Consider the following 252,147-nt stretch of genomic DNA (forward strand, 5'->3'; position numbering starts at 1 on the left):
ACCACAGAGTTCATGAGATCATCCAGGCCTTTACCAAATAACTGTCCCCTAAAAGAAGTCTGGTAAGAGTAGCTTTAGAGGTGGAATCACTAGCCCATTGTCTGATCCAGAGCATTCTACAAGCATAAATTGAAAAAGCTGAACTTTACCCTGAACATGAATAATGTCATAGAGAGCATCAACTACTTAGCCACACCAGATAAAAGCAGCTGAGAGGGCAAATCATCCCCCTCACTCTCCAGAGTGCACAGCTTGGTCAGGCAAGCATGTGTGACAAAGGACGCTGCCGAGGCAGTTTTGACTCCTAAAGCCATGCCTCAAAAAGTCTCTCGAGAATTACATGCACTTGGCGGTACTGCATATCCTTGAGCACTACACCGCCTTTGCTCGGAAGGGAGGTGTGCTTTGTAACCTGTGTAACCAAAGAATCTACTTTAGGCTGACTAAATAGCTGCTGACACTCCTGTGCCATAGGATACAGACGTGACATGGCTCTCACTACTTTAAGAGAACCTTCAGGAGAATTCCACTGCTCCAAAATCAAGACATTAATGTCCAGATGCCAGGGAAATGCAGATGACTGAACCCTCACAACACACATAAAATAGTAACTTTATTCTTCTATACCGCCATAATCTTGCGACTTCTAGGTGGTTTACAACTGAAGAAAGCTCTATGGAGGAGGAAGTAGAAGGAGCTGGCTGTGTGTCCAAATTGAGCTCATGCAGACTCTGAAATGAGATCCGGTAAGGTACTTAAATGCAGAACCTTGGGACCGTCCCCAGATTCTAAAGACAAAACAGGATCTAAATGCCAGCTTACATTCCCAGGTCCCCTGAAAGAGAAGCCACATCGTAGACAATAAGGAAACAGTAAGAGTATCATCATCACCATCCTCAGTAACCCCTGCAAACAGATCTCCCAAGTCCTGAGCAGCAGCAGACTGAAGCAGATGCACCCTGAGAGGCTATAGTTTGATGAAGCAAATCCGATGCACAGTGTGACTGTGTGGGAGGAGCACAGATCTCCTGAAATGTTTTCCATAAAAAGGTCATGAATTCTGATAAGAAAGCCGGTCCAGGGAGCAAGGATCAGCCTGTGATGATTGTAATTTGTGCATCTTGAGTTTCAGGGCATCCACATCCTTTCGCACGGAACAGTCACCATTTCCAGGCCCTGAAAATAGAAAAGGCCGTTCTTTTTATCAGCTGATCGTGCGGGGAGAGGTTAAACTGGCCACTTCCGCCTCTCCGGGTCATACGCACAGCACAAGAACACTCCTGAGGCACAAAATATGTGCAAGCCTGGCATTAAACTAGGGTAGAAGAGCTCAAGGACTCCATCCCAACCAGTATCGAGGCAAAAAAGTTGAGTTTTGGAAGTGCAGGGAGCTTTTGAAAAAAAGATGGCTAAAGTCCAAGATGATCTTTTTACACTTAAAATCACTAAAATAACACCGCAGCTCTTTTGGCAACCTGCTCAAAGACACGCATACTGTTATTAGTCTACATTTTTAATCTGAGATCTTTATATCAACAGAACCCCCGAGGAAGGCATGTTCGCAGAAACATGGACCATGTAGGGTCCCGGTAAGACAAATATATGTGAACCATTTACTTGTATTTGTGTTTATTTGGTTTTATTATGAAGTGTGACAAATAAATCATCTTTTAGAACATCATCATCCATAGTTTTTTTGTTGGATTGTTTTCACTGTGCAACATCATCATCCATTGTTTTTTTGTTGTGTGGCTAACAGGTACTACCAGGGATCAGCCTATCAGCTGCAGACCACAGTCTACTTCTTCTCCACGCAGGCAGAACTGGCACTGAAGATGCAAAAATCCGAGCACTGAAAACACCGAATGAAATAAAGGAGAGAGCATAAATACACTCCTTCAGGCTTGCGGCAGAAGGGAAAAACTGCAGATGGCAGTAGAGCTCCCGCTGAAGTAGGAGGGTCTCAAAAAAAATCTGGATTCCTTCTGCATATGGCTTGCAGAGATAACCTGCCTGTCCAGAATGACACACCTACTGCACTGGAACTAAAGTTATTAGTTATTTCTGCAAAGCAGTAAGCCCCTTGACTAGACTTTTGACTTGAAAATGTGTTTCCCTGCAGCCAGAGATGTCCCGAGACCAGAAGCCTCTGCAGCACTGAAAACCCTCTTAATCGGATGTTAAAAAACTAGAAAAATAAAGAAATAAACATGAGCAGAACAGACAGGCTCCTACCACTTCGTGTCTAGAGAGAATAACTGAAAGGTACAGGACAGCCCAGGGAGAAGGGAGGTGGAGAGGAAAAAACAAATGAGGCCCTCTACACACAACTTGCAGGTGAAGATGCATAAACCCAGTGGTTCAACAATAATGTTCCCATTGAACTAGAAAAACAATTAAATACATTAAATATTGACAAACAATAAAAACACAATATTTATCAAAGTATAACCAACTATGGCCACATCCAGAAAAACCTGTATATTATTGTGCTTTTTATAGTTTGTCAAAATTGTTAATTTATTGCATTTGTCTGAATTTCTATTTATCATATTTACTATTTGTCACCTTACAATTGTGATCCAGCTGTCCTTGTCTTTTGGTACGTATGTATGTATGTATGTATGTAGTGTTTTCTAGTTACATACAGTAGTAATGTTATCAGTCTGAATTAAGGAAAGGAATGGTAGAAAAAAAAAAAAATATATATATATATATATATTTTTTTTTTTTCCCACCATTCCTTTCCTTAATTCAGACTGATAACATTACTACTGTATGTAACTAGAAAACACTAGAGCCTTCCCTTAGTATAAATACTTCATAAAAATATATACAGATTGCTCAGTCGCAGATGATGTTAAAATACAATATTAGCTGAATGTGCTGTATTCAGAAGTGAGTATTCAAAAATACTAATATGAAAGGAAAGCTCTCCATGTAATGAGCAACAAAGGTTGGGTAATGTCCTGTCATATTTCAGGATGCAACAGCACAGTAAAAAATGTAGGCATATATCAAGATTTACCCATTTTTTGAGAGACAAATATTGAATCTTAATACAAATTTCTCCATTCAAAACAGAATCAATATATGTGTAGTAGTTCTAAATTAATCATCCTTACTAAGGGACCCTTTTACAAACCCACGGTAGCAACGCTGCCATGGTAAACACACCAAAGCCCATAGGAACTGAATGAGCTTTGGTGCATTTATCGTTGCAGCATTTTCTCCGTTAGTGATCCCGAGCACTGGGACTCATTACCGGCTTACTTAAGAGAAGAAGAAAATATTGATAAATTTAAAACAAAATTAAAAACCTTCATGTTCAAGGACACATATAACTTATGACTTCCCGTCTAACTAAAATCACTGATCTCTACCCATAAACAACAATTAAAGAAGAGCATAGTTCCTCTTCCCACTGTGCTATCCTTTCTCCTTCTTTCCTATAATTGATTAGTTCAACCCTTCTTCCCTTGTGTTTCGATTTGTCATGTATATACCCAAGGTACTAATGGTATGTCACCAATTTTATATTTTTAATGTAATGTACACCGCTTTGACAGTTTTTAAGGCGGAATATCAAATTTTAATAAACTTGGAAACTTGGCCCTAAGGGGTTGATTCTATAAATGGGCGTCCTGATTGTAGGCAGTGGTAGGAGTACTACTGCTGTGTCAGCCAATCGGGATGCACGTTTTTAGAAAAAACCTATCCGAGGCAGGCGGCCTACACTGTAGGCATTTTCATGGATCTAGGGAGACGCAGAGATAACTAAGCTGCCGAAGCACGTTGAGAAAATCACGTACGGACAAACCAGCCCAGACAATCACGCACAGGACGTCGGTACTCTGGATTTCAACACTCTTTTAAAGCGGTTCGAGAGGGGTTGGGGGGAACATTACAGATGAAACAGTAATTTTTCCCTAAAAAAAACAGAGAAAAAGGCTGTTTCCTCTGTAATGGGGGGGGGGTTTTTCCCCCACACCCCTCCCAATGGGAGCACCAACATACATACCCCCTCACAGCGCTTTAAAATAGTGTTGAAATCCAGCGTTCTGATGTCCCGCATGCAATTGTCTCGCGTGGTTTTGTCTATGAGCCGCCCAAGGCTGGGAGTGATTTCGCCAGAAGTGGCCTTGGGCGAGTTTAAGCGGTCTCCTTATAGCCGCGATCAGCTGAGCAGCCGCGACAGGACACCCCCCCTCCATGAAGTCAGCCAGCAGGAATAATGCCCATTCCCTCCCGCTAGAACCCCCAACCGCAAAGTAAGCTGGGCAGGAGAGATGCCCACCCCTTCCTGCCTTGGTCACCCCCTCCCTCTGAAGCAAGCCAGGCAGGAGGGATGCCCACTCCCTCCTGCCACCCCCTGAACTCGAACACCCCTCCAGGCTCAGGCCCTGCCCCCCCTCCCCGCACCCCTACCTCTACCCCCAACCCCCTGTACCTTTCTGTTGAATGTCCAGCCAGAGTTGCTCACACCCTCCGGCCCGCCTGCCCCTCAAAAATGGCAGGCCTTCCTTCCTGGTGCATCCTGGGATGCATCAGAGAGGGGCCTAAGGCATCTGAGCCAATCAGAGTCTTAGGCCCCTCCCGGTACATCCTAGAATGCACCGGTGAAGGACCATCAATTTTGGAGTGGCCAGCTGGAAGGTATGAGCGTTCCTCTAACAGGACATTCAACTGAAAGGTACAGCGGGGGGGGGAGGGTAGAGTTAGGGGTGCGGGGGGGGCTGAGTCTTGGGAGAACTGTCAGTGAGAGGTGATGGGTTCTGGGGGGGGGGTCAAGTTCTGTGGGGTCGTGGCAGGAGTGCTTGCCTTGGGTGGGGTGGGGAAGATGGAGCTCCAGGGCAGCAAAGAGTGGGTATCCCTCTAACTGGCTGAGTTTGCGTGGGGGGTTACCTGCCACAGTCGCTCAGCTGATTGCAACAGATGGATTCCCTTAACACGATCAGCTGATGGCACGGGATCAGGCGTGATTCTCTAACTGGTGCATGCGACATGAGTGCTGGTTAGAGAACAGGGTCAGTGAGGCGGGGTTGGGCATCTGTCCTTTAGGGCTGACATGATTCTGTATAGGACAGTGGTGTGAGATTATCAGCCGCTTCCTAGGCGGCTGCAGAAACTGGTGTCCTATACAGAATTTACCCCTAAATGTCTAGTATAAATGATTCACTCATTAACCTATAGGCATGGATTTTTTTTTTTTATATAAAGGGATATTTCTAATATTAGGAATTTACAAACTCTGAGTGGCAAGTTGCTATAACAATGCATCAAGTTCATGCTAAGACCAATTGGTCTATGGCACAAGCAGCAGCTTTCAAAACTAAAAGATGTCAAAACTCAAAATAAAAAGCAGCATTGCATTCTATAAGTCTTTTTCACATATTATTTATAAATGCAAATTTTAACTAGTTACAACATCATTTGTTCAAAAAAAAAATGCACAAACTGAAAGTATTAAGAAAATACTTTTGCAAATGAACTATACAAAGATATTATACACTTCAAAGGTTTTCTTCCCTACATTATATTATAAAGTGCAGAGAAATCCTTCTAAAGAGAAATATGTACCCCTATCGCAATAGTATAACAAACGGCAGCTCTTGCATAGCAGTATTTATAGAAAGATTAATACTCTGATTTCTTCAGGTAGGAAAGGGTGACAGAGAGTCATTCGAATCTGATCTTTTCTTGGACAGAGATCTGTTTTCTTCAGGAATGGTTGCAGAGGTCAAATCCCCATTTAGTATGCTTCTTGCACAATGAGCAGGTCCTACGAAGACAATACAAACACTAGAATTATGTTCTTAAGACAATCTGGCAGAGTTTGGCAGATTTTGCCCAAATCAAAATTCTTGACACATAATAAATACTGGACAAACTACCACCTTTTTTAAGTTCCTTTGCAATAAAAATGTAAACACAATATTTGATAGCAGATAAAGACCAAAAATAATACCCCCTTCCTCCCTCCCCCGCAACTTATATCACAATAATATGTTCTTATTTAAACATTATTATTAAGTGTGCTCAGAATGCTAGAGAGACCAGCCTGGATCAAAACATTTTGACCTTGAGCAAGTCACTTAATCCTCCATTGCCCCAGGTACCATAGTTAGATTATGAGTCCACCAGGACAGATAGGGAAAATGCTTAATGTACCTGATTACTAGTCAATGCATTGTAAAGAGCTTTGATACTACCATGTTTCCCCGAAAATAAGCCCTATCATGATTTTCGGAGTAGGTCTTAATATAAGCCCTACTCCAAAAATAAGCTCTAGTAGTACGGTAGCAGCATTTTGCTCTGGCGCGTGCGTGCCTGTCCGCGCAGTTGGCAGGGGGGGTGGGTTGGTCTGCGTTCACGCGCCTCTGGACCCGCAGCATGCAACTGTCAAAGGAGTCTTGTTTCAGTGCGCATGTGCAGAAGGTGATGAGATGGGAAGGGAGCAGCTGCGCAAGCTACAGGACAGGCGTTTTGTATCACCAGAGCTTGCACACGCTCCAAGAAAATAAGGATACGCGAGGTCGGGGGAGGAGAGAGGGAGAAGTGCTCCAGGGAAACAAGGTTGCCGGGGAAGGGGGTATTCGTGCACACCAGTCAGTTGGCTGTTTGCGGAAGGTGTCTATCAACATCAGTCCGGTCTGAAAGAGAAGGGGAATGAGGGGATAGGCTTGGGGATTGCCCTTCCAGTCCATTAAAAAGGGGAGTGGGTGCCGTTTTCTGACAGGCTCCCTCTGTGGTATTGGATGCTGTCAGGTTTTATTGAGTGGTGTTTTTACCTGGTTCTGGGAGAAGTAGCTCTGATGATGAGGATGCAGGCAGTACAGTGGCCTTTTGACAAGAAGCTCTGCCCTACCCCATCTGTTCCAGGTTTGCAAACCAAAAATCTGCAGTTACTTACCTTGTTTCCCCAAAAATAAGACTTAGTGCATTTTTTGGGACCAAAATTAATATAAGACAGTGTCTTATTTTCGAGGAAACACGGTAGTGAAGGAAAGGCAGTATATCAAATAATAAAATAACCATAATCATTAACACTGGCTCCAGTACTTTCTAGGGTTCACTTTAAATGTGCCTGCCTAACATTCAAGATCTTGCATGGCACTCTTCCTCGTCTAATTCCACTATCTTGGAATTCTGCGAGACCTGATGCTACCAGATCCATCCAAAAACTTAAACTATCTTTCCCCTCGTTTAAAGGCGTTATCTATGCTGGTAAATTAGGGAAATCTCTTTTCTTCAAAATCACCGAGCTTTGGAATAACCTTCCTACCCAGCTGCGGAATCTGGGCTCCTTCCAATTATTCAGAAAACATCTGAAAACTTGCTCTCTTTATAATCACTAATTCTTATTATGTTTTTTTCCTTACTTTAAAGTATATGTAAACCGTGCAGAGCTCTATCTTTATAGAGAGGATGCGGTATATCAGCTTAAGGTTTAATTTAACACTGACTTAAAATTCAATCATTGCACCGTGTCCACAAATTATTATTTAACATAAAAAATTTCCATGATTGGAATTTAATACCCACAAATCAGGTACATGTTATCTATTCCAGTGGTTCCCAGCCCTGTCCAGGAGGATCCCCAGGCCAGTCGGGTTTTCAGGATAGCCCTAATGAATATGCATGGAGCAGATCTGCATGCCTGGCATCTCCATTATATGCAAATCTCTGTCATGCATATTCATTAGGGCTATCCTGAAAACCTGACTGGCCTGAGGGTCCTCCAGGACAGGGTTGGGAACCACTGATCTATTTGATATAAATTGCACTATCTCAATACAGGTCCCGGACCTCTAGAGGTTGTTTGCATTGTGCAGTTATAAAAATTGGGTTGAAACCATATAAGGATCCCCTGGATATGATATTTTAAAAAACTGAGTTTCTAAATTTATACTCTCATTTCAGCCAAATTAAGGAGCATAATTTTTCAGCTGAAAATTCATCTTAATTTAAGAGTTTGAAAGTTATGCTTATAAATGTATGAGCCTAATTTATGAGATCTATCCTGAAAATCAGTGCCAAGCTAAATTACCTACTCTAAATCAGCCCCTACAGCCAACCACTTATGCTCCTAAATTTATAAGTTCAGTGAAATATTGAGTATAAATTATACACTCAGTCCTAGTAAATTTTTCAGAGGCCAATTTATAAACATAATTCTCAAAGTTATTGCATAAACCCTTTGCATCCAGTGTTCAGTTAAAGGTGCTTGTATTTACTTATTTCGAATGCAACTTAAATGTTCCACTATCCTCAACTGAACACTGGATGCGAGCAGCGAAAAAGATCTTAAAATTGTGGTTTTGCAGCAAGTGTATTTACCCCAGGGTAGTAATATCTCCCCGAGTCTGTTGCGTAAAGAACAGAGATTAATTTATAAGTGGGACACATTAACCCCAAGGGGTTTTAACACAGATATCCAGTGAACATAGAACAAGCCCTTCCTTAGATTATGCATGTCAACAGCAACTCCTCCATCATATACAGTTTATTGGTAGTGAAAGGATTAAAAATCCATCTTGTGATTTAATGACTGAATAGTTAAGCATTTGGTATCAGGAGAACTGCAGTGGGAGGGAAGGGCATATCAGAATGGGTGGTTCCCTTGCTGTGTTTAGCAGAATTTCAGATTGAAAGGATTTCCTATGCTCATAACAAAAGCAGTGAGTTTGCCCTTATGGTAGGCTAAGTTAAGGAGGGGGGGAGAGGAGATATACACACATTTGGAAACTGAGAAGGACTAGGTCTTCTTATGTCCTCAGTAATGAGCAACGTAAGGTTTGCTGGATTTAGACTGTCCTTTTAAATCTAGCTGCAGATTGGGTGCGTACATTCAGTGTCTTAGCTAGAGGGCGTGTTTTGCTCGGAGGCTGCAGTTTGTTTTAAAAGGGAACAGACCGGCATGTAGCTGAACTGCATCCAAGTTAAAGTGGGGCAGAACGCTGGGGAGAGAGTTTCATGATGGTAAGTAAAGAATCCTCACACAGACCTGATCCCCCCCCAGAATCAAGCCAACTGAATGCCAACATTCAAAACAATTTTATCACGCTAAGCTTGATGTGCAGAATCTTCCTTGGATCAATTTCATTTTTAATTTCAAATACTAATTTTAACTTTATAAATATTGTTTCTTGCTTAATATATTCTAATTCATAAGTACTAAGCTTAGTAATTATGAATTTAAGGGGATCCCTCCCATGTTCATCTTCTAATGTGGCATATATCATTCAATGCAAAAAATGCAAAGAAGGATGTTACACTGGTGAAACAGGCCAGATGCTAAAGGCCAGGGTCAACTTACAGACATCATATTAAAAATTGCAATACCAACCAAGATGTCACCTCTGTTGGGCAACACTTTGGAAACACTGACCACTGCACCAATGATTTTATGGTGAGAATAATAAAAGGAAATTTTAAGTAAATTCAAGAATGCAAGACCTTTGACATTAAAATGATGAAATAAATACTTTTAATACCTACCAGACAGGACTTAAAGATCTTGGCTTTATTTCACACAACAAAGAAATTTAAAACTGCTTTGTCACCTGTCTCCTATTTATCCACCCACCCTTCTCTCTGATGAACTATCATCAAAATGCTTTCATGTTTTCCTTATATATACACCGATATTTGTCAACATTTGTTTATTTCTGATCTGAAGGGGGGTAACCTTCAAAAGCTCATCATAAAATGCACCGAGTTAGTCCAATAAAAAAGGTATTACCTTATTTCCTTTTTGTTTTATTTCTATGTACAGTCAAACCTCGATTTACAAGTGCCGCGGTTTGCAAGTGTTTTGCAAGACGAGCAAAACATTTGCAAAATCTGCACCTCGGAAACCAAGCTTGAATCGGTTTGCAAGCCCCCCCCTCCCGGCGATCCGGCATCCCCCATGCACCCAATTACTTACCCTGATCGATTACCCAAATCTGGCACCGGCATCAGCACCAACACACAGGACATGCCGGTGCCCGAAGATCCTCCCTGTTGCTTGTGCTGGGCCTTGAGCATCTGCGCATGCTCAAGGCCTTCTAGTTCTCGCTCGCTCTCTCTGAGATTCTCAGCTTTGCGGATCCTGGAGCTGCAGCCAATGAAACCTCAGAGACCAGATAGAGCCACCTCCAATTTAAGATTTAAAAAAAGCAGGCAATTAAGTAGAAACTGACAGAAAAAAAATCTGACAAGGTGGGCCATGAAAACTCATACATCTTTCTACCAGAAAGAAAATTATCAAAATGCCTAATCTTCCATTCTAGTACAAAAGGCATACGAGTCTTGATTGATTTTCAGAGGGTTGTGTTCGTGAGGAGCTAGCTAAAATAAAAGTAGACAAAGTGATGGGGCCAGATGGTGTACATCTGAGGGTGCTAAAGGAACTTAGGGAAGTTCTGGTAGCTCCGCAGACTGACCTTTTCAACGAGTCTCTAGAGTTGGGAGTAGTAACGGAGGACTGGAGAAGGGCAGATGTGGTCCTTCTCCACAAAAGTGGAAGTAAGGAAGAAGTAGGGAATTCCAGGCTGGTTAAGTCTGACTTCTGTGGTAAGCAAATTAATGGAAACACTTTTAAAACAAAGAATGGTGAAGTTTCTGGAATCCTGTGGATTACAGGACCGGAAGCAACATGGATTCACTAGAGGTAGGTCTTGTCAGACAAATCTGATCAATTTCTTTGACTGGGTGACCAGAGAATTGGATAGAGGGTGTGTACTTAGATTTTAGCAAAGCCTTTGACAGTGTTCCACACAGATGTCTAATAAATAAACTGAGTGCCCTCGAGATGGGTCCCAAAGTGACAGGCTGGGTCAAGAACTGGTTGAGTGAAAGGTGACAGAAGGTAGTGATCAATAGAGATCGCTCTGAGGAAAGAGGTGTTACCAGTGGTGCACCTCAAGGTTCTGGTCTTGGGCCTGTTCTGCCTCTTTGCAGATGATACCAAAATCTACAATAGAGTAGATACCCAGCATGGTGTGAATAACATGAAGAAAGACCCGGCGAAGATTGAAGAATGGTCTGAAATTTGGCAGCTAAAATTTAATGCTAAGAAATACAAGGTCATGTATTTGGTCTGCAAAAACCCGAGGGAGCGGTACAGATTAGGAGGTGAAGAACTTATGTGCAAGACAGATGAGTGGGTGTTATTGTATGTGATGATCTTAAGGTGGCGAAACAGGTTGGAAAGGTGACGGCAAAAGCTAGGAGGATGCTATGGTGCATAGGGAGAGGTATGGCCAGTAGGAAAAAGGAGGTATTGATGCCCCTGTATAAGTCTTTGGTAAGACCTCATTTAGAATACTGTATACAATTCTGGAGGCCACACCTTCAAAAAGATATAAAAAAAGATAAAGTCTGTCCAGAGGAAGGTTACTAAAATGGTGCGTGGTCTTCGTCATAAGGCATTTGGGGACAGACTTAAAGATCTCAATCTGTATACTTTGGAGAAAAGGCGGGAGAGGGGAGATATGCTAGAGACGTTTAAATACTTACATGATGTAAATGCGCATGAGTCGAGTCTCTTTAATTTGAAAGGAAGCTCTGGAATGAGAGGGCATAGGATGAAGTTAAGAGGTGATAGGTTGTGGAGTAATCTAAGGAAATACATTTTTTACAGAAAGGGTGGTAGATCCGTGGAACAGTCTCCCGGAAGAGGTGGTGGAGACAGATACTGTGTCTGAATTCAAGAGGGCCTGGGATAGGCACGTGGGATCTCTGGGACAGAGAAAAAAATAATGGTTACTGTGGATGGGAAGACTAGATGGACCATTTGGCCTTTATCTGCCATCATGTTTCTATCATTTCAAAAATCTTGAGAACATAGCATTTTGATGCTCTCAATACCATACTCTCAACAGGGTACAGTTTCAATGCTTCTAAGCCTCCATCTGACATTAAAAAAAAAAGTCATGCAGAGTAAGATCAAATCCCATCAAGCCCAGTCTCGGTAAAAAGTACCCAGCATGTCCCAAGTACATAGATTATAGCTCATGTCCAGGAATTAATAATGGCTCTTCAAAGTCTATCTAACAAAGAGTGATAAAAGCTCTTAAATTATTAAGCTTTGCTATAGTAATCTCTATCTCTATAACTATAGCCTCCAGCAGATGATGAACACACATACAGTATTCTATAATTTGACAACAAATCCTTTTTCATATAGTAATCAGTTGATATCTGATCTCATTGTTGAGAATGATCGCTACATTCCCGATGATGCAGTCCCAATATCTGGTGCAGCTCTTGAAACCCTTGAGATCGATGCAGACATCTATAGACTGGACTTAGAACAATAAAGATCCTCTCATGCTGATTTTCATGGCCACACAGACAATATGAAAGCACTGCAAGCAGCAATAATGGGTATCCATATAGAATATGGTCTTGTTGTACCGCCTGCACTTCTTAAAGCTACATAGAGCTTTTGGTAGATACATTTCATAGAAGAATACAGCTGAACAGCTGATGTACAATCAAATGACTCACTTTTTAAATTACACTCATGGCCAAGATGCCTTAAAATTGCGCAAAAAAAGAAGAAAAGAACAGATATAAAGTCTAATTAAGCAATTGTTAGGAAGAAATTAAACTAGTGAAAAAAAGCCCTCACAACTGTGACAAGTGAAAAAAACCATATTGGAAATTTTCTCATTAAGAGCACAGCAGGAAACATTTGATGGCGCTACAGTACAAAAAAAAAAAAAGACTGGGGGGGGGGGGGAGAGAGGTTGCAAGTGGGAAATCCATATCAAGTGCAAGTGGTCCAGCATATCAAAAGCTTCCAGATTAATGTAAACTAGGGAAGCTTCTCTATATGGGCTCTGTCAGATGTGAGGGCTTGTCTTCCTGTTGCCCTCAAAGAATTCATTCATTTTCACACCTACTTTGAGGAACAGTGCTGTGGTTATCCTAAGGCTGAACACACATTCAGTAATCCTCCATAATTTCAATAGCTGTGAGATTATTATTTAATATCTACTTGGCTCCACTTCTGACTCTTTGTCAATCAATTGGGTTTACAGTATACGCTTATGCCGACGACCTACAAATTCTACACCCCATTGACCCAACCAATCATTCTGAGATTCAGGCAATTAATCAAAAATTAAGTAAAATTCACGACTGGCTAAACATCAATAAATTATCACTGAGCATCTCAAAAACTAATACCCTCCTTTTCCCAGGAAAAGAGGGAGCGCAACTAATTTCCCCAATCATTATTGATAACATTCCACTATCATCAGTCACTACTATAAAAATTTTAGGTGTTCTCATAGACAATAAATTGACATTTCGACCTCAAATAAGCGCCTTAGTTAAAAATTGTTTTTATAAATTGAGAATGATCCGATCATTAGCCCCCCTTCTCAACATTAGTTCTCTCAATATTCTGATACATTCACTCGTTATATCGAAATTAGATTACTGCAACTCACTTTTAAAAGGAATATATCATAAAGACTTAAAACGTTTGCAGTTGATTCAAAATACTGCTATTAAGATAATCTCAGGAGCAAAGAAGTATGATCACGTAACCCCTCTTCTTCAAAATGCCCATTGGTTGCCAGTCTCACAAAGAGTAACATATAAAATCGCCCTTTTAACATTCGGAACTCTGCAGTCAAATGCCCCAGCCTTCATAGACAGATTACTGATTCCATACGACCCACCAAGATCCTTAAGGTCCATATCTCAATTTAATCTCAACATTCCTTCCCTAAAAAATATCGGCACACGCCGTACCTCAATTTTTTCAGTCACAGCCCCAACAATCTGGAACACTCTTCCACTATATTTAAAAATGGAAAAAAACTTAAAAAAATTTAAAAGTAACTTAAAATGTTTCCTTTTTAACGAAGCTTTTAACTGAAAAAAAAAAAAAAATAAAATAAAATAAAATAAAATAAAAATAAAGAGGCACATTTCAGACATCAAATCATTAATACTAGTTTTTAATTTATACCCTTCCCCCTAATTCCTTTTGTGTTTACCTTAAATGTTTCTTATTTTTATTTTATCAATTGTATTTCTTACCCCCTTTACCAATCGTGTCTATTGTATGCCTGTCTATAATTACCTAATACGTCAGTCATGTCGATCTTAAAAGTTTGTATTAAATGTTTTATTTTTTATCTGTAAAGTTATTTTTATTCTGTACAACGCTTTGAAGAAACGAAAAAGCGTTTAATCAAAAATTGAATAAACTATAAACTATATAAACCTAATGGTTAGTTCAGTGGCCCAAGGTCTAGGAAAACTGGGTTCAATTCCCATTGCAGCTCTGATCTGTTAAAATGTATTTAAAATTACTTACATACTACAAACAAATCTAAATTGTCTTAGCTGCAAATTAATAGGATGCACATACTATACTGCACTTAAAACTGCATCAATACAAGACAGATTATATTAACAATCAATTTAAGTGTTGCAATAAAAGTCATCCACTTACTTTCTGTATCTTCAACTGAAGCATCATAAGATTCAGTATCCGAATATGTTCTTCTGCGCCTCTGTGAGACTCGGTGGAGTGAAGAAATTGGTTCTTTCAGAATGTGGCTACTCCTGCATATTCAAAATAATTCATCAACTAAGATATGCATGAGGATAGACAATAGATTTCAATCTAGTCGCAGGGGTGTCCAACCTGCGGCCCGAGGGCCGCATGCGGTCCCGTGAAGTATTTTGTGCAGCCCCAGTCGAGGGCGATGCAGTGTTTTCCTCTGCTGCCCCCGGGTGTTTACCGTCTTGGTGGCTCCCTCCTCTGTCTTGCTGCAGCGTTTGCGCGTCCCTAGAAACATTGTTTTCGGCCAATGCGGCCCAGGGAAGCCAAAAGGTTGGACACCCCTGAAAGTGGATAAAGGACATTATATTATAATGCAAGAACCTTGGACTATAAGAAAACAAGGATACCACACACTAAATTTCATAAGAATTGTGGAAGATTCAACAAAACACATTTTGGTGTGCTATTTTTTCAGTTCAGTGTGTATACTATATATACAGTACATCTATATATAATAAAACCCAAAGCGTGCATACACACTTAGGGTTTCGTGATCCCTGCCGCCGTGTTTTCTGATCCGTGGACGAATTCTATTTTAGAACGCGGCGGCAGGGAACACTCTGGCCACTCCCCTCCTCTCGCCCTGACTCACTGTAAGGCTCGCTGTTCGTCATCGTCCCGTCCCCCCCCGCCGCATCCGAACCCCGTTGACCCTCCCACCGTGAGATGACCGACAAACCTCCTGGCTCCAGTAGTATCTGCCGCACTCTAAATACGCTGCTTTTGCAGCCTTCTACTGCCCTGATTTCCTCTGCTGCGTCCCCGATGATGTCATCAGGGATGCAGCAGAGAACATAAGAACTGCCATCTCCGGATCAGACCCATGGTCCATCGAGTCCGGCGATCCGCACACGCAGAGGCCCAGTCAGGTATACACCTGATGTAGTTTTAGTCACCCATATCCCTCTATGCCTCTCGTAAGGAGATGTGCATCTAATTTGCCTTTGAATCCCAGCACAGTGGATTCCTTAATAACCTCCTTTGGGAGAGCATTCCAGGCGTCTACCACTTGCTGCGTAAAGCAGAACTTCCTGACATTTGTCCTGGACTTGTCCCCCCTTAGCTTCAAACCATGTCCTCTTGTCCGTGTCGCGTTGGACAATGTAAATAATTTATTTTCCTGCTCTATTTTATCAATGCCTTTCAGCATTTTGAACGTCTCGATCATGTCCCCTCGCAGCCTCCTCTTCTCAAGGGAGAACAGTCCCAGTTTCTTGAGTCGTTCCTCATATTCCAAGTTCTCCATACCTCTTATTAACTTCGTTGCTCGTCTCTGCACCCTCTCCAGCAGTTTTATATCCTTCTTTAGGTTGGGAGACCAATGTTGGACACAGTATTCCAAGTGTGGTCTGACCATTGCTCTATAAAGCGGCATTATGACTTTCTCCGATCTACTCGTGATTCCTTTCTTTATCATGCCTAACATTCTGTTTGCTTTCTTTGCCGCTGCCGCATTGTGCCGACGGCTTCAGGGTCCTATCTATCAGTACACCCAGGTCCTTTTCTTGTTCGCTCTTACCCAGAGTTGCGCCTGACATTCTATACTCGTGTTCCTTATTCTTACTACCTAAATGCATTACTTTGCATTTCTCCACGTTGAACTTCATCTGCCATTGCTCTGCCCATTTCTCTAACTGATACAAGTCGCTCTGGAGTTCCTCGCTATCCTCCTGCGATCTGATTGCCCGGCATAGCTTTGTGTCGTCTGCAAACTTAATGATCTCACTGGATATTCCGTCTTCCAGGTCATTGATATAAATATTAAATAGGATCGGCCCAAGCACTGAGCCCTGGGGCACACCACTAGTCACTTTCTCCCAGTCTGAGAACTTCCCATTTATGCCCACTCTCTGCTTTCTGTTTTCCAGCCATTTGCCTATCCACCTTTGTATATTCCTTGGCTTTCTATTCCATGGCTTTGTAGTTTCCTGAGAAGTCTTTCATGTGGAACTTTGTCGAATGCTTTCTGGAAGTCCAAATATATTCCTTTCTATTCCATGGCTTTGTAGTTTCCTGAGAAGTCTTTCATGTGGAACTTTGTCGAATGCTTTCTGGAAGTCCAAATATATTATGTCCACCGGCATTCCACTATCAATTTGCTTGTTCACGGTCTCAAAAAATTGAAGTAAATTCGTTAAACATGATTTCCCTTTCCTGAACCCATGTTGACTGGGTTTCATCAAGTCGTGTGTATCTAGGTGCCGGACTATGCTATCCTTGATCAGTGCTTCAACCATCTTTCCAGGGACAGACGTAAGGCTCACAGGTCTGTAGTTGCCCGGTTCCCCTCTCGACCCTTTTTTGAAAATTGGCGTGACATTCGCTATCTTCCAGTCCTCTGGTATCTGTCCAGTTCTGATTGTCAGATTGGCAAGTTTTTGCAATAGCTCTCCGATTTCAACCTTCAATTCCTTTAAAACTCTCGGGTGAATTACATCCGGTCCAGGGGATTTGTCACTTTTAAGTTTGTCGATCTGGTAGTATATCTGGTCCAACTCCACTTCAACTGTGGTGAGGCTGTCTTCTATTACTCCACTAAACACTTTCACTGCTTCTGGTATTTTAGCGGTATCCTCCTCCGTAAAGACGGACGCAAAGAAGGAATTTAGTTTGTCTGCAATTTGTTTATCTTCCTTGATGTACCCTTTTCTTCCCTGGTCGTCCAGGGGTCCCACCGCCTCTTTTACGGGTTTTTTCCCTTTCACGTATCTAAAGAAGGGTTTGAAGTTTTTGGCCTCTTGCGCTATTTTTTCCTCATAGTCCTTTTTGGCATCCCTCACCGCCTTGTGACATTTCTTCTGATCATCTTTATGTTTTTTCCATGCTTCGGTTGTTTTCATGTGTTTCCATTTTTTGAAAGAGTCCTTCTTTTCTTTTATGGCTTCCCTCACCTGTCTGGTAAGCCATGCCGGTTCTCCCTTACCTTTTGTTCTCCCCTCTTTGGAGATCCTCGGAATGTGGAGATTTTGTGCTTCTGTGATAGTATTTTTCAGTAGGGACCATGCCTGGTCTACCGTTTCAAGTTTGTCCACCTTTTTCTTGAGTCGTTGTTTCACCATGGCTCTCATGCGATCGTATTTGCCCTTTTTAAAGTTTGGTTAAGGTTTTGGCACGTTTTCTATTCCCGATGTCAAGCTTAAAGTTGATCACATTGTGATCGCTCGTCCCCAGCGGTACCGTAACTTCTACTTCTTTTGTCGGTCCCGTGAGGCCATTTAGTACCAAGTCCAGGGTGGCGTTGACTCTTGTCGGCTCTTTTACCATTTGTTCCAGGAAGCAATCCCCTAGCACCTCCAGGAACTTGGCCTCCTTGCCGCAGTTGGAGGTTCCTAGTTTCCAGTCTATCCTCGGGAAATTGAAGTCTCCCAATATTATTACATTGCCCGTCTTGCATTCTTGTTTGATTTCCTCTATCATTTCTGAGTCAGTTTCCTCCGCCTGTCCTGGGGGATGATAGTAAAGGCCAATTTTCGTGTCTGCGCTGTTTTGGCCAGGAATCTTGATCCAGAGGGACTCTAGCTTCTCTTTCGTTTCCGTCATAGCCACTTCAACAGATTCTATTCCTTCCTGAACATATAGGGCAATACCTCCACCTTTCTGCCCTACTCGATCTCTTCTATATAGTTTGTATCCCTGTAGTACGGTGTCCCATTTGTTTTCTTCATTCCACCATGTTTCTGTTATGCCAATGATTTCCAACTTATCATGTCTTGCTATTGTCTCTAGTTCCCCCATTTTGTTTCCTAGACTTCTAGCATTCGTATACATACATTTGAGTTCTCTTCGTGTTACCTTTTTGGACTTTCTACTCTTTGCTGTCCCTACTGTTTCTTTGACGTTATCCCTAACCGCTCCAGTGTTGTCTCCCTTGTTTGCTGTGCGGTCATCCCCTCCTGTGTCTGAGTTGTCCCTTCCTGCCTTGTCTTCCTTATTTGCTGTCAGGTCGTCCCCTCCTGTGTACGAGTAGTAGCCCATGGCTCCTTCATCGGGGCATCCTGTCGTCCATGCCATCGACTGGTGGTCGACTGTCGGCTTTCCCCTATTTGTTAGTTTAAAGCCTTCTCGATGGCCTTCTTCATGTTGCCTGCCAAAACTCTTGCTCCTTCCTTGTTGAGGTGTAGTCCATCCTTTCTGTAGTACTTGCTTTTTCCCCAGAACGCCGTCCAGTTGCGCACGAAGTCAAAGCCTTCTTCTTCGTACCATCGTCTCATCCAGGCGTTAATAGCTTGCAATTCCCCTTGTCTCTTTCCATCCGCTCTTGGTACTGGGAGGATCTCGGAGAAGGCCACCTTCACATCCCTGATCTTCAGCTGTCTTCCAAGTGAGCGGAGCTGGCCCTTCATCTCTTCCCTGTCATACTTCCGTCCGCTCACATCATTTGTTCCCACGTGGATGAGTACAGCAGTATCCTCTCCCCCTGTGCTGTCTATGATACTGGAGATCCTGTTGGCCACGTCCTTCACTCCTGCTCCAGGCAGACAGGTGACGACTCTGTCCTTTCTTCCTCCTGCGGTGTGGCAGTAGAAGGCCGCGAAGCAGCGTATTTAGAATGCTGCGGACGCTGCTGGAGCCAGGAGGTTTGTCGGTCATCTCGCGGTGGGAGGGTCGGATGGGAGGGTCAGTGGGGTCGGCTGCATGGCGGCGACACTGGTGGGGGGGAGATGGAAAGATGCTGCTCAAGAGTTCTACCGCACAGGGGAATGGGAGGAAGGGATAGAAAAATGCTGGGTTCTATTGCACAGGGAGATGGGCGGGAGGGAGGGAGGCAGGCTTTAGGGGTGGGGGTGGGGCAAAGTTTGAAAGGCAGTGAGGGGGGACATAGGAAGGAGGCACTGGGGGCACTAAGGACATAGGAGGCACTGAGGGCACTAAGGACATGGGAAGGAGGTACTGGGGGCACTAAGGACATAGGAAGGAGGCAATGAGGGCACTAAGGACATAGGAAGAAGGCAATGAGGGCACTAAGGACATAGGATGGAACACTAAGGACATAGGAAGGTGGCACTGGGGCACTAAGGGCATAGGAAGGCGGCAATGAGGGCACTAAGGACACAGGAAGGTGGCACTGGGGGCACTAAGGACATAGGAAGGAGGCACTGAGGGCACTAAGGACACAGGAAGGGGGCCATAGAGAGACAGGCAGGCATGGCGCAACAGAGAAATACAAGCAGGCAGGGAGCCAGGGAGAGACACAGACAGAAAGAATGACAGACAGCGTCCAAAAAGAGAGAGACAAAGAAAAAAAAAAAAAAAAGAGAGACAGACATCTACTCTAGCACCCGTTAATGTAATGGGCTTAAAACACTAGTCTATTTTTACAATACTTCTGCTTCAAATATTCTATGTATTTTGTATTTTATGTAAGTATTAAGTTTGTGCAGGAGTGATGTTGCTTCCATCTAAGTAATGCCTGCAGTGCAAGAGAAGCCCAAGGAAGGAGGAGGCCCTGTATCTTCTGAGGTCAATTTCCCTAGTCTACAGGCTCTTTCTGATAAGGACTTCTGAATCAAAACTTCTGCCACTAGCATGCATCCTTGCATTTATCATGGATGTTTAATTGCACACCACATAGGATATGCTTCAACCAGCGTTTTGGAGTAGAAAAGTTTTTTAAATAAATAGTTACAATGCCACTGCTACAAATATGTAAATTACCATTAAGTGACTAGTGAAAGACAGAACCAGAATCTGTTTTTTTAGATTTGCAGCCCTTTGCTCCATCCACTATGCTAGATTGTCTCACAGTAAGCAATTCCCTGTGGAAAAAGCACTTCAATAGCTGCCAGCTGCCTTGCTGGAGGAGTAACCTAGTAGCAAGAGCTGCTGCCTCAGCACCCTGAGGTTGTGAATTTGATCCCCATCCTCCTCCTTTTAACATTGGGCAAGTAACTTAGCACTCCACTGCCCCAGGTACCACAGTTAGATTGTGAGTCTGCCAGGACAGATGGAGAAAATAAGATTACTTAATTACTATTCAATGTATTGTAAACTGCTTTGGATGAGTTTCTTCATGAAAAAACAGTTAGTAAATCTAAATAAACAAATAAAATATGAATGTTATTTTAAATAGAGCACCAGAAAATAATTTATGTATATTTCCCTTTGCTCGTGTCATAATTAGGCACAATTTTTCCTGTCTCAACACTGTTCATCAGTTTCCTCAGGTTCTTTGGACTGGCATAAAAGTCTACCTATTATTCCTTGGTCCTTTCATCATCCCCTCTAATCTGATGAAATCAAATTCTTACCACAAACTCATCTTGCAAAATTCAGATCACAATCCTCATGGTTTAATTCATAAAGTTTCTTGCTCTCACACTAATTTCCTGCACCTTCTCCCCCTGCAGGCAATATAATTTTCTACTAGGCACAGAGACTAGAAAAAAATACACTTTTAGACAAATTCAGAGAGATAACTTCATAACAGGGACTGTAAGTTACAAGTAAAGCAAGGCATCTATTTAATAAATGAAACATAGATACCTATGTGCCCTCATAACAGGCTCGTACAATGACCTCCAGTAAACATAATAAAAATGCCAAATATACAATCCAAATTGCATATGCTTTAAGTTTTGAGTGAATGATTTCAGTCTTTATTGTTATTAAAGAAAAGATTTTATTTTGAAATTTATATCAATCTTGTATGAGCAAATTATTTAAGACGCATATGTGTTGTTTTCTTAAAGGTCTTCAATCAAACAACACTTGATTGAAAAACTTTTTTAAAAAAGACATTAAATTCACTCCGTCAAAAATTACAAAGACTAGGGGATACTCGAAGGGAAATACTTTTAAAACCAATAGGAGGAAATATTTTTTTTCACTCAGAGAATAGTTAAGCTCTGGAATGCATTGCCAGAGGTTGTGGTAAGAGTGGATAGCATAACTGGTTTTAAGAAAGGTTTGGACAATTTCCTGGAGGAAAAGTCTATAATCTGTTATTATGACATGGATCGGCAGCATGGAATGTTGCTACTCTTTGGGTTTTGACAAGGTATTAGTGACCTGGATTGGCCACCGTGAGAACAGGCTACTGGGCTTGATGTACCTTTTGTCTGACCCAGTAAGGCTATTCTTATGTTCTTATAGTAACTTGAGCCACCAGAGGTGGAAAAAATAACTGCTGGATATCAGAAGCCATGGGATACAATTTCATCATTGGCCTGGCCTCCGTCAGAGGATCCTAATGTGTCTCTCAATGCTCCATTATTATTCTGGTAATCTCTGGGTGTGAAGGGAAATACATGGACTGTGACATGGTACTGCTTAACAGCAAAAGCTGGGCAGTAGAAACCTGTGGGGACTCTAAATCCAACTCCCGCAGAGAACCTGCAATAACCTCAGATAAATCAGATGGCTTAAATAGCCTGCACAGCATCAGATCCTCTCCCTGATCTAGGGTTGTCACTGACCCTGGTCCCCTGCCCAAAATTGAGAACTAGAATCCTCCAAAGAGAACAAGTAGCAAGAGAGCAGCAGAGATAGTCCCAGTCCTTTTCAGACTAGTTCTCCTGTTTCTGCAGCTCTATTGATAGCAGCGAGACCTCGCTTTGTGGCAGTAAACTCCTCAGAGCTAAATCAGCTTACATACAGACAATCCTTTATACTTCTGGTAAGCTGCATACATCAAAGTCACAAAATCAATGTTGAAGATATGACTTGGGACCTCCGAGGACCTCTGCCAGTCTACCACATGTCTCCTCTCAGGGTCAGAGGGTCTGTACAAAAGCACCTTGCTGATAACACCAAGTCATATTTATCACATTTTTCGCTTCATAAGATGCATTTTTTCCACCTAAAACTGGGTGGAAAATTTGGTGCATCTTATGAAGCGAAGGTAACTTTTTTTAAACACCCTCACCCATCCCGTTGCACCTTTTTACAATGTCCCACTCGTTGGGGGTATGCGGGCTGACTGCTGCCCGCCCCCGCCGCTGCTCCCCGCCCGCTTGCCGCTGCTGCTTCTAATCCCTGCTCACCGCTGCTGCTCCCTGCTGGCCATCACTGCACTGCAACTCCAGGAAGAGAAGGGCCAGCGTGCAGCGAATGCATGTCGCCAGCCCACAAGCCTGACGTCGGGAGAAGGCTTATGGGCCAACGAAGTGCAATTGCTGCACGCTGGCCCTTCCCTTCCTTGAGTTGCGGTGCAACAGCGACAGCAGACTGGGACCAGAGGAGGAATCGGCGGAGGGTAAGCAGACTTCAGAGCGGCAGGAAGGGAGGCAGTTTCCGGCACAGCAGCAGACCGGGGCCAGAGGAGGAGGAATCAGTGGAGGGTAGGCAGGCTTCAGCATGGCAGAGAGGGAGGAAGGCAGTTTCCGGCGCAGCAGGGAGAATGAAGGACTAAGGCTGGAAGGCAGTGAGGGGGGAGGAGGCACGAACTCGGGACATTGGAGGGAGAACAAAGGACAAAAGCTGGAAGGCAGTGAGGGGGCACGAACTTGGGAGGGAAGTAGGTCAAAGAACAAAGGCTGGAAGGCAGTGAGGGGGGGGCACAAACTTGGAGCATGGGAGGGAGGGAACAGAAATGGGCGTTGGGCCTGAGTGAAGAAAGGAAGGAAGGAAGGAGACTCATGAAATCACCAGACAATAAAGGTAAGAAAAATGATTTTATTTTCAATTTAGTGATCAAAATGTGTCAGTTTTGATAATTTATATCTGTTGTGTGTATATGAAAAATGAAAGGAATAGCCTGGCAGGGAAGGGGAGATAGGGTGCAGAGCCTGGTATATTAGTACACAATTTGGCTCAGAAAGCACAGTTACTTACCGTAACAGGTGTTATCCAGGGACAGCAGGCAGATATTCTTAACACATGGGTGACGTCACCGACGGAGCCCTCGGTACGGACCTTTTTAACTAGAAGTTTCTAGTTGGCCGCACCGCGCGTGCGCGAGTGCCTTCCCGCCCGACGGAGGAGTGCGTGGTCCCCAGTTAGTATAAGCCAGCTAAGAAGCCAACCCGGGGAGGTGGGTGGGACGTAAGAATATCTGCCTGCTGTCCCTGGATAACACCTGTTACGGTAAGTAACTGTGCTTTATCCCAGGACAAGCAGGCAGCATATTCTTAACACATGGGTGACCTCCAAGCTAACAAAGAGGGAGGTGGGATGGTTGGCCATTAGGAAAATAAATTTTGTAACACAGATTGGCCGAAGTGTCCATCCCGTCTGGAGAATGCATCCAGACAGTAGTGAGTAGTGAATGTGTGAACTGAGGACCAAGTGGCCGCCTTGCAGATTTCCTCGATGGGCGTGGAGCGGAGGAAAGCTACAGAAGCAGCCATAGCTCGGACCCTGTGGGCCGTGACAGTTCCTTCCAGTGAGAGACCGGCCCGAGCGTAGCAGAAAGCGATACAGGCAGCAAGCCAATTGGAAAGTGTCCGTTTGGAGACAGGACGGCCCAAACGGTTGGGATCGAAAGACAAAAAGAGCTGAGGGGATGTTCGGTGAGCTCTGGTACGATCAAGATAGTAAGCAAGGGCACGCTTACAATCCAGCGTGTGCAACGCCTGTTCCCCTGGATGCGAGTGAGGCTTAGGGAAGAAGACGGGCAGCACAATGGACTGGTTAAGGTGAAAAGCCGAGACCACCTTGGGAAGGAATTTAGGGTGGGTACGCAGAACAACCTTGTCATGGTGAAAAACAGTGAAAGGTGGGTCGGCAACCAGTGCATGCAGTTCGCTAACCCTCCTGGCAGAGGTGATGGCAATTAGGAAAAGCACCTTCCAGGTAAGAAGCCTGAGCGAAGTTGTGGCAAGAGGCTCAAACGGAGGTTTCATGAGGGCTGAGAGAACCACATTCAGGTCCCAGACGACAGGAGGAGGCTTGAGAGGCGGTTTGATATTGAAGAGCCCTCTCATAAATCTGGAAACCAGAGGATGAGCCGTGAGGGGTTTTCCGAGAATAGGCTCATGAAACGCAGTGATGGCACTGAGGTGGACTCTGATGGAGGTAGTTTTGAGGCCAGCATTGGACAGTGAGAGCAAATATTCCAAGACAGTTTCCACCGCTAAGGAGGTGGGTTCCTGATGATGCCGGAGACACCACGAGGAGAATCTGGTCCACTTCTGATGGTAACATTGGAGAGTGGCCGGTTTCCTGGAGGCGTCCAAAATGAGGCGGACCGGTTGAGATAGATTCTCCGGAGAGGTCAGCCCGAGAGAAACCAAGCTGTCAGGTGGAGCGAAGACAGATTGGGATGCAGTAGAGACTGATGCTGCTGCGTAAGTAGAGTAGGAAACACAGGAAGTAGAATGGGTTCCCTGGAGCTGAGTTGGAGCAGGAGTGAGAACCAGTGTTGGCGAGGCCACCGAGGTGCGATAAGAATCATGGTGGCGTGATCCTTGCGGAGTTTGGACAAGGTCCGCAACATCAGAGGAAGTGGAGGGAAGGCATACAGGAACCGATCCCTCCAATCGAGCAGGAATGCATCCGGAGCCAGACGGTGAGGAGAGAAGAGTCTGGAACAGAATTGGGGCAGCTGATGATTGTGAGGTGCTGCAAAGAGGTCCACCTGCGGAGTGCCCCATCGAGCAAAGATGGATAGCAGAGTCGGAGGGTCCAACGTCCACTCGTGAGGTTGAAGGATGCGGCTGAGATTGTCGGCCAGAGAGTTCTGTTCGCCCTGGATATAGACCGCCCTGAGAAAGAGATTGCGGTCCGTGGCCCAGGTCCAGATGCGCAGAGCCTCCAAACAAAGGGGGCGAGATCCGGTGCCGCCTTGCTTGTTTATGTAGTACATGGCGACTTGATTGTCTGTGCACAGGAGGAGGACTTGAGGGCAGAGAAGATGTTGGAAAGCCTTGAGGGCGTAGAACATGGCTCTGAGTTCCAGGAAATTGATGTGATGACGACGCTCCTGTGGGGTCCAAAGTCCCTGGGTGCGTAGATCTCCCAGGTGAGCTCCCCACGCGTAGGGGGACGCATCTGTGGTGATGATCATAGAGTGGGGGGGCAGATGAAAAAGTAGACCCCTGGAAAGATTTGAGGAGTTCAACCACCATTGGAGAGATTGCTGAAGAGATGATGTCACAGAGATGGGATGAGAAAGAAGATCCGTAGTCTGTGACCATTGGTTGGCGAGAGTCCACTGAGGCGTACGAAGGTGGAGACGTGCCAGAGGAAGGACATGCACCGTCGAGGCCATGTGACCCAGGAGGACCATCATCTGTCGGGCAGGAATGGAGGGATGCATGAGCACCTGACGGCAGAGATGGAGGAGGGTCCGCTGGCGATCGGAGGGAAGAAAAGCCCTCATGAGCGTGGTGTCCAGAACTGCTCCAATGAATTGAAGTCGCTGGGTGGGAAGCAGATGCGACTTGGGGTAGTTGATCTCGAACCCCAGGAGGTGGAGGAGAGAGATGGTGTGATGAGTAGCTTGTAGCGCGAGTTGAGAAGAAGGTGCTTTCACCAACCAATCGTCCAAGTAGGGGAACACCTGGAGGTTGTGAGACCTGAGGAAGGCCGCTACCACTATAAGGCACTTGGTGAAGACCCTGGGTGAGGAGGCGAGGCCGAACGGTAGCACCTTGTACTGATAGTGGTGGTGCAGTACCTGGAACCGCAGGTAGCGGCGAGAACTCTGATTGATGGAGATGTGAGTGTAGGCCTCTTTGAGGTCCAGGGAACATAGCCAGTCGTGTTGAGAGAGAAGAGGGTAAAGCGTGGCAAGGGAGAGCATTCTGAACTTCTCCTTGACCAGACACTTGTTGAGGTCCCTGAGATCGAGAATGGGACGGAGGTCTCCCGTCTTCTTGGGTACCAGGAAGTAGCGGGAGTAGAATCCCTGACCCCTTTGATCTGGAGGTACTTCTTCGATGGCATTGAGAAGGAGGAGGGATTGAACCTCCCTCAGGAGGAGGGGGGTTTGAGATGAGTGTGAAGCAGACTCTACGGGAAGGTTGTCTGGTGGAAGAGTCTGGAAGTTGAGAGAGTAGCCGTGGCGGATGATGTTGAGGACCCACTGGTCCGACGTGATGACTTCCCAACGGCTGGAGAAAATGGTGAGACGACCCCCGATAGGCTGTGGAAGAGGCAGCGAGGGAGGATGACTGGCTATGCCCTGGAGAGAAGAGTCAAAAGGGCTGAGACTGTTTAGCAGGCTGAGGCGGCTTAGAGGGTTGAGTGGCCTGAGATCGAGCCTGGGCATGGTGCTGCTGTTGACGAGGTCGCCGAGATTGTTGGGGGGGCGGATTGAGTGGCCTGGCTGAGAACCTCCGCTGGTAAGATGATTGAGGCCGATAGGGTCGAGCAGGCGGAGCCTTCTTTTTTGGCTTGATCAAGGTGTCCCACCTGGTCTCATGGGCCGAGAGTTTCTGGGTGGTGGAATCCAGGGACTCTCCAAAGAGTTCATCCCCGAGACAGGGGGCGTTGGCCAAACGATCCTGGTGGTTGATGTCCAGGTCGGAGACTCTGAGCCAGGCTAGTCGACGCATGGCTACGGCCATGGCAGAGGCCCGAGAGGTGAGCTCGAAGGAGTCGTATATTGAGCGGACCATGTATTTTCGCATCTGGAGAAGACCAGAGATGTGTTGTTGGAAGAGCGGGACCTTGCGCTCAGGAAGGTACTTCTGAAGGGTAGACAGTTGTTGGACCAAGTGTTTTAGGTAGAAAGAAAAATGGAAGGAATAGTTGTTTGCCCTGTTGGCCAGCATGGCATTTTGGTAAAGCCTCTTGCCAAATTTGTCCATGGTCTTACCTTCTCTGCCAGGAGGGGTAGAGGCATAGACACTGGATCCCTGAGTTTTTTTCAAAGTGGATTCCACTAAAAGGGACTCATGGGGCAATTGAGATTTGTCAAATCCAGGTATAGGGATGACCCGGTAAAGGTTGTCCAGCTTACGGGGGGCTCCCGGTACCGTGAGTGGAGTTTCCAAGTTCTTGTAGAACGTTTCCCGCAGGATGTCATGTACGGGAAGCTTGAGGAACTCCTTAGGAGGTTGCTCAAAGTCTAAAGCCTCTAGAAAGGCTTGAGACTTTTTCGAGTCAGATTCTAGTGGAAGAGACAGGGCAGCAGACATTTCTCTCAGAAATTTAGTGAATGAGGACTGCTCTGGTTTAGAGGTGGCATCGGGTGCCGATGGTTCCTCATCAGATGAGGAGGGATCCTCCTCGGTACCGAGGGGAGTCTCCTCCCACAAATCAGGGTCTCTGACCTCTGGTGCATGTCGAGACACCGGGGTGGAGGGCGCGGTGTGGCGAGTCTTGGACAAAGACTTACCAGAGCGCACTGAAACGGTACCAGGGGAGGACGATCGGCGTCGTTCTCGGTCCCGAGAAGAGTGCCGTACCGCCTGGTGCCGAGGAGGATCCACAGTGGTCTGAGAATGAACCACCGGATCGGCGTGAAGTTGTTGAGCCGAAAGGATCGGCATAGAGGTGTTTACCGGTACCGAAGGAGTGGACACCGGGGGCTCGGTGCGGGGCTCGGGCCGGTCTGGTACCGGAAGGAGCGGTGCCAGGATAGAGGGTAACAGTTGTTCAAGTTGTTTCTTCAACTGTTCCTGAAGCTGAGCTTGTAGAATGACCGAGATACGGTCATCTAGGGGTGGCATCGGAACCGCTTTCTTTTTCTTCGGTTCCTTGGATGCCGCTCCACGCCCCGGCGATGAGGAGGCCGATGACGAGGCACTCACCGATATCGGGGCGGAGCGTTTGCGGGACCGGTGCGATGCCGGTAGGGACGGTGTCGCCACCGTAGCAGGAGGGCGCTCGAGGGAAGAGGAAGGCTTCTTAGCCGGCTTACCTGGCGCCAGCGGCGCCGATGCGGGGTCGGTCGGTGTCGAGGTCGACGGTGCCGATTTTTGAGGTACCGCCGTTGAAGGTGAGGAGTCCATCGCCGACTCGGTGCCGAAGAGAAGAGTTTGTTGGATTCTTCGATTTTTAAGTGTTCGTTTTTGCAGAGTGGCACAGCGGGTGCAGGAGTCCGCCCGATGCTCCGGACCCAGACACTGCAAACACCAATTGTGTGGGTCAGATACGGAGATCGGGCGTGCACACCGCTGGCACTTCTTAAAACCGACCTGCGGGGGCATGAAGGGGAAGATAGCCTCCGCAAAATCGAAGTCCGAGGCCTGTATAATGGCAACAGGCCACGCCGGGGCAAAAACGAAAGGAAAAGGAAAAAAATGAAAGTTTTTTTTTTTTTTTTGCAAATCAAAGAAAAATAAACCCGAAGGTAAAGAGAGAAAAAATTAGGAAAAAAAAACGCGAGCGGGAAGGCGAAAAAGTGATTTCAACGGCCGTTGAAAAAATACACGCGTCTTCTTCGCTCCGCGGAAACGAAGAAACTGGGGACCACGCACTCCTCCGTCGGGCGGGAAGGCACTCGCGCACGCGCGGTGCGGCCAACTAGAAACTTCTAGTTAAAAAGGTCCGTACCGAGGGCTCCGTCGGTGACGTCACCCATGTGTTAAGAATATGCTGCCTGCTTGTCCTGGGATAATGTTATTTTTCTGGTTTTCCTACTCTAAATCTAAGGTGCGTCTTATGGTCCGGTGCGTCTTATGGAGTGAAAAATATGGTAAGAGGCGGATTTTTGGTCCAGATCTCAAGCTTTCTACACCTCCTGACCTGTGACGTGTCCAGAGGGGGCTAAGCCCATGGCTCCAGCTCTCCCCGCTCATGTACCTTGCAGCATACAGTATAAGGACGCTCCTCATCTGACCATCTGAGGAGTCCATAATAATTGATTTTAACCAAATCGAGGCAATTTAAGGCAGGAGGTGGCTTTTGAAATAAAATGGAGAAATCCAAGATAGCTACCATGGCAGCATTTTAGTGGCAAAAAAGTCTGTGGGAGCAAAACCAAAAATTCAAAATTACTGAAAATAGGATTTTAGAGGTGGAGAACCCTTGGGACACCCTCAGAAACCCTAGTTTGCTGAGTTCAGACCCACCCCAATTTTCCCACAGACAGTAATGAGCTGTACTCACAGATCTACCATGTACTATGCCTACTTCAGCTTCTCTCTGCAGCTTGAAATGGAGAAGGGATTTCTGCCTCAGACAAGCAAGGGTAGCTTCAGCAGCTCATCTCTTCTGGCTGCATTTTATTCAGGTTCCAAAAACATGAAACCCTCAACCCTCACGCTCCCACACGATTCTTCAGGGGGAGGAACACAACCAACCTCTCCTGGCTAGTCACAGGGTAAAATCAGCCTGCGTTCAAGTGCCTGATTCTGCAACGGTGAGCATCATTCCCAGGGGGAGCAATGGTGAGAACCATTCCCTGTTAATGCAGGCCGGCCAGGCAGGTGCTCTTTTTAAAAAAGTGTGGCCCTCCTGGTTTCTCCCAGGCAAAGCTGACCTAGGATTACTAGGAATGTCTTAGCACAGGGAAGCCTCGAAAAAATATTGGATTAAATACTGAAAGTACAAAAAATCTAGTGCAGAGCAGATGAAAAGACATCTTCTCAACTTACTTGCAGAAGTTAAGACTGACGAGAGGGGGTGCTGCCCAGAGATATAAGGCAGTGGAGGGATCGATGTCTTCTGCACGCAACTTGTAAGTTGAAGTGCTTAACCATCCATAAGAAATCATATGCTGTTTGCACAGGAAATGCTTTTGGGGGCCATTAGCACAACTTCTGTTGGAATAATCTAAGCTCAGCATTTTGCCGGAATTGTTTAAAGACACCTTGCAACAAACCATGCATTCCAGAGCAAGTCAGCTTTCCCCCAATTCTAGCAATAAGGATGCAAGGTGAACCCCATATAGCATATGTGGCCCCACATGGGTCTTAAAACAACAGGAGGCTTAATTTCTATGTCATTTTCTAATTTACAGCTTAAGGGCAAGATGACGCCTTTAGTTGCCTTCATTGAATTTAAATGCATACTCTCTTATTTTGATATTGCAACTTGTTTTTTCCCTGCCTAACTGTAACTCCTCCCCCCCCCATGCTCAGTCAGTCAATCATATTGTGTTTCTTACCTTTCCAAACTATAGCCAGGGTGGCTAATGGAACGCTTCATCTAAAAGGTAAGAGAAAGTATTCAGTGGACATTAGTTAGCATGAACAGACCAAATACACTGGCAAAAATGAAGTCACGCTACAATGTCAAACAAGGCATGTGCTCCTGCACAAAACATAGAGCATTGCTGGTAGATGAACATGCAGCTTATGACATTTGTTGGTAAGAAAAAGGAAAGGACAACTTTCCCTCACCCATTATCACCTATAGCTATGGAGCAGCACCAGTAAGAAGTGTATTTAAAGTCAGCTGTCCGTATTGGGATGATTCTTAAGAAAACTTTGTCACTATAATCACTCTATGTAACAGTGCCAAGCAAATTACCCATCAGCAACAAACTAATTCCCTCATGCAAAAACACTCAACCCCTGTATATGTGCCAGAAGTACCAGGTGATTGAGCTCTTCATTTAAACATATACCAAAAGCTCAAGGACAGCTACTAAAAATGAACCAAAGAACATCTAAAGAGTAAAAGCCCAGTAAATTTATTTATAAGCCAATTAAGTGATCAAACCATTTGAACAGGTGAAGGTGAGACAGGCGACACCAAAGGATCAGGATGAGGCAGCTGAAACATTTCTGGCTTAAACTTGGCGTTGGCTATCTTCACACATTCTTCAAGAGTGGTGATAAACGTATTACAGGTGGCACTGAGCAACGAGGAAGCTTCATTCATGCTCTAGAAAGAGAAGCCACCTTGAATAAAGAGTCATAAAAGAGCCAAAAAAAAAACCAGCACTGGGATAATTCAAAGTGAAAAAACATAAAAACTTTGATATTAATACATTATTGCATTTCCATTAGAACATTTCACTTAAAGCACTTCTTTCTATATTTTCACCGGTACAAAATAAAGCAGGTGAATCCAAGTTCTTTCAACAGTGTGACACATGATCAGAAATCAAATGTGTTTGCAGGCTGCATGAATATTTTAACATATAATCTGATAGCATGATTTACACCAGCAGTTGACACAATTTTCTTTCTATTTAGAAATGACCCCCCCCCTCAAAAAAAAAAAAAATTAAGAGAAGAGAAGAGATAGGTGTAGAATGGGTGCAAATGGATTGATATTTTACTGCATCAAGACTAGGGGACATTCAGATTAATACTTTTAAAACCAATAGTAGGAAATATTTTTTCACTCAGAGAATAGTTAAGCTCTGGAATGCGTTTGGCTAGAGATTTGGTAAGAGTGGTTATTGCAGCTGATTTTTAAAAAATGGTTTAGACAAGTTCCTGTAGGAAAAAGTCCATAAACTGTTGTTGAGATAGACCTGGGAGAAGCCACTGCTTGCCCTGGAACAGTAGGATAGAATGCTGTTACTATTAAGTTTTTGCCAGGTACTTGCGACTTGGATTAGCCTCCATGAAGACAGGATACTGGGCTAGATGGACCATTGGTTTGATCCAGTAAGGCTATTCTTATGTTCTTAAGACCTCTCTTTCTGTTCCTCCCCACCGTTGTCTCCACTGAATTATGATGCATCTCAGTATGCACCATGTGGTCTCAAGCGCCGTAATTTTCAAAAAATGCCAATGTACAGCAAAAGTGAGGTGGCATTGCTCTTGCCTCCTCTTGAATGTACATCCAAGGGGGGGAGGTCACATAGGGTTGGGGATGCCATTAAACACCAGGGCAAAATTTGGGGGAAGGATGAGGGGTAAGGGAATTAGGTCATCATCTCAAGATGAGGGCCTGGAGATGCTACTAGACACACAGGCCATTTTTTGTGTGGGGGTGGGGGCGGGGATGGGAGAAAAAAAATCATTGGCAGACTAGGGGACCAGAAGGGGTTATTGGCTTTTCTGCCTTAATACAATTGCCTCAGCTCTGGTGTTCAGGTTCTCATGTTGTGCTTGCTTTAAAATCTTCTGCGGTAGTTCTTCACATCAGAGCAGAACACCTAAGAGCCTTGCTACCATTCATTTTAATATGTTGTATGCCAAGGTCTACCATGTGAGTAAACTCTACAGTGAGTAACATGCATGTAGACCTCTCATTAACCAAATATGTCTAGAGAGCTCAACTGCATGATGCATATGCAAGGAAAGCTTATTTCTGCAGCTGAGGCAGCCAGGAAGGATTAGAAGTAGTAATGGAAGATTAGGTTTTCTTCTGTTAGTTCCTGTGGAATTTCATTCTCTAAGTGTTCAATCCTTCCCACAATCAGGGAACTGCAGAAATCCAAACATTTTACTGAGCATGTGCTCCGCCTACCTCAGAGAGAGACAGACAGAGCCCCCTGCAGTTTAGTCCCAAAGTCAAACAACCATACTGAAAAAAAATCCATGACAAAACAGAGGGGGGGGGGTGAGGGGGCATGGGGTAACCTCCCTGGCAACATAAACAAATTTCTGTTCTGCTCTTTAAGACATAAGAACATAATTCATTAACAAGCAACAGTCAATACAGAGAACAGTGAGGATTGAAAGCAGAACTCACCTGTTATGGGCAACGAGCACCCACAGAAAACAAACATCAGTATGATATATACTCACAAAAGAGCGAACTCCCTCACAAGGCCCAGCTACTGGCTGAAAGATAGTGTGGCTTATAAGGAGAAAACACCAAGGCATATAAAGGCAGGCAATTCAGAACAACTGAGCTTACACAGAGAGGGTGGGCCTTATGGAATCCTACAGGGACTAACAGAAAGAAGATCACCAAAGGTAAAAAAAACTAATCTTCCATTCTGTTATGTCTCCTCCGGATTCCATACTATAGGTGACGTACCAAAGCCATGGCAGCATCTATGGAAGAAAACAAAAAGAAATTACTGCAGAAGCAATGTATATGATGCCAAGTCTTTATTTCCAACACAACGTCGTTACGCAGTGGTACATCTTTGTAATGATGGAACAGGGACCCAACACAGCCCGTGTTTTGATTGAAAAATCTTCCTCAGGGGTCCAAGAAGATTCACAAAGGTCCACAAAAGATGTGCTAGATAACTGAACCACATAGGAACGGGAATGCTTTGAGATGCTGTGTGTCAGTGCACGGCTGATCGGCGAAGTCACAGCTTACACAGAGAGGGTGGGCCATATGGAATCCTACAGGGACTAACAGAAAGAAGATCATCAAAGGTAAAAACTTAATTTTCCATTCTGTTACGCCTCCTACAGATTTCATACTCTGGGTGACAAACCAAAGCCATGGCAGCATCTAGGGAGGGACAGAATAGCCTGCCCTCAACACCAAAGTCCCAAAAGCAGCATTAGAACGAGTTGCCACAACCACCCAGCAAAACCAGGTAAAGACATGAAAAGAAGACCAAGTAGCCACCCTGCAAATTTCATCTGGATGAATCGTTCCAACTTCTGCCCACAATGTAGCAACACTTCTAGTTGAGTGGGCCTTAAGAGAAACCAGTGTCTGCTTGCTGCAGGTGATGAAAGTAACAGAAATGTCCATACAAAAAGTCAACGGGTGATTGAGGCCATAGAAGCCAGCTTAGCACACCAAGATGTGACAGTCAGATCAAAGAGGTGATCAGATAGCCAAAAAAGTCATCTCCAAATTGTGGAGCCAGACCCATCTGATGTCCAATATAGAGAAAGACATGGGGACAAAATTTTTCTCCGTCCCCACGGGAACTCATTTTCCTATCCCAGAGAGTTTTTTTTCCTACCCCTGCCCCATTCCTGCAAGCTCTGTCCTCATCTGCACAAACCTCAAACACTTTAAAATCATAAGTGTTCGAGGCTTGTGCGGTTAAAGCAGAGCTTAAAGGAAATGGGCAGGAACACGGACAGTGGCAAAACTTGCAGGGATGGGATGGGGAAATTAAGTTCCTGCAGGCAGGGGGAAAAATTTGTCCTCATGTCATTCTCTAGTCCAATGTGCATAAGATCTGATCTTTTCGCTCTGCCCCTGTAGAGAGAAACGCAGACAAATGAACCTCCTGGGCGATATGGAAATCCAAAACCACTTTCAGTAGAAAGTAAGGAACCGTAGAGAAAACAACTCCTGCGTTAGTGATCCGTAGAAAGGGTTCCCTGCACAAAAGAGCCTGAAGGTCTGAAAGCCACTGTTGATCATCAGATCCAAAAGCGAAGCATCCTGTAGTGGCTCGAATGGGGCTTTCACAACACCCTGCAGAATATCCTGTGAAGAGACCACTTAGGGAAAGGCTAATGTAAGGGAGGCCGCAAATGAAGTGTCCATCTCAGAAATTTGGGCACATCAGGATGAGACATAAGCGCACTAGAATCACTATGTGCCCAAAGCACGTAAGGCCTGCTATATGAACCTTAAGGGAGGTCACCACTAAACCCTTATCCAAGCCCACCTTAAGAAAAACCACAAACACCTGGATAGGAACCTGCACAGATTCCACCTGGTCCTTGGCACACCACTATTGAAAAGTCTACCAGGCTTGGAATAAGAAGCCGTAAAGAGGGTTTCTTGGACACCAAGGCGCACAACAAGAAGGAATGCTCCTCGCAAGAGAGAGCCGTCTCCCAAGTCCAGAACTTGTAGACTGAGGAAGTCTGATGGAATGGTGCCTACTCCTGCCATATGTGCCACAGCGAATCAGAAGATGTAATTCTATCCAGCAAAACAGCATGCGAGTATCCTGGCTACACAAATACTGAAAGACACCATAGCACCTATTAAACAACAAACCTCCACACTAGCAACCAAGAAGAAGCCATGGTTTTCTCAAGAATTAGTTCTCATTCGCCAACAACTTCACTCTTCCGAACGTCAGTGGAGACATCACTCACCCTCTGCCCTAGGCCATTACAAAGAAAAAGCCACTCTACAAACTCAATTCAAAAAGCAAAAAAGGAATACTATTCTAAACACATAGCCAAGGCACATAACTCTTCCGCTCTTTTCTCCTATCATTCATTCCCTCTCCTCACAGACCAAGAAAAGGACTGCTCCATTGATCAGGCCATCAGCTCAGGACCTAGCAACCTACTTCGACAACAAATTTTAAAACTGTCTGAAACAACATTAACCAAACTAACTCCCTTGCCCTCAGACTCCCCTAATACTGAAAATCACCTCTCCTTTAGCTCTCTGACTGAATTTTGCTCACCTTCACTAGATGATAGTTATCAAACAATACAGTCCATAAAAACATGAAACAACCCTACTGAATCGATATCCCCTTTCACGCTTAAAAAAAACCACTTCTCTATATATGGTCCATTCATTCAAGAGATGATAAAGTCTCTACATTGGAACCATGGCCAACCATGGAAATTGGCTACAATATTCCCTAAGCTCAAATTAGCAAATTCCTCTTAAGACCACTGCTCTAGCTATCATCCTATAGCAAACCTTCCCTTTGTATCCAAGCTTACGGAAAAACTAGTACTCAATCAACTTTCTTCTTTCCTGGAAAAAACTAATGCCTTCCACCCCAACCCTCACGATTCTACAGAACTCTCCTTAATTGGTCTAACTACAGCTATCCATTATTTCAGAGACCATTGTAAATCAGTCCTACCAGCAGCTTTTGACACATTTGATTACACACTGCTTCTCAAGAGCGTTCAATCCACTGGAATCTCTGGTACGGTTCTAAACTGGTTCTCCTATTTCCAGGACCAAAATTAACAAGTAAGCTTTAATAACTCAGTATCTGCAACTATGCAACTCAGTATCTCAAAACTATGGGGTCCCTCAGGGCTCCATCCTTTCTCCATTGCTCTTTAATGTCTATCTTCTTAGCCCCTCTGTTAACACTTGCCCAATCCATAGGATTCACCGCTATTGCTTACGCAGATGACATCCAAATACTCCACCCCCTGAACCCCAAAGTCAAAGAAGTTAAAGAAATAAATTCCAAACTTACTAAAATCAGTGTCTGGCTTAATCAAAATATGTTCGCATTGAACATCTCAAAAACCAAAGGCGCATTATTCACAACTTCAGATAAGATGGCTTCACATAGAAACCATACCTATTCAAATGGACACAAAGGTTAAACTTTTGGGGATAATCCTAGATTAAAAATCTAACCTACCATGAACAAATCAGTTCAGTTGTCCAGAAGTGCTTCTTCAGATTAAAACTCATATGGTCAATCACTTCACTCCTTGACTCCCCCACTCCATAAACTCCCCCACTCCATAAACATTCTCATTCACTCCTTAATCATCTCTCACATTGACTACTGCAATTATTTGTACCAAGGCATAACAAAAAGAAATCAGACAACTTCAAATCTTGCAAAACACAGCACAGCAGTAAAACTTATTTATAAAGCAAAAGAATTTGACCACGTTACCCACTCTTTCGTGACGCTCATTGACTGCCTATTACATATTGCATCACCTACAAAATATTTCTCCTTACCTACAAAACTACACACACAAATGTTCCACCTTTCATCAATAAACATCTGATTCCATATTCTTCCATCAGAATGCTACAATCCAACAATCAGAATTTATTAGTAATCCTATCCATTTGTGAGGTATTTTACGATACCACCTGAAAGGCAATTTTTTTTCAGTTACCACACCATCACTTTGGAATGTCCTGCCTCTAGACCAGTGTATTGCAAACTTTGTGCTGCGACACATACTGGCGAGGAGAGTCATCCATGCCAGCTGACTTCCTACAGGACATGCCTCTCACGGCAAGAGGCACGTCCCGTAGGAAGTCAGCCGGTGTGGATGACTCTCCTCCTGGCTGGCCTCTCTCCTCCTCTCCCTGCACTTCCTGGATCCCTCCACTGAAGCGGGTCGCAGCCATATGAGCCTCTGCACATGTGCAGACATTGACACAATGACATCATCGCGCTGACGTCCGTGCACTTCCGAGTGCCTTCCAACCGGGGCACTGGATATAGTATGCCGCCAGCTGGAAAGTTTGCGTGTCACTGCCCTAGACATTAGATTAGAATCCTCCTTGGAAAAATTCTAATCCAAAATCAAAACTTTTCTCTAAAGATGCCTTCAACACCTGAGGTTAGGCTCCTCCATCAGACACTGACAAAAGCATCAGTAGAGAATGACAAACACTCCTAAAGAAGTAACCCCCTCCCTACTATACTTTCACTTTCCCCCTCCCTCCCCTTTTCTTTTTTTTAATCTGGTACGAGCTCTACCGCTGTCCAAGAGACACAGTAGAGTAGCACGGACTCTTGACTACTTCTCTGGCTTCCTGCCAGAGATTCCAGAAACAAGCCTATCTTGTGCTCTTCTCGAAAGATGTCCAGCACCCAGTTAGCCGAGAATATTCGAGGCCACTCCTGGTAAAAATGAGAGATGGCCCCTGATATGAGAGAGCACCATCAGACCTCTAGCATCATAGGGGCTGGAATATGCCTGGAAATGGACTTGTAACAAGGTCTGAGGGAGGGACAAAAAGTACTACTGTCCCCTCTCTAAGTTTGGTGAGACTTTTGCACAGGGTGAGCAGCAACGCTAACCATGCAGACACCCAGCCCCTTACCAAAAAAGGAGCTGACCCTTGAAAGGAAGACTACTTAGAATGATCTTGTAGGCAGAGTCCCCAGCCCAAGGATGGATCAAAAGAGGCTGGTGCGCAGATACAGTGTAATCCAAGACCTTAGTGAGAACGTGGAGTCACACGATTATGGCGGTATAGAAGAATAAAGTTATTATTATTATTATTATTATCATAAAGGGCATCCGCCACATAATCCACACCTTCCATTACTAGCTGAGCACAGGCATCCTCCTCCGCAGAGGGCATTCGGTGCAATCTCATGTGACAAGATTGTGCCACAAAGGAGGCTGCCACTACAGCCTAAACATCTTGAAGTATTATACCCCATCGCTAGAGAGGGCCATGCAACTGGCAACTTGCAAAACAGCAAAATTCACTTGGGCTAGTCAAAAAAACTGCTGAATATCAATAGCCAGTAGAGAAATCCTAGCCACAGTTGTAGAGAACTGGAAAGAGCTTTCTGGGGCATCCCATTGATCCGTAACCATACGAAGAAGCTGTGGATGGGATGGAGCACATTAGAATGGTCCATGACCGAGCAGTATGACAGAGAAGGTGGATTCCAATTTCAGCTCCTTCATAGCACCAGCAAGGAAATGGTGGACAGAGACAGACTTAAAAAGTCTGTGGATGGAGGGGGTCCTCTCTCAAATCTGGACTCCAAGCTCAAGGGGTTTTGAGGCAGAATTCAAGCTTTGAAAAAAAAAAAAAAAAAAGTGATAAAAATCCAAGATGGCTACCACCCACAAATTTGCTCCAAAAGCGGCAAAAATAAAGAAAATCCAAAAATAAAAAATAGTGATTTGTGGTTTGGGGAGATGAGAGACTTGAACCATACCCTAAGAAACCCTCAAAAATAAGATTTACGGAGTTCCACAGATCACCCTCGAAGCTCCCTTAGGAAATAATAGAGGTGTGTTTACAGTCTGAAGTGCCTGCCTGCCAGCTCTGTACACTGCAGTTGAATGGAGGAAAAGGATTTTCTGCCCCAGTATTGCTCCAAATTGACCAGATTTGAAGATCTTCGAACTGTCAGTTGGACAGACCCCGACTGTTCCCTCTGCTCCCATGATCATCTCCACACAGCCAGGGGTGGGAAACACAACCTGTGCCCTGAAACCCTGCGGGACTTTTACACAGGATATATACAGCCTGTGCTTAAAAACCCCTAACAAGGTCAGAGGGCAAGCAAGCTTCCAGGGGAGAGAAAGGTGGCACACAGCAGGCTGGCTCTACAGGTCCACCAAAGTTTCTCTGTGAAGCAGCAGTCCAGCAGTGTGGGACTGTATCCTTTTCTTTGGCAGAGGACCACCACAGGGTTCTCACAACAGTCAAGCCACTGAAAAAAAAAAAATGAACTTAAGTGAAAAAAATAAGAAAAAGATGCAGAGCAAATCGGAAGATTTCTGTACATATTGCTTGCAGAAATTGAAAACTGCAGGGGACTCTATCTGCGGTAGGAGGAACATATGCTAAGAAAAGTGTTTGGATTTCTGCAACTCTCGGATTGTGGGAAAGGATTGAGCACCTAGAGAATGGAATCCAGAAGGGACGTAACAGAATCTATGGTGATCTAAGGGAGAGATATTTGGCTATGGTTAGTTTACTGGGCAAAAACCAGGGAGCAAGTGGGAATGGGAGTGGGATTAGTGCAAGGGAAAACAAGATTGGATGAGGATAGGATAACGGGGCACCAAAAGAAAAATACTGGTTGGTGGGGCCTGGGCCAAGATTATAAGTTAAGCTAATAGACAGAGGCCTGAGGCACAGCTGCGGGGGGAGGATGAGCCTGTGCTATTAACAGCACACACTTTAGGGTGAGAAAGAATATCTGCTATTTACTGCTAGTATCATGCAATAGTACATTAAGGGCCAATATAGAAAGCTACTGCAGGCTAGAGAGTTGCGCGGGGACAGAAATCCCACCCGTCCCCGCCAAAGTCCCACCCGTCCCCACCCGTCCCCGTGAGGACTCCCACCCGTCCCCGTGAGGAATCCCTCCGTCCCCACCCGTCCCGGCGAGAAATCCCCTCCGTCCCCGCCCGTCCCCGCGATGAATCCCCTACGTCCCCGCCCGTCCCTATAAACTACAGAAATAGTTATTTCATTTAATTATGCTACTGAATTAAAGGCTCTGGTAGAAACCCATTTAAAAATAAGCAAAAAGACTTTATTAATTTGGAAATATTAATTGGGAAGAATACATACTTTGTAAACGGGTTTCTACCAGAGCCTCTAATGTTTATAAATTTTTATCAACACAACTAATATACTACTTTATCCTTAAGCAAAAAAATTAAAAAAAAAAAAGAATTTTTTTCCTACCTTTATTGCCTGGTTTCTGCTTTCTTCATGTTCTCATTCAATTCCTTCCATCCACTGCCTCTCTTCTCTCTGTGTCTTCCATTTGCTCTGTTACTGTGCCTCTCCCTTTCTCCCCCCTCCCAAATTGGTCTGGCACCCATCTTTTTCCCTCCGCTCCCCCCATAGTCTGGCACCTCTGCCTTCTTCCCTGCCAGCGTCTTCTTCCCATTCCCTCTTCCCCATTTCCTTTCAGTGTCCTTCTCCCCCACCATCTTCCCCATGTCCTGTCAGGCAGCATCCTTCTCCCCCCTCTGCCTTCCCCATGTCCTTTCAGCATCCTTCTCCCCCCTCTGTCTTCCCCATGTCCTTTCAGCGGCCTTCTCCCCCCTCTGTCTTCCCCATGTCCTTTCAGCGGCCTTCTCCACCCCTGTTTTCCCCATGTCCTTTCAGTGGCATTCTCCACCCCTTTGTCTTCCCCAGTGCTTTCAGGGTCCTTCCCCCCCTCCTCCCGTTTACCCCATGTCCTTTCAGCGTTCTTTTCCACCCCTTTGTCTTCCCCAGTGCTTTCAGCGGCCTTCTCCCCCCTTAAGCGTCTTTTCTTCTCCACTCCACCTTTCTTCCCTCCCTGCCTCCACCTTTGTGGCGCTTTTGCACCGGACCGACAACAGAACAGGCCCGGTCGGACAAATCTCCCTGTCCTGTAGCCGCGAATCTAAATTACCTTCTTACAGCAGCTGGAGTAGTGAAGCTGCTGTAAGAGATAATTTAGATTCGCGGCTACAGGGCAGGGAGATTTGTCGGCCGGGCCTGTTGTCGGTCGATCGGGGGACCTGACCGGCTGTGCACATTCTCCGGGGCGGACCGCCCCCTCCCCCCCTCTTACGTACGCCATTGCCTTCTCCCTACCTGCCCTGCCGCACACAGCCGACCGGAAGTCTTCCTGATGTCAGCGCTGACGTCGGAGGAAGGGAGGGCTTTGCTTAAGCCCTCCCTCCGACGTCAGCGCTGACATCGGGAAGATTTCCGTTCGGCTGTGTGCTGCGACAGGGCAGGTAAGGAGAAGGAGACTACCCTCGCGGCTCGAGTGCACTGCGATCCAACCCCGCGACCCTCGGAGGCGTCCCCACGGGATCCCCGCGACCCTAGGGGATGTCCCCACGGGATCCCCGCGACCCTAGGGGGCGTACCCACGGGATCCCCGCGACCCTAGGGGGCGTCCCCATGGGATCCCCGTGACCCAAAGGGGGAACCCGCGGGATCCCCGCGGGATTCCCGTCATCCCCGTTCCCATGCAGCTCTCTACTGCAGGCTACAGCATTTTACCAGTAGACATCAGCTTATGGCATATTAAAATGCATGATAAAGATCAGCTACCCCACAGAATGTCCATCACAAAAGGCCAGAAACTACCACCATCTCTGAGGCTGGTATAGAGCTCCGCCAGTCAGCATCAGCCCCATCTCCTTCCCTTCTACCTCATCCCCCAAAATCACTTAACCCAGTTCCCTCCCACATGATATTTAAATTCTCCTGTGCCCCCCCCCCCCGACAAGGCCGGCCCTCCCTTCCTCCTGATAAAAACATGCTTCCCTCCCATCCAGCCAAAACTTTTAAAAAAATCATCCCCAGTATCTAGTGGCACTCACCTCCACCCCTTCCTCCTGAACCAAAGTAGCTTGAAAGAGACAGGAGAAATTTTCTTATATGGCAAGCTAGCCCTGCCTAGTGCATCCAAGGATGCACCACAAAGGGCAGGGATTGCCATTATGGAGATTCCCACTGGCTTCTGCCTCTGGGTCATCATTGCTCCTACCTCCTTCAAGGTACATTGGTCCTGAGAGTTGGGTGCCACTAGATACCAGGAATTATTTTGGAGGGTTGTGCTGGGGTGGGGATAGGGGTATCACTAAACAGGAAACCTTTTAACAGGAGGAAGGAAACAGGTCATGTGGGGGAGGGGGTTGCCACTAGGCAAGGAACTGGGTTAAGCTATTTTCCATTTGAAATATTGTGTTAATTGTTTTATTAAATTATGTTAATAAAATTGTAAACCACTATAAAACATTATTTAGTCTTTAGCAGTATATCAAGTAATAAAATAAAATCAAATGATGGCTCGGAGGTAGAAGCGTGTAGGCACTGCTCCTATCTCCTTCTAGTCATCAGGGAATTTTTTTTTTTTTTTACATTCTGGTTGAGTGGAGGTGGAAGAAGAAGGGGTACCACTAGACAAGCGGGAGATTGTTTTTTTATTTTTTTTTTTATTCATTTTTTCATATTACAAGTGTATCAGAAAAATACATATAATCTTATAAATACACACTTGATTTTCTTTCATTAATATTTTAAATACAATATATTCATATTTTTAGATAATATATAAATAAAATAACCCTCCCCAAGCCCTCCTTTCATATTTCAGAAATTCTAACATAGTATTTGAAAATACATTAATTAATTTATACAAATTGTGAGATAAATGAAATAGTACCCACCCATATCCCCGCTTACCAATTTTCTTATTATGGGAAAATGTTATTAATTATTACAAAAATCTGTTAATGGTCTCCAAATCTTCAGAAATTTACCAAAATATCCTTTCTGTGTTGCTATTGTGCGCTCCATTTTATATATATGGCATACCGAATTCCACCAGAAGTTATAACTTAGTCTATCATAATTTTTCCAGTTACATGTTATTTGTTGAATTGCTATTCCAGTTAATATGAATAAAAGTTTATTATTATGTGACGAAATTTGACTTTTTGCTCTCATTGTTGTACCAAATAGAATAGTATCATAAGTCAAGGCTACTGGATTGTCCATCATCCTATTTATTTGAGGCCAAATTGATTTCCAAAATATTAATATATATGGACAATAGAATAGAAGATGATCTAATGTCCCCGCCTCAAGATGACAGTGCCAACATTTATTAGACTTAGAGCTATCTATTCTATGTAAACGTGTGGGGGTCCAAAAAGCTCTATGCAAAAGAAAAAACCATGTTTGTCTCATAGATGCTGATACTGTACATCTTATCCTCCAAGACCAAAGTCGTGGCCATTGAGATGCATTAATTTGATGCTTAATCTCAATGCTCCAAATGTCTCTAAGACCATTTTTTGGTTTTTTATTTATATATCCAGATATTAATTTATACCACATTGCGGCCTGGTGTCCAGTAGAAGCCACCTGAAAGCATAAGAATTCTAGGCTATGATAATTGTTAAGATTTTTCCATTCAGGGAACCCTACCTGAATGGTCTGCTTCAATTGCAACCATCTAAAATATTGTGAATTGTTTAAGCCAAATTTATGTTGCAATTGTGAAAAGTCAAGCAGTTTACCATTAGTTATTACATCTTCTAAAGTACGTATCCCTGCTAACATCCAATGCTTCCAAATGATTTTAAAACCGCCTATTTTGATCTTGGGGTTTAACCAAATTGTTTGAATTGTTGATTTATTTATCGGAATAGGAGTCAGACTATTTATATACCTTAAAGTTTTCCAGGTATCCATAAATATTTTATGATCTTTATATAACCTTGGCATTTTGATACTAATTATGTGGCCAAGACGCAGTGGAAACATAAGTCTCCACTCTAACCAGAACCAATCTGGAATATTGTCAATGGGCTCTGGGAGGATCCAATACATACCTTGTCGCAAAATATAGGCTTGATGGTACCTATAAAAATTTGGAAAATTTACCCCACCTTCCACAATAGGTCTTTGGGGAGATTGTTTTAAAATAGGGAAAAAGGAGCCAATTGGTCTTGGTGAGAGATGGGCAGTAGGATGGCTGGCAGGGTGCCAGCTGGAGACAGTCCCATCAGGGGGGTAAAGTGGGCCACTAAATACCATTATTTAATATCAGGGAAGAACCCAGTTAAGTCAGGTAGAAGAGGAGCGAGATCAGGGCCAGTGCAGACCACTGGCACTTTTTTGTTGTTGTTAAATGTCACCGTCAGTATCTAAGCCAATTGCAGCTCAGGCACCAACAGGAAGGGTGACATTTGGCTATGAGCTGCGGACTACTGCTGTGATTTTAACAGTAATAATTTGCATGCTCACTAATTACTTCATCCAGCGGCAATTTAAATTTGGCGATAATCCCACGTGCAGTCAGCGGCTTTAACAAGCTGCTTTCTACATCAATCTCTCAGGACCTTATTCACCAAGGTCTTTATTGCAGAGACTGACAGCAAGTAGTGTGACCCAGTGTAAGGGGCAGTTCAGGTACCACAATTTTCAAAGGTAGTGGCACAGAGGCAGTAACAAGTGGGGTTTTTTTTAAAGGTATGCTAGACACCAGGGCTTATTATTAGCAGATCCAGCGGTGGGATGGGGGAATTATAGGATCAGTGACTCATCTTGTGGGGGCGGGTAGGTTGTAAGGTTTGAGGGTGCCACTAGACATCAAGTGTATTTGTTTGAGGGAGGTCAGTTAGGAAAGAGGGGTGTGTGGATATGATGTCTCATGCAACAGCAAGTTTTTAAATACCTTCCTTTCTGTCAGTGTATGAGCCTCTGACACAAAGGTATTTTAGCCATGAGCTGCAGATTACTGCCGTGGTGTGCATTGTTTTTTCAACAGCACAAGCTTTAGCTTGCATGCTCTTTGATTATTGTATCTCAGCAGTAAATTTATGCAGAAAGCTTGAAACAGAAGCTATACACTCAGCAGCTTTAACATGCAGCTTCTGCACTGACCCCGCGGTGTCTGCAGCAGAGCCTGTGTCCTTGCAGTAAAATTAAATGTGGCCTGTATGAACAGTTAAACATTGTTATGTTTGAGCTATGAAATAAATTTCTTTAAATCTAAAATCTATAGTTTTTTCCCAACTTTTAAAGGTTTGTTTGTTTTTATAAATTCAACACATCATTTATCAGTACACACACTTGAATATTTAAATCTATCTATTGCCTCCACTTACCTAATCCCACCTTGAGGGCACCTTCTCCCTCCCCTCAGAAAAAAGTATGCAAAATCAATCCCAAAATATTATTTTATTGAAGAATGGGTGAATAATTTTCAGACAGCCTATTTATCCAGGTGCATGACTTTTTTTTAATGTCCTTCCATGTGATTTAAAACATGCTACTTGCTGATTTCCCTTAGATTACAATCCACCCACCCCAACTACAACATCTCAAATTAACACAGTCTTTTTAGTGAGAAATATATGGAACATTTCTTTTTCTTCTTGTATTAACTAGAGTTGAAAATTTTCTCCATAAGCATGAAGAACTATTGAAGAGTCTGTTAAAAGATACCACAGAAGATTATCACTTCTCCTGCCCTATTCTCGTATAAGCCTGGGCACTACACTATTATAAAGTTTTATAACAGTACAGTGCATGTGTACTTTTCATAAAAGATATGAGAATATATCTGTATTACCTCACTACCGGGTGAAGAGTGTTTCTCATCCTTATTAACAAATTCTTGTATTGTGTGAACTTGCTGCATCAACAGATCACAGTACAGGCGAAGTTCAGACATTTTGGTTTTTAGAGATTCATTGGTTTCGCTGTTTTCTAGAAAAAATGCATTAGAAATAAAAGATATTCACTTGCACAGTTCAGATTTTCACAGAAAAACTATTCTACTCCTTCAGCTTTTGTGGCACTACTTGCTAAAACATTTCTGAAGTGTAAATGTTTTGCTAAACAGAAACTTTTCTTGCAATCACTGAAAGTACTGATTAATCTAGCTGGACCATATTGCTTTAGTTAGGTCAAACACCATGTACTATTTCATCCAAATAACCTGCACAGAACTATTTAAAACAGCAGCACTAGTTTGTTTCTTAGCTTTTTAGTGTTTTGGTTTTATCCATCAGTCACAGAAACAGACAAAAAAAAAAAAAAATGAAGGAAGGAAGGAAGATAAAGACCATATGGCCTACCCAGTCTGCTCATCCATGCCACTTACTATTCCTCCCTCTCCCTTAAAAGATCCTATATAAATTTGTCTCAAGCTTGCTTGAATCCAAATATACTTCTCCCTCCATATTCACAGGAGTAAGGGGCAGAGTTGGCCTGTGAATATGGAAAAATTGTGAATAACTTTTAGGGCCGACTAATGTTGAATCTACTATGAGCTCTCCAAGTTAAGAGCTGACTCATGGTACCCAAATTTAAAAAAAAGTGATGTCATAATCTAATTGAGAGGCTTCTTTTGTCTTCTATGAACCTGAATAGCTGCAAACTTTTGTCCAGAGTTGATTGATGGATTTACCTACTGTGTCTTCTGCTGGTAATATAGCAAAGTTGAAGCAGGTGTTAACCGAGGACAGCAGCCAGATATTCTAACATACAGGTTATGTCATCTACAGAAACCAGTATGGACAGTGCAAAAGTATATTGCCACTTTTAAAATGAAGAAAATCTCAAACTGCCCATACTGCACATGTGAGTGCCTTCTCGCCCCCCTTTGCCAGCTCACATGTTTATCAGTTAAGTTACAAAGCTAAGAAGCCAAATAGGGGAGGTGGGCAGGTTGTAAGAATATCTGCCTGCTGTCCTCAGATAACACCCGTTACATAAATAACTTTACTTTATCCAAGGACAAGCAGGCAGCATATTCTCACATGTGAGACTTCCTAGCTGCCAGGCTCATGCCTCTGAGAAGACCTAGTTACTTTACCATGAGCCTGGCAAAAACAACAGGGTTGGAGGGAAGTTGGCTTCTAAATGTTGTGCTCCCAGTCAAAAATGAAGATATTTCCTATAGGCAGGGAGGATGGGAATGCGAGTATAGGCTTTGAGGTCTACAGAACAGAGTCAGACATTCTTCTCCATTAGAAGTAATAAGGTTCCCAGCGAGACCATTCAAAATTTCTCCTTCACCAAGTATTTGTTGAGGGCACATAGGTCCACAATTGGACGGAGACCTCCATTTTTTTTCAGTATGAGAAAATACTTTGGAATAGAAACCTCTGCCCCTCTCCCGCAAGGGAATATCTATGGCACTGAGCTGAAGTAATGTAATGTAATGTAATGTAATTTATTTCTTATATACCGCTACATCCGTTAGGTTCTAAGCGGTTTGAAGAAAATATACATTAAGATTATAAATGAGAAGTAAGAAGGTACTTAAAAAAATTCCCTTACTGTCCCGAAGGCTCACAATCTAACTAAAGTACCTGGAAATTAATAAAGAAGAGAAAATAAAGATGGTTGAAAAAAAGAAAAATTCTATGTGAATTTATAGGATGGAAATTAAACTGACTGTGAAGAATTGTATGAAAAATACTTATGGAATGCAGTTAGAGAGGGTAGGTTACATTCTATTTATGGTATTTGTTTAATTGGAAGGTGTTAAGGTGGGTAATTTGGGGGAAGGTTATCTGAAGGTAGGTGAATCTTCTGGAGGTAAAAGAGGAGGGGTTAAGATATTTGGATGAATTTTTTGAAAAGCAGGGTTTTGATTTCTTTTCTGAATGTTTTGAAGTTGTCTGATATTGTCATAAGATTGGAGATGGAATGGTTGATTTTTGTAGGGCTGAGAGCTCCTGGTGAAGGAGGGTCTTTTGCTGGGAGTTGAAAAGAGACTCATGGAGGATGATTCAGAGGTCTTTTGTGTAATCGAAGGGCACAGCCCTGACTCACCACTTGAAGGACCCAGTGATCTGAAGTTATAAAAGGTCCAGCACTAATAATGGGTAAGTTGTCCCCTGATAGGTACAGTCTGAGCGCTTTCTGATGCCTTTGTTGTAGGACCGTCTTTGAGTTGGTTGAATAGACGAAGCAGGCTGGGATACCCGTGTTTCGAGTAGAAATTTGTGTGTTTGAAGTTGTTTGAATATCTCCTTGTACGATGAGATTGACAAGATTTTGAGGTCATCAAGCAGTCAGTATGACATTTGATTTTTTGAGTGGCCTCCTCTATACTGTCTCCGAATAAATAATCTTCTATGCAGGTATGTTAAAAAAACGGTCTTGAACATTGGTATCCAGATCAGATATCCGCAGCCTGGCTTGTCGGCGCATTACAATGGATATTGCAGGGACTGGAGAGGTAATATCAAAGGTATCAAAGGTGTCAAATGTAGAATGAGACGTATATAGTATTTCCTTGTTTGGAGGAGATCATTGATCAAAATTATGGTATAAGTGAAGATGTTCTGATTAAATATATTGGTCATAAAGAGATATCTTTTGGACTAGATATTTCAGATAAAATGTCATGCAAAAATTGTAGTTTTAAAATTATGTTTGCCAGCATGGTTACTTAGAACATTGACCCAGATTTTCTGTTTATAGATTTGGATAAGTTCTGACTTCTTATTTCTTGGATCCTCTCTTTTGTGGTCTATAATCTCTATTTAATTTAATATAGTTATATGTTCGTTATTCCTCTGTATTAGGAAATTTCATTTCAAGATGTATTTTGTCTTGGATATTTAAAATAATAATAAATATTAAAAAAAAAAAAAACAACGTGTTGTCAGCCAAGATGATAGAACAATGACAATCCTTAAAAACTAATAAAAAGAGATTAGCGCTGCATACACCAGTAGTACTTACCACAATATCTTTTCCAGTAGATAGGAATGGTATGCTGAACCTTAGGATACTCTGTCCATTCTTGTGAGCATACTGCAGAAAGAAGTCAATCACAGCTTTTTGAAACCTCCTCCTTCAGTTTATTTCAAACTATGCAAGAGATCTAGAGTAAAAAACAGGAGAAGGAGGGACACAGGGAACTCCCCGAAACCAAGATTCTGATCTGTTCATTTAACGTTATAACAATCAATAATGAAACTGTAATGTATAAATGAACGAACGTTACAACTGAATAGTAAAACACATCAGATAAAAGCAATAGCTTGAATAATAGTGGAGCTCAATTATTTCCTGAGATTCTATTTATAAACCGATTCTGAACCCATAGTCCGACTGGCAGAAAAGTCTTAGCTATGGAGAGGACCATGAAACAAAGACAGAAACAGATGCATCAGAAATTATCAGGCAGAGTTTCAGCATTTCATTCCTATCTACTGGAAAATATATTATCAAGGTAAGACCTGGTATGCTGAACCTTAGGGACATACTTAAGCAGTCCCTGAAGCCCTGGGTGGGAGAGAAGCCTGTTTTCAGTACTGAGGATCCAAAAGTGGAATTCTCGTGTGCTACCACATCCAGCCTATAGAACAGTGTATCGCAAACTGTGTGCCACCAGGGATTGAAGAAACATGTCATGTACGCAAGTGTCACTGCTGGCATCTCTCCTCCTCTCCAGCTCCACATCAACTTCATATCATCTTCCCTGAGCTCAGGGCCATGTCTGGAGGTCCACAGAAATACAAGCTTGTGTGTGTCATGCTTTTATCATGCACTTTACAACTTATGCTTTGTATCTCTCAAGGTCTTACTCTTTCTCCAAAGGAAAAGGAGTCTACTTTAGTCCAATAACTGAAAATAGCTACAAAAAAGGAAGAAAAAAAAAAAACAGCTACAAAAAATGCATTTTTGACTTTCAAGTAGTTGATACCGAACATTCCTTGAAATACCTTTTTCTTTTTTTGTTCTTGTATCTGCCAGACAAGCTTTAGAACTTCCCAGTGCTACCAGCCACCTCTGCCTTTCGGCAGCATTCACTGCTCTCATGTAGAAATGCTGCTCTCCAGGAATTATCAACTCCATTCTTGTGTTGTCTGTCGGATGCACTAATAGTAAAGAGAAAAAAAAAGTATACTATTTTTGGCAAACTGAGTGCATTTCAATTTTTTTCACATAGCTGAGAAAGTTAACTATGTTTATAGGTTTGATGTGCATAAACTATTTAATCAGACAAAAAGAGATTTTAAGTCAACCAACTATTGTCCAGAAAGTTAGGCTATTCCCTTTGATATGACTCATGTAACCAATATAAGAGTATAAATGCAGAAAGTTTTATCAAGATAATGCTGGAATGAAAAAAAAAATGGAGAGATTATCAGAAAAATATGAAGCCTCTCATCCCACTCCCCAAAACAAAAAAACAAAAACATGTACTAGGGGTAATAGAGTAAAAAGATTCCATCCCAACCAGTTTTGAGGCCAAACGAGTAGCTTTGAAGCTGTAGGAGACTGTTGAAAAAAATATATATACAGTATATATAAGCTAAAATTCAAGTTGGCTGCTGACAGACTTTTGGCACCAAAAAATACTTAACAAAACAGCCAAATAAACAAAAAACAGTGATTTTTGAATTTTAGGGGTGGGGAACAGCAGGAAACATGCAGAAATCCTTAAATTTCAAATTTATGAAACCCCCCTCCTCCCGGATTCAACTCACAGGTTGTAACAGCCTTAATCATTGTGACCTGTGTTAGTAATGTACTGCAGCCTGCCTCAGCTCCCCAAAGGTAGCTGGAAAAGGAGAAATAACTGCCTCATCCAGAACATGCTCTCCCAACGCTGAATCTTCAGGCTGCCAGTCGGACGCAGTATTTGACTGAGCCCCAACACCCACAGATCGATGGATGCGCACAACTGAAAGGGGGTGGGAGCGAAAACGCAGCCAGCACCCTATGAGACACTGCTGAGCCTCCTACGGATGCCTAACAGACTGTGCTCAAACCCTGCCATGCAACAGGTTAGCTACGTTGACTGGGGATGGTTCAGAGCTCCAAAAATGCTTCTGCAGGCTGGCTAACAGGTAACAACAAGGGATTAGCCTGTCAGCTGCAGACCCCAGTCTGCTTTTTCTCCATGCAGGCAGAGCTGAAACCTGAAACAGGGAAGCATCAAGCACCAAAAAAATGAAGAAGCTCCTGAAAAGAACTCAAATAAAATAAAGAGCAGAACAGAAACTCTTTCAGGCTCCCATGCAGAAGGGAAAAACTGTAGGTGGCAGTAGAGCTCTCTGAAGTAGGGGAGGTTACAGAAAAAAATTCGGAGTAGATTCCTTCTGCAGGGCTCACATCCATGGGGAGATTACCCGCTTGTCCAGAATGACACACTTATTGCACTGGAACAGTTATTAGGAGTATTCAAAATGGCTAATACATTTTCGATTACAAAAAGGCAGATGTACTCGAACACAACAATGTCATGCATCATTTCTATTTTTGTATACAATATTCTTCTATGAGTTTTCACGGAAGCAAAGCTAGAAATAACACTACACTTCGGGGGGGGAGCAGTCCTTCAGGGGGTGGGACAGGCCTTGGAGGGGTGCAGGCCTATAAGGGGGGAACAGGCCTTTAAGGGTGGGGGTGGGGACAACCCAGGGATGGTGGCATAGGCCTTCAAGGGGGGGGGGACAGGCCTTCAGAGATGGGGATACAGGCCTTCAGGGGGGAGGTGCAGGCCTTCAGGGGGGGACAGACTTTCAGGGAAGGGGGGCCCTGGTGTAGAAGTACATGGAGGGAGGGAAGGGGGGTTCAAATAGACGTGCATATGCCGGACTTTGGAGGGGAAGAAATAATGGGTCTAAAAATAGAGGAGAGGGAGAGAGATAATGGACAATGGGATTTAGGGAGGGAAAGAACAGAAAGGGAGAGAAGTTGGACACTAGGGATGATGTGGGGGGGGGGTGGTTAGAGATACTGGATAGGAGGGTAGTTGGGAAAAGAAAAGAAGAGATGGTGGACCCTGGGGTGGTGGGGAAGGAGGGAGAGATGCTGGATGAAAGGGTAGTTAAGAAAAGGTGGATCTGTGGAGGGAGACAAAAAAAAGGAAAGATGCCAGACATCCGGGGGAGGGAAGGGAAACGGAAGGGGAGGACAGAGATGGCAGATGGATGGTTAGCATGCAGAAAGAAAGAAAGAAGGAGACCCTGGCAAGCAAGTTGTCAGAAGACAACCAGAGCCTGGGACCAACAAGATTTGAATAATGACCAGACAACAAAAGGTAGAAAAACTAATTTTATTTTCCATTTTGTGATTACACCATGTCAGATTTGAAACGTGTATCCTGCCAGAGCTGGTGTTAGACCACAAACGTGGGCTAGGATTTAAGAGAGAAAGAGGAAAAGTGTTTTTTGTTTGTTTATTTTGTTTACACCACAGCGCCAGTGTGGTTAGGAGAAGGCAAAGGGGGTGAAGAGGCTATAAAATAAACCCACCAGGATGTTTGAAAAAAAAAAAAAAAAAAACACAACAACACCCAATTGGGCAGGAAAATCAAATCGAATCGAAAAACCAATTCAGTAGGCTGAATCGAATCGAAATTTTTTTCCTGAATCAGGCAGCACTATTAAGATTATATTGTGTGTATATGAAAAATGAATGGAAGAAACTGCATTACAATTAGTACTACCATGTTTCCCCGAAAGTAAGACCTACCCCGAAAATATACCCAAACATGATTTTCAGGGTAGGTCTTAATATAAGCCAGTGGTTCCCAAACCTGTCCTGGGGGACCCCCAACCAGTCAAGTTTTCAAGATATCCCTAATGAATATGCATGAGAGAATGGAAGTGACAGGTATGCAAATCTCTCTCATGTATATTCATTAGGGATATCTTGAAAACCTGACTGGCTGGGGGGTCCCCCAGGACAGGCTTGGGAACCACTGATATAAGTCCTACCCCCGAAAATAAGCCCTAATTGCCGGCAGCAGCGCTTCCCCCGCCAACCCTTCCATCTCTACCTCCCAAGCAACCCTGACCGCAAGTCAAAATACCTGGAAACAAACGGCAAAAATCGGCAGCACAGACTGGATCGCAGCCTGTCCTTCTCATGCCCGGCCGTTCCATACAGCGTTGCTGATTACATCAGTGATGCGGCAGAGGAATGCCCGGGCGCGAGAAGGGCAGGCCATGAATCAGCCTGTGCTGCCAATGCTGTAGTTTGTTTCTAGGTATTTCAGCTCACGGGAGAGATGAAAGGGTCAGCAGGGGCGGGGGGGAGATGGGAGGGATAAAAAGATGCTGCAAGGGTTCTGCTGCACAGGGGGATGGGATGGAGGGAGGGATAGATAGAAAGAAAGATATTGCACAAAGAGATGGGTGAGAGGGGAGGAAAGATGCTGCACATGTGGGAGAGAAAAAGGAAATAAAACCTATTGCCTTTTTTGGGCCCAAAATTAATATGACAGTGTCTTATTTTCAGGGAAACACGGTACAGTATTACGATTGGGGCTGGGACGGAGCTTGGGCGGTCGGTGGTCAGGGATACTCGGTTAATATTTGTTAGACTTAGGAGGTACCGTACTTGGCTTGAAGAAGTTGAGAAACACTGCTTTAAATCATTTACTTCAGCAGTATTATGTCTCTCAACTGAGTACAATGTAAACTTTCAGCCCTTGTGTCCAATACTATTCTGTTATAGAAGCTGTTATAGATCATGAAAGTACTTATTACGTACTGAAAATGGAAAACTTCAGAAAGCCCACATTACCAATTTAAATCAATCACTTGTATGATTTTAAAAATATGTATTGAAATAAAATTTGTTCTATTCATTCACTTTAGCCACAGAATAGTTTTACCTTTAATTTCACAGACTGCCATCTTGATGCTTCCTTTGCTGCCTTTGCAAACATCATCTTGAGAATCATAGTAGGACAATATTCCATTATCTAGAACAAACCAGCGGGGTTGCCATCCTAGGGTTTATAAAAAAAACATGTTGCAGAACAGTTACAATGAAATACACAAGAGAAGGGAAAGAAAAAACTTGTTTCCAAACAAGATACTTGCCTGAAAGCTTCATTATAACATTTTTCCACCTCATAAGATAAAATGCAATAGTCTACTTTACTGATTAATACAATTGTATAAAATGTACTGAAATACTGTTTTAATCATGGTGGTAATTATCTAAAAATCTATGCAACTGAACCAGCCAAAATAACCTGAGCTGCACATTTCCAACAAGGAAATACTTATCATGCACAAGCAGAGCAAGAGACAAAAAATCAACATCCTTTAAACAAACAACCAAAACACTCCCAAGAATACAGTGTTTATTTCAAGAACATAAAAAGATAGAAGAAAAATAAGTGGAAAAAAAAAGTAACACCATTTTTCTAGGGTAAAAATATTGGAATTTTTTGTGGACAAATAGTAACACTTTCCTGTTTGCTTTGGTATACTATTTAGTAAAGCCAGGAACTGCAATTAACATTTGCACCAAATGGGTACTCTTTTTAAATTAGAGGTCTGGTTCCTTAAGCATTTCTCTTTCAGCTACAGTTCTCTGAGAAGGGGACACTGACAGCCATAGCTGTTTCTTTCAAAGGGAACCACTGGCACTCTCCACCATCTACAAGTGCTTTTGCTCACTGTTACTCCTTTCACACACACCTACCCTTCTTGGTCTGCTCTTTGGGTTCCAGACAGTGAGGGAAAGATTCTCAAAACTAAAATGTGTCTTTAACATGCTTGCTAAACCGGTTCCAGCTACTTTAGCGTGCATGTATTTTAGCGGTGGATCAAAATGGCTTACCGTGTTCTTTTACTGGTTAGAAAATGCTTCTCGATACTATGGAAACTCAGAACCATCAGAAAATACATTGATGCAGCATCATGCCGCCTATTGGTTCAATCTTCCATCTTGAGCATGCTCAATTATTGCAACATTATTTACTTAGGATCCTTCAAAAAAAAACAAAAACATTTTAAGACTCAGAGTTATTCAGAATTCAGCAGTTCGACTGATTTTTGGGCTGAAGAAATGGGAACTCATAAGTCCCTATTATCAAAAACTTCATTGGCTGCCCCTGGAAGCACGAGTTCTGTTTGAATTTTTCTGTCTTTGTTACAAATCATTATTTGGTCTGGCCCCCACGTACCTGGTTTCCCAAATTAATCTGGATAGATCTATTAGGCTCACACGTAGAATTCATCTGTTCACCTATCCGACAATAAAGGCCTGCCACTAAAGATTCCTAGACAGAACGCTCGCCTTCCAGGCAGGCAAATGGCTGGGTAAAATTATCACGCATTCCTCATCCTACCTCAGTTTTAGAAAATCTGTAAAAACGAATCTGTTTAATCGATTTGTAACCTAAGAATTTTTATAAAATTTCCTTTTCTTCCTTTCTGTAAGCTTGTATTTGATGACTTTGTATTGTGACCACTTCGCTGTTTGTCCAGCTCCTTCCGTTGTAACTGCCTCGAAATATCATGGCATATATTTGATAACAATATAGTGTAAAATCATCACTGATTGTCCAGCACTTCTTGTTGTATTCGATGACTGTATTGTGATCACTTCGCTGTTTGCTCAGCTCCTTTCGTTGTAAACTGCCTCGAATCATCATTGCTTATATTTGATAACAATATAGTGTAAAATCTTCGCTGATTGTCCAGCACATCTTGTTGTAAATCGCCTCGAACTTTCATGACTTTGGTGGTATATAAGAATAAAATTATTATTATTATTTTCCAAGTTTCTTAGTAGTCTCCGATACTGCCATGCAAATGTAGTACAAGAGGTCATTAATATTAAAATGAGCACTCCAAATGATTCTCTATCATCGCCGAGTAATTCTCTAACCTCATTATGTCACATTTGTGACCATCTGAGCTGTCGTAGCCTTACTTACTGATCAGTGGTTTGTTTGTTTTTCAAATATGCAAGTATGTTCTGCGCATGTGTTGATCGCTACCACCAGCAACTCATCTCAAGTAAATTTAGCGAGCTTACGTGAACACCCGTAAACCTCATTTGCATGCGAGGTCTTTTGAGAATGATTCACCTTTTTGAAATCATTACAATAGCGACCTCAGTAGCAGCCCATTGGATTTTATTGTGAAATTTTGAGAATCTTCCCCTTAGAACTATGTGACAAAGAGATTAAGTTCTTATCTTTTCTAGTAGATAGGTGTGTCATTCTGGACAGTAAGGTATTTTCCCCATGCTCACGAGAATTCAGAAGAAATCCACTTCAAGTTTTCAATTCCTCCTCCAGAGACCTCTGCTGACCCCTTCACTTTGTACCAAAGCACGTCAGTGTTCTCCCCAGAAATTTTTTCCAGCCGGGTGGCATGAAAAAGTAGCCGGGCGGGGCAGGCTGGGGAAATTTGGTGGTGGGGAAAATGAAAAGGTACTTTTACTAAGGCTTGCTATAATCATTTTAACACACGCTATACGCTAACGTGTCCATTATAGTTTATGGATGCATTAGCGTTTAGTGTGCGCAAAAATAGCTAGCACGCCTTAGTAAAAAGATCACTAAATGTGCACGATTTTTATTAGTTAATTATTTTCCAACGCTCAATATGACTTCCTTTTTTAAGGTTTGACACTTAGGCAGTGTTCCAGTAGCGTTTAAGCCACCCTTGAAAAAAAGTAATGCAGATCCTCTTATTCCTAATAACTAATGACCAGTATCAAACCTTCCATTTCTTTCAAAACTACCGTACTTCAAACTCAAGTTGAATCAGTTAATGCTTTGCATCCCCGGCAATCTGTGTTTTAAGACACAGCACAGAGACAGTAGTTCCTGCCTTAGGGCTCCTTATACAAAGCTGCGATAGCAATTCTGCCACAGCAAATGCACTGAAGCCCATAGGAATTGAATGGACTTTGGTGCATTTGCCATGGGAGAATTGCTACTGTGGCTTTGTAAAAGGGACCCTTACTTAGTGAACTCCATACTAGTCACCTAGAGACCAATGTTTCTCAACTTCTTCAAGCCAAGTACCCCCCTAAGTCTAACAAATACCAACTGAGTACCTCAGTCCAAGCTCCGTCCCTGACCCCACTCCCATTATAATAGTACTAATTGTAATGCAATTTCTTCCATTCATTTTTCATGTACACATAACCCTACTGTACAACCATTAAAATACTCCTCCCCAATGTCAAAATTATAAAAATCCTATTAATACAAAAATAATAATAATGCAAAATACATTTATAAGTCCAACTTTAAAAGCAAGGATAAGCCTCCCCCAATACACCCCCAAACAATAAGATGTATAATCTAGAAAAGTGTTTCTCTACAGCACTGCAACTGCATCAATAAACCCAGGACTAGGAGTCAAATGAAGATGGCGGACTGAAGTTGTTTGGCTGAACGCTCCTGAGCCTATCTTCCTAGTAATGGTGAAGCGCAAGTCCAAAACTCGGGTTTTTCCTACTGAACCCGAGTTACAGCAGTTACCTGGCCCTATGGACGCGTTCGTCGAACGTCGGGCCCAAAGAGATCCGGTGAGAGAGTCCTCGGCGCAAGGTGGGGGCGTCTCGGAGAGCCCTTCCACCTCCTTTGAGGCGGTCAGCTTCTCTCCGGAGGAACGAGACACGCCGGCGCAGCCACTCCCTCAACTGTGTTTGCAGGGTGAGGAGAGTGAAGAGAGCGTGGCGGTAACTTCCGGGAGCTGTGAGGAGGAGGAAAATGAAGAACTGGCAGCCCGGAGAAGGTCTACAGCATTTCCAACGCAGGAGGTCTTGGGGAAAATGGAGGAATGGCAAGAATCACCATTTCCTTTAAATTTTCAAACAGGTACTGAGCAGCTTAAAGATTTGGATATTAAATGTTTCCTAGTTCCTCTAGAAAAGCCTTCAGTGGTGGATTTAAACTCAATTTGGGAGGTAATCTCAACATTACAGATTTCCCTGGGAAATCAATTGCAAACTCTGTCTACTCATTCTGCAGGGATACTTTCTGAGACTTTAAAATTGCAAAAAAAAGTGGGCAAATTGGAAGAAAAATCATTAGAACATGAAAGAAAATTGGAAGTTATGGTGAACATTGAAAAAAAATCACTTGAGCAGGAAAAAAAGTTGGAAATATTGGGAGCACAAAATCAGCTCCTCATGAGGGATAATGATAATATCAATTTTAAGATGGAGGTTCTTGAAAATGTAGTACGGAGATAAAATTTGAGACTGATTAATTTTCCAAAGTTAATATCCACTACAGCTCTTGATATGTTTAAACGGTATCTTTCGGAGATTCTAAAAGTCCCACAGAGTTCTTTTCCACCAATTTCAAAAATATATTATATTCCCTTGGGAAAGAAGAAGGCTCCGGAGGACAAGCAAGAACCAGTAATAGATGTATTGGACTTAACAAACTTATTAGAGAAGTCAGAATCAGAGGAATTAATGGTTGCCACACTTTTTGTACAACTAGCATTAGATTCAGATAGAGAATGGCTTTTGAAGTTGTTTTTTAAATATAAAGATGTTTTGTTTTTGAATCAAAAAATAAGAATGTATCCAGATGTTTCTAGGATAACTCAAAAAAAAGGAAACAGTTTTTGCTCTTGAGACCACAGGTGTTAAAAATTGGAGCTACATTTATTTTGAGATACCCCTGTAAATGCTTAGTTAATTATAGGGGAGCTAAATATATCTTTTATGAATCTGCACAGTTATCGAGGTTTATAGTAGATAAGGAGGTAATCCTTGCAAGTACCCCTATTTGTAACCAAGAAAATGTTCCAAGTTTGTAAATTGGGTCCACTTCAGTCAGCCTAAATTTCTTATAATTTGTTGGATTAATTAATTAATCTCCGATTTGTGATACTTCTCCCTCATTATTGTGGACTAATTAACAGTAGAAAGAATGTTAAATTTTCCTTATATTCTCTTATGTTATGTACTGTAAGGTGGATACTGTTTCATTCATTATGATTCTGTTATCATATAATTTAAACTCAATAAAGATAAAGTATAAAAAAAATAAAAAATAAAAAATAAACCCAGGACTACCATACATTCTTCAAGCATCCAGTCCCTACTCTATTAAATAACACCAGTTAAGACCCTCCCACTGCAAAATCATTTTTTTGGGGGGAGGGGGGCAAGGTCACAACGGTTCATAGTCATTCGTGCGCGGGACTTCAGCGCACCAACATTTCAGCGCAGACAGATCAGCACAAGACTCCAGCAGGCCGCCTAAAAAGTTACTTTTAAAGAGCTCCGACGCGGGGTGTGAGTGGGGAACCCCCCTCCCAGTTTACTTCATACTGTTCACGCTGCCATTAGGGGGAGTTGTGGGGTTGGAACCCTCCATTATAGAGTAAACTTAACTTTTTCCTGATTTTTTTAGGAAAAAGTTCAGTTTTCTCTATAATGAAACCCCCCCCCAACGGCAGCGCAAAAAATATGAAGTAAAGTGGGGAGGTTCCCCCCCCACCCCCATCAGAGCTCTTTAAAAGTAACTTTTTAGGCGGCGCGCTGGGGTCTTGCGCCAATTTGTCTGTGCTGAAATGTGGGCGCGCCGAAGTCTCGCGCGCTTTTGTCCTATCACCGGTCAGAAGTAGCTTTCACTATGTTTTATGTCCCAAATACCTGTAAACATAAATAAATAAATGTGCTTAGACTTCCAGACTTGTGTGTTTAAAGTCAAGGGTTGAATGGAAAGAGTTAATTCTAAATACCAGAAAGTCACAGGCAAATAATGAATTAGTTTAGTCATAGTGGCACTCGGTGTCTCACCTCCTGGGGCTCCGGCTGTAAACGGCCTTGGGATAGTTATGTCTGGTTAGCGGTTTGGGGCTTGTGGGCAAGCTGCAGTGGGCAACAGGAGCCGGGCAGCCAGAGTCATGGCCGCCGTGGTTCCAGCCCCGGTACCGGGCATCTTCCACCTCCTCTTCCCCTGGTAGCCACTTGACTTGACTTGCCCCAAACTGATGCTGAGCAGGAGCTGCCGAAAGCCTTGCACCGTCAGCGAGCTGTTGTTGCCTAGCGTGTGAAAAGCACGTGCAACTGCCGCCGCTGAGCCAGCAACGCCCGTTCCCGGTCCATGGCCAGCTCTAGCTCTACACTGTTTCGGCCCCCGGCCGCGCAACAAGAACAAGGGCGGAGAGATGAGCATCGACAGCATCAGCCCTGCCCAGCCGCCCCTCCCAACTCACACATCCGTCAGCGATGGAGGGAAACTTACAATTTGCTTCGGGCCTTCCTCATTGCCGGGTCCTGCCTTCGCGGAAACAGAAAGTAGGCAGGACCCGGCAGCGAGTTGTAAGCTTCCATCCGTCGTTGACCAGTCTCCTGCCTTAGCCCACAGCGAACTCATGCTTCGGGGCTCTAAGGTGTGTGTGCTGGCTTCCCTTCTCTTCTTCCCCCCCCCCCGGATGTAACTTCCGGTTTCAGAGGGAAGAGAAGGGAAGCCGCACACACACCTTAGAGCCCCGAAGCATGAGTTCGCATTTCCAAGCCGGTGAGAGGTGGTTTTGAGGGGGGGGGGTTTACATTGAGCGGCGGCAGCTGCAGGATTCCCGATAGATGACAGCTGGGCGGTCATCTAAATTAGGTGGGCGGAGCACCCGGCTAAAAGGCCCTGGGGAGAACACTGCACGTGATATCCCTATATAGGAATACAGGGGGTACAGGGAGACTCCCCGAACTACAAATCCTTTCTGCTCTGAAGAATAACAAAACATGTTAAAAACATTTTAATTGAACAATCGAAACATCGAAATAGCCATACCAATCAAAAACATTTATGGAGTTCAAACATTCTCCCAATGTGTTATAGCAATAGATTAATCTTCATACCCTTGAGGTCTGCCTGACATCAAAATCTCAGTCTTGACTCACACTTTCTGACTGAGACATTAGGCAGGTAGAGAAATAACTGACAGGATGGTGTTCCAAAATGACACACCTATCTATACTAGAAAAGATATTAGCAAGGTAAGAACCTAATCTCTTTTTCTAGTGCAAAAGATGTGTCAATCTGGACAGTAGGGATGTACAAAGGCAGTCCCCAAAATCTAAGGCAGGACTCTGCAACTGTTCATTACACTGAGGACCCAAAGTTAGTGTCCTCCTGTGCTGCCACACCCGCTCTGTAGGACTTGGAGAACATGAGCCCTACAAATCTCCCCACGCAAAATTGCCCAAATCTCCACCCACAGAAAGTCTACACTTCTTGTGGAATGTGCTTTCAGGAAGACTGGCAATTGCTTGCCATAGGCAATATATGCCGACAAGATAGCTATCTATATCCATCTTGAAATGGTAGCCTGGCTGGTTAGCACAAATAAATGGTCCAACAGTCAGAACTCATTGGTAACCTCCAGATAATGTAAGAGGACTCTCCTCACATCCAGCTTTCTCTGAATCCGGACCTTTTTCTTTGATCCTGTGGTCTGAAACGCTGGTAAGACTACCTCGATTAACATTAAAACAGCAAAATGACTTTCAGTAAAAAGGACAGGACCAAGCACAAGGAAACTCCCACCTCTGTGACCTTGAGGAAGGGTCCCTGAATGACAGGGCCTGCAGCTCAAAGACTCATCTCGCTGACATAATGGCCACAAAGAAAATGGTCTTGATGTAAGATCCAACAAGGACACCTCCTGAATAGGCTCAAACAGAGCCTAAGGCCTTGCAAACATGACATAGTAAATGACAGCAGATAAAGATCTGAATGGCCATCCAGTCTACCCAATATTCACACTCCTCATACATTCATGTTTAAATTGTCTTTAATATTTCAGCGCAATAGATCATAGAAGTCCGCCTTGTACGGTCTTTAGGTTCTCACTGCTGGATTTGCTACTGAAGCCCACTCAAGCCTATCCTAACCATCTTGTTACTGGAGCTTCAATCAAAGCCTTCTCCAGCTCATTCTCAACCAAATCACCATATACAGGGCACCCAGTACTGGCCTTAGTTTGTTTTATACCATTTATTTTCTAAATTAGAGATCCTCTGTGTTCGTCCTATGCTTTTTTGAATTCCATCACAGTTTTCATCTCCACCACCTCTCTTCCACGATGAAAACTGGTGTTTTACCGGTGGTCTGAGCTTTAGTGCCCCCTTTAGGAATCTGGCTTTGTCTGAATGAAAGATGCCACCATGAGGCCTTTGTCAAAACCTGCTTGGGAGAAAAGCTAACACTACTGAGATCATAGCACTAAATGGCTTCACCTGCTCTTTCATGCATCAATGTTGAAATGTCTCCCATGCCTTAGCATAAATAGAGACCGTTCAAGGCTTCTTGCCCCCTTTAGGAATCCTGCAATGTCTGGATGAGATTCCAAAGGAGCCTTACACTCTCAAGCCCTGAAACAAGAGAGTCCTGCTACTTAGACTCAGAGATGCCACTGTAAGTCCCTTGTCAAGGCCAGGCTGGAGGAAGGCTAACACGGGGATCAGAACAAAGAAAGGGTCCGCCTCCTCTTTAATGCATCAGTGCTGGAAAGTTTCCCATGCCTTAGCATAAGAAGAGACCGTTGCAGGCTTTTTGGCTCTGAGCAAAGTAGCAATGACTATCTCAGAGTATCTTTTGTGCTCTAATGCCGCGTGCTCAAGAGTCATGCCGTAAGAGCAAAGCAATCCGGATCTTCTATGACCACTAAGCCCTGAGCTAGAAGACTGTGTTGTACCTACAAGTACAAGAACTTTGCCCATCTGAAGACACACAAGGTCCATGTACCACAGCCTGCATGGCCAATAAGGACCATTCTAAGAGGACCATTCTCCCTGGGTGGTTTGCTGTTCTGTGAAGGATTCACCCTATCACAGGCCATGGAGGGAACACATACAAGAGCTCATTCTTTGGCCACGATTGGACTAGGATGTCCGGGCCTTTGCTTCTGGGCTTGGATCTTCGACTGAAGAAATGGTCCACCTTTTTGTTCCTCACTGTAGCCATCATAAGTTGGCCGACCCCATTGAAGAATGATGGATTGAACACTGCTGCAGATAATGCCTAGGTATTCTCCTGGGTATAAGGTCTGCTTGCTGAGGAAGTTGACCTAGACATTGTACACTCCTGCTACATGTATCTTGGAGATCTCCAGTAGGCGTAGCTCTGCCCACAGAATAAGTAGACTTCCAGGCTCAGCTGCGCACTCTTAGTGCCTCCTTGACGACCAACATGCCACCACTGTAGAATTGTCTGAGAAAATTCAGACTGCCTGTCCTTCCAGACTTCTTCAGCTTCTGTAACATCAAACAACTCCAGTTTGTTGATGGACCATTTTCTCCGAGAGTCCGACCATATTCCTTGTCTGTTGCAATGGCTTTCCCAGATGAACAAGCTGGCATCCATTTTGAGAATTACTCATGAAGTTATCCTGAGCAGCATTCCCTGTAATAATGACTGTGGACAGAGCCACCAACACGCAATGCAGTGGGATTCCGGAGTCCATGGAAGAGTCATTTGAAGGGAGCCCGTCTATGGAAACCTTGTGACCGCATCTATAGTGGCTGCCATGGAGCCTAGTACTTGAAGGTAGTGCAAAGCAGAAGGGACTGGCTTGGCCATCTTGCCCGCTATTTGAGTGCAAAGCTTTTGTTTGCGTTCCTTTGGAAGATAGACCTGATCTTCTGCACTGTTGAACAGAACTCCCAGGTATTCCAGGGATTGGGATGGAACCAGTTGACTCTTTTGAAAATTCATTATCCATCCCAGGCTCTGCAAGACATGGACCACTTGAGCCACTGCTTGTTCCTCTTCTGAGAACAATGGAGCTCTGATCAGCCAGTTGTCCCGATATGGGTGCATTTGCAACCCTACCCTGCGGAGATGCACTACTACCACCACCATTACCTTGCTGAATATGCAGGGTACTGATGCCAACCCAAAGGGGAATCTCAGAGAACTGATGTCTCTCTAAAACATGGAATCTCCTGTGTTCCAGAAATATGGCGATGTATACGTAAGGCTTCTGTCAAGTCTAGGGAAGCTAGAAATTCCATTGCAATGACTGACTGCATAATTTTCACGTGAATGGGCCTTGTTGATGTGTGGTGACACTGGTTCTATGGCCTGAATGTCTACAAGTCTCTGTACTGTTGCTAAGACACTGTATGACTTTTCTAGGCACCCCAACAGTGAATCCAAAAACCAGTCTGTTAGGGGATGGGCAAACTCTAGCTTGTATCCTCCCCAAATGAACCCAGAGGTCTGACGAGATCTGTTCCCAGACCTCCACAAATGCCAATAGTCTTTCTCATATCCTCGGGGAGAAAAATTCAGACCTGGCAATATTGCACCTTCTTGGAAGACAAAGTGGGGCAAGGACTGGCAACTTGGCTTCACCTAAGCCCTGTGAATCTCTGTCTTGAGCCCTGATAAGATCTCAGAGATGAGGTTTCACCCAAAAACTGTTGAAAGCGCCTGGAATTACAAAAATTAGAACCCCCTCCCCCCCCCCCCCCTTCAAACCTTTGAGGTTCTCAGTCTGCTGCCCAGCGGAGATTTTGGCCAGAAATCTGCCACGCTAACCATCAGATCATCCAAACCCTCTCCGAACGACATCTGTCCTTTCAAAGGGAGTTTGTTGAGAGTAGCCTTAAAGGTGGAATTTCAAGCCCATTGTCTGACCCAGAGCATTCAGCGGGCTAAAACTGAATAAGCCAAGACTTTGGTTATGACTGATGATGTCACAGAGAGCATCGGCCACATAACTCACTCCTGCTAGCATAAGCTGGGGTAAAGGCAATTGAGTGCCACAAAAGAGGCTGCTGCATTTGCTTTGATCCCCAAGGCCAAAGCTTTGAACTACTTTTTTAGGACCACATCCACTCTAAAATCCTGCATATCTTTTAATACCATGTCTCCCTCACTTGATAGGGATGTAGGCTTGGTTACCTGAGCAACTACGGAATCCATCTTAGGCCAGGTCAGGTTTCAGGATATCCACAATGAATATGTATGAGATGGATCTGCATGCACTGCCTCCTTGAGATGCAAATCTGTCTCATGCATATTTATTGTGGATATCCTGAAAACCTGACCTAGCTCCAATTCTCGAGCACCGGAATTGCCTACCCCTGGGCTAGGTGAACATCTGCTGACACACCTATGCATTAGGAAACTGCCTAGTCATTGTTTTGGCTACCTTCAAAGAGCCTTCAGGAGCATCCCAGTGCTCTATGACAAACACTCAAATCCAATTGCCAGGGAAAAGATGTGAGCTGTGCTCATATTGAGTGGAGTACGAGCGTAGCACGAGCGTAGCCCACATCTTTTGCCTGGCAATCGGATAGAGCATTCAGTGGAAGGGACCTGCTGGGAGTATAACTTCCACAGGAAGTCAGCAATGAGTAATAGAACTAAAGGTTTGAATAGTCAGCCTACTATGGGATCCTCCATTTGGTCAAGTACCACCACTGCTTCCTGCGTACTTGCTCCCGCTTACGACCCTCTCTCACCCAGCAGGGAAGAGTCGCCCTGCAACAACAAGGGCATAAAGACTGATCCCTCCCTCCCTGTCTGAAAGGTCCAAAGGATCCTGGAAGGCTTCTTCCAATGACACCGATGCACCCTGGGAGTCAAAGCCTCCTTGTGTGACCCCTGGCTCGCTGTCAGACCTCATATGAAAATCCTAACTATCCACATCAAACTAACAAATTCAGAAGAAATGGCTTTACTAGTCAGCAGTGAGTTCCCTTCTAGGTAACTCCACCTTATGTCTGTTTCTCAGGCTCCGTGGCTTCCTTACTCTTACGCTTAGGTAGGCTGCTAGTCTAGAGCTCCAGGAGGAAATTTCTTCCGGTAAACAGGCCCCCAAAGGTTCCTCAGCCCTAGAGACCAAAGAAGAGGCTAAGCCCGATGCTCCCGCCTCTCCTTCATGTGCTATGCAGCATGTAGCACAAGGGCGCTCCTTCAGTGTCCATCCTGCGCAAATCTGAAATAAATTAGGGGTAAAAGACTGAGAACATCATCCCTACCAATTTTGAGGCAAAATGAGGTGAAAAAAATTCAGGAAATTCAAGATAACCACCACAGCAGCATTTTGGCACAAAAATACAGCTCAAAAATGCCTTAACTAAAAGGTTGAACGAATCTAGGCCAATGAGGAATACCATACACCAATAGTTCCACTGGATATGAATTTTTATCAAAGGTGGAGGAGGTGTGTCTGAGGCCTTTATTCTATCATAATAAGACAAATAAAATTATTTGAGCATTAGTAGTGGATGTTTGAAAGCTATAGACATCACATGGTGAAGTACTTTATAAATGTTGGGTTTGTTTGAGGTATATTTTGAGTTTTAACCCTAACAATAGATTTAAATTGATAAATTTAAAGGCCATTTTAAGTGGATTAACTAAAAGTAAAACATGTCTGAAAACAAGATTTTAGAAATGGGGGCCCTATAGGATACACTGAAACTTCTAAATAATATTTTCAGACTACACCCTCCAATTTTGCCCATAGGCTGTAATAGCCTTACTCACTGCGACATGTGCTCTGAAGGTGCTGCAGCCTGCCTCAGCTCTAACTAGTAGCTGGATCTGGGAGAAAAATCCCTGCACCTTTTTGATACAGCATTCAATCCTTAACCCTATTCCTCTGCCCTTCAACCCAGCCGCTGATTAACCATTCCCCTTAACTGTATCCATGACATCCTGTTTGTCTGTCTTGCCTGTTTAGAATGTATACTCTTTCGAGCAGGGACTGTTTTCTTATTCTTTGTGACTCTGTGCAGCGCTGCATGCGTCTGGTAGCGCTATAGAAATAATTAATAGTAGTAGTAATAATAATAATCAGCCAGCACTCCAAATGCTGCGATCTTCAGGCTGCCATTCAGACCGAAGTAGGACTGATCCTCAATCCCCATGGAATAGCACACGGGAAGGGAGGGAAGGAGGCAAAAATCACAGACAGCACCCTGAAGAGCCCTGCCGAGTCCCCTGTGGATGCCTAACAGCCTGCACTCAAGCCCCTGCAAATCAGGTGAGTTAAGCTACTAGAGATAAGGACTGAACTCTAAAATGTTTTCTGCAGACTAGCCAAACAAGTCCCCAAGGAACTAACCTGCCAGCTGCAGACCCAAATCTGCTTCTTCTCCATGCAGGCAGAGCTTTCCCCTACACTGGGGAGCTCTAGTGCACCGAAAGCCACAAACCCCCCGAAAATAATAAAGAAATATACAGAGCAGATCAGGCAAACATGCAAAGGAAAAACTGAAGGGGGTAGCAGAGCCCTCTAGGAGGAGAAGGAGTTGAAAACCTGGAGAAGATTCCTTCTGCAAAGCTCACAAGCATGGGGAGAATACTCTACTGTCCAGAATGATACACCAATTGTAATAGAAAGACACATAGGGCTATATTCACTAACCAAACTGATCGTGTACCGATCGGTTTGCGACCACTTTACTATCAAATTTCCATCTGGCCTAATTCACTTACCTCCCCTGCAATCCGCTTGGAATCCATGCATGCAAATGAGGTGAAATGCATGCAAATTGGACAGCGTCCCAATTCATTACCCAAAATTTCACATCCGACTGGGCTGGCCGCTCAACCCAAGAAGTGACTGCTGGAAACCAGTCGAAAACATTTTTTCGACTCTCCAGCTCCATAGAAGCCCTGCTCTGCCCTGTGTCTCCTGCCTGCTCACCCCGATCTTCCAGCCCTGCTTTCTGTCCTGAGCCCCTACTCTCTGCCGTCTTCCCTGCAGTGCAAGCCTGCAGGTTTAAAGCGGGGCTGCACTGCGGGGAAGGGCAGCAGAGAGCAGGAGAGATCTGCCCGACACCCCTCAGGTCACGATCTCTCCTGCCTGCCCTGCTCTGCTGCCCCCCCCCCCCCGGAGAAAAAAGCAGGAGGAATACCAACTCCCTCCGGCCCACCCCCAACACCAAAGTTGGGAGCAGGAGGGGTGCTTGGTCCCTCCTGCTCCTAGGCCTCCCACCCTGGTCCTGTTTTGGCTAATCAGGGACTTCCCTAGACTCTTTCCTAAGGAAGTCCCTGATTGGCTGAGGTGCCCCGGCCCCTCCAAAGGGAGGAGCCTGAGGCACCTCAGCCAATCAGTACCTTAGGCCTCTCCTCATGCATCAGATTATGTGCCGGGGCGGGGCCTAAGGCCATTATTGGGCGGAGCAGGGCAGGAGAGTAGGAGCAGGAGGAGTTTGCTCCTGCTCCCGAAGATAATTGCCTGTGTATAGGAGCAGGAGGAGGGTTCAGGCACCCCTCCTGCTCCTGAAGATGTTGAGGGAGCCTTGCCCAAGGAGCAGGAGGGACCGGACACCCCTCCTGCTCCCAACAATTTTACAGGTACCGGGGTGGGTGGGTAGGCCGGACCCGACCAGGACCGGGCAGAGGGTGGTAGGCCTAGGAGCAGGAGGGACCGAGCATTCCTCCTGCTCCCAACTTTGGTGTCGGGGGTAGGCTGTGCCGGTCGGGGGGGGACTGCTGTGCTGCTTTTTTAAAATTCTGTTTTAACATGATGGCAGGAGGGAGTTAGTATCCCTTCTGCTTTTTTCTCCCGGGGGGAAAGGGGGGAGGGCACGTAGAGCAGGGCAGGCAGGAGAGATTGTGGCCTGGGGGGGGGAGGGCAGATCTCTCTTGCCTGCTCCCGAATTCTCCTGCTCTCTGCCACCGTTCTTCGCAGTACAGGCCCGCTTTAAAACCACGGGCTTGCACTCCAAGGAACGGCGGCAGAAAGTAGGAGAGTCAGCGATATCTGGCTGAGCCCTGACAGCAGTGACAGGAGGCTGCTTCTCCTGTCACTACTGTCAGGGTGTGCGCATGAGTGGGGATCGCTCTGGCCGTGGGTAGGGGGCGTGCTAACGATCGTCCTCATTTTCATGCAGGCCTTTACTGAATCAGTCGGCCGGCATGCAAACGGAAACGGATCGCACACGCTTTGGAGGTTTAATGAATCCTGGCCATAGTTCCAAGATTCTGGTCAATCAGAACAGGAACAGTACAATATTTTGGCTCCAAGCACTTACAGCTGAGTAAAACTGAGAGTCAGCAATCTCTGCACTTCCTTTAGCTTCTTCTTCTGGAGCAGTAGTGCTGGAGCCAGGGTGGCAGTTTCAAGTTTTAAAAGACAGCTGTTATCTGTACATGATCAAATTAAAATGAAATTTGGTTTATGCTGAAAACCAAGGCCCTTAAGCATCCATGATTGAAAACATAAGTCCCCCACCACCACAATTTCCCCCATTATTGCATATAGGTCACCCTGGATGGTTTTTGAGTTTTAATATTAGACAAAAGAAACTTGAATAAGCACATAATACAAGTTTTGATTTAAGGGACATTTATCCAACACCCATATTACTTATCTGCCCCCTTAGTTACTCAACCAATAGAAATTGAAATTGGTAATTAGATTCAATTGAATACAACCAGGTTTAACTATAGCCCTGCTGAACCTAAACCTTACTATAGCCTTCTTTTACTAAGCCGCAGTAGAGGTTTCTACCAAAGTACAGAGCGCTAAATGCGCTAAATGCTCCAACACTCATAGGAATTCTATGAGCATTGGAGCATTTAGTAATCCAGGCTGCAGTAGAATCTCTACCTTGGCTTAGTAAAAGGGAGGGAAGGAATATTTGAACTTTACCATGAGTGAAGTAATCACCACAGAGTTTCAGCAAGAAGTGTTCAAAGTAATTTCCAAAAGAGATCAGAAAAAAATGTTAATGAAATATCAGGCTGGAAATGGTTATAAAGTCATTTCTAAAGCTTTGCGAGGCATTATCTCCAAATGGAAAAGTACATGTGAACTGTGGTAAATCTTACCAAGAGTGGCCAGCTGGCTTGCTAAGTCATCCAGTAAGTCGCAAGCTTACCAGAAGGGATCCTGGTGATGCCACACCAGGAAATGGTTGCCCGAGTACAAAGCTCTGGCTCTAAAAAGAAGGAACCCAGGGCTTTGGCAATTATAAGCTCTATATTACTTTAAGTTACCATACTTACCAGAGAGGTTGAGGAAGTAGAATCCAAAGTTTAGAAGTAATGCAAATCGAACGAAAGCTTCCTATTTCAGAGATTTTTATGCACTGGGGAGCAGACCAAAAATCAGAGATGGTTTTCCATACCCTAGCTGCCTGACTGCAAGGGAGCTCCTGGAGGCCCAAGATGGCCCTGAATGATCCATTCCTCCACCTTGAGCTGAAAGGGTGGCTTGTGGACCTAAATGATGATATCACAGCAGTCCATTCCAAGATCCAAATGGTACTGGGTGAGCTCCATATTCATATGACCAAGCTAGATCATCACAGAGGGGAGATAGTGGATCAAAAAAAAAAAAAAAAAAAAGCAGGTGAACATGGAGAGGCCATGTGTATACAACAGCAGCAGATCTAGGAGCAACTTTCAGTATAAGACCTAGCAAATAGGTTGTGACACTGTTAACATTTGTTTGTGGGGAGTATCAGACCCTGAAGAGTACTGGAATGCAATGGAAGTAGTACAGTGAATCATCCATTCCCTATCAACAGGCTGGCCAGTAGATGCTGTACAAATTAAATTGGCCAGGGGTCATAGGGCTCTGGGGGCCGCAGAAAGACAACAAAGCAAGGAATATTTTGGCCTTAAAGAGAAAGTCATGTGTGCAGCAAAGGTAAAGAAAACCACTTAATGGGAAGGGCCTTTCCTAGACCTTTGTATGTATCACCAATTATATGGAACAGGATGAGGCAGCATGAATTTATAGATGATTACATTTAGACTATGGAAAAAGCAGCTGTAGTATAAGTGGCTGTTAAATGGGAACAAGCTGTGGAAAAGTCATGGAGTTGAGGGAGTCAGCAGGTAATAAAATGGAACTGTTAGGAATACCAATGAAATGGGGGTTGATGAGGGTGGGGAGATCAGTAAGAAGTGGGGACTAGTACAGTGTGTATACAGTGCAAATGGATAGCAGGGAATTGATAGATCACATCCTTATTTCCCCTAAGTTGGGAATTCAGCTACTCACTTTAAAAGTGAAAGGCCTCAATTTGATATAGAAGGAGCAACTGTCATATAAGGAGATATTTAGACCAGAAGATCATGGATGTCTTTGTAAAAGACATTTACAGAGGAGGTCAGAGAAATTGTTTCAGCACAAAAAAGTTGTCATATGTTCTACATTTCCAATGTACTCTCTAGTTACAACCCTAAACAAAGGCGCAAGGTGTAATTTCAAAAGAGCAACAGTTAAAATCATGCAAACTGCTCCCTCCACCTTGGTGTTCAGACACCCTATAAAACTGCAGCACCAAAGTGAGAGATTTGTTGCTGAACCCCTTTGCCCGTACTGGCTGAGCAACAGGAAGCCAGCAAAGTGCTCCAGGTGCCGATGCCGACACTTCCGTGCATGCTCAGTTCATGCAATTTAACTGGGCACGCATGGAAATTCTAGCACTGCAGGCTGGAGCAGCCTGCTTGCTTCCTTGCTCCTCAGGCAGCATGGCACCAGGCTCCAGCAAATAATGTCTTCCACATCCCCGCAAGCAAAGGTATGATGGAACAGCAGCAGAAAGGGTGGGGAGATTGGAGACGGAAGAAATGCTTGCCCATCCCACTCCATCCCAGAAAATCAACCTGTGTACACCCCTGGTTGCAACGTTAAACAAATACTCCTGGAGGAATTCTGCGAGTGCCAGATAACGGTTCAAATAAACGGTTGATTTTTGGTCTGCTCCCCAGTGCATAAAAATCTCTGAAATAGGAAGCTTTCGTTCGATTTGCATTACTTACTGGATGTGTAGTGGGTCACTTCCTCCTCTACTGCCTGTGTCTGCATTAAATTCTGCACAGCATATGCAGAATTTTGTGTCTCCTGAGGGGGTGAGTAATTCTGCATGAATTCCGCCAGGAATAAACAAAGGCACGGGGTGTAATGTGCATGATAATTACAACCCTAACCCTCCTACAGGAGAGTCTGGGTAGGACATTTTAGTCTTTATATGTCATCTGTTATGTTGCTTTCTTTTTCATCACACTCTAACATCCTCAGATATTACTCCTGGGAAAGTCCATGCATAGCAATCTGCAAAAAATCTGCATACTTTATTTGTCCATGTAGCACAACATAATTACTGAATAATTAAAATAGGGGGGGGGGGAAGTTAGTGCTCACAGATGCAAAATTACTACAAGATGTTTTATGCAGATCTTCCCCATTATAAGGCCAGACTTATACCCTCTGTTAATTTGATCAGCCCATCCCAACCTTAATTTTTTCTCTCTTGTTCCCTCAAGTTCAATTCCTCCTATTCAGAGCTTAATTTTCTAGGGGAATGGCCTGAAACGCAGGTCCACCAATTTTTTTCAGACTACAGAACAAAAGGGTCTGTGTTTCCTCTCATACCTTCCTTTCAGGGAGACTGAATGGAGCAGGAGGGGATAGAGAGAGCCCAGAGGACAGTCACTTTACTCCATAACTCAGTCCTCCTTTTCCTGTTGCTGCTGCCTCTGGTTTTCTTGCCCACTCCACAGTTCCACTTCCTTTCTTTGTCTACTAATTAAGCCTTTCTTCTATCCCAGCTCTCTATCTGCCTCACCACTCACTAAAAGACCTCTCACTCTCCTTGTCTGCAGTCTGGCCCCAGGTTTCATATCTTTTGGTTCTTCATATCTCCCACCTCCAGCAAGACCTCAGTTCACTGGCTCGCTGTACTCGCCCCAAACTGAAACCCTCTACTCCTCACTTCACTCCCATCCATACTCCAGAAACATCTTAACTCATAGTTTGGGTCTCACTTCTCATTCTATCTTGATGCCGTCTCTTACTTTTTCTGCTCATGTGCTAATATTGCTGCTGTGCTACTTCCTTAATTTCCAGCCCATGAAGTGGACACTGCCTCACTGTCTCTCTTCTTTACTAACGCATAGCGCGGGTTTTAGTGCCAGCAGCGACGGTAACTGCTCCAATGCACATAGGAATTCTATGAGCGTCAGAGCAGTTACCGCCACTGCCAGAACTAAAACCCACGCTACGTGTTAATAAAGGAGGGGGTAAATTTATTTGGAAGAACAAAGCACCAAGAATTGCACTTAAGAAACTAAAACTCTCCAAAGACAGGAGGATTAGGCATCTCTAACTTTAAAGACTATCGTACTGCTTTCCGACTATCACAAGCATTACACTGGTTCATTCCGCTGGATACTACAGACATAAGAACATAAGAAGTTGCCTCCACTGAGGCAGACCAGAGGTCCATCTCGCCCAGCGGTCTGCTCCCGCAGCAGCCCATCAGGCCCATTGCCTGAGCAGTGAGTGGTCCCTGACTAGCTCTATAACCTATCTCTACTCCTATCCCTATACACGCCTAGATGGCTTAGTTTGGAAACCTCTTTGGTTTCTCCATACCCTTTAAAGCTTCTTCCATTCATGGGCAACTTCGCCTATCATAAAACATTTAGAATACTGAAGTCCACGTCTATTCTCATTCATTCCTTTTACAAAACACTAAATGTGAACTCTTATGACTCTACTGATATCCCTATATGGTGGAACAGTAATTTTAAATTCATTAATCCCTCCTCCTTTATCATCACTTGGCAATCCATTAACTTATGGTTTCTTTCTCAATTATTGATTGGCAATAAATTAATGACCCCAGAACAGTTTTCTTCCTTCTTTAATTTACCTCCCACAGATCCTTCAAACAGGTCTCTTCTTCAAGATATTGGAAGAACTTCACCTCTTCCCCAAATTTCCTACACAATCCAAACATTTCTCTTCATTTACAAATAAACTTTTAGCTGGGAACAAAAAAGGATCAAAAATCTATAAAAAAATATTACAAGAAATTGGTACCCACTTTAATGCAACTTTAGGACAATTTTGGGAAATAGAATTCAATTTATCACATGGTGAATTAGGATTTGTCCCTGTCCTGGAAATCCTCTGCGTGTCCCTCTATGTCAGCTGCCATATCACAATCTACTTATTTTATCATGCATAACGCCTACTGAATACCCAAAAATCTAGAATTCTAAATGATTCCTTCAACAAATGTTGGTCATGTTCTGTATCAACAGGCTCACTACCCCATATCTTATTTCATTATCACAAAACGCATAGTTATTGGTGCTCTATATGGAATAAAATCTGCAACATCTTTCTACTAGAATCCACATCATCCAAAACATATAGAACCATCATCCTTAGATCCTGCAATCCGGATCTTGGAATTCCTGACTCTTCCTCTTAACTTTTTGACTTAAATGATTGCTCCAGCAGTTCACCTAATTGTGTGTTACTGGAAAGATAACAACTGAATCTATCAGAATGCTGAATTACCTATGCTCTGTGCAAGTATGAAGAAATTATTGCATCTAAAAATAACTGTTCTCGCTTTGTTAAAACCTGGGCTCCCTTTGATAGATATTGAAATAACTATTACATAGTTACTCCCTGATTTGTCATATTACATAACTTTATACCTATTAAGATGCAACCAATGTACTTCCTGTTTAATTGTTGTTTATGTTACATATACTATGTATTTGCTTCAAAATTAATAAAGATACCTGAAAAAAATGCTAAAGTTCTTCTGCTGAATGTATGTTTTGAGGCAAGTGAATGTGAAGAAAATGGAATATTTTCTCAAAGACGTTTTAAGAAGAATTTAAAATAAATACGGTAGATTTTAACAGCAAAAGATAAAAATAAAGAGGAGGAGAGGTTTTTAAGGATCAATGAATGAAATGTGAAACCATGTAAGACTTGGCTCAGGTTCATTTACCAACTACCAAGCAGGTTTCTGAGATCCTTTTCCTCCTTTAAAGCCACATTTTATGGTTTTGAGCAGGGGTGTCCAACCTTTTGGCTTCCCTGGGCCTCACTGGCCGAAAAAAATGTTTCTGGGGCCGCACAAACACTGCAGCAAGACAGAGGAGGGAGCCGAGCCGGCAAGACGGTAAAAACCCCGGGGGCAGCAGAGGAAAACACTGCTTCGCCTTCGACCGGGGCCACACAAAACACTTCACGGGGCCGCAGGTTGGACACCCCTGGCTTAGAGTGTGGGACCTGACTGCATTGCTGGAGTGTTCCCTTTTTGTTCTTACTCACCATCTTTTGTGAAAAACAGTGTGTAACTTTTCAGCATCCCCTTGTATATGCTAGCGGGCAATACTAATATGCAGACAAGAAAGAAACTTCAAGATTACAGAATAAAGCAGGTCAAAGGAAAGCTAGGATACATACAGGGAGGCAAATAACCAAAATTGAGAGAAAACCCTTTGGCAAGACTTTCTCTAGAGTATTAAGTGCAACTCAATACAGCAAGATTTTTAAAGATAGAAGTCAGAGAGGTTCTTAACTATGGGCTAAAACCCACTGATCTACAGTGGATTATGTCCCAAGAACATGACTGCTCCTCTTCTCTCTGGGTCTCCACTGTGAATAATGGAGTGTGGACTAATAAGTCAATGAGTGAAGTTCACAGACCCTCCCCACTCTTTCAGCATGAGCTTCTTGTTAGTATGGTACTAGGGTCTGTAATTTCATACCCCACACACAGGGCACTGTGTGGACTCCTAGCATCACTGCTGGTGTTTTGAGTAAAGGGGGGGGGGATAAAGTGGATAAGAGAGAGTTGTGTTTTGTTTTTCTCATCTGGCATCATGCAAACTTTTGAGCACTGAAGCAAGGTCATATTAGATTTTTAAAAATTGTGAATTATTACTATAAACCCTAGAAAATAGATGGATCAGGTATAAGATCAGGAGCAAAAATTAGTAAAAATATTATACACTAGCAGAAATGAGTTTGTTTAATCTAAATGACTTTCTTTAAATTTTAATTCTTTATGTGATTTTCCCTTGCTTCTTTGGTGGGAAGAATTTCCAGTTTCCCTGTCTTTTTCTGCTAGCATCCCCTTCATCAAGGCACAGCCATAACTGAGCATCTCCCTGGCGCCAAATTTTAAAGTCAATGCACACAACAATAATGAATAACCAAAAGCTTTCAATAGCAAAATCTTTATAATAAGGTGGTAAATTGAGAAGAAAAATTAATTTACATAAAATATTGGGGGAGGGTACACGGCATAACCTCCCGATAAAAAAAATAACGATAAAATTATTACAGAAACTGAAGAAGCCTGGGAAAAGGACCTTGGTTGAAAACTGGCAAAGTCAGAGATCAAACCTAGTCTAAAGCACTGTAATGGACGAGATGATGGTAAACAGACTAGGTGGCCTTCTGCTCCTTAATCCCCGTCTGCCCTCGTTTCTACACCTAGTAACATTGTCTTATCTGGTTTTGTTCACTATAAAGGCCAATTTGCGAGTGACCAGCCACACTAGGCAGCATCTCCACTCTGGCCCAACCAAGAGCACAAGAGGGGTATCCCCGGGAGTGACAGGGTATCAGCTGGAGGATAACAGGGGTCCCGGGAGTAGCTTGCAGTACCTGCGATGTAATTGGTCCATTTGTACAGAACGCCTTCCATTGCTCAGCTCATTCAGCCGCGCTCCACATCGTCCCGCCAGCGTCCGGCCGACTCGGCCCCACCGGGAGACAGATTTCACCCGGCCTCTAGCACTAAACACCAACCGTCCGCTGCGCTAACCTTCCCAACACTCCTCCGCCGCCCCTAAGCAGCAGCTGCTCATTGTTCCATTCTCCTCCTACTCCGCCTACCCGTGACCTTTCAGTAACCCGGCCGTAATCCGTCTCTTCCTCACAGCAGATCGAGAGGAGGCGGGATTTGAGTGAGTCACAAAGCTAATTCCCCTTTCCCCCCCCTCCACATTGTGTTACTGTCCATTGGTCGCCAACCGCCAATCAGCGTTCACGCAACAACTATTCAGGCCCGCCCAATGACCGTGTGGCTAAATTAGTAGACAAAGCCTGTGGTGAAATGTTTGTGAAGTCACTGCGTCGATTTGGCAGTTTCCGGGTTCCTTTTCGCTCACAGCCCGTTGCATTCTGGTGCTTGTAGTACTATTTTATATTAGACGCAAGAAAGTACTACTATACAGTATATCGCACTATTGGTAGAGATTTGGAAAATACTTTTAAAATATTTTCACATGGAGATATGATGTTTAAGGTGATTAGCAAAATTGTATGTGATGTCATTTATAATTTTCAATGCAATGATGTATAGAAAATGACTAAAAATAGGTGATCATGATTCATGCTCTAAGAACATTATATTTATATAACTATCTTGGTGCCTTTTGGCTAAGGTTCAAGCATAGGGCCTGAGGACCTGCTGAGTTGCCAAGTTGCAGGAGGAAGACTTTGTAATTAATCCTGGTTTCAAGTTTTATTAAAATTTGATAAAACGCTAGTCATACATTCTAAGCGTTTAATAGTTAAAAAATTAAAATGGGGAAAAATTAACAAACTTATTAATGACAGGACAATACTTACATGGAAACAACAGGATGGTAGGGAGAAATACAATTTTAAAAGAAAAGAGAACAATTAAGGTTAAAAACAAGAGGGAAAAGAGAGGGATCATATCAGTGTTGAATATAAATAAAGCAGAATTTGGCATGGAAGGACCCTAAGATCATTTAGCAATCGTAAGCATCTTTAAATAAGAAGCTTTTAAAATTGCCCTTAAATTTATCTAGATTTTTCTCAGACCTTAAACAAATTCCATATTGTGGCGAATGAATTTACCCCACGTTTTCAACTTTTATCCCAAAGTGCTGTGAATTTTCAAGTCCCTGATTCTTCCTATTAAAATCAGTGTTGTAGTAGGCCCCATAGAACACCTGGATTGTCATACATCCAGGACTAGCCTAAAATCTCCCTTCTGGAATTTGCTAGCAAAGCAGGATTAAATGGATTGAAGTTTAGATGAGGAAAACTAAAGCGATATTTAGGAAATACGCTAATGGGAGAGTTGAATACATACTTTTATATTTTATTATTCTTATACTTTTCAATTGTTTAGGACACACTACATATACATATATAGTCATCTGATGCCTAGGGGAGCTCTAAGGCAGAGTCAAATGAATGCTTGGCCCTGATTCGTAGTAGACAAAAGACTTTCCACCGAGAACCTAAATCTTGGCATACAAAGGATATGAGTGGTAATAAGCTCTGTAAAGAAATCGGGCTCTGGAAGGGAAGAGGTTGACCAATCAGCTGCTGCATAACATTGTTCTGACGAGTAGCAGATTTGGCTGAGCTCTTCCTGAAGAGAAAAAAAAAACCCCCTACTAGAAAATTGTGTGTTCTCATTTCTCTTACAGCCTGAAAGGAATGCCACGTGTTCAGTAAAAGAACTGCAGGACAGAAAGTTTTGGCACATAGGACTGGAGCATCAGAGAGAAAAAGCTTAATAACAATGTTTTTATGCACCAAATTAATCTTCTTCTTGCAGATGTTTAACCTCCTTACAATGCCCATGAATGGAGAAAAGACAGAAGATGCTACAGAAGAAGTCAAAATAGAAGTTTTGCATCTTCCAAATGAGTGTGATCCAAAAAGCAAAAGAGGGGACCTTCTAAATGCCCATTATGATGGCTACCTAGCAAATGATGGCTCCAAATTCTACTGTAGGTAGGTCACTGCTATATTATGTTATGTGCAATCTTGTATCCCGCCAAATTCTCATTAATTAAAGTTCTAGGCGAGTTACAGACAACATATTGTTAAATAGAATTTGTATAGAATTAAATATGTATGTTAGAAAGAATTATACATGCTACATACAGTTATCAAATTGTTATCAAATTATGCATACAGTCAGATAATATGTTATAAATCAGTCAGTGTATCATAAACTGTGTGCCACAGTACACTAGTTTGTCCCAGCAGATTCCAGGTGTGCCCTGAGATACTGGCACACCTGGTACAGGAGAGTCTTGTCCTGTAGTCAGTCAGCTGGCGCTGCTCCTTCTCCTCACCTCTCCTTCTGTAGCCCCACCACCACCACACACACAGGCAGTAATAGGAGGCTCAGGGCCGCAGCTGGAATACATCTGCACATGCGTGGACGTAGACGTGATGCATTGCGTCAACATCTGCGCTTTTCCAGGTGCCCTCCAGCTACAGCCCCGAGATTAGTGTGTTGTAGCTTAAAAAGTTTGTGACACACTGTTATATAGCAGCTGACCATTAACATTGTTTTTGTTTCCGAAGGTATGCCTAACCTTCTAAACTTGAGAACTGCTTCAGGGTGTCAAAGTCTGTCCTCGAGGGCTGCAATTCAGTTGGGTTTTCAGGATTTCCCCAATGAATATGCATGAGATCTATTTGCATGCACTGCTTTCATTATATGCTACTAGATCTCATGCATATTCATTGGGGGAAGTCCTGAAAACCCGACTGGATTGCGGCCCTCAAGGACTGACTTTGACACCTGTGATTGACATACCTATTGACCCATTATCTGAAAAGTGGTTGTTTGTTTTTATACTTGAAATCAGACAGCCTCAGGAGGAGTGCCAAAATGCCAGGGCTATCACAGTTTAGAAACTGCATTGCTTAGCAACTTTTTTAGACCAATGTTATAAAAAAGAGAAAGTAACCAAGATAGCAATAAATCATGATTTGTGTGTAATTTACTACTCTGAGATATTCATATTCAGATAGGTTCTTAGTATTCCACTGATGAGGAGCAGTCTAGTTTTAGAACAGGGGCCTGAGAACCAGGGAAGATAATGCTTAATTCCAGTGCAATGGGTGTGTCATTTACATGTCTATTTGTTTAGTTTTCATTTAAAATTTCTTAGAATTCTATTGTTTAACTGTTTCTCTTTCCATTCTATTCATATGCCTTCCTCTACCTTTTCTTTTTTCCTCACTTCTAATGTTTATTTTTCTTTTTACATTTCTATATTTGATTTAATTCTTAAAATTATTTTCTATTTAATTAGTTTCTTTCCATTACATTATTATTTTGGAATGTACGTTTTGTTTTTAACAATATGGTATTGAGAGTTCAATGTATTCTTGTTAAGATGCTTCATATCTCATTTTTTTCCTCTATCTTTATTTTCCTCTCTATTATTTTGCTAATTTGTTTGTTCTTAGGTACCGTACTTTAGTTAGATTGTGAGCCTTCGGGACAGTAAGGGAATTTCAAAGTACCTATTCTTTATTTATTTATCTTATTTTTATTGTATCCTTTAATGCAGTGATTCCCAACCCTGTCCTGGAGGAACACCAGGCCAATCGGGTTTTCAGGCTAGCCCTAATGAATATGCATGAGAGAGATTTGCATATGATGGAAGTGATAGGCATGCAAATTTGCTTCATGCATATTCATTAGGGCTAGCCTGAAAACCCAATTGGCCTGGTGTTCCTCCAGGACAGGGTTGGGAACCACTGCTTTAATGTATATTTCTCTGTAAACCTATATTACTTATAATTTTAATGCACCCTATTGTCTATTTTCTGTAAACCGCTTAGAATCCTAACGGAGTTTAGCAGTATATAAGAAATAAATTACATTACATTCTGGACAAGCAGGTTATCTCCCCATGGCCATGAACCATATGCAGAAGGAATCCACTCTGAATTTTTTCTGTGACCCCCATACTTCACCAGGAGATCTACAGCCACCTGCAGTTTTCCCTTCTGGATGCAAGCCTGAAGGAGTGTTTCTGTTCTGCTCTCCCCTTTATTTGTTTTATTCAGTATTTTATTGATTACATATGGTGCTTTAAGTGCTTGGAGCTCTCCAGTTTCAGTATTAGCTCTGCCTGCATAGAGAATAAGCAGACTGAGGTCTGCAGCTGACAGGCCGATGCCTGGTGGTACTTTGATAGCCAGCCTGCACATGTATTTTTGAAGCCCAGGGTCATACTCTTTTCCCCTCTCACCTACTGCTTAGCAGGGGTATGAGAGCAGGCTGTTAGGTGCCTGTAGGAGGCTCAGTGATGTCTCGCAGGTTGCCAGCTGCATTTTTACACCTCTCCCTTTCTGAAGCCCGTCCGTCGGTTCCCAAGGGGGGTACGGTCAGATGGCATGTTCTCCCTCCTGAAAAATCCTAAACTCAGTGTTTTTTTTTACTTTGGGAAGTTAGTTATTTTAGTGTTTTTAGGTGTGAAAATTTTGCTGGCAGCCATCTTGGTTTTTTAGCAATCTTTTTTCAAAAGTTCCCTGCAATTCCATAACTTAGTTGTTTGCTTCAAAACTGGTTGGGATGGGGTCATTCGGCTCTACTACCCCAAATTCATGCCAGGATTGCACAAATTCTGTGCCTCAGGAACATCCTTGCACCATGTGCTGTGTTGCACGGACCAGAGAGGCAGGAATGGCCAGCTTATCTCTCCCGAATATGATCAGTTGACAAAAAGGGCGGCTAGCCCACTGGGGGCAGCTTTTACCATTTTGAGGGCCTGCATATAGTGACCGTTCCACGCAAAAGGATGTGGACGCCCCACATCCCAAGCAGCGCACAGTAGAGTCATCACAGCTATATCCTATGGCACAGGAATGACAGCAACTTTTCGGTCAGCCTAAAGTAGATTTCTTGGTTGCACAGGTTCCTAAGTGCACCTCCCTTCTGAGTGAAGGCGATGTGGTGCTCAAGGATATGCAGGACTATCGAGTAGATGTTGTTCTCAGGAGCTTTTTGAGGCAGTGGCTTTGAGAGTCAAAGCTGCCTTGGCAGCTTCCTTTGTCACTCGTGCTTGTCTGTGCACTTTGGAGAGTGAGGGAGATGATCTCCCTTTCCCCCTCCCACACTGCTACTTTTATCTTGTGTGGATTATGTGGCTGTATGACATACGGGTCCTGGGTAAAGCTTATTACATTTTTGTTCGTAGAATGCTCTGGATCAGAAAATGGGCTGGCAATTCCACCTCCAAAGCTACTCTGGCCAGACTCCCTTTTAAAGGGCAGTTTTTATTTGGAAAAGGCTTGGATGATCTCATGAACTGTATGGGGACCGTCACCCTGAGACCCTGCCTGTTGTAGACCCAGAACCTCTAGTGCAGGGGTGTCAAAGTCCCTCCTCGATGGCTGCAATCCAGTCGGGTTTTCAGGATTTCCCAATGAATATGCATGAGATCTATTAGCATACAATGAAAGCAGTGCATGGAAATAGATCTCATGCATATTCATTGGGGGAAATTCTGAAAACCCAACTGGATTGCGGCCCTCAAGGAGGGACTTTGACACCCCTGCTCTAGAGGCTCAGGGTGCTTTAATTTTCATGGCCCCAGATGCTCTCGACAATATTCCACTTCCACCTTGCAGAGATTCTCCCAGAGCTACAGGCAGAGGTTCTCTGGATCCAGGCGTAACCAGACCTCCACTTTCCGTACTGCTCCATCTTCCAAGCAATCGCAGTGACGCTAGGCCGAGGGAGGCCCCTCTTCCTATAGGGGGCATGCTTTTGGCATTTCTGTAGGTCTGAGTCGAAATTTCATCCGATTGCTGGGTTCTGGATATCATTTGGTCCTGCTACAAGCTGTAATTTGCCCAGCCTCTGACAGATTGGTATATGGACTCGCTCCCAGAAAAGCAGTCAAAGTACAAGACACTGTGAGAAGGTTAATCGACAGGCTATAGAGCCTGTGCCGCCCGAAGACTCGGGCTCAGGGAGATACTTTACCATGCCACAGAAAGGCTCTGATGAGAGGCATTCTGGACTTTACTGACATAAATGCAGCGCTCAAAGTTCTGCATTTTCACATGGAGACGGTTCGATCTGTCATAGCAGCAGTGACCCCGGGAGAATTCCTAGCCTCTCTAGATCTACCAGGGACCTAACTTGCATATTCCTATTTTCCCAGATCACAGGACGCTTCTCAGATTTCATGATTTGGAAAATCATTATCAATTTTTTGCAAATCATTATCAATTTTCTGCTCTACCCTTTGGCCTCACCACAGCTCCTCGCACCTCACCAAAGTGATGGTTGTGGTAGTTAGTCATCTGTGCAAGATGGGATTTCTAAAGCATCCCTACCTGGATGACTGGCTGTACAGGGCCTCCTTGCTGTCTGAGGGTCAGCGCACAATAGGTGTCAGGTGAACCAAGTCCTGGGGGTTTTGGGTTGGATTGTAAATTACTAAAAGAGCAATTTGATGCCCTGGAAAACCTGGGAATCTTGATCGAAACGGTTGCATCTATCTATCGGAGGCACGAAGACAGAAGCTGTGCCCTCAGATTTCTTGTCTCTTGGGCAAGTCAGCCCTGTTGGCATGAGACTATTTTCAGGTCCTGGGATCCATGGAGGCCACAATAGACATGGTGCCTTGGGCAAGAGCCTCATGCATCCTCTCCAGCAGGCATTACTTTCACGCTGGTCTCTACAGACGGATGTGTTACAGAGGTATCTACCCTGAACATGGGAGGCTTGGGCTAGTATGGAGTTGTGGCTCTGACCTCTGTCCCTCTTCAGGGGCATGCTTGGTCGACTTGCTTCCTGGGTGGTTGTAATGGCACATGCCCGTCTCCTTGGTTGGGGAGTTCATTACAACTGTCGTCCAAATCAGGAGCATTGAACAACCTCTCAGAAGAATTGGTCGATCAGCAGGCTAGAGCTACATTCCCTTCGGTTGGCTCTGCTGGGACTGCAGAAGTCTCTAGAACGTCAAGCAGTCAGAGTCTTCTCCAACAATGCTACAGGGTGGCATATGTCAATCACCAGCGGTGGCATATGTTAATCACCAAATGTGCATCTCTATGTTTGGAAGCCTGCATGCCCTTTCACTGGATGGAGTGTCATATCTAGACGCTATCAGCAGTGCATGTTGCGGGAATGGATGATGTTCAAGCCAACTTCATCTGCAGACAGACCTTGGATCTGGGCAGGTGGACGCTGTCAACAGCAATATTTCAAGCCATTGTTCAGCACTGAGGCCATCCCTGATTCAACTTCATGGTGATAGTGAAGAACAAGAAAACAGACAGATTCTTCAGTTGAAGGTTTGAGTCTTGAAGTGAGGGTCTAGTTAGACATTCTTGTTCAGCCTTAGCCTCAGGGCATCTTGTTGTATGTCTTTCCTCCCTGGCCCACGATAGACCGAATCCGTCAACAAATTGCAACTCATCAGGGAAAGGTCATTCTAGTGGCTCTAGATTGGACTCACAGGCCATAGTACGCAGATCTAATGTGTCTTCGCACAGGCCAGGGCCTATGGTTGCATATGCATCCAGACATCCTTTTGCAGGGTCCAGTATGCATGAAGGATCCAGATCGCTTTGCTCTTATGGTATGGCTCTTGAGTGTGAAGCATTAGAGTGCAAAGGGTATTCCGAAGTGGTCTTTGTCACCCTTTTCAAATCTAAGACATCAACTACAGTCTCTACCTACACTAAAGCGTGGAAGGCTTTTCAGCATTGGTATGTCCAGGAATGTGTGGAGCCATTTTCAGCTCCAGTTTCAGTGGTGGTAGCTTGTCTCCAAGCAGGTGTTGATAAGGATCTCACTGTGGCTTCTCTTTGGGTTCAAATCACAGGGCTCTCTTGTTTCAGAGCTCAAGACTGCAGGCCTACCCTGGCATCTCATCCAGACATTGCCAGATTCCTAAAAGGTGCTCTTCAGATCTGATCACCAATCCAACCACTGTTCCCCCTCATGGGATCTTAATGTGGTTATGCGAGGTGTCACCAAAACTCTGTTCAAGCCACTGGAAAAAGCGTTCTTCTTGGACTTCATGCTAAAGGCATTTTTTTCTGGTAGCTATGACCTCAGTGAGATGAGTCTTGGGGGTCCAGGCTCTTTCTTGTTGAGAGCCTTTCCTTAGAAACTCGGAAATTAGGGTCTCCCTATGCACTGTTCCTTCTTTTCTGCCAAAGGTGGTTTTGGTGTTTCATGTTAAATCAGAATGTCTGCTTACCTGTATTCCAGTCCACCAGTTCTAAGAAACAGGACCACATTTTGAAGAAGTTGAATGTGAGAAGAGTGCTTCTTTGTTATCTAGAGGTCACCAATTAGACTCTCTGACCATCTGTTTGTGCAGACTCATTTGACTAAGCGAGGTGCACCTGTTTCCAAAGCCATGATTTCTAGATGGATCGGAAGGCTGTTTCGTCAGCCTACATTATCTGTGGGAAACAGTTTCCTGTTTCCATCAAGACATATTCATGAGTCGAAGCTAAGGCAGTTTCTCAGCTGAGATTTCTAGAGTAGCAACTTGGTGCACTCTATACACATTTGCAAAGTTTTACAGGGTGGACATTGCGGCATGTGTGGACTCTCCTTTTTGTTCCTCCATGTTAAGGGCCAGCGCAGTCAACCTGCTTAGTTTTCTGGGACAGCTTTTGTACCTCCCGTTTGTTCAGAATGACACACCTATTGCACTGGAAAAAGAGATTGTGTCCTTACCTTGATATTATCTTTTCCAGTAGGTAGGTGTGTCATTCTGGACCCCCTCCCTGTCCTTCCTGCACTTGCCTACTGTTTTATTCTGTTTATTCTTCTCCAAGTATGTATCTTGGATGCCAGTCAGCCATTTGGGCCCTGAAGGATTCTGTAAATATGTTCTTAGCATCTACAGGGGTACTTCCTGAGCTCCTTTGATGCTTCTGTTGGCTGTTACTTGTTCATTGATTGTTTAAGTATTATGTTCGAGTAGAACAGTTTATTTGTTTGGGAAGTTTCCTGCCTGTTATTCTTTACTTCACATAGTTGGTTGGAGCTCTTGCAAGCTTAGGAACTAACTGAAGGTGACAGTAGAGTTCCCGGTGAAGTAGGACTGTCACAGAAAAAATCTGGCATGGATACCTCTTCATACAGTTCGTGGCTATGGGGAGTTAACCCAGTTGTCCAGAATGACACACATACTATCTACTGGAAAAAATATTATCCAAGTAAGGATATAATCTCTTTATTCCACCAATGCTCCTTATGACCTTGGCAAGTCACTTCATCTCTCTTGCTCAGGCGCAAAGTAGATGATAAGCCAATTTAGATTATAACTCACCTTGGGGTTTGATTTTATAAAGCTGAGTAATTAAATCTAAAATTCAAATCCATATCCATAGCAGAGATCATTTTAATAACTTTTTGACTAACTTTAGAGACTAAAATATCCTTCCTCAGGTCAGGATAGGATACCATATTAGCAGTATACTGTCCTGACCTGATGAAGGAGGTTTTGGCCTCTGAAAGCTACTTGAAAAATACATTTAATCCAATAAAAGAGTATCATTTTCCATTTTTTTAATTTGCATTGTAGTGGTTAGAATATGTCAGTCTGCTATCATATTTTGCACAGTGTAGGAGACACGCATTGCTTTCACTTTCTCTGGTGTTGCACTGTATGAAGAGTTTATCTTCTTTATTTATTTATTCAATTTTCTATACCATTCTCCCAGGGGAGCTCGAAACGGTTTACATGAATTTATTCAGGTACTCAAGCATTTTTCCCTGTCTGTCCTGGTAGGCTCACAATCTATCTAATGTACCTGGGGCAGTGGGTACAGCGGGGGTTTGAACCCACAGCATCAGGGTGCTTAGGCTGGAGCTTTAACCACTGCACCACACTCTCAGTTTAAATTTAATTTCTATTTTTATATTGTGGTTACTTATTCTGTATTAGGTGAAGATCTGTGTTCTGCATGTTTGAAAGAGACATGGTTTTCTGTTAGCATTGATTGCATTATCTGTTTAATCTGGTTTATTTAGTTTTCCAATAGGTTTACTGCAGTGGTCAATGCAGTGTTTTTGGTACTGTCTTTTCCTAGGTAGGTGCTTGTGTCTTTTCCTAGGTAGGTGCTGCTATTATGGTATGTTGGAATTGCTCTATAGGTCCTGAGTGACCTTCAGAGTGTTTTGAGTTACTTAAGTTCACATTATACCTTGTATTGGATTTTGGATATGGATTTAGATCATATCTTTCTCAGTAATGGTTCATGGCAAGTTACATTCAAGTAAGGTAGGTATTTTTCACATTCCTAGAGGGTTTATAATTTTTAAGTTTTGTATCTGAGGCAATGGAGGGTTAATTAACTTGTCCTAGATATCAAACAACATCAGTGGGATTTGAGCCCTGGCTTCCCTAGTTCTCAGCTGGCTGTTCTAACCATGTTTGGTAATCAGCAAACTAGATGCTAGTGGAGCTGAAGCCTAGTTGTTCTTTGGCAGCTTACCAAAGACATTGCTAGGTAAATTATTTTTTGGTTGTAGTGCAGTATGACATATTGCAATAAAAGGGGAAATCAGAATGGAGGGGGAGGGGTTAAAACTTTTTCACATCACTATATTCCTATTTAAGTTACTTTTTAATATTGCTTTAATATGTATATATATATATATATATATATATGACTATTACAGCTTATATTTTCTTTCCAGTTCAATAGAAATAATTTAACTTCTTGATTTTTATGTACCATATATACTCAAATATAAACTGAGATTCTGCCATGAGTTCCTTCGGCCGCTGAGAGACATGAGTAGGAGCGCGATTTGGCGCTGCTGCTCGATACTGAGAGGCATCCTTACTGGCAACCGCAAATTCTCATGAGAATTCGCAGGAGCCAGTAAGGATGCCTCTCAGTACCGAGCAGCAGCGCCAAATTGCGCTCATGCTCGTGTTACTCAGTGGCTGAAGGAATTTGCGATAGCTGGTTAGCAGCAGGGCAATAACTTGGAAAGTTCGCTCCTGCCCGTTGCACCTCCACCGCGGATCACCAAGATGAGGTACCGTATGAGGCTAGGGCAGGGAGGGAGGCGGGGGCAGAACCTGGGAGGGAGGGAGGGAGGGTGCAGAGTCTGACAGCAGAGGGGGGAAGGAAGGAAGGGGCCTGGTGCAATGCCTGACAGGGGAGGGAGGGAAGGGTGCTGGGTGCAGAGCCTGACAGGGGAGTGGAGGATGGAAGGGTGTTGGGTGCAGAGCCTGACAGGGGAGGGGAGGAAGGAAGGGTGCTGGGCACAGAGTCTGACAGGGGAGGGGAGGAAGGAAGGGGGCTGGGTGCAGAGCCTGATGGGGCAGGACACTTGAATATTAAGCCGCCCAACTTATATTTGAGTCAACCATTTTTCCTCCTTTCTGGGGGGAAAAAGGGGGGTCTCTATTTATATTGGGATCGACTTATATTCAAGTATATACGGTAATTTGGCATAATTTTTCAAAATTTGCTTCTTTTTGCAACCCGCCCTCCTCCCCTCCAACCACACACTAAACCATCCCAAATCAACTGCTGCTCAGAACACATCATGACTTGCACATCTGCTTTCCTGGCTTAGAGGGAACATTGGGTCAGGGGTTGGCAACATGTGGCTTGCGAGCTACAAGTGACTGTTCTTGCATGTGGCTGTGGCTCTCCCTCCCATCCCCATGATCCCCTCCCCCCAGGCATACCAAAGTGTTTGGTGGTCCAGTGGGGGTCTTTGTGGCAGGAGCGTGGCCCTTTTGCTCCTGCATCCTCACAGCTTTCTTCTAAAATAGCTGCTGCGATCTCTCACAACTGCTCGCAGCATTTCCCTTTAGTACTACAAGCTGCCACGAGATGTCACAGCAGCCATTCTAGAAGGCAGCTGTGAGGAGGCAGGAGTTAGAGGGCTGTGCTCCTGCCACAAAGATTCCTGCTGGACCACCAGGTACCTTGATACGCCTAGGGGGAGTGGGAATCATGGGATTGGGAAGGAGGTTAAAGGGTTGAGGTCTGGAGAGGAGAGAGAATCTTGGCTATGGATTGGGGGAGGTGAGAGGGAAGAATGAGAGGTGCAGATACCTTGGAGGGGTTGGAGGGGTGGCTCTTTGTAAATCTTGGGTCAAACATTTAGGATAAATTGGCTCTTTGATGTAAAAAGGTTGCCGACTCCTACCCTAGGTGTACCTTCAGCCATGTACCACCACCCATCCTCCATTTCCCAGGGGCAGCTCAAGACCTTACAACCTCCCCCACCCCCATAGTCCAGCATCTCCCATCTCCCTGCTGTCTAATATTCCAATGTCACCCTTTTCCCTCCCTTGTTCCCCACTACCATCAGTCATGAGGTCTTTGTAAAGTACTATATATATTTACTACCCTGATCTGAAGCAGTAGGTAAGCAGGTAGTCTTTACTCAAAGAGACTCTTATTTTCACAGTCCAGCATCTCACAAGGATTCAGTGCCAGTGTGGGACCTTAAAATCCTGTATTGTGGGGGAGCAGGACACACCAGCACTTGAACATAGGCCTTTGCTTCAAGGTCCAACACTGGCACTGAATCCCCTTGCCTTTTCAGCACTGGAAGAAGAAGGGCATGACAGCAGCAGGAGAGTAGGAAATAGGGGGGAGATGAGATGCTGCATTAAGAACATAAGAATTGCCATACTGGGACAGACCGAGGGTCCATCAAGCCCAGTATCCTGTTTCCAACAGGGGCCAACCTAGGTTTCAAGTACCTAAGCTAGATCCCAATTAGTAAAATATTTCATGCTGCTTATCCTAGGAATAAGTAGTAGATTTCCCCAAGCCATCTTAATAATGGCCTTTGGACTTTTCTTTTAGGAAGTTATCCAATCCTTTTTAATTTATCATATCACCCCTGAGCCGTCTCTTCTCCAAACTGAAGAGCCCTAGCCACTTTAGCCTTTCCTCATAGGGAAGGCATCACAAACCTTTTATCATTTTCATTGTCTTTCTCTTTGTACCTTTTTAATTCTGCTATATCTTTTTTAAAATATGGTGACCAGAACTGCACACAGTATTCAAGTTGTGTCTGTACCATAGAGCAGTGTTTTTCAACCTTTTTTGGGCAAAGGCACACTTGTTTCATGAAAAAAATCACGAGGCACACCACCATTAGAAAATGTTAAAAAATTTAACTCTGTGCCTATATTGACTATATATAAAGTAATTCTCTTGAATAGGAATCAAATAAACACAAAGAAAGTATTTTATAATGCTGCCACCGCCAACATCACCGTTGGCGGCGGTGGCACTCAAGTGGCTAAAGAGCCGCAGTTTGCCGGCCTAGGGACAACACTGGAGGGTGGCCAGCTGTGCACCCCCTTGGGACGTAAACCCGGGGTGGGGCAGACCGCCCCCCCCCCCCACCCTGGTATGCCACTATCTGTACCTCACTCCCTCCCTATGACCAAAAATTCTCCTTTCTTCTATTCCCCGTGTACACAACCATCTCTTTCCCTCCCTTCCTCTCTCCAAAGTCCATGCCTTCTGTGTCCAAACACTCATTCCCTCCCCCACCTCAGCATTTCTTTCCCTCCCTTCCTCTCTCCCAAGTCCATTTCTTCTGTGTCCAAAAACGCATTCCCTCCCCCACCTCAGCATCTCTTTCCCTCCCTTCCTCTCTCCATCCCTTCCTCTCTCCCAAGTCCATTTCTTCTGTGTCCAAAAACGCATTCCCTCCCCCACCTCAGCATCTCTTTCCCTCCCTTCCTCTCTCCCAAGTCCATTTCTTCTGTGTCCAAAAACGCATTCCCTCCCCCACCTCAGCATCTCTTTCCCTCCCTTCCTCTCTCCCTCCCTTCCTCTCTCCCAAGTCCATGCCTTCTGTGTCCAAAAACCCATTCCCTCCCCCACCTCTGCATCTCTTTCCCTCCCTTCCTCTCTCCCAAGTTCATGCCTTGTGTCCAAAACGCACTCCCTCCCCCCTTTTGTGTTCCGTGTTTGCCTCCCAGCCCATCTTTGCAACTTTCTCAGCAAAACGAAGCTCAAGCCGCGAGGCTTGTGTTCTGCTTCCTGTCTGCCCTGCCGCACACAAATAGCCGAACGGAAGTATTCTCCGACGTCAGCGCTGACGTCGGAGGGCAGGCTTTGCTTAAGCCCTCCCTCCGACGTCAGCGCTGACATCGGGGAACGCTTGCGATCGGCTATATGTTAGCTGCAGGGCAGGCAGGAACAGAAGACGAGCCTCGCGGCTCGAGATGTATTGAACTCTGCGGGTCCCCCGTCCAGCTCTCTCCTGTCCACGTGGGGCGGACCGCCCCTCTCCCTAGACTGGTGGTACTGCCCTGATGGCGGCCCTGACCGTACGGCACACCAGGCAACATCTCGCGGCACACTAGTGTGCCGCGGAACAGCGGTTGAAAAACACTGCCATAGAGCAATACAAGAGCATTATAAAATGTTCATCTTTGTTTTCTATTCCTTTCCTGATAATCCCTAATATTCTATTTGCTTTCTTAGCCGCTACCGTACATTGAGCTGAGAGTTTCAATGTATCCTCAACAATAACACTTAGATCCTTTTCCTTGGCAGTGACTTCTAACATGGAACCCTGCATCACCTAGCTATAGTTCGAGTTCCTCTTTCCCACTTGCATCATTTTGCACTTGCTCACATTAAACGTCATCTGCCATTTTTGATGCCCAGTCTTCCAGTCTCACAAAGTCCTCTTGCAATTTTTCAAAATCTTCTTGCCATTTAACAATTTTGAACAATTTTGTGTCATCAGCAAATTTAATTATCTCACTAATTATTCTTATCTCTAGATCATTGATAAATATATTAAAACGCAGCGGTCCCAGCATTCCTGTCTTGCCACCTTCAATTCCCATCCCACTACTAATTGGTTTGTTTGGCCTTCTGCTTTTGTGACATTTGGGCCTAACTTTAAATTATGAAATGAGGGGGTAAGCTTTTTTTCAAAGGCTGAGGAAGGCATGAGACAGCACAAAGTCTAATGCATGTGCAGTGGTGCCTCTTAGGCCTTTCAGAGCCTTTTTAAGTACAAGAGGCTTATGAACATGTAGTCCATTGGATGATATCACTCAGACGTGAGGACTGCTGTCTACAGAGGACACCTACCACAAAAAAGCAATTTGGTTATTTCAGCACTAAACTGTGGATATCAGAAAGAAGAGGAGGATATGGAAAGCTGCATCATGCCCTGAGTTTTATACAGGTTGCTCTGAAACATAGCTACTGTGCATGAAACAAGGCCACTGTGGTACAGCAAATCCTTTTATAAGAAAGACCTGAAACAGTGTCTTCACATTTCAGGCTTTTCACTTTGTAGCACTCAATAAGTGTGGATTTTCATCAGAAAAAATGCTTCTGTAGCTTCTTAATGTCAAATCTTTGCACTACTGCAAGTTGAACTGGCCGATTTTTTTCCCAATCAATAAAATTCAAGTGAAAATGCATTTCAAAAGTTTATAAGCTAGAGTGCATGTTTTATCCCAGGACAAGCAGGCAGCCTATTCTCACATATGGGTGACATCATCGATGGAGCCCGAATGCGGACGCCTCACAAGCAGACTTGCTTGAAGAAACTCGAAGTTTTGAGTCGACCGCACCGCACATGCGTGAGTGCCTTCCCGCTCAGCGTAGGGTGCATCTCCTCAGTTCTCAGTTTTCCGCAGAGCCGAGAAGTCAGTCTTTGACTCTCTGCGTTTAACTTCGTTACTTTGTGTAGGAATGCCACAAAGGAAACACAAACACTCAGGCTTAGAGTCGAGAGGAGACGCTCCAAATGAATGGTCTCTCCCTCTTTTTATTGAGAGTCATATCTCCATTAATTACTTAGTTAATGCTCTACAAGGTTATAATTTCATAATGCATTTACAGTGAGGATTAAACCATTGTTTATCTATATCATGTGTGTCTCAAAGCTACTATCTCACGTGACATATGAATACATAATAACAGTTATAATAAAGTGATTCCCAATGTGTACCTTTCTGAAATGTCTCAAATCTTACTATGGCATGTGACAGTCAAAAGGTTATAATGCATGCTTCTTAAGCTCTCTTGGTTAGCCTTGCTCAGGCAAAGTCTGATTGTTGCCCATATAAGGGATGCTTAAACAAGATAAGAGAAAAAGGGTAAACGTATGTCAGGTTAATATGTGGCAAGAGAGGGGGGAATACCTCAGCCTTCTGCTCAAGGTGCAACCCTTGTCCTTGCTTAGAATGTATACGTGGCAGGAGGGAGAGGGAGAGGGAGAGGAAATGAGAAGCAGGGCCTCAGAACCAAACCCAGGCCTAGATCCACACACAGGCCTTGATCTGCACACAGGGCCTAGGTCAGTGTGCCGACCCGGCCTGCGTTCAGAACCGCCTGCATGTTAACCCTGCCTGTGTTCTGATGCCCTGGATCAGAACTTATCAGATCTCCATCCCTACAACTTTGTGCCTTCTCTGAACCGTGGTTTGTATTTTTTTCCTCACGAATCGCTGTTCTTATTTTATTTCTTTCATTTTTAGTCAAAAAAAAAAATTTTTCCTCTTCCGTCCGTTTGCCGGGATAGACCGCTCGACCGCAGCCCATGGGCTTCAATCTTGCGGCAGCTATTTTTACTTCTATGTCCCAGCCTGTCACGGGCTTCAAGAAGTGTAGCAAGTGCCAGCGTGCAATTTCTCTTAAGGACCCACACCGTTGCTGCCTCAAGTGCCTTGAGCCAAACATCATCCGAAGTCGTGCCTGCGCTGTGCTACGCTTCAACCTCGAGCCTTCAACCGTTGTTGTATTTTGGTGGACAAGCTCTTCGGGATGGATTCTTCTTCTGATTGCTCGACTTCAAAGGCAACATCGGCCTCGACTCCTACCGAGGTCCCTCCTGCTTCTACTGCTTCCACCTCGAGCCTCATCAGACCTTCGTCGTTTGCAGCAGTTCTTTCTTCGATATCTGCTGTATCTTTCCCTGTTTCCTCAGGTCAGATAGCTCAGCAGACAGTTCCAGCGGTAGTGATTAAAGTGCCTAAGACTTCCAAGTCGAAGCACACTCACACTGCCTTAAGGGAACCTCCAGCCAAAGCAGGTGGTACAGTTTCAGACCCGGATCCATCCTTGCCGGCTTCTTTCCAGACCATGTTGAAGAAGCAATTTATTCAGTTCCTTACTAATATGGGACCGAAGCTTTTTCCTCTTATCCAGCCTGGGCATTCAGCAGACTCCTGCGAGGTCGAGCCGCTTCCTTTGCCTCAGTCTGAGCTTACACACTCTTTGCAGGGAGCAGAGTCTCTGCGAGTGTCTGGTCTGGCATCTAAGCACGTGAAGCAAGGAGCAGAATCTTTGCAAGTGCCTTGGCAGGAATCCTCACACTCTATACAAGGAGCAGAGTGTTTGGGAGTGCATTGAGGTTCCTCCATCAAGTATCTGGAGCTTCGATCTACAGCCTCCAATCCTATCCATTCTTTGATAGCATCGGCTACTTCTGTCTCCGAGGCGAAGTCTCCTCGATATTCGAGATCTACTTCCAGGCACAGTTCTCACCGACGATCGAGGCCTTCATCGAGGCATCCTTCCAGGCATAGTTCTTCTTCTAAAGAACGACCTTCTTCAACTAAGCCTTGATCTACCCCTACTTCGACTAGACCACCAACACCTCGTTCGAGGTCTCCAAAGCCGAACCTCGAGGATGTAGCAGTTTTGATTGCCTCGTCCATGTCACCATATTCTTTTGATGCCTTTTTTCCTGCCGAAGCTTCATCTCGAGTCCTTCTTAAGGCAAAGCATTAGCAGATCAGCTATCTTTCTCATCTTTTCTTCGTCAGATGGCTGTGAACTTGGATCTTCAATTAGATACTGGCTCCAAATACTCTAAGGAGTATCTCGAAGTCATGCATCTTCCTCAACCTCCAGCAGAGTCACTTAAGCTTCCTCTTCATAAGCTTTTGAATCAGACTTTTGGTCGATGCATGGAGACACCTTTTTCCATACCAGCTGTTCTAGGAAAATTGGACTCTAGATATAAAACTGTGCATCGTAAGGGGTTTGACAACTCGCAGTTATCTCATCAATCCCTGCTTGTCGAGTCCTCCTTGAAGAGGTCCCTTCTTTCCAAAGTTTATGCCACTGTTCCTCCTGGAAGGGAAGGGAAAACTATGGACAAATTGGGATGTCGCATCTATCAAAATGCCATGATGTCCTCTCTAAAGTCCTCAATTATAATTTTCAGTTTATTACTTATTTTGAGTTCCTCATTTCTCTATTACCAAAGTTCTTGACTTATTTGGATACTCAAAAGCACTTTGAATTTCAAGAAGTCCTTGCTTCTTTATCTCAACTCCAATTGCATCTCCTCCAGTCATCTTATGATGCCTTCAAATTGTCTGCTCGAGCAGCTGCTTGCTCTTTAGCTATGTGTCGCCTTGACATGGATCCTAATCTTCAAGACTGCTTAGCTAATATTCCTTGTGAAGGCAATGACCTCTTCGATGAATCTATCGAGGCAGCCACCAAGAAATTGTCTGACCATGAAAACTCCTTTGCTTCTATTGTCAGACCTAAGCCAAAGCCAGCTCCTGCCAAACCTACACGCCCTGCTCCTATCTATCAGCGGCGTTTTGCTCTGAGGACGGCTCCTTATAATCGCCCTCCTCTTAAGAAACAGCAGCCTCCAAAGCAACAAAAACCTCAACCTTCTGCTGCATCTAAGGCTACTCAGTCTTTTTGACTGTTTAAAACAGAGCATAACCTCCACCGTTCTGACTCTGCCTTCTTTTCCCCCTATAGGAGGTCATCTCCATCTTTTTTACTATCGATGGATGACAATTACATCCAACCTCTGGGTACTTACCATCATCAGGGAAGGATACTCTCTTCATTTCACTCAGGTTCCACCAGAGCTTCCTCCAAGAGAGTATCCTTCCAATCCATCCCAGACCGCCCTTCTTCTTCAGGAAGCTCAAGGTCTGCTTGTCTCCATGCTATCGAACCAGTTCCCTTGGAACAGCAGAACAGGGGATTTTATTCCCGTTACATCCTTGTTCCAAAGAAGACGGGCAATCTGCATCCCATTCTGGATCTCAGGGCTCTCAACAAATTTCTAGTCAAAGAAAAGTTTCAAATGTTGTCCCTGGAATCCCTTTATCCCCTTCTCGAGCAGAACGACTAGTTATGCTTTTTGGATCTCAAGGAGGCCTACACTCATATTCCCATTCATCCGGCCTCCCGTCAATATCTCAGATTTTGGGTGGAGAATCTGCATTATCAATACAGAGTACTACCCTTCGGCCTGGCCTCGCCTCCCAGAGTGTTCACCAAGTGCCTGGTAGTGGTAGCAGCAGCTCTCAGGAACCATGGTCTTCAGGTATTTCCCTACCTCGACAACTGGCTCATCAAAGATTCCACATCTCAAGGGGTTATTGTAGCGACCCAACGGACTACCTAGTATCTACAAAGTTTGGGATTCAAAATCAACTTTCCTAAATCTCACCTCCAGCCCTCACAGAATCTACAATTCATTGGAGCTGTTCTGGACACTGTCCAACTCAGAGCATTCCTCCTACAGCAATGACTGAAAGCTCTTCTTCAACTCTGTCATGCAGTGTCTTCCCGCTGTACCATCTCAGCGAGACACATGATGGTAATCTTAGATCACATGGCCTCCACAGTACACGTGACTCCTTTTGCCAGACTTCACCTCAGAATTCCTCAGTGGACCCTGGCATCTCAATGGACACAGGTTTGCAATCCACTTTCTCAACACATAACAGTCACTCCTTCTTTGAAGCAGTCTCTCCGTTGGTGGATGCTCTCTTCAAATCTTTCCAGAGGCTTGCTTTTTCAAACGCCCCCCTCCCCCCATCAGAAGGTTCTCACGACAGACTCTTCGACCTACGCTTGGGGCGCTCATCTCGATGATCTCCGTACTCAAGGCCTCTGGACCAGTACAGATCGTCAGTGTCATATCAATCTGTTGGAACTCAGAGTAATTCTCAAAGCTCTCAACGCTTTTCAACATCTTCACGACCATTCAGACGGACAACCAAGTCGCCATGTATTATGTCAACAAACAGGGAGGGATGGGATCTCCCTCCCTTTGTCAAGAAGCTCTGAAGGTTTGGGACTGGGCAATCCGCCACAACACCTTCCTCAAAGCTGTCTACATTCAAGGGGCGAAGAATTGCTTAGCGAACAACTTGTGTCGTCTTCTGCAACCTCACGAATGGACACTCTATTCCTCACCTCTTCATCACATTTTTTCACAGTGGGGAACTGTAGGGGTGTTTCCTTATGTGCACCAGAAAGTTAGGCCTCTCTGACATCATCAAGCCTGAACCATTGTCTGCAAGAAATCTTTCCAGCATGAACGTTGCAAGAAGAGAGAAAGAAGAACATCTTTGCTGTCTCTGCCTGATGCATTCTGGGTATGTACCAGAATGGTATTCTAGTCAAGGACATTCATCTATGTCTTCATAATTAGACTGTGTGATTCTTGTGGGAGGTATACTCCTATCCTGTTCTTATCTGTCTAACGGCGCCTGTGTCTCCCAGCCTGTATGAGACCTTACACAGAAAGGCTATTCATCTAAGTTCTGTTTCTGGATTGGTCCGAGGAAGTCATCTGACGAGATCCAAGTGAAAAGGTGCTAATTATAATTAGTCTGTGTTGGGATGCGAGGAAGCTCACATCTTACCACAGGTGTCCTGCACGCAACCTTTTCTTCAATAATTAAGACCTGAACAGTTACCTCGTGTGACTCTCTTCCTAAGAGAGAGTGAATCGGACTCTAAACAGCTCTGAATTCCAGCACTACAAGGAAACTTGTATGCCAATGAATTATAGCCTTACCAGGGGTTGACGAACACGTACCTGTAACAAAGGATTTCTTACATCTCCTGAAGCTAACAAGAAAGTTTTCCATTTCACCTAATTTTCGCCAGAGGCCTAATCAGAGGGTGAGCATACGGAACTTACTATCTTATCAGCTGGGGTTAGATAAGTATATCCAATTGTGATATAGGACAAGATTTGTAAAGCTACCTTGGTGATAACTATAATCATTTGCTGCTAATCAGGGATTATTATTATTATAAGGAATTGTTTAGTGTGTGTAACAATTAGTTTTACTTAGTTATCTAACAAGTATATTGTGATAATTGTGTAATGAGTTTCATTTATGTAATCAGATATTTTGTGAACAATATTTAGATATTGCAGCTGGCTTGTGAATTATATTTTTCTATTTTCATAATAAAAGTATTTCTCATTAGCGTGGGTCTTGTGTCGTGTAAACAGGCAAGAAAGCTGAACCTGGATCAGCGTTTATGGTTTTTCCTAGACAAAACTAACAGACACATAACTTGTTTATGTAACTGATTAGTATACCATAAATCTTGCCACAGAACGCCTCAGATAGACCTCTTTGTAACTCCCCACAACTACAAACTGCCTCAGTTCTGCTCCAGGATATACTCTCCTCACCGCCTCGAGGCAGATGCTTTTCTTCTGGAATAGACGAATCTGTTCCTATATGCATTTCCTCCATTTCCTCTCATTTTCAAGACTCTGGTCAAGTTGAAGAACCATCATGCCACCATGATTCTAATTGCTCCTCGGTGGCCGAGACAACCTTGGTACTTCCTTCTACTTCAACTCAGCAGCAGGGAGCCATACCTTCTGCCAGTTTTTCCTTCTCTGCTTACACAGAGTCAAGGATCTCTGCTTCATCCCAACCTGCAGTCTCTACACCTGACAGCTTGGTACCTCTCAACAAAACCCCTCTTCAGTTTTCTCAATCTGTAAGAGATGTTTTAGAAGCTTCTAGGAAGCCTACCACTAGACAATGCTATCACCAAAAATGGACTAGATTTTCTACGTAGTGTTTATCTCATCATAAGGAGCCTCAGCATTCCTCCTTATCTTCTGTTTTGGACTACCTTTTGCACTTATCCAATTCTGGCCTCAAGTCTACATCTATCCAAGTCCATCTCAGTGCAATTGCGGCTTTCCATCAGCCTATTGAAGGGAAACCCCTCTCTGCTCATCCGGTGGTTTCCAGATTCATGAAAGGACTTTTCAATGTCAAACCTCCTCTCAAACCGCCTCCAGTGATTTAGGATCTTAATGTTGTTCTTGCTCAATCGATTAAGCCTCCCTTTGAACCAATGGCTTCGGCTCATCTCAAACATTTCACTTGGAAAGTAGTTTTTCTCATTGCTCTCATGTATGCTTGCAGAGTCAGTGAGCTACAAGCTTTAGTAGCAGACCCACCTTTCACAGTATTCCATCATGACAAGGTGGTCCTCCGTACTCATCCTAAATTCTTACCTAAATGGTTTCAGAATTTCATCTCAATCAATCCATTGTACTTCCAGTGTTTTTTTCCAAAGCCTCATTCTCATCCTGGAGAAACAGCTCTTCATACTCTGGACTGTAAGCGTGCTTTGCCTTTCTACTTGCAAAGGACTAAGCTGCACAGATTTGCTCCTCAACTTTTTGTCTCCTTTGATCCAAACAAGTTGGGATATCCGATTTCCAAGCGCACCATCTCCAACTGGATGGCTGCTTGCATCTCTTTCTGCTATGCTCAGGACTGTATCTACAGAGTTGAGTCACAGCCCATAAAGTCAGAGCCATGGCAGCATCAGTAGCTTTCCTTAGATCTACTCCTTTTGAGGAAATCTGCAAAGCTACCACTTGGTCCTCGGTTCATACATTCATCTTTCATTATTGTCTGGATTCTTTTTCCAGACGGGATGGCCATTTTGGCCAGGCAGTTTTAAAAAATGTATTCTCATAAATTGCCAACACTCCCACCATCCCATTCTGGTTAGCTTGGATGTCACCCACATGTGAGAATATGCTGCCTGCTTGTCCTGTGATAAAGCACAGTTACTTACCATAATAGGTGTTATCCAGGGACAGCAGGAAGATATTCTCACAACCCACCCACCTCCCCTGGTTTGCTTCTTAGCTAGCTATCTGAACTGAGGAGATGTGTGCCCTGCTTCGGGCGGGAAGGCACTCGCGCATGCGCGGTGCGGATTTCACAAACTTTCTAAAAGTTTTACAAGCAAGTCTGCTTGCGAGGCTGTCCGCATCTGGGCTCCATGGATGACATCACCCACATGTGAGAATATCTGCCTGCTGTCTCTGGATAACTTGTTATGGTAAGTAACTGTGCTTTATTGCACATTAGTAGACACCCCTTTAATTCTATTCATAATTTTTCAATAAATTGAGTGTAAAAAGACACAGATTAAAAGGAAATGATATCACTACCATATAGCTATAATGTGCTGAAAATATTTAAACCTTTTTTGAAGGTTGAGTGGAGACATTCACCTTTCATTATTGTCTGGATTCTTTTTCCAGACCGGATAGCCATTTTGGCCAGGCAGTTTTAAAAAATGTATTCTCATAAATTGGCAACACTCCCACCATACCATTCTGGTTAGCTTGGAGGTCACCCATATGTGAGAATAGGCTGCCTGCTTGTCCTGCGATAAAACACAGTTACCGTAACAGGTGTTATCCAGGGATAGCAGGCAGCTATTCTCACAACCCACCCACCTCCCCTGGTTGACTTCTCTGCTAGCTATCTGAACTGAGGAGACGCGTCCTACGCTGGGTGGGAAGGCACTCGCGCATGCGCAGTGTGGTAGACTCGAAACTTCAAATTTCTTCAAGCAAGTCTTCTTGTGAGGCGTCCGCATCCAGGCTCCATCAATGACGTCACCCATATGTGAGAATAGCTGCCTTCTTTCCCTGGATAACACCTGTTATGGTAAGTAACTGTACTTTTCCAGCACTAAACCAGTTTTATTTCAGTAGATCATCAGGTTGATTTTTAATACTTACACTGCATGATATGTCAAAGAGCAGAAGGTGGTGCATTTACTTGAAAATTCATAGCTGTAAATTGCTTTCTACTATTCTTTCTTTAGTCGTTCAGAGAAAGAGGGACACCCGAAATGGTTGGTACTTGGTGTTGGGCAAGTAATAAAAGGCCTAGAGATTGGCATGATGAATATGTGTCCCGGAGAAAAAAGGAAAGTGACAATACCCCCTTCGTTAGCCTATGGAATACATGGCTCAGGTAAAAGAAAATTAATTTAATTTTTTACTTTTACTAAATAGCTGTTACGTATCTAAAATCATAAAAACAATTTTCCAGCATTTAGATTCTTGCTGTTTTGCTTGTTGCCCAAAGGTTTCCATGAGGCAGAATGAATCTGAAGCAACAGTTTTTAAGCAATGAGTGATCTTTCCTCATGTCCAGATGTTTATTATTAGGATGATGACACTAGAATGAATGTAAAAAAACAACAAATTTGAGCATTTCAAAGGATGTGCTATGACTTGATTTAGCGCACATTATGGGCCTCTTTTTTTAGACACACTTCTCCGGACCTTCATCACTAATATTAGGTGCCACTCACTCGAGCTTGTTGGTGCTTTTCAGCAGCATTATATGGATAATACCACCAAAAATAATTACTGACTAACTTGCGCTATCCGGACAGAAGTTTGGGGGAGGAGCCTGAATATAGCAGTATATTAGTTGATAGCAATTTTTATATTGTATTGTGAACCACTCAAAAAGCCAACTATTTGGTTGGTATAACAAGAGTCAAATAAACATAGCAGAGGTATTTGGTGTCACTACCCAGATAACTATTACGACAGCAAAAAAGGGTATGAACACTGAATGTTGCCATGTTCCGAAACCTTGATGGTCACCGCCATACCCAGATATTCTGCACCAGTACCTGGATATCAGCTGGCACCATAGGCGTCGGAACAGGGGGGTCCTTAGGGGCCGTGGTCGCCCCCAAAATTTCCACTTTTATCCCTGATGGTCCATAGGTGCAGCGGGCAGGAGCAAGCTTTCCTTGCTCCTGCCCCGCTGCTAACCCAGTAAGTCGTGGCTGGTTTCTTTTGCCGCTGAGCAACAATCAGCAGGAGCATGCATTGGTGCTCCTGCTCAGCATTCAGCGGCTTCTTTGACTGGCTCCCATGAATTCTCATGAATCGCAAGAATTTGCTATAGCCAGTCAAAGAAGCCGCTGAGCGCCGAGCAGGAGCACCAAAGCACGCTCCTGCTAATTGCCGCTCAGCAACAGAAGAAACCAGCCGCAACCGACCGGGTTAGCAGCGGGGCAGGAGCAAGAGCAAGGAAAGCTCGCTCCTTCCCGCTGCACCTCTGGACCACCAGGCCAGAGGAAGGAGGACCGGGCAGGGTGCAGAGCGAGGGAGGGAAAGGGTATGACAGGGGAGGGGAGGGGAGGGATGGAGGGAAAGAAAGTGGCTGGGTGCATAGCCTGACAGGGGACGGGAGAGTGGCAGGGTGCAGAGTCTGACAGAGGGGAGAGGGAGGGGCTGGGTGCAGAGTCTGACAGAGGGAGGAGAAGAAGAGCTGGGTGCAGATCCTGGCAGGGGAGGGAGGGGAGGAAGGGTGCAGAGCCTGGCAGGGGAGGGAAGGAATGGGGCTGGGTGCAGAGCCTGATGGAGGAAGGAGGGAAGGGGGCTAGGTGCTAAGCCTGGCAGGGAGAGGCTGGATACAGGGGGTAGGGAGTTGGGAAGGCAGGGAGGACAGATGCTCAGGGGGTTGGGAAAGACAGATACTGCACGTACTGGGAGAGGGTTGGGAAGGACAATTGAATGGCTTGGGGGGATGGTTAGGAAAGGAAGAAAAGAGAGATGCTGCCCAGGTAGAGTAGTGGGAAGGGAGAGAAAGAAATGCTACCGGTGGGGGAGGGAAAAGGAATGGAGAATTGTTGGACATAGGTGTGTGGCTTGAGAGGGAAAGAGAGATGATGTATATGGGGAAAGGAAGAAAGAGGGAGAATTGTTGGACATGATAGTGGTGGAGAGGAGGAAGGGAGAAATGTTACACTGGGAGGGAGGAGAGAAATGTTACACTGGGCAGAGCAAAGCCAGAGGAAACTCTGTTGAAAGTCCGTAGCGGTCCTGACGTGCAAATCTATTATTTTATTCTTTTTTATTTTCTCTTTTGTTATCTTCTTACTCAAATGAAGTTATAAAAAATCAGATGACAAAAATCAGATACCAAAAAATCATTAATCAGATTTGAATCTCGACTTAACTTTGGTATATTCCGGGGTCTCAACGTGGCCCGTTTCGATATCTGCTTCAGGAGACCCAAATAGAGACTTACACCTCTCTCTTCCAATCAATGATGTTGTAATGCAATCATAGCTGTATTTCTACAATCATAATTGCATGATAGCGTCCTTTATATAACTGATTTTTGTTATCTGACTTTTTATAACTTTATTTGAGTAAGAAGATAACAAAAGAGAAAAGAAAAAAAAGAATAAAAATAATAGATATGAAAACAAGGGCTTATATTATTCTGCCTCAGAGATTGATTAAAAGATTTGTAACGCTGACTGGAAGATGAACTCCTCGAGGTGCAGCAGCTCCTCATTAGAGTTTCATATCTCTGAGCATTTAGAAAACCCAATCGATCTGCTGAGACAATTAGTATTTCATCCCTATATACATATGATGGAGTAAGTTTCATAGTTTGGAAAGATGGATGTATGGCAGAAAGTGAAGGAGAGAAAAACAGCAAATGGATAAGGTGGCCCTAGATACACAGTAAAGAGCACAGACAGAAGGAAGTGCAGCCAGAGATTAGGAAAGATGGTTTGAAAACCAAAATCACCATGCGACAAAGGTAGTGGAAATGATTTTATTTTCAATTTAGTGATTGAATTGTGTCAGTTTTGAGAAATTACATCTGCTGTCTATATTTTGCACTGTCCAGGATGAAATGCATTTGTTTCTATTTCTCTGGGGGTTGTACTGCATGCACTCTTGCATCTTAGGGTTTTGTTTGTATATATTAGTACTTTTAGTTTGTGGTCCTGTATTTGCATAGGGGTTATCTGTGTTCTGCATGTGTGACCAAGGCCAGGTGTTCTGGTAGGAAGGAATGTTGAGAAATATACAGTGTGCTTTGCGTAGTTTAATTTTGTGGTTAACCATTATATATTAATAAGATTATATTGTGTGTATATATGAAAAATGAATGGAAAAAATGGTATTACAATTAGTACTATAATGGGGCGGGGTCTGGTACGGAGCTTGGGCAGGGGTGGGGGCAGAGCTTGCGGCCCCCCAACAAAAAAAGTGTTCCACTGCCTATTGCTGGCACTGAATATTTGGATAAGTGTTTAAATACTGTGAATGACATGATGATCATGGAGTTTAAAAACTGACCCACAAGTGTTTAGTGCATACTAAAACCATTTTAGTGCGTATTAACAGAGCTGACATTTTGAGTTGACTCAAATGCCTCTTCTGTGCTATTTGTGGACTGAGTGTGGTCTTGATACTTCTTCCTTCCTTAGCACAAAGCAGTGGGATATCTACCGTATTTTCACGCAAATAACGCGCACCCGTATAAAACGCGCACACGGGTATAGCGCGCAGAAATCACGATGATATGTACAAAAACTTTGGTATACCGCGCTCACGGGTATACCGCGCATGCTGCCCGACGCTCCTTTCGCCCGCCCTAACTTTCCGACTCTCTGTTCACCCCCCCTGACTTCCGTGCACTGTCCCCCCTTGAAGGTCTGTCCCCATCCTGAAAGCCTGATGCCCCCCCCCCGACGTCCGATACATCCCTCCCCCCGAAGGACCGCCGACTCCCCAACAATATCGGGCCAGGAGGGAGCCCAAATCCTCCTGGCCACGGCGACCCCCTAACCCCACCCCGCACTACATTACGGGCAGGAGGGATCCCAGGCCCTCCTGCCCTCGACGCAAACCCCCCTCCCCCCAACGACTGCCCCCCCCAAGAACCTCCGACCGCCCCCCCAGCCGACCCGCGACCCCCCCTGGCGACCCCCACGACCCCCCCACCCCCCTTCCCCGTACCTTTGGTAGTTGGGCCAGAAGGGAGCCCAAACCCTCCTGGCCACGGCGACCCCCTAACCCCACCCCGCACTACATTACGGGCAGGAGGGATCCCAGGCCCTCCTGCCCTCGACGCAAACCCCCCTCCCCCCCAACGACCGCCCCCCCCAAGAACCTCCGACCGCTCCCCCAGCCGACCCGCGACCCCCCTGGCGACCCCCACGACCCCCCCACCCCCCTTCCCCGTACCTTTGGTAGTTGGCCGGACAGACGGGAGCCAAACCCGCCTGTCCGGCAGGCAGCCAACGAAGGAATGAGGCCGGATTGGCCCATCCATCCTAAAGCTCCGCCTACTGGTGGGGCCTAAGGCGCGTGGGCCAATCAGAATAGGCCCTGGAGCCTTAGGTCCCACCTGGGGGCGCGGCCTGAGGCACATGGTCGGGTTGGGCCCATGTGCCTCAGGCCGCGCCCCCAGGTGGGACCTAAGGCTCCAGGGCCTATTCTGATTGGCCCACGCGCCTTAGGCCCCACCAGTAGGCGGAGCTTTAGGATGGATGGGCCAATCCGGCCTCATTCCTTCGTTGGCTGCCTGCCGGACAGGCGGGTTTGGATCCCGTCTGTCCGGCCAACTACCAAAGGTACGGGGAAGGGGGGTGGGGGGGTCGTGGGGGTCGCCAGGGGGATCGCGGGTCGGCTGGGGGGCGGTCGGAGGTTCTTGGGGGGGGCGGTGGTTGGGGGGGGGGGGGGTTTGCGTCGAGGGCAGGAGGGCCTGGGATCCCTCCTGCCCGTAATGTAGTGCGGGGTGGGGTTAGGGGGTCGCCGTGGCCAGGAGGGTTTGGGCTCCCTTCTGGCCCAACTACCAAAGGTACGGGGAAGGGGGGTGGGGGGGTCGTGGGGGTCGCCAGGGGGGTCGCGGGTCGGCTGGGGGGGCGGTCGGAGGTTCTTGGGGGGGGCGGTCGTTGGAGGGAGGGGGGTTTGCGTCGAGGGCAGGAGGGCCTGGGATCCCTCCTGCCCGTAATGTAGTGCGGGGTGGGGTTAGGGGGTCGCCGTGGCCAGGAGGGTTTGGGCTCCCTTCTGGCCCGATATTGTCGGGAAGTCGGCGGTCGTTCGGGGTGGGGGTGCGAGTGGTCCTGCCGTGGGGGGGGATGTATCGGACGTCGGGGAGTCGGCCGGGCAAGAGGGCTTGGGCTCCCTCTTGCTCCGATCGTGGATGCGGGTGCGGGTGGGAGCGCGTGCGAGCGGTCGTTCGGGGTGGGGGTGCGAGTGGTCCTGCCGGGGGGGGGGATGTATCGGACGTCGGGGAGTCGGCCGGGCAAGAGGGCTTGGGCTCCCTCTTGCTCCGATCGTGGATGCGGGTGCGGGTGGGAGCGCGTGCGAGCGGTCGTTCGGGGTGGGGGTGCGAGCGGTCCTGCTGGGGGGGGTGAATCGGGCGTCGGGCGGGGTGGGAACTATGTTTTAAAACTTTTGTATACCGCGCTCACGCATATAACGCGCGAGGGGTATGCGCGGTAGGTAAAAACGCGTATAACGCGCGCGTTATATGCGTGAAAATACGGTAGTTATTTTTGATGGGTTCCTTCCTATGGTGTTATAATCCTGGGCCTCTATAGCACGGAATTATGAAACTGAAAAAGTTAATCCCTTTCACACTTGTGCTAGCTACTAGAGAATGACACGGTGGCGGTTACCTGCGGCTAGCCGCGTTTAGCCGTGGGTAAACCGCCAAAACGGGGAAGAAAAAATAGTGGCCTCTGCGGGACGGGGACAAGGCCATTCACCGCCCCGTGGAACGGTGAATGGACTTGTACCCGCAATGAGGCAATCAAGATCGCGTGGTCCCCGCCATCTCCCTCCCTCCACCTCACCTTTGAATTGGAAGAGCACCGCCGGTTAAATTTCTGCCGGTCCGCGCGAAGAAAAAAAAAAAAAGCTCTCCTTTTCTCCTGCTCCTTCCGCCATGCTGCAGCTACTAAGCCGACAGGAAGTCTATCAATTTTGACGTCGGAGAGGACGTTCTGGGCCAGCCAATCGCTGCCTGGCTGGCCCAGAACATCCTCTCTGACTTCAGAATTGAGTTGGAAAGAAGACTTCCGGCTTTAGCAGCTGCAGCATGGCGATAAGAGAAGGGGAAAAGGACGGAGGCTTTTTTTTTTTTTTTGAGCGCAGGGAGGCAGCAGGCTGGCTTTGGCTAGGGAGGGAGAAAGGTAGACAGGCACAGGCAGGCAGGCAGGCTTCGGGGGTGGGGGTGGGACAAAGTGTGGAAGGCAGTGAGAGGGACATAGGGAGGAGGCACTATGGGCACTAAAGACATGGGAAGGAGGCACTGGGGGCACTAAAGACAGGAAGGGGCACTAAGGACATGGGAAGGAGGCACTGGGGGCACTAAAGACAGGAAGGGGCACTAAGGACATGGGAAGGAGGCACTGGGGCACTAAAGACATGGGAAGAAGTCACTGGGGGCACTAAAGACAGGAAGGGGCACTAAGGACATGGGAAGGAGGCACTGGGGCACTAAAGACATGGGGAGGAGGCACTGGGACACTAAAGACAGGACTGGGCACTAAGGACATGGGAAGGAGGCACTGGGGGCACTAAAGACATGGGAAGGAGGCACTGGGGGCACTAAAGACAGGAAGGGGCACTAAGGACATGGGAAGGAGGCACTGGGGGCACTAAAGACATGGAAAGGAGGCATCGGGGGCACTAAGGACATAGGAAGAAAAGAGGGAGGGAATAGAAAGGGACAATTCTTGGGCTTGAGTGCAGAAAGAAAGAAATGAAAGAAAGGATACACAGACAGAAGGAAACGCAACCAGAGACTCATGAAATCAATCACCAGACAGCAAAGGTAGGAAAAATGATTTTATTTTCAATTTAGTGATCAAAATGTGTCAGTTTTGAGAATTTATATCTGCTGTCTATATTTTGCACTATATTTGTCTACTGAGGTGACTGAGCTTGCGGAGATGGGGCGGAAACAGGGTTTTAAAATTTTAGTCCTAGTAGTTTGCCGGCCCACAAAATAATTATTTTATTTCTGCCAGTCCACGGGTGTAAAAAGGTTGAAAACCACTGATGTAGAGTATGCCGGCTTTCTTTTTCGCCAAGCCGCGCTCGCGTTGATCAATCTTCTCCTCTCTTGCAACTTCCTGTTTCTGGTTGCGTCAGAGGAGAATATTGAACAAATGAGCACCCGCACATGCGGCTGGGCGAAAAAGAAAGCCGGCACACTCTACATCTAAGGTGAGATGGAGGGAGGGAGATGGTGGAACACTGCAGTTGGTCGGGTGTCTGCTGTTTTTGTATCACTGCCTGCCTGCGCTCACGTTCTAGATTCTCCTGCATTTTTAGTGTGCACAATTGACCTGATTCGAGCTATAGGTGAACATGGGGGACACATCATTGAAAGGGAGGACAAGTTAATTGATTTATTTTATGTTCGGTTTTTACTACAGGGCAGAGGCACTGAAACAGATTCTCAGTGCAGTAGTAATAGTGGCAGAACTCTCTTCTGTCTTCATGGTGTTTCGCAGTACTGAGGCTTATATGGATGCTGCGGGGATGGTGACGGGGCGGTGAATGGGATGGCAGTGGCGGTGACGGGGCGGTGAAAGAAATGGCGGTGACGGGGCGGTGAAGGGAACGGCGGTGACGGGGCGGTGCAGAGGATGGTGGGCCGGGGATGGTGCAGTGACGGGGACAGATTTTTTCCCCGTGTCATTCTCTACTAGCTACCCATGATTGAGTGCTGGATGCAGCATTGTTCAGAATTCCAGAGCTAGGCATGAAATTGTTTTTCACAGAGCCTTAGTAAAATTTGATTTTATCCTCCCTGCAAGACCAAACTTTACTATTCCTAAGCTGAAGAAATAAACTCAAACCTGTCTCTTAATGACACAAACCTTTGTGCATTATCAAGTTTTAGGTGCAGCATCTCCAAACTTTGTATATTATAGTTGCACCCTGTTTGCCCTACATGGGATGTGAATGGCACAATTTATGTCTCAGAAGTAGCATATAAATACAACGTTTGTAGCTAATGTGAGATCTAAATCTTTCTTTTAGGAAGTGCTTGATGAAGAACTTCTTGTGTGCAATGCATAGCACTTGTCTACTGTCTCAGAATCTCTCTGCATGCTGGATGTTGAAAAAGATGGCTGGCTATTTTTGATCTAATTGAAATGCATGTGGCTTTTTATGTTACATTCTTCATGTCTTTTTCTTTGGTATGTATTATTCTTTAAACTACAATATCAGCATGAAAAGCATGCTATTTTAACACCTATGTACTGTTTATTTAAAATACATTTAAAAGTGTTATACACTCAATTCTTTGCAGACTTCAAAATGGTATAAGAATTATCCTCAGAATTTGTTGTTCATATGTCCCTTCTGGATATGATGTTTAGCATTTTAACACACACTTAGGGATTAATTCTATAAGTAGCCTTCTAGATTTAGGTGGCAAGAATGCACATAAATGCCAATATTCTGGTCATTTACATATAAGCAAGTTTACAGTGATGCGTACCTGGGGTTTTTTATGCGATATTCACTGCAGCACCCCTTAAAGTGCCCCTCTGCTCTGCTTTTCTTGCTGTTCTCAGCAGTCTGTGTGGCTCTCTGAAGCTGGGGGGAGCTTCGTATCTCTGAGTGGTGGGAGGGGATTGGTGACCACTGGGGGAGTAAGGGAGGGGGGTCATGCCTTAATCCTTCCAGTAGTCATCTGGTCAGTTTGGGCACCTTTTTGATCCTTATTCGTTTTTTAAACAGATCTAGTTCCAGACATCTAAATGACGCCCAAAACATGCCTCTAACACACCCCTAGTAAGACGTCCAAGTGGCAGTTTATGCTGTCTTTTGGATGTCTATCTTTTTTGAAAATGAGCCCCTAAGCCTCTAAATTTAGACCTGTTATTTATTTGCCTAGATTTGAGTCCAGTTTATGAGCCTAGTGCTGAAACTCAGTGATAAGTACCTAATCCCACCCCTATTGACACCCACTTTTTATGCTCCTAAATTTAAGAGTTTAGTGAAATTTTGAGTAAAAATCTATGCACTCGGCCCTAATAAAAAAAGTTTTCAGCGAGGCCAATGTATGAGCATAACTATCAAAGGGGGACTTTTACTAAAGATTAACGCATGTTATCTGCCACAGGACCCATTTTATTCCTATGTTTTTAGATAACATGCGCTAATCTTTAGTAAAAGACCCCCCAAAGTTAAGAGCATAAATCTTTTAAATATTGGGCATTCTCTTTCTCATAGAAGGGATGGGAAAATAGTAAGGCAATATGAATTGAATTTGCAATTTCTTTTCACACTTTTTTTATCACTTCAGTTCATGTTGGCATTCATGGAGACCTATGTAATGACATTAATGTAAATATCCTTATACATGTTAATTTAGACTAAGCTGCATGGAATGTGGATTAACTGCATGTTGCATGGCTTGCTGAGATTAGTCACCTCTGCCCTTTCACCTCCATGTTCTCCCTGCTAGAAAAAGTATGCAGTTCTACTGGAAAGTATTTATATGCTTTGAATTTTTTTTCAGGAAAATTGAAATAAATGCCTGAGGATATTTATATACTGTATAATAGCCCCCTTTTACAAAACTGCACAAGTGAGTGCTGTGGGGCAAATGCTCCAGAGCCCATTCATTTCTATGGGCGTTGAAGCATTTACCACACCGACCCACACTTGGGCTTTGTAAAAGGGGGCCAATAGTGTTTTATTTGTATGTAACTCATGCTTTTTCCAACAGTAGTTCCAGATAAATTACATTCAACAAGTACTTTTTATCACCTATAAAATAATTGAAAAAATGAAGCATTTTAGGAGTTTGCTATAAATGTGTAACCCACAATAACTAGTGAGCAGCTTTCAGTACCTCATTTTGGCTGGTGAAACATAGAGATGGACATCTAGGAGAAGTACAGAGAACCGTAACCTCTAGGAAATGATTATAGTAGTATTCGAGTTCCTACTTTGTTTTTCGTTTACATGATCAGTGGGTCCAAATTAAGAGAAGTAGATATAGAAGTAGATTGCTGGTTACTACACCTTCGGAAGAATATTAAAGGCCCATCTCTTTTCTATGTGATTCACATGTTGCATATCTAATCTAATCTTCAGTTTATCCCAGGACAAGCAGGCAGCATATTCTCACATGTGGGTGACGTCATCTACGGAGCCCCAGCGCGGACAGCTTTTCAAGCAAACTTGATTGAAGTTTCAAGTTTGCTACACTGCACCACGCATGTGCATGCCTTCTCGCCCACTAGAGGGCGCATCCCACCTCGTGGTCCTCAGTTCAGTTTTTTCCGCGGAGCCAGAAGCCCTGTGGAATTTGAGCTCTGCTATTTTTGCCTTCTGTCGCCGCGTCCGGTGTTTTTTCTTCGGTCGTGGTACTTGCTTTCTCTTTCTTTTAGTTTTCTTCGTCTTTAAATCGAAAAAAAAAAAAAAAAAAAAAAAAGTTTTTCCGTCGGCTCCGGGGGCTCCCGTGAGCCACGACCCGGCCTCCTTGTCGGTCGGTTCGGTTTTCATGTCCCGTCCCTTGACGGGTTTCAAAAAGTGCACCCGGTGTGAGCAGTTACTATCCATCACTGACCCACACCGGTGGTGCTTGCTCTGCCTTGGACCCGAGCATCCGACTGACTCCTGCGATCGGTGCTCTACTTTTCAGGCCAGAGCGCTCCGCCGACGCCGCGCCAGGATGGCGGAGCTTTTCGCAGTTGACTCCGCACCCGGGAAGGCCTTGACGTCGGCCTCGGCTTCGGCCCCGGCCTTGACTTCGGCCTCGGCGCCCTCGGCTTCGCCGCGTCCCTCGACCTCGACCTCGAAGCCGACGCCTGCGACCAAACCTGCCTCGGGTAAGTCCTCTTTTCCATCCCCGACTCCAAGGTCATCGAAGAAGCCATCCTCGAGCTCCTCTGCGGCGGGTGGGTCGTCCTCGGCCCCGCCCAGGACTCCGGCCACTAATGCCCCGAGGGAATACTCGAGACCGAGGTCGCCCTCCAGGGAGCATCCCCCGGCCTCGGACCTGCCTACCATGGTCGGGATTCCGGCGTTCCAGGACCTGCTCCGAGCATTGATTACCTCGGAGCTGTCTGGCGCCCTCGAACAACTGCAGCGGGCTGCGACCTCGACTGCTTTGACCTCGGGGGCACTGACCTCGGCGACCTCGGTCTCGACTCCCTCGGTCTCGGGTACCGGGGCACCACCGACCTCGGCATCGACCTTGCCCTCGACCTCGGCCTCGGGGGCCCCGCCTGAGAGCAGCGTACGGCCCCGGGACAAGGTACGCAGGGTGAGACGGATTTCCTCCTCCTCCTCGAGGTCCTCCCGGGGTTCCTCGCCCTCGGGCCGGCCTCGGGCGAGGCGTCGCCAGAGGAAGCCTAAGCGTTCGCGAGGCTCTCCTCGGCGACGTGGTCGCTCCTCGCCGCTCGGGGGCGAGGCCTTGCGGGTCTCGGAGCTTCGCCTCGATAACCCGAGGCTTCTCCGTTCCCCTGCGAGAGGGGGGTCTCGTGACTCCTCGCCGAGGAAAAGGGGGCGTGCCTCGGTCCCTCGGACGCCTGGGACTTCTCCCAGGGGTTCTTCGAGGCGGAGACGTTCCCCGACCCCCTCGAGGCCATTGGATCTGGCCTCATGGGGCTCGGGGTCCGGTAGGGAACCACGATATTCCCACGAGGCTTCCCCCTTCTGTTCGGCGGGGGGGTCGAGAACTCCCTCGCCGCCTGCCAGACCGTCCTCCTTCTCCAGCTTTGTGCAGGACATGGCGCGTGCCTTGGGTCTGGACCTCATGGCTGGTTCTCAATACACAAAGGAGTTCCTTGAGGAGCAGGACCTTCCCACTCCTCCTAGGGAAACCCCTCGGCTACCCTTGAATAAGGTCCATCATCAGACCTGGCTTAGGAACCTGACTTCCCTTCTTACAGTCACGGCGGTTCCGTCTAAGATGGAGTCCAAGTACAGGACGATACCAACCAAGGGATTCGAGAAGGCTCAACTCTCCCACCAGTCTTTGCTGGTCGAGTCTGCCCTCAAAAAGACACAACCCTCCCAAGTTTCTGCGGCGGTCCCGCCCGGCAGGGAGGGTCGGACCCTGGACAAGTTTGGTCGTCGCCTCTATTCGAACTCCCTCATGGCTACCAGGGTTTTGAATTATGCCTTTACCTTCTCCTCCTATCTGCGTGGCATGGTGAAGGATTTGCCCCTGTACCGCGAATCCTTGCCGGACTCCCGCAAGGAAGGGTTTGACAAGTTTATATCCAACCTGTCTCAATTGCGCTTGTACCTTTTTCACGCTGTGTACGATGCGTTTGAGCTGGTATCGAGGGTGTCGGCATTTGCGGTGACTATGCGCCGTTTGGCGTGGCTACGCACCCTCGATATGGACCCGAACCTGCAGGAACGCCTTGCAGACTTACCTTGCGTGGGGTCCGAGTTATTTGATGAGTCCCTAGAGGCGGCGACCAAGCGGTTGTTGGAGCAGGAGCGCTCATTGGCCTCCTTGGTCCGTCCGAAGCCTCGGGCACCGCCGCAGAAACCCTTCAGGCCTCCCCCGAGGCGTTACCCTCAAAAGTCGACCCCGGCTTTTTCTAGGCCGCCGCCTCGGCACCCACCTCAGCAGGGGAGAGGGGGACAGGCGAAAGCTCCGGCGCAGGGCCCGTCCAAACCAGCGCCGTCCTTTTGACAGGCTATACGGGTGGGGCCGGCCCTCCTCCGCGATAGCGCCGGACCCCCTTCCCATAGGGGGTCGACTCCGGGCCTTTTATACGGCTTGGACCGAGATAACATCCGACGCTTGGGTGCTCCGGACTGTCTCCGAGGGCTACTCTCTCAACTTTTGGTCGGCGCCGCCGGAACAGCCACCGGGGGCTTGCCCATACAATCGGACCCAGCTACCCATCCTCATGGCCGAGGCCAGGGCCTTGTTGAAGCTTCGGGCGGTGGAACCGGTACCCCCCGATCAGCGGGGGCGGGGGTTTTACTCCCGTTACTTTTTGGTCCCAAAAAAGACCGGGGACTTACGCCCCATCCTGGACCTCAGAAAGCTCAACAAGTTCCTGGTCCGGGAGAAGTTCCGGATGTTGTCACTTCCGGTATTGTATCCACTCTTGGAGGAAGGGGACTGGATGTGCTCCCTGGACCTGAAGGAAGCGTACACCCATGTTCCGGTGCATCCCACCTTCCGCAAATTCTTACGGTTCCAGGTGGGCGAGCTACACCTGCAGTACAGGGTCCTCTCCTTCGGCCTGGCCTCGTCCCCTCGAGTCTTTACGAAGTGTATGGTGGTGGTCGCTGCAGCCCTGAGATCCCGGGGGCTTCAGGTCTTCCCGTATCTGGACGATTGGCTGATCAAGGCCCCGACCAGGGAGGGGGTTATCTCAGCGACCCAACAGTCTATCATCTTCCTTCAGCGACTGGGGTTCGAAGTAAATTTTCCCAAGTCACAGTTGTGCCCGGCCCAATCACTTCAGTTCATAGGCGCAGTGCTGGACACTGTTCGCCTCCGTTCATTCCTCCCTCCTCCTCGTTTGGAGGCTTTGGTTCGGTTGGGCCGGCTGATCTCTCAGCTTCCTGTGGTGTCGGCTCAGCGCATGATGATGCTTCTGGGCCACATGGCGTCTACGGTCCACGTCACTCCATTCGCCAGACTGCGCCTGAAAATTCCTCAATGGACTCTGGCCTCTCAGTGGCGCCAGGAGTGCGATCCTGTCTCTCATCGCATAGCAGTGACTCCTTCTTTGAGACGTTCGCTCCGTTGGTGGACCGACTCTTCGAATCTTTCCGGAGGTTTGCTCTTTCTCGTCCCTCCTCATCGCAAAGTTCTGACCACGGACTCCTCGGAGTACGCGTGGGGGGCCCACCTCGACGGTCTGCGGACCCAGGGACTGTGGTCGGCGGAGGATCGCCGCTGTCACATCAATGTGTTGGAGCTTCGTGCCATTTTTCTGGCGGCTCGAGCGTTCTGCCACCTGCTCCGAGATCAAGTAGTCCTAGTGCGAACGGACAACCAGGTGGCCATGTATTATGTGAACATGCAAGGTGGGACGGGCTCTTGGTCCCTCTGCCAGGAAGCTCTGCGCCTTTGGGAATGGGCGATCTCCCAGAACATCTTCCTACAGGCTGTCTATATCCAGGGAGAACAGAACTGCTTGGCAGACAAACTCAGTCGGCTTCTACAGCCGCACAAGTGGTCACTCAACTCCAGAGTCCTGCGCGAGGTCTTCCATCGCTGGGGGACTCCACAGGTGGATCTGTTTGCCTCTCCGGACACTCGCAAACTACCCCTTTATTGTTCTCGGATGTATTCCCCGGACCGTCTAGAAGCGGACGCCTTTCTTCTCGACTGGGGAGGGAGGTTCCTTTATGCGTTTTCTCCGTTTCCCCTGATCTTGAGAACGTTGGTTCGTCTCAAATCATCCAGAGCCACTATGATTCTCATTGCGCCTTGGTGGCCTCGTCAACACTGGTTCTCCCTGCTCCTTCAACTCAGTGTCAGGGAGCCTCTGCTTCTGCCTGTGTTTCCCTCTCTGCTATCTCAGAGTTGAGGTTCGCTGTTGCATCCCAATCTTCAGTCGTTACACCTGACCGCTTGGTTCCTTGCCCCTTGACTTCGGTCCCGGTTTCTCAGTCGGTGAGGGAAGTTTTGGAAGCCTCGCACAAGGTCTCGACCAGGCTTTGTTATTCCCAGAAATGGACCAGGTTTTCCTCCTGGTGTTCCTCGCGTCACCTGGATCCGGATTCGGTCCCGGTGTCTTCGGTACTGGACTATTTGTTACATCTGTCTAACTCCGGCCTGAAGACGACATCTGTTCGAGTACATCTCAGTGCCATTTCTGCCTTCCATCGGCACTTGGACGGACGTTCTCTCTCGCTTCATCCCCTGGTGACACGTTTCATGAAGGGTCTAATCAATGTTTGTCCCCCTCTGAAGCCTCCTCCCGTCGTTTGGGATTTGAATGTTGTCTTAGCTCAACTGATGAAACCTCCCTTTGAGCCTATCGACAAGTCTCTTCTGAAATTTCTTACTTGGAAGGTGGTTTTTCTTATTGCCCTCACATCTGCTCGACGGATTAGTGAGCTGCAAGCTTTGGTTGCTGACCCGCCTTTTACTGTGTTTCATCATGATAAGGTGGTTCTCCGCACCCATCCTAAATTTTTACCTAAGATTGTGTCTGATTTCCACCTCAATCAGTCCATTGTCCTTCCTGTGTTCTTTCCTAAGCCCCACTCCCATCCTGGCGAGACGGCGCTCCACACGCTTGACTGTAAGAGGGCGTTGGCTTTTTATCTCCAACGTACCAGGTCTCATAGGAAGGTTCCCCAATTGTTTTTGTCCTTTGATCCTAATCGTTTAGGACATCCTGTTTCCAAGCGCACCTTGTCCAACTGGTTGGCTGCTTGTATTTCTTTTTGCTACGCTCAGGCTGGTCTTACGCTCCCGGGTCAAGTCACGGGGCATAAGGTCCGGGCGATGGCAGCTTCGATTGCTTTCCTCCGATCTACTCCGATGGAGGACATTTGTAAAGCTGCCACTTGGTCTTCGGTTCATACGTTCACCTCCCACTACTGTCTGGACACTTTGTCCAGAAGCGACGGCCAGTTTGGCAGTCGGTGTTACGTAATCTGTTTTCCTAAAGTGCCATCCTCCCACCTGCCCTTTTTTGGTTGGCTTGGAGGTCACCCACATGTGAGAATATGCTGCCTGCTTGTCCTGGGATAAAGCACAGTTACTTACCGTAACAGGTGTTATCCAGGGACAGCAGGCAGATATTCTCACAACCCGCCCGCCTCCCCGGGGATGGCTTCTTTGCTAGTTATGGAACTGAGGACCACGAGGTGGGATGCGCCCTCTAGTGGGCGAGAAGGCATGCACATGCGTGGTGCAGTGTAGCAAACTTGAAACTTCAATCAAGTTTGCTTGAAAAGCTGTCCGCACTGGGGCTCCGTAGATGACGTCACCCACATGTGAGAATATCTGCCTGCTGTCCCTGGATAACACCTGTTACAGTAAGTAACTGTGCTTTATATACCAGATCATCTTGCATTGGAGCTCGACTCAGTTAACAAAAGATCAAGAGACCAGAAATACATAAAGATATAGATAGGAGAAAGTAAGAGTGTTTAACTTAACCTATCATAGAAGAGTCATACGTTTAAATATTGTGCGAATAACATTGTTTTTAAAGTTTTCCGATACAATTGTAGCTGACCAATCATTCTAATAGAATCAGGAAGTCCATTCCAAATCTCTACTAACTTAAAAGCATAAGATTGACACAGTTTCCCAATCAATTTGATTCCCTTGAATGAGGTGAATGATAATTTGTACTTCTGTGTGTTCCTCGAATAGCAAAATCTATGGGCGTTCCAATGTAATGGGATCAAAGAGTCAAATAATCCACAAAGAAGTTTGAAAGCAGCACAACCACATTTAAATTGGATCCTAAAACGAATGGGAAGCCAATGAAGCTTTCTGAACAAAGGGGAAACTTAATCAAACTTTCATTTCCCAAAAATAAACTTTGCTACCGTAGTTTGTATTAATTGAAGGCATTGTAAACTGCCTTGCTTAATACCCAGATACACAGTTACAATAGTCCAATTGAGCAAACACAATGGACTGCACCAACACTGAAAAATGTTCCTGATGAAATAGTGATCTATCCGCTCTTGCCTCCTAAACCCTTATTGTAACCCATGAACCACTCATCGTTTAAATTGTAAACCGCGATGAATCCTAGCGGAAAATCTGTGGGGTATAGAAACTGTATGGTATAGTATGTTTAGTGCATCCTACTTATTCTTGTGCTGTAAAAGTGCACTTGATGATGATGCAGACAGAAAGATTCAGATCTATCTTTCATATGAAATTGCAGGATGTCTTCTTGGTTGTCTTTGTACAGGGTCATTATTATACAATACATTTTACAGTTAGCATGCATGTCCATCACAGATAATGCAGAAAAAATGGACAATTGCTGCATCTTTCCTCTGAAATTCTCCATAAGGAGTTACTGGCACCCTTGTCTCCTGTTGTTAGTGTTTTTAGAGGAGTTGCTGACACTCACTCTATCTCTGAAAAGTCTGCATATTCAGCAGCTTTTTGATTTCCATCTTTATTACCTGAAGTTAGCATGAATTTGGCCTATGTGTGCTTGAGCTCAAATCAGTTCTAAGTATTAAGAAGCAATTCTCTGAGATAGGCTTGAACATTTGCACACCCACATTCACAGAAATGTTTAGAATAATGGCATTTGTTACTATCGCTGGGAAAAGTAACTAAAGTCATCAGAAACAAAAAAAATGAGATTTGAATGAATTCTGTTAATACAATTTGCAACAGAACAGACCAGACCCCCATCCTTTTATGTGAAAACAAGTATAGTTACAGAAGTCCAAACACTTAACTTTTGCAGAATGCGTATGGACACGAAAAATCAGTCATTCTCAATGTTTTGGATCTGCTACTTTAATCACCTTTTCACAGAGATGATCACATTTATGCACACTTACACGGATAATGCCAAAATTCTTCCTTTACACGATTCTGCAAATAGATTTAACACAACGTATTTGAAAGATGGGGAGCATACAAATGAGAGGGGCTCACATTTACACATGTAAATTATAAAATACAGTTATTTATGCACATTTCTCCTGCATTCAGCCGCTAACATTTACATCATATCCATGTCTGGCACCTAAATGTTAAGTGCATAATTATCTGATTAGGTTGATATTGTATAATGGAAAGTAGGTGTCTACGTTCCTTTCTAGAATAGGCTGCCACTAGGGACCCTGTTATAGAATGACCCTCTAGTCTACATGCAGTGCAGTACAGAAAAATCAAGCTGACCATCACAATAGTAACATTCTTTTTTTAAAATTTTTTTAAAAAAGTATGCCATATCAGTGAAGACAAAATGTGCCAAAAATACATCTCAAATTTTGGTCTGAGATTCTCAATGTAAACTTTGTTACACTCTGAACATATTTTATAAGGGGGTCTTTTACTAAAGTGCATTAAACAGTTACCGTAACTTGCGAATTAGAGCAGGCCAGCACTTTCCATAGTGGTTTTAGCAGTTAGCACACAATAATTTGCATTTTAAATAGAATTTGAGTTGGGGGTGGGAACTAGGTGTGGCATGGATAGCATAATGAAATTAAGGAAGGGTACATACCGTACACACAAACACTTTCACTTGTCAGGGGTCACATCACCTCCTCAATAGAAGGTGCTAAGTGCATCAGCAGTAATGTGTCCAGAGTTAATATGCACTAATGAAACTTTCCCAGTAGTAACTGCAGAAGATATGCTGGGCATGCCCATAAAAATTACCAAGCAACCTTTGCACTTACTGTGAATTAGCTTTTGCTGTTAAGACACAGTTAGGTACAAAATTTTAACTTTAATAAAAGGGCCCCTAAATCTTCAGTAAAACCTCATACATGCAATGCACACATATCCATCTCAGAGTAGGAAGGGTCAGTAGCAATCTCTATTTGCAGTGATGTACTGTAATTAACTTCTTTCACATGGTCTTAAATTGGCACATGAATTGGTCTTAAGTGAGTGTGTAAAAAATCTCCCAAGCTAATATGTACTCCGAGGGTAACTTCTTATGCCTAAGAACAACTAATCACTCTTAATTACACCAAGGATGTGGCTTGCTTTAACTACATTATATAGTCAGGAGTGAACTTTCTAATCAGAAAATTAAAAAGATAGGGAGTCAAGATTCAAAGCAATTTAAATGGCCAGGAGAGGCTCTTGGCTGTTTAAATTGCTTATGTGAAAAAGCAACAAAGCAAGTGCTCCACTAAAGAATCCAACATGGAACAAAACAACCGGCAGACAATCTGGAGAGAATATCAGATTTATTCAAGGTGCTCCCAGCAACAATGCCTGACACGTTTCGCCAAACAAGGCTGCTTCAGGGGCATTTATCTACCTGGGATCAGAAACAGATTCCACAAGTAATGAAAGATGCAAAGGAATAGCTTACTTCAAATATACAATATGGAATATTGTGAAAGATTGTTTTACATGTAAAAAAGTTTTGGTGTTTCATTAGAATTTACTCAAGTAACATGTGAAGCCTATGAAGATTTAGGTGAATCACGGGCAGAGTGAGTTGTGTGAAACTAGTCACCTCTGAGGCTTCTGAAGATCAAATTTTGTATGAAGACTGTGTAGCTGTGCTGTTTATAAGTGTTTTGAGTGCTAAGCATATGTAAAAGATTTGGAAACAATTGCTTCCACTACTAAGATTTTTCTTACCAGATCAGTTTAATTTACAACTACTACTACTATTTATTATTTCTATAGCGCTACCAGACACACGCAGCACTGTACATTAAACATGCAAGAAATATGTTCTTATGTACAACAGTTGTAGCTTGGCATAAACAACTTACTTTATTATGTTAAGTGAAAGGACCCCAGTCAAGTCACTTAAACTTCCATTGACCCAGATAAAAACAAATCTTAGATTGTGAACCCACTAGGGACAGAGAAAGTACCTGAATGTAATATATGTAAGCCACTTTGGTTGTACCACAGAAAGGCAGCATTTCAAATCCATGACTCTTTACCCCTTAAATAGCTTAGCAATGGTAAAAAAGCTTTATTTTAAGAACTGTAAAAGTAGGTTTATAAAAATAGTAATGATATATGAGTTTGGTAGATTAACTCCTCTTACCATAATGGTAATTGGTAGAAAGCAGATAGCATAGCTGATTTTAAGAAAGGTTTGGACAATTTCCTGGAGGAAAAGTCCATAGTCTGATTATATTGAGAAAGACATGGGAGAAGCCACTGCTTGCCCTGGATCGGTAGCATGGAATATTGCTACTCCTTGGGTTTTGGCCAGGTACTAGTGACCTGGATTGGCCACCATGCGAATGGGCTACTGGGCTTGATGGACCATTGGAGTTGCTATCTTGTAACGTCTCTCATGTATCCACCCTCTGAACCTACAACAGATATTACTTATTTTGACATGTATTTTCTATCTTAAGGGATTGGTTTTATGTTGAAACGCTTCTTTTGATTTACAAATAGGCTGATAGCCCCTTTATACACATGATAGGCAATCTAAGTTCTTACTGGATGGATGCTGTTTGGTTTATATGCATCATTGGAAACATGTGTGCACTGCAGCTGTGATAGATAGACAGCTGGCACTTGATAAGCTGCTGCCTGATATGTTAATGGTCTTGCAGATCTAATTTGCTAAGTTACAGTGCAGGAAAGGTTAGCACACCGCACTCTTGTTGATGTAGTCTCATACAACAGCTCTCTGGGTAGCTTCCACTAACACTAGCAAAGGGAGAAACAATACATTGAGGAGTATCTGGAAACTAAGATGCCTGCTTCCATGTTTACAGGCACTGGACATGTGTTTTGAGGTCAAATAGCTTATTCCACTGCAGTTTTCAGATGAAGTTGTCCTATTTAACTTGAATGCTTGAGTTTGCTTTGCAGAGGAAACAAAATTCAGGAACTGTATTTTAAAATTATTAGGATATAAACTAAATAGAAATGGGGAACACAAGGGCAAATTCTATAAGAAGCGTCTAAAAGTTAGGCACCTAATTAGACACTATTCAGCGTGATTCAAGTGAATCACGCTGAGCAGCACCTATTTGGGCACCTATTTTGGAGGCGCCCAATAAATAGGCCATCTCTAGGCACAACTAAAAGTTAGTCGCCCATTTGAACGCTTAAGCACACTTAAGAGCAGGGATTCTATAAGAAGGCACCTAACACATAGCCACATCTATGCCTAACATGCATAGCGCCTATTTTTTTGAAGGCCGTCTAAATTTTTAGAGGTGCCTTGTTACAGAATAATGCTTTCTTGAGAGGTGCCTAAGTTTCAATCAGTGCTGATTAAAAAGCTTAATTGAGCTTGTTCTTCAATTTAGATAGGCGCCTATCTAGTAGGTTGCCTCCAAAATAGGTGCCTAACTTTAGGCGCTCGTTACAGAATTTGGGCCACAGACTCTTCTTGAACAATTTTCTAGAATCGTTATTCTGATATTTTATTTCTCCAAGGCAAGATTCCACCAAATGCCACCCTGATCTTTGAAATAGAGCTTTATGCAGTCACCCAAGGACCACGCAGTGTCAATGCATTTAAACAGATAGACTTGGACCAGGACAAACAACTCTCAAGAGATGAGGTAGGTCATACCTCACCCACCAGCTGCATTATTATTTACAGTATATGTGAATACACAAATCCCACCTGGTACATTTCTATGGAAAAAGGAATAAGGGATTTTTTTTTATAGATATAACAATTTTTATTGATGAAGAAGCAGAACAAAACATTGTTGATCATCAAACCACATATCAAGAACAATGCAACAAACACCAACAGAAAATATAAATTTGGTTATTAGAAATCTGAGATCATCAGTTTATAAATGACAAGATATCCCTCCGCTCCCTCCCCCTCATCCCTCCCTAGTAACCAGAAAAAGAATATAGACCAGAACAATGCAGGGACCTGTGTTCTTATGTCCCCTACAGATCACTACGTGCCTCCCCCCCATACATACACACACACTGCCTGAGAAAATTCCAATACAAGGCCAAAACAAAACACCCAAGAAAACCCTAACCCTCCCAACACCAACCCCCCACCCTCCTAACCATAACCAACTACTAATGAATGTGTTGTTTTCTCAATCTGAAATAGGCACTTCCAACTAGGCTTCGGAGTTTGGTCCTTACTCAAGCCAATTTATAAACTTGTTCTTTGATAATGGATTTTTATATTCTGGAAGTTTAACTGCAGTTTGTATGATTTTTAAGTATAGATGTTTGATAAATTTTTAAATCACGTTTGATTAAAATTTTTGATTGCAATTACATTTTTAGTCGCTGCCTCGACAGTTCCACTGAATATCCCTTCTGACCACCATAAAACATTATCCAGACAGTTAAACAGATAGTAGTGATATTCAGCCCACTACTCAACTAACTGGATAAAGTAAAAACAGGGTGTGTTGTTTTTGCCTGCCCTTCCCAAGAGCATTCTCTCTCCTGAAAAGCCCCCTTGAAAGATGCCCCCTCCTGAAGACCTCCTAAATGAACCACCAGCACCACCACAAAAACTCCCATCCTGAAAATCCTTCCTGTCCACCTATAGGCTCCCCTTGGCTTACCTTAAAGATGCCCTAGTGGTCTAGGGTAGGATAGGCAGGAGCAATCCCCATTCACTTTTGCCCAGACCAGCTCTGAGTTCAAAATAATGGCCACAATCTGTAGCCCGTAGTTCTTACCACTGAGACTTAGGGCTCCTTTTACAAAGCTGCGATAGCGTTTTTAGCGCACGCAGAATTTTAGCACGTGCTAAGCCCACGCTACACAGCTAGAACTAACGCCAGCTCAATGCTGGCGTTAGTGTCTAGCGCGCGCTAAAAACGCTAGCGCAGCTTTGTAAAAGGAGCCCTTAGAATAAACTTCTAATATTTAGTCACAGCAAACCAGCATTCCTACTCGTCCTCCAGCAGAAGCAGCTTCTGCTGCCACCACTCCCTCTAAGATCACATTTGTTGATTTTTATTCTATAATGGAGTTATTTTTCATTTTACAGTTTGAGTGTAGAACTTGTAGCTATCATAAGTCAAATTTATATGAAAGCAAAAATTGGTAGTAAGAATTTCTTTACATTGATCTTAATGAATTCTTACTACAAAGTAAAATTGCGATTGGGAGAGGAAGTTTACATGTTGATTTATTTTTGCTTTACAATATGTTCTATTTCAGATAAAGCATTACTTGATGGAGGATTTTAAGAAGGATGATAAACCACGAGACCTAGCTCGTGAGGACTGGATTTTAGAAGATATATTTAAAAAGAATGATCATGATGGAGATGGCTTCATTTCAACAAAAGAATACAACATATATCAACATGATGAGCTATAGAATAGACCATTTTTAAACCATTGGTATAAATATGGAGTACAGCAATTGAAAGACCTGTAAAATAGACATCTTTTCTACATATCTTATTTTTAGTGATTAATATTTAGCCAAGTTTCCTGCAGGCAACCTGACTGTGTAACAACATCTCTGCTATTTACCATTCCCCAACGGTTAAATATTCATCCAATTTTATTAAACTTTCTGTTAAAGATAGTGAAGTACCTATGATTCCCAACTCACAAATGGGCTAGTTCATTTGAAATCTCAGGGAGGTCAGAGCAGATTGCGATATATCAAACATTTTTAAAGTTGTCCAGCTCTTATTGCTTGTGGTCAGGCAATGAAATCATGTATCATGAAATATCCACACATGCTCACTGTTGTATCATTAAAATGTTTGCTAAAGTTATATGTATTTTAAGTTGGTATATTTAGAAAGTACTTAAATTTTGGAAATGAGGCACTGCTTGAGTTTCATAGTATATGTGGAGGGGCATAATAAAAAAAGCCGTCTAAGTCCCCTTTTGGCCTAGGTCCTAAACATTGAAAGTAGAAGCAGAGAAAATGTCCATTCTCAAAAAAAGCATCCAAAATGAGGGTTTTTTTTTTTTAGAATGGCCTACCTCTATGTTCAGCTGTTTAAAGGCCCAGACCACCACTACGTCTACACTTACAACACATTACCAACCCCAAAATAGCCTAAGTCCCAAATGCCCAAAACCAGATTTTTTAGGCGAAGGAGAGACCAGTCTTTCGCCTAAAAGCTGGATTCTGTAACCGGTGTCTGTCAAAAACAATACCGGTTACAGAATCCCCTCCCCAGAATTCACACACCCCCTAACGATCACGGCAGGAGAGATGGCTCATTCCCCTGCCGCGATGGCGATTGGCCCACCTCTGAACTGCCGCGACTCATGGCAGGAGAGATGCCTAATCTCTCCTGCCAAGATTTGTGGCAGTTCGGGTAGAGGGGTGATCGCCATTGCAGGAGGAGAGATAGCCAATCTCTCCTGCCGCAATCTAACCCCCCCCCCCCCCCCCCGAACCGATCCGGGCAGGAGGGAGTCCAACCTCTCCTGCCCCGGGAAACCCCCACCCCCCGATACCATCCGGGCAGGAGGAAGCCCAACCCCTCCTGCCCCAGCGACCCCCCTACCCCCACTAAGATACGGGCAGGAGGGATCCCAGGCCTTCCTGCCTACGGCGCACCCCCCACAACCGCCTGCAAACCCCCAATTGGCCCCCTGAACCCCCCAACCGCCGGTCCCATGACACCCCCAACACCCCCCCTTACCTAAAAGAAGTTGGCTGGATGGACGGGTCCCAAGCCCGGCAGGCCCGCCATCCGCCGAATAGCGGGCCTTAGGGCCTGATTGTGCCAGGTGCCAAAGGCCCCACCCACAGAAAGGGTCTTAGGTGCCTGGGCCAAATGGAATTGGCCCAGTTGTCTTAGGCCACTCCTGTGGGTGGCAAGGGAGATGATCCATCTCTTCTGCCACAATCGTTGCGGAGGGGAGTGGGCAGGTTGCCGGGGCTGCTGAGCTGATCGCAGCAGCCGCAATCAGCTCTGCTGCCCCTTTTTCGGCACTTATACCTGTTTTGACTTGGTCCAAGTCAAAACATAAAAGTGCCGACTAGGCAACCTGTCAAAAGTTTTGGTTATATCTGCTTTACAACTAAGTGTAGGTCGGCCTACCTCCCACCCACCTCTCACCCTTTCCCCTCCTCTAAAAACGCCTCTTTTCACTCTATGCCAATCCAATCTAATTAGCTTCTTTGACTGGGTAACAAGAAAACTGGATCTAGGGGAGTCCCTGGATGTCATGTACTTGGACTTCAGTAAAGCGACCCACACCGCAGGTTGTTGAGCAAGATGACATCGATGCGGTTAAGAGAAACATTAACTGCATGGGTCAGGGACTGGCTGAGCAGTAGACTTCAGAGGGTAGTGGTTAACGGCACCCTCTCCAAAACATCGGAGGTGACCAGTGGAGTACCGCAGGGTTCGGTCTTGGGCCTGATCCTTTTCAATATATTCATAAGGGATCTGACTCAGGGGCTTCAAGGTAAAATAACATTATTCGCAGATGACGCCAAACTATGCAACATAGTAGGTAAAAGCCCTTTGCCCGACAGTATGAAGCAGGACCTACTCTTATTGTAACATTGGTCCTCGACTTGGCAGCTAAGCTTCAATGCTAAAAAATGCAAGGTCATGCACATTGGCAGCAGAAATCCGTGCAGAACTTACACTCTAAATGGTGAGACCTTAGCTAGGTCTAAAGCAGAACAGGATTTAGGAGTGATCATTAGAGAAGACATGAAAACAGTCAAGTGGAGAAAGCTTCATCTAAGGCTAGACAAATGATGGGTTGTATCCGTAGAGGTTTCATCAGCTGGAAGCCCGAAGTCATAATGCCTTTGTACAGATCCATGGTGAGACCTCATCTGGAATATTGTGTACAATTCTGGAGGCCGCATTATCAAAAAGATGTGCTGAGAATTGAGTCGGTTCAGCGAATGGCCACCAGGATGGTCTCAGGGCTCAAGAATCTCCCATATGAGGAAAGGCTGAATAAATTGCAACTATACTCACTCGAGGAACGTAGAGAGAGGGGAGATATGATTGAGACGTTTAAATATATCACAGGCCGTATCGAGGTGGAAGATATCTTCTTTCTTAAAGGGCCCTCGGCCACTGAAAATCAGGGGCGGGCAATTTCATGGTGACACCAGGAAGTATTTCTTCACCGAAAGGGTGGTTGATCATTGGAATGAACTTCCACTGCAGGTGATTAGGGCCAGCAGCGTGCTAGATTTTAAGAAGAAATGGGATACGCATGTGGGTTCTCTGGTAGGGTGAAGTTAGGGGGGTGGGTCATTACGGTGGGCAGTCTTGATGGGCCGTGGCCCTTTTCTGCCATCATTTTTCTATGTTTCTATGAGGCAGGGGAAAGGCCTAAACTAGTTTTAGAATCATCTAAAACCAGTTTTGATTATCAGTACTTGGACAATCTGGCTTTTTGATCGTCGAAGTACCAATTTAGGCCACTTTTTAGAGATTTTTTTTTTTTGATTATGAGCCCCTTACTGTATAATTGAGTCAGCCCTCATATTCAAAGATATGATTTTAGACAAGATTTTACTCAGAGCTGTTGAACCCCAATTTTATATTATGGGGTGGAGAGCCCAGCAGAAGGAAGATAATTGGTAGAAGGTGCATGAGTCAGGTCAAATAAGGAGCGGAACCCAGAGAGGGGGCAGGCATGCCTGGCCTTGATCTGTTGGAGAGGGGGCAGAAGGAACTATCAAGGCTCCAGGGAATCTTCATGAGTGTCAGCTAATCTGTTTTTAAAGTAATACACTCAGGGGCTGATGCAGAAAGCATTTCAGTAGCGCTGACTTAGCACACAAAACTACTACACTAAAAATACTGTGGCTATAATCTGGCAGCTCATTGCAAAATGTCACCCTGTCAGGGCCTGAGTCGCTTGGGCAAGTTGCTTAATCCTTTATTGCCCCAGGCATGTTAGACTGTGAGCCCGCTGGGACAAATAAGAAAAATGCTTGAGTACCTGAATGTAAACCACTTAGGCTATAAGCAGTATATAAATACTAAAATAAATAAATTGGTTTATGTACTGGCAAGAAAGGGTGACATTTAAAAATAAAGTTGTTGGCAATCTTCACTAGCCCCTTATCTCCTTCCACTCCTCGTCCTAAGTGACCCAACCCACTCCCTTCCCCCTCCCTGATGGGATTGCTACCAGCCAGCCTCCTTCCCACCTGCCCCCAACAGGACTGACCTCCCTTCTTAAAATATCCCCCTGGTGCCACTCTTCTTCATCTCCCCAGTCTTGAATTTAAAAAAAAAAGTCCATAGTGTCTAGTGGGGACCGCTGACCTCTTTTCTAAGCCTCGGAGTTGTACCTTAAATGAAACAGGAATGATGCCCACTCGCTCCTGCCTTCAGGCTGTCATCTCCAAATGGCTACACTTGGATGACCTAAATGACAGGTCATCCAAGTGCCAATAAACCAAATTTCTGGATGTATCCAGGGACCTTTTAGGCTTCTGAATGCTGCTGTACGCCCAGAGCTTAAAGGGGCGTATCTGGAGGAGTGGTTAGGGCAGTGAAAAGGATTAGGTCCCAATTCCTGCCCCATACTTTCTCTGTCTCTGTCATTTGGAAGTCAGGTACCTGGGGACATATCTTAAAGACCAGAAATCATCTTCCAAAACATGTCCAAATTTTATTATGAGTTTCACATCTTTTATATCTTTTACATGAATCAGGTTTGTCAGCATGTGTCAGCATGTGACGTAAACACAAACCATATATGGACACAGGTCACATGAAACTTTAAAGACATCAGCATTTTTTCTATCTGGAGACTGAAGTCCACAGAGGGTCAAAAAAAGCCTTGACCAGCAAAGCTCCTAATCTAAATCTGTTTGCAAATACGGCTTATAAAAACAATTGAATTCACTTCACAACATCTCTGTTTAAACATAAATGTCCTTGTAGTATTTTCAAAGAAGGAAAGACAAACAGGGTCTGGCTTTTACAGCTTGAAAACAAGACCTAAGGACTTGATACGTGTCCCTTCAGGCAGGATGTGGGCCGACCTAGACTTAGTCATCCTGCAGGAATAAATGTTTTACTAGACATCCTAGATGAAATTTATACGTTGTGGCTTAATGATGTAAAAGCAAGTATAAGTGGCAAAAAGGTATCCAAAGTGGCCAGAAAACCACTGCAGAGACAACATAAAGACCCCCACACATTCCTCCAGTGACCTCCTCACACTGCCACAAATATCAGAATAAAAAGTACATACCTGTCTCTGGAACATCAGCAGCCTAGTAGAGCTGCATACAGGTGTCTTAAGTAGTCTGGGGAGTGGGCTAGTGAACCACAGAGAGGAGGACCCAGGCTCATAAGCCACTCTAACCACTAAATTAATTGTGGAAAATGTGAGCCCACCAAAACCCTACTGTATTGCCATAAAGGTGCCACCTGCAGCCATAAGGGCTATTGGGGTTGTAGACAGGTGGGTATAGTGTGTTTGGGGGGGGGGCTCACCATAACCAATAAGGGAGTTCTGGTGAGATGTTTATATGACACCCTTTTTGTGGAGTTCACAGCAGTGCCCTGTAAGGTGCCCCACTGTTCTGTTGACATGTCTGGGTGGCCAGTCAATCACAATGCTGGCCCCTCCCATGCCCAAATGGTCTTGTTCTGGGCATTTGGGACCTGGATAAATTTTTGGTTGAAAATGTGGTATAAAGATAGAAATACTGGTGGTCTGGATGATCAATGGCCTGGACATCCAGATAGACAATTTTCGAGAATAAAAAATATTCTAAACGATTTTTTGAAAATGGACATTTCCCCCCTACCAACTTTGGGCATCTAGCACCATATATCCAAATTGGACTTAGACATATCTTTTGATTATGCCCCTCCATGTATTCAATGCATGAACCATCTTTATTCAAAGCCTTTACAAATTGTTTAATCAGGCCTAGCTTTATATGTAGCGGTGGCAGTATGATTCTATCTTGTGCTACCAAAGGTTCATTGATTACATTTTAATAATAATAATAATAATAATAGTTTATTCTTATATACCGCCATACCCATGCGAGTTCAAGGCGGTTTACATCGAGTTATATTAGGGTCTGCATAGACAGGCAGATTTACAATTATTTGTCAGAATTACAGATTTGTTATTAGAATTACAGAGTAACAGAATTTCAATTATTTATCAGCTTTATTTGAACTAGACAGAGGATGAGGAAAGTGGGGAAAAAGGGGGAAGGCCTCATGAGGGGGCCGGGTTGGGGAGGGGGGAGTTATTGTCAGGGGGGGGAACAATTCGGGTCTTGTTTGCTGAATAGGTAAGTTTTAAGTGATTTTCTGAACCCGAGGTAAGTGGGGGCCTCTAGTATCATTTGTGCTAGCCATGGGTTCAGCTTGGCTGCTTGGAAGGCGAAAGTTCTGTCAAGGAATCTTTTGAAGTGACAAAGTTTGGGTGAGGGGAAGGCGAACAGCTGAATACGATGGGATTTCTTGTTGGTGCGGTAGAGGTTGAAGTGAGGGTTGATGTAACTTGGTGAGGAACCATTTACAGCCCTGTAACAGAAGCATGCGAATTTGTAAAGGACTCTAGACTCGAAAGGCAGCCAGTGGAGTTGGTGGTAGAATGGGGTGACGTGTTCCCATTTCTTTAGGCCAAAGATGAGGCGCACGGCGGTATTCTGGATTATTTGTAGTCTCCAGCCACCATATATTCCCACGGAGGCATATCTTTTTTTAAACAATGTTCATGTTTGGCTCTACTATCCCAAAGGCATATCTACTATTCCATAACCATAGTAAGAAACTAGAGCTGATATGGTCTATCCAGTGCAATTTTCTGAATCAGTGCCCCAAATAACCCCAGGAATAGGTCAAAAATCCAAGGCACCAAGAAAAAAAAATTGTTGGCCTGTGGAATCATTATGTAAGCTGTTTGTACCTGTTTTCCACTTTTCTTTGTTTTTTATTTTATTGGTAAGAAAAAGAAAATGGAAGAATAAAGATATTTATCAAGATGTTTCCACACAATGAACAGTTTGGGGATAATTTTATAAAGGATTTGAGTACAGAACAAGTTTTATTAAATGCCTAGTTAGGTTTTTATAAAACTGGAGCTATACATATATAGAGTAGGTATACAGCAATCTAGCATCTGCTTTCACATGATATATGCATAGACATTTCCAGGGGTATGACATTTCCAGGGGTGTGAACTCAGATTGTTCCTTGATGTTTGCTCTTTCACAGGCTACGGATTATTTTTACTGTTTTCTTGTTTGCGGTTTTATTTGATCTCTTATCGACCTGGGACCCCTGATGAAGGCGTGTTAACCCATGTCGGGTCCCTAGGTTTGTTTTTAAGGTGGTATTATTAACCGCACTCGAAGATCTGCAACGTGACATAATCAAGCTCAAGAAATGGGCATCGACATGGCAAATGAGGTTCAACGTGAACAACTGTAAAGTGATGCATGTCAGTAACAAAAATCTTATGCACAAATACAGGATGTCAGGGGTGGTACTTGGAGAGATCTCCCAGGAAAGAGACTTGGGAGTTCTGATCGACAAGTCGATGAAGCCGTCTGTGCAATGTGCGGCGGCAGCGAAAAGGGCGAGCAGAATGCTAGGAATTATAAAGAAGGGGATCACGAACAGATCGGAGAAGGTTATCATGCTGCTGTACCGGGCCATGGTGCGCCCTCACCTGGAGTACTGCGTCCAGCACTGGTCGCCATACATGAAGAAGGACACGGTACTACTCGAAAGGGTTCAGAGAAGAGCGACTAAAATGGTTAAGGAGCTGGAGGAGTTGCCATACAGTGAGAGATTGGAGAAAATGGGCCTCTTCTCCCTTGAAAAGAGGAGACTGAGAGGGGCCATGATTGAAACATTCAAAATACTGAAGGGAATAGACTTAGCAGATAAAGACAGATTGTTCACCCTCTCCAAGATAGGGAGAACGAGAGGGCACTCTCTAAAGTTGAAAGGGGATAGATTCCATACAAATTTAAGGAAGTTCTTCTTCACCCAGAGAGTGGTAGAAAACTGGAACGCTCTTCTGGAGTCTATTATAGGAGAAAATACCTTCCAGGGATTCAAGACAAAGTTGGACAAGTTCCTGCTAAACTGGAACATACGCAGGTAAGGCTGGACTCATTTAGAGCACTGGTATTTGACCTGGGGGCCGCCACGTGAGCGGACTACTGGGCACGATGGACCACTGGTCTGAACCAGCAGCGGCAATTCTTATGTTAACCTATTTGCAGACGCTACAAGCACACTTAAGCGATGCCTAAATCATGTCCACCTAAATAAAGCCTGTCTAGTTCCCAACTCACGCTCAAAAGTAGACCTGCTTTTGCAAGTAGTCCTCTTACTAAAAAATACAGGATTTAGTATGCAATATACTGTATATATTTTCTTCATGTATTTTGAGGAACATAGAGACCAAAAGAGGAATTGGATAAGTGTTGAAGGTACATGTTTGATATTTATCCTAATGAAATGACTACTTGGAAATCAAGAGGATATAACCTTGGCTTTGGAATTGACATGCAGTTTACTGAGTGTGTGTGGTGCAATGGTTAGAGCTACAGCCTTAGCACCCTGACGTTGGTTTAAATCCCACTCTGCTCCCTGTGACAGAAGCAAAATAATAAAAAAGGATTAAATGATAAATAAAATATAATAGTGGTGCTAGCATTTCATTGCATACAATTTTAATGAAAAACAGCATAAAATTGCCATTCTAATGACATCATAATAATGAGACGCGATAACATTAGAGACATGAAGACATCTATGTGACACCTGAAAGGCGATTCTGTAAAGGGCATCTAACTATTTAGACTTGTCTAGACTCGCTGAGTGGTGCTGAGCGCGATTCTGTGTAGTTTGTCTATGCATTATAGAATTGCACTCAGCATTCTACTGTTGGACGTCTAAACAACGCCTAAATTTTAGATATCCTTTACAGAATCCATACACATTTACACAAACTCCAGAGCAAGTGTAAATATGTGCATTTGGTATTTGCCTGGTGTTGGGAGTGTCTGGGGATGTATTTTATAAAGGCATATACATAGATGCCTATGTTGCATTTCTGAAATTCTCTCATAGACATCCTATAAAATTGGGTCCTGAGGTAATACTATAATGAACTGGCTAAAATTATGTGACAAGTATATGCATAAATGACTAGAAGCCCATATTGTTCATTTGTGTGGTGTTCACATACTCAGGTAACTTACCATTTTTCAATTTAGCATGTGCTTATTTTGCATGTAGGCAGAATGCAGTGTCACACATATTGATTATAGAATACTATGGCCTATGTTTGTACTCTCACAATCTTGGTGCAAGTATTTATTACTAGCTCTGTAGCTGATGTAAATACACACCTATAACTTAGGTGTTAGCATTTGATCTGTTATGCTGATTCATTATAAAATACATAGGCACCATCCTTTCCTTAAAGAATAATTTCCAAATAGGTGCATTTTTGATGCTTAATAACAGGTGTACTTACCCTCCATGTGTTTTTAATATGTCAATTAAAGATTTGTCCACACAAAATTATTACTACGTTTTTCTCATGTTACCAACCTAAAATAGATTATCAAAGTCATAATGAGACCTTACATACAAAATCAAAATATTTTAGGAAGAAACTTTATTAATTACATCTCAAACTACAACACACACACTTGCAAATGACAAATTTACCCCCCTCCCCTTTTTTTACAAAACCGTGAAAGAAGTTTTTAGTAAGGCCGGCTTGCTGAATGCTGTGCGCTGCTCCAGATGCTCAGAGTTTTATGAGCATCAGGAGCAGTGCAAAGCATTCAGCGCATCGGCCTGTACTAAAAACCACTTTTGCGGTTTTGTAAAAGGGGGGTGTTAATTTAATAAGTTTTCTGATGATGAAAACGTTTGACAAGATTCCTAAAAATAAAAGCCCAAAAGTGCAAACTTGGATGAGGACAATTATTTGTATTGTAACATTGCCCCAGGTACATTAGAAAAATTGTGAGCCCAACGGGACAGACAGGAAAAAATGCTTGAGTATCTGAATAAATTAATGTAAACTGTTCTGAGCTCCCTTGGGAGAATGGTATAGAAAACTGAATAAAATTTTTAAAGTGACAGTACACATTTGCACTACAAAAGTATAAAAATAATTTGGTGATTAAGAACTGATGGGTTTGTGTCTTAACTTCTCCCTTAAATGTTAATTAATAATCAATGTGGGCTACTGTTAAGATTTGCTATTTTATTGTTAACCTCAGTTAGTAGTAACTAGTAGAGCTGTACCGAATATAGTAGAATCTCAATTAACTGGTTCTTGGTTGACTAGCACTCTTATCCAACTGGAAAAAAAATTGCTGCGGGAAAAAAAGGTCCCCCAAAGCACCAGCGGTTCTGAGCCACAAAACTCCCTCCCTCAAGCCCAAAGCACTACAAGTGGAGGCAGTCTTGAGCCGCAAACCTCACCTCCTTCCTGACCTGAAGCACCAGCACGGCAGTGGTCCTGAGCCACAAATACCCCCTCCCTCAAGCACCCAAGCCCCGAAGCAGCTGAAACTCATAACCCCCTTCCTCCTGCCTCAAAGCACCAGTAGTTCTGAGCCAGAAATCCCCTCTCCCTCTCTTAAGCCCCAAAGCAGCAGAAGCAGGCGGTGGTCCTGAGCTGTGAACCCCCTTGTTCCCTCCCCCACCCTTCCTTACTCGAAGCGGCAGCCGGTCAGCAAGAGACAGTGCTCAAAGCAGGCTGCTCGCAGCCAGCCCTGATAGAGCCTTTCCTCTGATGCATCATTCTAACGCGTCAGAGGAAAGGTCCTGCTGGGGCTGTCCATGAACAAGATCTTTTGAGCGCTGCCTCCTGTTGACTGGCTGCCGCTTCAGGTAAGGAAGGGAGGGAGAGAACGAAGGGGTTCATGGCTCAGGACTCTCGCCTGCTTCTGCTGCATCAGGGCTTGAGGGAGGGGCTTTGCAGCCCAAGACTGCTGCTGCACTGGTGCTTTCCGACGGGGGTGGGGGGGGAATTGAGATGTGTGTTAGCCAAGGTTTCTAATAAACTCTCAATCAACCAAAAAAACAGTTATCTGGCATCCATCAATCCCCGTAGGTGCCAGATAACTGAGATTCTACTGTAATATATTTTACTATTTGGCTGAATACAAATAATGGGCATTGCGCTTTAACATAACAAAAGTAGCAATGTGAAATCAGAGATGAAATGTTTCAGTAGGATTTAGCACAGTGGAGGCCAGGATTGTTCACATTTGAATTTAAATCACTATTCAGCCACATAATGAATAATATATTTGGGGCACTATTTGGAACCAAATCGAATGAAATATGAATTGTCGGTACAGTCCCAATAACTAGATTTCATTGCTTAAAATGGGACCTATGCTAAAATAGCACGAGTTAGTGGCAAAACAAGAAGTCTTAAGAAAGGCCTACAATGATACCTATGACCCCTAAATCAAAATTTAGTTAATTCCTGAAAGTACTGTGGCACAATCATTCCTGAGACTTCAGCATTAGGATGGGTTATTTCAATCTCTTATGCCAAAGATCGAAGCATGGAACAGCATGAAGTCTTATGTACTTTAGTCCATTGAAAGAACACTCAAAACAGCCATAGACTGTCTCCCTCTTAGCATTCCCCATTCCACAAAGAGCACAAGGCCCTTTTGGAATGTTATTGTTCAGCAAATTTACTCGGGTATGAGACCCTTCTCGCAAGTAACTAGTGGAGATGTCAGTCATGCTTGCAGCTTTCTCATAATAATCTGAAAAAAGGTCATCCATGTAAGAGTCTGAGTTAGCAATGGTATCGGTTGTCCTTTTATCTGCACAAAAAAAGACATAGAATAAAATCAGTGGCAAGTATAGTATTAGTCCATTTATCATATGTAGAGACTGTATTCAGAAAGGTTTTCTTCTGTTCTGGAACAATTCCAAAAGGTCTAATTCAAATTATATATGTATAACTGATAAATCAGTTTTTCTAGTAGATGATTCACCCTGTGCATCCGACATGCATCTTGAACAAGTGAACAAGGCACAGAGGACCTGATTCTATAAAGTCTGCCTAAAGTTAGGCACTGATATCAGCACCTACTTCAATTAAGCAATAGGCTTAATCAGTGCTGATATTGATACTCAACACCTCACAATAAATCTTAACTGGACAATTCTAAGTTAAGATGCCTAACTAAAAAAAATTTGATTCTATAAAAAGTAGACATCTAACCCAAAGCGCCTACATTAAAAGGACATAGGGGGCAGATCATGGGCATGTTTTTGAGTTAGGCGCTTCTTTGTGAATCAGGTGCCATTAGGATCCAAAATCAGTGCCTAACTTTAGGCAAAGAAAACCCTGGCATAAATTGGGAACACCTAAATGTTAGGATGCTGAGCACAACCTAAGCATGCTTAGGCGATACTGAATATGATTATATAATGGGTGCCCAAGTTTTATAGAATCGGTGTCAATATTGGCAATTAACTTTATAGAATCAATGTTAACAGGCTCCTTTTACAAAGCCACACTAGCCATTCCTATGCAACAAATGCAATGAAGCCCATTCAGTTCCTATGGGCTTCATCATATTTGCCACACACGAATCACTAGTTTGGCTTTGTAAAAGGAGCCCAAAGAATTATCACTGTAGATACAAGAAAGGATATAGTGGCTGATAATAAGAATATGTATTTATTAGCAAAGATACGTCACTATCATCCTAGTTTCCTTGATATCCATTTACCATAACATAGCAAATGTTGGCAGATAAAGACCTGCATGGTTCATCCTGTCCAACAAGGTGGCCAGAGTTGAATCTGGTGCCCTGCACAGGTTCAACTTCTTCATAATTAGACCCTGGTATATACAATCTCTGTCTCACCCTGCCCATTGTGGGTACAGAGACTGCAGAAGTCTGCCCAGCACCAGTTCTATTTCCCAACTACTGGTGTTTTTGAAGCCCACTCCAGCCACGATCCTTTTGTTTTATTATTTCTATGGGACCCAGACCATAGAAGTATGCTCAGCATTGGTCTTATTTCCAACTTTTGAAGCTGCTGTCAAAGGTCACTCCAGCTATGAGGTCATTTAATTGGATTATTTTTTTCTCTATAGTGATCCTCTGTGTTTATCCCACCCATTCTTGAATTCCACATGATCCTATTTTGTCTACTACACAACTAATTTCTATCCCAGTCAAACACCTTGGGTTATCCTCAAACTGCTTGGTTATTTATGAGCCTTCTATGTAGGCAAGCATCAAGAGCTTTACTAAAATGTATTGTTAGTCCAATAAACTATTCTTTATTATCTCCAGACCATTCTCTTTGATCAGATCTTTGACCATTCTCTTTGATACAGTTCCTCATAGGAGGCTGTTGAACAAACTTGAAGGGCTGAAGTTAGGATCCAAAATGGTGAACTCGGTCAGAAACTGGCTGTCGGACAGACGCCAGAGGGTGGTGGTTAATGGAAGTCGCTCGAAGGAAGGAAAGGTGACTAGTGGAGTCCCTCAAGGTTCAGTGCTGGGGCCAATCCTGTTCAATATGTATGTGAGTGACATTGCTGAAGGGTTAGAAGGAAAAGTGTGCCTTTTTGCAGATGATACCAAGATTTGTAACAGAGTAGACACCAAAGAGGGAGTGGAAAATATGAAAAAGGATCTGCAAAAGTTAGAGGAATGGTCTAATGCCTGGCAACTAAAATTCAATGCAAAGAAATACAGAGTAATGCATTTGGGGATTAATAATAGGAAGGAACCGTATATGCTGGGAGGAGAGAAGCTGATATGCACGGACGGGGAGAGGGACCTTGGGGTGATAGTGTCCGAAGATCTAAAGGCGAAAAAACAGTGTGACAAGGCAGTGGCTGCTGCCAGAAGGATGCTGGGCTGTATAAAGAGAGGCGTGGTCAGTAGAAGGAAGAAGGTGTTGATGCCCCTGTACAGGTCATTGGTGAGACCCCACTTGGAATATTGTGTTCAGTTTTGGAGACCGTATCTGGCGAAAGACGTAAGAAGACTTGAGGCGGTCCAGAGGAGGGCGACAAAAATGATAGGAGGCTTGCGCCAGAAGACGTATGAGGAGAGACTGGAAGCCCTGAATATGTATACCCTAGAGGAAAGGAGAGACAGGGGAGATATGATTCAGACGTTCAAATACTTGAAGGGTATTAACGTAGAACAAAATCTTTTCCAGAAAAAGGAAAATGGTAAAACCAGAGGACATAATTTGAGGTTGAGGGGTGGTAGATTCAGGGGCAATGTTAGGAAATTCTACTTTACGGAGAGGGTAGTGGATGCCTGGAATGCGCTCCCGAGAGAGGTGGTGGAGAGTAAAACTGTGACTGAGTTCAAAGAAGCGTGGGATGAACACAGAAGATTTAGAATCAGAAAATAATATTAAATATTGAACTAGGCCAGTTACTGGGCAGACTTGCATGGTCTGTGTCTGTGTATGGCCATTTGGTGGAGGATGGGCAGGGGAGGGCTTCAATGGCTGGGAGGGTGTAGATGGGCTGGAGTAAGTCTTAACAGAGATTTTGGCAGTTGGAACCCAAGCACAGTACCGGGTAAAGCTTTGGATTCTTGCCCAGAAATAGCTAAGAAGAAAAATTAAAAAAAAAATAAAATAAAATTTAAATTGAATCAGGTTGGGCAGACTGGATGGACCATTCGGGTCTTTATCTACCGTCATCTACTATGTTACTATGTTATGTTAGATATATGCCCTCCTAACAGCAGATGGGAAGACTGAGAACAACTGAGTGATGTCATCTAATAAGGTGGTGTGCAGCCCTGAGCCAGTCAGTATTGCTCAGTCTCATCAGCAGATGATTGATAAGTGCAGCCATGCACCTTTTTTTGTTGGAGATATTTGTTGGTGCATCTTCTTTGGCCCAACATAGAATACAATACAGGTATTATGGGTGCAAAAAAGTAGGAATTAGAATGAACACAGTGCACGATACTAGTATTATATGTACATACGTAGGATGATCGATTATGGTATAAATGTGTCTGTATTGAAAACCATCTAACTCTGTATCATAACACCTTTACAGAAGCTTTTGTAAACCGCTCTGAATTAACTCCCCAGTCATTAGTAGCAGTATAGAAGTTTTCAATATACATAAACATTTGGTCAGCTCTTGTGACTTGGTGAAGGGATTTATTTCCCTGTGACAACAAATCTTTAAAATGACATTCTTTAAAGTTAGAGCCTGCTTATTCTGACCTTATGAGGTCAGCTGCCAATATTGGAGATGCTTCCTACATTGGAGCCCAGCCCTGTTTCTACACACCGGTTTCTATGACCCTCACTCTCCTCTATTGGAGCCAGCGCCTTGGCCCTCTCTCCCCTAATTGAGGGGGGTTCATTAAAGCTTACCGAGTGCTGGAAACAACCGTCTGAAAAGGGGGAGGGGGAAAGCAATGGGGTTAAGGAAACACAAAAGGCTAAGTTTGCTGGAGTGATTGGATTCCCCTGTGGCTTTGGAGTGAAGAGTGTTTTATTTGAAGGTTACTGCACAGAGACAGGTGCAATTTTTCTTCACAGGGATTCCCCATACAGTGATGGTGGCTTCTGTAGGAAAGATAAGCTTCTGTAGCAGATGCGGATGAAGCTGTGCAGAGTGCTAGTGCAGGTGCATTGGTGGGCCAGTCTCTTAAAACTGCTATGGAGATCTTGATTTGGGCAGGAACATCTGCCATTTTGAATCAGGACGAGTCTGCCACTGCTTCATCCTTAGACCCTCTGATGCTGACTAGGTATGGCATGGTGCTTGGGGGGTGGGGGAGGTGGGCCTCTTCTTTTTCTCCTGAATTTGTTCTCTTGCTTCATCAGGCTTTATGCCTGAAGCAAGGCCTGCCTATTATCCTCCCTGAAGCCTTCTGGTTCTCATAACAATACTGGGCATTTGGTCCCCAACAGTCCATGATTCTTGGGGTCTCAGGAGCCAGATGAGATTGAGTCTCTGACCTACCTCCTCTTTTAGATAAAAATTTTAGGGATGTGTTGAGCTTCAATGCATCTTTAGAGGAAAGGTCTAACTTCAGTGCATATTTAGAGGAAAGGGGTCAGTTGTTTGCATTTTTTAGCAGCCAGATTTACAATACTTATTTACTCAGGTTCTGGAGACCATATCTCCCCCCCTCAAGACCTTTCCTTTCCATGATGATCTCAAGCAGCTGGTCATGGTGGAGTGGCAATCTCCTGATTCTGCTCTTTGCATTGGTATATCTTTACCAGCTGCCTCTGCTAGAGTTGGAAAGGCTTTATCTAACTAAGGTCACAGCAGTCTACCTAAGGTTATGGCAGTCACTAAGAAGACTTCTATTTATGTGAAGGGTGGCACAACTTTGAAGAATCATTTAGATATGCTTTTAAATCACTCCCTTGAGGTCTCTGCCATAGCCTTACAAGTAGCTTTTTTGGAGGTTATGTAGCTAGAGCCTGCTTTCATAGGCAGAGCACCTCCCTGATTGTCCAAGGGAAGTACAAAAATGGGTATTAATTTGGAAATGACTATGACCTTCTTAGTAGATGCCTTCTTTTGGCTTAGCTAAAAATTTGGTTCTGGTAATGTCAGAGAAACTTTTCTTTTGGCTCTGGAATTGGTCTACAGATGTAGTTTCTAAAGTTAGACTCAGTCAGCTTTCCTTTTGAGGGAAGCTGTTATTTGTCAGGGAGTTGGAGAAGGTGACGGACCTGGAGGAGTCCAAGAGGCCTCATCTTCCAGAAGATAGATCTCACCTGGTGGCTTAAACTTCTAGTAAACACTGAAGTACTGACTAGAGAATGACACGGGGAAAAAATTTGTCCCCGTCACCGCCCCTTCCCCATCCCCGCAACCACTGTCTCCGCTCCGTTCATGCCCCGCGACCATTGTCCCCGCTCCGTCCCCACAGCATCCATACAAGCCTCAGTAATGCAATATTTAGCTTATTCCTTCCTTGTAAATCAAAGTTCTGGCTGCTGAACTAGAGAAAGAGATGTTCAGCTGGCAGGGATTTGTTTATAAATTTTTATAAACACAACTAATATACTACTTTATCCTAAAGCAAAAAAATAAATAAATAAATAGAAAATTTTTTTCTACCTTTGTTGTCTGGTTTCTGCTTCCCTCATCTTCTCTTTAAAAATTCCTTCCATCCACTCTGTCTTCTCTCTGTGTCTTCTGACCTAGATTTGGGTAGGTAGGAAGCAGGGAGGGGCCACACGCAATTGGTGACCATGCACGTTCCCTCCCTTAACTGCGGGAACAAGACCATTCACCGCTCCACGGGGCGGTGGATGGCCTTGTCCCCGTACCCGCAGTGAGCACTTTTTCCCTCCTCATTCTCTAGTACTGACCTGGCAGAGCAGTTGGCCCTCGCGAGGGCATTTTGGGCCAGATTCTGTATAGGATGCCTGTTTCAGAAGCCACCTAAGTGGCTTTTCAGATTCGCACATGAGAGTCCTATATAGAATCACATCTGTCCTTAAGGACAGACATCTAAGTCCGCCTAACAATTCTCTAACCGGCATCTATGTCACAGGCACCAGTTAGAGAATTGGGTTGCCGCTGAGCTGATCGCAGTAAGGGAATCTCCCTACCAGGTTCATCTCAAGCTGGTTACCTTGCACTCCGGATTCTCACGGAGAAGCTAAGTACTTTTAATTAGTTTTTACTTGCTCGTGATTGAGCCAGCCTGGCTGATTTTGGATGCCACTTGACCCCAGGATGGGGGACAGAGACAGCTGCACCATTTCACTATTTTTTGTGATATCATTGATAATTTATTTTCACTTTTAGCACATTTGTGCACTAGTTTCAATACAATTGGGTAGCCCAGGGATGTTTCACAGATAATACCCTTTTGGGTGTATGACTGTGACAGCTGGTGCATTAGGGATGTGTTCCCACTGCAAGCTGTGAGACTGAGGGCTTCCCTTTCACACCTAATAATTTGTGATAGATTTTGGTTCAGCCGCCTCTGCCCCTACCTGTTCTTTTTGGGTCAGGGGAGACTTGGTCTTTTCGTGATGTTTAGCTGCAGGGAACCCATCCCCCCCATGAAGACTACTGGCAAGAGGGATGCCCAGTAGCCTACGGGATCTGACCAATCAGAATGTTAGGTCACTGAAGGGACACGTATCATGTACCTTGGTAATTTTCCTTAGGCATATGTTGTTTAAAGCTGTAAATCCAGACTCTGTTTGCCTTCTCTTGCTGAAAATACTACAAGGACATTTATGTTTGAACAGAGATGTTCTTAACTTGTTGTGAAGTGAATTCAATTGTTTTTATAAGCCGTATTTGCAAACAGCTTTAGATTAGGGGGCTCTGTTGGCTAAGGCTTTTCTGACCTTTTGGACTCCAGTCTTGAGATAGAAAAAATGCTGACGACCCTTACCCATGTAATTTGTTATTTCTTTTAAAGTTTCATGTGACCTGTGTCCATATATGGTTTGTGTTTACGTCACATGCTGACAACACTGATTCATTTAGAATGATATAAAAGGGATGTGAAGCTCACAATAAAATTGGACATGTTTGAAAGATGGTTTCTGGTCTTTAAGATGTGTCCCCGGGTACCTGGCTTCCAAATGACAGATACAGAGAAAGTATGGGGCAGGAATTGGGACCTAATCCTTTTCAGTCACTCCCAGTGCATCCCAGAATGCACTGTGAGAGAGGTTTAAGATTCTGTTTGGCCCAGGTGCCTAAGGCCACTCTTATGGGAGGGGCCTTAAGTGCCTGGGCCAATAAGGGCCTTAGGCCTCTCCCCAGTGCATCCCATGAGGCTCCGGGAAGGGCTGCCATTCAGCAGAGGTGGGCATGCTGGCCAGAGGGAGTAAGTATTCCTCTGGCCAGCCAACTCAATAAGGTACTTGGGGGATTCAGGTGGGTTGGGGGGGTCTGGATACTGGGGGATGTCTTGGGGAGGGGGTGTTCCGGCAGGAGGGATTGGGCATCCTTCCTGCTGTGGAATGTCTTGGGGTAGTGGCAGCAGGAGGAATTAGGTACGTTAGATAGATTGTGAGCCCACCGGGACAGATAGGGAAAATGCTTGAGTACCTGATTGTTAAACCGCTTAGATAACCTTGATAGGCGGTATATAAAAAAAAAACCTAATAATAAATAATAATAGGCACTCCTTCTGCCATGGACAATTGGGAGTGGGTGCCTATCACAGCCCTAGGGAGAGGCCTAGGGCCGCCTAAAATCACCTAAGGCCATTTCCAGGTGAAACCATGCCCAGGCCTAGCCTTAGGGGAGCTTAGGCGGCCCTAAGCATCTCCCTAGGATCACAAAAACATCTACAATGTAGGTGACCCTCCTCAGGGTTTGTTTGTTTTTTAATGTGCGTCCCGATTGGCTAGACAGCAGTAGGACGCCTACCGACACCTACAATCAGGACGGCGTTTATAGAATTTGCCCCTTTTGGTCTACAGCTCAATCTTTTCAGTCCTTCCAGCGTGAGAGAGTATGGAATGAAGTTAAAGATGGTACACATGCATGTAATAATTTTCCAGTAGTCTTCCAAAGACTGTCTGAATTCAAGAAAATGTGGGACAGGCATGTGGGATCACTTAAGGAGAGGAGGAAATAGTAGATGCTGCAGATGGGCAGACTGGTTGGGCCATTTGGTCTTTATCTGCTATCATGTTTCTATGTTTTTGAAGGGGCTGGAAAGGTCATTTCTTCCATTCTATCGAATGAAGGTTTGGGCCCCATTCTCCAATCATTTCTATCAGAGGTCATCTACAGTTATTTCATCGGAGATGGGCTCATATCACATCAGACCAGTGGGTGTTGGAGATTCTTCAGTTTGGTTATGCTTTGGAGTTTGCTCGCCCCCTTCAGGAAGCCTTTCTTCTCTCCCTGCAAATCGCTGATGAATGTCTTGGCGGCAGTCGACCATTTTGTGTCTTTACACAATGAAAAGCCTGAAGGAAGTGCACAATTCATATAGTGTCTTAATCAAAAATTTCTTAATCAAATGTTTCTAGCTTTTCACTCAAATAACCCAACCTTATACCTCATAAAGACTCATAAGTATTCTCAGTTCACTGGAATGATATTAAGATTGTTACATTGTTTGTAATGTTTCTAAGAATATAATGTTGTTCAAATATAAGAAAATTGCAATTAAGCTTGATTTTGTCAGCACATAATTTTCTGGGCTATAACTTAATGCCTATTCACTGTAGAAAGCTTCACTGATTCTCTAAAGCTAATCATAGTAACTATTTATTCTAATAAAAAGGTATATTACCTTAAGTTTGTTCATTGATCCTTATTTTTATATAGTCAAGAGAACAACATGGCAACCACAATGCACTGTTCAAAGAGAATAGCTGAACAGAGGAAACTCTCATAAAAACACTATGAGATAAATTTTTCAATAGTGTAGAGACCACATAAAATTAGACAGATTACTTATACATTTAACTTTATGCAAATGTTAAGCAATCCTTTCCATCCAAGTAGAAGGGCTGAAAATACAAATAGCAGATATAACTTTAAATGGATAAGTTATATTTGCTATTTGTGCAGTTGGATTGCCCCAAAACAAACTAGATAAATGAAAGTTTACAATTTATAATGACCAAATTAATCCATTCAGAAGCCCATTTTTCAAAGTGCTTATGTGGCCCACATAGCCACAAACTACACATATGTTTTTGAATATTGACCTCTACACTAAAATCAATAAAACAGCTGTCCCTTGAGACTCAGACTACTCACTTTGTGTCTCTCTTTTGCAGACATTGACTTACTTCTAGTCTTCTCCCAGGTCATGTTTTTTATATTTGCCTGCTAAATATGTATGATGTATGAAACGCTTCTTTGCATTACTGTAAAATACCCTGGTTTAAATGCCACATAGACTGTATTATTACTATGTGTTCTAACACTTGACTGTATTTTATGTAAGTGAAAAAAAAAATCACAAAAAGCTGTCTAACTATTTATACTTTTCAATAAATCTTACTGAAGCCTGCAAAATTCACAACTGAAATATTTAAAGCCATTCTTCTGAGTTTTATTACCTGTGGACATCATATCTGAATGAAATAGACTTCTCCTTAACTTGCTTAATGAAAATGATCTTGATTGCTCTTTTTCAAATCCTCCTTTCGATGCTGAGGTAACACAGAGTTCTGTCAGAAGAAAAGAAAACACAAATAGCTGAAGAATCAGAGAAGCTGCCTGAGTTTCTTTCAACAATGTAGGCAAACTATTTTTCAAAACAGGTCTTCTTCATTGTGGAAGCACTGATAAAAGAAAACATCGATGAACATTTTGAAAGAAACAAACTTCTGATAGCCAGTCAACATGGTTTCTGTAGGGGGAGATCGTGCCTAACTAACTTATTGCACTTCTTCGAAGGAATTAACAAACGGATGGACCAAGGAGACCCCGTAGACATCATATACCTAGATTTCCAAAAAGCCTTTGATAAGGTAGGTGCCTCATGAACATCTACTCCGGAAACTGAAGAATCATGGGGTGGACGGAGACATACACAGATGGATCAGAAACTGGTTGGCGGGTAGGAAACAGAGGGTAGGGGTGAAGGGTCACTACTCGGACTGGAGCAGGGTCACAAGTGGTGTTCCGCAGGGCTCGGTGCTCGGGCCACTGCTATTTAATATATTCATAAATGATCTAGAAACAGGGACGAAGTGCGAGATAATAAAATTTGCGGATGACACCAAACTATTTAATGGAGCTCGGACTAAGGAGGACTGCGAAGAATTGCAAAGAGACCTGAACAAACTAGGGGAATGGGCGACGAGATGGCAGATGAAGTTCAACGTTGAGAAATGTAAAGTATTGCATGTGGGAAGCAGAAACCTGAGGTACAACTATACGATGGGAGGGATGTTATTGAATGAGAATACCCAAGAAAGGGACTTGACATGACAATGAAGCCAACGGCACAGTGCGCAGCGGCCGCTAAGAGAGCGAATAGAATGCTAGGTATAATCAAGAAGGGTATTACTACCAGAACGAAAGAAGTTATCCTGCCATTGTATCAGGCAATGGTGCGTCCGCATTTGGAGTACTGCGTCCAATATTGGTCCTTAAGAAAGATATGGCGTTACTCGAGAGGGTTCAGAGGAGAGCGACACGTCTGATAAAAGGGATGGAAAACCTTTCATACGCTGAGAGATTGGAGAAACTGGGTCTCTTTTCCCTGGAGAAGAGGAGACTTAGAGGGGATATGATAGAGACCTACAAGATCATGAAGGGCATAGAGAGAGTAGAGAGGGACAGATTCTTCAAACTTACAAAAAATATAAGAACAAGAGGGCATTCGTAAAAGTTGAAAGGGGACAGATTCAAAACAAATGCCAGGAAGTTCTTTTTTACCCAACGTGTGGTGGACACCTGGAATGCGCTTCCAGAGGACGTAATAGGGCAGAGTACAGTACTGGGGTTTAAGAAAGGATTGGACAATTTCCTGCTGGAGAAGGGGATAGAAGGGTATAGATAGAGGATTACTACACAGATCCTGGAATTGTTGGGCCCCCGCGTGAGCGGGCTGCTGGGCACGATGGACCACAGGTCTGACCCAGTGGAAGCATTGCTTATGTTCTTATGTTCTTGTTGATTTTAATACTATCCCTATTCTTTGGGAAATGCAGTTGCATTTTCATGAGGAAAGAAATGTTAAATATGAAAAGAAAAGGAACCACATTTTAACAGAATTGCTTGCTTCAAAAGATGAGAGGTTCTTTTCTTTTTCCCCCATGTGTGTTTGTTTTTTGCTGGTTCACGCTATAATTACGAAAGTGTAGAAAAGAATCTAAAGCTGGTGTATTATAGAACTTCATTTACAGTTTTCTTTCAAATAAAAATATAAGAATAGCCATACTGGGTCAGACCAAATGATCCATCTAGCCCAGTATCATGTTTCCAACAGTGGCCAATCCAGATCACAAGTACCTGGCAGAAACCCAAATACAGTAGTAGCAACATTCCATGCTATGAATCCTAGGGAAGCAATAGCTTCCCCCCATGTCTGTCTCAAACCATTTTAAACTCAGCTACACTAATCACTGTTACCACATCCTCTGATAATGAGTTCCAAAGCTTAATTATTCATTGAATTAACAAATATTTTCTCCTTTTTTTCTAAATTTGCATTTATCATTTGCATTCTTCAGTTACGTAAAGGGGAAACGACCAGCGAGAGAGGAGGTGGGGCCGTTGGACGATGGGGATAGGAGGGGAGTGATTAAAGAGGATAAAGAGGTAGCTGAGAGGCTGAACACGTTCTTCTCATCGGTTTTCACGAGAGAAGACACATCTAATATACCGGACTCAGAGGAGCTCATGAGTGGGGAACAGGCTGAAAAATTGGAGCACATAGAGGTAAGTAAGGAGGATGTCCTCAAACAGATAGACAGGTTAAAATGCGGCAAATCACCGGGTCCGGACGGGATCCACCCGAGGGTTCTGAAGGAGCTAAGACAAGAAATAGCGGGCACAATACAGCATGTTTGTAACCTATCCTTGAAAACTGGAGAGGTACCAGAGGACTGGAAATTGGCGAATGTCACACCTATCTTCAAAAAGGGATCGAGGGGTGACCCCGGGAACTACAGGCCGGTGAGCCTGACTTCAATTATAGGGAAGATGGTGGAAGCTATGATAAAGGACGGCATTTGCGAGCACATTGAGAGAAATGGCCTACTGAGAACAAGCCAGCACGGATTCTGTAAGGGAAGGTCATGCTTAACGAACCTTCTGTACTTCTTTGAGGGAATAAGCAGTCGGGTGGACAATGGGGAACCCGTCGACATCATTTACCTCGATTTTCAAAAGGCTTTCGACAAGGTGCCACATGAAAGGCTGCTTAGGAAGCTGTGGAACCACGGGGTGGGAGGGGATGTGCACCGATGGATAGAGCACTGGTTGTCGGGTAGACTGCAGAGGGTCGGAGTAAAGGGCCAATATTCTGACTGGCGGGGAGTCACGAGCGGTGTGCCGCAGGGATCGGTGCTGGGGCCGTTACTCTTCAACATATTTATCAATGACCTGGAAAAGGAGGCAAAGTGCGAGGTTATAAAATTTGCAGACGATACCAAACTGTGCGGCAGAGTTAGCTCCAGGGAGGAGTGTGAGGACCTGCAAAGGGACCTAGACAAGCTGGAAGACTGGGCGAACAAATGGCAAATGCGCTTTAACGTGGAAAAAATGCAAGGTCATGCATATAGGGAAAAAGAACCCGTTGTTCAACTACAAATTGGGGGGGGCATTGTTGGGAGAAAGCAGTCTTGAGAGAGACTTGGGAGTGCTGGTGGATGCATCACTGAAGCCATCTGCACAGTGCGCAGCGGCCTCAAAAAAAGCCAACAGGATGCTGGGCATCATAAAAAGGGGCATAACAACCAGGACGAGGGAAGTCATCATGCCACTGTATCGAGCGATGGTGCGTCCGCATCTGGAATATTGCGTTCAATATTGGTCGCCGTACCTCAAGAAGGACATGGCGGTACTCGAGAGAGTCCAAAGGAGAGCAACGAAACTGGTAAGAGGGCTGGAACACTGCCCATATGCCGAGAGGTTGGATAGGCTGGGGCTCTTCTCTCTGGAAAAAAGGAGGCTCAGGGGTGATATGATAGAGACCTTCAAGATCATGAGGGGCATAGAGAGGGTGGATAGGGACAGATTCTTCAGGCTGAAGGGGACAACAGGTACGAGGGGGCATTCGGAGAAACTAAAGGGAGATAGGTTCAAAACGAATGCAAGGAAGTTTTTTTTCACCCAAAGGGTCGTGGACACTTGGAATGCGCTACCGGAGGACGTGATTGGGCAGAGTACGGTACAAGGATTCAAACAGAGACTGGACGGATTCCTGAGGGATAAAGGGATCGTGGGATACTGAGAAAGCTAACCAGAAAATAAGTATAGAAACCCGACCAGGTCGTGCATGTGCAAGACCGGAGGGCTAGGACTTTGATGGGAAGATAGCACTCAATGGGAAACCAGGGTGGCATGGGGGCCCCTTCTGGTGATTTGGACAGGTCGTGACCTGTTTGGGCCACCGCGGGAGCGGACTGCTGGGCAGGATGGACCTATGGTCTGACCCGGCGGAGGCACTGCTTATGTTCTTATGTTCTTAACTATTTCACAAAAAAATAATGAAATAAGAAATCATAGTCCACAAGGGAACTGCAAAAAACAACATATTGTATTTTTCTCTCCATATGACGCACCTGACCATAAGATGCACCCTAGATTTAGAGTAGAAAAACAAGGAAAAAAACATTCTGAACCAAAAAAAAACTGTTATTTGACAGCCATCCAGCCACCACTTCCTCCAGAATGTAGTGTTTCAGGTTCACAGCCATAACTCCTCCCAAGTCCACATAGTGCCACAGTACCATCATATAGTTGGTGACTATTCCAAAATGTGCTAGTGGTGAGGGAGAGAGGCCCCTGTTTGGCTTGTGAAGTTCCGTTCTCCAGTCCCCTTTGCTGCTCATCTCAATTTGCAGAAACCAGGAATAAAGGTCAACAAATCACTCAACTGTTTTGCAGATTAGTCTTTCAGTTTCTCTGCATCAAAAGATGGAAAATCACAGAGACATAAACCCCCACTCTGGTTTAAAGAGTTTACTGTCTGTATCTTTCAAAATAAGAAAGGAAGTGTGGGTGACACTCTCCTTACTTTCTGTTCTCCTCACTTTCTGTTGTCATTACATGCCGTCATGGAAGGCGGCCAGCAGCGCACAAGCGCATCAATACCCCAGCCCCCGACACCTCCCAAATTCGCCGACCACTGGCACATCAGGGCCAGCCAGCTTGCGACACCTCCCGAATTCACCAACTACATTAACGTCAGGGCCAGCCGGCCCGTGACACCTTCCTAACTCGCTGACCACCGAAATATCAGGGCCATCAGCGCACAAGCGTGCCATTGCGTGGGCACGCACCACCCCCCAAAGAGTTGCCACCAGTTCTCGTGGGACTGACAACAGACATTCAGGAAATGGCATGCGCTCATGCAGCAGCACTAGTGTGCCGCCGGCCCCAACACACCGGCAATCAGCAGGCAACCATCCAACTCAGGCAATGCTACGGGCCCAAGCACCAGCGCCGCTGGCCCCGACATACTCAGCAGGCAGCCTTCCACCCAATGTGCAACGGCAGCCAAGAAGGCAAACATGATCTAGGAATTATTAGAAAAGGGATGGTCAACAAGACTAAGAATGTTATAATGCCTCAATGGTGCGACCTCACCTTGAGTATTGTGTTCAGTTCTGGTCTCCTTATCTCAAAAAAGATATAGCAGCACTAGAAAAGGTTCAAAGAAGAGCGACCAAGATGATAAAGGGGATGGAACTCCTCTCGTATGAGAATAGACTAAAAAGGTTAGGGCTCTTCAGCTTGGAAAAAAGATGGCTGAGGGGAAATATGATTAAAGTCTAAAAATCCTGAGTGGAGTAGACCGGGTACAAATGGATCGATTTTTTACTGCATCAAAATTTACAAAGACTAGGGGACATTCGAAGTTACTGAGAATATTTAAGCTCTGGAACACGTTGCCAGAGGATGTGGTAAGAGCAGTTAATGTAGCTGATTTTAAAAAAGGTTTGGACAAATTCCTGGAGGAAAAGTCCGTAATCTGATGTTAGGATAGACATGGGACAGTAGCATGAAATGCTGCTACTATTTGGGGTTTTGCCAGGTACTTGTGACTTGGATTGGCTTGCGACTTTCCTTTTCTGTAGTTTTTCTTACTAACTGCCGGACGAGTAGCTTAATTCAATATATTATAAATCTGTCCTACATTCCTTCACTACAAGTACTGTTGTCATTCTTTTACCCTGATTTAGATCTTACCTCATTAGTTTGTATTTTATTGCATTATGTTCCTTATGTTTAACTCAGTTAGAAACCCAATTTTTACTTTACCAGATAGTCTGCCAGTAGTTCTTCTAAAGCCTCTCTATGCATAATTGCTGTGTCTACCTACCTGTTTGCTAGCTTGTTCATTTTACTTATCACTAGTGCTTCAGCTAAGCAGGCATGTGAAACTGAAAGTTTTGTTTACTCTTTCAATCACGCTGCCTTTGAAGTGTAGCTAACAGCTGCTCCTGCTTGTCTGGATCGTCTGTTATTGCTTCGGCCTGCTTATGCTGTGATTATACTTGCTAGTACCGTTATTATTTTAACGACATCAATATAGATGAATGCTGAGTAAGTATATTCCTTGTTAATCTTTTATTATATTATATGTACTGCAAGAAATGATTTCTTGCAACAGATCTTAGTATGCTAAAATGTTATGGTAACAACAGTAATCTCGTGTCACTATGTTCAGCTGTTTGATTTTGACTAACTTTTAGATAACTTTACATATGCAATGCAATCTAGATCTATCCAGTTTTCATTAATTCATCACTGCTCAGGATGGATCGTGTGCCTGACTGCAGACTTAATATAACACTTTATCTTTCCGTATAATTGATGGGTCTGCCTCGGTGCTGGTTTGTTCACCTCAATCACTGCTCAATGTCCACCATTTTAGTGTTGCTAGCTGTAACCTTTACTATTATAAACAGGCTGACTTGTAGTGCTGCAAACATCTTCTCCTGTCCGTATGGCAAGGCTATTATCACTTTAGCCTGCATAATACTTTAATTCTGCTCACACTAATTTGCAAGTGAGCTGGGTAGTACAACTCTCATTATTATTTTTTTTGCACATTATATGGGTGGAAGAGCATGTCTCAATGCAACTATTCTTAACCTGCTAATACTTTTTTTTTCTTGCTTGCAGCAGTACTGTTCTTTTAGCAAGGACAACAGTACGTTCTGGTGCTACAATTAGCTAGCTTTATTTGGGTCCAAATAATTTATATCAATCCTTTTATAATCAATAATCTGATGATTTCTGCCAATGCATAAGTATGATTGGTTTATAATATATAATGGAGTAGATTTCTCGTGGATGCCTCTTATTCTGGGTGATAAATGTCTGTTGTGATGTGTGGTTCGGCCGCTCTTAATGGTACTTATGAGCTATATGCAATTCCAAGTTAGAGTACTATTGAAGAAATAACCATCTTAGTGGGACTCTTGGAGTAGATTTCTGCCACGTTTTTTATTTTCAACTTTTGTTTCTGTTCATATTTTATGTCCATAGATTATGTACATCACAGCTGCTCATATCTATACAACTATAATATATGGTGCCTACTCACTAGTTCTGTGGTTGTTAGCACAGGTTTTGTATTCTTCTTGGGTTTCCTACTTAATATTCATGACAACATATGAAAAATTCTGCTCCTGCCTGCGGATGTTTGATTTTATATAACTATCCTGTTCTTAAGGGACCTTGTAACAAAAGTGATTTCTTTATCAGAGTGTTCTTAGTATAGACCCTCTTCTTGGTAGGGGTTCTTCTTACTGTAAATCGATGCTATGGGGGAGACTGACTTGGGTTGGATGTTTCTCCCTTTCTCCTCTCTAACCCATAATGTGTTTATCTAAGGGAGTTTTCCCCTGTTTAGCGAATATCAGCATAATTCCAATTTTAACTACTCTCTATTGCATTGCAAGGACACCAGCTACTAGAGTGTTTGAGCTACTAAGAAATTGTTTTCGAACTGGAACTATAAACATAATCATGCATTCAAATGCTCATTAACATCATATAACTGAATATCAAAGACCTTAACAACATCATAAAGTGTAAGAAAATTTTGTACTACTTAAGTTCTACACATCCAGATATTATTTTAATGCAGGAAACCCATCTGAACTCTTCAGAAGCTAACAAAATTCAGCTTCCATGGGCTCACCAACCTTACTTCTCTCCTGCGATAGTTATTAAAAATGGAGTACTTATACTAATTAGAAGCAGGTACGATATTAAAATCCTATCATCATCTCATGACCTCAAAAGTATATAGGTTCCGGTCAATCTATCCGTTAGTTGCTGCACCATATCTATTACTAATATATATGCTCCGACATCCTATTGCCCTGAATTTTTTGAAGAAATTGCAAATCAAGTTGTGAATTCCAAATCTTCCCCTCATATAATTAATTGCTGGTGACTTTAACTTAATATTAAATCCATGTTTGGACAAGATTTCCTCCACTACCTACAGAAAGACCAAGTCTGACCATACTTTCTTAGATATTATGAATTAGAGAATGACACGGGGAAAAATTCTGTCCCCGTCACCGCCCCGTCCCCGGACCACCATCCTCTGCACCGCCCAGTCCCTGCTGTCCCTTTCACCGCCCCATCCCCGTCTCTGCCGTCCCCTTCACCGCCCCATCAACGCACCGCTGTCTCTTTCACCGCCCCGGTCCCGTCCCTGTCTTCAGCATCTTCTCCTCTCCATCCCCCCACCCCCAGCACCCTTCACACGGTCCAGCAGCTCCCTCCCACGGCCAGCCGTGCATTTCTCTCCCTCCCTCCTTTTTCCTTACCTTTTCTTCTTAAAACTGGCGATTTCTATAAGGCTACGAGCTGTATTACAGCCGGAGCCTTGAAGTCGTGTCGGGTTGCCTGCTAGAAGTCTCCTCCGATGCAACCGGAAACAGGAAGTTGCGTCAGAGGAGACTTTTACCAGCAGGCAACGCGACGCGACTTCAAGGCTCCGGCTGTAATACAGCTCGTAGGTTATAGAAATCACCAGTTTTAAGAAGAAAAGGTAAGGGAAAAGGAGGGAGGGCCGGCGGGATGGCCAGCAGGAGAGAGTGGGCTGCCAGTTCGAACGCTCATAGAAACATAGAAATAGATGGCAGATAAGGGCCATGGCCCATCTAGTCTGCCCACCCCAATGACCCTCCCCTACCTTTCTCTGTGAATAGATCCCGCGTGTCTATCCCATTTGGCCTTAAAATCAGGCACGCTGCTGGCCTCAATAACCTGAAGTGGAAGACTATTCCAGTGATCAACCACCCTTTTAGTGAAAAAGAATTTCCTGGTGTCCCCGTGCAGTTTCCCACCCCTGATTTTCCATGGATGCCCCCTTGTTGCCGCGGGACCCTTGAAAAAGAAGATATCTTCTTCCACCTCGTTTCGGCCCGTGAGATACTTGAATGTCTCGATCATGTCACCCCTCTCTCTGCGTTCCTCGAGTAAGTACAGCTGCAACTTATCCAGCCGTTCCTCGTACGGGAGAACCTTGAGTCCCGAGACCATCCGGGTGGCCATTCTCTGGACCGACTCCAGTCTCAGCACATCCTTACGGAATTGCACACAGTATTCCAGGTGGGGCCTCACCATGGATCTATACAATGGCATAATGACTTCAGGCTTACGGCTGACGAAACTCCTGCGTATGCAACCTATGATTTGCCTTGCCTTGGATGAAGCTTGCTCCACTTGATTGGCAGTCTTCATGTTCTCACTGACGATCACCCCTAAGTCTCGTTCTGCTTCAGTTCTTGGTAGGATCTCGCCATTAAGGGTGTAAGTCTTGCATGGATTTTGGCTGCCCAGGTGCATGACTTTGCATTTTTTGGCATTGAAGCTGAGTTGCCAGGACCTAGACCAGCGCTCCAGTAGGAGTAGGTCGTGCATCATGTTGTCGGACATTGAATTTATGTCTGTTGTGCTTTTGCCCACTACATTGCTTAGTTTGGCGTCATCGGCGAATAATGTTATTTTACCTCACAGCCCTTCTGCCAAGTCTCTTATAAAGATGTTGAATAGGATCGGGCCCAGACTGAGCCCTGCGGCACTCCACTGATTACCTCCGTCATTTCGGAGGGGGTGCCGTTCACCACTACCCTCTGAAGCCTACCTCCAAGCCAGTTCCCAACCCATTTCGTCAATGTGTCGCCCAATCCTATAGAACTCATCTTGCTCAGCAACATGCGGTGTGGTACGCTATCGAATGCTTTACTGAAGTCCAGGTAAACGATGTCCAGGGACTCCCCAACATCCAGCTTCCTCGTCACCCATTCAAAGAAGCTGATCAGGTTGGATTGGCAGGATCTCCCCTTAGTAAATCCATGTTGACGGGGATCCCGTAGATTCTCCTCGTTCAGGATCGTATCCAATTGGCGTTTGATTAGAGTTTCCATTAGTTTGCACACTATTGATGTGAGACTCACCGGTCTGTAGTTTGCTGTCTCCATCTTGGAGCCTTTCTTGTGGAGTGGAATGACGTTAGCCGTCTTCCAGTCCAATGGGACGTTACTCGTACTAAGGGAGAGATTGAAGAGCGCGGATAGCGGTTCCGCCAAGACATCACACAACTCCTTGAGCACCCTGGGGTGTAGGTTGTCAGGCCCCATTGCCTTGTTAACCTTAAGCTTTGACAGCTCGCAGTAGACACCGCTGGGTATAAACTCGAAATTACTAAACGGGTCATCTGCGTCAACCCTTTTCTGTAGCTGAGGGCCGAGTTCTGGCGCCTCGCGGGTGAAGACTGAGCAGAAGTATTCATTTAACAATTGGCTTTTTCCGAGTCCGCTTCTACATAGTCTCTGTCTGGTTTCCTAAGACGTACTATCCCGCCTGAGTTCTTATTTCTGTCACTGATATACCTGAAGAAGGATTTATCTCCTTTCTGGATGTTCTTCGCTAGAGACTCCTCCATGCGGAATTTGGCCTCCCTAACTGCTGTTTTGACGGCTTTTGACTTGGCCAGATAGACTTCCCTAGAGTCCTGTTTCCCTGATTGTTTGTAAGAGATGAATGCTTTTTTCTTCTCCTTGATGAGGTCCGAAATCTACGCAGAGAACCACTGTGGCTTATTGTTCCTTCGCCGTTTACTAACTGATTTAACATAGCGGTTTGTTGCTTCATGTATGGTGGCTTTCAAAGTCGACCACATTTCTTCCATGTTATCGGTTTCTGCTTGGCTTTGTAGCGCCTGGTGAACGAAGTCTCCCATTTCTTTGAAGTTTGTGTCCTTGAATTTGAGGACCTTGGTCGGTGTGGTAGATTTAGTGAAACCTTTCCTGAGATTGAACCATACCAAGTTGTGGTCACTGGAGGCCAATGTGTCGCCCACCGAGACCTCTATGACACTTTCTCCATTGGTAAGTATCAGGTCCAGTATTGCCTGATCCTTTGTTGGTTCCAACACCGCGCGTTCACTCCTTGTTCACCGCACCATGCTACCATTCACCACTCCACGGGGCAGTGAATGGCCTCGTCCCCGAACTCGCGGTGACCATTTTTTTTGGTCACCGTTTTGGCGGGTTACCAGCAGCTAAACACGGCTAGCCGCGGGTAACCACCACCGTGTCACTCTCTATTATGAATCAAATGATGCCTGGAGATATTATGATTTAATTGATGCCTAGAGAACAGTCCATCCCAAGGATAAAGAATATACATTCTACTCCCCTCCACATGGCTCCTACTTTCAGATTGATATGTTTCTTGTCAGCAACTCTCTCCAATCCGCCCTTTGTGATTCTGCTATCAAAGAAATATCTGTATCTGATCATGCCGCCATAACGCTTACTTTGGACAATGTTGTCCCCATGTTATCACCTAAAACCTGGAGGTTTAACTCCAACTTGCTAATAGAAGAAAATTTTCGTGAGCATATAGAAAAAGCCATTATTGAATTATTTACATTTAATGTTCCTGAAGATACTAGTTGGAGTGTTACATAGGACTCTTTCAAAGCTTACATTCGAGGGGTGATCATTTCCTTCAGTGCCATGATTAAAAAGAAAAATGCTTTGGAGAACATAATTAAAGCGAAAGAACTAGAACATCAAAACGACATCACCAACACTACTATTGTTCGAGTGTTGCAAAAATTCAGATTCCAATATAACGCCATTCTGAGAAAATCCGCTGCTCATTCTGTATTTGTCCAAGCTAACCACTACTATTCTGATAACAATAAAGCGGGACATCTGCTGGCTTCATACCTAAAACAAAGAAGTGAACAGAAATCTATCTATAGTCTGACTAGATCTGATGACTCTACCACATCCACCTCTGCTGAGATATTAGAAGAATTTAAGCAATTTTATGAAGCTCTATACACAACAGAATCAAAGGTTGGGACTGATCCCTAATCGTTTCTTGATGAGATCAATTTACCCATGGTATCTGAATTAGAACATAGTGGGTTGACCTCTACAATATCAATCATAGAAATAATTGATGTCATCAAAGACATGGTGACAAAAAAGGTATTACCAGTGAATTTTATCAAGCCTTGCAAACAACATTGGGCCCATATCTACAGCATTTCCTCATACAAATGGCTTTGCAAGGGAAAGCAGAGGGGTCATTCACAAAAGCAACGATAGTTGTCATACCTAAGCCAGGTAGAATAGTAATTATAGGCCATTATCCTTAATTGGATGCCAAGATTTATGTTAAATTACTAGCGACTTGACTGCAGAGAGTTCTACCCTCATTGCTTTCTGAAGATCAAACGGGATTCGTGTATGGGCGATATTCTGCCAACAAAAGCCGTACACTATCTAATATTATATCAGTTTGTCAATCTCGATCAGATAAACTTGCCATTTTAGACTTGGATGCCGAAAAGGCTTTTGATCGAGTGGAATGGCCCTTTTTGTTTGCAACCCTCAATAAATTTGGTTTTCTCATGGAATGAATTCAAATGATAAAGGTTCTTTACTATGCTCCGCATACAAGAATTAGCATTAATGGATGCCTCTCCAATACTTTCAATCCTACGAGAGGCACTCGGCAAGGTTGCCCACTCTCTCCGTTATTATTCAATTTGGCGTTAAGAGCCTCTGTTAACAAGTTTAATAGTTCATTTGATTAAATCGCTTAATTGTGATTCTAAGCGATGTACAATTTAAAATACATTCAAAGGGAAACAAACATTACAAACTTTAAATAAAAACATTAAATTAAAATAGTCAAATATATGCATAACAATAGGTAATGAAGGGGAATGAAATACAATTTGTGATAGAAAAGCAGAACAAAAAAGGGAAAACACATGAGGGAAATGAGTAATGAAACAAAAAACACAATCAATAGTCACTGAATAATAGATTAAACATCAAAAGCATCTTTAAAAATAAATGTTTTTGAAATACTTTTAAATTTTTCCAAATCATGCTCATTTCGTATATAAATTGGTAGAGCATTCCAAATCTGTGGAGCAGTTACAGAAAAAATAAACTGCCGTCTTGTGCCAATAATCTTGAGCAAAGGAATAGTCAGTAAGTTTTGTTCGTTGGATCTTAAGGTTCTGCATGGAAAGTACGGGATTAGTAGTTTATATATAAATGCCGGCGTTTTATTGAGAAGAGTTTTAAAAGTGAGCAAGCAAAGTTTATATGTTATTCGATGTGTGATTGGAAGCCAGTGTGCCAGTGTGCCACTTTCCAGCTACTGTCACAAGCGTCTTCGGTCTGTTTTTTCTTATTTGTTCCCACTGAAGTTTGGCATCACCTTTGTGAGTTAACACCATGCCTTTTTGGGCGTTGGAGGCTCTTAAGACTCCCGATGCAGGCACGTCTGCCGAAACCTGTACATGTCGAGTCATTGAGTCGTTGGATGAACTTTTGTATTATTGGATGAATAAAGGCTTTTACACCATCAAATAAGTTGGAGGACACTTTCATTAGTGCACATCATTCTGGTTTGGAAAATTCCATTCTGTCTTTTGCATATTTGTTTCGGGGGTGTTTAGACACCATCATGATGATGATTCTGCCTAAAATAAACTACATCTTGAGTATGTTACCATTTCTGCTTCAACGACACACTTACCATGTTATTGAACGTAACCTTAGTATATTTTTATGGAAGAACAAACAGCCACCCATTGCATTACACAAATTGAAAAACATTTCAACTTCCCTGATTTTCTTCATTACCACCAAGCTTTCCTCATGAGACAAGGTTCGCTATGGCTAGCAGATGATTTAGCACACAATCCCCCTACTTGGCTGAAATTAGAGAGAGGTTTACATGGTTACTCTCACCTTGCTTTTGCTTTATCCATTCCTCTACATCAGAAAGATAAAAAACAAACTATCTTTTTGTCCACGCTTACAGTGTTAAAAGCATATGACAATCTTATGAAAATCAAATGGCATGAAACATGCAAGATCTTGCTGTGGCACAATGATCACATTAAGATACAGGATAGATTAATCTATTGGGAAATATGGCAACAATGCGGAATCTGGACTGTCTATGATCTGCTCAAGAATTCTAGATGGAAACCTTTTGATGAGCTACAGGCTTGCTATAACTTGCCACAACACCAACACTACCACTGGTTGCAATTGAGACACTGCTTAACCGCTGCTTTCCCTGAACTGATGCAGTTAAAAGACATCCCAGATTTGATATCTCAGATTCTACAAATCAATAATAAATGGGGGGCTGTATTGCTCTGGTACTCCCTCATGAGAAAATCTGCAACTACCTCTCTAACAAGCATGATGTGTGCCTGGCATGGTGATTTGGATATCAACCTAGAGATAGAGGTTTGGCAAGAAGTGTGGCTTACTATGTTTAGATCTTCTCGTTCCACTAGTGTTCTTCAATCTAGATTCTTTTTGTTGCATAGAACGCATTGGACTCCAATTAAAGTAGCAAAATTTTCAAATGGTCTTACCCCTGTGTGTTGGTCATGTAATTCTCAAGATGGGTCATTAACTGATATGATTTACCACTGCAATCATCTGCAAGTTTACTGGAGTAGAGTTTGGGAAACAATCTCTTCTATCTTGTGCACACATTAAATTTGCACATTATCATACTAGGCCATCAGGGCCTCTTGCACACTTTGTCTCACAATACGAAACTACTCAACATTCTGTTATTTTTAGCTTTGAAAAAAATCCTTCACTGATGTAAAGACCTTTCCAAGGCTGAATATACCACTTGGTGAAACACGGTGTACCTTACAGCTAAATATGAAAGCGTTATAGCAGAAAAGCACAAGTCCATGAGCTCAAATCTCAAAACTTGGAGTCCAGTTAATTCCTTCTGTACCATTGAGTGATGACATTCAGTTGAGTTCTAATGATATTGTCTACAACAATCCCAGTATTTACATCTTCTGGCTCAGTTCTTGATATAGTTATTCAACCTCTAGCCCTCTCTCAGTGCTCTAGATGTTATACTGATACTTAAGCTGATATTTTGCCCTATGGATAGGCATGTGCTGGCTTGTTGTATTTTATAGTTATTCATCCACTGTCCATTCACTCATTCCAGTGCAACTTGTTTGTACCATGCCTTGTTACCATATTTTCTCTTCTCTGTATTTATATGTTAAAATCAATAAAACTTTTTGAACTAAAAAAAAAAATCTTGAGACTGCCCCTACTGCACTTGTGTGAGTGCCTTCCCACCTGACATCAGCTCATGGGACCTTCAGTTCAGTAACAAAGCTAAGAAGCCAACTAGGAGAGATAGGAGGGTTGTGAGAATATCTGCCTGCTGCCCTCAGAATAACACCTGCTACAGGTGAGTAACCATGCTTTATCTGAGGACAAACAGGGAGCATATTCTCACATGTAGGGCCCCTAGCTGCCAGGATCATGCCTCTGAGAAAATGGTTGGAGAGAAGTTGACTTCTAAATGGAAAATAAATTTTGTGAACTTATTGGCTATACTATCTCATTTGGAATGATTCTCCAAACAATAGTGGGATGTGAAGGTGTAAACTGAGGACCAGGTGTCTGTCTTACAGATATCCTTAATGGGAGTGGAATGTAGCTGAGATACTGAAGTCACCATTGCTTGAACTTTATGTGCAGTAGCATGGCCTTGAAGCATCAGCCCAGCCCGAGCATAGCAAAAAGAGATACAGTCTGATAGCCATATGGAGATGGTTTTATTTGTGGCAGGAGTTCCAAATCTGTTTGAATTGAAAGGCAGGAACAATTGAGTGAAAGATCTTTGAAGTTTGGTCCAATCCAAGTAATAAGCTAATGCACGTTTACAGTCCAATGTGTGAAGTGCTGCTTCACCATGGTGAAGAAAGACTGGGAGAACTATGGACTGGTTTAGATGAAACTCTGAGATGACCTTCGGGAGGAACTTGGGATGAGTGCAAAGAACCACCTTACCATGGTAGAATGTTGTGCAAGGTGGATCTGAAACAAGTGCTTGAAGTTCACTGGCTCAAAGTGCAAATGTGAGAGATATGAGGAATACAACTTTCTAAGCGAGATGCTTGAGGGATGAAGTCGAGAGTGGTTCAAATGGAGGCTTCATCAGAGTGGAAAGTACAACATTAAGGTCCCAAGTCACTGGAGGAGGCTTGATGCGAGGTCTGGTGCTGCAAATCTAGAAATCAAAAAATGTACAGACAATGTTTTTTTTGTCCAGTTGAGTATGGAAAGCACTAATACTGTAGCACCAAGATGAATTCTGACTGAAGTAATCTTTAGTCTAGAGTCAGAGAGGTGTAGAAGATAATCTAGGACCAATGGAAGAGGACAGGTCTTTGGATCCAATGTGTTGCTATTACACCAGATTTTGAAACGAGTCCATCTGAAGTGAAAGCAGCACTGTGTGGAAGCCTTTCTAAAGGCTTCAATGATGACTGATATTGGAGCAGATATTGCAAAGGCATTCAGTGGCTGGGAGAGATAAACCATGCTGTGAGACTAATGAACATAGATTGGGATGGAGGAGAGTCTTCGTTCTATGTCAGCAAGGTTGGAAAGATTTGATGTGTGATGGGTTCCCTAAATCTGAGCTGTAGTAGGAGAGTGAACCATGAGGTGCTATGAGAATCATAGTGGCTTGTTCTTGGCAAAGTTAGAGTTTTCCCGAGTAGAGGAATTACAGGGAAAGCATAAAGGAACTTGTTTCGTCACTCGAGCAGAAAGGCATCCAACTTGAGATAATTGGAAATGTAGTCTGGAACATAAAATTTGAAGTTTGTGATTGTAGGAGGAAACAACTTCTGGGGTGCTCCAATTAGCAAATATCTGATGTAAGTTGTTGAAGTTGAGTGACAACTTATGCAGCTGTAGAAGTCCTATCAACTTGTCTGCTAAGATATTTTGCTTTACTGCTAGATAAACTGCTTTCAGGAAAATGTTGCGAGGAATTGCCCGGGACCAGATTTGGATCACTTCTTGACAGAGCAGGTGAGACCCTGTACATGATTAACACACTACAAAGTGGGTGACCTTTAAAGCACATATCCCCTTATAGAATTACTTTCAAGAAGGGTAATTTCAAAAAAGCATTTTCAAGTGTATGTGAGTGTACATGCACAAAATGCCTCATAAAATTACCCCACAAGTAAAAGTATGTGTGATAATCAGAATGTGTGTACTTGTTTAGGACTTGGGTGATGAATGTTCTGGAGCAAGTTTTAGGCAGAATGTGAGTGGAGTTATCATTTACATGTAAACACTACAAAATATGTGTTCACACATATTTTACAAACAAACATTTATGCCTGGACCCATTGTTTATTCCACCCACAAATGGCTCTGCTAGTAAGGCATTTTAGAAACAGGAAGTCACATTAGAAGGGGCAGGACTGGCAGAGACATTGGCAGCACAACCTAGACAGCAATTTCACTCCTTTATACCACTTTTTTTCCATGCACTTTTTTCTATGCACTGCTAAACTGGAGAGGCGGAGGGGCACTGTTAGACGAGGGATGCAAGACCAGAGAGAATCCATCCATAAAAGTTTTCCCAGGGCCACACAGGTGGCTAAATCGGCCCTAATTATATCATTTACACCCTTAAGTTTTATTATTTTGGACTGCTGAACAAAACGGATTTATTTTCAGAGGAGCTTAAGAAGGAGAAAAAAAGTAAGTGTGAAAAAGACATCCACTTACCAAACTGGCCATCCAGGTGTATATAGAGTGCAAACACACTAAATGCAATGGTTGTATGAGCTGGGAAAACTATTGCTTTGTCCTGACCCTTATAATTGTGGTCCTCAATAATATGAAACTAGGATTTAAAGAACACAAATAATGGATCAATCACCTTCATCTGTCATCTTAAATTCATACAGCACACAAGTATATATTATGTCTGAAGTACCCAGAAATAAATAAGGTCTACAATACATTATTAATGATTTCCCTTTAGTAATCTCATCAAAAAATATTTTGCTTCACCAGACTCAAAGAACTACTACAACAGTAGGATTGACTGAGGGAAAGGGATCTGGGACTTATCTTACACCTTTTTCAGTTGTAGTTCAAAATAGGTTTACATTCAGGCAGCAGCATGGACAGATGTGCCAATTTGGATGGGCCTGACACCAAAGTGGGTGAGTAGGTACACACTATTCCTTCCTCCCACCTGTGACCCCAACTTCATTACATACCTGAAATGTCAGGAATCCTCAAGCCCACTAGCTGGTAATCCTGCTCCAGCAGCCCAAAATGCTAATGTACTCACTGCAGCCAGTGGCACTCTCTATGGTCTGTAGTAGAGAATGACAGGGGCAAAAAAATCTGTCCCTGTCACTGGACCACCGTCCCCTTCACCGCCCCATCCCCGCCGTCCCCGCCATCCCCTTCACCGCCCCGTCCCCGTCCTCGCAGCATCCACCCTTCCCTCTCGCCACCTCACTGCCCTTCGACACCCCTCACGCAGTCCGTTCATCTCCCTCTTTCCCCCTTATCCGTCTTCTTCTTCCCACTCTCTCTTCCCCATTTCCCAGCATCTTCTCACTACTCTCTCCTTCCCATTTCCCAGCGTCTTCTCCCCACTCTCTGTTCCCCATTTCCAGCGTCTTCACCCTACTCTCTTTTCACCATTTCCCAGCATCTTCTCCCCACTGTTTCTTTCCCATTTCCCAGCGTCTTCTCCCCTCTCTTTCTTCCCCAGTTCTCTTCAGGTCGCTTCAGCATCTTCTCCTCTCCATCCCCCTACTCCCAGCACCCTTCACGTGGTCCTGCATCTCCCTCCCTCCCTTTCCCTTGCCTTCTCTTTGTGGCGATATCGCATTGTATTGCAGCCGGAGCCTTGAAGTCGCGTCACATTGGCTGCTGGAAAAGTCTCCTCCAATGCAACTGGAAACAGGAAGTTGCATCAGAGGAGACTTTCCCAGCACCACATGTGACGCGATTTCAAGGCTCCGGCTGCAATACAACGTGAAATCGCCACAAAGAGAAGTCAAGGGACAGCGAGAGAGGGAGATGCACGGCCGGCGGGAGAGAGGAGGCTGACGGACCGCATGCTCGTTCATCGCATGTGCTCACTCCTTTTACTGCGGAGACAAGACCAACACCACTCCATGGGGCGGTGAATGGCCTTGTCCCCATACTCGCAGTGACCTTTTGTTTTTTTGTCACCGTTTCAGCAGGTTACCCGCAGCTAGTTGTGGGTAACAACCACCGTGTCATTCTCTAGTCTGTAGCCAAACCAAAATCTGAGCATGCATGGGAGGGGCATTAGCCAGTGCAGCAGCAGTAGCTCATAGATTGCTAGTGGCTGCTACTAGTATGGAAGCATTCTGGGCTGCCGGAACAGAACCTCTTCAGTGGGTGAATTTGGGGATTTCTGCCAGCTATAACAAGGGTGCCACAATTTTGGGTGGGTACACATAGCTATGCCACTGTATTCGGGTACAACAGTATTTTCCTTTCTTTGAAGGACTTACAATTTAGGCAATAGAAGGTTAAATGACTCATCCAAGATTGTGTAGATCTGTAGTGAGATTTGAACCAAGCTTCCCTAGATCTCAGCCCACTATTGTTATCACTGGGTGCATTAATTCACAAAAGGCCAAGGTATAAATCTATGTGGTTTATGCATAGCATTTCAAGGCAAGATATCACTTTCTGACTCAGCAGATGGTCAGTAGCATCTCTACACAAATATTCTGGCAACAGGGGGACAAGCAAATTATGAAAGGGGGCAAGCTAAAGTGGCATTTCCACACATCACGCCTATCACCACATCACAGCCTCCTTCATCAAAAAAGTTCCCAGGACCTTCTATGCACAAAGAAGTCTTCCCCCACCTCTACCCACTGCCAGTTTCAGCCACCCAGAAACAGAACCATCATAATTAACAGCATTATTCAACATATTCTTCTATGTGGGAATGAAGTTTAGATTCTCTACAGCAATGGTCCCCAACCCTGTCCTGGAGGACCACCATCCAGTCAGGTTTTCAGGATAGCCCTAATGAATATGTATGGAGCAGATTTGCATGCCTGCCACCTCCATTATATGCAAATCTCTCTCATGCATATTAATTAGGGCTGTCCCAAAAACCCAACTGGCTGGTGGTCCTCCAGGTCAGGGTTGGAGACCGTTGCTCTACAGGGTTGGGAAGAATTTCAGTATAAACATTGAACTTTCACTTCTGTAACATATATCCTATAATCCCCAATAATAGAGCTATTTCCATTATAGCACACTGTACAAAATATTCAAATTGTGATGCCACTCCAGGAACAACACATTCTCCTTCCACTGCCAAATACTTTGTGAAAAAACATAAAAAACTCTACAAAAAGACAAACCAATAGTGTGAATATAAATCTGGAGCTAAGGTCCATAGGTAAGTTGAGGGTTGTTCTATAGAATAGAAATTATTAGAAAAATATAAAGAAAATGTTTTTCTCTTTAGCTCAACAAAGAAGAGCTTGTGAATCAAAGTCAAGGTGATGACTTGAATAAGAATAGATGATAGATATGACAGGAATAATTTGTTTGTATTGTATCTCTGGCTCCTGGTAACTAGATTCTTGGATAAAAAGATCTGCTTACTACTACTGTATATACTCAACTATAAACCAGGATTTTTGGGCCCAAAAATGGGGGTCCTGGTTTATATTGGAGTCAACAATACACCGCTTCCAAAATTATTGCAAGCCGCCACCACCAGGCTCTGTACCCTGCCCTAACCTCATACCTCTACTGCCGATCAATGGTGGAGGTGCAGCGGGCAGGAGCGAACTTTCTGAGTTTCTACCCTGCTGATAACTGGCTTCCGCAAGTTTCTTCGGCCGCTGAGTGATTTGCAGCTGCTGCTCGATGCTGAGCAGCTTCCTTACTGACTCCTGCAGATTCTACAGTGGCATAAGGTGCCATAAAGCACCTGCGGAGGTGTAATTCCAGTGCCGAATATTAGCACCTTGAAACAGTAAAAAAGCATCATTTAAATCAGTGGTTCCCAACCCTGTCCTGGAGGACCACCAGGCCAATTGGGTTTTCAGGCTAGCCCTAATGAAGATACATAGAGCAGATTTGTATGCCTGTCACTTCCATTATATGCAAATCTCTCTCATGCATATTCATTAGGGCTAGCCTGAAAACCCAATTGGCCTGGTGGTCCTCCAAGACAGGGTTGGGAACCACTGATTTAAATGGCATTTTTCACTGAGCTTCAGCACCTACCGGTGTCGTTTAAAGAATCCAGGCCTTACTTTTCTTTATAGAACAGGTTTAAACTAGGCAACAAACTAGCACCTATAATATCCATGTGTTCTGTAAATTGGACAAAGTGGAGGGTGTCAAGATGTCTTCAATATTTCTACCTCTTTCATATGCTAGTGTTCTCTGTTTTTTGGGGGGAGGGGGTGAAGCAGAAGCATTTAAGACCTTGTATAATGTGTCTATTTTTAAAGAATATCTTATTTATATCTTTCAGAGATATATGAACTTGAGGGGATAAACTCATTTATCTAATTTAGGAGAATGTAGTGCAGGTACATCCTCAGCACCCTGAGGTTGTGGGTTCAAACCCCTCACTACTCCCTGTGAGCCTGACAAGTTACTTAACCCTCTACTGCCCCAGGTACATTAGATAGATTGTGAGCCCACCAGAACAAATAGGGAAAATGCTTCAAGTGCCTGTATGCACTAAACAAGAGTAGTTCTCCGCATACATCCTGTTATGAAATCTTGTATAGGCAGATCTATTACTAGGCCTGGAGCTTACTCACCCTGCAGGCTGAAGTGACTTCCACCCAAAACAGTGCCTTAAAAGGTCAAATACTTCAAATAGCAGGTGTCAAGCAGCTCAAAATGAGCTTTCTGCAGCTGGGTTAGGACAATGTTGAGATTCCTTGACACTGTAGAGGGGATTGATGGGAAGTTTAAGTAGCAGCAAGCCTCTCATTGAAGAGAACAAATAAAGTCTGAGAAGAGATGAGCCTGCCTTTCACACAGTGAATGTCAGACTCAGAAAGACATTCAAGTAGTTTTTGAGTAGGATAGGATGGCAAACTTCCTTCACTTGAAATTATACTCTCTTAGTGGAATCTTTTCTGGAAGCAAGCAGGACTTGGAGACATCCTCACTCAGTTAGAGAGAATCAACTTCTAACCTCTCAACATCTAAGCCATGATGTTTACGGATTGAAGGTTGGGATGCTGAATGGATCCCTTGTTCTGAGTGGCGAGAGTCAGAAAATACTCCAGTCTTCACTTCTGGTTGACTAGGGAGCCAAATCTGCCTTGGTTAAATTTGAGTTCTGCATGCTGTGCAAATTGCATCCAATTCATAGCTATTTTAGTGACTCTTTCATGCAGGTTTTACTTCGTGATTTTCTATTCTAAAAATTGGATTACAGTACTGTAACATGCAAGTGTTCCCAATTGTCAGTTTTGTTTATTATATTTATATCCCACATTATCCAATGTTCTTATCAGGTTACAAGAGAACATTCACAATAAAAATTGCAAAAACATACATCATAAATGTTTCATAAAAACAACTTAAAAACAAAAAATAATTTTGACACAAGACAAATATTTAATCTTCAGGATTACCAAAAGCATCAAGTCCTGTATTAATTCTTTAAGAGGGAATATCATAGGCACACAAACAATGGAGTTTTAAGCTCTTTCTAAAATGAGTGAAAGCTAAACATAGCATGCGTCTCTGCTGACAGTTCCCTAACTTAGGGCCCACTACTTTAAAAAGGGATTTTCTATACCCTTACAGTCTAATCAGACAGAAGGAAGGCACCTCTAACAACATATTATTTGTAGATCATAGAGCCCTAGATGGTTGATACAGTTTGAAAATGGAGGTTACAGTGGAAGAGATCAACCCCTTAAGTGCTTTTAAAACTAAACATAAAATTTTAAAAATAATTATTTCTACAGGTAATCAGTATAGTGAAATAAAAACAAGAGTTATATAAGCAAATTTAGCAGTACCAGTTAAAATCTAGCAGTCACATTTTGAGCGGTTTGAAGAACTCTTAGATAATTCTTGGGTAAACCCAACAACAAACTATTGCAATAATCAACACAACAAAATATTAGTGAATGAACCACAATTCGAAAATTAACAAAAGTTAGTGCATCTCACATACATCTGATAATCTTCAAGCTATGAAAAATCAAAGAAATCATTTTTGATACCTGGCATTTTATGATCAAACCTGTATCCAACATAACACCACGCATTTTATCCAAAACATTCAAAACCACTCCCATCAATAATTATCAGCTGGAACATATTCGAACATAACAGTTAAAGAGAATCATTCTTCAGGCAGGGAAACATGTGAACCTCCAGCCTATATAATAATGCTGCAACTACTGCGAGACACCTTTGGGGGTGGATGCATGGCCAAACAACACTAGTAGTAGTGTTTCCCTGAATTTGATTATAGGCATCCTTCAGGTCTAGAGAATATAGCCAATTGTTTTCCTTAATCATGGGAAGTAGGGTGCCCAGGGAAACCATGCTGAACTTCTGCTTTAATACATACGAGATTGTTCAGGGCCCTTGGGGATCAGAAGTACTAGCAATTAAAATCCCCTCCTTTTTTTCCCTGATGGCAAATGATTAATCACTCTGACCTGAAAAAAGGAAGAGAGGTCCTTCAAAAGTAATTCCCAGTCTTGGGAGCTTAATCTGGATGCTCTCTGGGCCAGATGCTGAAAAGCTTACTGATCTTGTAACGTTCTGTATTCACTTGTTTTACCTGGTTTTGCACATATGTTATTGTGTGTGTAATGCTCAAAGGGCTTTGGTATTGCTTTTACCATTCACAAAAGCAGCGGTCAAAAACTGGAAGCAAATGTTTTAAAACAAGCTCATGAGTAGTAAAATAAGCATTTAGTACAATGCACAGAAGGGAGTGACTACTTGAAACGCTTTAAATTTTCCTTGAGAGGGGGTGCCTTGGTAAATTATTGAACACTTGCAGACATCATAAAGATAAGTTTCCGTTTATATTGATTCATGATTTACACGGTGGAAACTTTCTTTTATTAGGATATGTGGCTTAAACGATTTCATACAACATTTTTGAATTCTCAATTTTATCTTTGCACACAGCACTTTAAAAAAAAAAAAAAAAAAAGATTAAAAAGCAGGGTGGTAACAAGTGATGTTTGTGAGAAGACCCTGCAGTGTGCTCTAGGGTGCACAAGAACTGTGGACATACACATAAGAACATAAGATTTACTGCTGCTGGGTCAGACCAGTGGACAATCGTGCCCAGCAGTCCGCTCACGCGGCGGTCCTTAGGTCAAAGACCAGTGCCCTATTTGAGTCTAGCCTTATTGCGTATGTTCTGTTCCAGTAGGAACTTATCCAACCTTGTCTTGAATCCCTGAAGGCTGCTTTCCCCTATAACAGCCTCTGGACAGAGCGTTCCAGATTTCTACCACTCTCTGGGTGAAGAAGAATTTCCTTACGTTTATACAGAATCTTTTTCCTTCTAACTATAGCGAGTGCCCTCTCGTTCTCTTCATGGATAGGAGGATCCCATAGACTGATAAACCACCTGCTAGTGAGTAATTGATAAGCATTATGAAAGTATAATTTGTTATATGCAGTGTTCTGTGTGCAAATTAGAGACTCAGGAGCAGGTCTTTTGTAGTAGCATACTTTGTTTTGATCCCTCTGAAACTTTTGTTGGGCTATATATATTTTTGGATTGCCATACACAAAATACAACAATCAAAAGAGATAATCAGCAAGAATGGTCCATAAATGTACACCTTTATGGCAGGGTCCAAAGAGCAGTTGTTGCCATTTTTCAAGCCTGGGTATGCACAGAAATTCAATGCTTCCATGAGACCATTTTATGCATACACTGAATACTGGGTGCAATGTGACCAGCCAGGTTTGCTCATAGGTGGGTAAAAAGTACATGAAACAAGGCACATGACGCAAAAGGTTCAAAAAAAATTATTTTTATTAATTATCAATATTGATTCTCAAAAGATTATTTACGTCATCTGGGAGATCTTTACAGATGCCAAACGCAGGTGCTTCTGGCAAAAATCTCAACCCCTTAATTGTCATTCACCAATATATACCTTACATGACCAGCATGACATCATTACTTGTCAGCCAATCAACTGACAGAGGCTGTCCTTAAGTTTAAACAAAGAACTTCCTTTTGACATGAAATAAAAGTTTCAGAAATCATATTTTTGTTTACATTCATTTCTGAATATACATAAACCCATTATTACATATCCAATATTCTTTTTGTCATTCTCAAAAACTTAAATCAAACCATTTATCTATTTCAAGAGTGCCTGCATTTGTTTTCAGCAACTGCTGAAAAGTGCCGAAAAGTTCATGTCCCTGTCAGCACAATGAGAAGAAGGAGGGGCTATTCCCCCCTGCTCTGAGCTCTGCAAAGACTGGTACAGTGTCTCTGATTCTAACTTAACCATTTCCAGATGTTGCCTCAGGATTTCTCCTTAGAGTTTCTTCAGGTTTACAATATATAAAATATGTTTTTCAAAACCCACTCTCATGTTTAGTATACCTTCACACATCATTCATACATCATTTATTCAGGGCCGCATTCACACAACACGGTATATTGCAATCATACTTAATACAAGAAAGCTTTCTCTCTTATACCCATTTTGGGATATGTAATCTAATATGTTCCACCTAACCAGCTCAAGCACATCTGGTATTAATTAGACCATGAGGCTCAAAGCGGTAAAAACTGAACAAAGAAACGCAGAGAGAACCGAGATGGAGTAAAGCCAAGAAGAAGCTACTTACAGAAAGACAGAAAACCAAAATGGAGTCATTTATATCTCTATGTATGTATTATGTATATCTATACCTGATTTCCTCTATGATCTGGCTTATGATAGCAAAATACATAAAGAGAATATTATTATGCTTTACCTTAAAATTAATCTGTAGTGTGTTTTTCTGGCCTTGGCTACATTCATATTCAGATTTTTATTCACCAACTTTTCGTACACTTCTTTTGGGCGTGGCCTTAACTAACACATATGTTTGTATCTAACTAGAGTTACCCAGAACCATACGAAAAGCAGGCATTTTTGTAGAAAAAACTCCACAAACACATCTCACACTATCCATTCCATAGCGCTCCCTACAGACCACGAGTGCCACTACTGCTCAAATGCGATTCAAAAAAGCTATGAAAGATAGTCAATAGGGATAATTTCTTCTAGTATCTCTACTTCCAAAGCAAATGAAGTTTGGTGACATGTAACATATATAATCTGTATTTATACATAGACCTTCCAAACAATTGGACAAAAATTTCATGTGCTTGGCAATCTGTGCTCATAAAATCCTAAGCAATGGAATAATAGAAGGTTCTGTAGTCAGTTAATCACTAGTCATTGAGTCAAAATATTTACCCTCATTCCTTGTCCACGCATACCAGCATGTACAGATAATGAACACTGTCGTGTTGTCCGAATACTCTCCATGACCACACAGAGAACTTCTTTTCCACTTTCTTTTGATTGACGAATTAAGCAGTGATCTAAGTCAATTTTTCTAGAATGGACAATAAAGGTCTGTGTTATAATTAATCCAATGTCAGATCTTAGTGTAGAGTACTAAGAAGTTCTACTTTATACTTTTCTCTAATGTCATACAACAGTTAAATAATGAGAAAACTGATGCAAAGTAAGTGCTATATGGACAATAGCACAGCAAAGTTGACAGAATGTTTAGGGTTTGTTTTTTTGGGGGGGTTTTGCACAATTGTCAGGTTGATGGCCTCCTATATGTAGAGACAACACAAATTCAGCCTTTAAGCAGTGCTGGAACTTCTAGTGCTCTACTAGAAGAAAACAGTTCTGACCTTTCACTAACTCCCTACAGCTTCCAGAACAGGGACTGTGCCTTCCCTACCTGATTGATAGGGTGATAGGGCTGCCATAAATACTCAGCCCAGGGGAAGGTCATCGTCACTGTTTACAGATTCCCGGACAGAGCATCAGTATGCAAAGGGACTAGGGATATGGGCATGGAGGATGAAGTTCTGATCTGGGTTCAAAGGATTTCTTTCATTGTGGTCCTATGTAGTGAACTTTGGGGGCACAACATCTGCATGGTTACCGAATTGCGGTGTTCCCCAGGGTTTCCCACTTTCTCCTAGCCTCTTTAATATTTACATGACTATGTTAAAATTTTATAAACTAAGCCCTATTGAATCGCTATTTACTTATGCAGATGATATTTTTATTTTGCTTGAAATTGACCCTAATTTGATTAATCTTCAGCCAACATAAATTCTTGCTTATCCAAATTACAGTCATGGTCATCTCTGGTTCAAATGAAATTAAATACAACAAAAGCAAAATTAGTTTGGTTTAGTCCAGAAATCGCAAACCTTCCTAGTTCAATTACCCTTAATCCTGGGATATTCTGCCAATTGAGTCTTCATCTAGAGCACAGGTGTCAAACTCAAGGCCTGCGGGCCAAATCCGGCATGCCTGGTCATTTTATGCGGCCCGTAGTCCAATGTCCCCAGTGTTACCTTGTAGCTGGCTCCCTCCTCCTCACAGCCATAATGTGCACGGAGCCGCATGCAGCGGCTCTTCGTGCGCCCCACACCTCATCCAGAAGCATTCCCTTTGACATTGCGATGTCAGAGAGAAGGCTTCCAGTTCAGGTGCAGGATGCCCGAGGAGCCGCTGCATGCGGCTCCGTGCACACTACGGCTGTGAGGAGGAGGGAGCCGGCCACAAGGTAACACCAGGGGCACATAAAACAGCCAGGTTGGAGCCAGCCAGAAAGTTAGACACCCGCTGGAGGGAGGCACAGCATAGAGGGAGGGAGACAACAAAGGTAGGGGGAATGATTTTATTTTCAAGTTAGTGTTTGAATTGTGTCAATTTTGAGCATTTTAATCTGCTGTCTATCTTTTGCACTGCTCAGGAAGAAATACATTTGTTTCTTTTTCTCTGGGGGTTGTACTGCATGCAGAATCTTGAATCTTAGGGTGTTTTAAAAAATATATTAGTACTTTTAGTTTTTGGTCATAAGAACATAAGCAATGCCTCTGCTGGGTCAGACCTGAGGTCCATCGTGCCCAGCAGTCCGCTTACGCGGCAGCCCAACAGGTCCAGGACCTGTGCAGTAATCCTCTATCTATACCCCTCTATCCCCTTTTTCCAGCAGGAAAATGTCCAATCCTTTCTTGAACCCCAATACCGTACTCTGCCCTATTACGCTCTCTGGAAGCGCATTCCAGGTGTCCACCACAAGTTGGGTAAAGAAGAACTTCCTAGCATTCGTTTTGAATCTGTCCCCTTTCAACTTTTCTGAATGCCCTCTTGTTCTTTTATTATTTGAAAGTTTGTAGAATCTGTCCCTCTCTACTCTCTCTATGCCCTTCATGATCTTGTAAGTCTCTATCATATCCCCTCTAAGTCTCCTCTTCTCCAGGGAAAAGAGACCCAGTTTCTCCAATCTCTCGGCGTATGAAAGGTTTTCCATCCCCTTTATCGCTCTCCTCTGAACCCTCTCGAGTATTTGCAGAGGGGTTATCTGTGTTCTGGTAGGAATGAATGTTGAGAAGCATACAGTGTGTTTTCTGGTTAACCATTACCATTATGTGTTAATAAGATTATATTGTGTTTGTGTGTATATATATGAAAAATGAATGGAAAAAATGGTGTTATAATTAGTATTATTATGGGGGCGGTGTCTGGGGCGAAGATTGGGTGGGGTCTGGCCCGCAACTTAGCCTGTGTTTTGGATTTCGGGCCCCTTAATGTGATTTAGAGTGTTGAGAATCTTTTTAGATTCCTCCCTCTCTTTCCATTGTCAGGCAAACTATCTGATTAAGAACTGCTTTTTCAGTTTGCATACACTGAAAAGTGTCCATCACCTGTTTTATCAACATCATTTTCCAATTTTGGTCGAATCCATCATTTTGGCACTGGACTATTATAACTCCATTTATGTGGGTTTGAGCAAAGGAAGTGAAAAAAAAAAAAAAAAAGACTCCAGTTAATTCAAAATATTGCCACAAGATTGACCTTTGGTAAAACAAAATATGGCCATGTGTCACCTCTGTTAAGGAGTTTACATTGGCTTCCTTTTCGATTGAGAGTTCAATGCCTGCATAGTTTTAAAAATTTTACATGGTATCTTTGATTCATTGGTCCCTCTAACTTTAAATTCTTTGAGCTTTTCAAGTTGCAGAACTATCCATGTATTTAAACTTTCTTTCCCCACTATAAAAGGTTCCCGATCTATCAGTAAAATTATTTATTCCTTTCCCTAGCAATTTGGTCTCTATCTGGCTGTTAGCCTTAGCTGGTCAGCCGATGAACATCGACTTGGCTGGCTAAGTGCATGCTGCTGACCTTTGCCCCGGATATTCAGTGCCAATGACCCTGACATTGAATATTCAGGATCACTGCCAACCATGGGAAGCAGGGTTCAATATCAGGCCCCATGAATATTCAGCAATGCTCTCCAGATAGGCAGTGACCTGAATATACACACTGCTGGTGAGTACATGGTTAGTGGCAATATTTAGCCACTATCCATATAGAAAGTGGTTTAATTTAGGACAGCCTTAAGAACATAAGAATAGCCTTACTGGGTCAGACCAATGGTCCATCAAGCCCAGTAGACTGTTCTGTCCTAGCTATATGGATGGGGTAGAATATCCCACAATTTGAATGGTTTGGTAGATGTGCTTGCCCATTCTGGCACTCTCTGCCAGGATGTTTAGAGCACATTTTCAACAGCACTATCTGCTTAGTGCTGCTGAAAATTCATGGATAGGGGTTTATCTATATAGTGCCAGCCACAATGGGGTCCTTTTACAAAGCAGTTTTATCGCACGCACCGGATTAGCGCACGCTATAGCGCGCGCTAGAAATCTACCGCCTGCTCAAAAGGAGGCGGTAGCGGCTAGCGCATGCAGCAATCTAGTATGTGCTATTCCGTGCGTTAAGGCCCTAGCTTTATAAAAGGAGCCCTATATGTTTAAGTCCTTTTGAATATTGCCTGGATGTTTTTAGATACTATATAACCCTAGTCCACATATATACCTACAAAGTGTTGTTTTGGGCAACAATGAAACTTACCTAGAAATCAATTCTTTTAATAATGTTGGTACTTCAACTTCATGTTTGGTTACAATACCAAATGAAGCTTTAACTGCAACATTATCAGATCCAGAAATATTAACTCCAACATCATTTATGATATGGTTTCCCCGTCTACCATTTAATGAAACATCTGACTTGTCTTCATAATTTAGAAGCTGGTAGGATGACACACCTGTAACCAAAGATAATCATTACTATATTTAAAAGATAATATTCAGGGCTCCTTTTACTAAGCCACGTTAAGGCATTAACGCGCGGGATAGCATGAGCTAAATTGCTCCACGCGCTAGACGCTAATGCCAGCATTGAGCTGGCGTTAGTTCTATCCGCATAGTGCGGGTTTAGCACATGCTAAAATGCTGCGCGCACTAAAAACGCTAATGCAGCTTAGTAAAAGGAGCCCTCAGTCTTCTTAGTCTAGGATGATATTGGAACTATCTACATAATTCGAAATATGTTTTAGCACTGCATAGTTTTCAATTAGCCTTCATACTAACAGGTTAGTGATGAAAGACAATTACTTGTAGAGATGAGAATAAATTAGTTGCTTCAGTTCAGTTTTACCGGTAGCTCTCATTTTCTCAAGACAATCAACAGGAAATCAAAACATAAGAATAGGATTGGCTGTGCTTGACCCTGATGTTTTAAAGCAAAGCTATCTGTTAAATCTTAAGCAGATTTAATAGAACCACCATTTCTAAACAAGAAGACTGTTGGGAAGCCCTGTATCTTAATTTTAATTTTATCAGGCATTTACGCCGTCACCTTTTTTACTAAGCCACAATAGAGGTTTCTACCATAGCCTGGAGCGTTAAATACTCCAATGCTGTTTTGATGCTCATAGAATTCCTATGAGCACTGGAGCAGCATTGGAACATTTAGCGCTCTAGGCCACAGTACTTCTACCGCGGCTTAGTAAAAGGGGGTTAGATTCTACTTAGCCCTTTTGAATTAAAGGCATATTACAACACAAAATAAACAATCATTTTAAATCCTGCAAATTAAATCAAAATATAAAGCCAAGTTCAATATAATATTAAACTATTATATCATTAAAACATTCCAGCATACAATAAAAATTCAAAACAAGGAGAAAAAGAATGTATGAAACCCCTCAAAATAAGAATCAAAACAGAGCTTAACGCAATTGACACAGAAATAAAATAAGCAGTTAAAAATACAGAATTAAAGTAACAATTAATTAGCTGATCCTCCGTTGTCAAAGAGGTAAGTCTTCAGTTTCCAAATGAAAATAATATAGTATCCTGCTTCCAACAGTGACCACTTCAGGAATATTGGAAGGATTCCTAAAAGTTTTCCAAATATCTTATACAGTGGAACCTTGGTTTACAAGCATAATTCGTTCCAGAAGCATGCTCGTAAACCAAATTACTCGTATATCAAAGCGAGTTTCCCCATAGAAAGTAAGGGAAACTCGCTTGATTCGTTCCCACCCCCGAGGCCAGTGGCACTGCTCTACACCCCCCCCCCCCCGAGAACCAGCATTACTCCCCCCCCGCTCACGAAGGCCCCCCCCATGTGATCCGCCATCCCCCCGCGATCCAGAATCCCCCCCACCATGATCCGACATCCTCCCTGTACCCATCACCCACCCGAACACATCACTTACCCCCCCATCTGTCACCCGGCACCGGCACCAACGCACAGGACATTCCGATGCCGGTACCGGAAGATCTAGGCCCAGCAAAAAGGACGACAGATCTTCTGGCACCGGCACCAGCATGTCCTGTGCATTGGTGCCGGTGCCGGGTGCCAGATGGGGGGTAAGTGATATGTTCGGGTGGGTGATGGGTACGGGGAGGATGTCGGATCGCGGCGGGGGGCGACGCGAGTGGGGGGTGCCGGATCGCGGGGGATGCACTCGTACATCGAGGCAAGCTCGGTTTCCGAGGCACTGATTTTGCGAATGTAAACCGAGGTACCACTGTACTTATAAAAGGATATCCAAGCCTTAAATATTTCCAATTAAATATCACTCTATGCTAGCTATAAAACAATTCACATTTTCTTCCAATGTGCAAGGCCCTCAGGACTCCAGCACTGCTGCAACTGTCACTCCTGATGTGGAGGGTGCATTGCCTAAACTGCCCCTCCTAGCGTTTCAGTCCCCAGACCTGCCTCAGGGGATTCATAACCTCACACGCCTAAAACACAAACAGTATACATATCACCCCAGTGCTGAAACTACCAAATATAATAAAATGCCAAACACTTGAGAAAACTCCATGGCTCCCTTATCTCTCAGCTAAACGCTGCTCTAACTTCCAAATCAGGTGGGCTATGAACCACAGAGAGGAGGACCCAGGCCCATGAGCCACTCTAACCACTGCATTCATGATGAAAAATGTGAGCCCACCAAAACCTCCAAACCCTCCTGTACTGCCATATAGTTGGCACCTTCAGCCATAAGGGCTACTGGAGTGGTAGACAGGTGGATATAGTAGGTTTTTGGGGGCTCACCATGACTTGCAATGGAGTTGTGGTGAGATGTTTTTATGTGGCACCCTTTTGTGAAGTTCACAGCAGTGCTCTGTAAGATGCCCCACTACTCTGTTGCCATATCTGAGAGCCCAGTCCATCACTTTGCTGACCCCCCCTCCTCCCAACGTCCAAAAGGTCTTGTTCTAGGTTTTTGGTCTTGGATGATTTTTTGTATGAGAATGCGGTATAAAGATAGATGACTTGACTTGGCTGTCTGGATGATCAAACAGCTGGACGTATAATTAGACGATTCTCAAAAAAAATAATAATAATTTTGGATATATTTTTCGAGAATGGACTTTAGACGGCTGCTGATTTTGGGCAACTAGCACCCTAGGCCCAAAACAGACTTAGACGGAGTTTTTTTTTTTATGCTGTTCCACGTGTATTCACAGTCAGAAGGTAAAAGTAGGGTCACAACGATGACTCTTCACCTGAATAAATATCTTTAAAACAAATTTATTGTGTTGACACATGTGCTCACAGAACCCAACATAGACCCATGTTTTGGCATCCAAGTACCCACTTTAAATATCTGCATAAAACATATTTAGCAAACCTACTTATCTCTTACTGCACCTTGTGGTCATTAAGCTCTCAAAATCTAAAAACCACTTGGTTATCCCTTCTTGTCCAGAGTGATACTAGACTCCACACATGAGTCTGCATTTTTTTTTAAATCTAGCCCCAGCCAGATAAAATTTAAGAGGGATCTGAAGACATTTCTTTACATTGGCATTTTAGGTTAACAGGTCAACAGAAAGTACCACCATACCTTTCACTCCTTTGGAAGAATACTATCCTTTAGTTTTTAACTGTTTTATTTTCAGTATGACCTCTTGGGGAAACGGAGCGATAGTGGATGCTGCAGATGGGTAGACTGGATAGGCCATTTGGCCTTTATCTGCCATCATGTTCCTATGTTTCTTAATCTTGCTGGACCTGAAATTATTTCATTGGATAGACTTCCAAGATACAGTACTGTATATATCAACTATAATAAATAAAGATACACAGCTATGCAATTTTACAGGATTGTTCTTGGAGGGGTGGAATTGATCATAATTAATGAGTTTATCAAAAATCTCAGAACGGTGCCTAGTGTGGGTGGGGGGATTGAATATTCACCTAGGGCAACTAGGAAGTAATTCTATAAAGTGGGTACATCCTGTTAGGTGTCCTGGTGCCATGTAAGAAAGCACATTCTATGTATAACAGCATCTGGGCCCCTAGATTCCGTTATAGAATACTAGCACAACTTGCCTAAAATATAGGTGCATTATTACTGAAGGATAGGGAGAAGAGACCGCATAGCATAGTCTAAATCTTATGGACTATGGCGCCATCTCATGGAAATTTACCAAACTTTTCAAACAACCCATATATGTTTTCTTTGAGCCAAATCAATTGGAATGACTGGTAAAAGAGAAGGAAGTTAAATAATGCAATCTGAGTAGGAACTTTAAAAGTGAGATCACTTAATAGTTAGCCAGGGTTGTGATCTTAATTGGATTGTTCTGATTTTGGATTTCCTTATTCTTTACTACTTTCTTTTCTTCTGTGATGTGGACTAAATAGTTTTTTTTACAATCTGCCTGACATGAAGATCCATATTCAGGCTGGAATCAATAATTACTCCCCAATATTGAATTGAGGTATTTAACAGGAAATATCTTTGGGTTACCAAGACTAGGTCATGGTTCACTTCTATATCTAAGTGTTCTCTTCCTGTGCTTATAGCATATGAATGTCACAGAAAACAATTGGAGGAGAACTCTTAACAGTAACAAAATGAACTCCAGACTGTTATCAACACAATTTCTGTGTCTTAAATTCTAGCAGCTATGATATCATTGTGCTTTCTCAAGTTATCAATAGTCTTTGTAATATAGTCCAAAGACCATTGTTACTTTTTATAACATTTCTTCATAATCATATGTCTAGTCTGGTAGAACTTTAGAAATAATTAATAGTAGTAGTAGCAAGAAAATTTGTTACTTCTGCTTTGTTCTTTTGCAGCTGAGCCTTACAGTCTTAGGAAAGTACAGCCATGAGCAATCTCTACTTACTTCTAGACACTTCTAAACTTTCTATTTCACTAAATATTTTAACAAACGTACTCCTCAATGTTTCTGACTAATCTCAACCTGAGCATTTTACTAAAAGCAAAGGACTGCTGTGTCAAAGTCCATTTCCCCGGGACCAGAGATTGTTAGCTGATATAGTTGGCCTGCACATTGACCGTGCCCACTACATGTGCTGCTCAGAGAGCCTGCAGATGGACTTCTGCTCAGTGAAAGAAATGATCCTCTTGTTTTCAATGGGGCACTCCTGGTGCTTCCTTGCTTGTTGACATATGCCACAGCTGAAGCCCTGTCCAAGAAACCCTTGATGGCTATGCCTTCCAGGGTGTGATGCAATGTCTGCAATATTAGTGGATGGCTCTCAGCTTCAATCTGGTAATGGATCTTATCCTCTAAGAAGATAACCATTGCCTCTTAACTGACTGCCCCTCGCCATTATCCCCCACCCCCAGTTGTAAAGACTGGCAGCTGTTGTTAGGATCACCACCCCCCCCCCCCCCAAAGGATATGTAGACAGTCGTTGGACAACAAGCCCGGCTGGAGCCACCAACGCAAACCTGGATGTACTTCTGCCTTTCAGGACAGTGGAATCTGGAGAGAATCCTCCTGCGGAGACCAGCAGGACAATAGTGCACCCTGTATAGGGCAAGAATGAACTTTCTCCCATGGCACCACTTCTGCAGTTGCTTTCCATGACTCTAAGACCTATAGATAGAGCCAAGCCGTAAGAGCAGGCATTGTAAAAATCTCCAACTGGTGTCTTAGCTTTCATTTGCATGGCTCCAGAAGAAAAATATGGCCTTCTACCTAAGTATTCTAGGAATTGCAACAGCTGCAGGTGGGTTTTACCTAAACCTGAGAATTCACCTCAGGTCCTATAGCAGTTGGACAACCTGCGCCACTGCTTCCTTACTGGTCATGGGTGGGGCTGGCAGTCGCCAAATACCCAAGTATGGACGCACTTGGATCCCTGCCTTGCGTGGATGTGCTACTGCTGTGACCAAACATGGTGAACATGCACAGCACATTTGCCAAGTTAGAGACACGAATTGAAAATGTCATCCCAACACAGATAAGTCCATTAGAGGACAGAAAAACATAGGCCTGTAACCCTTTGGAAAGAAAACTAGGACCCACTGGTCTAAGCAAAACTCACTCAGGCCTCCCAACAAGTCAACAACCATCCTCCTCTGCACGAGAGTTCGATGACTGACCTGGCGCCATTGGGACTTGGTGGTTGCAGCGAGTCGAAAACCAGAGGGCTGAGTCTGCCTGGAGCCTCCAAATCTCTGTCGAGAGCTGTAATATGGTGTCTGAGCAGAGAATAACACTGAAGCTGATAAAACAGCCAAGAACCATGCAAAGTACCATGACCCATCCCCATATGGGCATCTTGTCAACTGTCTGGAAGACTTTTGAGCAACAAGATCATCTAGCCTCTTGCCAAAAAACATTGGGCCTTTGAAAGGCAACCTGGCTCTTGAAAATCAAATCTCCTGCCCATTACTTGATCCAGAGCATTCCACAGGAAGAGGAAGAATAAGCAGAAGCCTTGCTCATGACCCTGAATACGTCATATAGAGCATCTGCCACCCAATCCACCCCCGACAGTAGCAATGGGGCGGGGGGTGTTAAGCATCCTCCAACCAGGGAGTCTGACACAATATACTATAGCAGGTACATGCACAAAGGAAGCCGCTGCCCTCAACTTCAGCTCTGAAGCCACGGCCTCAAACTGTGTTTTGAGGGCTAAATCTACCCTGTAGTCTTGCATATCCCCTTAAAAGCACACCACCCTGGGTAAAGAAATCTACTTTGCAACCTGTGGTGCCAGCACATCCACTTTAAGCAGAACCAATCACTGTTGCAAATCTGGAGCCAGATTGCCATAGTTCTGACAACCTGCAAGGAACCCTCTGGGGCCTCCTAATGCTCCATGATCATCTTTATAATGTCAGGATGCGAAGAGAAAAAGGGTGATTTGAGGCTCAGAGCTGCTAATGACAGAGTACTAAGCAGAATAGGTTTGCAGGCTCAAACTTCAATCCCGCAAGACCTCCAACAAAGCTACCAGCTTAAAAGGGCAGCACACCATCGGTTCCTCTCCTTGGTCTAGGCCTGCCACAGACTCTGAGCGCAAGCCCCAGCCTGAAAACCTGAATCCACCAAAATTAAATATTCATTTTGAGAGAGTAAAGACATTGATTGCAATCTCTATTCATGCCAGTCTGTCTCTGACTGAACCTCTAGTTCCTGTTTGCGAACCTTCAGAGGTGGTTCTGCGCTATGAGAAGCAAACCTCCTGCGCCCCAGATGGCAGGAATCCAGATGGTGCAGAGTGGCCCCCAATTAACCCAATAGGCATCACACATAAAACCAGTGAAATCAGGGATAATCCCCTAAACAGTATGTCTAGAGCATCTGCAGGGACTCTCCTTGTCTCCTCATGGGTCACCACAGTGTCTGCACACTTGCGCTTCACCACGTCATTATCCAATGGCTCTGAAATGGATTTTTGTTCCAAAAATGAGCCTCCTGTGACTCCCCTGCCCTGAAGGGATCAGAGGGAGCTAAGCCCATGACTCTCTCCCCCTCCCCTTCACGTGCCCTGCTACATGTGGAACATGGATGCTCCTCAGCCAGCCATCCAGGGCTATCTGGCATGAATTAGAGGTAAAACAGCCTGAGGAATCCATCTGAAACAATTTTAAACAAAATTAAGGTATTTTGAGGCAGATAGAGGCTTTTTAAATTAAATTGGTAAATCTAAGATGGCCACCGTGACAACGTTTTAGAGCCAAAAACAAGCCCGGGAGAGCTTTATTAAAAAATTAAGGGAATGGGTTTTTGGAGGTGGGGGATCCCAATCCTGGCCCCAGAAACCTCCAAAACTGTTTCTCATAGAGTATAATGAACTGTTCTCACACACAGTTCAATCTGGTGCTGTGCCTGTTTCAGCTCAAACAGTAGCTGGAAAGTGGAGAAGATTTCTGCATTAGACAAGCATGTAAAAGAAGCTCCAAATGCTTGTTTCTTTGGGCTGCCAGACAGGCCATAACAAAGACTGAAACCTCAGACCCCCACAGGTCCACATATAATGGGGGGGAGGAAAGCACAGCTGGCACCCATTAAATTCCCCGGGACTGACACAGGACCACACGGTCTGTGCTTAAGCTCTGGTACGAATCAGGAATGCCTTGCAACAAGGGAAGTATTCCCCAAGCCTTCCAAGCGTGTTTGTACAGGCTGGTTAGGTAGCATCCCTGTAAAAGGGTTGTCCTCTCAGCTACAGTAGAGTCTGTTATCTTCTCCCACACAGAGCTGCCCCAGTAAAACTGGGGACTTCTGAAACAACGGAAAGCCTCAAATTCAGGATAAAACCCTGAAAATAATAAACCGAAACCAGAGCAGATCAAACAGACACCTTCAACTCATATGTAGAAGGTAAAACTGAGGAGATGCAGCACAGCCCAAAGATATAGGAGGTGGAGCTGAAAAAGATTTGCATGATGCCTTCTAAAAACTCGTGATCAGAGGTGAATAACCCACTGATTGAAGACTCATATGCCTTTTGCACTAGAACCTACATGCTTGGTTTGTAACTGACTTTGAACTTGCATTTGGAAAATGTGAGTAATGAAACCCTCTAGGCCCTGGAGAGGGGATCTCTCAACACCAAGTTCACAATTTGCTGTCTTTTCATGGAGGAGATCCCTAGGCTTGTACTGTTGTTTGTATTCTCATAGATCACAGGGAGAGGTTCTTCCAAACCCACACTCACTTTCTCCTACTTCCTCTCGGGCTCCTGGAACTCCCAGGTCTGGTTTCCAAGGTGATTGCCTAGGGTTGTTCCTTGAGGGAGAAAGGGACAGCAAACAGCATTTGTGGTCAAATCATAGCCTGGTATCTACACAACCTTAAAAGCGCCAATTGTGTTACAGGATCATTTTTGGAGGGATGACATTGGTGTTGTCCTAATTTTTGAGTTTAATTATTAAAATCGTGAAGATGGTGGGGGAGGGGAGGTTTGGAGACTGAAAGGTAATTGAGGTAGAATGCAATGCTGAAGGTTTGCCTAGGATGCCAACAGCTCTTGAGAACTTCCTTGGTTCATGATGACTGTCCCATCATCTTCTTAGGCTCCAAGGAGAAAATAGGTAGCCCTATGTCATTGTCTGCCTTCTCTTAGGCTGTGAGAAACGGATCTTTGACCCTGCCCTCTCTCTCTTCTTCTGAATCCCAGAAAAAGGATCCTTGGTCAGTACTGACCATGGCATTGCAGCCTGATTGCAACTGAAAGGCAATCATTTTTGCAATGGCTGCTGAAAAAGTCCTGTTTGTTGTTTCTAATATCATGCATCTCTGATTGTATTTTTGTGTAAGCATTTTATGCATTAACAAAATTTTCAATAAAAATTTTGAACTAAAAAAAAAAATAATAATAATAAGTCCCCATCATCATTTATTCTGTTTTAGACTGCCTTTAAAAATTTACCTTTTACTCTTTCCAAAGACACCTCAATCATGTGGGTTCACCAACAGGAATTGCCCTAACACAACATTCATACAGGAGTTCTATACAGTATTAGTATAGAAACATGATGGCAGATAAAGGCCAAATGGCCTATCCACTCTGCAATGCAATCTGACTTCATTTCTGCTAAATGTATTACTACTACTACTTCTTATCATTTCTATAACACTACTAGATATACACAGCGCTGTATATCAAAACATAGACAGTCTCTGTGAGCATACAATCTAGTCAACACAGGCAAACTGGACAAGAAGGTGCATCTGTACACAGTGCACAGGTGGGGGAATTACAGAAGGAATTATGACAGATATTGGTGCTTAGCAGGTGGGCTGAAGTTTGGAATTGAAAACAGCTTCAATGAAGTTTAATGAAGTTTATTAATGTGGTTTCCAAAATCTTTGGATACAAGGTGAACTGAGAAAAGTCTGATATCTTGCCTCTAAATATGCACTGTTTCAAACAGGACTGTTCACAATTTCCTTTTAGATGGGCTCCATCAAGAATCAAATATTTTGGGATTCAGTTTTCCACAGCTTTTGAGACAACCTTCTCTATTAATTGTGCTTGAGTGATTACTATGGTCAAAGACATGTTAAAAAATGGTCACCTGATGGGGTCATCTCAAGACCTGGAGATAATAATGACTTTTTAAGTTCTGTATAAGTAATACTCACATTGGCTCAGAAGCAAATACTTTGCTAACAGTATGTTTAGTTTCTTATTATTGCACTATAATTGTATATACAAGAGGCAAGAAATTAATATTAGCTAAATATATTAGCTGAACATTTAATTGATAAGATGTCTGTCTATTGTTTGTTCATATTCATGCGACTAAAGGGCGATTAGTATAATATGTGTGCAATCAATATGTTAACTGCATAGTTTTATGCGTATATATATTTTTAAATAAATAAATATATATATGGTAAATAGGCTTCAGTTCTAATATGAAAATAACTTACCAGCTGAAATGTCTTTTTCCCCTTCAAGAATATCCTTTAGTGAGAAAGGTGTGGAGGTAAATTTAGCTTTTTTGGATAAAAAACATCTTTTCTTTTTTATAACAAGTCCAAGAGGTTGATATTTATCTGCCTCACTTAGGCTGGGAACAGAAATTAATCTTCCTCCATCACCAACCTGCTTAACAAAGTTCTTAGTAGCTGCTGCAAACATATTGTTCCATTAAGTTAACAAAAAAAAACCCAAACCAAAACAATATTAAATTGTACAAAATATTACTTCTCCTTAACTAAGGTGGAAAAACCTAAAATTATCTTTTGGAAGGCTACAGCTTTCAAGAAAATAAAAAGATGTTTAATCAATCAGCTTCTGCAGTGCACTGTTCAAGAAATAGCACCCCTTTTTGCATGCATATTAGGTACTCTAAGATAATAAATAATGGATTAGCAGTGTAAAATAATACAGCTTGTTAAAGCATACTTTAAATAGTATCAGAATTTCCTGCTGTTAAAATTGCCATTATTTGAGATTCAATATAAATAATTATACAAAAAGAACATTTTTAAGACTTCTTTTGGAGTATTATATACAATTCTGTAATCTGTGCCCTTAAAAAGATAGAAATAGGGTGGAGTCAGTCCAGAGGGCAGCTACTAAAGTGGTCCTCATTATAAAGCATGTGGGGACAGACTTAAGTTCTCAATATTTATACTTTGGAAAATAGATGAGAGAGGTAAGATATGATAGAGACATTTAAACATCTCTGTGGTATAAACACACAGGAGGCAGACCTCTTTCAATTGAAAGGCATTTCTGGAGCCTTGGAGCATACAATATAAAAGGGAATAGATTCAGGAGTAATCTGAAGAAATATTTCTTTATGGAAAGAATGATGAATGCATCAAACAGCCTTTCAATCAAGGAAGTGATAATGATTTCAAGAAAGCACATCTCTCTAAAAGAGAGGATATTGTAGAGCTTACGTAGTTGGTATGAATGAAAAGACTGGATAGAACAAATGGTCTTTATCTATCATCATTTTCTATGTTTCTGTGGGCTCCTTACAGTATTTTTTGTGGCAATAATGAAACTTTTTCACTAAACGTAGCAGATAGAAACTAATTTAATTCATGTATAAGGTAATGTAATCATGCTATTCTTTTCTACAAGGATCTCTCAGTCAGGGAAAACTGTGTACCTGCAAAGTGTTCTCAGATGACAGCAATGTAATGAATCATGCAGATAGGGCATGTGACTGACTGGCTTATTCTAAATAGAATACATTTTCAGAGCCTTTCTAGGAAGATTTCAAGCATGCACAGGAGGGTTTCCCATACAGCATTTGATCTACGTGGCCTTTATTGATTTTATTCCAAGCTAAAGAACAATTTCAAGGACAAGGCAAGATGGGTTTTGTAACTGATTTGGGTTTTTTCCCTTTGTTATCTAAAAGCACTTCACATTTGTTAATGAGAAGCAGGCACAGAGATGGAACACCCCAAGCTTAGGGTCATCATGTTCAAGTAAAAGATAAGAAGAAAAAAAAGGCCAAAGTTGAAACATGGCTTTTGATGAGCACTTTTTGTTTTTCCCATCTGTTTGCTGTTTTTGTTCTTATATTACACTCTCGCAGACAGCTAAGCCAGCCCCCCCCCTCAAAAAAAATAAATTAACTAAGCATCCTGATATCTAGATAGAAAATACAGATAAATGTGTTGATTTCCTCTCTGTAGTCACACAAATCCCATGGAAAGATTTGCATGGCTACACTAATCACTAATGCCATTGCTTTTACTACAAAGGCCTTGACATGTCCTTTTAAGGTCAAGCCTAACCAGAGTATAAACAATAAAAAAAATAGAATCCACTTCCCAAATAGAAAGAGGGCTTCATTGTTGTTAGACTCAGCCTTTTGAGATCAAGGGAAATAAAAAGCTAAGTGAACTTTCTGAAAGCTTTAGTCTCCTCCGGACAGAAGGCAACAGCTGTTATATCAAGAGCAGCTTGGAAAAACTAGAAAGAACAATTGAATGATTAAGGTGGAAATCTGACACCATCCCAGATGGAAAACCTAGTATGGGGGTAAGGCAGATGACTAAGCCCCTTATTTTTTAAACTATCCCAGGCATATTTTAAGTCAGATGGATTAAATTACCGTATATACTCGAACACAGGATGAGATTTTGGGGCCAAAAAATGGCCCCAAAATGGGACTGTCATCTTATATTCAGGTCATCACCCGACCCCCCTCCCCAACTTGATGCAAGCCTCTGATAGACCGGGACAGGAGAGATCTCTCCCATCAACCGGCCTGACCAATACAAATCTTTTTTTTTTTTACCCCCACGTATCTTTTGTGTTATCCTTGGTGGTCCAGCGGTGTATGGGCAGGACCGCGCTTCTGCCCTGCGCACTTCCTTTTAGGCTCACAGGCATGCAGGAGCGAGCTTCTCGAGCTCCCGCGTGGCCCTGTGCTGCTAGCTGAATGGCTACCGCCAGGTTCCGCAAGTCTCCCCTAAACTATACCGTTCCCTTCGTGTTTTTGTAGCCAAAATGCATGACCTTGCATTTCTTAGCATTAAATTTTAGCTGCCAAATTTCAGACCATTCTTCAAACACTAGGTCTTTCTTCATGTTATTCACATCATCCGGGGTGTCTACTCTATTGCAGATTTTGGTATGATCTGCAAAGAGGCAAATCTTACCCGACAGCCCTTTAGCAATATCGTTTATAAAAATGTTAAAAGAACAAGCACAAGAACAGAACCTTGAGACACACCACTAGTAATATCTCTTTCCTCAGAGTGATCTCCATTGACCACTACCCTCTGTCCCCTTCCACTCAAACAGTTCCTAACCCAGCCCGTCACTTTGGGGCCCATCCCAAGGGCACTCAGTTTACTTATTAAATGCCTGTGTGGAACACTGTCAAATGCTTTGCTAAAATCTAAATACACCACATCTAGCACAGTCCCTCTATCCAATTCTCTGGTCACCCAGTCAAAGAAATTGATCAGATTTGTCTACAAGACCTACCTCTAGAGAATCCATGTAGCCATGTTTTAAAAGAGTTTCCATTAATTTGCTTACTACAGAAGTCAGACTTACCGGCCTGTATTTCCCTACTTCTTCCTTACTTCCACTTTTATGGAGCGGGACCACATCTGCCCTTCTCCAGTCCTCCGGTACCACTCCCAACTCTAGAGAAGCATTGGAAAGATCAGTCAGCAGAGCTACAAGAACTTCCCTAAGTTCCTTCAGCACCCTCGGATGTACACCATCCGGCCCCATCACTTTGTCTTCCTTTAATTTAGCTAGCTCCTCACAAACACAACCCTCTGAAAATCAGAGTCTTCCAATCTTCCATCCCTATTTGCATTTGTATTCTACTTTCCCACTCCCGGCACTTCAGCCGTGAACCCAGAACAGAAATATTTGTTAAGCAATTCAGCTTTTTCTTTATCAGCTTCTACATATTTCTCCCCTTTACCTTTGGGTCTCAAAATGCCACTTTTATACTTCTTTGTATCACCGATATATCTAAAAAAATGTCTTGTCTCCCCAATTTACCATGTCAGCTATTTTTTCTTCCAGTTGCATCTGTGCTTTCTTGACTACTTGACCAGCCTCTCTTAACTTTTCCAGATATTTTTGCCTGTCTTCCTCTTTCTGTGATCTTTTGTAGCATATGAAAGGTAACCTCTTATTCCTTACCTTCTCAGCTACTACTTTTGAGAACTAAAGCGTCCTTCTTTTCCTCTTACTTTTATTTACTTGTCTCACAAAAAGGTCTGTCACCCTTACAATAACACCTTTCAGTTTTGCCTACTGCATTTCTTCTCCTTCCAGACGTTCCCATCCAGACAATTCCTTGATGTAATCTCCCAACCACAGTTAGTTTTTTTAAAAGTCTAAATCTTTTACATTTGAATGAGCCCTCTCTATACCCATCTTAATATTAAACCATACCATGCAGTGATCACTGGATGCCAGATCACCCACTGTAACATCAGAACTTTTCCCATTTGTAAGTACTAAGTTCAGTATGACCCTATCCCGCTTGGGTTCCATTACAAACTGCTGGAACAGTTCTCCTAGTATAGAATCCAGGATCTCCCTACTTCTAGAAGATCCTGCAATAGGTATACCCCAATGAACATCTGGCATCTCTGTTCACTTGTCTGAGAAGGAGGGCTATATATCACACCAATGTAAATATTTTCACCATTCCCTCTTTCCAAATTAATCCACAGTGCCTCTTTCTTGCCCTGTAGATGCGCAATTGTGTAACTTTAATATAATCTTTAACATGTAACGCTACTCCCCCTCCTTTTCTTCCTACCCTGTCTTTCCTGAACAGATTATAATAGCTCGATATAATTACATCCCAGTCATGGGTCTCTGTGAATCACGTCTCCGTGATCACCAATTTATAATAATAATAATTTACTTCTTGTATACCGCTATACCGTGAGGTTCAAAGCGGTTTACAGTATAGATACCATAAATATGCCATAAAAATAAAAAAAAATGGAAAAAAAGGTACTTAGAAGTTCTCTGACTGTCCCGAAGGCTCACAATCTAGCTAAAGTACCCAAGAAAAATAATTATTAGAAAAAGCAAATAGAATAGATAAAGACATAGACACAATATATCAGAGATTATTTCTGGATATGTTACATAGGAAATTATTTCTGATTACATTTCATAATAAATAACATTACATAGGAATTACATAACAATAAATTACATTTCATGGGAAAATTAATTATAGTTACATTGCATAAAAGATTATCTGATTTTCATAAAATGTTAAGTAGAAGGTTATAGTGGAAGATTATATGGATTAAATTGATTATTTGGAAAACCTGTTGCTTATTAGGATATTGAGAGGATGATACCAGGGAGTAGACTATGCATGGGAATGTTATAAAGAGAGTAGGCAAAGGGGGAGTTTAAGTAGGTTGAATATACTTTAAGAATAGGAAAGTTTTGATTTCTTTACGGAATACTTTAATGTCAGATGTTGTAGATAACAATTTGGAGATAGAGGATTCTAGTTTTGCTGCATGTGTTGCTAGGAGGTTATCATATTGCTTTTTGCGCTGAGTACCTTTTAATGATGGATAGGAAAATATGTTCTGTGATCTTCTTGTTCTTGTTGGTAGAAGATGATTTAGTCGATTGTAGAGATAGGTGTGTGTCGTACCATAAATTACTTTGAAAAGTATACAGTATAGTTTGAATTGAACTCTGGCTCTAATCGGTAGCCAATGTGAGTCTAAGTAGGCATTGGTGATGTGGTCAAATTTTCTGAGCGAGTAAATTAACCTGAGAGCTGTATTCTGAACTGTCTGTAATTGTTTGATCATATTAATGGGGCATGGTAGATAAAGAATATTGCAATAATCTAGAAGTCCTAATACAAGGGATTGAACTATAATCCTATATTGATCTTTATCGAAGAATTTTTTTTTTTTTTTTTAATGCTACCAATATTTTTTAATAAGCTTCAGCAAATGACAACAACTGGCTGCTCTTGGCACACTTCAGAATGCACTTGATATAAGAACTGCAATCAGATAACTTTTCTGGGCAAAAGCCATCGGCCTCTAGACGTTTCACTTAGACTTCCGGGTACTGAATTCCTTTCTTCCTTTTCCTTCGCTGCCAAAGTTGCGGATCCTGTGGATTTTCTGAAGTTGATTCTCAATTGTTGAAACAATATCCACCTCGTCAGGTATGTGGACATATCTGATGTTTCTGCCAGTTACAAACAAATCATCCAGCTGGGAGACCCGGCCCTTCCTGTCCGTGTATGTCACTTCAGCCAGGCGAATGTTCATAAACGCATCTACGTTCAGGATTCGGCCCTTTGCAGTGCTTTCATCCCGGAGGTCAATGGTGGTAACGGACCCATGAATGCCTTGGAGTAGAATGATTAAGCTGTTCTCAGAGATAGTGCGTTCTTTGATAGAATGGCTGATCTCCATTTTGCAATATTACCTTGTCACATCACAGAAACAAACGCTCCCCCTCAGCTCTTTGGGTATCGAAGAATTTTTTAATTTTTCTTAGATTGCGCATTGTGAAAAATGCCTTTTGGGTAGTTTTATTTATATGAGATTGCATTGTGCAGCATCTGTCAATCAGTACTCCCAAGATTTTGAGTGAATTCTGAATTGGATACTTGGTTGCTTTAATTTTCAAGTCTGTTATGGATGGGTTTTTGTCTGATATATCCAACTCATCTTCTTCCATCACAGCGTCTAGATCCAGAATCTTGTTTCCATACTTCGAGTATTAGTATACACTGCTTTCCAGACACTGCCCCCTTTTCCCATTCTTGTAGAGGTATTTAGTGATTTACTTACCTGAGGGCTTATACTCACCCAGAGACTTTGATCACCCTGCCCCCATCACTTCTAGTTTAAAGCCCTATTCAGTAGATTAGCCAGCATGCCGCCGAAGACAGTTCTTTCCTTCTTTGATAGGTGTATACCATCCCTGCTCAGCAGCCCTTGGAAAATCATCCCATGGTCCAGGAAGCCAAAATGCTCTCAACAAAAACATCCAAGTAGCCATGCATTCTGCTCTAGGGAGGATGGATGAGAATACCACCTGTGCATCTGACTGCTTCAGCCTTCTCTTCCAGAGCCACAAAGTCACTTTTGATATGTTTGCAGGGGTATCTGGCAGTATCATTAGGGCCAACGTGAATGAGCAGCATCGGATAATAGTCATCAGACTTGATGAGTCTTGGCAAGCTTTCCATAACATCTTGGATTTTGGCACCAGACAGCATATCTCCTGGGGCATCATGTCTGTGTGTGGCGCAGTGGTTGGATCTACAGCCTCAGCACCCTGGGGTTGTGGGTTCAAACCCTGCGCTGCTCCTTGTGACCTTGGGCAAGTCACTCAGTCCTCCATAGCCCCAGGTACGTTAGATAGATTGTGAGCCCACCGGGACAGATAGGGAAAATGCTTGAGTATCTGATTGTAAAAACCGCTTAGATAACCTTGATAGGCGGTATATAAAATCCTAATAAACTTGTCTGTTCTGCAGATGGACGTTTCTGTACCCCTCTGAAGGGAATTGCCAACCAACACTACCTTACGCCTCCTAGTGCTCACGGATCCAGTAATTTTGGGGATTTCAAACTTTGGTCCTTCCTCTCCCTGGGAGACTGTCACCTCCTCCAGTTCCAGGGCTGCATACCAGTTCTTCAGTTCAAGGGTGGGTGGAGTTACACTACCAATCTTGCAGGGTTCCATAATCTGAGTCCAGCAGTCCTTCCTTCTTTGCCATTGCTGGAAATCTTTGATGCCTCATGAACCATTTTATTGATGTACCTCTCATTCTCATGGATGCTTCTCAGTCTTTCCACCTCCTCTCTCAATTCCTTTACTTCCTTCATGAGGGATTAAAGCTGAAGACAGCTTGTACATGGAACCACTCCCTCTGCTTGGTTATCATTTTCTGTCTGTCACTATATTTCCCAGCCATACTGTGGTTGCAGAAGTACTTACACCTTGAAGAAAAAAGAAAGAGCAGAAAAATCCTACCAAAGCAATGCTCTCTGTTCCTGGTTGGCTGAAGAGTGTACAAATCAAAAAGTTCCATCTTAGGGTGGATAGGAGGGAATTAACACCAGAGACTTTCCTCAACTGCTATTTGTGCACTTATCTGAGCTTAAGCCCTGAAATGCAACCTAAATTACTGATCTAAGCTAAAACACTTTTTTTATATGCAACCCTAGCATGATTTTTCTGAGTTATAAAGAGAACTACAATGAAATAACCTACTGAAATCCACGTCTACCTTTCCCAAGTTTGAATGCCAGCAGATGAGCCGCTATCACCTTGGTGAAGTTGCACGGGGCTGTCGCCAATCCAAAAGGCAGCACCACAAACTGGAAGCATCTCTGGAGAACATGAAATATCAGATATTTTCTGTGATCTGGAAAAATGGAAATGTGAAGTTATGTGTATATTAAATCCAGCAACTGACTAGACCTTCTCCATGCGGAAGCGTGGAACTCCAGTGCCGCATTTACAGACTTCAGATCCAGGATATGTCTCCAGTCTTCTGTGCCTTTCTTGGGCACTATGAAGTATATGGAATATCTGCCGGAGCCCGATTCTTCTTTGGGAACAGGTTCTATGGCATTAATGTTCAAGAGTTGTACTGTCGCTTGGACCATGGCCTCTTTTTCTGGCCATCCAGTAGGGGAGTCAAGGAAAAGATATGGAGAAAGGTGAGAAAACTCGATCTTGTACCCCTCTTGAATAATGTTCAGGACCCAGCAGTCTGAGATCTGTTTCCATTCCCTCCAGAAAGCCGACAATCTCCCACCATGAAGAGGCATGGCAGATGACCTGGTGTCACTATGGCTTTTTGGTGACTGTGCTGCGTGACCCTGAGGGTTTTTGGCATCTGTAGTTGCCAAATCTCTGTCTGGCCATGAGGTCGCCAAGCACTTGTCAAAAAGCATCTCCCTCTTAAAGGGTAACCTACTTAGAATAACCTTGGAGGCTGAATCACACACCCACTATCTAATACGGAGCATCTGGTGGGCATCTGATGATGTCATAAAGAGCATCTGCCACATAATCCACTCCTTCCATAATCAAATGGGAAGAGATGTCCTCCAGCTCCATAGAACTGTGCCTTAACCTAGTATGACAGGCCTGAGCCACAAAGGAGGCAGCCACTGCCGCTTTGATACCCAAAGCTAGCGCTTCAAACTGTCTTTTAAGGTCCTTAAGTCCACTTTGTGATGCTGTGTGTTCTTCAGCATCACCCTTTCCCTCTCTTGAGCTACCGCAGAATCTACCTTCAGCTGAGAAAACAGCTGTTGGAATTCCGGAGACATAGAGTAATGCCTGGACATGGCTTTTGCTACCTTTATAGATCCTTCTGGGTATTCCCATTGGTCAGTGACTAATGAGGTGATGTTTGGATGTGCTGGAAAAAAGGTAGTCTGTGTATTTGTGCATGACAGAACAATGAGAGGTGGAGTATATCTGAAATAACATGGGAAACAGATGTAGATTGAAAAAACAGTGCACTGAAGGATCATCACTCTGATCAAGTGCAACCACAGCTTCCTATCCTCAGACAAATTTGAGCCTCGAGATAATAAAGGCATGGAAAAGGACATCCAGTCCTGCTCAATTGGTCACTGATGCTTAGAATTGGCTTGTTCCGAGGCAGGGAAGCCTTCTTGGCAAGGAACTCTCCCTGATCCAGTGCTAGTGCGCTCACAGGCAGTGCAGCGCTTCCAGGGCCATCATATAAGCTCTCCACAAGAGACTTTACAAAGTCTTAAAAACCTGAACAAGTGGCTCCAAGAACCTCTGAAATCAAATCAGTTACAAGATCTGAGACAATATGTTTTCTCCAAGAGAAATCGTGCCAAATGAATCTGACTGATTTCTTTGACTGGGTGACTAGAGATTTGAATAGAGACAGAAATAGGATGACAGAAAACTCAAAAGATCATCAGATCAACAACTAAAATTTTATTCATGACACACAGGAATGATGCTTAAATACAGTTCCAGCAGTGGGGAAGTGAAGCTGATACTGGACGGACTTCTACAGTATCATATTTGTCCCATATATGGCAAGACAGGATGAGCTGGAGTTAGCTTTGACAGCAATTCTGGCACTGGGGCACTTCTATGGTTGGACAAACTTCTACGGTCTATGTCCTGTATAGCAAGTACACACAAAGATAGAGCAGAATTGTCCCAATCAGAATGATGCGCACAAAGTGTCCTTCAACTGATCTGATGAATTCAAATGCCTTTATTTATCCAAAGTTTCATAAATACATTCATGGACTCAATGACCCAACATGTACATGTTTCGGCCTAACCGGCCTGGCTTAGGAGTCTTATGAGTCTTCAACAGGTGTATCCAAAACCATATAACCATAAATGTAAAGATGCACAACCCACTAAAAATGGCTGCCAAATCTGAAGTCGTGAAGCAGTAGTCAAACATCAGATACCAACCCAATCGTGCTGTAAAGCTTGCAGTTCGGTCCTTAAAAGGATTATAAAGCCTCTTGCTCTTCTTGCAGCTTCAACACCCACACAGGCTTGTGGGGCTGCTAAAGGTGGTATGGATCCAGCCTCTACCATACCCGGGTCTACAGCATTACCCTATCTTGAGCCAGCACTGCTCTCTTGGGAAGAAGCCCGTGTTTTTCCTCACACCTCCAAGGTATAGCTCTAACCACAGCACCACACACTTCTCAGGAGCTCAAATCCCGTGAGTTTACTCCCTCCTGATGACACTTGGAGCAAAACTCGAGTCAAGGGACCGGGTTTAGGCACCTTTGGGTGTGCACTCTTGATTCTGTTGTAGGGGGAATGAGAGGGCACTCTTGATTCTGTGGTAGGGAGAATGAGAGAGCACTCTCTAAAGTTGAAAGGGGACAGATTCCGTACAAATGTAAGGAAGTTCTTCTTCACCCAGAAAGTGGTGGAGAGCTGGAACACTCTTCCGGAGGCTGTTGTAGGGGAAAACACCCTCCAGGGTTTCAAGACTAAGCTGGACAAGTTCCTGCTAAACTGGGACGTACGCAGATGAGGCTGGACTCATTTAGAGTACTGGTCTTTGACCTGGGGGGCCGCCACATGAGCGGACTGCTGGGCAGGATGGACCACCGGTCTGACCCAGCAGTGGCAACTCTTATACTAATAATCATTTTATTCTTATATACCGCCAAAGCCATAGTAGTTCGAGGCGGTTTAAAATAAGAAGAACTGGACAATCGCGAAATAATTACAATAAAAGTCGTCAAATACATGTAGGTAATCAGAGAAAGGGAGAAAGTCAGAGAATTAGGCACAATGTAGGGTCATCGAGTACATGTAGGTAGAATACAGATATAAGGCTATACAAGTTTTTAGGTTAGAATTCAGTTAAACAAGTTTGTTTTGACTAGTTTTCTAAAGCTAAGGTAGGATGAGGAATGCTTAATGATGTTACCCAGCCAATCATTCTGTTGGTCTGCTTGGAAAGCAAGAGTTCTATCCAGGTATCTTTTGTATCGGCAGGCTTTTATTGTTGGGTGGCTAAACATATGAACTCTGCGTTTGGGCCTGATGGAACTTCATTTTGCAGTTTGATTTTGTTCACTTCTACAGCAGAGGAAACTAGTCAGAGAAATGTTGCATCACTCCCAGATAAGTATAACTTTTTATCTGGACTGTTTATGATATACACGATGCATTATATGAGACTACACTGTGGTTATGATGGTCCCAGCTAGCAACCTCTACTCTAGATATCACTTTAATTTCATTTTGAGCACTGAGGTATGCGGATATGAATACAGTACTTCAATATAGTTGAGTGTTTAGTTATGCATAGGGCTGATTGTGTATATTTTATGTAGTGGACTCTTTAATATAATTTATAGAGCCTGTGTGTAATGTAGCATTGCACTAATTTAAAATCATAGGAAAGTTTTACTGATATACTCCAAAAATTTTACGAATGCAAGTCCAAAAAAAGTAAACAAGATACTAGGAATTATTAGAAAAGGGGTGGTAAATAAGAATAAGAATGTTATAATGCCTCTGTATCGTTCCATAGTGTGACCTCACCTTGAGTATTGCATTCAAGTCTGATTACCATGTCTCAAAAAAGATATGGCGGAATAAGAAAAGGTTCAAAGAAGAGCAACCAAGATGATAAAGGGGATGGAACTCCTCTCATATGATGAAAGGTTAAAGAGGTTAGGGCTCTTCAGTTTGGAAAAGAGACAGATCAGGGGAGATTTGAAATCTAAAAAATCTTGGCTGAAGTAGAATGGGTACAAGTGAATTGATTTTTTACTCCATTAAAAATTACAAAGACTAGGGATACTCAATGTTACAGGGAAATACTTTCAAAACCAATAGAAGGAAATATTTTTTCTCTCAGAGAATAGTTAAGCTCTGGAACGCATTGCTAGAGTGTGGTAAGAATGATTAACATAACTGGTTTGGACAAGTTCCTGGAGGAAACGTCCATAGTCTGCTAAGATAGACATGGGGGAATCCACTGCTTGACCTTGGATCGGTAGCATGGAATGTTGGTACTATTTGGGTTTTTGCCAGATACTTGTGATCTGGATTGGCCACTGTGGAAACAGGATACTGGGCTAGATGACCCACTAGTCTGACCCAGTAAGGCTATTATTTTCTTATGGGATGACCAGCAGCCTATCACGATAGCATTTCTTGGTGAACATTTCTCTACCAGCTTCATCTTCACTTCAAAGTGAATCAACTCATCAATGTTGTGTTTGGCTGGACACCTGAAATTTCACCTAAAGTCCAGGAAAAAATCTCTTCCTGTTTGACTGACATTGCTGCCTGGATGTCCTGCCGTCATCTGAAATTAAATATGTTCAAGACTGAGCTGCTTCTCCTTCTCCTTTCTCCATCTCAGTAAATAATACTGTCATTGTTCCAGTCTCTGCTCGCAACCTTGGAGTCGTCTTCAATTCCAACCTCTCATTTTCTATGCACATCCAACAAGCTGCTAAGACCTGTTGCTTCTATCTCTTCAATATCACCAAAATTTGCCCCTTCCTTTCTGACCACACTTCCCGGACCCTTATCCATGCTCTTATAACCTCACGCTTAGATTACTGCAATCTACTTCTAACTGGTCTCAAGCAGTGTCACCTCTCCCCCCCTTGCAATTTGTGCAAAACTCTACTGCACGACTCATCTTCTACCAACCTCGCTAAGATCATGTCATCTCTCTCAAGTCACTTCACTGACTCCCTATCCGTCATCACATACAGTTGAAGATCCTATTACTGATCTACAAGAGTGTTCATTCTGCTGCCCCTCAATATCTCTCATCTGTTCTGTCTCCTTATACACCTCCCAGATAAACCTTCTTCAGATAAACCGCTCTTAGCTTTACCCTTCTCCTCTACCACCAATTCCAGACTTTGTTTCTTTTATCTGGCTGCCCCCTATGCCTGGAATAAATTACCTGAGTTTGTCCATCAGGCCCCTTCCCTTGTTTAAAAGCAGACTCAAAACCCACCTTTTTGATATAGCCTACTCCTCTGCCCTCCAACCCAGCCAGCTGATTAACCATTCCCCTTAACTGTATCCATGACATCTTGTTTCTCTGTCCTGGCTGTTTAGATTGTAAGCTCTTTCACACTGGGACTGTTTTTTTTCTTCTTTGTGACTGCACAGAGCTGCATACATCTGGTAGCGCTATTGATAATTAATTGTAGTAGTAGATTGCGAGCCCACAGGGACAGATAGTGAGAAGTACTTGAGTACCTGAATTTACACTACTTAGGCTATAAGTGGTATATAAATAATAAAAATAAATTTACTTTACTAGTTAAACCAGTGATTCCCAACCCAGTTCTTGGATCACACCCAATCAGTTGGTTTTCCCATGATATCCACAACAAATATGCCAAAGTGATTTACAAAACTATAGCATGCATATAATATAATGCATCCTGAAAACCTTACAAACAGCGAAAATCACCGAGTTAAACCAACCCCGGAATCAAAGAATGAAATGAGCAACATTAATCTACTCCGGGATGGGTTCCTCCCGCTTCTCCCAGTCAGTCAGGTTACCCCTCCTCCACAACCGTGACGCGGCATCTAAGCAGCCTCCCAGGACCCATAACGTCACGCGAAGAAGACAAGCATCAGCGAAAGAGAGCGGTGCGCTAGGCTCTGCTTACGGAGCCCCTTTTCCGCGCGGCTTCAAGCCTTCAGCTACCAGCACTGGACAGGAAGGTCTCAAAACCAGCACCATGTCCGAGGAAAGGTTTCCAGCCGCGCCTAAAAGGAGCTCTTGCAACAAGAAGCCACTCAGGTAATCTCCCGCAACTCAGGTGCCCGAGGCCTGCCGGCTTCTGAGTGCTAGTGTCAACCGCGCGGGGCTTGCTGGGTAACCTGCGGTTGGCTATCGGCGCGCGCAGGTAGTTTGGGTAGCGTAAGGCTCGCTGGCCCAAGCGAAGGACATAGGAAAGCAGCGAGATGGTGGAGTTAATTGGCTCGAGCTCTGCACGCGGCAGTGTTAGGGGCAGAGGGACCGGTTTCTTTTTGAATACAGTATCTTATCGAAGTACTGGATGAGTAGTATAGGCTTCTTGTACAGTACTACCGGTAGGTTTTCTTATACTTCTGTGCGAACAGCATAGAATTCCTTACGGATGGGTTCTTTACCCCAACTATGCCGGTCATATTTTTTTTCAGCTCCGCCCTGAGCAGCCTTCTGCAAGCGAATTGAGGCGTCTTTTCATCAGCTCTGCATTGGATTTATTTTTGAGTTAGATCTGATTTTTTTTCCCCCCACTAAGCTTTCCAGAGGTTCCCAGTAGTCCTGGGATAGCTCTGCTTGGGAGAGGATCGGGGGTCTGCAGCCAGGAGTTCAGCCCTTCTGAAAGAGTACCTTCCTGGCCAGACTACAGCATTTTTTTTTAAGCTTAGGGAAAGGTCCCCTGGGAGCCATGCTCGCCTCTGCAGAGGTGGGGGCGCTAGAACGCAGGCTAAATTGACCCCGAGTGGGGTCGAGGGTTTCAGGACTCTTGAGAGTGAATAAAAGGCAGCCGGAAGAGACTATCGTGTTTCCCCGAATATAAGACAGTGCCTTATATTAATTTTGTGCCCAAAAACGCACTAGGTCTTATTTTGGGGGTGGGTCCAGGAACCAAACCAGATTTCTTCCCCCAGTTTAAGCAGTGCACTGGAGCTTTACACTATCCTCCTGATCAGAAAAACAAAATAAAGGCAAAGGTTAAAAAAAGACCTCTCAATCAGCTTGATCATAAATACACTAAATTATTTATGTATATATAAACTATTTTTGTTTTAATGTTCCCCGATGTCCCTTGCATTGCCCCCCGAGCTGACAAAGGGCCTGGCGCAGCCTCCTCGGCTGTTTATGGACTGGGGGGGGGGGGGGGGTCCGGGTCGGTCCTGCGCTCTCCTGCTGGGGCGGGACACTGAGGGGATCAGCTGCCCATCGGTCGGCCTTGCTCCGAGCCCAGCTAGATCCGACGGTTAAAGGGGAAGAACGCCGGCAGTCCTCCTCCTCATTGCTTGTCACCAGCCATCTTGTTTCTTCTTTAACTCCCGTGGGAAGGAGAGAGCGCGCGCTTCAGACTGGAACTCCGAGGCAACCCTTCCCCTAGGTTCCCTGCTAGGATGGGGGGGGGGTGTTATTTAGATGCTGCCCCAAACACTGGGAACCAGTCTGGGCAAAAAACAACGAAGGGTTACACGGTCTGGCTTGGAAGACCGAGGCAACGGCACCACCGCTTCTGTCCGGACTAGGGCTTATTTTGGGGGTAGGGCTTATATTAAGACCTACCCCAAAAATCATGCTAGGGCTTATTTTCGGGGAAACACAGTAGTTGCTGGAGCCACCCTTGCTTGTCTGAGGCAGAAAATCCTCCTAAATTTGTAGTTATAGTGAGAAGCTGATGCAGGCATAGCACATGGCAGTTCTGTGAGTACTGTCTATGGGAGACATTGGGGTGGGTCTGAATTTAGCAAAACTAAGGGTTTCTGGGATTGTCCCAAGGGTTCCCCCTCTCTAAAATATGTTTCCATGAGCCATTTTTTTAGTACCATAAGCACTGTGGTGCCCATCTTGATGTCCCAAAGCCTATCAATAAGCTTTGGTTTCGGGGCGTGGCTTGGACGCGCATGAGGAAGGTCGGCTAATAAGAGAGCTCCGGAGAAAAAGACCTTGAAAGTCTCATAAAAGTCCAAAATATTTAAAGAATAAGAAAAAATCAGATAAATAACGAAGAAAATATAAGAGAATGGCAACAGGAAAACAAAATAAGAATGACTTTGCACTGTCTGGCAGTAACAAGAGAGCAAAACCGGAACACGATGCAGGGTTAAAAATGGCAGATATAGAAGTTATAAAAGAACTGAAAGAAATAAAAGAAATGCTATCAGTTTTAACTAAAAAAGTTACTGATATATCGGAGGAAGTATCGACACTAAACAAAAAAATGGATCTCCTGGAATTAAAATCTAATAACCTAGAAGAAAGAATGACGATTGTAGAAGAAGAAGCATGTTACAGTCGTTCAGATAGAAAAAAATTAGATTTACTTACTAAAGAGATTGAAGATTATTCCAATCGAGAAAGAAGAAGTAATGTCCGTTTGATTGGATTACCAGAAGGAGCAGAAACGGGAAATCCAGCAATCTTTATTGAAAATCTACTTCCAAAACTACTTCCGATAAAAACAAAATATCCCATAGAGGTAGAAAGAGCACATAGAGTGCCTATGAAAAGAAAAGAAAATCAACATGGACCAAGACCCTTTATTTGCCCATGAAAAGAAAAGAAAATCAACATGGACCAAGACCCTTTATTTTCAAAATATTGCGCCACCAACAGGTCTTAGAAATACTTCAACTAGCAAAGCAAAATAAAGGGCTTTAAATATCAAGGTGCTTATATCCATTTTGTTCCTGATTTTGCAAAAAACACAGCGATAAAAAGGAAAAAATTATTGGAATTGAGGCCAAAACTAAGAGAACTGGGTGCAAAGTTTGGATTAATGTATCTCGCAAACATGAAGGTTACCATCGGAAATAAAACTTTAACATTTGATGATGCAGAAAAACTTGAGAGATTTATTCAAACTCAAGAAGTGCCAATGTCATCCTAATTTTAATTAATATGACTTGAAACTTGTTGATTAGAAATGTTAGAAAATTATATTGAATTATACCACCATATATTAATTATATAGAGAAGTAAAAGATTTTATTTATTTCATCTTAAAGGAGAAGAAAACTGTATTTTAGAATGCAACGATTTTAGAATGTTTTAATTGGCTTCAAATATATTCTTTTTCAACGACTCTCTTATAATAGAATTAGAATGTAATAGATATTCTAAAATGCAAATGAGATATATAGTTATATATTTGAGAGTTTAACAGGAAATGTAATAGAATATATAACATGGAAAGATAGAAAGTTAATAGATATTTGAATTTTATAGAACAATTACTATATTTAAAAGTCTGTTCTGAAAAATTATATACAGACAGAATAAATTTATGGAAATATGAAAGATATTGTGGGGGAAGAGAAAAAAAAATAAAAATGAGAGGATGGTTCTTGGGGTGAAGCTCTTCTTTTCCTGTGGGGGGGCTGCTGTGGAATCGCAAACCGCACACCGGACATATATATAGGTTTTTTTGAATATATTGAATATTTTTCCTCTTCTCTCTCCTAAAATCTTAAAAGCTTAAAATCCTGGAAAACTTACAATCCCGAAAGTTTATGTGAAAGGAAGACAGAAAAAGGATTATTCTACACAAACCTGAACATAATAGGAATGTATGATATAAAATGCAAAGGGAAAAAAAAAAAAAGGAAAGGAATACAGAATTTGGATTACAAAAGTAAAAGAAGATCGAAAAACTATTAATCAACTATCCTTAAGAAAAGAAGAAGAAAGAAGACAAGAAAAAGGAAAAAACAACAAAGAAAAGAGAGGGAAAGAGACAAACAATAGAAAATTAAAAAAAAAAGAAATATTTGTTGGTGGGTGATTCCACGGGGGCCACTCCTGAGGGAAGGGGTCTTTACTAATGGAATCATTCTTCATATAACATTATATTCCCATATTAATAAAATTTCAAGGGTAAAGTACAAGATGGGAAGAAGGGGGGAAAAAATGGAGCGTTTTAAATGTTTTAGAATACAGTTAAAGATACAAACTATATTTATTTGTTTTAAAATATTTAATCAAAAATCAACAAGAAAAGAGAGATATAAATATAAAATAATAATATAAAAAAAATATATATATATATATTGAAGATTTAAAGATAATGAATATAGAATTTCATGATATCCTAAGAAATATATATAAAAATGATTTAATTCATTAATAATATAATAAATGAATTATTAATTACATCTTAATAATTAATTTAATTTTTAATGACTTAAATGGAATTTGGAAAGTTTTAAGGTCTTTCTGGAGTATGTTATAGCTGAACTTAATATGTGTGAGGCCAAGTATACACGACTTTTGCTAAATGGGGAGGGAGGGGAGGGAGATGGGAAAAAGGGAAAGAAATTATATTAAAAAAATCATATAAGTAAGGGGTTAATAATAAAAAAAGGAATAGATGTTAAACATGTGTGGATGTCTGATCAAAATTTTTATCAAAGAATTATAATTCAAATATTACTTATTAATTTAAATGGCTCTTAAAATTTATTCTCTTAACGTCAATGGTCTTAACCATCCAATAAAAAGAAAGAAAATATTAAATTTTCTTCATAAGCAAAATGCTGATATATATTTCATACAAGAAACGCACCTGTCAGGAATTGAATCTAATAAACTAATAGATAGTTGGATATCCAAATGTTTTTTTGCACCTGCCATTGGTAAAAAAGCAGGAGTAGCTATTCTCATAAATAAGAAATGTATTGCAGATTTCAAGTTAATAAAATTCGATCCACTAGGAAGATGGGTACATATTAAAATGGATCTGAGAAATACAACCCTGGATTTATTCAATTTATATGCTCCTAATTCAAATCAAATGGAGTTTTTCAAAAATATTCAGCAGATATTACTACCACTGGCTGCTTCTAATTTAGTAGTAGCTGGAGATTTCAATGCTGTAATGGATCCTATTTTGGATAAAAAACCAAGTAAAATTATGAAATCATTAGGATTAGATAATTTAATACAATCTTGTGATTTAATAGATATATGGCGTATCCTTCATTTTAATGATCAGGAATATTCATTCTGTTCTCAGGTCCATAAATCCTTTTCAAGAATTGATTATATATTCATTTCTAATAATATAGCACAAAAAGTTATGAAAGCAATTATTGATCCTATTATTATATCAGATCATGCTGGTGTGTGGGTTGATCTGCAGAATGATATATCAGTTTATTCTAAACCAATTTGGAGATTTGATAATGCTTTACTTGCAGACATGAAATTTATAAAAGAAAAAATGCATGAATTCTTTCAATTCAATAATTCGGATAACATAAACATTGAAACTTTATGGGACGCTTATAAAGCAACAATGAGAGGAAATATCATATCATACTCTGCATATATGAAAAAACAACTTAAAAAACAATTTATACAATTGGAACAAGAAATTAAATTATTAGAACAAAAATTAATTACTAAATGGGAACATGATGCATTGCAGAAATTATTAAAAACAAAAGTTAAATATAATGAGATTTCTTCTCAATTTGTAAGGAAAGATATGTTCTGTCGGCAAGTACAGTATTATGGAAATTAAAATAAAACTGGAAGACTATTAGCAAATTTTATTAAAGCAAAAAAAAGAAAATCTAAGATTATTGCAATTAAGGATAAACGGGGCAATACACACACTAGCAATGAAGATATTATAAAACAATTTCTTGATTTTTATAAGGATTTATATACTTCTGATACTTATGAAAATAAAGAACAAGATGGTATAGAATTTTTAAAGTCATTTATTGGACCAAATATTCCGGATCATATAAAAGGAAGTTTAGAAGAACATATATCTTTAAAAGAAATAGAATCAGCATTGAAAGCTCTTAGAGTTGGGTCCGCTCCAGGTGGAGATGGATATACTGTTGAATTTTACAAAACATTTCAAAATATTTTATTACCTTATCTATTAAATTTATATCAATATCAAATAAATAATGGAAATATATCAGGAACTATGGCTGATTCTGTTATAATTGTCTTACCAAAACCAAACAGGGATCCGACATTGATAACAAATTATAGGCCTATATCTTTGATGAATGTAGATGCTAAATTAATTGCTAAAGTGCTAGCAATAAGATTAGCAAAAGCTCTTCCTTTTATTATTGATATACACCAAACAGGATTTGTTGCTAAAAGAAACTCTTCACATAACACTAGATTAGCATTTCATTCTCTAAATTTAGCAAAAAATTTGAATGATCCAGCTTTTCTAATATCATTAGATGCAGAAAAAGCATTTGATAGAATAGAATGGAAGTTTATGTATCAAGCTCTACAATGGTTTGGTATAGGACCTGGTTTTATTAAAATGATACAAACATTATATAGCTCCCCTGGAGCAAGATTAAATATAAACAATAACTTATCTGATAAATTTAACTTGCTAAGGGGAGTTAGACAAGGTTGTCCTTTATCTCCCTTACTTTTTGATATCGTTCTAGAACCCTTATTAATTGCAATAAATCAAACTAAGGGAATAAAGGGAATCACATTTTCTAATTGGGAATTTAAATTATCTGCGTATGCAGATGATATTTTATTATATTTAAGAGAACCAGAAGACACCATTCCATATCTACTTAACTTAATAGAAAAGTTTGGAAAGTTTTCAGGATATAAAATCAATTGGGAAAAATCTGAAGTTCTTCCAATTAATATCCATTGCACCAAAGGATTATTTGATTTATATTCATTTAAATGGAAAGAGGAAGGACTAAAATATTTAGGTATTCTTATAAAAAATACAATTGATGACACAGTAAAAGAGAATGAAAAACTTTTATTAAAGAAAATAATAGAAATGTGCGAGCAATGGAATCCTTTACATCTTTCTTGGTGGGGAAGAATCCAAACAATTAAAATGATGATTTTACCTGTGGTTTGTTATCAAATGAGTATGATTCCAATACTTTTTCAGGGGTCATTTTATAAAAAGTTAAACAATATATTAACAAAATTTGTTTGGTTTGGGAAAAGACCAAGAATCGCTTTAGCATCATTACAAAAAACAATCAAGGAGGGAGGGGTAAATTTTCCAAATTTCTATAGGTACCATCAAGCCTATATTTTAAGACAGGGAATGTATTGGATCCTCCCAGATCTTATGGAAAATGTACCCGACTGGTTATATTTAGAATGGCGCCTCATGTTCCCTTTACATCCAGAACATTTTATTAGTATAACAATGCCTAGGAGATATAAAGATCATAGAATTCTAATAGATACATGGAAAACATTAAGATTTATGAGCAATTTATCAACAGATCCATTGGCTAAATCTTTAAATCAATCTATTTGGGTAAACTCCAGGATCAAAATTGGTGGATTTAAAATAGTATGGAAACAATGGATAAAAGCAGGTATACGTACTTTAAAAGATGTAATAGTAAATGGATCACTGCTTAGTTTTTCACAATTGCAACAAAAATTTGGATTAGATAAAACACAATATTTTAAATGGATGCAATTGAAGCAGGCCATTCAGGAAGGGTTCCCTGAATGGAAGAATCTTAACACTCAATATAGTTTACCAATCCTTTGTTTTCAAGCGGATTTTCTAGGACACCAAGCCGCAAAATGGTATAAGAATATAAACGAATTTTTAAACAAAAAAAAGAGATCAGGACTTAGGGACATTTGGAGTATTGAGATAGGACAGATAATTTCTCCATCTCAATGGCAAAAATTTTGGTCCTGGAGAATACATACTACAAGATCAGCATCTATGAGTCAAACATGGTTATTTTTATTACATAGAGTTTTATGGACCCCTACGAGATTACAAAAATTAGATAGTAGTAGATCTAATAGATGCTGGCATTGTAAGATAGAAGTGGGGACATTGGACCATTTACTATTCTTTTGTCCCTGCATTATTTCCTTTTGGAAATTAATTTGGCCCCAAATTAATAATTTATTAGAAAATCATGTTGGACTATCATATGATACAATATTATTTGGAACAGCAATGAGAACACAGAGTCTGCTTTCAGCTAACAATAATAAACTTTTATTAATTTTAACAGGGGTCGCCATACAGCAAATTACTCAGAACTGGAAAGATTACACTAAACTAAATTACACTTTTTGGTGGAATTCAATTTGTCATATATATAAAATGGAAAAAGCAATGGCATTACAACAAGGTTATATAAAAAAATTTAATAAAATATGGGGACCATTGACAAATTATTCTATTGATCAGATATCATAACACATGTATAAAACATATAGAGGGGGGAAGGGAGGGAAAACTATTGTAATATTAATATGATATAAAATTCTGATAAAGGGTTTCTTTAATTTACATTGTAAGAACATTTATTAATAATTTCAAGTGTTTTTTCATAATTGAATGTAATACATGTATTTCACTTGATGTAAGAATTTAAAAAGAATAAAAAATATTAAAAAAAAAAAATAAGCTTTGGTTTCAAATTTTGGCAGACTTTGGCTCCTGTGACCTGGTTGTACCCCATCCTCATGCAGAGCTGCGAGCCAGTTCCAGAAAGCAGTCTAATATTTGAAGTTTTGATGCTACCCATTGAAATCAGAGCTAAAGGTTCCATAATGCAGTAGTGTTTCCCAAGCTGATCCTGAAGTATCCCCTTACCAGGCAGGTTTGCATATAATGGAGGCAGCATGTGCAATTAAATTTCATGCATATTTATTGTGGTTATCCTGAAGACCTGATTGGAAATACTGCTATAATGCATCATGGTGAGGTTGGCAGTTAAATGCAGGACTAGTCTAAAATTTCCCTCCTGTAACAGGGTAATTTGGAAGCTATGCCCTTGCCATCCTTAAATGGGTCCTAAAACCAGCTATTAAACGCACTTAGGGCCAGATTCTACAACACCTACCAAAAGTTAGGCGGTAGTAGCCGCCCTGCTGCAACTTGTTTGGTTTGTCTTTAATTTATCATTTCGCTTAAAATGCCAATAAAAAAACGGCACCTCCCCAGCTATGGAGGTGACTACCGGCACCTAAGGGTAAAATAGTCATGGTTAACGCTGGAAGTACCCTTAGACATCTGTGGGCATGTTTCTTGTCACAGGCAGCAGAAATAAGGTCTTGAAAACCCTGGCCTACATTTCTAGTGCCTATCTGTGATGTAGCTGTGATTCTATAAATGTCACCGTCACGTGATTGACATGCAATTAGTACTGTTTTTGTGGGCAGCTGCTGATCACATCACCATTTATAGAATCCAGGCCTTATTGTTTAAGTAGGACTCCCTTATTGAAAACCTGACCTAAGAATCAAAGCAGCCAGGTCCTCATGTGGGTGTAGAAAGCACTGCCTGTCTGGCCCTTGCATCTGTTTTTTTATTGGGTTTTTTAAAAATAATTTTTATTAGGATTTCATAAACATCTTTCTATTTTCTCTCTTTTTTTAGGGGGGGCTGGAATTGGAGCACCCCAGTTTTTATTTGGCTTATTTTTGTAGCCTTATCCAGCAGATGACAAAAATTATAGTATGAAAGTATTTCAAGCACTTGGTTCTGCTTCATGCTTCCGTCACACCTGGAGTATGAGGAATTGTTTATCTAAATACTACAAATTGCCTGATGGTTTTTATTTGCTACAAAAATGGCATTCAAACCTTTTGTCTGATCTTGCATTTATTTTCCATCTACACAGCTTGGAAGAAATGATTGCAGCTAATCCAGGCAAAGCTCCAGTACAATTATTGCATGAATATGGAACGAAGATGGGTAAACTTCCTGCCTATGACTTTGAGAAAGCTGAGGGGCAAGAACACATTCCCATTTTCATCGCCAGAGTAGCTGTGGGTGATGTCATCTGTACAGGTTTGTCCTTTTAATACATTGAGTAGATTGATTGCTGGCTGATAAGGGCAAAGAAATGAATCAGAGTTTTGGCATCTAGGCTCAGTAATCACCATGCAGAAAGTCTCTGCTGCCTAGTTTTCTGATGAGAAAGAGTTGTAGTCCTATTTAGAGGTAACAACAAATGTCTGATTCAGGGCCATAAAGGCAGAATTCTAAGATAGTTCCTAACCCAGAATTGTCATCACATTAACCAGATTAGGTTTAATGGGGGGAAAAGAAGAGAGAAATTAAAGTTAAAATCTACAGATAGTTGAGAATGCTAAGATCTGGCACTGGTTCTTAAGCATACCATGAATGTATATAATGGAAATGCAAAAGACCTGTCTCCTTTTTTGTTACTACTGAAAATGTTAAATTTCTTTATAAATATATATTGCTACAGGTGAGGGTCAAAGCAAGAAGATTGCAAAGCATAAAGCTGCAGAAGCTGCCTTGAACATTTTAAAAGGAGATTCCAGCATTAGGTGAGTTGAGTAGAGTCAGTTTTGTCCTGGTCCAATGGTGGTTATTAGAATATTTATCTGTAGGAGTTATTACTGACTCACACTAAAGTTTTGATATTCTTTCTTCCTCTCCAAGAAAGTACTTAATTATGATGTTTTAGTGGGAGAGAGATTTTCACTATAAGGCAGTGTCTCTCAAACTTTCTCAAGCCGAGGCACACTAAAGGTAGTAGCCACGGCTCGAGGCACCCAGAAGTGCGCAGACGTTGCCGTGATGACATCATGCGCATGCATGACATCACATCAACATCCGTGCATGCGCAGAAGCCTTCCAGATGAGCCCTGAGACGCCAGTAGGGGGTACCAGCTGGGAGGAGGGTGGGAGAGGAGAGGCGCTGGCTGATTGCCTACAGCAGTGTTTCTCAACTATCCTCTTGTCCTCTCTCTTTCTCCCTCCCCCAGGTGTGACATTCTCCTTCCCTCCTTTCTCTCCTCCCCATCCATCTCGCCCTCTCCATGAGTCCACTCCTGCATACTTTCGCTCTGTCTTTGCCTCTTCCCTCGAGTGGCATCCCTCCTTCCCAACCCAACATGTTCTCTCCCCATGCACCATCTCACCCACCCCTCCAGTGTGTAGCACCTTTCCTTTCCCTCCCCTTCTGCCAGGTCCAGCAGCACCTCTTCTCCCTTCCCTCTCCAGCAATACTTCTCCTTTCTCTAGCGTAGCAGCAGCTCACTATGTGCTTTTAACTTCTCCACACAGCTGCCGTTAGCATTAGTTTAGCCGTGGTTTCATCAGGCAGCCTTAGGGCCTTTGCTAGGCCGGCCCACCCCGCATCATCAAAGTGGGCCAGCCTAGCAAAGGCCCCGAGGCTGCCTGACAAAACTATGGCTAAACTAATGCTAACGGCAGCTGTGTGGAGAAGTTAAAAGCACATAGTGAGCTGCTGCTACGCTAGAGAAAGGAGAAGTATTGCTGGAGAGGGAAGGGAGAAGAGGTGCTGCTGGACCTGGCAGAAGTTAAAGTGGCGAAGTTAAAGTGGCGAAGTTAAAAGCACATAGTAAGCTGCCACTGCTGGTTCAGGGGTGTGGAGAAAAGACGAGAAAGGCAGGAGTCCCAGTATACATGATGGTAGGAGGAAGTTGCATGTCAGCTGATGTCAGCTGATGGAGCCTCTCTTCCTGCCCAGTGTGCCATGGCACACTTGAAATCTCAGGAGGCACACAGTTTGCAATACACTGCTGTAAGGTGTCTGTGCATATATACAGTAACAATGGAAACATCACATTTAAAAACAAATGGCCTTTTCTAGTGCAACAAGAATAACAGTCTTGACCAGTGGGTATTTACACTCCTTTACCATGAAGTCTGTAGAGAGTAATTTATACATCTTCAGCTCCTCTCACTCTGGGCTGTGCTAGATTTCAACTGATTATAACAATAGATGGAAAATGAGATTCGAAAGGAAACAATCCAACTGCATTTAAGAATCCCACTATATTTTGCAAGGAATGCAAATAAAGGGAGAATGAGGATCTCAGAAACTTGCTTATGCAATGGTAAATAAACCTTTAGCCAAGACTGACTGATTCCCAGTTTCGATCATTGATCCTCTAATCCTCCCCCTCCTAGTTATCAACTTTTTTACCTTTGCTAATCTAATTTCACATTTATTTTGTTTTCTTCTTAAAAATTTTTAAGCACATATCTCTAAGATAGAGGTTAATCACTTATCTTAAAAATGCAGGAATTCATAGCCCGCCAGGACCCGATTTGCCAGTATTGACTGGCTTTTTCAAGGGTTCACTGATGGTACTGCAAATTATACAAATAGCGGCATACTTGTCTCAAAGGAAATGCTCGCTGACAGCATCGGCTTCCTAGAAACAATTCCAAGACCTGAGACAGACATTCGGGAGCCTCAAGTGTCCGGATCCCACTCAAGCCCCCAAAAAGCAGCAATGATGCCAGGCCTATAGCCCCCCTCCTCTTGTGGGGAGCAAGCTGGTGGAGCTTCGCATGTATGGATGTGCATAAGAACATAAGCAATGCCTCCGCTGGGTCAGACCTGAGGTCCATTGTGCCCAGCAGTCCACTCACGCAGCGGCCCAACAGGACCTGTGCAGTAATCCTCTATCTATACCCCTCTATCCCCTTTTCCAGCAGGAAATTGTCCAATCCTTTCTTGAACCCCAGTACCGTACTTTGCCCTATTACGCCCTCTGGAAGCGCATTCCAGGTGTCTACCACATGTTGGGTAAAGAAGAACTTCCTAGCATTCGTTTTGAATCTGTCCCCGTTCAACTTTTCCGAATGCTCTCTTGTTCTTTCATTTTTCAAAAGTTTGAAGAATCTGTCCCTCTCTACTCTCTCTATGCCCTTCATGATCTTGTAAGTTTCTATCATATCCCCTCTAAGTCTCCTCTTCTCCAGGGAAAAGAGTCCCAGTTTCTCTAATCTCTCAGCGTATGAAAGGTTTCCATACCTTTTATCAGACGCGTCGCTCTCCTCTGAACCCTCTCAAGTAACGCCATATCCTTCTTAAGGTACAGCAACCAATATTGGACGCAGTACTCCAGATGCGGATGCACCATCGCCCAATACAATGGCAGGATAACTTATTTCGTTCTGGTTGTAATACTCTTCTTGATTATACCAAGAATTCTATTTGCTCTCTTAACGGCCACTGCGCACTGTGCCGTCGGCTTCATTGTCATGTATCTCTTCACACAGCTGGTTGCTGGACATCATTCAGGTGGAGTACAAGCTAGAATTCTTTTGATTCTTCGGGATCTCTTCGGAAATTCTCCTGCAGGAAAGCTGGACAAAGCATCCAGAGTTATGGCAATGGTACAGAAGCTCAGAGATCTAGGAGCCATGAAGGCCATACTGGATTAAAGGAGCATTTATGTTAATGAGAGTTCTATCAAGAGTTAGACTGATGTTTCTATCTGGGATAGGCATGTGAGATCTCTCGGAGAAAGAAAGGGATAATGGTTACTGCGGATGGGTAGACTAGACTAGACTTTCAAATTGTGGTCCAAAGTTTTGATATCAGCAAACTTGACTTTTGTAATCCGCCTTGAACCGCAAGGCAGAATAGAAATCACTAATGTAATGTAATGCTCTATTTTTGGGCATTTCAAGAGCAAGGTTGCATACCCTGCAGGTAATACAAAATACAGCTGCCAAACAGATTACCGGGACATCAGAATATGATTCTATTACTCTAGTGTTAAAAAACTTACATTGTTTGCCATTTGAAGCTCGCAACTATCCCCTGCTTCAGAAAGTGGAGTGAGAAGGAAGAGATGCTTGACTGTAGAGAGAGGGAGAGATGCAAGACCATGGGGAGTAGGGAAGAAATTCAGGGTGCAGACGAAAGAGGTGGTAGGTGGGGTTAGGGGACATGGATGCTGGACCCACAAGTGGGGGTGGGGGATGGTAGAGAGAAGAAGAGAGAGTTGAGATCAGAAAGAGAATGGGAAGGGAGGAAGAGATTCTTAACCAGTGGGGAGAGAGAGATGCCAGACCATGGGGGCCAAGGAGGGGGTGCAGGGTGCAAGTGAGAGAGTAGTGGGATTTAGAGGGAGACAGAACTGCAGTTGGAGTGAGAGAGGGAACTGAGGAGGCTGGAACCTGAGAGGTAAAGGCAGGAAGGAATTTCAGGCCTCAGGATAGGAGAATTGTATACAAAATACTACAAATTTTGAAATATTGTGTGTAGAATTTTTTTTTATTTTTAATTTGCACATTATTTCAAAATTTTTGCGCAGAATTCTGCCAGAAATAGACAATGTTTCTGTGAGAAAGAGGACATACATAGATCAGAGAGAGAGGGTGGTGTGAAGGAACTGGCACCACAGTTGGTGTGTGTCTGAGAAGGTACTAAGGATTGCAGTTAGAGAGAAGCCTGGGGATAGAGGGGGGGGGGGGAGTATAGATTGGAATGCAAGGGGAGAATAGATTGGAATGCAAGGGGAGAATGGCTGGAGCCAAGGGACAGACATCTTCCTTCCCTTAAATTTTGATTGTGATCAAGTCTTGCGTGAAAGAAGAGCTAGAAATCCTGGTTGTAGTCTGCCAAGAGATTTTGCTGCATATTTAATAAATTCTTGCTCTATAGATGGTGTTTAGACTGCAAATGTTTTGTGATTCCCTGTGAGTTTAAAGTAATTGTCATTGGTTGTCTGCTTGCTAACTCTGCTCTCATGAAGGTATCTACTTGATTAGCATTCATTTGTAGAAAACTGCAGCCCTGTTAAAGGGAGCCTACTAATTGTAGGGACTTGCAATGGCATCTCTATCATTGGCCAGGTGCGTGTAAATTTTTTTTTCATGTGAGCGACAAGTTTTAAAAAACAGATTTGCCAGTATTTTTGTGAGCGACCATGTAAAATCTGTGAGTGACATTCCTAGAATGTTTAGCAATTGCTCATGCGCTCTTCTTAAAGGGAACATAAAATGTGAGATTTCTGTGTTGAAAGAAAAGCTCATTTTTAATTCAACTATAATTTTTTTACTTATAGAAGTCATCAGCATAATCAAGTAAATACTTTGCTTTCAATGTGCTATGCATTTTGGCCCAGATTCTATAAATGATGCTTAAAGATATTTTTAGAGAGAACTCTTACTTTTCAGGCAGCTAAATTGAATACCTGGTTTGGCAAAATTATGCTAGAAGTTCCATCTTACCATAATTTTAGAAAATTACTAAAAACACAACTATTTGATAAATTTGTAACTTAAGGGGTCCTTTTATCAATCCGCGCTAGCAGGGTTAGTGCGTCTGGACATTTCATCATGCACTAACCCCCGCGGCCGGCTAAAAAAACTAATGCCTGCTCAATGCAGGCGTTAGCGGCTAGCGCGGCAGGCGGTTAAACCCCTACCGCAGCTTGATAAAAGGACCCCTAAGTGTTCTGTTAATACTTTTAATCTATAGGCATTATGTATCTTTTAGAAATAGCTTTTCTTGTATTGTAAATCGGCTGGTTATTCAGACTTATCTTGCTGTGAATCGCCTAGAACCTTTTACTGGTTTGGCGGTATACAAGAAATAAATAATTATTGTTATTATTAAATTGTCCGGGGCCTAAAAAATAGACACCATCCACGTGTCAATCACACCTAGGCGCTGTTTACAGAGTTGTGTCTAGCAGCATCTATGTAAAAACTCAGGTGCCTGAAATGTAGGTGAAGGTTTTAAAGGTCTCCATTTCAGGTGCCTAAGTTTTTGGAAAATCATATTTAGCAGCGTCTAAGTCACACTCTGCCCATAAAAATGTGCACAAAGGCACCTATCACATTATGCCTAGCGGCGCCTATCACACAATAGAATTTTTCCAATTATTGAGCCTATTAAGAGTATTTTGCCAATTAAGGCCCTCTTTTACTAAGCTGCAGTAGAAAGTTTCTACCATGGCCCAGAATGCTAAAGGCTGCAACGCTCGTAGGAGCAACATCTGAGCATTTAGTACTCTTGAGCCACATTAGAAACCTCTATCGCAGCTTAGTAAAAGGGGAGGGGGTGGGGTGTAAGTTAGGCAACCCTGTTTATTTTTAGTATAGAGTGCGGCAGATGTGAAGGAAGCTATTTGGTTTGCTTGTGATGCCATTAACACTAGCATTAGAGGAATTTTTCCAATCCTAGATAAGATTTATTTTACCATAGATGAAAAGCACTCTTGCTGCTACTGCTTCTCGCCATAATATATTTTGATTTTTTGGTAGTTTTAGTAAAGAGAGGCAGGAGTATATATGGTAGTATGTTCATGTCTTCCCTGGCCAGTGCACAGCCCAACCTCACTTCATCTCTACTCACATGCCAAATGAGTAGAATGTGCCGATTCCAAAACTATCACAGGATGCCTAATCATGACTCAGGTAGTGCTTTTTAATTTGTGGTAAGCATGCATTAGTGCTTACCGTAGCTTAGTAAAAGAACCCCTTAGGGCTCCTTTTACTAAGGTACGCTAGCGTTTTTAGGGCACGCAGGATATTACCGCGCGCTACACCGTGCGCTATGAGGCTAAAACTAACACCAGCTCAATGTAGTGCGCGCTATTCTACGCGTTAATGCCCTAACACAGCCCTTAGTGTTGATGTCGCCTTTTGTAACGCTCATGATTACAGCTCTCCTGTAAGAAATATTTTTTCATTTTTAAGTATTGTAATTATAAGTCTGTGTTCCAAATCTTTTATGCTTCAGCTTTCCAGTGCTAAATTCTGTAGTCTGTGATATTCCAACACAAAAGGAGCATCAGGCCAATCCTATTGGTTCATTACAGGTAAGGTTTGCTAACTTTATTCCACAGCTTGCTGCAAAGTATTATGTATTGTATATTAAAAATATATTATACTGAAAATGTCAGTAAATAGACTCTTAGGGGTTATTCTGTAAACCAGGACCTAGTTGCTCCAAGATGCATGTTCTGAGAAGCTGGGAGATGAGGGAACTACAACTGACAATTTTGTTTCGGTGCTAGTAAAAGAAAGAAAAGCAGACTAGGAGTCAATAGCTCATGTGCAAAAGTTGTTTTAACATAAGGTATTCATGGTAAATCTGTTTTGGTTTTCTTTCAAAGCACGTTGAAAAGAGATGCTTTAGATTTAGTAATTATCCTGCTTTTAACAGTTCTGCTCTATGCTTCATATTTCTGTAGGAAATGGCTGTTAAAAAAGGATGGAGACTTCCTGAGTATACAGTAATTCAGGAATCGGGATCACCTCATAATAGAGAATTTACAATGACATGCAGATTAGAAACATTTGTAGAAACAGGTATGTAGTATTATATTGTAACAGAGTAAATGTTTGAATAATAGACACATGTTCCTAGAGACTTTAGTGTGAAGATTCTCTGATACAAACCTTACTCTGATAATATTTTGTCTTCTAGAGTTTGCATTGTTTTTGCTTGCTTGCCCCCTTCCTCCCCCGTGCAATCAAACATGGTAGCTTCACATGAATTGTATTCCTCCCCTAAAGATGGGACACAGACACTTTGAATCCTGGACTTTAAGAAATTTTGTGCATGAGAAATAAAATATAAACTTAGCTGGTCAGTCAATGAATATTGGCGCTAACTGGTTATGTCGCACTAGCCTCTATCCTTGAATATACAATGGAGATGGACGACTATCTCCTGCTGAATATTCATGGTTAGCTGCCGTAGCACTATTTAACTGTCCATATTGGGTGGCATAGTCATTTTAGAGCTGCTTTTTTTTCTATCCAAGATACCTTTATCTGCTCGATGCACCTAGGAAGAACTTTTCACCCTCCTATTTAAGACACAGTGCAAAGTGTTCTTTTCTGGCTGATATGTGGAAGCAGAATTCCCACTATAATGATTTGTTGCCCATTAGTGCCAATTTGAATTTTCAGCCTGGAATGGGAGGAGGGGCCTTTAGGAGTACGCAACAGAGGGTATGATTTTAGTAGAATATTTTATAAGGCGGGTCAATTATTAACATGTAATGAATTCCAGCAAAAATTTCACACTAAAACTGCTGATGATTTTGTGTATTGACAGCTCTCCTTATTTGAGATCACTGGACTGTATGTTGCTTTATGCTGGGTATACTCAAACAATATGGAAATTATTTAGTGGATAGCCCATCTTATGCTGCATAGGACAGTAACTCTGTTGAGCCCCCTAGAAATTATGAAGGTCCTGTTAGATCGATGACAAGAGAGATTTAGATTTTCCTCGAGGGGCTTTGGAGGTTAAAAAGTTCATTTGAGCAATACCACAGATTGTTTACAGTGCAGATTTTTGGGAATGCCAGTTCTGAGGTATTCATAGGGCATATTTTACTCAGGAGCAAGCAGTATGCCAGATAGATTGTGAGCCCACTAGGGACAAAGAAAGTACCTCCATATAATTTATACAGCGTTGTACATGTCTAGTAGTGCTATAGAAATAATTAGTAGTATTATGAGTTATGCCTACATGGAAAACTGCTGCAAACACTTACATTCATGCCTTCTGTAAGAGCATATTGGAAGCATATTGGCCCCGAGGAGTGCAGCACTTAACACATATCAATCAATCTTAAGTTAGGCGGTATCTATAGAATCATGCCTAGTGGCGCCTAAACTTATACCCAGGAATTTCTAAGGTTGAGACTCATAATCAAGGAAAATGACATAAGGACTGGTGAAATACAAAATTGCAGGCCATTTTGAATGAACATTATTACCTTAGTTTTGGTGTGTTGTATTTTTTGTTTTGGTTTTTTTTTAAAAATCATTTCAATATTTAATTTTGTCTTATGTAGGAATAATCAATCTTAGCAAATTTATCACTGAGTAAAGTAATGCTCTGCATATCCTGTACATCTAAAGTTGTTAGGGTCTGGAGATTACGTGAAACTTATATATTCAAGTTTAAAGTTTTTGGAAAGCCATGATTGTAATAAATTGCTCTTGACTTTTATTCCCTCTCCACCCACCCCCACCCTATACAGGAACGGGGACAACTAAAAAAGTGGCAAAACGAATTGCTGCAGAAAAATTAGTTACCAAATTTCAAAAGTTACTTGCAGAAAACATCAACTTTTCTCTTGTAAGTATATGTGCGATAAGGCAGTGTTTCTCAACTTCTTCAAGCCAAGTACCCCCTAAGTTTAAAAAATATCAACTGAGTACCCCCGCTCAAGCTCCGCTTCAGACCCCACCCCGATAATAAATAGTTCTAATTGTAATGCAATTTCTTCCATTCATTTTTCATATACACATAATATAATTTTAACAATACATAATGGTAACCACAAAATTAAAAAAAAGTACACTATGCAGAGAAAATGTTAATTATCATTTATATTCAGGTTTTTTCAGAGTTTAAGACAGGTGATTTTTAAATAACATGAAGAAAGACCTGTCGAAGCTTGAAGAATGGTCTGAAATTTGGCAGTTAAAATTTAATGCTAAGACATGCAAGGTCATGCATTTGGGCTGCAAGAACCCAAAGGAACGGTACAGTTTGGGGGGATGAAGAACTTATGTGCATGATAGAAGAGCGGGACTTGGGTGTGATTGTATGTGATGATCTAAAGGTGGCCAAACAGGTTGAAAAGGTGACAGTGAAAGCTAGAAGAATGCTAGGTTGTTTAGGGAGAGGTATGGCCAGTAGGAAAAATGAGGTATTGATAACTGTATAAGACTCTGGTGAAACTTCATTTAGAATATTGTGTACAATTCTGGAGGCCACACCTTCAAAAAGATATAAACAGGATGGAGTCAGTCCAGAGGAAGGCTACTAAAATGGTGTGTGGTCTTTGTGATAAGGCATATGATTTAAATATCTCAATCTTTGGAAGAAAGGCGGCTTCCCTCGACATGGTGAGGTGGGCTCGGGCCCACATGCGTCCTCTTCAGTATGCTCTTCTTCAGAGGTAGTCGCCTCAGAGACACAATCTGGATCATCCTGTTCCTCTTCGGGGCTTGGCTCATTGCTGTCTTCGTTAGTGGCGCCAGACCTCTCATCTTGTACAACGGGTGAGTCTGGACCAGCCACAGTGGACGGTGCTACTCACGGATGCCAGTCTTCTCAGCTCAGGGTACCTGATCCACAGAGGAGGCTTCCTGGTCGATCAGTGTCTTAGAGACCAGAGCCTTCCATCTGGCACTGTTAGCCTTCCAGTCCTTTCTGATGGGCAAGTCAGTCAGGGTTCTTTCGGACAATGCCACGGCGGTGGCCTATGTCAATCATCAGGGGGGCACCAGGAGCATTTTGGTGGTGCAGGTTGCGGCTCTGGGCAGAGTCTCATCTTCAGGACATCTCGGCTTCCCACATAGCGGGCGTAGAGAATATTCAGGTGGACTTTCTGAGTCATCATGCCCTAGATCCCGGAGAGTGGTGTCTGAGCCATGTAGCGTTTCAAGTGCAGTCTTGGGGTCAGCTCCACATGGATCTGATGGCCACGGGTGTCAACGTGAAAACACCCCGCTTCTTCAGTAATCACAGAGACGGTCAGGCCGAGGGTCTGGATGTTCTGGTTCAACCATGGCCAATGAAGGGGCTGTTATATGTGTTCTCTCTGTGGCCATTAGTGGGCACAGTTCTTCTCTGCATAGTTAGACATCCAGGCCTTGTGATTCTGGTGGCTCCGGATTTGTCCAGGTGATCGTGGTACATGGATCTGGTGAGGCATCTGGTGGCGGTTCCGTTCGTCTGCCGTTCTCGACCAACCTTCTGACTCAGGGTCCCATTCCAATGTTCGATCTGGATCCCTTCTGTCTTACGGCTTGGCTCTTAAAAGGGATCGCCTAGGTAAGAAGGGGTATTCAGATAAAGTGATCTCAACCCTCTTGGGGTCCTGGAGGCTTCTACCTCTTGGGCTTATGCGAAGGTTTGGCATATATTTGAGGAGTGGTGTGCTGTGCTGTGCATGGAGTGGTCTCTTTTCATGCTTCCATCTTAGAGTTCTTGCAGGTTGGCCTAGACAGGGGACTGGTTTGGTCTTCTCTCCAGGTTCAGCTTGCGACCTTGTCAGCCTTTCGTGGGTTGTTGAAAGGTCAGCGTTTGACTGCCATTCATAATTTGATTCGCTTCTTGCAGGCGGCCAAATTGCTCAAGTCTCCCGTGTGATCCTCTATTCCATCTTGGGATCTGAATCTAGTTCTGTCTGTTCTGGTGCATCTACCTTTGGGCGTCTGCTCTTTGAAGGACCTTACTCTTAAAGTGGTCTTCTTGGTGACAGTTACATCTGCTAAACTTGTTTCTGAGCTGCAGGCGTTCTCTTGTAGGGCTCCCTTCCTGGAATTTTCTAGGGAGTGGGTTGCCTTCCTTTCTTCCTAAGATAGTTTCTCCTTTTCATGTCAATCAGGCAGTGATCCTCCCGGTGTTAGGTCATCGAGAGGGATCTTCCAAGCAGAGACAGTTGCCCAAGTTGGATGTCAGTCGGGTTCTTCACTCTTATGTACAGAAGACCCAGGAGATCAGAAAGACAGATCATCTCTTTGTCCTTCTAGCGGGTCCTTGTAAGGGGGATGGTGCTTCCAAGGCTACTATTGCATGCTGGATCAAGGAGACTATTGCTTCCGCTTACCTTCTGAAGAAAAAGCATGTTCCAGACTTTCTCAAGGCTCATTCCACTTGGGGTCAGGTGGCTTCTTGGGGGCTGAGTCTTCTCTAGTGCTTCCAGTTAATATTTGCAAGGCTGCAGTTTGGTCTTCTCTGCATTCTTTTGTTCAGGCGCGTCAGAACATGGTGTTCGGTGAGCGTGTTCTGGTGTCGGCCCTTCGGGGGTCCCACCCTTGATAGTTACTACTTTGGTACGTCCCATTCGTAAGGACTATACCGGTCTCACAGGCGTTACAGAAGGAGAAATTAGGTTCTTACCTGCTAATTTTCTTTCTGTTAGCCTGTAGACCAGTATAGTCCCCCACCCTATCTGTCTTTGTGTGGTGATTGCGGGTTTTTGTTTTGCTCGTGGGCAGATTTTGGTTTTTCTGCGAGTTCTAGTATTTTTCTAGGGCCGGAGAGAGTTAAGAACAGCGGCTATGGCTTAGCTGGTGAGCTGTGGGGATATTTTCTATGCTAAGGTTTAGTTCTACACATGTTCCAACAGTTGTTTACAAGTGTTTGTTGTTTTTACACTCCTGTTCAGAGTATGTGTTACTATTTTCAGTTGTAGTCTCCTAGGTTCTGCTTGGCTATTCGGCAGACTGAATTGCTAGGGGGGAGTCTATTCTAATATACAAGTTTTGTTCTCAGTCTCCACCTGCTGGTCGCAGTGAGGTATATTACCCATTCGTAAAGACTATACCAGTCTACAGGCTAGCAGAAAGAAAATTAGCAGGTAATAACCTAATTTCTCCTTTTTAATGATTGGATACCGAAAAGAAGAATTCTCAATAGAACTTTTTCAATCTCCAAGCCACTACTTCCATGTCATTTCTTCTCCTTAGAGCTACCGTTTCTTAGAGCCTACACAGCCAGCTTTTTGCAGCACTACTAGCTGCTGCATCAGGGCTTATGTTAAAGCAACTTGTCCAGGTTCTAAAAATAAAAGTATCAATTCAAATGTTCAAAGCTATCATGTATTTATAAATACAGGCAGACGTTACCCACGCTAAAGCATATGAACTCTTCTATCACTGACGCTCTCACATAAAATGGCATCATATGTCATTACATAACCCACATCAACATGCTGTTAGCCAGTCAGGATACCCTCTGCTTTAAACAGCTGTTTCATTATGTCACCCAAAGGTGATACGGATTTTAGTTTGAATATCCAGGGCTGCTGATGCTGTGCAAAAATTTTTTTATCATCTCCACCTCTCCTTCCACTTGGTATCGGATCCAAAACCAAGGTTTCATCATTGAAAAATCATGTCTTGATTGATTGCAGTGATTCACTAAAGGTGCTTCTCTGCAGTGTCTCACAATTTTGCTTTTATGTTCAGTTAATCTTATGTTAAAGTATCATGATGTCTGAAAAACATATATCTTATCATAAGGGCATCTAATGCAATAGATCACACAATCAGATTTACAGTGTGTATTTCAGTGTATATTTTCGCTTATCCATAGGATTACAGAATATTGTAGTGCAGTCCATATACTACACTTTTGTTACTGGGAAAGAGCTACACGTATTTTGACATTCTCTTCAACTTAGTTTTTAAGTGGCACGTATTTTGAGAAAATATTGGCAAATTTTGAAAGTGGGAGAGACCTTTAAAGACTAAACTTTAAAGATCGCCCATTGTAGGACTAGGGATTTAAAGGAAATGCTATGCCCATCAGTACTGCCTGAGTTGAGATCACTGGGAGCTATATAATTAAATGGTCATACTATATGTGGCTCTTGTCAAATGTTTAGTAGACTAAAATATAAATTCAGAAAATCCTTACCCTATATTCCAAGTTCTCTGTCATTACAGACTCGTTAATAGTCAGACTACAATTATCAACAACTCGGCATGCTCCATATCAGAGTTCAGCCTTAAAAAAAATTGCTTTTAATTGTGCTTTAAAATCCTCATATCTGATAGCTTTCTAATTTAAATTGGAAAAATGGTTCCACTCCACAGGGTCCGCAATAAAACATATGTAGGTTTTGGTATCTTTAAAGTGCATCTTGTGTAAAGTCATTACATCTGCTGATCACAGTGATCTTGGAGGATTATAAACCTTCAGTATAGCCATAAAATAAAATGGAACGTCTTGATGGAAAGCTTCAGAGAGGTTTGTCTGCAAGTTGCTTCTTGACTTAAGTATGTTTTAACCATACATGGATATGATAAATAGATTTTCTTTATTGTACTGTACATTGTAAATAACATCCCTTAAATGTTTCAGGCAAATGCTATAGGAAACAACATCAGATGTACATGGGATTCCCTGAAGAATTCAACGGGTGAGAAAATTACATTGCTGAAAAGGAGCTCGCTCAGTATTCCTAACACCGACTATGCCAAAATGCTTGGCGAAGTGGCAGAGGAACAAGACTTTGCTGTAACATATTTGGATATAGGTATGATACCCTCACTCAGCTCTACTGTGGAAATCATGCAATAAAATGTACAGTTCTGTTGATGTGTCATCTTGACTGGCTCCTGATCAGTGATTAGATCATGATAAAAAAGAGTAGATAGAAACCAGACATTCCTTTAACTACTAGATAAGTTTTAGCTAGCTTTTATTTTTTATATTTTTAATTTTTCTAATCTTAGGTCCCCAGTCCATTATGTGCTTTCACTGCTACCTTTAGAAATATGAGTCTGTTTTAAATATTTTCTATATCTGTCCAATCCTGCTCTGATCGGTCACTGATGCTTGGAGCCGGCTTGTTCCGAGCTGGGGATGCCTTCTTAGGAAGGAATTCTCCCTATTCTGTTGCTAGTGCACTTGCACCAGCCTAGCACCATAACTTAAAGACAAGGTAATAAAAGAGATTTGGGGGGAGGAGAGGGTGGAGTGCAAAGCCAGTTACTGCAGGAGGCATGATGGAAGATGAAATCATGGGGGGCAGGGAAGAGAAGAGAAACAGTCATCACAGGAAGGAGAGCAGGAGGAAATAAATACCTCCATTAATCGCCCACCCTAGATTTCAGAAGACATAAGAATTGCTGCTGCTTGGTCATACCAGTGGTCCATCGTGCCCAGCAGTCCGCTCCCGTGGCGGCCCTTAGGTCAAAGACCAGTGCCCTGACTGAGTCTAGCCTTACCTGCGTATGTTCTGGTTTAGCAGGAACTTATCTAACTTTGTTTTGAATCCCTGGAGAGTGTTTTCCCCTATAACAGCCTCCAGAAGAGCGTTCCAGTTTCCACCATTCTCTGGGTGAAGAAGAACTTCCTTACGTTTGTACGGAATCTATCCCCTTTTAACTTTTAGAGAGTGCCCTCTTGTTCTCTCTACCTTGGAAAGGGTGAACAACCTGTCTTTATCTACTAAGTCTATTCCCTTCATTATCTTGAATGTTTCGATCATGTCCCCTCTCAGTCTCCCTCTTTTCAAGGGAGAAGAGGCCCAGTTTTTCTAACCTCTCACCATATGGCAACTCCTCCAGCCCCTTAACCATTTTAGTCACTCTTCTCTGGACCCTTTCGAGTAGTACTGTGTCCTTCTTGATGTACGGCGACCAGTGCTGGACATAGTATTCCAGGTGGGGGCGGACCATGGCTCGGTACAGCGGCATGACAACCTTCCCTGATCTGTTTGTGATCCCCTTCTTAATCATTCCTAGCATTCTGTTCGCCCTTTTCGCCTCCTCCAACCCCTTAACCATTTTATTAGAAACATAGAAGATGACGGCAGAAAAAGGGCTATAGCCCATCAAGTCTGCCCACCGTACTGTCCCTTCCTCTTAAATCTATACCTAGTGACTATTTATCAGATTGACTCTCTTAGGGATCCCCTCTTTCCTCCTCTGACCCTTGTAGGGATCCCACATATGTATCCCATTTATTCTTGAAGTCCAGCACGCTGTTGGCCTCGATCACCTGCGCTGGAAGCTCATTCCAACGGTCAACCACTCTTTCTGTGAAGAAGTACTTCCTTATGTCGCCACGAAATTTCCCGCCCCTGAGTTTGAGCGGATGCCCTCTGGTGGCAGAGGGTCCCCTGAGAAAGAAGATATCATCTTCCACCTCGATACGTCCTGTGATGTATTTAAATGTCTCAATCATGTCTCCCCTCTCCCTACGTTCTTCTAGAGTGTAGAGCTGTAGTTTGTTTAGTCTCTCCTCGTATGAGAGACCTTTGAGACCCAAGATCCTCCTGGTGGCCATCCGTTGAACCGACTCGATTCTGAGCACATCTTTACGGTAATGAGGTCTCCAAAATTGTACACAGTATTCCAGATGAGGTCTCACCATGGTTCTGTACAATGGCATTATGACTTCAGGCTTCTTGCTGACAAAGCTTCTACTGATACATCCCATCATTTGCCTTGCTTTAGATGAAGCCTTCTCCACTTGATTGGCAGTTTTCATGTCTGCACTGATGATTACTCCTAGGTCTCGTTCCGCCGAAGTACTAGTTAAAGTTTCCCCATTCAAGGTGTAATTTCTGCATGGATTACCGTTACCGAGATGCATAACCTTACATTTCCCAGCGTTGAAGCCCAGTTGCCAGGTAGAGGACCATCTTTCCAATGTAAGCAGGTCCTGTGTCATACTATCCTGTAAATTACATTCACTTACTGTATTGCATAGTTTAGCATCGTCGGCGAATAATGTTATTTTACCCTGAAGCCCCTGAGTCAGATCCCCTATGAAAATGTTGAAAAGGAGTGGGCCCAGGACTGAACCCTGCGATACTCCGCTGGTCACCTCTGATGTTTTAGAGAGGGTACCGTTAACCATTACCCTTTGAAGTCTTCCGCTTAGCCAATCCTTGACCCAAGTAGTAAGTGTTTCTCCTAACCCCATCGATTTCATTTTGCTCAACAGCCTGCGGTGTGGGACGCTATCAAATGCTTTACTGAAATCCAGGTACACGATGTCCATAGATTCTCCCAAGTCTAGCTTCCTTGTCACCCAGTCAAAGAAGCTGATGAGATTGGATTGGCAGGACCTACCCTTGGTGAATCCATGTTGATTGGGATCCTGTAGATTTCCCTCATACAGGATCGTGTCTAATTTGCGTTTAATTAAAGTTTCCATGATTTTACACACTATTCGCTCTTCTCTGGACTCTTTCGAGTAGTACCGTGTCCTCCTTCATGTATGGCGACCAGTGCTGGACGCAGTACTTCATGTGAAGGCACACCATGGCCTGTTACAGCAGCATGATAACCTTTTCCGATTAATCATTCCTAGCATTCTGTTTGCCCTTTTTGCCACCGCCGCACATTGCGCAGACGGCTTCATCGACTTGTCGAACAGTACTCCCAAGTCCCTTTTCTCGCTCATCGTACCAATTTCCAGGTCGTGTTAATAACAATTGCCCAGGCGAATATTAGAATATGGCTTTTTTTTTGTTCAGGTTCATTGTTCAAACTTCAGAGGGTAGTGATCAATGGAGATCGCTCTGAGGAAAGGGATGTTACCAGTGATAAGCCTTAAGGTTCTGTTCTTGGGCCTGTTCTTTTTAACATTTTTATAAACGATATTGTTGAAGGACTGTCGGGTAAGATTTACCTCTTTGCAGATGATACCAAAATCTGCAAGAGTAGATACCTAGGATGGTGTGAATAACATGAAGACCTGGCGAAGCTTGAGGAATGATCTGAAATTTGGCAACTAAAATTTAATGCTAAGAAATGCAAGGTCATGCATTTGAGCTGCAAAAAACCGAGTGAACGGTACAGTTTATGGGTGAAGAACTTATGTGCACTACAGAGGAGCAGGATTTGGGTGTGATTGTATGTGATGATCTTAAGGTGACCAAACAGGTTGAAAAGGTGACGACGAAAGCTATAAGGATGCTAGGGTGCATAGGGAGAGGTATGGCCAGTAGGAAAAAAGAGGTATTCATGCTCCTGTATAAGACTTTTTGGTGAGACCTCATTTAGAATATTGTGTACAATTCTGGAGGCTGCACCTTCAAAAAGATATAAAAAGGATGGAGTCTGTCCAGAGGAAGGCTAAAATGGTGTGTGGTCTTCGTCATAAGGCATATGGGGATAGACTTACAGATTGCAAAGGTGGGAGAGGGGAGATATGAGACATTTAAATATCTACATGATGTAAATGCGCATGAATGGAGGAGTCTCATTTGAAAGGAAGCTCTGGAATGAGAGGGCATAGGATGAAGTTAAGAGGTGATAGGCTCCGGAGTAATCTAAGGAAATATTTTTTTACAGAAAGGGTAGTAGATGCGTGGAACAGTCTCCCGGAAGAGATGGTGGAGATGGAGACTTGGATAGGCCCGTGGGATCTATCAGAGAGAGAAAGAGATAATGGTTACTATGGGTGGGCAGACTAGATGGGCCATTTGGCCTTTATCTGCACTCATGTTTCTATGTTACATAAAAGAAATATCCTGTGTTTGTGTAATCGATCAAATTTCTTAGATTTACTATATATATTAGGAATCAAAGTTGGACGGTAGAAAAAATAGAGAAGCTGGTGTCGGAGGTCTGGTGTACTGACTCCACAGCCCTGCTTACCATATATACTCAAATGTAACCTGGGATTTTTGGGCCAACTGGCCCAAAAATGGGGGTCCCAGTTTATATTTAGGCCAGCGCTTCCCTCTCAGAATAATTTCAGGCCGCCGCCAGGCTCTGGACTCTGCCTCCCTCCCTGCCCTGTCTATCATACCTTTCTGCACTCCTGCTCTTCTGCTAACCCGGTCGATGGGTGGCTACTGTGAGATCGGGTTTCTTCAGCTGCTGCTCGGCACTGAGCAGCTTCCTGACTGGCTCCCATTAATTCTGATAAAAATTTGCGGGAGCCAGTCAGGAAGCTGGGGGGTAGGGAAGGAAGGAAGGGGGCTGGGTGCAGAGCCTGATGGGGCACTTGAATATTAAGCCGTCCAACTTGTATTCAAGTCAACCATTTTTTTTTTCCTCTTTTTTGGGGGGGAATGGGGGTCTCGAATTATATTCAAGTATATATGGTATATGTGTAAGAGCCCTGATATTCTGCACTTCTAAATTTAACCATATAGTACAATTTATACTTGTATATTCAGCAGCACTTGCTGTAGGTATAATGCTGCTGAATATTTGACTGATTAGATGTTTGAATTGTATTCCTCAGATGTTCTGCACAAAATTGGCCTAGAAAAGTTCAGATTATGGAAATATTAGTCATTGGTTTTATACTGAGTTTTTTTTTACTCTTTCAGTCTTAAAGCTCAAAGAAGAACAAGAGCTTAAATTAAAATACACACAAAAGGGCTAGATTTACTAAATTGTGCAATTCACGTTAGAATTGCAAATAGATCTCATTGTATAAAATGGAACACTTGTTAATTACTGCAGGCCCCAAGTGATAGTACACTTTAGTAAATCTAGTCCTAAAATGGAAAAACGAGTTTATTTTTCAAGATATAGATAATTTGATGTAAAATTAGGGCAAGTATTCTTTGAGTTATTTAACAATATGTTAGCATATGGGGCAGCTACATATCCTGATCAGATTGGTAGCTGTTTATTCATCTTATTTGATGGTTGGAATTTTTAACTCAAGAATAATTACTTACTTTTGAAAGATTTATAAAATTTCTGATTTGGTGGGCGACGATCTAAAATTCTTAGTTCTGCTGTTCTTTTGGTGATCTTTTCTCATTTTCTAATTTTAACGAGGCCATGGTACAAGCTCCTAATAATATTCTGTTTGACTTCTTTCAGAGGAGCTGAGTGTAAATGGACACTACCAATGTTTGGCTGAACTTTCAACAACTCCAGTCACCATATGCCATGGGACGGGGATCTCCTGCGGCAATGCCCACAATGATGCTGCCCACAATGCACTACAATATTTAAAAATCATGGCTACAAGAATGTAGATTGAGAGCACTCCCTGCTAATGACAGCATTTAAAAATATATTTTTTTGTTATGTGGAATGTTTTACCTGGGCTGTAGTTAATTTGTGATATTAAGTCTGCCAGCACATTTGTCCCAATGCAATTATGTAATGCCATAGAATGGTTAAATCTGCTATCTTAAGGCCTCTTTTATCAAGTCGAATACCACATGCCGGTGTGGTAAATGCAAAGAAGCCCTTAGGGATTGAATGAGCTTTGGTTTCTCTCTCTACCATGGCTTGATAAAAGAGGGCCTTAAGTTTTTAATTTGGGACTGATTTATTGCAGTAACCAGCAACACACCTTTATAGAAATCTATGTAGATGATGCTATGGAATTGAGAAAAATGTAAACCAAAAGTACAATAGAGAGGCAAGAAACCAACCAACAAATGAATAATGTGAAGGAAGTCATGTATTATTAGGCTGAGAGCCTTTTATATTTTTGGCATAGCTTTGAAAAGGAGCTTGGCATTTCTTTATTTTCCCATTTTAGTTTGCTTCCCAGTTTAATCTTGTATAAATCATGAAATTTTAGAGAGCCCACAGAAAAATTCAAACACAGTTTTACACAAAGAAATATGTAATTAGGATACTGGACATATAATAAATTGTTTTTAAGGATATTGAAATTTCAGTTTGTCTGTATTTTCATATTAAGTGTGAACTTGGGCAGCATAAATGTGAAACTTCTCGGATTAGTCGACAGGTATACAACTTCATGATAACTTTGTCATCCTATTGACTCCCACACATTTAATGCTAAAATCTGTACAATCCTTAAAAAATAGACATTTGTGCTCAGAACTTAGGAGGTTAGGGCTGTCATCTGACAGGATCCTCCCTAAATATTTGGACCCTAGTCATTAGTTTGCCTGTGCTGTAATCTGGCACTATTCTGTCTTGCTTATCTCTCTCTCTCGCTCTCCTCAATCCAGGGTCCTCTCACTTTGTGTACTTTTGTTCTTTCTTGCTACTTTGCCTTCCCCTATTTTATCCTGCTACTAATCATGCTCAAGTCAGGTTACAACTACCTGGCAGATTCTCAAAAAGTAGCAAGATTCCATGCTACCAACTCCAGGAATAAGCAGTGGCTTTCCCCAGGGTCTACCTTAATAATAGTTTATGGACTTTACCTCCAGGAATTGGCCTAAATCTCTTAAATCAGCTATGCTAAATGATTTTATCATATCCTTTGGCAACAAGTTCAAGAGCTTAACTATGTGTTGAGTGAGAAAATATTTTATTTTTCTGTCATCAGCCGCAGATGAATCCAAGCGGATGGGTTGCCCCCATCTACCATCAGGCAGAGTGAGAGAGCACTGAACTGCATGATATATATAGAATGGCATGCTCCCTGGCTTCCTAGTACTCTTTCTCCAGCATATTAGTGAATGGACTTCTTAGTCCCTGGCTTTGTATTTGGACCTTGGCCCTGGGCTGCTCCTGTTCTAGTTTCTAGTTCAGTTGAGCATGGGAATAAGGCTTGCTGGGTGCCTGCTGTGGGGCATAGCTGGTGGTGCTAGTTCCCTGTCCATTCCCTTTGCCCTGCTCCTTTCAGCTCTTGTCTCCTCTTCCTCCTCCTAAAAAAATACTTGTGGAAACCCAGTTAGAGACTGGGTGGATGTTGCAGCGAGGAGCAACGCTTCCTTCAGTGTGTTCTCGAGGGTGGAGGGGGGTGACTTCTTCCCACCCTAGTTAAGGATTGCTTTGCTACATCCCATTCATCTGGATTCATCTGATGACGGAAGGGAAAATTAGGTCTTAACCTGATAATTTTCTTTCCCTTGGTCACAGCAGACTAATCCAGGGCCCACCCTATTTCTATGTAGTTATCTGTTTGCTTGTTAATTGATTTGCTGTAGTTGTGTTGTTTTCCAGTCCGGTTTTACACAGGTTGGTTGCAGTCATTTTTGTATTCTCAAATTCACTAGGATCCAGGTCGTATGGCTTGGATCTTGAAAGGGAACACCTAAGAGAGGATATTTGTATAAGGTGATCTCCACCCTCTTAGGGTTTCTGATACTTTCTACCTCTCAAGCTTATGTGCACATTTGGTATCTTTTTGAGGAGTGGTGTTTCATGTGTGGCATGGTTCCCTTTCATGCGTCTTTGCCTCACATCTTCGAGTTTTTGCAGGATAGCCTGGAGCGAGACCTTGCCTGGTCATCCCTCAGGGTTCAGATTTCAGCTTTTGTCTTCTTTTCACAGTCTGTTGCATGGTTGATGTTTGGCTGCTTCTCCGGATGTGATTCGATTCTTGAGAGCGGCAAAATTGCTTTAGCCGCCGGTTCATCCTTCAGCGCCATCCTAGGATCTCAATCTGGTTCTTTCTGTGCTGGTTTGTCCTCCTTTTGAGACTCTTGGCTCCTGAACATTGAAGGACCTTACTCTTAAGACGGGTTACCATTTCTTCCTGGTGGCCATTACTTCCAAGAGGCACATTTCTGAATTGCAGGCCATTTTGTGTTGGCCTCCATTCCTGGAGTTCTCTAGGGAGTGAGTTTTGCTGCCCTTTGGGGGTCCCACCCATGATGGGTACTGCTTTGGTACATCCCATCTGTTTTGTGCCAGTTGAGGGACACTAAAGGAGAAATTAGGTTCTTATCTGCTAATTTTCTTTCTTTTAGTCCCTCCAGACCTGCAGTCTGTGCAGGTCTGGAGGGACTAAAAGAAAGAAAATTAGCAGGTAAGAACCTAATTTCTCCTTTAGTGTCCCTTAACTGTTGTATATTTTGATGTTTTTTTGCAGTACTGTTTTTCTGCAGTATGGTTTTTGTTTTGGTTGTTGGCGTATAAGAGCAGTGGCATTTGGTTTGTCTGGTTTAGCTGGTGAACCGTGGGGACTTTTTGAAGGTTGTTTGTTCTAATCAGTATCCAACAGTGTTCACATGTCCAATTTGGACATTTCCTTTGTCTTTTCCATGTGAGAGTAGAGTTCAAATGTTTTCAGCCTAGTTAGTTTCTGCTTGGCTATTCATCAGACTGATTGTAGATGGGACTGTACAGCACACTTGTACTACCAAAAGTCATTGTCTGTCTCCACCTGCTGGCAGAGTAGCATAAACCCATCTGCTCTGTGCTGGTCTGGAAGGACTAAATGAAAGAAAATTAGCAGAAAAGAACCTAATTTCTCCTTACACGGGCTTAGCTACTTCCAGTGTTGGGTCTGCAGTACTGTATTCATCTTGGGATCCTCCTGCTGTATTTGCACTGCAGTTTTCTCCTCACTGTTAAGTGAGGAGAAAACTGCAGTGCAAATACCAATAAGTGGTGTGTTAGAATGCTGAGCTCAGTTTCAGCACTCAAAAATATATGCTATAAAAACCTTTTACTCCTAATTCAATAATCTAATGGTATGCAAATTACAGTGGCATTAAAAAGAAAAAAAATGTATACTGATAGAAAAAAAACTGCTCACTCCCATGGTCATTACCAGCTGTTTGCTGCATCACAAGTAAAATGTCTCCCTGTCTGTCAGTGTAGGAGCAATGACTGACTTGCACAGAGACTTTTAACCCTTTATTTAGCATTGTTGCTCAGAAGCAACATGTGTTTCTATGGCTCTTATGGGAGATCATTCTGTACCTCCAAATGCCTGTTACTTGGTATTGTTGTTCTTGTTTAACATCAAGTTACATAAAGCAGCCTTTTTCACCATCTGCCAAATAAAGGGTTAAAATTAAATAAAGGACAAATTTTCTGACCCCCCCCCCAACCTCCGTTAACTCTCCCTGCACTCTTGGCCTGGATTCCCTGAGTCAAGGAGGTCCGTTCATTGAATAAGGCTATCTGTGCCCTTCTCTACTGCCAACGCCAGACTCCATCCCTTCTATCTTGCTGCACTGCATGCATTGAAAAGACTGCTTGAGTTGGTACGTTAAGCGCCATCTCTGGCTGTCTTCAAATCTAGGCTAAAAGCCCACTTTTTCGAGGCTGCTTTTAACTCTTAACTCCCACTCAGTTGTAAAGTACCCATGTCTGTTTTATTATTCTCTCTTTGAAACTCCCTAACCCCTATTTGTCCTGTTTTAATTAGATTGTAAGCTCTATTGAGCAGGGATTGTCTCTTACATGTTAATGTAGAGTGTTGTTTACATCTAGCAGTGCTATAGAAATGATAATTAGTAGAGCCTTTGTACTAGTGGACTGGATCCCCTATGGACTAATTGTACTTGCCAGAACTGGAAGGGTATTCAATGACATACTTCTCTCACTGCTGTCATCTTTGAAAATGGGAGTACCTAACCCTAGTGATGCAGTAGGGATCAATATACCAAATAAGGTAAAAGCATTGCCTTACTTAGTAGACTGACCCCGAGCAGTGTGTTGTAATGCCATGTTCCATTAGGTGTCGGGCACCACCCTTTTTCAAAACAGCAGCAGTGAAAGGATACAGTTGTATGCCTTCTTGAGCCAAGTACTTAATATTGATTCGGGGTTGCTCTTAAAAATAGTTGTCCAGTGCCTCCCTATGCTGAGTGTCTTAGCTAGAAGTGTCCTGAGCTTGATAGCATTTTCAGCCCACCTGGGCCTTGACTCTGCTGTAGTAAAATACTGCATGACCTCAGATGACCTTTTTGCTCCAGCTTTCCATCTTTACGCTACCTGTGGTAAAGCTTCAGCACAATGTGACAAGGAAAAAGCACAGTAATTTTCCCACTGATTTTTCAACACTAAAAATTCTTCCTCCAGCAGGAGTTGAGAGTAGTAAAGGAAAATCTTGAATAAACCACTGCCCTAAGGGATGGTATAGGTCAGGGGTAGACAATTCCAGTCCTCGAGAGCCAGAGCCAGGTCAGGTTTTCAGGATATCCACAATGAATATGTATGAGATAGATTTGCATGCACTGCCTCCTTGAGATGCAAATCTATCTCATGCATATTTATTGTGGATATCCTGAAAACCTGACCTGGCTCCGGCTCTCAAGGACTGGAATTGCCTACCCCTGGTGTAGGTTATTGCATCAGCGCCCAAATGTTTGAACACAATTGTACAATACATGAGATCTGGTTATAGGAAGAATACTGAACAAAGGACCTTTCTTCTCCAGAGCATTTTCCCATTTCTCTCCTTTCCTCTACTCTGCTGCAGATACCGAGAAATGTTTTCCTATAAAAAGGAGAGGCATGCTGGTGATTTAACAGCACTATCTAACCTTAACAGCAGCTGCCACTGTTTTTCAGGATGTATTGTAGCTTGAAGCTATATATACACTTGGTAAACATTTAAGCTGTTAAGTCAAAGCATCTTTATACTAAGCTAAACAAAAGTCTGTATATTTGGTGCAGTTAATAAATAAAGCAATGTTTGAATGTAAAGTCTGGGATTTCAAGCACTTTGGAAAGAAAGAGAAAACATCAAGAAATGGACAGGGGTTTGGTATATAGTCAAAGTTTAATGAGTTGTATGATCTTTATTGTAAATGAAACAATGCATCTACTTAAAGGCTGCAACCAAGTTCCTCAACACATAATACAACAGTGTGGTAAGCAGCTATTTCTCTATAATTAAAAAAAAAAATCATAGTACTTTACAAAGATTATTTTTAACTGTAAATATGAACAAGGGTATATGTAATTTACATTGATTTACTAAATGTATTCATTTTAAGGCATGAACAATGGCATATAAGTAGAAGTGGGACTTCCAGAAAAGTGCTATGCTTTAAAAGCCTTTGGAATCGAGATTTAGTGATTACTTATTTATGATGAATGAAATTATTCTCATAATTAACTTTTGGAAGTTCTTATTTACCTATTATTTAATTATATATGAGGGAAAGAAGAGGAGTAAAACCTAATCACACAGATCCCAATTTTGCCAAATTCACAGGTATGTCAAAAGATAAATAAAACGAATAAATCTCTGTAAGTCAGAATCGAGCATTCTCCTGAGCTGCCAAATGTAGTTTTTGTTTCTTTTTTTTGAAACAACAGGAAAAATGTTGCAGGGCCATGAATTTTGCATCACCGAAACCATACAATGAATATCTTATCTGATAACACAGGCTGTACGTATACAGATATCTAATATAATAAAACGGTAAGCCGCGCATGCGCACTTCCTAAGCGTGCGTCTGTTTTCCGTGAGCTGAAGCTAGGAAGTGCACATGCGCGACTCTCCGTCGCCTCCCGGCTCCAGCGGCGTGACAGTTTTCAAAGAGGCGCGGGATTGTTTCAATGCGCAACCACCAGCCGTTAAAGCTCCTAGCGCTGACTCCCGACGGTGGAGGAGAGGCAAGGTAGAAGAAGATTTCCGCTGCCTGGCACCCAAGTCCTTTGCCGCTGCCCCCCTTCCCTTACCGCGGCCCCGACTGGCGATTTAAGCAGCGTGTCCAGCAGTCTTCACACGCTGCTTCGGGCCCTTCTACTGCCCTGATTTGCTCCGGACGTGCCAGAGTAAATCAGGCCAGTAGAAGGACCCGAAGCAGCTTGTGAAGACTGCTGGACACGCTGCTTTAATCGCCATGTGTAGTCGCACCCGTGGGAAGGGAGGGGGGGGCCGGGAAAGGACTCGGGCCCGCGTTTGTAGTCGCGACTGTGGGAAGGGAAAGGGGGTAGAGGAAACAATAATGCTGCTGCACAGGGAACTGGTGTGGGGGGAGGGAAATGGAAGGAGGAGGAAATGCTGCTTTGGACGGACAGAGGGAGGAAGGGAGACAGAAAGACACAGGGGCAGGTAGATATACAGAAAGACAAACAGACAAAGGGGGCCAGGGACAGAGACAGACAGAAAGAAAGACAGCGGGAGTCGCGTCAGGAGGGGTGCGGGATGCCGCAGAGGGAACTTTTCCAATGGGTTCAACTGGGCGGCTGTCGGGAACCTCTGATCAGGGGCAGAGCAAGGTAACTGTATCATAGGGATAAGAAGGAGGAGGGGGGAGAAAAAGGAAGGGACGCCTACTGCTGGACAGGGGGAGAAGGAAAGAGGTGCTGATGGACAGGGGGTGGGTGAAGAAAAAGGAATGGAGGCCTAATGTTTGACAGGGGGAGAAGGAAGGTGCTGCTGGACAGGGGGGAGGTAAAACAAAGAGAGAAGGGCTGCTGCTGCATAAGGAGAGCTGTGAAGGGGTGGTGGTGGACATAGGGGAGGTAAAAGGAAGGCAGAATGGACAGGGGGAGCAGGCAAGGGGTGGTGATGGACAGCCAAGGAAAAAGAAAGCGGCTAAGGAGAGAGAGAGAGAAAAAGAAATAAAGAGAGACACACACACATATATTCTAGCACCCGTTAATGTAACGGGCTATAAGACTAGTACTTTTAATAAAGCCTTAAACTACAGTTTTAAAATATGTAGCAGTGGTAAGCCCAAACCAACCTCACAAATAAGTCAGAATGTATCAAACCTCATAAAATTTAATCAAACCAATTTTAATTTCATAATGCTGCTAATAAAGGAAAATGACACATTTTACCATTTTTTTTCATTATCAGCAGTATTATCGGACTGATTTACTAAAGTGCAGAAACCATACCATCAATGTTCAAGCTAACTGCCTCAGGCACTGATGTTCAGTAAGGCCAATTCCCAAAATAATACCTAAATCATGATTACATGATTAAAATGGTTCTGATTGCAGTTTATGAGCTTTTCTACTTTCCATCTCGGGCAGAATATATATATACGCACTTCTCCCTCCATATTTGCAGTTTCGATTATTCACGGTTTTTAGTTTGCTGACTCCTCCCCCAAATTGCATCAGCTTAAGTAGAGAAATCGCTGATTCCAAGGATTTACAGAAATAAATCGCTGGTTCCCAGCACTTTCATTACCGTGTTTTGCCTCTCCTTCAGGAACAAGCAAGGTCTCCACCATGTTATTTGCAGTTTCACCATATTCATGATGGTTTTTAATAGAATGAAAATAAATCTTTATGTAGAAAGACTACATTACTATATATACACACACACATATATAACACAAACGAGTATATATGTGTGTATATATAGTAATGTAGTCTTTCTACATCAAGATTTATTTTCATTCTTGAAAAATAAATGCCTTGTATAATAAAGATAAATTTTGTATGGGCAAATTGTATGCATATCACAGATTTATTCATATTCTAATCTTTGTGCCTCCCAATCCTCAAAAGCAATAATGAGGCTGTCATTAAAGTACTCTTCTGGACTAGGGATCCAAGATGACTTTGAGGACAGACGCATAATGCGGAGTTCTCCCTCAATACCAGTCGTCAACGTTTTGCCTACCCTTACGTTTGTTGTTTTTTTTGTTGTTGGATGATGTTTCTCCTCTTTTGATATGGGGAAGTAGAAAGGAGCTGCCCAGCCACCTCCTCCAGTACCCGGGAGCTCTAGAAGTCTGATGCAGACAACAATCAATGGGAGACTCGCACGTCAAGTGAAGAAGATACTCCCAATTATCCCAGGACAAGCAGGCATGATATTCTCACATGTGGGTGACGTCATCTACGGAGCACCGATGCGGAAGCATTTTCAAGCAAACTTGATTGAAGATTTAAGTTTGCTCTGCTGCTCCACGCATGCGTGCCTTCCTGCTCCACTAGGGGGTGCATCCCCTCGTGGTCTCCAGTTCAAAATTTTCCGCTGAGCCTAGAAGTCGTGTTTTTCAGGCTCTGCCCCAACTGCCTTCTAGCACCGCAATTTTTTCTTGTTTTTTCACGATTAAGTCGCTGTGCGCGAATTCTTTACCTTTTAACTTGATTCCTGCTTCATTTTTGACGACCCGGAGGCTTCCGGGTCCCCGTGGCCGCGTGGCTAATCGAGCCGCGGCTACTTTCGATTTAATGTCGCGGCCTTTGACCGGCTTTAAAAAGTGCACCCGGTGTGAGCGGCTTCTTTCCCTCACAGATCCGCATCGCCGGTGCATTCTCTGCCTGGGGGCGGCTCATCCAACCGACTCCTGCCCCCAGTGCGCAAATTTCCAGAACCAGGCCCTCCGTCGAAGAAAAGCCCGCATGGCGGACCTCTTCACCCCGGACCAACCCTCCACCTCGGCCTCGAGGTCGGCCCCGGCCTCGGCCCCGGATACCTCGGCATCGCCTCGAGACTCGGCTCCGAAGTCCTCGGGACAACAGAAAGCCTCGGCCCCGGGTAAGTCCCCTCTTCCCTCTTCAGGTTCCGTAACATCGAAGAAGCCAGCCTCGGGGACAACGCCGACGCATGGCGGAAGCCCCATGCTTACAGCCCCGGCTAAGCCCTCCAAGCCTTCGGGCCGTGCCTCCACCACACGGGAATACTCTGATACGAGGTCGCCCCCGGTGGAGTGCACCGAGGCAGTGGACATGCCTTCGATGCTGTCCGTGCCCGTCTTCCAGGACCCACTCCGAGCGATGATCACGTCGGAGCTGTCCGCTGCAATGGCCCAGTTTCAATCGACCTCGACCCCGAATGTGCCAGACCAGCCTGAGCCTCGCATCGAACAACCTCGAGGAAAGGTGCGCAATCCTCGCCGCATCCCATCCTCCTCGGACTCCTCGCCGAGGCGCCCGAGACGTTCTCCCTCCGCAGACCGCCGAGGGGCAAAACGTCGGGCTAAAACGACAGAAACCTCGAACCGCCGTACCTCCAAGAAGGCCCGAGGTTCACCAACTCTACGAGGCCGTTCTCCCACACCTCGTACGGGACCACTAAGGGTGGCTGAGTTATCACTCTCCAACCCGCGCATCCTCCGAACTCCCCCTCGGACCGGGACCCCGACCCGAGGTCGCAGGTATTTTCCGAGGGAGTCCGGATCGAGGTCACCGATTCGACATCGATCGGTACCCCGAACCCCGGCATTGTCTCCGAGGGGCTCCTCGAGACGCCGAAGATCGACAACCCCGGAACACTCTCACAGTGCTTCCCCGGCCTCGGAGCATGGATCGGAGCAGGAACCTCGATACTCGAGGGAAGCCTCCCCATCCTTCTCCACCCGACGAAGGTCTCGTTCACCGACCCCGCACGGGGCCCCGGGAACATCTCGCCCATCCTTCACTCGCTTTGTCCAGGACATGGGCCACGCCTTGGACTTAGACCTCCAGTCCGACTCCAGATACTCTAAGGAGTACCTGGCGGAGCTGGATATGCCATCACTGCCCAGAGAGTCCCTCCGCTTACCACCTAACCCGGTACTCCAAAAGGCCTTCTTCAGGAACCTGGAGACCCCCTACATGGTCACAGCCGTACCCTCCAAAATGGAGGCCAAGTACCGCACAGTACCTTACCCGGGATTCGAGCAACCACAGCTCTCCCACCAATCGCTGCTAGTAGAATCCTTCTTGAAAAAGGCTCACCCATCCCGGGTCTCAGCAGCGGTCCCCCCAGGCCGAGAAGGCCGAACCCTGGACAAGTTCGGCAGGAGACTATATCAAAACGCAATGATGGCCTCTAGGGTGCAAAGCTACACTTTCACCTTCACACCAGAGAGGCAGCCTTTGCTATCGCCATGCGCCGACTAGCTTGGCTGCGCCTGGTCGACATGGACCCCAACTTACAGGACCGGTTGGCTAACCTCCCCTGCGTGGGAAAAGAACTGTTCGATGACACTATCGAGGCGGCTACAAAACGCCTCTCCGAACATGAACGCTCGTTTGCCTCCCTTGTCCGACAAAAGCCCAAACCGCCCACGTCCAGGCCGTATAGGGCCCCTCCTCGCCGCTACCCACAAAAGTCCACCCCTGTCTTCTCGCGGCCCCCACCCAGGCGTCCGCAAGCCCACCACCGGGCCATGCCCAAGTCCTAACCGCCTGCGACCACCAAACCATCCCCGTCCTTTTGACGGGACACGCGGAAGGGGGCGGACCCCCTCCGCCATAGTCCCAGGCCTTCTCCCCATCGGGGGCCGGCTCAAAGCCTTTTACCCTCGCTGGGAACAAGTCACGTCGGACGCATGGGTCCTTGGCGTTATCTCATCAGGGTACTCTCTCAACTTTCGGGCCATTCCTCCGGACAACCCCCCAAGGAATTGCCCTCCCAACCGGACTCAGCTACCCCTACTCCTCTCCGAGGCTCGAGACCTGCTTCGCCTGAGAGCAGTGGAGGAGGTTTCCCTCGACCAACGGGGGAAGGGCTTCTACTCCCGTTACTTCCTGGTACCGAAAAAAAAAAACAAAAAAAAAAACGGGGGACCTACGCCCAATACTAGACTTGAGACGCCTCAACAAATTTCTGGTACGGGAAAAATTCCGGATGCTCTCCCTACCGACACTCTACCCCCTGATCGACGAGGGCGACTGGCTCTGCTCCCTCGATCTCAAGGAGGCGTACACACATGTCCCAGTGCACCCCGCTCACCGTAAGTTCCTGCGTTTTCAGGTAGGGGACTGGCACCTACAATACCGAGTCCTCCCCTTCGGCCTTGCATCATCACCTCGGGTCTTCACCAAGTGCCTCGTGGTGGTCGCAGCAACCTTACGCTCCCAGGGCCTCCAGGTATTCCCCTACCTGGACGACTGGCTAATCAAAGCCCCGTCCAGGGAAGAGGTTATCTCAGCGACCCAACAGACTATTACCTACCTACAAAGTCTGGGGTTCGAAATAAACTTCCCAAAATCCCAACTACGCCCCTCGCAGTCCCTACAGTTCATCGGGGCCACGCTGGACATGGTTCGCCTTCGTTCCTTCCTCCCCCCTCCGCGCCTAGAGGCGTTAGTAAGTCTGAGCCGAAGGATCTCCCTGCTGACCTCGGTATCAGCTCGACAGATGATGACTCTCCTGGGCCACATGGTCTCCACCGTCCATGTCACACCCTTCGCCCGCCTCCATCTGAGAATCCCTCAATGGACCCTGGCATCTCAATGGCGTCAAGACCGGGACCCGATCGACCGTCCCGTGACAGTGACTCCTTCATTGCAACGATCGCTCCGCTGGTGGGCCGACTCTTCAAATCTTTCCAAAGGTTTGCTCTTCCTCACCCCACCCCACAGCAAGGTACTCACCACGGACTCGTCGAAGTATGCTTGGGGAGCCCATCTGGATGGCCTACGCACCCAAGGAATGTGGTCATCACAAGACCGTCGCTGCCACATCAACGTGCTAGAGCTTCGGGCCATCTATCTCGCAGCTGTAGCCTTCCAACATCTGTTCCACGACCGAGTGGTTCTCATCCGAACCGACAACCAGGTAGCGATGTACTACGTAAACAAACAAGGGGGGACATGGTCTTGGTCCCTTTGTCGGGAAGCCCTGCGCCTCTGGAAATGGGCAATCTCCAACAACACCTTCCTTCGAGCGGTGTACATACAAGGAGAACAAAACTGTCTAGCGGACAGACTCAGCCGCCTCCTCCAGCCACACGAGTGGTCACTACACTCTCAGACCCTACGATGGGTGTTCGAACGGTGGGGGACGCCTCAAATAGACCTGTTCGCATTCCCTCAAAACCACAAGCTGCCTCTCTTCTGCTCCCGGATATACTCCCCGGACCGGCTCGAGGCCGACGCCTTCCTCCTCGACTGGGAGGGAAGGTTCCTGTACGCGTTCCCGCCGTTTCCTCTGATACTGCGGACGCTTGTCCACCTGAAAACAGTACAAGCCACCCTGATCCTGATTGCCCCTCGCTGGCCACGCCAGACGTGGTTTTCCCTTCTACTTCAACTCAGTGTCAGAGATCCACTGCCTCTGCCTCTGTTTCCCTCTCTACTATCACAGGGTCAGGGTTCACTGTTACATCCCAATCTTCAATCTCTTCATCTGAATGCTTGGTTTCTCTCCCCGTGTCTCAATCAGTCAAGGAGATATTGGAGGCCTCTAGAAAAACCTCGACGAGAACCTGCTACTCCCAAAAGTGGACCAGATTCTCAACCTGGTGCTCCTCCCACAGCCAGGACCCGGTGTCGGTCCCCGTCCCCCTGGTCCTTGACTATCTACTCCAACTATCTCATTCCGGCCTAAAGACCAACTCCATTCGAGTACACCTCAGTGCAATTGCGGCCTTTCATCAGCCCCTGGAAGGGAAAGCCCTCTCGCTCCATCCCTTAGTCTCTCGCTTCATGAAGGGCCTGCTGAAAGTCCACCCCCCCTCTCAAACCTCCCCCGGTGGTTTGGGACTTTAATGTGGTTCTGGCTCAACTAATGAAACCTCCATTCGAGCCCCTAGACAAATGCCATCCAAAATTCCTCACTTGGAAGGTAATTTTCCTACTCGCGCTCACGTCCGCCCGGCGGGTTAGTGAGCTACAAGCTCTGGTAGCGGACCCACCCTTCACGGTATTCCACCACGACAAGGTGGTACTCCGCACCCATCCAAAGTTCTTACCTAAAGTAGTGTCTGATTTCCATCTCAATCAGTCCATTGTCTTACCTGTGTTTTTCCCCAAGCCCCACTCTCACCCCGGAGAAGTGGCGCTCCACACTCTTGACTGCAAGAGAGCGTTGGCCTTTTACCTCCAACGCACTCAGTCACACCGGAAAGTCCCACAACTGTTTTTGTCCTTCGACCCAAACCGGTTAGGTCACCCAGTTTCCAAACGCACCTTGTCCAACTGGTTGGCCGATTGCATCTCCTTTTGCTACGCTCAGGCTGGTCTCGCGCTGCATGGTCGAGTAACGGGACACAAAGTCCGAGCGATGGCAGCCTCCGTAGCGTTCCTCAGGTCCACACCCATTGAGGAAATCTGCAAGGCTGCCACGTGGTCTTCGGTTCATACCTTCACCTCCCACTACTGTCTGGACTCACTGTCCAGAAGCGATGGCCGGTTCGGCCAATCGGTACTGCGAAATCTATTTGCTTAAATTGCCAACTTCCCTCCATCCCTTTTCAGTTAGCTTGGAGGTCACCCACATGTGAGAATATCATGCCTGCTTGTCCTGGGATAAAGCACAGTTACTTACCGTAACAGGTGTTATCCAGGGACAGCAGGCATATATTCTCACAACCCGCCCACCTCCCCGAGGTTGGCTTCTTGGCTAGTTAAGTGAACTGGAGACCACGAGGGGATGCACCCCCTAGTGGAGCAGGAAGGCACGCATGCGTGGAGCAGCAGAGCAAACTTAAATCTTCAATCAAGTTTGCTTGAAAATGCTTCCGCATCGGGGCTCCGTAGATGACGTCACCCACATGTGAAAATATATGCCTGCTGTCCCTGGATAACACCTGTTACGGTGCTTTTTGGGAGGAACACTGAATTCTACAGCAAGCCTTAGTTCAGATCGGGTTTCTCTTAGCCAAATCTAGGGGCAGGCTCCTCTCCAACCTGGAAGAGAGAGCCCTGCGGAGACAGAGGTGACAGTCTGCCCAAGAGGAATGGCAGTGCAGTGGGAGGAGAGTTGGTGGCTGAGAATGATCCTGCTGGAGCCCTGACACCGGCACGCACTGCAGAGGCTAGGGAGATCTCATCTTCCGTGAGAGGAAATAAGTGTTTTGGAGAGTTGATAAAACCTGTTGTGAATATGGATGAACTATGGAGAGCTGCTGAAATCATGGACTCCAATCTCAGGAAAGCAGTAACTATGGTAAGAACTGATTGCGCTTCTATCAACTCCCAGGTAAACATTCACAGTGAAATGTTGCAAGAACAAGGTGAGATTATAAAGATACATGAAGAACAGATTAAACAAAACTTTAGAAGTGGAGATTGTTAAAGAAAGAGCCTTTATTCAGAAAAAGTTTCAGTTTATGGAAAATAAAGAGGAAGAATAATCTGAGATTGGTAAACTTTCCTAAATCTTCAATAATACCAGCAGCGGAAATGGTTGGAGACATCTGAAAGAGACTTTGTTAATACCAACGGAAAGTCTACCATCAATAACTAGGGCTCAGTATATTTCTCTAGGGAAGAAACAAGATAATTCTACCCCCACTGGAGCAGTGGGAGTAGAAAGTGGTGAACTAAATTTGACTAACTTTCTGGAGAATTCACTGGAAGTAATAACTTAAAGGACTACTCTTAGTGACACTTGCTTCCTCAGCGCCTTGGCAGTTCTTTGTTCTGGCTGTCCCCCATATATCATGGATAGGAGGAGATGTGGACAAACTTTTACTAAAGGCAGAACAAAAACTGACCTTCAAGTTCCAGACAGTGACTCCTTGTGGTTTGAATATGGAGAGGGACTCATTAGTGTTCCTTCGTTTTCACAGTTATTGCATCTATTTATTATTTATTTTGATCACATACATATCTATTTATATGGTATGATATGCCTGTATTACTCTTTTGGAGGTGAAATAAGGGCATTTTAACGTGTATGCCATTTTATAAGATATTAAACTTTTCATGCTCAATGACATCACTGACTTGTGATGACATCATTGGAATGCATAAACCCCATGAAATTTTATTTTTTATTTTTCCAGCATTTCTAAGATGTAAAAATGATTTTGCTAATTCAAGTATGCCCTTGTTGAAGCTGCAATTGTTTGTTTTTTTGGAGCACTTTAAGAATTCTTCCATCTTTAAGCATTGTAAGAACTGGGAGCAGTGGCGTAGTAAGGGGGAGCAGACCACCCCAGGTGCCGTCTTTGTGGGGGTGCTGGCACCTCTCTGTTCCTCCATGTCACACTCACGCCCTTCTTCCCCTCCCCTGTACCTCTTTAAATCTTTGCCAATGCGAGCAACTTCTCTGGCCTGCTGCTCATGCCGACCTGGCTCCCATCTGAAATTATTTACTGGTTGCAGGTTCAGGAAGTGATGTCAGAAGGAAAACCAACACTGGTGCAAGCAGCAGGCTGAAGAAACTGCTCATTCTGATGAAGCTTTAAAGAGGTATGGGGTAAGGGAGGGCATGAGTGAGGGGAAGGGCGGGGACATGGATGAAGCAAGGAAGCCATCACCCCAGGTACCTCCTACCCTCGCTATGCCACTAACTTTGAATATAAGAACATAAGAATAGCCTTACTGGGTCAGATCAATGGTCCATCAAGCCCAGTAGCCCATTCTCACGGTGGCCAATCCAGGTCACTAGTACCTGGCCAAAACCCAAAGAGTAGCAACATTCCATGCTACCGATCCAGGGCAAGCAGAGGCTTACCCCATGTCTTAATGGACTTTTCCTCCAGGAATTTGTCCAAACCTTTCTTAAAACCAGCTATGCTATTCACTTTTACCACAACCTCTGGCAGCGCGTTCCAGAGCTTAACTATTCTCTGAGTGAAAAAATATTTCCTCCTATTGGTTTTAAAAGTATTTCTCTTTAACTTGATCGAGTGTCCCATAGTCTTTGTAATTTTTGATGGAGTGAAAAATCGATCCACTTGTACCTGTTCTACTCCACTCAGGATTTTAAAGACTTCAATTATATCTCCGCAGCCTTCTCTTTTCCAAGCTGAAGAGCCCTTACCATTTTAGTCTTTCCTCATACGAGATGAGTTCCATCCCCTTTATCATCTTGGTTGCTCTTCTTTGAACCTTTTCTAGTGCCACTATATCTTTCTTGAGATAAGGAGACCAGAATTGAATTCAATACTCCAGGTGAGGTCACACCATGGAGCGATACAGAGGCATTATAATATCTTTAGTCTTGTTAACCATCCATTTTTTAATAATTCAGTTTGCTTTTTTGGCCGCCGCCACACATTGGGTGGAAGATTTCATCATATTGTCTACAATGACACCCAGATCCCTTTCTTGGGCACTAACCCCCAAGGTGACCCTAGCATCCAGTAACTGTGATTTGCGTTATTCTTCTCAATATGCATCACTTTGCATTTGTCCACATTAAATTTCATCTGCCACTTCGATGCCCAGTCTTCCAATTTCCTAAGTTCTGCCTGCAATATTTCACAGTTCACATGCGTTTTAACAACTTTGAACAGTTTAGTGTCATCTGCAAATTTAATCACCTCACTCGTCGTTCCAATTTCCAGATCGTTTATAAATAAGTTAAATAGCACCGGTCCCAGTACAGATCCCTGTGGCCCTCCACTGTTTACTCTCCTCCATTGAGAAAAATGACCATTTAATTCTACCCTCTGTTTTCTATCCAATAATCAATTCCTAATCCACAACTGAATTTTGCCTCCTATCCCATGACTCTTTAATTTTCTCAGTAGCCTCTCATGAGGAACTTTGTCAATAGCTTTCTGAAAATCCAGATACACTATATCAACTGGCTCACCTTTATCTACATGTGTATTCAAACCTTAAAAGAAGTAAAGCAAATTGGTGAGGCAAAATCTCCCTTGGCTGAACCCATGCTGACTCTGTCTCATTAAATCATGTTTGCCTATGTGTTCCACAATTCTATTTTTTATCATTGTTTCCACCATTCTGCCCGGTACTGAAGTCAGGCTTACCAGTCTGTAATTTCCCAGATCTCCCCTGGACCCCTTTTTAAAAATGAGCATAACATTGGCCACTCTCCAATCTTCAGGATTTTAGCGACAGGTTACAGATCACTAACAACAGGTCAGCAATTTCAAGTTTGAGTTCCTTTAGTATCCTGGGATGTACACCATCCGGTGCAGGTGATTTATCACTTTTTTAACTTGTCAATTTGGCTTAGTATATCTTCCAGATTCATAGAGATTTCTTTCAGTTCCTCTGCATCATTGCCCTTGAATATCATTTCCAGTTCTGGTAGATCTCTTACATCTTCTTCCATAAAGACCGAAGCATAGAATTCAGTATGTAATTTTTAGTGTGGCTTTTTATAGAAATTTATAGGTTAATTAAGTTGTGCTCTGACCTTTGACCCCCCATACTGGCAGCCCTTAAAGCAGGTATTTAGCAAAGATGGAGTAGATTCATCACATATTACTGCTGCTGTACAGCGGTAAGATATATCTATTATGTTTCCCTTTTGAGCTAATTGATTCAGTCTCAGCAAGAATTGATGTATAGTTTTCTTTTATTGGGGATTGTTTTGCAAGTATCTAACAAGCCCTTAACAATGATTTTTAATTGCTCTCACCTTTCAACCTTTAGGTGATGCATTTGGGTCCTAACTTCAGGATCTTCTTATGAGGAACCATGTCAAAAGCTTTGCTTGAATCTAAGTAAATTATATCTAGCACATATCCTCAACCAAAGTGGTGAACTGGATTAGAAACTGGTTGACAGAAGACACACCAGAGAGTGATGGTTTATGGAATTCACTTGAAGGAAGATGAGTAATGGAGTACTTCAAGGATCGGTTCTGGGGCCAATTCTGTAATAGATTTGTAAGCGACATTGCTGAAGGGTTAGAAAGTAAGATTTGTCTTTTTGCAGATCATACCAATATTTGTAACAGAGTGGACACCCTGGAGGGAGTGAAAATATGAAAAAGGATCTACAAAATTTAGAAGAATGGTCTGTTTGGCAATTAAAATTCAATGCAAAAAAATGCAATTAGGAAGCAAAAATCCAAGGCAGCCACATGTGCTAGGAGGTGAGAGGCTGATATACACAGACAAACAAATGGACTTTGAGCTGATAGTGTCTGAGGATATGAAGGCAACAAAACCGTGTGACATGGTGGTGGCTTTAGTCAGAAGGATCCTAGGTTGTATAGAGAAGTGTAATCAGCAGAAGAAAGGTATTGATGCCCTTGTACAAACCATTTGTGAGACCTCACTTGGAATGTTCTGTATTGGATGCCATATCTGGCTCAGGATATAAAAAGGCCTGAAGCGGTCCAGGGGAAGGCAACAAAAATAGTATGGGACTTGTGCCAAAAGATGTAGGAGAAGAGACAGGAAGACCTGAATATATATACTCAAGAGGAGATGAGACATTTAAATACTTGAAAATTATTAATATAGAAACAAATCTTTTCCAAAGAAGGGAAAGTGGTAAAACTAGAATACATGAATTGAGGTTGCAGGATGATAAACTTAGAATGTCAGGTGGGTGGTTGATACCTGGAATGCCCTCTCAAAGTAGGTGGTGGAGATGAAAATGGTGATGGAATTCAAAATGGCATATGATGAGCACAAAGGATTTTTAATTAGAAAATGAATGGTATAAAAAATAAAAGTTAAGTAGTTGCATATGTGTTAATGTGTTGAATGGTGCTGAGATGGCAACTCTGGCTGTGAAGAACTAAAGCCGGTACTGGAAGACTTGCACAATGTGTATCCCATATTTGGCAATTCAGTTTAGGATGGGCTGGAGTTGGCTGCAACAGAAACTCCAGTAATTTGAAACATGAGGACAGTGCCGGGAATGCTTTTATGGTCTCAGTCCCGTAAATGACAAGATGGTTTGGATAGGCTAAAGTCAACGGCAACTCCAACAGTTAGAACCTAAGGACAGTGTCAGGTACAATTTTACTACCAAAGACGATTTAATCATGAATTAATAAGTGACTGTTGGGCAGACTGGATGGACTATTCAGATCTTTATCTGCTGCCATTTCTTATGGTATGTGAAGGTCTTTTAAATTTACCTTCTTTTATCTATGGGCTGGATTCTATAAACGGCGCTGGTATCAGCAGTTGCCTAAGAAATGGCTGCCAATCATGTGTCAATCATGCACCGGCGCTGTTTGTAAAATCATGGCTGTTTTGTAAAACAGGCACCATAAATGTAAGCCAGCATTTTAAAGGCCTACATTTAAGGTGGTTTTAAGAAATTTCAAGATGTTTGGGACCCATTAACAAAATATTGTAATAAATGAATATTACTTTTTCCCTTTTAAACATACATATCCATCGTGGGGGGAGGGGTTCTTATTGTTTTGTTTTCTTATGATTGTGGTACAATTAGAGGGTTACTATACAGTACAAAATGCTTTGGAGTATTAGATCACTTACAGGTCATTGACCTGGGGGGGGCCGCCGCGGGAGCAGACTGCTGGACATGATGGACCTGTGGTCTGTCTCGGCAGCGGCGATGCTTATGTTCTTAATTGTCAGGGGGGATATTTTATGTTTTCTTATGTTTAATGACAGTGGATGGGTATTTGGGAGGGTGGGATATTTGATCTGAATTTGACTTTGATAGACTATTAAGTGATGTTAAAGTGTAAAATGATTTTATATTATGTTGCACTTATTGTAAGTTTTAAAAATGAATAAATAATTTTTTTTTAAAAAAATAAGGTGCCGGTCTCGTGCTAACGGAAGTGCATAGGGACACCTATGGATGCCCAAAGTTACTTCCTGCACAAACCAAACCACGCCAGCCTTAGGCGTCCCTATGCATCTCCTTAGACACAAGACTGGTGTCTTCAATTTTTTTATGTGCCCCCTGATTGGTCAGTTAGGTAGCGATAGGGCACCTATTACCACCTAACTTCAGCATGTCATATACAGAATTTGGGCCTATATGCATGCTTTTAGTAGTTATTACTGTTTATTTTTTTAAATTAGTTATGATTTCTATAATGTCTTTTATATATGTATTTTTGGCTAAAGTCTAAGGCTTATAAATTTGATTATTTATTTATACTAACATGTTTTCTTATGTATTAACAGTTTTGAATAGCCTCTGATGCAGCCCTTGAAAGAGTGAAACATGGCCAAGTCGGACTTTTAAGTATTTATGTGTGTTATACTTTTATATGGTGAATACATTTGGAGCATTGATCTGCTGTTCTGTTGCCTATCTTAGATTTAGTGGCTTCCTGCCCATTTGTTTTTGTAGTCAATTTACCTAGCTTAACTGATGTTTATCCAGATAAGGGCCCCTTCGATAAAGCTGAGATAATGAGTCCTGGCGTGGCAAATATGATGTAGCCCATAGTGATTTTATGGGCTGTGTTGCATTTGCAACATGGGAATCACTACCACAGCTTTGTGAAAGGAGCCCTAAATAATTACTTTTATAAGTAGACAGGAAGAAGAAAAGGAGAGTGCGAGGAGAAAACAGAATAACTAGACAGTACTGCATCAAGAAGCTTAAGTCTTTCAGAAAAAAATATTCAAATAAATTTACACTTTCTATAACTTAGCACTATTTTTTTTTTTTTAATGCAACTCTACCATCTCTCTTTCTGGCTTTTCAAGTGCTCTTTTGGCCTTTTTTAAGTTTAATCTTTTTTATTGATTTATTATTTTTTGTAACAATACAGAACAAAGCTAATTCAGTCAGATACTGCATCTTCATTAAGCCTAGGGTGCAATGTGTCTTGCATCTACTTAGGATTGGTCTGTTTTGGTCTATATATGTGCTATCTCAGCTGCCTTCTGTTGTACCCTATACAGGATGGAACTACCCACAACTGGGGGAGGGGGTGGCACATAACATGGCTGCCTATGGAACCCAGTAAGCACCCTGACTAAAATCTGCAGGTTTTATGTGAACATTAGGATTTATCCCCCAACCTCCAATCTTTCCCAACACACTTGTGCTGTAACAGCAGTCCTCAACCTCAGCTCCTGTGAGCCTGCTGAGCAGAAACAAGGGGCCCAATATTCAAGGAAGCTGAGCTCCTAAATTTATGATCTTAATGTGTGCCATTCATTTGCACAGAGCCTCATGTAAAAAATCAAAGCTAAACTTCTAATTTTTTTCCCCTGCCCTAAATCTATAGCCATTGCCACTCACATTTTATGCTTCTAAATTTAGGTGGTCAATATTAAACCAGCAGCAGCTGGCATTTTTTCAAAATCTGTATTGACTGTTGCTGGCTAAATTAGAGCCCAGTGTTTAATGTCAGACCCCAGCATTAAATATCCAGGTCTCATTGGATGTGTGCTGGCAGTGAGCTTAGATGCGGATCCCAGTTAATAGTCAGCTGAGACCTGCAATAAATATGAATTTTAGGCTGAGACCCATATAAGAGCAGTCCATATTTACCCCTCGTGGCCCTCTTCCTAACCAAATCCGATCCCCCCTCTAGTGGTAGTCTTGAGGTACTATCGCTAGGGGTCATCTCTAGCAGAGTACCATAAGCTTTTTGCTACAGGCTGTTCTCAATCAGAAGCCTATTAAAGTAATCTAGTGTGGGAAGAGCTGGATTGGATTTATTATATTTGAAATGCCACTTGTATGTGAGTATTAAGTGGTTTATGATACTATTATATTTGAAATGAAGGTTACAAAAATTATGTTAGATATAGAGGTTATGATGATTCAGTCCATCACAAGGCAAGAGATCTACAAAGAGCATATGAGTAAAGAGCTATGGTGGCAAATCCTCAGGGTGAAGATAATGATCACATAAGGATCAAGGGGTGACCCGGGAAACTACAGGCCTGTGAGCTTGACCTCGGTTCCGGGAAAGATGATGGAAGCAATGGTAAAGGATGCAATCTGCGAACACATAGAAAACAATGGACAACTGAAGGCGAGCCAGCATGGCTTCTGCAAGGGAAGGTCGTGCCTCAAGAACTTGCTGCACTTCTTTGAGGGAATAAACAGCCAGATAGATAAGGGGGAATCCATAGACATCATTTACCTTGACTTCCAAAAAGCCTTCGACAAGGTACCTCACGAACGGCTACATAAAAAGCTGTGGAATCACGGGGTGCAAGGGGATATCTACCGATGGATCAAACACTGGTTGGCAGGCAGGAAACAGAGGGTTGGAATAAAAGGCCAATACTCAGACTGGCAATGGGTCACGAGCGGAGTTCCGCAGGGGTCGGTGCTGGGACCTCTACTGTTCAATATATTTATAAACGATCTGGAGACGGGGACAAAATGTGAGGTTATCAAATTTGCTGATGACACCAAACTCTGCAGCAGGGTTAGAAACACGGAAGACCGTGAAGACCTGCAAAGGGACCTAACGAGACTGGAAGACTGGGCAAACAAGTGGCAAATGAGTTTTAACGTACAGAAATGCAAGGTCATGCATGTAGGGAAAAAGAACCCGATGTTCAGCTACAAAATGGGGGGAACACTACTAGGGGTGAGTAACCTTGAAAGGGACCTGGGGGTGATGGTAGACACATCACTGAAACCATCGGCGCAGTGTACGACAGCCTCAAAGAAAGCAAACAGAATGCTGGGCATCATCAAAAAGGGTATCACAACCAGGACGAAAGAAGTCATCATGCCGCTATATCGCGCAATGGTGCGCCCGCACCTGAAGTACTGTGTGCAGTACTGGGCGCCGTACCACAAGAAGGACATGGCGGTACTCGAGGGAGTGCAGAGGAGGGCGACTAAACTGATAAAAGGTATGGAAAATTTTTCATACGCTGACAGGTTAAAAATGCTGGGTCTGTTCTCCCTGGAGAAGAGGAGACTTAGAGGGGACATGATAGAAACCTTCAAAATCCTAAAGGGCATAGAGAAAGTAAATAAGGATAGATTCTTCAAACTGTGGGGAGCCACAAACACTAGGGGTCACTCGAAGAAATTGAAAGGGGACAGGTTTAGAACAAATGCTAGGAAGTTCTTTTTTACCCAGAGGGTGGTGGACACATGGAACGCACTTCCAGAGGATGTGATAGGCCAGAACTCTGTACAAGGGTTCAAGGAGGGTTTGGATAGGTTCCTGAAGGATAAGGGGATAGAGGGGTACAGATAGAACTTGAGGTAAGTTGTAGAGGTGTTCAGAAACCACTTCACAGGTCATGGACCTGATGGGCCGCCGCGGGTGCGGACCGCTGGGCGAGATGGACCTCTGGTCTGACCCAGTGGAGGCAACTTCTTATGTTCTTATGATCAGCCCTCTGAGCATGGCTGCTTCTCTGACTTGGTCAGAGGGCTGCAACTTGATAATTACGTGAGTGTTGGCATCCGCATAGGTAACCAAGCAAAGTTAGAACTGCTATTTATGTGGTCCTACATGCCCATTTAGTTATGTGGACACCCATCTAACTATGGGCTCCTCCCTCACCCTACTCCCAGAATGCCCCTCTATTGCCTGCTTTTGACTTGGTGGTTAGTGCTGGAATACAGCAGTACTGCCTGGTTAAATGCTGCTAAATATTGGTGGGCAGTTTTAAGAGCATGATTTAAATGGGCAGGAGCCCCTTATGCCTGCTTACACTGCTTTAGTGAAACTGAGGCCCAGATGCACTAAAGCCAGCGATCTTCAATAAACCTCTTTTAACAGCTTTAGCGACGATTACAGTTGCTGACCTGATTCAGAAAATGGCTCACCACCTGGTTATCTGCACGATCGCTCATTCCCCAATCCGACCATGCAAATAAGCTGATTAATATTAAAATGCCATGTAAACTAGTAGAGCAATTGATGCTCTAACATAGCTTCCTGATACACTAAAAGAGTAATCGCTTTTAGCAATCCAAAAAAAGCAACTGGTCAAGACTAAACTAAACTAAACCTTAAGCTTATATACCGCATCTTCTCTATAAATAAGAGCTCGACATGGTTTACAAAAATTAAAAGGGAAGTACAGTGCGAGTGGTGGTAGGGGGAAGTGGAAATTTATATTTTTGAAATAGCCAAGTTTTCAGGCGTCTTCGGAATAGTTGGAAAGAACCCAGTCACTTACTTGTCTAACCTTTTTTTTTAATAGGCACAGATACAGTGCATATTATACATTCACAGTATTTTCCCCATTAAAAGAAAAAAAGCACCCCCCCCCCCCGATGACAGCCCTCCCTGAAGAACCGGTACCAAGAACTGACCCCTCCCCCCGCACCAGTGTAAACAGCAGGAGGAATGCCCACTTCCTCCAACCATGATGACCCCCACCTCCCCTGTACGAGAAAAAATGACAGAAAGGATACCCACTCCCTCCTGACATGGTGACTCCCTCCCTCAGTGTGGCAGCAAAACAGCAGGGGGTATGCCCCTCAAACATCTCCTACCCTACCTCTTTCCCTCCCTGAAAAAAAGGCAGGAAGGATGTCCACTCCCTTCTGCCACCGTTGGTCTCCAAACCCTGTAACTTTTTAGAGACGTTGGAGTGGGAGAGAAGCTTAGTCTGTCCCGCTTGTAGGCGTGCCAGATCAAAATGGTGGGCCTTTCCCTCCCTATTGCATCATGTGATATCTAAGCCCCTGATTGGCTCAGATGACTTAGACCCCTCCTGGAATACAGAGGGAGGAGCTTAAGGTCCTTTTTGGCTCAGATGCCTAAGGCCCCTTCCAAGGGGGGAGGGTTTCGGGGGACCTCTGGTGGCAGGAGGGAGTGGGCATCCCTCCTGCCTTTTTTGGGGGGAGGAAAGGAGAGGGAAGGTGATGTTTGGGAGGGTGCCTGGCATAGGAGTGGGCCTTCAGTGGCAGGAGAA

At 43.4% G+C, this 252,147-nt stretch overlaps 5 protein-coding genes across 12 annotated transcripts; 2 read left to right on the top strand and 3 right to left on the bottom strand.

Annotated features, from left to right (window-relative positions):
- Positions 1–5,381: 5,381 nt before the first annotated feature.
- Positions 5,382–76,609, bottom strand: PLEKHA3 (pleckstrin homology domain containing A3). 3 transcript variants are annotated; one of them, XM_033946468.1, is made up of 10 exons: positions 76,258–76,609; positions 68,849–68,960; positions 53,739–53,855; positions 49,831–49,986; positions 48,845–48,916; positions 45,714–45,850; positions 31,073–31,237; positions 30,516–30,556; positions 14,465–14,577; positions 5,382–5,782 (listed from the first exon to the last, which is right to left on the bottom strand). In XM_033946468.1, the coding sequence occupies exons 3-10, from the start codon at positions 53,758–53,760 to the stop codon at positions 5,655–5,657; spliced, it is 834 nt and encodes a 277-aa protein (XP_033802359.1). In that variant the 5' UTR covers positions 53,761–53,855; positions 68,849–68,960; positions 76,258–76,609; the 3' UTR covers positions 5,382–5,654. The 3 variants fall into 3 exon arrangements, with proteins under 3 accessions (XP_033802359.1, XP_033802357.1, XP_033802358.1); XM_033946466.1 differs by lacking the exon at positions 68,849–68,960 and having other exon boundaries at positions 76,258–76,603; XM_033946467.1 differs by lacking the exons at positions 48,845–48,916; positions 68,849–68,960 and having other exon boundaries at positions 76,258–76,596.
- Positions 76,610–76,750: 141 nt separating this feature from the next.
- On the top strand, positions 76,751–123,603 carry FKBP7 (FKBP prolyl isomerase 7). 2 transcript variants are annotated; one of them, XM_033946470.1, is made up of 5 exons: positions 76,751–76,900; positions 78,194–78,372; positions 100,288–100,439; positions 121,311–121,438; positions 123,033–123,603. In XM_033946470.1, exons 1-5 carry the CDS (start codon positions 76,889–76,891, stop codon positions 123,192–123,194), a joined length of 633 nt encoding a protein of 210 aa, XP_033802361.1. In that variant the 5' UTR covers positions 76,751–76,888; the 3' UTR covers positions 123,195–123,603. The 2 variants fall into 2 exon arrangements, with proteins under 2 accessions (XP_033802361.1, XP_033802360.1); XM_033946469.1 differs by lacking the exon at positions 76,751–76,900 and having other exon boundaries at positions 78,041–78,372.
- A 10,121-nt stretch (positions 123,604–133,724) lies between these two features.
- Positions 133,725–197,865, bottom strand: PJVK (pejvakin). Of its 2 annotated transcripts, XM_033945645.1 has the most exons (7): positions 197,679–197,865; positions 184,136–184,169; positions 174,024–174,219; positions 170,325–170,466; positions 161,581–161,698; positions 143,854–143,964; positions 133,725–134,639 (listed from the first exon to the last, which is right to left on the bottom strand). In XM_033945645.1, exons 1-7 carry the CDS (start codon positions 197,706–197,708, stop codon positions 134,338–134,340), a joined length of 933 nt encoding a protein of 310 aa, XP_033801536.1. In that variant the 5' UTR covers positions 197,709–197,865; the 3' UTR covers positions 133,725–134,337. The 2 variants fall into 2 exon arrangements, with proteins under 2 accessions (XP_033801536.1, XP_033801535.1); XM_033945644.1 differs by lacking the exon at positions 197,679–197,865 and having other exon boundaries at positions 184,136–184,346.
- PRKRA (protein activator of interferon induced protein kinase EIF2AK2) lies at positions 149,892–227,793 on the top strand. Of its 4 annotated transcripts, XM_033945642.1 has the most exons (9): positions 197,865–198,003; positions 206,377–206,545; positions 207,573–207,742; positions 208,167–208,248; positions 214,440–214,518; positions 214,894–215,011; positions 216,703–216,800; positions 221,547–221,721; positions 226,991–227,793. In XM_033945642.1, the coding sequence occupies exons 3-9, from the start codon at positions 207,583–207,585 to the stop codon at positions 227,146–227,148; spliced, it is 870 nt and encodes a 289-aa protein (XP_033801533.1). In that variant the 5' UTR covers positions 197,865–198,003; positions 206,377–206,545; positions 207,573–207,582; the 3' UTR covers positions 227,149–227,793. The 4 variants fall into 4 exon arrangements, with proteins under 4 accessions (XP_033801532.1, XP_033801531.1, XP_033801533.1 ...); XM_033945641.1 differs by lacking the exons at positions 197,865–198,003; positions 206,377–206,545 and adding an exon at positions 149,892–150,019; XM_033945640.1 differs by lacking the exon at positions 206,377–206,545 and having other exon boundaries at positions 197,797–198,003.
- On the bottom strand, positions 189,755–190,162 carry LOC117360954 (U7 snRNA-associated Sm-like protein LSm10). The gene has a single exon (XM_033945647.1). The coding sequence runs from the start codon at positions 190,124–190,126 to the stop codon at positions 189,755–189,757; it is 372 nt and encodes a 123-aa protein (XP_033801538.1). The 5' UTR covers positions 190,127–190,162.
- Positions 227,794–252,147: the final 24,354 nt, after the last annotated feature.

The sequence above is a fragment of the Geotrypetes seraphini genome, chromosome 5 (genome assembly GCF_902459505.1).
Source record: "Geotrypetes seraphini chromosome 5, aGeoSer1.1, whole genome shotgun sequence".
Taxonomy (NCBI): domain Eukaryota; kingdom Metazoa; phylum Chordata; class Amphibia; order Gymnophiona; family Dermophiidae; genus Geotrypetes; species Geotrypetes seraphini.

What these genes read in the sequence shown, in the direction of transcription:
- PRKRA (XM_033945640.1), top strand. Translation starts at nt 197,942, where the DNA reads ATGTCCGAGGAAAGGTTTCCAGCCGCGCCTAAAAGGAGCTCTTGCAAC. An exon ending in TGCAACAAGAAGCCACTCAG is followed by an intron (nt 198,004 to 207,572) that starts GTAATCTCCCGC and finishes CCATCTACACAG; the next exon opens with CTTGGAAGAAATGATTGCAG. An exon ending in GGGTGATGTCATCTGTACAG is followed by an intron (nt 207,743 to 208,166) that starts GTTTGTCCTTTT and finishes ATATTGCTACAG; the next exon opens with GTGAGGGTCAAAGCAAGAAG.
- FKBP7 (XM_033946469.1), top strand. Translation starts at nt 78,158, where the DNA reads ATGTTTTTATGCACCAAATTAATCTTCTTCTTGCAGATGTTTAACCTC. An exon ending in GGCTCCAAATTCTACTGTAG is followed by an intron (nt 78,373 to 100,287) that starts GTAGGTCACTGC and finishes TTCTTTCTTTAG; the next exon opens with TCGTTCAGAGAAAGAGGGAC. An exon ending in AACAACTCTCAAGAGATGAG is followed by an intron (nt 121,439 to 123,032) that starts GTAGGTCATACC and finishes GTTCTATTTCAG; the next exon opens with ATAAAGCATTACTTGATGGA.
- PLEKHA3 (XM_033946466.1), bottom strand. Translation starts at nt 76,297, where the DNA reads ATGGAAGGCGTTCTGTACAAATGGACCAATTACATCGCAG. An exon ending in ATGGACCAATTACATCGCAG is followed by an intron (nt 53,856 to 76,257) that starts GTACTGCAAGCT and finishes TATAAACCCTAG; the next exon opens with GATGGCAACCCCGCTGGTTT. An exon ending in CACCTTCACCTGTTCAAATG is followed by an intron (nt 30,557 to 31,072) that starts GTTTGATCACTT and finishes CTTACCTTTTAG; the next exon opens with ATGAAGCGTTCCATTAGCCA.
- PJVK (XM_033945644.1), bottom strand. Translation starts at nt 184,346, where the DNA reads ATGTTTGCAGCAGCTACTAAGAACTTTGTTAAGCAGGTTGGTGATGGA. An exon ending in TGCGTGGACAAGGAATGAGG is followed by an intron (nt 161,699 to 170,324) that starts GTAAATATTTTG and finishes TTTAAATCCTAG; the next exon opens with TTTCATATTATTGAGGACCA. An exon ending in ACACCTGGATGGCCAGTTTG is followed by an intron (nt 143,965 to 161,580) that starts GTAAGTGGATGT and finishes TTCTTCTGACAG; the next exon opens with AACTCTGTGTTACCTCAGCA.
- LOC117360954 (XM_033945647.1), bottom strand. Translation starts at nt 190,126, where the DNA reads ATGGAGATCAGCCATTCTATCAAAGAACGCACTATCTCTGAGAACAGC.